The following is a 236534-nucleotide window of genomic DNA, read 5'->3' on the forward strand; positions in this document are numbered from 1 at the left end:
GAAAAGGAGGACTTGTGGCACCTTAGAGACTAACCAATTTATTAGAGCAGAAGCTTTCGTGAGCTACAGCTCACTGCATCGGATGCATGCCGTGGAAACTGCAGCAGACTTTATATACACACAGAGACCATGAACCAATACCTCCACGCCGTTCTGATAAAACCAGCACTACTCACAAACAATGTAGCTCTTATTGCATGAATTTAACAATGGTTAATTGCTAGACTGCAAAAAGTAATTGTTAATGGTGAATCATCATCCCATGAGGGTGTTTCCCGTGACCTTTCAGAGGGAACTTTTCTTGGCCCAACGCTATTCAATAGCTTTATCAGTGAACTAGAAGAAAATATAAAATAATTCCTGGTAAAGTTTGCTGAAATTGGTGAGTGGTAAATAACAGTGGGAATGGGTGGGATATGCAGACTGAGCTGCATGGCTTGGTAAGGTGGGTTCTTTAAATGCAAAGTCATGCATCTAAGAACAAAGACTATAGGCCACACTTATAAGATTGGGCCCTGTATCCTAGCTAGCAGGGACGTTGGCAAAGCGATGGCAGACACAGGTTGAACATGAGCTCCCAGGGTGATGCTGTAGCTAAGAGAGTGAGCACAATCCTTGGCTGTGTAGGATGCTGAGAAGGAGAAGGGAAGTGATTCCCTCTGCATAGAACCTGTGTGAGCCCACCACTGAACACTGGGTCCAGGTCTGGTGTCTACACTTCACAGAGGGTTTGATGAATAGGAATGGGTCCAGAAACCCTGCCTTATGGTGTGACAGAAAAAAAACTCAGTTGATTTACTGCAGGAAGAGACTTGGCCAGGACCGCCACAGGGAGGAGATATGCAAGTATAGTGCTCTGTGGCTAACCGATCCTGGTTCTCAGGTAACATGCAGAGATGAGACGTTCTGACACAGCCATTTCTTCACTGCCAGTTACAGTCTCCACGGGCTCTGGAACATGCCCCGGCACGGGGGGGGGGGGGGGGGAGGTATAATAGGCCGGGGTGGCTCTGCCTCCCTTAGCGCAGCGGCTGCCGCAGGACCCCAGTTGCACGTCTGGCGGGGGAAGTGTTTGATTTATCACGCCCCATGCAGCTCCGGGGCGGCCGAGGAGGCCATATGTGCTGCTCAGCTTCCCGACGCTCTGGACTCCCAGGAGATGACCGAGGAACCCAGGAAGCTGAGTAGCAGAATCTGCCTCCGCAGCTGCCCGCAACCTGCATGGGGCAGAGCAAAAGTTCAGGTTCCTCTTCAGGAAGAGAGAAGAAGAGAAGAGCTTCTGAATTTTCGCGAGGCAGCTTTGGGTCTGTGGAGGGAAGGCACGGCTACGGGGGGCTCTGGCCAGCCCGGGGCTCCTCCAAGTAGGTGCGGAGCGGGGTGGGGGAGGGTGCGCTCAGGGGTCCAACTGGCCCGGGGCTCCTCTGGCTGCAAGGGGAGGCAGGGGGTCTTGGGGGGCCGTCTACGAAGGGGGCTCAGGGGGGCTCGGGCCTCCAATCGCGGAGGGGGGGTCAGGGGGCTTGGGCCATGGAGGGGGCCAGGGGTTCTCGGGGCTCAGGCTGCAAGGGGGCAGGGGGGCTCGGGGCTCCGGCAGTGGATGGAGGCCAGGGGGGCTTGGGGCTCTGGCCGGGGGTGGGGCCAGAAGGGGTGGAACTGGGGGTATGTTAGCAACAAGAAGAAAGTCAAGGAAAGTGTGGGCCCCTTACTGAATGAGGGAGGCAACCTAGTGACAGAGGATGTGGAAAAAGCTAATGTACTCAATGCTTTTTTTGCCTCTGTCTTCGCGAACAAGGTCAGCTCCCAGACTGCTGCACTGGGCAGCACAGCATGGGGAGGAGGTGACCAGCCCTCTGTGGAGAAAGAAGTGGTTCGGGACTATTTAGAAAAGCTGGACGAGCACAAGTCCATGGGGCTGGATGTGCTGCATCCGAGAGTGCTAAAGGAGTTGGTGGATGTGATTGCAGAGCCATTGGCCATTATCTTTGAAAACTCATGGCAATCCGGGGAAGTCCCGGACGACTGAAAAAAGGCTAATGTAGTGCCCAGCTTTTAAAAAGGGAAGGAGGAGGATCCTGGGAATTACAGGCCAGTCAGCCTCACCTCAGTCCCTGGAAAAATCATGGAGCAGGTCCTCAAGGAATCAATTCTGAAGCACATAGAGGAGAGGAAAGTGATCAGCAACAGTCAGCATGGATTCACCAAGGGCAAGTCATGCCTGACTAATCTAATTGCCTTCTGTGAGATAACTGGCTCTGTGGATGATGGGAAAGCAGTGGACGTGTTGTTCCTTGACTTTAGCAAAGCTTTTGACACGGTCTCCTACAGTATTCTTGCCAGCAAGTTAAGGAAGTATGGGCTGGATGAATGGACAATAAGGTGGAGAGAAAGTTGGCTAGATTGTCGGGCTCAACGGATAGAGATCAATGACTCCATGTCTAGTTGGCAGCCGGTATCAAGTGGAGTACCCCAAGGGTCGGTCCTGGAGCCGGTTTTGTTTAATATCTTCATAAATGATCTGGAGGATGGTGTGGATTGCACCCTCAGCAAATTTGCGGATGATACTAAACTGGGAGGAGTGGTAGATACGCTGGAGGGCAGGGATAGGATACAGAGGGACCTAGACAAATTAGAGGATTGGGCCAAAAGAAATCTGATGAGGTTCAACAAGGACAAGTGCAGAGTCCTGCACTTAGGAAGGAAGAATCCAATGCACCGCTACAGACTAGGGACCGAATGGCTAGGCAGCAGTTCTGAAGAAAAGGACCTAGGGGTTACAGTGGACGAGAAGCTGGATAGGAGTCAGCAGTGTGCCCTTGTTGCCAAGAAGGCCAATGGCATTTTGGGATGTATAAGTAGGGGCATAGCCAGCAGATCGAGGGACGTGATCGTTCCCCTCTATTCGACATTGGTGAGGCCTCATCTGGAGTACTGTGTCCAGTTTTGGGCCCCACACTACAAGAAGGATGTGGAAAAATTGGAGAGAGTCCAGCGGAGGGCAACAAAAATGATAAGGGGGATGGGGCACATGACTTATGAGGAGAGGCTGAGGGAGCTGGGATTGTTTAGTCTGCAGAAGAGAAGAATGAGGGGGGATTTGATAGCTGCTTTCAACTACCTGAAAGGGGGTTCCAAAGAGGATGGCTCTAGACTGTTCTCAGTGGTAGCGGATGACAGAATAAGGAGTAATGGTCTCAAGTTGCCGTGGCGGAGGTTTAGGTTGGATATTAGGAAAAACTTTTTCACTAGGAAGGTGGTGAAGCACTGGAATGGGTTACCTAGGGAGGTGATGGAATCTCCTTCCCTAGAGGTTTTTAAGGTTGCGCTTGACAAAGCCCTGGCTGGGATGATTTAACTGGGAATTGGTCCTGCTTCGAGCAGGGGGTTGGGACTAGATGACCTCCTGAGGTGCCTTCCAACCTGATAGTCTATGACTCTATGTGCCCCAGCTTTCAAACAGTCTCTTGGCAGAACCCCTTTAGCATGCCAGACCCCCAGTGGGGCTCACTCTTCTCTCAGGGTAGGTCACACAGCCCCACCGCCTCCCAGACTGAGCTTCCGGGCTCTAGCCCCCCCGCCTCACCCCTTGTGCTCTGCTCAGCCCGTCCCACTGAGCCAGACGCCTGGTGGAGACCGGGAGACGGCAGGGACCCATGGGCCCAGCCAGTATTTGCAGTGACACTGCAAGCAGACCTGGAGTTGGAGTTATTCGCCCCGTGGAACACGGCCCTGGCAGGCCAGAGGGTAACACAGAGCCAGAAAGGTCGCAGCACAGTCCAGCCTGGTCCCGCCAAGCTGCCGTGAACTCCATGGTCAGGCTCTGTCTGGCTCTGACTTCCTTCCTCTCTTAGTCCCCAGGTGAGAGCCCCAAGCCTCTTCCGCAGCCCACAGCTCCCACCTCCCAGTGCTTCCTTCTCCCGCTGGGCTTCCTCCTCTGCCCCGCTGAGAGGTGGGGGATCCTCGGTGGCTGGGGGTCCAGCTCCCGGAAACCGGGCTGTCCATCCTCTCGGATTGCCCATCAAGAGAACTTGGCCTCGGCCAGTCTTTTTAACGACCCATTCAGGCCACTCAGAGAGCTGGGCAGCACACGGTCGCACACACACAGACACACACACACACACACACACACACAGAGCCACAGAGACACAGCCACAGGCGCACACACACACACACACAGACACACACACAACACACACAGACACACACACACAGACACAGAGACACAGCCACAGGCGCACAGACGCACACACACAGACATAGACACACACACAGACACACACACAGACACACACACAGACACAGACACACACACACACACACACATTGTCTTGGTCTGCCCCGAGCACAAACTTAATCCTTTCTCCCCCACTGGGTAGCAATACCAAGTATGGGGGAAACTGAGGCACACATAAGATTGATAAACCATATTACCAAAAATTGCCACTTCCTCACAGTGATTCCTCCAGCCTGAGGGGCCTGGCGCTCAAATGAAGGGTACGTACCCTAGAGACACACATCCCAGAGGCCATTTGTAGGCCCCCCAGGAAACATGAAAGCCTAATTCTCATTTCTCCAGCTCAGTGGCTGACCCAGCCGGTTTCAGGTCTCGTTGACGCTAACGTGCTGCCTAATGCCGACTCTCTGCGCGACTGGGCCCCAGGTCTGTGAAGGAGGCCGACACGTCCGACCTGCAGCAAGAGGCTGGCGTTGGAGCTTGGCTGTTGTCTATTCCTACCACCATCTGCTGAGGAAACTATTGGCACGCCCAGAGCAGGGAGCGCTCGAGGCCAGTCCCGCAGATTTGCAGACTGCGTCCTTGGCTTTGCTGCTGTTCTAGAGACCCAGGTGTAACGATGCTGCCTTTGGCAGGACACAACTGAGAGGATCAATTCAGGACAAACTGCTCAGAGCAGGACAGTCACAGTGCAAGGCTGGGGTCCTTTGCACACCAAACCAGCCAGCCAGAGAGGACTTCGGTCTCACCCCACTGGCTAACCACACGTCACACAAGCAATTCCCTCAGACACACCAGTTTCCAAGATCACCACCAGTGCCCCTCGTTATGGGGACAGATGGTTATGAAACCCAGTACCCCAGTAAAAGAAAAAAGGTTCCCTCGATCTCAAAGGACCAAGCCCCAGGCCCAAACTCTCTCTGTGACCTGGTTACCACATTAACGTGGCCAGGCACCTCCAGTAGGTTATTTCCTACCAAAACATCAGCTGCAATTTAATCCAGGACAGCTGCCTTCACATCCCTTCAGAGCCATCCCACTCCAGGTGGATTCTAGCTATCGGCAGGTCCGCAGAGTATTCAGATAGAGCCACTACCGTCACATACTCCCCTGGCAACAGGTCCTCTGGCTTCACCAGATGTGCCTTAGCTAGAGTCACATCAGAGCCAGAATCTCGCCATCCCGTGCATTCAACACCATTGACCTTTGCCTCCATAATAAACCTCTCACTCCCCTGCCATGCCTCAGTCCCGACATAACTGGTGAGCTCGTCACCTCCTCCCATGCTACTGGAGACTGGGGCTGGCGTTAGCCACTGCCGGGCTTGCCCCGGGACTCAAGGTGGTGCTGTTGTGGCTTGGGTCAGCCTGGGGGCTCAGAGTAATGGAGCTGGCATTCACCGTGGCTTTTGGGGTTGCTGGCTTTGGGCTGCTCTTCAGGGTCAGGCAATCTGGTCTCATGTGGCCAAGCACACCACAGTGATAAGGTCAGGCTTGACAAAGCCCTGGCTGGGATGATTTAGTTGGGGTGGGTGGGGGTTGCACTAGATGACCTCCTGAGGTCCCTTCCAAACCTGATATTCTATGATTCTATGATAGCATGTAACCGGTTTATTCTTGAGGTCAGAGCTCCTACCCTCTGGGCCCCCTTGGGCTCCTCTATAAGAATAAGGGCCAGGTTTACTTTTAAATCCTTCCCTCCTCTTGAACTGGGGAGGATGGTGATTAATTTTCCCCTGGGGTTTACACCCTTCCCGAGACCTGTTTTGAGTACATTCCGCAATTTCCACAGCCCGTAGGACTGACTCAGGGTCCTAATCACACACAGCTGCTCTCACATGGTCAGGCAGGATGTCTAAGAACTGCTCCAAAGTTATTAACTCCAGCAGGTTTTCAAAACTCCCCTGCGCCTTTGCTCCCACAACCCATTTTTTAACAAAACCCATCAGCTTATGAGCACATTCTACAACAGTACCCTCATTGGAAATCTTAAACTTTCTAAACTTAACCCTGTAAGACTCAGGGGTGACCCTGAATCGCCTCAACACAGAATCTTTAAACAGCACATAATCTAAGGCTTCTTGTTCCCTTAATTCACTGAATACTTCCCTGGCTTTTCCAGTCAGCCTGGTCAGCAGGACAGGCATTTGCTGCTCATCTGGGATCCTGTGCAGAGCGCACAGACGTTGGAAGGTAGACAAAGCCTCCTCTAGGTCTTCAGTATCTTTGTCAAGGGGACAGATCCTTTCCCAGTTCCTTTCGTTATGGCGGTGAAGCGGAGCACCGGGTGGCGAGGACTTTCTCTGCTCTTCCAATACCTGGAGCTGAAGCTGGCAAGCCCTCTCCTCAGCAGCTAAACGCTCCGCGTGTCTTTCAGGAGCCCCTTCCTCTCTTTCAGCCACTCCTCTTTCTAATTCAGCCATTCTTTCTTTGGCTTCTTTCTCTGATTCAGCCGTTCTTTTGCTTTCCTGGCAATCGACCATCTGCTAGTTTCTGTTCATGCTCAAGCTGCACTTTACTTGCTGCCTTTTGCACTCTAATTGCTTCTGCAGCTTCTGCAGCCTCAGCTAAGGGCTGTGCTCCTGCCTCCTGAGCACCGGCCACGAACAGATCTCTGTGCTTGACTTGTAGCTTTCTTTCTAACGCTTATCCCCTTTTCTGAACACAGATCTTCCAGGGCTTTTTTGCCAAGGCCCTCATATGTTCTTTGCTCACCCATTGCAACTGCTCTTTAACCAACCAAGCTCTCACTCCCAAAATTCAAATTTGGATAGCGTGGGGTTCTGACCCAAAGCTTAATTGACGCGGGTTCTGTGGATCCTAGCACGACTACGCCACTATGACAGTGCTGCCTTTGGTAGGACAAACCTGAGATATTAATTCAGGGCAAATTGATGAGAGCAGGGCACTCACAGCCCAAGGCTGAGTTTGCTTTATGATTAAGGCAAACCAGACCAGCCAGACAGGGAGGACTTTGGTTTCATCCCACTGGCTAACCACAAGTCACACAAGCGATTCCCTTCGACACTCCAGTTTCCCAGTATCCCCACCAGTGCCCCTCGTTATGGGGATGACTGGTTATGAAAACCCAGTAATAGAGAAAAGGTTCTCCTGACCCCAAAGGACCAAGCCCCGGACCCAGGTCAAATGATAACTCAGATCTTACCCAGAATACACGCTTATAGCCAATGCTTATTCACTAAACTAAAATTTATTGAAAAAGAAAAGAGAAAAAGTTGGTTGAAAGATCAATATACAGACAGATTGGAGTTCAATTTCTTGAGGTCCAGATACAGAGCAGAGATGGCGAGTTTGGAGCTGCCAAAAGTTATTTTAGAAATAGTCCAGAGGTTATAGTCCAATGTCCATCTTCAGGGTGACTCCAGTCAGTGACTGGGGATCTCAATCCTTATGGCTTAGGGTTTTCCCTTCTTGAAACCCAAAGCAGATCTGAGATGAAGAAGGATGGTGTCCCAGGGTTTTATACATTTCCAGCAGCCTTATGGCCTGAGAAAACAATCGGCTTGACTTTCCTTCTCCCAAACATCCTGGCAATTAGCCCAGGGTCATTTATCCATTAAACAGTTCAGAAACATATAGACAATAACACTATGTCACTCACATGTCTTCCTAAATGTTAATATTCCCTTTTTGATCTTTGAACCAAAGCCATAGCCATAGACAAGGCTTGTTTGCTGACATCACAAGACCTGAGCAAACATCTCCCCTTCTCTCTCTAACAAGCCGGCTGCAGTTCAAAGCTCTGTTCATTTACATCTCTTCCTAACCAGTCTCTACAGTTCGGCCATGGGTCAGGTCAGTCTGGGAGTTAATTAACTCTCTCTGGCCCTGTGTCACCTGTCAACGCCACATAAGGCTCCCGGGTGACAGTTGCTTGTTGTACAGCCGTGACTGCAGAGGGTCCCAGGGCTTTGCGCACCATCGCTCTGAGCGGTAACTCTGCAGAATATTGGTTTTTAGTCTGGAAAAGCGTGACCTCTGGCCTGGCTTCAGCAGCGAGTTAAGCTGTGCAGGAGGAAACGGATTTAATAGAGTTATCCATAAGAGTACCTCAGACTTATTAACAGGTTTCAGAGTAGCAGCCGTGTTAGTCTGTATCCGCAAAAAGAAAAGGAGGACTTGTGGCACCTTAGAGACTAACACATTTATTTGAGCATAAGCTTTCGTGAGCTACAGCTCACTTCATCGGATGCATCAGACTTATTAGGAACTGGGGAAACTTTGGGGATAGGGGGAACCTATACAGGAAGGATGGGCTCCACCTAAACCAAAGTGGATCCAGACTGCTGACACTTCACATTAAAAAGGTTGCAGAGCAGTTTTTAAACTAAGAGATGGGGGAAAGCTGATTGCTGCAGAGGAGCACATAGATCAGACAGAGACTTCTCTTAGAGAAGAGTCTATTGATAGTGATTCTTTAGGTTTTAGTCAGGAGGGGGGGATGGAAGAGGATGAAGTATTGGCCAGATCAGATGAGAAACATTCACATAAAAAAGAATCTGACACATCAGAAAAGGACAAATAAGCAGTGACAAGTTTTTAAAGTGCTTGTACACAAATGCTAGAAGTCTAAATAATAAGAGGGGTGAACTAGAGTGCCTCGTGGTAAAGGAGGATATTGATATAATAGACATCACAGAAATCTGGTGGAGTGAGGACAATCAATGGGACAAAATATATTGGAAGGACAGAACAGGTCCTGTGGGGGGGAGGGGGCGGGGGGGGGAGTGGCACTATATGTGAAAGAAAATGTAGAATCAAATGAAGTAAAAATCTTAAATGAATCCACATGTTCTATAGAATCTCTATGGATAGTAATTCCATGCTCTAATAAGAATACAACAGTAGGGATCTATTATCGACCACCTGACCAGGACAGTGATAGTGACGATGAAATGCTAAGGGAGATTAGAGAGGCTATCAAAATAAAAAACTCAATAATAGTGGGGAATTTCAATTATCCCCATACCGACTGGGTACACGTCACCTCAGGACGAAATGCAGAGACAAAATGTCTCGATACTTTAAATGACTGCTTCTTGGAGCAGCTGGTACAAGGGGAGAAGCAACTCTCGATCTAGTCCTGAGTGGGGCGCAGGATCTGGTCCAAGAGGTAACTGTAACAGGACCGCTTGGAAATAGTGACCATAATATAACAACATTTAACATTCCTGTGGTGGGAAGAACACTTCAACAGCCCGACACTGTGGTATTTAATTTCAGAAAGGGGAACTATGCAAAAATGAGGAGGTTAGTTAAACAGAAATTAAAAGGTACAGTGACTAGAGAGAAATCCCTGCAAGCTGCATGGACACTTTTCAAAGACACCATAATAGAGGCCCAACTTAAATGTATACCCCAAATTAAAAACCACAGTAAACGAACTAAAAAAGAGCCACCGTGGCTTAACAACCATGTAAAAGAAGCAGTGAGAGATAAAAGGCATCTTTTAAAAAGTGGAAGTCAAATCCTAGTGAGGTAAATAGAAAGGAGCATAAACACTGCCAAATTAAATGTAAAAATGTAGTAAGAAAAGCCAAAAAGGAGTTTGAAGAACAGCTAGCCAAAAACTCAAAAGGAAATAACAAAATGTTATTTAAGTATATCAGAAGCAGGAAGCCTGCTAACCAACCAGTGGGGCCCCTGGACGATCGAGATATAAAAGGAGCACTTCAAGACAATAAAGTCATTGCAGAGAAACTAAATGAATTCTTTGCTTCAGTCTTCATGGCTGAGGATGTGAGGGAGATTCCCAAACCTGAGCCGTCTTTTGTAGGTGACAGATCTGAGGAATTGTCACAGATTGAAGTGTCGTTAGAGGAGGTTTTGGAATTAATTGATAATCTTAACAGTAACAAGTCACCGGGACCAGATGGCATTCACCCACGAGTTCTGAAAGAACTCAAATGGGAAATTGCAGAACTATTAACTATGGTTTGTAAACTGTCCTTTAAATCAGCTTCTGTACCCAATGACTGGAAGATAGCAATGTCACGCCAATATTTAAGAAGGGCTCTAGAAGTGATCCTGGCAATTACAGACCGGTAAGTCTAACATCAGTACTGGGCAAATTAGTTGAAATAATAGTAAAGAATAAAATGGTCAGACACAGAGAAGAACATAAATTGTTGAGCAAAAGTCAACATGGTTTTTGTAAAGGGAAATCATGTCTTACTAATCTATTAGAGTTCTTTGAGGGGTCAACAAACATGTGGACAAGGGGAATCCAGTGGACACAGTGTACTTAGATTTCCAGAAAGCCTTTGACAAGGTCCCTCACCAAAGGCTCTTACGTAAATTAAGTTGTCATGGGATAAGAGGGAAGAACCTTTCATAGATTGAGAACTGGTTAAAAGACAGGGAACAAAGGGTAGGAATAAATGGTAAATTTTCAGAATGGAGAGGGGTAACTAGTGGTCCTAGGACCAATCCTATTCAACCTATTCATAAGTGATCTGGAGAAAGGGGTAACCAGTGAGGTGGCAAAGTTTGCAGATGATACTAAACTGCTCAAAATAGTTAAGACCAAAGCAGACTGTGAAGAACTTCAAAAAGATCTCACAAAACTAAGTGATTGGGCAACAAAATGGCAAATGAAATTTAATGTGGATAAATGTAAAGCAATGCACACTGGAGAAAATAACCCCAACTGTACGTACAATAGGATGGGGGCTAATTTAGCGACAACTGATCAGGAGAAAGATCTTGGAGTCATCGTGGACAGTTCTCTGAAGACATCTACGCAGTGTGCAGTCAAAAAAGCGAACAGGATGTTAGGAATCATTAAGAAAGCGATAGAGAATAAGATGGAGAATATCTTATTGCCCTTATATAAATCCATGGTGCGCCCACATCTTGAATACTGTGTACAGATGTGGTCCCCTCGTCTCAAAAAGATATACTGGCATTAGAAAAGGTTCAGAGAAGGGCAACTAAAATGATGAGGGGTTTGGAACGGGTCCCATATGAGGAGAGATTAAAGAGGCCAGGACTTTTCCGCTTGGAAAAGAGAAGACAAAGCGGGGATATGATCGAGGTCTATAAAATCATGAGTGGGGTGGAGAAAGCGAACAAGGAAAAAGAACAGGAGGACTTGTGGCTCCTTAGAAACTAACAAATTTATTTGAGCATGAGTCTCTAAGGTACCACAAGTCCTCCTTTTCTTTTTGCGGATACAGACTAACACGGCTGCTCCTCTGAAACCTGAATAAGGAAAAGTTATTTACTTGTTCCCATAATATAAGAACTAGGGGCCACCAAATGAAATTAATGGGTAGCAGGTTTAAAACAAATAAAAGGAAGTTCTTCACTCAGCACACAGTCAACCTGTGGAACTCCTTGCCTGAGGAGGTTGTGAAGGCTAGGACTATAACAGGGTTTAAAAGAGAACTGGATAAATTCATGGAGGTTAAGTCCATTAATGGCTATTGGCCAGGATGGGGAAGGAATGGTGTCCCTAGCCTCTGTTTGTCAGAGGGTGGAGATGGATGGCAGGAGAGAGATCACTAGATCATTACCCTTTAGGATCACTCCCTCTGGGGCACCGGGCATTGGCCACTGTCGGTAGACAGGACACTGGGCTGGATGGACCTTTGGTCTGACCCAGTAGGGCTGTTCTTATGTTCTTCTGATTCCACTCTCTGTAACCCAATTCTCAAGCCTGGCCCCCCGAGGGCGATGTGGGGACCCCGCAGCTCCAAGCCTGGCCCCCCGAGGGCGATGTGGGGACCCCCACAGTTCCAGGCTGGGCCCCCGAGCATGGTGTGGGGATGCCACAGCTCCATGGCTGGCCCCCTGAAGGCAGTGTGGGGACCCCACATGGCCCCATTTCGACAAGCATATATTCAGTAAAAGTCACAAGACAGGTCACAGGTTTCCATGAATTTTTCTTTATTGCCCGTGACCTGGCTGTGACTTTTACTAAAAATATCTGTGAAAAATCTTAGCCTTACCCATCACCCGTCCAGGGGAAAACAGAGACCGCCAGGCTCAGGGGAGGCCTAACAGTGTATGTGTGTGTGTGTGGCCTGATGAGACCAGCCTGCCCCAAGCCATGAGAACAGACTGGAGGCTGCCAGTGCCAGTCCGGAGGGTGCTGCCTAGCACCAGGGAATGTGGGGGAGGTTGCTGAGCTGTGACACCCTGTCCTCTGCCGTGCTAGCCATCCTGGGGGAGGTCTAATGGCACCTGGATGCCACCAGTGTCCAGCGGGTGCCATGGGTAACCTGGACATAGGGAACCCCGGAACTGCAGCTTGCTCCTCGCCAAGCCTACAGTAGGGGCTTGGTGCCACATGACATGCTAATTAACCCACTAAAATACTTTCGACGTCACCTGGCAGCAGTGACTGGCCAGGTCTCCGAATGTACCGGAAAATGGGGAGTCATCACTGAGTCGGCCTGTTTCTAGTGGGGCCCTGCAGGGAGCACGGCTTGGCCCTACACTAGTTGGCATCTTTAACAACGACAGTGAAGACAACATAAAATCATCACTGACAACGTATGTAGATGACACACAAATGGGCGGGGTGGCAAATAATGAAGAGGGCAGGTCACTGATCTCGCTCTGTAAGCATGAGGCCACTTCCTCCAGCCACATTGTGACGCCTGAGGCCTTTGTCTGCAGCCACCCTTGGGGCTGCAGCAGCCAGGAGCCAAGAAGCAGGAAGTCACAGCCCCACATCCCTTGTACATTACCTTAAACACTGTCCTATCCGGCTGTTCAGAAGGCTCCTGTCCCAGTGGCACCCACCACCAGATAAAGCTGGTTAAAGAAAACTTAGTGTGACGGCATTCTGTCTGGCAAGCAATCATTTACCAATGGATGTGGGTGTGAAACCTTCATTTCTTTATTGTTTTATCTTGATGGTCCCCATTGCCCGATTGTTTGTCTGTATGCTCCCTGTCTGGTTCTTTGATTGTTTCCGTCTGTTACATAACTAATTTTGCTAAATGTAAATCAATTAAGGTGGTAGGGTATGATTGGTTAGAGAATTTTGTTACAATATGTTAGGATTGGTTAGTAAAATGACTGGTTACGGCACAGCTAAGCAAGACTCAAGTTTCACTATATAAACTGGGGTCCAAGAAGGAGTCCAGCAGAAAGAACACAAGAAACAGAAGAAGGAAAGACTGGGAAGAAGAAGAACTCACCTCTGAGACACAGCCTAAGATCAGAGCTGCTAAGAATCCTCTGCACGACTGTGACGGGCAGCAACTGACCTTGCCTGGCCAACTGGGAAAGGCCGCCTGCCTGGCCAGGATTGCTGAGCAGAGCACTGTATGCTTAGGGTGTGTATTCTGCTTGGTGAGTGTTAATAAACAGAGGACAAGAATATTACTGGGTAAGGCTCTTTCACTGGGAAAAAGTCCTGCAAACCCAGAGAAGGTTACACCCTGAGCCCTAGGAATGGGGTAAGGGCGGGTGCCCTAGATTGTGCGGGTACCAGCTCTGGGTCGCTTGGTAAGCTGGGGCCATGCTTAGTGGCTGGGGGCTCTCTCCAGGGAAGCAGTGACTCTGAGAAGGGTTAAGGGGTCGTGGTGGATTATCATCAACACTGACCATGAACTATCTGACCATCAACTATCATCAAGCCCTGACCATGAGCTCCTTGTGCGACGCTGAGGCCAAAGGATCCTGATGCTGATGCGATCCTGGGGTGTATAAACTGGGGAACCAGGAGCGGGAGCAGAGAGGTTATCATACCTTTGTATTGGGCACCAGTGTGACCCCTGCTGGAATCCTGGGTCCAGTTCTGGAGCCCAAGTTCAGGAAGGATGTTCATGAAGGGTCAGGGATGACCCTCAAGAATGATTAAAGGGTTAGAAAACCTGCCATAGAGCGATAGACTCAAGGAGCTCAGTCCACTTAGCTTAACAAAGAGAAGGTTCGGGGTGGCTGAGAACCAGAGAGTTGGGGTCACCTAGTCTACCCCCCCTGCCAAGATGCAGAATTACATAGAGACCTGCAGTCTATAAGCACCTACATGGGGAAGAAATATTTGACAGTGGACTATCCGGTCTAGCAGAGGAAGGTCTAACACTAGCCAATGGCTGGAAGTTGAATCTAGACACCTTCAGACTGGAAATAAGGCCTAGGTTTGTACCAGCGAGGGTCACTAATCCATGGAACAATTTACCAGGGTGATGGTGGATTCTCCGTCACTGCCAAATCAGGATGGGCTTTTTTTCCTAAAGCTCTGGCCTAGGACTGATTTGGAGCAGTTCCCTGGCCTTTGTCACACAGGGGGTCAGACTGCATGATCACAATGGTCCCTTCTGGTCTCTAAATCTGTGACCACCCAGAGCCCTCTCTCCTCCCCCGGTCCATTCTCTGCCCTGTTGCACGCGCCTCCTTTCACTGAGGATGGAGCATGTTGACCCCCCACCTCCATTCCCTATTTTCTAACATCTCCTCCTCTGAATCCCAAAGCCCCCCTGCACTGTCACGTGCCTCATCTGAGCACCCCACCCACCTCGCCCCTCAGGGTATTGCCCAGTGACTGAGCCCTTGAGCACCTTGGCCCATGACTCTCAGCCCCTTGTCCAACCCTGGCCGCCCCCTCCAAAAGCTACATGTGAGCACAGGGCCTCATCCTGCCCAGTGTACTGACCAGCCAGGGGCCTGCAGGGAGGCCTCAACGGTCCACTGTGCGCACCACACTCCGATCCAGAACGCACTGGGGGTTGGCGTTCATTCCTCATCCCCTCGTCCCTCTGCCTGCCCGTCCAGTCTCACCTCTGCTCCAGCTCTCCTCTCGCCTCTGCCATTCCTGCAGCTTCCTTCTGCCCCAGTCTGGGATAGTATCTGTCTGACCACGTCACCTTATTGACTTGAATTGGGACCATATAGAACATGGTTGCAACCAAGATCCTGTTGTGGCACCAAATCTTGTATAAAGGGGGTCAAAGGAGGTGTCCCAGACAAGGTGATGGTTTGCTGGTTAGGATTATGCTGTCTGTGTGTGTGTGTATCATTTTTGTAGTTGAAGTTATGAATATTTGCTCTATACTGTCTGTAGTTCAAACTTCTGCTCTGCTTCTGGGTGACACCCCAGACAAGTTGGTGTCAGCTCTGCCTAGCCTGCTGGGTGGCCCATTAAGGACCATCAGTGACACAACTGACCCATTGAGAGAAGGGAGACAAGCCTGGGGACTCAGCCAGGTGTGCAGGGACCTGCCTATGGACAGAACTCTGAGGTTTTTCCAGGCCATGGGATGGGCAGCTTGTCTTTGGGACACAGAAAGCAGAGACCACATGGCATGAGACTGTAAAACGCTGCTGCAGCTCCTCCATCTGGTCTTCAATCCTGCTTCTTATCTCTGGAGGGACTTGGCTACAGACTGAAGCTTTGAACCAAGGACTGAAGGACCCATCCCAGCTGGGGATGTTCTCCAGAGACTGGATTTGAACCTGTCATTTATTCCCTCACTGCTACAAGCCTGAACCAAGAACTTGGCCATCACTGTCTGTCATTGATTCCATTGAACCCATTCTAGCTCTCATCTCTATCCTTTTCCTTTTCTGGATAAACCTTTAGATTTTAGATTTGAAAAGATTGGCAACAGCGTGATTTGTGGGTAAGATCTGATTTGTACATTGACCTGGGTCTGGGGCTTGGTCCTTTGGGATCGAGGGAACCTTTGTTCTTTTGCTGGGGTATTGGTTTTCATAACCATCTGTCCCTATAACGAGGGGCACTGGTGGGGATACTGGGAAACTGGGGTGTCTAAGGGAATTGCTTGTGTGACTTGTGGTTAGCCAGTGGGGTGAGACCGAAGTCCTCTGTCTGGCTGGTTCGGTTTGCCTTGGTGTGCACAGAAACCCCAGCCTGGGGCTGTGACTGCCCTGCTTGAAGCAGTTTGTCCTGAATTGGCACTCTCCGTTGGGTCCCGCCAGAACCAGCCTCGTTACACCCCAGCACCTCCCGCTGCCTTACCTCCCTGCCCCCAGCCGTCCTGACTCAGCCAGGCCCACAGGAATGCAGCAGTGCCTCCTCCTAGGACCTCTTCCCCTCCCCTTGCTCTTCCAGCTGGGCTCAGCTACTGGCCCTGTGGGCCGCCCCCTGCCCCTGGGTTGGGTCCCCCTGCTCCTTCACAAACTCTGCCTTGACCCTGCCCTCCCGCCCCCTCTGAGCAAAGTGCCTGAGAAAGTGGCCGCCTCTCAGCCCCCAAAGCCCCGTGCTCGGCCCAGCCTCGTCTGGCCCGTGAGCCCCTCACTTTCCTGCAGTTAATGGCTCCTCCCAGTGCCAGCTCAGTGCCCTGGGGCCAGGCCTGTCCCATGTTCCAGGCCAGAGCTGTCCACCCCTTCCCTTAGGCAAGCACCGACCATGCGAGTCCCTCGGAGTGGGCACATGCTCATCCCTCTCCCGCTGTGCTGGACTTGGAGCGTGCGGGGCGGCATTGCATGGGCAGCCAGACACGACCCGGGGCGTCAGCTCAGCACCCTGTCAGCCGACTGGGCTCCTTGGTCCAGCAGGGAGCGTGGGCTAGCGAAGCCAGGCCTTTGGGGCTCACAGCCCTCTGACCGCTGCGGCTTGCTCTCTCCTCGCTGGGCCATGCGAAACATGCCCGTAACGCAGCCCCCTCCAGCCCCCGAGTCGTCCCCCTCCTGGTAATGTGGGGCCCCAAAACATCCCCCGACACCCCAGCTCCCAGAGGAGAAGGGCTGCCCAGCTCTGCTCCAGGAGGGCGGGCCAGAGCGGAGCACGCTTTTGGGGCGGGGGGTTTCCAGCGGCACCTTGCCCCGGCAGGAGGAGCCCCGCTCTGAGGCCAGAGACTGCCGTACATGCGGCTGCAACAATCACACCTAGTTCCCCGGCTAAATAGCGCTGGGAGCATAGCTCTCGCTGACCGTGAGTCAGGGCAGAGGCCGGGAGCCTCCCAGCGTCCTGCCTCCCAGCCCGCTGCCATCGCCCTCGTGTCCAGGGGCCCACAGGCTTTGCAACCGCGTCGTGCTGGATTGAAGCGTCAGGCCATTCCACGGCAGCGCGAGGCCTGGGTCTTGTGTCTCCACGCCAAGGTGGACGCGATGGCGCCCCCCACCGCCCACAGCCCCACTCTCTCACCCCGCCCCCACTGCCAGCTCCCTGACCTTACCCAGCACCCGCCCCGCCCACACGCCATACCGCCCCGGGACACCCCCGCAGCTGGGCTCTGGCCCTTGGCCCCGCCGCGCCTCAGGTCAGAACCGGGGCCAGCCACGCTTGTGGGGAGACGCAGAACAGAGCTGCCCGTGGTCCTGCTGTGGGGAGGGGGCTGCATGCCAGCGGCTTGTGGGTGGCTGTAAGTGCAGTCCCTGGGTTGGCCCTTGGCTAGCCCTTTACTGGCAGCAGCTTGCCCACCGACGGGGAACCGGCCCTGAGCCAGGCTGGGGGGGAAGGTGAAACCCTGGGGACGCGGCCCGAGGCAGGAGTTCTGGGACCCGACTCCCCAGCAAGGGGCAGGGTGGCCAGTGCTGCAGAATTGGGCTTGCTTGGACTGGCTCCTGCTGCCCGCTGGGGCCCCTCAGCCTGGCGTTTCTGGCACACGCTTGGCACCGAGCGGGCATGGGGCCATCGCACTTGGCCCTCGAGCCGGGCGGGTGTGGCTCCTGCTCTCCATAGCCCTGAGGGCCCAAGGCCGGGCTGCTGCAGCGTTTCCCTGGCCTGGCCACTGCAGTAGCCCCCGTGCCGCTGGCCACGGCCCTGCCCCGGGCTTCGCTGGCTGGGGGGAGCACAGACCCTCCCAGCAGCCGAGAGGAACCCCGGGTAAAGAGCCAGGCGCCAGCCTGGGGAGGGCCCTGGCCTGGCACCCCCAGCTGCAGGGGTTCAGCACCGGAGCCCTCCTGTGGGCTAACGTCTGGGGGTGGGGGAGTGGGGGCCGGCTGTGCTTGCGGGGAGGTTGGTTGAAGGGGTTCTCGGTGTCTGGGGGGAGTTTGGCCCTGAGGGGGTTTTCGGTGGGAAGCGTTTGGCCCGGAGGTGTCTGTGCGAGGGGGAAATGGCGCTGGGGCGGGTCTGGGCTGTAGGGGTTTCTCTGCATGGGGAGGCAGCGTTTGACCTGGAGGGGAATCAGGTGGGGACTGACCCTGAGGGGATGTGCGGGGAGGAGAGGTGGGCAGGACAAGGGGAGGAGTGTGGCCCTCAGAGATTTGTGGGGTGCGGGAAAAGGGGCTTGGCCCAGAGGGGTGTCTTGCAGGGCGGGGGGCTGATGCTGAGGGGAGCTCTGAGAGGGGCCTTGGAGTTGGGGGAACTGTGGGCCAAATGCCCCCTCCCCAGGCCCAGGCCCAAACCCATTCCCCAGAGGGGATTCTCAGGTGGGGCTGGGGGGCAGACGAGGGAGGGTACAATAGGGGCCGGAGAGGCCATGGAGGTTTCTCGGCGGCTGGGTGGATTAAGGCCCGAGGAGAAGATACAGCGCTGCGTGGTTTCCCCATGGGGGAGCCTGGGGGCTGGCTGGGGGGCTGCAGCGGGGCAGACCCACCCCGGGGAGCTCTGCTCCCCAGCTTGGCGGTTCCTGGAGCAGCCCTGCTCCCATCTCCCTCACTCCCTGCCCTTCGCGAAGAGGCCCAGCTGCTCCCTAGGGGACAGGCCTGAGGCAACCCCAGGCCCAAGCTCCTGCCCCCAGCACCCTGCCCCATAGTGTCGCAGGCTGGGGCTCCTGCAGGCCCAGGAACAGCACCAGCGACCCCCCGCCGCGAGGTCAGAGCAGCAGCCTTGGTTCTCCTTGTTGCAGGAAGGGACTCCGCTTTGAACTGACGACCTGTAACATACAAGGGGCATCCAGGTGGATGCCCCCTGTCCAGGCTCCAGCTCAAGCCGGGCGGGATGCAGAAAAGAAGCTGGTCTTTCCTTGGGCCCGAGGGCTGAGCGGAGACAGGCCTGCTCGTGCTGGCCAGGCAGGGAAGAGGTGAGGCTGCAGGAATTGGTTCTTGCAGACACTCTTCAAAACATCCCTCTGCTGCTGAAGGGGGTGGCCCCATGTTTCAGGCCCCATGGGCATCTCACACAGCTGAGAGCTTTGCTTGGCCGTTCCCCGGCTGGCCATCCCCTTCTTACCCTAGGTCCTACCTCGGCGGCAGGTGGGCGCACGGCCCGCAGAGAAGGATTTAGTGAGGGCAGAGTGCCTGCCGCGTCCTCCCTCCCTTTGGGAAGATTCAGGGACTGACAAGGTGCGACTGATGCCTGAATTCTCTGCCGTTGCTCCTGCTGCAGCCTCCATGTTAGCTCCTTCCTGGGTCCCTTCTAAACAGCACGCAGTATTCCTGTCCCTCTCCGCGCTCCTCTTCCCACGGCTACTGCCCAGAACCCGGCGCCTCCAGGGCTGTCACTGCCGGCCCAGACCCAGCTCTTTCCACACTCGCTTGTTCCGCTCAGCCTAGCGAAGTGCGACCGTTCCTGTGCGCAGGCTGCAGAGCGCCCAGGAGGGACCAGCCCACGCGCCAGCAACGGAGGAAAGGAGCAGCCCCTCAGGGCACCAGCGTTATTATCATAGAATCATAGAATATCAGGGTTGGAAGGGACCCCAGAAGGTCATCTAGTCCAACCCCCTGCTCAAAGCAGGACCAATTCCCAGTTAAATCATCCCAGCCAGGGCTTTGTCAAGCCTGACCTTAAAAACCTCTAAGGAAGGAGATTCCACCACCTCCCTAGGTAACGCATTCCAGTGTTTCACCACCCTCTTAGTGAAAAAGTTTTTCCTAATATCCAATCTAAACCTCCCCCACTGCAACTTGAGACCATTACTCCTCGTTCTGTCATCTGCTACCACTGAGAACAGTCTAGAGCCATCCTCTTTGGAACCCCCTTTCAGGTAGTTGAAAGCAGCTATCAAATCCCCCCTCATTCTTCTCCTCTGCAGGCTAAACAATCCCAGCTTCCTCAGCCTCTCCTCATAAGTCATGTGTTCCAGTCCCCTAATCATTTTTGTTGCCCTCCACTGGACTCTTTCCAATTTATCCACATCCTTCTTGTAGTGTGGGGCCCAAAACTGGACACAGTACTCCAGATGAGGCCTCACCAATGTCGAATAGAGGGGAACGATCATGTCCCTCGATCTGCTCGCTATGCCCCTACTTATACATCCCAAAATGCCATTGGCCTTCTTGGCAACAAGGGCACACTGCTGACTCATATCCAGCTTCTCGTCCACTGTCACCCCTAGGTCCTTTTCCGCAGAAAATTGCTTGCTTTCTGCACCTCCGCCATGTCCCAGGAAACCGGGCCGCGGCCCCAGAATCCAATACGCACAAGGGCCTGTGGCCAGAGCAAGGCAGGTAGTAGGAAACATTGCAGCAGGGGCAACATCTGGGTTTCTCCCCACTGGAGAAATCACCCCCCTCTGTAGAAGAACCTATATGCCTCAGGGAATACAGGCCAGCTGAGCAGCAGGCCCAGAGGCTGGGATTCTAGCCGAGGCCTTGGGAGACCTGGGTTCAAGAGGGAAATCTGGGTTCACTCTGCCACAGACTTTGTGCGTGCTCTTGGCCCAGGTACTTAGCCTCCGTGGTGCGGTTCCCAGCTGTCCCATAAAAGAACAGCTCTGTCCTGCCTCTGTGGGTGGGTGAGAATTGGGAGGGGCTCAGCTACTGCAGGGTTGGGAGCCATGTGAGAATCAGAGTTGGAGGGCTTGGGGGGAGTTCTTTGGGACGAACACAGCTCACAACTCGGGCTGTACCTGGCAGCGGTGCCGGTATAACCATGTTTCGGAGGCCAGGGGAGTGGAAGCAGACTGAGCTGGCTGGGGGCTCTGCCTTGGCAGGGTTCCGGCGAGGCCAGGGCTGTGGAATCCCTGGGCACGAGAGTGAGAACGCTGTGAACAGAGCACGCAGAGCTGCCGGCCAGTTTCCGATAATCTCCTTTACTGCCCTCCCTGTGGAGAGAGCCTGGGTCCATACTGCATGTTTTACAAACACTTCATGGTATATACAAGTCAGGTTTTAGTGTTTTGCCCCCCAAAAAGAGAGATGCATTTGGCTTGTTAATCAGCCCTTGCTGCCCTGAACAGAAACAAGCGGGAGCCAGGGGAGCCCAGCGTCCCAAGGGGAGGGAGCTGGGACCGGGCGCCCCGGCTCAGGCTGGAATATGTTACACAATCGCCCATGTTAGTACATCATGCAAAAGCAAAAACTGGATAATGAGAATAATATAGTGACAAATGCTGAGGGATAACATGACTTGATTTACATGTAGCCAATGAGAGCGGGCGGCGGAGGGGGGGAGGAGGAGGAGGCGAAATGGGTTTGGATGCACACGCGTGAGGGGTTGCTGCTGGAACATGACACATGCCGTTCTTTGCCCATTGCTGGTGATGGGGGAGGGGAAAGGCCGTACTAGTGCAAGGAGTCCGGAGGTGTCTGTGCCCTTGTCTGGGGAGCTGGGAAGGCCCTAGAAGCCAGGGCTCGCCCGAAGGGGGAGCCCCGCATGTACAATTACATCACAAGCCAGGGCTGAGCCCCAGGGTGCCTTCACGGCTCTTATTGCTGCAGACAGAGGGCGGAGCCCCTTCCGCCCCGGGGGCTGCTGAGAATGGGAGCGGGCGAGACAGGCTGGGGGTCACCGTGCAGGTCCTGCATCAGGCACACATGCGTGTGTGAGAGCAGGCAGCAACGCTCGCCCCGGCTCTGCACGGACGCCTCCCCCCAAGCACTCTGCTGCCATCTTCGCTGGGCTGCAGTTCTCCAGAGCAGCCCCCAGGCACGCCCCAGTCTTCAGGACCGGGGACAGAGGATCAGCTCTCAGTGCTGGCGGGGAAGGACAGCTCCAGCAGCTCCAAGTGGCTTTCCACGGGCTGCCTGGAGGGGTGCTGCCTCTCAGAGTCTCAGACTGGGCCCGCTGGACCAGTGCAAAGGGAGGGGGAGTCCTCAGTGCTGTCCCACTTCCCCCCAGCACGGGGGTACGGGCTCCACGGCAGCGGGGAGGACAGTTGGGATGGACATCCAGCAACGCTACAACAAAGTAAACAAAATAAAGAAAAGGGTGGGATGAGATCGGAGGGTTTGTTCATGAGATGACACCATCAAACAGAGCCGAGGACGCTGCACGGATACGTTCACCCCACCCCGTCTGTCCCCATCTCTCGCCCTCCCCCCAGCAAGCTAGCACCCTCTAGCTGTTAGCCCCTTCGGAAGGTCACGCCGAAGATAGATGATATAAGACATCCCTGACGCTGTGGGCCACTGACTGGTACCACGACCGGAGAGCTCACGTCACTGCAGACAGCGGGAGCTGCAGGTGCTCAGAACCAATTCAGTGCGTAACTGTAAGTTATTTTACCCCAAGCCCACCTGAGAGCAAAGCAATGGCCACAAACTAGTCCATGTGGAACCAGCGCACCTTCAAACTGCTCCAAGGCATGTCGACGCCCCAGTACTCCGACGTCTGGGGAACACAACTTCCAGGTGAGCGCAGCCAGAACTAGATTTGCAGAAAGCCCGGTCTCCAAACACAGAGACTCAAAAGCGGTTGGAGTTACCTGTGTGGAGGAGTGCAGCCGAGGAGCTGCTGAGTCCGGGGCTCCCCGGGAACTGATCCAGGACTTGCTAACGTCAGAGACCCAGCTAAGGAATTCTCCCAGTGGCAAGGGGACTTCTTTGGTGGGACTGGAAAAAGATGTCTGACAGAGAGAGAGAGCATCATTACAGGTGGGAAAACATGGCAGACAAATGAAGAGGGAAAGAAATCAAGGTGAGAAAGGAAAGTAAGAATCGGAGTTTTAACAAAGTCAGCACCTCCACGCTGCTGTGCTGGACTACGACCCCCTCCGAGCCAGGCAGACCTTGAAACGTACAGCTGCTACAAAGCCTCGCGCTTTGCATCCAAGGTAAGACATTCTGCAAGAACCCCATTTAGCAAAGGGTATGGGGGGGTGTCTGGCAGGCTTCCACCACAGCTGGCATGGGACCTGGGCACAGAAACCTTGCGTGCGTACAGGTGTGCGTGCAGGGACTGGGGCTGGTTTGTCAAGGTTCTGGTCAGCCGTGCTGCCAGGCTGGCAGAGGGGTTCTGATAAATACCTCTCAATTCATTAGTCTCATGATTCAGTCTAAACAATCAACCTTGTACAGGGCACTTCCCAGATACACAGAGAGAGACAGAGACAGACAGACAGACACACACATGCAGACATAGCCACTGGCCAACAGCAGCACACGGCAATGTAAGATTCCCCCGGGAACTTGGGCCGGAAAAGCAAAGCATGATGGAATGCGTCAGAGTGAACAAGCAGGCTGGAGGAGGAGGTGCAGATGCAACGTAAAACCTCTTGGGGGGGTGAAGCTGTGGAGCAGAGAGGCAGGCAGATCCATCCCCATGGCAGCAGGCTCTGTGAAAGCACAGAGGCAGCCCCAGCATGCACTTACAGTCTGAGTGCCGAGGCCACAGCGGCTGTGGGGAGTTCTGGGAGGCAGGCTGAGGAGCTCTTGGGAGGGGGCAGGTAGCGGACAGCAGCCTCCTCCTCTGCCCCACCGAAGGCCAGCAGAAAGGATCCAGGCAACGGCTCCAGAGCTGGTGTGCAGAGGTCGCTGTCCTGGGCCAAAGCGCTGAGGGACAGTGTGGTCAGTCCAGGGTCCAAGGTCACAGTCTCTTTTCCCGGGAAGGGGGAGGGCAGCTGGCATGAGCAGCAGGTCTGAGAGCTGGGGACAGTGCCCTCTCCTCCTCTGGGGATGGTAGGGGATGAAGCTGGCAGAGTTAGTAAAAAAAGTCACTAGCTGGTTAGGATCAAAAATGCAAACCTGTTGGCAGGTTCTGCCGGGCTGTGGGAGCGGCTTGGTGGTGGCTGGGTTAGTTGACTCTGCAGATGGTACGAACCGAAGCAAGCTCCTGGGTTACTGAGCTGGAGGGTAGTGTGTTTTCTCTCACCGCTAAATATACAAATACTGTCCCAACAATCATACATATTAATATATATTAGTCTCCTCTTTTTGGTTAAACTTTAGGCACTGCTTTGGAAGAAAATTGGGGTTTAAAAATAATAGTCGGATGATTAGCCAGTAGCTTCACCACATGCAGAGCAGGATAAATGGGAAGGTTCCTCAGTGTTTTGGGGGGCTGGGGCAGGCAGGGAGAGGACTTTATGCCACTGTCAGCTGAGGCCTCTGCAGGTCGGGGAGCTTCCTGTTTGCTTCCCATCCGCAGCTCCCATTTAGGCTGCACAAGGCGAGAGTGAGTTCAGCAGCATCCACGTTGCTCTGGGGACCAGATGTGTATCTGCGTCCGTAGCTTGAGGAAGAGTAGGAGGAGGAAGAGAAGGTCATGGAGAAGCCGGAGCCGGTGGCATCAACGCTCCCTCGCCTGGAGCCTGATCTAGATCCTGTTCGGGAGCCCGATCTAGAGCCAGAGGTAGAGCCCGAGCCACTGACGTTGTAGGGGCTGAAGTATCCTTTGCTGGACTGGGAGGAAGCTTCCAGCAGGCGCAGGCCTGTTCCCTCCTCAACCATGCTTCTGTCCATTGCATCCTTGTAGGAGATCTTGAGTTTCGTTTTGGGGCAGGTGAGATACTTGGAGTAGGTGTTCACGTCCCGCAGCTTTTGGGCTGTGCGCGTGTCGATTGTGCCTTTCTGCAGCGCATCATCAAGCGAGACCCGGCCTGGCACGTCGGGCTCAATCAGCCCACCCGTCAGGTACTGTACCTCCAGGAACCGCTGGCCAGCTTCGTAGTACAGCCAGCCCTTCTTTAAGGCTTGGGCGGCTGACATTTTCGTCTTGGTTCTCGGATCCTCAAAGCCATAGAACGCCTTCTGAGCGAGGTTGATCCTGTCCACCATGATTTTGTCAACCAGGCCCTTGTTGACTGCATCAGCAACAGAGAATTTCTCCCCAGTGCTGGGGTCGATGATGCCTCCGGTGCAGGCCTGGGACTCCAGCAGCCGCTGTCCAGTGATGTTGTCTACAAGATTGCGGTGCATGGCCTCCGTGATGGACACTTTCTCCAGGGTGTCCGTGTCCAGGATCCCAGCAATTGGACCGGTCTCTTCAGCAGGGTCGCTCCAGGATGTCAGCTGAGCTCTCGCAGGGGCTGGGCTTATGGGGTAGGAGGAAGAGGACCCAACAGAAGAAGATCTTGATCGGAAGCCGCTCACGTTTCCAGAGAGCATGTCTGCAAACTCGGTGATGGACAGGGTGCCGGAGCGATACTGGTCCAGGGCAGACTGATCAATCAGGCCCTTTGCAATCGCGTCGTCGATGTCGTACTGTCGCCCGGACCTCCTGTCGATGATCATGGACTTGACCACCCCGTCCGAGGAGGAGATGGTGATCTCTTCCCACTCACACTCTTGCTCAGAGAGCTCCAGGTAGGTCTGGTGGTCGATGAGGCCTTTGCGGTAGGCTTCATAAACCGACATCTCCTTCCCTGTCTCTGGGTCGACAATCACCACCCTGCGCTTGCGGACAGACGACTTGGACGAGGTCTTTCTCTCCCGCTTTTTCTCCTTCAGAGGGAGTAGGCACAGCCCAGTCTCCGGGTCAGTGATGCACCGCTCCATGAGCTGCAGGTAGGTCAGGTTCTCCTCGGTGTTGGGATCAAAGAAGCCCTTGGTGTCGTCGCTGGGGTCCAGGAGGATCTCGTTCATTTCCTCGTCGAACAGGCCCCGCTTGTAGGCCATCTCCACGGGCAGGCGATGGCTTTCCTCTGGATCGATAATGCCTCCCGTGGCGATCTGGGCCTCTAGCAAACGGATCCCATGATCTTTCAGGATCAGGCCCTTCTTCATGGCCTGGAAGAGGGAGATCAGTTTGCCCGAGTAGGGGTCTTTGTAACCGGTCACTGCCCTCTCCGCCGAAAGGAGCTTGTCCTTGAACTCTGGGCCCACAATGCCCATCCGCACCGCCTCCTCCACCGTCAGCTTGAAGCCCTTGATGGGGTCGATCACGTACCCAGTGGCTGCCTGGGCCTCCAGGAGCTCGAAAGCTGTGCCAGGCCGGATGATGCCTTTCTTCATGGCTTGGTACACGGAGAGCCGCTCCTTGGTGGAGTCCACGAAGACACCAGCGATGCAGCTGGTGCCCTCCAGGAACTTCTGCAGGTTTTTGGAGACTTCTTCGATGGAGGTTAAGCCATCCTGGAGGCGCTGGGCTGTCGCTTCGTCCATGACCTGGGACCGCACCAGCTCCTCCACGCTGATCTGCTTCCTCAGGCCCCGGAAGGTCAGCTTCCTCGTGTCACACAAGGGCAGCAGCAGCTGGCCGTTGTTCTCGTCCTTCCGGCATCGCTTGAGGAGCTGCACGTAGCTGAGCTTCTCGTCCGTGGAGGGGTCCACGTAGCTCCGGACCTCGCTGGGCTCCGACAGCCTGTCGCAAGTCTCCTTGCTGAAGAAGCCACGCTGATAGGCGACCTCCAGAGGCAAGTGGAACCCCAGGAACGGGTCGATGATGCCACCAGTGGCTAGCTGAGCATCCAGCAGCCGGAGGGCTTCCTCAGTGGGGATCAGATCCTTCTTCATGGCCTGGAAGAGTGAGATCTTCTGCTCGCTGTACGGGTCCCTGTAGCCGGTCACAGCTCTCTCTGCGGACAGCAGCCGGTCATGGATTTCCGGCCCCACCACTCCTTTCCTGACAGCTTCGTCTACCGTCAGCATCTCATTCTTTATGGGGTCGATCATGAAGCCAGTGGCAGCCTGGGCCTCCAGCAGGCAGCGGGCTACCTCAGGGCTGATCAGCCCTTTCTTCAGGGCCTGATAGACACTGAGCTTCTGCTTGGTGGAGGGGATGTAGATGCCAGCTATGCAGCCGGTTCCGTACAGGTATTTCCAGACGGTCTCTATCTCCAGGATCTCTCGGATGGTCTTGGAGCCCTGCTTCAGCACGTTGTATATCTCCAGGGAGATGATCCTGGCCTCATAGAGGTCGTCAGCCGTGATCCGGCGCCGGACAAAGTCGTAGGAGGTCAGGTCCTGCTGCCGGATGATCTCTGTCTTCTCGATGATCTCGATGATGATGATGATCATGCGCTCCTTGGTCACATTGCCGGAGCGGAACTCCTCCATCAGCCGCTTCCGCTGCTCCTCGGGGATGAGGTCTGACTGCATGATCTCCCACAGGGACATGGAGGAGCCGGCCATGCTGCCCACGGGGATGCTGACCTGCGTTTCCTCAAATGCTTTCCGGGTCTCTGCCTCCGTGTACACATGGGTCGTCTCCACCATCGTGGGCTTCTCCGGCTGCTTCAGAGGCAGGAGGTACAGGCCGGTCTCGGGGTCCTCAATGCACCTCTCCTTCAGCTGCAGGTAGGTCAGGTTCTCCTGCGTGTTGGGGTCAAGGAAGCCCTTGGTGTCGTCGCTGGGGTCAGAGAGGATCCGGTTCATCTCCTGGTCGAAGTAGCCCCGCTTGTAAGCCACCTCCACGGGGAGGCGGTGACTGTGCACGGGGTCGATGATGCCGCCAGTGGCGACCTGGGCCTCCAGCAGGCGGATGCCGTGCTCCTTGAGGATCAGCCCCTTCTTCATGGCTTCAAAGAGGGAGATGGTGTTCCCAGAGTAGGGGTCCTTATACCCAGTGACGGCCTTCTCTGCAGAGAGCAGCTTCTCGTGGAGCTCCGGCCCAACGAGGCCAGCTTTCACAGCCTCGTTGACACACAGCTTTTGGTTCCTTTCGGGGTCGACCAGGAACCCACTGGCTGCCTGAGCTTCCATCAGGGTGACAGCGGTGCTTGGCCTCAGGAGGTTTCTCTTCATGGCCTCGTAGAGGTTCAGTTTCTCCTTCGTGTCTTCCACGTAGATGCCAGCGACGCAGTCGCTGCCCCGCAGGAACCTCTTCACAGAGTCCGTCTCGGAGAGGTCTTTCACCGACTTCTTGCCTTCCCTGAGCTGCTCGTACTGGGCTTTGCTAAGGACCCTCGACTCCAGCAGCTCACTAGCAGGAACAGGTGCTCGGAGGCCGCTGAACGTCAGCTTCTCCTGCTTCTTGGTCTCTGTTTCCTCAATGATGGTGATCATTATCTTGATGATCTTCTCAATGGTGACCTTGCCGGTCTTGTACTGCCGCAGCAGCTCCCTCCTTTGCTCCTCGGTGAAATACTCAGAGTGGATCAGCTCCCAGATCGTCACTGTCTTGCCCTTCAAGCTGCCAGCTGGCACCTCCAGGGTCGCCTTGTCTAAGGACTCCTTCGCCTGGCTGTCCGTGTAGACCTCCTCTTGCTGTGACCGGATGGCCTGGTCTGAGAGGGGCAGCAGGTAGAGGCCGGTCTGCTTGTCTGGTCGGCATTTCTTCTGCAGCTGGGTGTAGGTGAGGTTCTCCTGAGTGTTGGGGTCATAGAAGGCCTTGGTGTCGTCGCTGGGAGTGGACAGGGCCTTGTTTGTCTCCTCGTCGAAGTAGCCCCGCTTACAGGCAACATCGAGTGGCAGGCGGTGGCTGTTCACAGGGTCAACTATGCCACCGGTGGCCAGCTGGACGTCCAGCAGGCGGATCCCAGTATCGCTGGGGATCAGGCCTTTCCTTAGCGCTTGGAACAGGGAGACCGTCTGTCCGGTGTACGGGTCTTTGTAGCCAGTCACAGCCTTCTCTGCAGACAGCAGCTTCTCATGGAACTCTGGCCCGACAATCCCAGCTCTCACTGCCTCGTCCACCGAGAGCTTCTCGTTTCTAACGGGATCGATGATGTACCCCGTGCCTGCCTGGGCCTCCAGCAACGGCAGGGCAGCCTCTGGCTTCAGCAGGTTTTTCTTCAGGGCGTCATAGAGCGTGAACTTCTGCCCAGTCGACTCCACCAGGATGCCAGCAATGGTGTCGGTGCCCTTCAGATACCTCTTTATGGCGCCTGCCTCAGCCACGTCCTTCACAGACTTCTTGCCCTGGTGCAGCTGGTTGTAGAGATCTTTGTCAATGATTTTGCTCTCCAGCAGCTCAGCAGCAGGGACAGCAGCACGGAGCCCTTCAAAGCACAGCTGGCTCTTCTTCTCACTCTCTTCCACTACGGTGATGACAATCTTGATGATCTTCTCCACGGTGATCTTGCCAGTCTTGTACTGCCGCAACAGGTCTCGCCTCTGCTCCTCGGTAAAGTACTCCGAGTTGATGATCTCCCAGATGGTCACCGTCTTTCCTTTGAATGTGCCGAAGGGGGCAGACACCGTGGCCTTCTTGAAAACATCTTTGGCCTCTTGATCAGTGTAGGCCAGGTCCCCTCCTTTGGCTGCTCTGTCGGTGAGCGGCAAGAGGCAGAGCCCAGTCTCAGGGTCAGTCATGCATCTCTCCATCAGCTGCAGGTAGGTCAGGTTCTCCTGAGTGTTGGGGTCAAAGAAGCCCTTGGTGTCGTCCGTGGGGTCTGACAGGGTCTGGTTCATCTCTTCGTCGAAGTAGCCCCGCTTGTAGGCCGCTTCCACTGGCAGGCGGTGGCTGTTCACGGGGTCGATGATGCCGCCGGTGGCGATCTGGGCCTCCAGCAGGCGGATGCCGTGGTCTTGGACAATGAGGTCTTTTGTCATGGCCTGGAAGAGGGAGATCTTGTCTCCGGTGTAGGGGTCTCTGTAACCGGTTACTGCCCTCTCGGCAGACAGCATTTTATTGTGCAGCTCTGGTCCAATTACTCCTTCTTTCACAGCCTCGTTTACAGAGAGCCTCTTGTTTCTCACTGGGTCAATTATGAAGCCGGAGGCAGCTTGTGCTTCCAGGAGGATGAGTGCCGTGCCTGGGCTCAGCAGCTGTTTCTTCATGGCCTTGTAGATACTCATCTTCTCGTTGGTGGGTTTAATAAGCAAGCCGGCGATGCTGCTCTGGCCCTGCAGGTATTTCCTGAGGTCATCCCTCTGCGCAAGCTCAGCCACGGTCACCGTCCCTTTCACCAACTTGTCCAAGATCTCTCTGCCCAGGATGCCGGCCTCAACCAGCTTCTCCGCAGGCACCTTCTGCCGGATGCCATGAAACGCAAACTCCGGCTCCCCATTCTGAGCCAGGCCATCCACGGCGTCTCTGCCATTGGGCACCGCTTTGGTTGGAGTCAGCTGGGTAGGCAAAATCGCGGCATCCACAGGAATGTCGTCGGTTTGGATCATGATCTCTCGAGTCTGGGCCAGCGCGGCCCTGTGCTCCTCTTGCAGCTGTTCCAGTTTCTCCCTTAGCTTCTGGTTCTCCTCTGCGAGGAGTTTCTCTTGCTGCTGTCGCTGCTTTTCCAGCTGCTGAAGCTCTTCCTGCTTACGCTGGACATTTTTCTCCGCCTCTTTCTGCTTCTTCTTTGCATCGTCCAAGGTGGCCTCCAGCTGCTGCTTCTCCTGCTCCATCTGCTTCCGCTGCCGGTCCTGCTCTGCCTTCAGGGTCTGAGCTTTGTTCATCTCGTCTTCGAAGAGTTTCTCCAGCTTGACTTTCTCTTCCTCAATGAACCTCTCTTTCTGAAGCAGGCTATCCTTCTCTGTTAAGAAGCTCTGCTGGAGTATGTGAGTCTCCTGACGGAGCTGTTCCTGCTGAGCCGTCTGCATCTGGAGCAGGGAAACAAAGAAACGTCTCTTAGACCCAACCCCACTTAACCCCAAATAGAGCCCACAAAAACCTGGTGCAGACAGGGATAACCATTAGTGGGAGGGCGCTAGCCGGAAAACGCTTGGGGTATAGTAGCAAGTCATATTACAGGCTAGTACCTTGGGCTTATGTTTGCAGGTACACGGGCCAGCCCCCTGCTGCGGTGCACTAGTGTTAATGGGGTGGGGTGGGAAGATGAGGAGGAGTTTGGGCATTACTGCATGCTAGATTGGATTAAAGAAGCAGGAGAGGGACACTGTTCTTCTGTTGGGGTAAACAAAGCTAATCATGCCCCATTATGCATCCCAAGGAGCAGGGTGAATGTCCATACGGCCAAGGACCTTACAGTCACCACCGTCTGTGCCTGGCGCTCAGGGAGTGGACACCCTGTGCCTGCAGGAGAACGGCACACCATGTGCAGGGAGGATGGACTCTGCCAATACCAGTTAGAGATGAGCAACCTCCGATGGGGCCGTGGGGCAAAGCTGCTCAGATACACTCCTGGGTCAATTACAGGTCACTCTGCAGCTGGAGCCTTAGCACTGCACACACATGCGAGCTGTGTGCGTGTGCTCACGGGAGCTGCAGGAGCAAGGCTAAGAGTCTGGGTCTGTGGAGCAGGGACTTGGTGCATTAGGTGAGGTTTTCCAGAGCACTCCAGTGACCTGGGAGCACAAGTCCCCCGAGAGTCGATGGCACTTGGGCTGCTAAACCGTGGAGGTGCTTTTGAAAATCCTCCCCTTGTCTTTGCCCATGTTCCCTCGGGCACGTCACCCGTAACAACCCTGGGGCCTGTGAGACGAGTCTGCGGACAGCCCATGTGGGTTATGGAGGATTGTCGGTTGCTAAGGGAACTGTGGACCCTGGCTGGCATTTTGGGGGCACAGTCAGCTCTCTGAAGGCTGCCATTCTACATGGTCAGCTCAGTTAGGACACTAAGCAGAGGGTGTCCCCCAGCAATAATATGACAGCAAGGGGGAACAGGAAAATCAGTACCTCTTCTGATCTCTGCTGCAGCAGCTCTGCCTCCCGCTTCAGCTTCTCCTTCTCCCTCTCCAGCTCAGCGATCGCTCTCTTCAGATTCTCCGCGTCCCTGTCGCTCTGCTGCCTCTGGATCTCCAGCGTGTGGACCAGCGTCATCTTCTCCTGGGTGGTCAGCTCCGTCTTGTGCAGCTTCTCACTGATCTCCTCCGCCTGCTTCTTGAACCGCTTCGCGTCCTCCTCTGCCTTGGCCTGCGCCATACTCATCTCGGTCACGTGCAGCTTGAGGCGCTCGGCCTCGGCCATGATCTCCAGCTGCCGCTTGCGCTCGGCCTCCAAGAGTTTCTGGAAGCCCTCGGTCTCCTCAGTGAGGCGCTGCTGCATCTGCTCTTTGTCCTCCTGGAGCTTCTTGGCGTGCTCCTGAGCTAGGTCCTTCTGCCTCTGCAGCATCTCTGCCTCCGCCTTCAGCCGCGTGGCCTCCTGCACTGCCTGCATCTTCTCCTTCAGCATCTTCTCCGCCAGTGCCCGCTGCTGCGCCAGGTCGTCCTCTGCCAGCTTCCGCATGCGGGCGGCCTCCTGCGCCTCCACACTCAGGCGAGCAGCCTCCTCCGCCACGAGCTTCATCTTCTCTGCCTCCTCCACCAGGAACTTCTGGGTGTTGTCCTTGTCCTTCAGGATCAGCACCTTGTTCTCCTGCTCGATCCGGGTCTTCAGTTTGATCAGCTCCTCCATCTGGATCTTCACCTTGAAGAGCTCTTCCTCCACCTGGGCCTTCTGCCTCATGGCGTCCGTCACCTCCTCCTTCAGCCGCTGCAGCTCCTCATCCAGGATGCTTTTCTGGTGGTCCGTCTCCTCCAGCTGCAGCTTGACCTTGGTCAGCTCCTGCTCCACCTGGGCCTTCTGCCTCAGCGTCTGCTCTGCAAACTTCTTGTGCTTTTCCATGTCAGCGTCAGCCAGCTGCTTTTGCTTCAGAGCCGCCTGCTCGGCTTGGGCCCGCTTAGCCGCCTCCAGCTCAGCCTCCTTCCTGAGCTTCTCAGCATCCTCCTGGGCTCTGGCTTTGGCCTGCGCCTCCTGCTCGGCTCGCTGCTTCAGGCGCTCTGCCTCCTCCACCTGCTGCCGGGACAGGGTCGCATCCTGCTCAGCCTTGACGCGTGCAAACTCTGCTTCCTCCGCTGCTTTCTTGGCCTTCTCGGCCTCTTCCCTCAGCTTGTCCAGGATGTTCTGTTCCTGGCGCCTCGTCTGCAGCAGCTCCTGCTCCTTCTGCTGCACTGTAGCCAGGTGGGCCTTCTCCTCAGCCTGAATTCTCTTCTGAGCCGCTTCCTGGGCCAGCTGGATCTGCCTTTCCGACTCCTTCTCCGCCAGCTCCTTCTGCCTCTTGGCCTCCTCCACCTTGGCTTTCAGGCGCTCCACCTCGTCCAGGGCCACCTTGCGCTGCCGGGCAGCTTCCTGCTCTGCAGCCAAGATCTTCTTCACCTTCTCCTCAGCCTCCCTGCGGCGGTTCTCCTCCTCCAGGGCCAACTGCCGCTGCTTCTCAGCCTCCTGCTCGGCCCTCTCCTTGCTGCGCTGGATCTCCTCCGCGCTGCTCTTGATCTTGCTCAGCTCCAGCTCCAGGTCTGTCTTGCCCGCCGATGCCTTCTCAAAGTTGATCTTGAGAATGCGGATCTCCTCCTCGATGATGCGCCGCTGCTTCAGCGTATCATCCACAATGCTCTTCTGCCGCTCCAGCTCGGTGTCAGAGGACTTCTTCAGCAGGGTGATCTTCTCCTCAATGTCCTGCTTGTGCTGGGCTGCCTGCTCCTCCAGCAGCTTGCGCTGGTAGGCCTCGTCCTCCGCCAGCCGCCTCAGCCGCTCGTTCTCTGCCTCTTTCTCCTTCAGGGCGATCTCAGCCTCCGTCTTCAGCCGGGAGGCTTCGCTGATGGCGGCCAGTTTCTCCTTCAGGATCCTCTCGGCCTCGGCTCGCTGCCGGGCTGCTTCCTCCTCAGCCAGCTGCCGCTGCCGCTTGGCCTCCTCCGACAGGGCGCGCAGCCGAGCCGCCTCCTCGGCCAGCTCCCGTAGCTTGCTGGCCTCGGCTTCCAGCTTCTGCTTGGACTTCTCGCTGGTGGAACGGGAATCCTCCTCGGCCTTGGCCTTGCTCTGCAAGAGGATCTCCATCTCGGTACGCAGCTTGGCCAGCTCCTCCTCCACCTCCTTCCTCTTATGAATGGCCTCACTGATCTCATTCTTCAGGCGGAAGAGCTCCTCCTCCAGCAGCAGGCGTTGCTGCTCCCGGTTCTCCATCTCCGCCTTCAGCCGGATCAGCTCCTGCTCAGCTGAGAACTTCTGCTGGGCGGTGCCCTCTGCCAGCTTCCTCTGCTTCTCCAGCTCCTCCTCAGCCAGCTCCTTCTGCCGCAGGGCAGACTCCTCCATCTTCACCCTCTTCCTGGCCTCCCTCTCCGCATCCTCCTTCTGCTTCTCAGCTTCCTCCTGAGCCAGGGTCTTCTTGTGAGCCACCTCCTCTGCCTGCAGCCGGAGGCGCAGGGCCTCATTCGCCTTCTGCCGCCATTTCTCCAGCTCCCTCTCTGCCTCCTCCCTGGATTTCTCTGCCTCCAGCTGCTGCTTCTTCAGGCGCTCGGCCTCCTCCCGCAGGTGGGTGACTGTGACGTGCTCCTGCTTCAGGGACATCTCCAGCTGGGCCGTCTTCTCCGCAAAGGACAGGCGCTTGCTCTGCAGCTCAGTCTCCGCGCTCTTCTGCGCCGCTTCCTGAGCCACTTGGATCTGCCGCTCCTTCTCCAGCTCAGCCTGCTTCATCCTCCTCTCCGCCTCCTCCGCCTGCCTGCGCAGCATCTCCAGGTCCTGCAGGGCCACCTGCTTCTCCCGGGCCGCGTCCTTCTCCGCCTGCACCTTGCGCTGCAGCTCCTCCTCTGCCTCCCGCTTCCTCTGCGCCTCGTCCTTCACCTGCGTGCGCAGCCGCTCGGCCTCCTCCTGGGCCAGCTTCTTCTGCCGCTCGGCCTCCTCGGCCCGGGCCCGCAGCTCCCGCAGCTCCGCCTCCGCGCTGGCCTTCTGCTGCTCGGAGGTCTCGAGCTGCAGGCGGATGATGTGGATCTCCTCCTCCACCCTCTTGCGGCTGTACTCCACCTGCTCGATCAGCTTGTCCTTGGATTTGATCTGGGTGTCGGAGATCTGCTTCAGCTGCATCAGCTCCTGCTGGATGTTCTGCTTCTGCTGCTGGGCGTCCACAGCCACCACCTCCCTCCTGGAGACCTCCTCGCGCATGCGGCGCTGCAAGGCCTGCGCCTCCTCCTCGGCCTGCGCTTTGGCTTTGGCGTGCGCCTCGGCCAGCTGCCTCTGCTTCTCCAGCTGGGCCTCCACCTCCGCCAGCCGCTTCCTCTCCTGCTCCTTCATCTTCTCCGCGGCCCTCTGGAAGGGGAAGAGTGCAGGGAAAACAAAGGGAGAAGACGGAATCACAACGAAAACCACAGAACCAGCAGCACACACATGCCCGACGAGAGAGGGGCTGGGGCTGGGGTGGAGGATGTGGTATGGGGATGGCCTGGAGCCCCCGGCTGGCTTCTGGAAGACGCATGGCAGACAGAGGGGACACGGCACTGCTCTATCTCACTTAGTACAGCTCAGGGAGGCGGGTGACGGACCCTGACACAGCAAGCGGGACGGCTGTGCAGGAAGCAGGGTGACCAACGGAGCAAGAGCAAACAATGGAGCACGAGCAAAGCCCATGGCAAATGAAGACAGGAAGCTAGCAGCTTGCACACCTTCACCGTGCCCACTGCAGGCCTCTCCCCTGGCAGCCACAAGGGGAGCCTTCTCCCTCTGCAGGCCCCAGCACAAAAGCAACAGCTGCAGAAAAGTACGGTCATCTTGGGGCCAGTGAGGAACCCAGTCAGGCTGCAGAGCCGGGAGAAAGCGTGGGAGATACGGGCAGCAGAGAGAGAAGGGAGACCAGGCAGAGGGCAACAGAGGGACAGGGTAACCCTTTCCTCACCAGGACAGAACAGAGTCCGTGGAGAGAGCTTTGAGTTCTGCCCTGGGCTGCCGAGCTGGCTCTACAGTGCCTCACTGCCCCACTCCACAGCCCAGGCAAGCCGGCCCTGTGGAGCGGGAAGGAGACCCGCCAGGGCGCATGCAAACGCTGCCCTTTCCAGCAGTAGGGACATCTGGGAGCGGATTTACAGCTGCCAGTTCTCTCGGGGGGAGGGAGAGGGAAGCAGCAACCTCGCAGGGCTCCACACTGCAGCAGTGCTGATCCGGAGGGCTGAGGGCTCCTGTTTCTCTTACACAGTGAGCAGGGTGATATCTGCGCAGCCATGACCAAGGGCCTGGTGCTTCCAGAGCCAGAGGGCCCCTGCTGAGCTCAGGCCCCCTCCCTCATCTTGAGGAAGGGCTGGGCTCCCTGTTTGCCTAGGCTGAGTGAGGTCTCCGTTAGTTCCCCCATTTTCCCCGCCCCGATGGCCCTGTGGGTTAGGAGAAGGGCCCGGGGGCAGTTCCTGCAGGAGGTGAAGGAGAAGCAGGAGGTGCAGTGAGCAGGTGCTGGGAGCAGGTTGCTTGTGGCCATGGGGTGAGGCGGAGAGAGGGAGGCTGAGGAGGGGCATGCGCAGAGGGGAGTACCTGGTGCAGAAATCCCAGAGTCATCCTGGTTTTTTACCCTCCATTAGATCCCAACCAACACAAACATCCCCCAAGACAAAGTACCGGCCAAGTGGCTCCTCTTCCAAGGGCGGAAATGAAGAATTAGAGAGGTTACAGCAGAGAACAAACGAGGAGTCAGAGATCCCGCGGCAGGATGGGTCCATGCTGACACAGACGCTGACTGTACTAAGTGTATCTGGGAAGTGCCCTCCTAACCGCCGACCGAGCAGAGCTCTGGCAGACCCTGGCCAGCGCCGGGGGCAGGGCTGACACAGCGGAGCCCTTGGTGAGTATCAATTTGCTGTACCCAGAGCCAGCCGCCAGATCAGAACAGGGTTAGAGGCCTGGGCTGGGCGTTAGTGATGCGGGACGGGCAGTAAACATGGACCATGTTCCTTGTTGTTATGGAAGGAGCGAGATCAACACAGCTAGATGCATGCCAGGCCCTGGGCCACCCCCACCCTCCGCTCTCCTACCTCCTCCTCCTCCAGCCGCCGCAGGGTCTCGCTGATGAACTTAATGTACTGGCTGGTGAGAGTGGTCAGCTCGCTGTACTGCGTCCGCAGGTCCACGTACTGCAGCCAGGAAACACAGGTCAGTGGGCGCATCCAAGGCAGGGTGGGAGATGAGTCCGCAGTGCAACCCCCTCCCATGGGCTCCTTGGTGCCAGACACCAGGGACTGACCCAGGCTCGGCCCACTTGTGCACCACCCACACCAGTCCCCAGGCCCATACGCAGAGGAGGGCTGCAGCCCTCAGCTTGGGTCCAGAGGCAGCTCCTCCAGGCTGCCACAGCACCACAGCCCCAGCTGCCCACGATTTGCCCTGCACTGGCCCTGGCTGCTCCAGAGAGCCCCCCAAGCCAGGCTTGCCCCCCTCACCTCCTGGATCACGCTGTCAGACGCAGACTGCACTTTGGGTTTCTTGGCTGGGGAAGCCACGGGTTCCACCTGGGCCTTGTATGTCACCAACTGCAGCTCATAATCCTGGGGGAGAAGAGCCCGTGTCAGAGACTGGCAGAGACCCAGACTCCGCAGCCTGGGGCTCTGCTAGAGAGAAACCTCATCTCCTGGGACACCCGAGTACCCTGGCTCCCGCTCAGCCACTGGGCCCTGATGGGAGTGAACTCCGCCCAGGCCAGCTCTGCTGCCATGTTAAACACTAACCCAGCCCAGCCCTAGCTGCCTGCTCCAGCTCCCCTGCTGCAGAGCCTGCGGGCAGAGGGCTCCGCCTGGCAGGCCAGGAAGCAGCGTGGGATTGTGGGAGGAGCCTCAGGCCCGCACCTTGATAGCGTCGATGTACTGCTTGGCGTATCTCTGGCACTCATCCACTTTCTCCCGGTTCCGGTCGCACTCCTCCAAGAGTTTCTGGGGAGAGACAACTTGTGAACGTCGCAGCCCCTACTCCGGAGCATCCTCGCCCCTCGGCTCCAGGCAACCCACCCAGCAAAGCCACCCAGGCCGATGGGCAGGCAGAGAGAAAAGCAGCCAGCGGAACAGAACCCTGCCACAGTTGGCTTTCATTGTCCCATGCCAGCAAGCCACCAGCTCCCCTGCCCCATGCGCCCCTAGGGGGCGTCCCCGCTGGGTGCCCTGTCATAGGTGTCCCTGGGGGGCGTCCCTGCTGGGTGCCCTGTCGCACCCTGTGACGTTATGAGTGTAATATAAATTTCGCACCCCTTGATAATCTGTACCTTATTCCCTGGTAACCAGAAACTTCCATGCTTAAACTCTGTACCGTTTTCTTTTTACTTCGACATTATCTTAATAAAATGAATTAAATCTCATTGAAAGGTGACAGGGCCAGAAAGAGTTAATTAACTCACAGACTGACCTGACCCACAGCCCTCCGGGACTTTAGAGACAGGTTAGGAAGAGATGTAAATGAATAGAGCTTTGAACAGAGCTTTGAAATGCAAGTCTGCATTGTTAGAGAGAGAAGGGGAGATGTTTGCTCACGTCTTGTGATGTCAGCAAACAAGCCTTGTCTATGGCTACGGCTTTGATTCAAAGATCAAAAAGGGAATATTAACATTTAGGAAGACACTTGAGTGGCAGAGTATAATTGTCTATGTCTCTTTGAAGGCTGTGGGAACCTGTGTCTGAACGGTTTAATGGATAAATGACTCTGTGCTAATTGCCAGGATGTTTGGGAGAAGGAAAGTCAAGCCAATTGTTTTCTCAGGCCATAAGGCTGCAGGAAATGTATAAAAACCCGGGACACGATCCTTCTTCATCTCAGATCTGCTTTGGGTTTCAAGAGGGGGAAACCTTAAGCCATCAGGATTGAGATCCCCAGTCACTGACTGGAGTCACCCTGAACATAGCCATTGGACTATAACCCCTGGACTATTTCTAAAAGGACTTTTGGCAACTACAAGCTCATCTCTGCTCTGTATCTGGACCTCAAGAATTGAACTCAAGTCTGTCTGTACACTGATCTTTTAACCAACGCTCTCTCTCTTTTCTTTTTAAATAAATTTTAGCTTAGATAACAAGGATTGACTGTAAGCATGTGTTTGGGGTAAGACCTGAGTTATCATTCGACCGGGGTTCACCCTAATTCAGTGACCTCAGCTGGCTCCCACGGGTAGCACCGTCACACAGGTGTCCCTGGGGGCGGCCCCGCCGGGTGCCCTCTCACGGGCGTTACCTTCTCCTGCAGGAGCTGCTCCCGCACACTCTTGCTGTCCGTGACGGGCACTGACTGGATCTGCTCCTGCCTTTCCCTGGCGTCCTGGATCCACTGGATGAGCCACCCGTAGCTCTCCTGATAGTAGCGCTGCTGGCGGCCCAGTTGCTGCAGCTCGCGATGGCGCAGGTCCGTCTGGGTCAGTATGGCCTGCCAGCGCTCCAGGAGCTGCTGGATCCGCTCCCGGTACCGGTCCAGGTCCACGTCCCGCTCGCTGTGGCCCCTCACCATCCGCTCATTGACGTCCTTGGCCTTGCTCAGGTCTGACTGCAGGGTGCTGAAGAGGGGCTGGTGCCCTTCCACCTGCCCACGCAGCCTCTGTGGCACACAGGGGCCAGGTCAGCGATGGGCAGCTCCCTGCCCCCGCAGCCTGGCCATCCCGCCCCTGGCTGGATGCGATCAATGCTCTTGGCGAATGCAGCCCTTGCTGGAGCTCCACCGCTTTGCTGGACCTGGGTCCTGCCCAGCTGCTGGGCACTGCTCCCCTCCCCTCCAGCCAGGGCCCCGCCTTCCTCCTAACAGTGCCCCCCCTGCCCCGTGTCTGCATGTGCCCTCATGCTCTCTTGGCTCTGGGGCAGGGCCTCTGCCCCCGTGTGATCCACGTCTGTGTAAGAGGCCGATCTGGGCCTGGGGAACACCAGCGCTGCACCCAAAGGAACTGATCCTGTCCGGGCAAGCCAGGGGCCTCCCTGGCCATTACCTTCAGCTCTGCCTTGTTAGCCTCCAGTTCCTTGAGGTCAGAGGGCACAGCCTGCACCTCCTTCAGCTGCTCCTCGTAGCTCTGGACCAGCTCCTCCGCCCCCTGTGTGCTGCGGATCACGAGGTTGATGGTCTTCAGCCTGTAGGGGGAGCAGATTAGCTCGCAGAGGGCAGGGAATGGAAGAGACCTGTGCGGGCGGCAGGAGGGCGACCCCTAGGCCCTCTCACCCCATGTCCTGTGGTGAGCACTCCCACAGATCTGACCAGCCCCTAGGGATGGGGGCCAGCCTGGGCTGGTAGCATCGCCTTGTCCCAGACATGCCCACTGCAACATGAGCCCCGCCGGCCTGTCCCTGATACTGGCCAGGGGGGCGGCTGCAGGCAGCGAGGAGCTGCCGTGCCATGGTGGTGCCTGCCTCCCTGCGGTGAAAGGGGCTGGCTCCTGCCCTGGAGAAGGGGGGTTGGAGCCTCCCAAATGGTCTCATTCTCCCTCTCTGAACGCGCCTCAGAATTTAGACTCCCCGCCCCGTGTGCCAGGGAGCTCTCCCGGCTAATCACGAGAGGAAACACCTCCCTGGCACTGGGTTCAGAGGTGCTGCAAGCAAAGGGTCCCTGGGGCCCGTGCATGAGATGGGAAACACCCCAAGCCTCTCCCCCTGCCAGGGCCGCAGACCAGATGGGCAAACACTAGCCCCTGCGCCAGGCCCGGGTGTGAGATGGCCAAACCCCAACCCTCCCCCCAGAACTGTGTGTGAGGCAGGCAAACTCCAACCACTGCCCCCCAGTCACTATTCCGTATGTCGTTACTGACATGAACTGTGACCGTATAAATTATTGTTGCAACCAAGGTCCTATAGTGGCACCAAATCATGTACAAAGGAGGTTAAGTGAGGGGTTTATGAAAAGGTTATGGTTGGCTGGTTAGGATTATGCCATCTGTATTTAATATCATTTTTGTATTTAATGTTATAAGCATTGGCACCGTACTGTCTGCATTTCAAACTTCTGCTCTGCTTCTGGGTGACACCCCAGACAAGTTGGTGTCAGCTCTGCCTAGCCTGCTGGGTGGCCCATTAAGGACCATCAGTGACACAACTGACCCATTGAGAGAAGGGAGACACGCCTGGGGACTTGCTATGGACAGAACTCTAAGGCTTTCAGGCCATGTACTGGGCAGCTTGTTTTTGGAACAAAGGAAGCACAGGCCGCATGGCAAGAGACTGTAAAAGGCAGCTGCATCATCTCCGTTTTGTCTTCAATCCTGCTTCTTATCTCTGGAGGAATCTTGCTACAAACTGAAGCTCTGAACAATGGACTGAAGGACCCATCCCAGCTGGGGATGTTCTCCAGAGACTGGATTCGAACCTGCCATTTATTCCCTCACTGCTACAAGCCTGAACCAAGAACTTGGCCATCATTGTCTGTCATTGATTCCATTTAACCCATTCTAGCTCTCATCTCTATCCTTTTCCGGATAAACCTTTAGATTTTAGATTTGAAAGGATTGGTGACAGCATGATTTGTGGGTAAGGTCTGATTTGTATATTGACCGGGGTCTGGGGCTTGGTCCTTCGGGATCGAGGGAACCTTTGTTCTTTTGCTGGGGTATTGGTTTTCATAACCATTCGTCCCCATAACGAGGGGCACTGGTGGGGATACTGGGAAATTGGAGTGTCTAAGGGAATTGCTTGTGTGACTTGTGGTTAGCCAGTGGGGTGAGACCAAAGTCTTCTCTGTCTGGCTGGTTTGGTTTGCCTTGGTGTGCACAGAAACCCCAGCCTGGGGCTGTGACTGCCCTGCTCTCTGCTAGTGGTCCTGAATTGACACACTCAGTTGTGTCCCGCTAGAGGCCGCTTTGTTACACCCCCATCACAGTCTCAGGCTCCTGGCTTGCCCGACCAGGGGTCTCTTGGGCCCCAGTCACCCATTGCCCATCTCTGCCTTTCTGAGCTGGGGTGCCCAGCGTCCCACCCACGTACAGAACAGCACTAGGCCATCCCCCCCCCCCAGCTGTGCACTGAGCGGGGACTGCCCAGGCCCCTCTCCAGAGCGGGTGCTGCGAGCGCAGGGCCCAGACCAGGAGAGGAGGTCAGAGCGGCTCAAGTGCTGGCTGGCACCACGCTGCCCGTTCTCAGCTGGGACCCTTGGAGCTCCTCACAGCCCTCACCCACATAACCGCCAGTGCCTGGCACCCGGAGCAGCTTCTCTTCCAGACAGACAGCAAAGAAATGATGACGGGGGCGGGGGGGAACAGCATATACAGAGTCCCTGCCATCAGGGGGAGCCTGGAGGAAAACTGTCCGGGGGTGGGGGAGATGGGGGCTGCAGGGAGTCCCTGAAACAGAGGGGGCTGAGGGGGGAGGCCTGGGGGCTGGAAGGAGCCCCCAGGTTGCACAGTGAAGCTATTCAGCCCAGGCCCCACACTCACTTCTCCAGGTAGATGGTGGAGAGGCTGTACACCTGGTCCATCTTCTGGAGAGTGATCTCCAGCTCCGAGCGCAGGACGGGGGCCGAGCTCGAGTGCTCCGGCTGGGCCAGTACCTTCTCCGTCTTCTCGGTCACCTTTTCCAGGTTCTTTCGGATGCCCTCCAGCTCCACGTGGATTTGCTGCAGGAACGGGATGGTGCCGTCACTCCAGGCAACCCCGCCTGCTGCTCACCGGTGAAAGGCAGCAATGCCCCAGGCTGGCGCCTGGCCTGGCACTAGCTGGGTTTCCCAAGACCCTACCCAGAGTAGGCCAGTTCTGGTGCCAAGCCATGCCATGCTGCGCCCCAGCTCCAGAAACACGGCAGAGCGTCTCACTATCCCACGGGGGGGCCCTGTCACCAACGTTTTTGTAATGGTTTTAGGAAGCTTGCATGTGCCTCAGTTTCCCCGCACATGGCACTGGTCCCTCGGGGGAGGAAAGGGCTGGTTGCTCTCAGGCACGCTCAGCCCCAGATGTGAATGGTGCCCGGCTGGCTGGGGCTAAGTGGTCACTGGAAAGGGGCTGGCTGAGGCCATGAAGACAATGGCAAATCCAACGACCTGGCAACCTTTGGGGAGGTGGGGACCTATGCCTACAGGAGAGCCCCAGCGTAGGCGGTGTCCACGCTGCAGCTGTACCCTGCCGGTGGCTCCTGTGTAGACGTACCCCGGGAGGGACAGGACGGGCTGAGCCCAGCCCAGCCCGTGGGCCTGAAGCAGGATGCGGCAGGGATCCCTTCTGGGGTCAGCCTGGGAGGGGATAACTCTGGTCTTGCTGCGGGGATGGAGGTGGCTTCTTGCGGACTGGAGCACAGCAGGGGGCCAGTGTCCTGTGGTAGGTGCGTTCTGATGTCTGAGTAGAGAGCTGACTGGGTGCAGGGTCCTCACGGGGGGCTGAGGGGGCATATCTGCTGCTCGCTGATGTGCTGGGCACAGGATCCTCATGGGGGTGGGGAGGGGTGGGCGTACCTGCTGCTCGCTGATGCGCTGGGCACACTCCTTGACGGGGTCCTTGTCGAGGGGTGCCCGGATCTTGTGGACAGTGCGGGACTCGCAGCCCTCCAGCTGCAGCCGGATATCCTTCAGCTGGGAGATGTAGCTCTTGCACATGGACTCGTCCTGCTCCCCTGCGCAGGGTCAGTGGCTTTGTTAGCGACGGCTAGGGAGAGATCTCCTGGGCATGGCCCTATGGGCCAAGAGGGGCCACCCACACAGGGGAGGGGCCGTAGGATGAGAGGTCTCCCGGGCATGCCCTATGGACCCAGTGGGGACACCTCACACAGGGGAGGGGCCGTAGGATGAGAGGTCTCCCGGGCATGCCCTATGGACCCAGTGGGGACACCTCACACAGGGGAGGGGCCGTAGGATGAGAGGTCTCCTGGGCTTGGCCCTGTGAGCCCAAAGGTGTCGGGGGCATACCCTACACAGGGGAAGGGTTGGGACGGGAGGTCTCCTGGGAAGGGTTCTGCTGGGGGGAGGGGCACGTCACAGACACAGCCTGGGCTGGGGGTGGGGGAGAGACGGCCACAGTCCTATTGCAGACATGGCCCTGTGGGGGAATGGCCTTGTTGCAGACGTGGTCCCCAGTGTGTGTATGTGGAGGGGTATCCTGGCTTTGTGGCAGGCCTGGTTGTAGCAGTAGGATTTTATGTTGGTACTTTGTGAAACTTAGAATGAAGGATAAAGGATAATCATGTCGTATGCATTCAATGTATTGATGTATGATATGATTTGATTGTATTCTGCCGGCCACCCTGACTGGACAGCAGGAAGGAACGACCCTGGGTCGTCGGGAAAAACGCATCAGACAGGCTGCCTGTGTCTGAAGTGATGTTAAGGCAGGAACAGACCAGACAGTCCTTATGGCTGATTATGGTCACCTTTTGTTTTAGGATAAGTTTTCATTACAGTAATCCTCATCACTGTATCCACTCATTATACTTCACACCTGAACATAGCCAGTATATGGACATCATACCCCCATATCTCCATGTCTGGACTTTGACCCCTCAACCTTTTACCCCCAATCGGGGATACTGCAGATGATGTATTCCTTACGCCACCCGCACCCCTGAAATCTTGATAATCTGTATGTTACTCCCTGATAACCAGACACTTCTAAGCTTAAACTCTGTACTGTTCACTTCTTTTAAACATCATCTTAATAAAAAATTTTCATTTGCTATAAGGGCTTGTTTCTTATCTGCATGGCAAACAAAGCTGTATAAGGTTATTTTGTAATCCCTTTAGTAACCATATCACCCTTTCTAAAATGTAATCCTGTCTGAAATTCTCTGTAAAATTGCTTGGTGTGAGTAAAGGATGTGTGCATGGTGAAGGATGAGTGTGAAAGCCTCAAAAATGTCCAGATGGTCAAGAAGTGAGAGACTTGGAGAGACAGCACGAAACAATCATTGTATCTGATGCTAAACAAGTTAGCAGCATTGACGACCTCACAGATGAGGCAAACACCACCGAAGGCAAGACAACAAATAAGAGAGAACAGCAGAAAACCCCAAGATTAACCAAAAGACTCTGGGTTCAGTGATCGCGACTGACAGAGCCCAGCTCCTCACTAGCGCTCTGCAGGACACGTGTGTGTGTGGGGGGGGGGGGCGGGTGTGTCCCCAGTTACCTTTCTCCAGGCTGTGCAGCAGGTGCTCGTATTTCTGGGTGCAGGCCCTGTACTCGCGCTCCATCTGCAGCCGGTCGTCTGGCAGGAAGCTCTGCGAGTCCTGGCTGTCGCGCATGAATTCCTGGAAATGGGTCTCCAGGCTGCGCAGCGTCTGCCGGTATTCCTCGGGCTGCAGCGTCCGGAACTGGGGGGCCAGGCACACGGCCTCAGACGGGTGCTGGCCCCCCTTCGCCAGCACCCCCACGCCCAGCAAGGACAGGGGAGAGGTCCCACCAGCAGGTGGGGGCGAGAAAGCCCCCAGACCAACTTCCGCCCCAGGCCAGCCGTGGGGGACACCCTGTTCCCAGTACCCCAGCGCCAGGTGGGTGTTGGGGGGCCAGGGGACCCTTCTCCAGCCACGGGGCTCTCTCTTGAGATTGAGCCTGAATTTCCCAGCGCCCAGCCTGGCCCCACCCTCCTAGCTCCTCCCCGGGATCTCCAGCCCCCCTCCGCGAACAGGGCTGGGGCCGCAACGCACCACGAGCAGGGACCAGGACTGGATCTGCTGGATGTCCCGGACCAGGTACTGCCAGGACAGGAGGCTCTTCATATCCACGTGCAGCTGGTGCCACAATGTCACCACGTGCTGGTGGCTGACGTCCAGCCTGGGGAGAGCGAGAACCAGTGAGCCCAGCCCACATGGGCTGGGCAGAAGGCAGGGCTCCCCGGCACGGACTCGGGGCCCAGCCCCCAGCAGCACCACGAGACCGGGGGGGACCCATGGAGCTTCAGGGGAGAAAGGCTGCTGCCCCTGTGGCTGGCATGGGGGATGGAGACAGGCCCCCGACACGCACTGCCCCAGGCCATGAGAGGAGAGCAGCCCAGGTGGGAGCAAGGGGAGGGGGCAGCAGAGAGGGCCAGAGAGAGGTGTGGGGAGGGGAGCAGGGAGACCCAGACAAAGGGGGGAAGGGGAGGGGGCAGCAGAGGAGCTTGGACAGGAAGCAGGGGGATCCAGAGGAGGGGAAAGGGGAGCCATGGGACCCCCCCAGAACAGATGGGCCAAGTTGGAGGGGGAGGAGAGGGGTTCGCAATGGATGGGGGAGGGGTCCCGCCGGATGGGGGAGGGGAGCCGAGAGATCCCACCAGATGGGGAGTGCCCCCGAGGCCCGGCCCCGCAGCGTCCCCGCTCGCACCTGCTGACGGCGTCCAGCGCCTCCCTGTTGGGCGGGGGCACGAGGAAGCAGACGGACGGCACGATGGACTCGCTCCCCGAGCCACTGAGCACCTTCCACTTGGAGGGCTGAGCGTTGCTCATCAGGACACACTCATCTCCCTTGTGCACCGTGATCTAGGGCAGTCGGGGGGGCAGCGTCAGCCCCAGAGGCCAGTGCCCGTCCGGCCAGCCTGAGCACTGGCCTCTGCACCCACCCCCGGGGCCAGTGCCCACGCCAGGCTCACCCTCTGCACCCCCAGCCTCTGCTGCTGGCCTTGCTGGGTAGGGCAGCTGGGCCCCGCCCCCAGGTCCCACCCCCAGGCCCCCAACCCCAGGGCCGCTGCCCCTCACACCTGCCCCCCACCTCCGGGTCCCCGCACCCAGCCGCTGGACCACACCCCCTAGACCCTCGCTCCCAGCCCCGGGCCCCCAGCCCCACACCTGTCCCCCACCCCGGGTCCCCGCGCCCAGACCCCAACCCCCACCCCCTGCCCTGCTCCCCACCCCCGGGTCCCCGCGCCCAGATCCTCCCCCCGCCCCCAGGCCCTCTCACCTCCATCTGCTTGTAGTCACAGACGGCCTGCACTGGCAGCCGGCCCTTGAGCGGGGTGGCCGGGTTGCGTGGCCTGAGCTGCACGATGGCTTTGGCCCGCTTGGCCAGCCCCGTCAGGTGCCCTTTGTACTCTGTGATCTGCTCCTTCTCCTCCTGCGGAGAGCACAGAGTGATGGGGGGCGGGGTGACGGGGGGCAGTGCAGGGCGATGGGGGGCAGAGTGATGGGGGCAGGGTGATGGGGGCAGGGGCAGTGCAGGGTGATGGGGGCGGAGTGATGGGGGTGGGGTGATGGGGGTAGAGGCAATGTGGGGCGATGGGGGTGGGGTGACGGGAGGCAGGGTGATGGGGGGCAGAGGCAGTGCGGGGTGATGGGGGGTGGGGTGATGGGGGCAGGGTGATGGGGCGGGGTGACGGGGGGCAGGGGCAGTGCAGGGCGATGGGGGGTGGGGTGATGGGAGTGGGGTGATGGGAGGCGGGGTGATGGGGGGGCAGAGGCAGTGCAGGGTGATGGGGGCGGGGTGACGGGGGTAGAGGCAGTGTGGGGCGATGGGGGGCGGGGTGATGGGGGCAGGGTGATGGGGCGGGGGCAGTGCAGGGCGATGGGGGCAGGGTGATGGGGGCGGGGTGACGGGAGGCGGGGTGATGGGGGGCAGAGGCAGTGCGGGGTGATGGGGGCAGGGTGATAGGGCGGGGTGACGGGGGGCAGAGGCAGTGCGGGGTGATGGGGGCGGGGTGACGGGGGTAGAGGCAATGTGGGGTGACGGGAGGCAGGGTGACGGGGGGCAGAGGCAGTGCGGGGCGAAAGGGGCGGGATGACGGGCTCAGGGGGTGTGTGCAGGGGGGCTCCCCTTGTTGAGAACCCCTAGACGAGGCTCCCCTCCGGCCGGCCTGTGCCGTGTGCCAGACACAGAACAAACCGGCTCCTTTAGCTATGCGGCGTGCGCGGCACTGGGGCCAGGCGCATGGGTCCCTGCGGGGGACGAGCCTCCCTCGGGCTCAGCGGGACACGCTGGAGCTCACAGGGCGGAGCGGGGGGCTGCAGACCCAGAGCCCCAGCCTAGGGGGCGGCAGGGCCAGGTGGCTGCCCCAAGGCAGAGCGAGGCCCCCGGGGGTCAGGCCCACTGAAGGGTTCGTCCTAGAGACCGTTCCAAAGCCGGGGCCAGGCACCGCTCCTGGGGGTCCGGGATGGGGGGTGATAGGGGAGGTGGGGAGGGGTACCTTTGAGTGCCCCCTGCAGGGGAAGGGGGAAGGGCACTCCCAAGGGTGGGGCGAGAGGAAAGGAGGGAAGCAGTGGGTGCTCCCGAGGGTGCCCTGCAGCACGGCGGGGGGGCCCCGGAAGGGGGACGGGATGGGAAATGGGGACTGACTCTCATGAGGGCCCCCAGCAGCCCGGGGCGGGGGGTTGGGGGGGGGGGGGGAAGAGGTCACTTACAAGGGCGTCCTGCAGCAGGTCCTCAAGGCGTGTCACGGTGATGGTGCGGTCGCACGAGAACTTCTTCTTCATGCTCTCCTGTGTCTTTCTCAGGAACTCCTCTGCCTCCTTCACGTCTGAGAAGAACTGCGGGGGCAAGGGGGTCAGCACCTGCCAGCCCCATGCGGGGGCCCCTCTGCCCGGCCCCAGCCAGCCGCCAGGGGAGGGCTCCTCAGCTCCCGCCCGGCAGACCGCCGGGCCCCCGTCGGCGCAGAGAGCTGCGGGTATTTACGGATCTGCGCCTGCCTGGCGGGGGAGCAGGGGCAGACGCCCAGGACAGAGGCTGCTCAATGCGTGACCCCCGCCTGCCAGTGGGGGTGCCCCGCCCCCACGCCAGGTGCTCCGCCCACTGGCAGGTGCCCACCTCCCCCCGACACCCCGCCCCCCACCAGGCACCTCTCCTCCCTGGCCCCCTGCCCCCTCCCCACTAGGGGCTCTGCCCTCCGGTAGGTGCCCACCTCTCCTCTGGCATCCTGCCTCCCCGCCAGGCGCCTCGCCTCCCTGGCCCCCTGCCCCCCCCAGCCAGGTGCCCCCTGGCACCCCTCCCCCAGGCGCTCCTTTCCCCCGCCCCCAGCCAGGCCCCCCTCCCTGTTACCTGGAAGTAGGCCGTGTTCTCCTTCAGATGGGCCTCGATGCAGCAGCATACCTGCAGCATCCAGCTCCACTGGGTCTGCAGAGCAGCCTGGAAGGCCTGGAACAAAACCAGCGTCACTCCGGGCTGAGCCCCGCAGCCGCCCACGGGCACCCGGAGCCCAGGGCAGGGAGGAGCACCCGGGGCGGGCCCCCAGACACCAGCAGCCCGGGCCCTCCACTGGGACTGTCGGGCTCTGGGAGCAGGGGCCGTTCGCTGCCACCCCAGCCTCTCGGCAGGCGAGAAGGGCAGGGCCAGGGCCCTTCCTGGGCTGGGAGGGGGAACCTCGTGGGGCTGGGCCAGACTCACCTGCTCCCTGGCGGCCATTTACCACGCACTAGCCTCGCGCCAGTGGCCGGCTGGCTCTGACTCCCCCATGACCAGGCTGGCACCTGCATGTTTTGTGACTTCCCGCAGTCACAGGCTGAATCCATCCTCGGGGGGCTGGTGCCACCCAGAACTGCCCATGCATGGTCTGCCCAGCGCCCAACGAGAACGGGCCCTGCCCCTGGCCTCATCTCCACTGCCCACTCGGTGCCCAGCGAGAACAGGCCCTGCCCCCGGCCTCACCTCCACTGCCCGCCTGCCCGGTGCCCAGCGAGAACGGGCTCTGCCCCTGGCCTCTCCTCCACCGCCCACCCACCCAGTGCACAGTGAGAACGGGCCCTGCCCCTGGCCTCATCTCCACCGTCTGCCTGCCCGGTGCCCAGCGAGAACGGGCCCTGCCCCTGGCCTCATCTCCACCGTCCGCCTGCCCGGTGCCCAGCGAGAACGGGCTCTGCCCCTGGCCTCATCTCCACCGTCCGCCTGCCCGGTGCCCAGCGAGAACGGGCCCTGCCCCTGGCCTCATCTCCACCGTCCGCCTGCCCGGTGCCCAGCGAGAACGGGCCCTGCCCCTGGCCTCATCTCCACCGTCCGCCTGCCCGCTCGGTGCCCAGTGAGAACGGGCCCTGCCCCTGGCCTCATCTCCACCGTCCGCCTGCCCGGTGCCCAGCGAGAACGGGCCCTGCCCCTGGCCTCATCTCCACTGTCCGCCTGCCCGCTCGGTGCCCAGCGAGAACGGGCCCTGCCCCTGGCCTCACCTCCACGGTCTGCCCGCCCGCTCGGTGCCCAGCGAGAACGGGCTCTGCCCCTGGCCTCATCTCCACCGTCCGCCTGCCCGGTGCCCAGCGAGAACGGGCCCTGCCCCTGGCCTCACCTCCACGGTCTGCCCGCCCGCTCGGTGCCCAGCGAGAACGGGCTCTGCCCCTGGCCTCATCTCCACCGTCCGCCTGCCCGGTGCCCAGCGAGAACGGGCCCTGCCCCTGGCCTCATCTCCACTGTCCGCCTGCCCGCTCGGTGCCCAGCGAGAACGGGCCCTGCCCCTGGCCTCACCTCCACGGTCTGCCCGCCCGCTCGGTGCCCAGCGAGAACGGGCTCTGCCCCTGGCCTCATCTCCACCGTCCGCCTGCCCGGTGCCCAGCGAGAACGGGCCCTGCCCCTGGCCTCACCTCCACGGTCTGCCCGCCCGCTCGGTGCCCAGCGAGAACGGGCCCTGCCCCTGGCCTCATCTCCACCGTCCGCCTGCCCGCTCGGTGCCCAGTGAGAACGGGCCCTGCCCCTGGTCTCATCTCCACCGTCCGCCTGCCCGCTCGGTGCCCAGCGAGAACGGGCCCTGCCCCTGGTCTCATCTCCACCGTCCGCCTGCCCGCTCGGTGCCCAGCGAGAACGGGCCCTGCCCCTGGCCTCATCTCCACCGTCCGCCTGCCCGGTGCCCAGCGAGAACGGGCCCTGCCCCTGGCCTCATCTCCACTGTCCGCCTGCCCGCTCGGTGCCCAGCGAGAACGGGCCCTGCCCCTGGCCTCACCTCCACGGTCTGCCCGCCCGCTCGGTGCCCAGCGAGAACGGGCCCTGCCCCTGGCCTCATCTCCACCGTCCACCTGCCCGCTCGGTGCCCAGCGAGAACGGGCCCTGCCCCTGGCCTCATCTCCACCGTCCACCTGCCCGCTCGGTGCCCAGCGAGAACGGGCCCTGCCCCTGGCCTCATCTCCACCGTCCGCCTGCCCGGTGCCCAGCGAGAACGGGCCCTGCCCCTGGCCTCATCTCCACCGTCCGCCTGCCCGCTCGGTGCCCAGTGAGAACGGGCCCTGCCCCTGGTCTCATCTCCACCGTCCGCCTGCCCGCTCGGTGCCCAGCGAGAACGGGCCCTGCCCCTGGTCTCATCTCCACCGTCCGCCTGCCCGCTCGGTGCCCAGCGAGAACGGGCCCTGCCCCTGGCCTCATCTCCACCGTCCGCCTGCCCGGTGCCCAGCGAGAACGGGCCCTGCCCCTGGCCTCATCTCCACTGTCCGCCTGCCCGCTCGGTGCCCAGCGAGAACGGGCCCTGCCCCTGGCCTCACCTCCACGGTCTGCCCGCCCGCTCGGTGCCCAGCGAGAACGGGCCCTGCCCCTGGCCTCATCTCCACCGTCCACCTGCCCGCTCGGTGCCCAGCGAGAACGGGCCCTGCCCCTGGCCTCACCTCCACGGTCTGCCCGCCCGCTCGGTGCCCAGCGAGAACGGGCCCTGCCCCTGGCCTCATCTCCACCGTCCGCCTGCCCGCTCGGTGCCCAGTGAGAACGGGCCCTGCCCCTGGCCTCATCTCCACCGTCCGCCTGCCCGCTCGGTGCCCAGCGAGAACGGGCCCTGCCCCTGGTCTCATCTCCACCGTCCGCCTGCCCGCTCGGTGCCCAGCGAGAACGGGCCCTGCCCCTGGCCTCATCTCCACGGTCTGCCCGCCCGCTCGGTGCCCAGCGAGAACGGGCCCTGCCCCTGGCCTCACCTCCACGGTCTGCCCGCCCGCTCGGTGCCCAGCGAGAACGGGCCCTGCCCCTGGCCTCATCTCCACCGTCCGCCTGCCCGCTCGGTGCCCAGCGAGAACGGGCCCTGCCCCTGGCCTCATCTCCACCGTCCACCTGCCCGCTCGGTGCCCAGCGAGAACGGGCCCTGCCCCTGGCCTCATCTCCACCGTCCGCCTGCCCGCTCGGTGCCCAGCGAGAACGGGCTCTGCCCCTGGCCTCATCTCCACCGTCCGCCTGCCCGGTGCCCAGCGAGAACGGGCCCTGCCCCTGGCCTCACCTCCACGGTCTGCCCGCCCGCTCGGTGCCCAGCGAGAACGGGCCCTGCCCCTGGCCTCACCTCCACGGTCTGCCCGCCCGCTCGGTGCCCAGCGAGAACGGGCCCTGCCCCTGGCCTCATCTCCACCGTCCACCTGCCCGCTCGGTGCCCAGCGAGAACGGGCCCTGCCCCTGGCCTCATCTCCACCGTCCACCTGCCCGCTCGGTGCCCAGCGAGAACGGGCCCTGCCCCTGGCCTCATCTCCACCGTCCACCTGCCCGCTCGGTGCCCAGCGAGAACGGGCTCTGCCCCTGGCCTCATCTCCACCGTCCGCCTGCCCGGTGCCCAGCGAGAACGGGCCCTGCCCCTGGCCTCACCTCCACGGTCTGCCCGCCCGCTCGGTGCCCAGCGAGAACGGGCCCTGCCCCTGGCCTCATCTCCACCGTCCGCCTGCCCGCTCGGTGCCCAGCGAGAACGGGCCCTGCCCCTGGCCTCATCTCCACCGTCCGCCTGCCCGGTGCCCAGCGAGAACGGGCCCTGCCCCTGGCCTCATCTCCACCGTCCGCCTGCCCGCTCGGTGCCCAGCGAGAACGGGCCCTGCCCCTGGCCTCATCTCCACCGTCCGCCTGCCCGCTCGGTGCCCAGCGAGAACGGGCCCTGCCCCTGGCCTCATCTCCACCGTCCGCCTGCCCGCTCGGTGCCCAGCGAGAACGGGCCCTGCCCCTGGCCTCACCTCCACGGTCTGCCCGCCCGCTCGGTGCCCAGCGAGAACGGGCCCTGCCCCTGGCCTCACCTCCACGGTCTGCCCGCCCGCTCGGTGCCCAGCGAGAACGGGCCCTGCCCCTGGCCTCACCTCCACGGTCTGCCCGCCCGCTCGGTGCCCAGCGAGAACGGGCCCTGCCCCTGGCCTCATCTCCACCGTCCGCCTGCCCGCTCGGTGCCCAGCGAGAACGGGCCCTGCCCCTGGCCTCACCTCCACGGTCTGCCCGCCCGCTCGGTGCCCAGCGAGAACGGGCCCTGCCCCTGGCCTCACCTCCACGGTCTGCCCGCCCGCTCGGTGCCCAGTGAGAACGGGCCCTGCCCCTGGTCTCATCTCCACCGTCCGCCTGCCCGCTCGGTGCCCAGCGAGAACGGGCCCTGCCCCTGGTCTCATCTCCACCGTCCGCCTGCCCGCTCGGTGCCCAGCGAGAACGGGCCCTGCCCCTGGCCTCATCTCCACCGTCCGCCTGCCCGGTGCCCAGCGAGAACGGGCCCTGCCCCTGGCCTCATCTCCACTGTCCGCCTGCCCGCTCGGTGCCCAGCGAGAACGGGCCCTGCCCCTGGCCTCACCTCCACGGTCTGCCCGCCCGCTCGGTGCCCAGCGAGAACGGGCCCTGCCCCTGGCCTCATCTCCACCGTCCACCTGCCCGCTCGGTGCCCAGCGAGAACGGGCCCTGCCCCTGGCCTCACCTCCACGGTCTGCCCGCCCGCTCGGTGCCCAGCGAGAACGGGCCCTGCCCCTGGCCTCATCTCCACCGTCCGCCTGCCCGCTCGGTGCCCAGTGAGAACGGGCCCTGCCCCTGGCCTCATCTCCACCGTCCGCCTGCCCGCTCGGTGCCCAGCGAGAACGGGCCCTGCCCCTGGCCTCATCTCCACCGTCCGCCTGCCCGCTCGGTGCCCAGCGAGAACGGGCCCTGCCCCTGGCCTCATCTCCACGGTCTGCCCGCCCGCTCGGTGCCCAGCGAGAACGGGCCCTGCCCCTGGCCTCACCTCCACGGTCTGCCCGCCCGCTCGGTGCCCAGCGAGAACGGGCCCTGCCCCTGGCCTCATCTCCACCGTCCGCCTGCCCGCTCGGTGCCCAGCGAGAACGGGCCCTGCCCCTGGCCTCATCTCCACCGTCCACCTGCCCGCTCGGTGCCCAGCGAGAACGGGCCCTGCCCCTGGCCTCATCTCCACCGTCCGCCTGCCCGCTCGGTGCCCAGCGAGAACGGGCTCTGCCCCTGGCCTCATCTCCACCGTCCGCCTGCCCGGTGCCCAGCGAGAACGGGCCCTGCCCCTGGCCTCACCTCCACGGTCTGCCCGCCCGCTCGGTGCCCAGCGAGAACGGGCCCTGCCCCTGGCCTCACCTCCACGGTCTGCCCGCCCGCTCGGTGCCCAGCGAGAACGGGCCCTGCCCCTGGCCTCATCTCCACCGTCCACCTGCCCGCTCGGTGCCCAGCGAGAACGGGCCCTGCCCCTGGCCTCATCTCCACCGTCCACCTGCCCGCTCGGTGCCCAGCGAGAACGGGCCCTGCCCCTGGCCTCATCTCCACCGTCCACCTGCCCGCTCGGTGCCCAGCGAGAACGGGCTCTGCCCCTGGCCTCATCTCCACCGTCCGCCTGCCCGGTGCCCAGCGAGAACGGGCCCTGCCCCTGGCCTCACCTCCACGGTCTGCCCGCCCGCTCGGTGCCCAGCGAGAACGGGCCCTGCCCCTGGCCTCATCTCCACCGTCCGCCTGCCCGCTCGGTGCCCAGCGAGAACGGGCCCTGCCCCTGGCCTCATCTCCACCGTCCGCCTGCCCGGTGCCCAGCGAGAACGGGCCCTGCCCCTGGCCTCATCTCCACCGTCCGCCTGCCCGCTCGGTGCCCAGCGAGAACGGGCCCTGCCCCTGGCCTCATCTCCACCGTCCGCCTGCCCGCTCGGTGCCCAGCGAGAACGGGCCCTGCCCCTGGCCTCATCTCCACCGTCCGCCCGCCCGCTCGGTGCCCAGCGAGAACGGGCCCTGCCCCTGGCCTCACCTCCACGGTCTGCCCGCCCGCTCGGTGCCCAGCGAGAACGGGCCCTGCCCCTGGCCTCACCTCCACGGTCTGCCCGCCCGCTCGGTGCCCAGCGAGAACGGGCCCTGCCCCTGGCCTCATCTCCACCGTCCGCCTGCCCGCTCGGTGCCCAGCGAGAACGGGCCCTGCCCCTGGCCTCATCTCCACCGTCCGCCTGCCCGCTCGGTGCCCAGCGAGAACGGGCCCTGCCCCTGGCCTCATCTCCACCGTCCGCCTGCCCGCTCGGTGCCCAGCGAGAACGGGCCCTGCCCCTGGCCTCATCTCCACCGTCCGCCTGCCCGCTCGGTGCCCAGCGAGAACGGGCCCTGCCCCTGGCCTCATCTCCACCGTCCGCCTGCCCGGTGCCCAGTGAGAACGGGCCCTGCCCCTGGCCTCATCTCCACCGTCCGCCTGCCCGCTCGGTGCCCAGCGAGAACGGGCCCTGCCCCTGGCCTCATCTCCACCGTCCGCCCGCCCGCTCGGTGCCCAGCGAGAACGGGCCCTGCCCCTGGCCTCACCTCCACGGTCTGCCCGCCCGCTCGGTGCCCAGCGAGAACGGGCCCTGCCCCTGGCCTCACCTCCACGGTCTGCCCGCCCGCTCGGTGCCCAGCGAGAACGGGCCCTGCCCCTGGCCTCATCTCCACCGTCCGCCTGCCCGCTCGGTGCCCAGCGAGAACGGGCCCTGCCCCTGGCCTCATCTCCACCGTCCGCCCGCCCGCTCGGTGCCCAGCGAGAACGGGCCCTGCCCCTGGCCTCACCTCCACGGTCTGCCCGCCCGCTCGGTGCCCAGCGAGAACGGGCCCTGCCCCTGGCCTCACCTCCACGGTCTGCCCGCCCGCTCGGTGCCCAGCGAGAACGGGCCCTGCCCCTGGCCTCATCTCCACCGTCCGCCTGCCCGCTCGGTGCCCAGCGAGAACGGGCCCTGCCCCTGGCCTCATCTCCACCGTCCGCCTGCCCGCTCGGTGCCCAGCGAGAACGGGCCCTGCCCCTGGCCTCATCTCCACCGTCCGCCTGCCCGCTCGGTGCCCAGCGAGAACGGGCCCTGCCCCTGGCCTCATCTCCACCGTCCGCCTGCCCGCTCGGTGCCCAGCGAGAACGGGCCCTGCCCCTGGCCTCATCTCCACCGTCCGCCTGCCCGGTGCCCAGTGAGAACGGGCCCTGCCCCTGGCCTCATCTCCACCGTCCGCCTGCCCGCTCGGTGCCCAGCGAGAACGGGCCCTGCCCCTGGCCTCATCTCCACCGTCCGCCCGCCCGCTCGGTGCCCAGCGAGAACGGGCCCTGCCCCTGGCCTCACCTCCACGGTCTGCCCGCCCGCTCGGTGCCCAGCGAGAACGGGCCCTGCCCCTGGCCTCACCTCCACGGTCTGCCCGCCCGCTCGGTGCCCAGCGAGAACGGGCCCTGCCCCTGGCCTCATCTCCACCGTCCGCCTGCCCGCTCGGTGCCCAGCGAGAACGGGCCCTGCCCCTGGCCTCATCTCCACCGTCCGCCCGCCCGCTCGGTGCCCAGCGAGAACGGGCCCTGCCCCTGGCCTCATCTCCACCGTCCGCCTGCCCGCTCGGTGCCCAGCGAGAACGGGCCCTGCCCCTGGCCTCATCTCCACCGTCCGCCCGCCCGCTCGGTGCCCAGCGAGAACGGGCCCTGCCCCTGGCCTCACCTCCACGGTCTGCCCGCCCGGGTGGTCCTCGTGCAGCAGCCTGTCCCCCGTGCTCTGGATCTCCTTTATCTTACGCTCCCGCAGCTCCAGCTCCCGCATCAGCCCCTGGTGCGCAGCAGAGACAGGGAGCAGCAGGTGAGCGGGATCCCCCGAGGGGCAGGGACCCCCCGAGGGGCAGGGACCCCCCGAGGGGCAGGGACCCCCCGAGGGGCAGGGACCCCCGAGGGGCAGGCCCCTCCCCGGGGACATGGGGCACATGCACAGAGTGCTCAGGGCAGAGCAGCCCTGCAGTCAGGGCTGGGCCCATCTTTCTTGGGGGTCAGGAAAAACGGCTGCAGGCGCAGTAGGGGGGATGGGGGACGGGGGCTTGCTCCCTGGCAGGGCAGTGGATCCGGCTGGGGTCCTGCCTGCCCCAGCGGGCAGCAGCCCCGTCACTGGGACACTCGCAGTGAGCCCGGGAAGAGCCCCAGAGGACACCCGCAGGCCACGGCCCCCTGGACTAGCTGTGCCCCACGGGAGCGTGGGTCCCTGCTTCCCCTTGGCGCTGAGCGCATCCTCCCCAAGGCCAGCCCTGCCCACAGCTGCCAGCGCCCGGCTTCCCCTTCCGCCGGGAATGCCAACCAGCGCCAGGCAAGTCTCTGCCAGGGCAGCAGGGAGCCAGCACCCATGCGGGCACTGCAGGCCTGGGACGCAGGCTGCACGCGGGGCGGGGGGCAGGAGTAAGTCCCGGGGGCCAGAGGGGGCAGCCCCAGGGCAGGGCAGTACCGAGTAATTCTCCTTCTTGGCCGCCATGTTGGGGTTGCGGTCGCTCCAGTCGTAGTCCACCTCCTCCTCCTCCTTCTCGTTCAGCCACATCAGCTCCCGGGTGGCAGCCGCCACGAAGGCCTGCAGGCTCTCCAGGTGCCGCAGCCGCGCCTTGGACGAGTTCTGGGGGCACACACGGGGCGCATGATGGCACCCCCTCCCCTCACACAGCCCCCCACAGGCCCCTCCCTTCACACAGCCCCCCACAGGCCCCCAAACCCCCCTCCCCTCACACAGCCCCCCTCCCCTCACACAGCCCCCACAGCCCCCTCCCCTCACACAGCCCCCACAGGCCCCCAAACCCCCCTCCCCTCACAGCCCCCACAGCCCTCTCCCTTCACACAGCCTCCACAGCCCCCTCCCCTCACACAGCCCCCCACAGGCCCCCAAGCCCCCCTCCCCTCACACAGCCCCCCACAGGGCCCCAAACCCCCACCCATCCCACCCTGGCTCCCTCGGAGCCCCCCCCGCCCCTGCACCCCTCCTGCCCGCTCACCAGCAGCTGGGCGTACTGCAGGTCCAGCTTGCCCAGGCAGTCTCGGTAGGCGCTGCGTGGGGCGGGCGAGAGCTGGGCCTGTGGGGAGAGAGCGGTGAGCCCCCGCCCGGCACAGAGCTGTGACCCCCGGCCCTCCTCCGGCCGCAGGCCTGGCGCCACGAGCCCCATCGCCAGCCCTGTGCAGCAGGGGGCGCTCTCCTCGCGGGCACCGCAGGCCCCAGGACAGCGCCGTGGGGTGGGGGCTCTCCCCAGCGGGCACCGCAGGCCCCAGGACAGCGCCGTGGGGTGGGGCTCGGCAGGGGGCACCGCAGGCCCCAGGACAGCGCCGTGGGGTGGGGCTCGGCAGGGGGCACAGCAGGCCCCAGGACAGCGCCGTGGGGTGGGGGCTCTCCCCAGCGGGCACCGCAGGCCCCAGGACAGCGCCGTGGGGTGGGGGCTCTCCCCAGCGGGCACCGCAGGCCCCAGGACAGCGCCGTGGGGTGGGGCTCGGCAGGGGGCACCGCAGGCCCCAGGACAGCGCCGTGGGGTGGGGCTCGGCAGGGGGCACAGCAGGCCACAGGACAGCGCCGTGGGGTGGGGGCTCTCCCCAGCGGGCACCGCAGGCCCCAGGACAGCGCCGTGGGGTGGGGGCTCTCCCCAGCGGGCACCGCAGGCCCCAGGACAGCGCCGTGGGGTGGGGGCTCTCCCCAGCGGGCACCGCAGGCCCCAGGACAGCGCCGTGGGGTGGGGACCCTCCCCAGCGGGCACCGCAGGCCCCAGGACAGCGCCGTGGGGTGGGGACCCTCCCCAGCGGGCACCGCAGGCCCCAGGACAGCGCCGTGGGGTGGGGACCCTCCCCAGCGGGCACCGCAGGCCCCAGGACAGCGCCGTGGGGTGGGGACCCTCCCCAGCGGGCACCGCAGGCCCCAGGACAGCGCCGTGGGGTGGGGACCCTCCCCAGCGGGCACCGCAGGCCCCAGGACAGCGCCGTGGGGTGGGGACCCTCCCCAGCGGGCACCGCAGGCCCCAGGACAGCGCCGTTGGGTGGGGGCTCTCCCCAGCGGGCACCGCAGGCCCCAGGACAGCGCCGTGGGGTGGGGGCTCTCCCCAGCGGGCACCGCAGGCCCCAGGACAGCGCCGTGGGTTGGGGGCTCTCCCCAGCGGGCACCGCAGGCCCCAGGACAGCGCCGTGGGGTGGGGGCTCTCCCCAGCGGGCACCGCAGGCCCCAGGACAGCGCCGTGGGGTGGGGGCTCTCCCCAGCGGGCACCGCAGGCCCCAGGACAGCGCCGTGGGGTGGGGGCTCTCCCCAGCGGGCACCGCAGGGCCCAGGACAGTGCCGTGGGGTGGGGACTCTCCCCAGCGGGCACCGCAGGCCCCAGGACAGCGCCGTGGGGTGGGGGCTCGGCAGGGGGTGCTCTCTTTTGGAGGAGGCTGTCCCACAGGTCTCTGCAGAGAATTCCATGTGCTCCAAGGCACCATGGCTGGTGTCCCTCACTCACCCCGGCGAGATGGGTAAGTTCCCCCCATCTTAGACTCCCTGATCCTGGCCTGCCCAGCCCACCCCAGGGTGCTGCCCGCAGCGCCCACTGGCCGTTCCAGTCGCTCAGGAAGCGAAAGCCTCTCAGATCTGCGTCCACACGGCACCCCAGACCCGCCTGCCCTGTGCCCCTGCAGGGGCTGCGGCTGGCTGGGGGGCGTGAGCAGATGCCGAGGCCATGGAGGATCACGCGCTGGGCACGAGCCCCCGTCAGGTGGGCTAGCACAGCGGGGCCACACCGGCCACTGTCCCTGCCAGGCACCCAGAGTTCCCCTGACTGGGGCAGACAGCAGGAGAGGCGGGCGCCCTCAGACTCCCTGGGGTGGGGTTGCTTTCAGGAACACGTGTTAACTCCACCGGCTGCCCCGCTCTGCTGCAAACAGCCCGAGACTTGCTAGGCCTGAGGGGGGGATCAAAACCTCTCTGTGGGAAGAGGGGCCCTGGGCTGCGGCAGGACGTCTGCCCCTCTGCAGGTGACTGGGAACCCCGGCATCCTGGGGTAACGTCCGCTCAGGGGCCCACGCTGCGCCCTGGGTAACTGGCCAACGCAAGCTGTGGGCAGCTCATGCGTCCCCCCAGAGGGGGCTGCACTGCCTTGGCGGGCGTGGGACCCCATGAACACAGCCCGTGGCAGGGCTTGGGGAGGGCACGACCCCAGCATGTGGAGGGCAGGGTCTGAAAAGCCACGTCCCACCCGGGGTGCGGGCCGGGCTGCCTGTCCTGCCCATCCCCGTCCCGCCTCACCTCGTCGGCTCGCGCCCGCTCGATCTTGGCCCGGAACTCGTCAATGGACTGGTGCAGGCCCCGGTGACTGCCGAGCTGTGACTCCACCGTGGGCAGGTCCACACCCCACTCGGCGCCGTTGAGCCGTCTCTGGTTCTCCTCCACCCAGGCCAGCAGGTCCTGCAGGTAGCGCAGCGTGACGTCCTCCAGGTCCTGCCGGGGCCGCTGGCCAAGGGGCAGGGCCACCTGGGCCGGCTGCAAGGAGCCCGACTTCAGGCGCAGGTTGTACTCGGTGCGGATGGCGACCAGACGCTCGTGGAGGCGGTACACCCTGCGGGCAGAGCAGAGGGGCGCTGTTTGGGGGCACTCGTGCCATGCTTGGGGCACAGATGCTGCCAAACCAGGGGGACGGGGGGCCAGTACAGAGCGACAAGGGCAGCTGAGGTGGTAGTAGGCCCAGAGTGCCCCCGGGAGGGGGGGTTTCCAGCTGGCCTGTGACTGAGTGGGAATTATGCATAATATTGTGTGTGAATAGTGTGTGTGCCTCAGTTTCCCCTATGGGGGCCAGGGTTAACTGGGAGGGGGGAAAGGTTGTTTACTTTGCAGAGAGCCAGGTGTGACTGAGGCCCGGCTGTCATAGAATCATAGACTTTAAGGTCAGAAGGGACCATTATGATCATCTAGTCTGACCTCCTGCACGACGCAGGCCACAGAATCCCACCCACTCCTCTAACAAACCCCTCACCTGTGTCTGAGCCACTGAAGTCCTCAAATCATGGTTTAAAGACTTCAAGGAGCAGAGAATCCTCCAGCAAGTGACCCGTGCCCCATGCTACAAAGGAAGGTGAAAAACCACCAGGGCCTCCACCAATCTGCCCTGGGGGAAAATTCCTTCCTGACCCCAAATATGGCGATCAGCTGAACCCTGAGCACGTGGGCAAGACTCACCAGCCAGACACCCAGGAAAGAATTCTCTGTAGTAACTCAGATCCCACCCCATCTAACATCCCATCACAGGCCACCGGGCATATTTACTACTGTGACATTATTGACTTGAACTGGGACCATACAGAACATTGTTGCAACCAAGGTCCTGTCGTGGCACCAAATCTTGTATAAAGGGGGTCAAATGAGGTGTCTCAGACAAGGTGATGGTTTGCTGGTTAGGATGATGCTGTCTGTGTGTGTGTATCATTTTTGTAGTTGAAGTTATGAATATTGGCTCTATACTGTCTGTAGTTCAAACTTCTGCTCTGCTTCTGGGTGACACCCCAGACAAGTTGGTGTCAGCTCTGCCTAGCCTGCTGGGTGGCCCATTAAGGACCATCTACTACACAACTGACCCATTGTGAGAAGGCAGACACGCCTTGGGACTCAGCAATGTATGCTGGGACTTGCCATGTGACTCCAAACTCCATTTTGCTGTAATTTTCCACGGTAAGAACAAAGAGGGGTTCTTACACCTGGAGGAGACTATAAAAGGCTGATGCCTCATCTCCATCTGGTCTTCAGTCCTGCTTCTTACCTCTGGAGGGACTTTGCTACAAACAGAAGCTCTACACAACGGACTGAAGGACCCATCCCAGCTGGGGATGTTCTCCAGAGACTGGATTTGAACCTGCACTTTATTCCCTCACTGCTGCAAGCCTGAACCAAGAACTTGGCCGTCACTGTCTGTCATTGATTCCATTGAACCCATTCTAGCTCTCATCTCTATCCTTTTCCTTTTCTGAATAAACCTTTAGATTTTAGATTCGAAAGGATTGGCAACAGCGTGATTTGTGGGTAAGATCTGATTTGTACATTGACCCGGGTCTGGGGCTTGGTCCTTTGGGATCGAGAGAACCTCTTTTCTTTTGCTGGGGTGTTGGTTTTCATAACCATCTGTCCCTATAACGAGGGGCACTGGTGGTGATACTGGGAAACTGGAGCGTCTAAGGGAATTGCTTGTGTGACTTGTGGTTAGCCAGTGGGGTAAAACCAAAGTCCTCTGATGGTTAGAAACCTTCGTCTAATTTCAAGTCTAAACTTCCTGATGGCCAGTTTATATCCATTTGTTCTTGTGTCCACATTGGTACTGAGCTTAAATAATTCCTCTCCCTCCGTGGTATTTATCCCTCTGATATATTTATAGAGAGGAATCATATCTCCCCTCAACCTTCTTTTGGTTAGGCTAAACAAGCCAAGCTCCTTGAGTCTCCTTTCATAAGACAAGTTTTCCATTCCTTGATCATCCTAGTAGCCCTTCTCTGCACCTGTTCCAGTTTGAATTCATCCTTCTTAAACATGGGAGACCAGAACTGCACACAGTATTCCAGGTGAGGTCTCACCAGTGCCTTGTATAATGGTACTAACACCTCCTTATCTCTATTGGAAATACCTCGCCTGATGCATCCCAAGACCGCATTAGCTTTTTTCATGGCCATATTACATTGGCGGCTCATAGTCATGCTGTGATCAACCAATACTCCGAGGTCCTTCTCCTCCTCCGTTACTTCTAATTGATGCGTCTCCAGTTTATAACAGAAATTCTTGTTATTAATCACTAAATGCATGACCTTACACTTCTCACTATTAAATTTCATCCTATTACTATTACTCCAGTTTACAAGGTCATCCAGATCTCCCTGTATGATATCCCGGTCCTTCTCTGCATTGGCAATACCTCCCAGCTTCGTGTCATCCACAAACTTTATTAGCACATTCCCGCTTTTTGTGCCAAGGTCAGTAATAAAAAGTTTAAATAAGATTGGTCCCAAAACCGATCCCTGAGGAACTCCGCTAGTAACCTCCTTCCAGCCTGACAGTTCACCTTTCAGTGTGACCCACTGTAGTCTGCCCTTTAACCAGTTCCTTATTTTTTCATCCACCCTTTCAATTTTCATGTTGATCCCCATCTTTTCCAATTTAGCTAATAATTCCCCGTGTGGAACCGTATCAAATGCCTTACTGAAATCGAGGTAAATTAGATCCACTGCGTTCCCTTTGTCTAAAAAATCTGTTACCTTCTCAAAGAAGAAAAGGAGGACTTGTGGCACCTTAGAGACTAACAAATTTATTTGACCATAAGCTTTCGTGAGCTACAGAGGAGATCAGGTTGGTTTGACACGATCTACCTTTTGTAAAGCCATGTTGTATTTTGTCCCAATTACCATTGGCCTCAATGTCCTTCACTTTCTCCTTCAAAATGTTTTCCAAAACCTTGCATACTATAGATGTCAAACTAACAGGCCTATAGTTACTCGGATCACTTTTTTTTCCTTTCTTAAAAATAGGAACTGTGTTAGCAATTCTCCAGTCATACGGTACAACCCCTGAGTTTACAGATTCATTAAAACTTCTTGCTAGTGGGCTTGCAATTTCATGTGCCAGTTCCTTTAATATTCTTGGATGAAGATTATCTGGGTCCCCAGATTTAGTCCATTTAAGCTGTTCGAGTTTCGCTTCTACCTCGAATGTGGTGATATCTATCTCCATAGCCTCATTCCCATTTGTCGTCCTCCCATTATCCCTATGCTCCTCATTAGCCTCGTTAAAGACTGAGGCAAAGTATTTGTTTAGATATTGGGCCATGCCTAGATTATCCTTAACCTCCACTCCATCCTCAGTGTTAAGCGGTCCCACTTCTTCTTTCCTTGTTTTATTTTTATATATGTAGCTATAAGCCCTTTTACTATTGGTTTTAATTCCCTTTGCAAGGTCCAACTCTACATGGCTTTTTGGCCTTTCTCATGGAGAGCCCGGCAGAGACAATGCCCACTCCAATTACCCAGACACTTGGTACCTAGTAACTAAGGATTTGTCTACACTGGCAAGTTTTGTTCCCAAAAACTGCCTTTTGGTGACAAAACAGCAAGAGCATACACACTACAATGGGACTTATATCGCAAAAAATGCCCAATTTTGGTGACCAAAAACTTCCACCCCCATGAAAGACTTTGGTCTTTTCCCCTCCCTTTATTGTCGACAAAGACCCAGTGTATACACTGCGGATGGTTTTGTCCACAGAACTGGCTTCCGCCAGTCTCCCACAATGCCTGCCCTGATTGCTCTGCTCAGTGTCATGATCTCTGCTGCCCTGCAGGCATGCGCCCCTCCCCGTTCAAAGCTCAGGGAAGTATCTGTGTGGTGTTGCTCCCTTTGGGGAAGAAAGGAAGAGCAAATCATTGGACTGCTGCTTTTCTGCCAGGCACTAGGAACACAGATGTCTGCTGCAGCCGGACGGGGACAGACGGCTGAGCGGCTTTGCCGTTCCTCAGCACAGAGCGCTCCCAGAGCTGCTCACGATACTGCTCTCGGCAGCGCTCAGCTCTTTCTTCCCACAACGCTGCCCTGTGGGATACATACCCACGGTGCAGTGCTCACCCTGTCGATGATGATGTCCCCAATGTGGACATGATCTGTCGACAGAGGGAGCAAGTGTGAACACCCTTTGGCGATTTTTGTTTTGTCGACTTACAAGCCCTAACTGACTCTCGGCAGGACGCCAGCCCGGTGTGACAAGCTGGAGAACAAAGGGCTGAGGAGGAGGCCAAGTGACCAGGTTTCCCGAGGAACAAGGACAAAGGACAGAGCAGTGGTCAGGTGGGGTTGTTAAGTGGGGGGCTGCTGGACTGGGACTAGAGAAGGCTCGGAGAGCTCTGGGCTCTGGACTGACCCAGCTGGACTTTGCTGTAACTTTCCCGTCTGTGTTAGCGAAGGACTCCCTACACTGAGTTCCAGACACCTAATAACTCCCCAGGCTGAGAGTCACTCCAGATAAAGGAAACTGGGGGTGCTTTGCTCCGTTTGGGTGTGTAAGGTTCCCCGTGGTGTTCAGTCCAGGTGGACTCTCTGCAGGGAGCTCACGGCGCGCCCCAGGGGAGCTGAAGGTTCCAAGGGTCAGTCCCCGCAGATGGTGAAGCCGGGGGGCTGACCCCAGTGACAGAGTGTGACCCGCAGGGGGCTGACACACTGAAGGGGTCCTCCCAGGGGCTGTGCGAGAGCACCAGGCCTGTGGACCTGTCACAGCCCCGCCCCCCCAGGCAGGGGCGGGGCTCTGGCTGGGCCCCACCCCCCAGGCAGGGGCAGGGCTCTGGCTGGGCCCCACCCCCCTGGGCAGGGGCGGGGCTCTGACTGGGCCCCACCCCCTGGGCAGGGGCGGGGCTCTGACTGGGCCCCACCCCCTGGGCAGGGGCGGGGCTCTGACTGGGCCCCACCCCCTGGGCAGGGGCGGGGCTCTGACTGGGCCCCACCCCCTGGGCAGGGGCAGGGCTCTGACTGGGCCCCACCCCCTGGGCAGGGGCGGGGCTGTGACTGGGCCCCACCCCCCCGGGCAGGGGCAGGGCTGTGACTGGGCCCCACCCCCCCGGGCAGGGGCAGGGCTGTGACTGGGCCCCACCCCCCCGGGCAGGGGCAGGGCTGTGACTGGGCCCCACCCCCCCGGGCAGGGGCAGGGCTCTGGCTGGGCCCCACCCCCCCGGGCAGGGGCAGGGCTCTGGCTGGGCCCCACCCCCCCGGGCAGGGGCAGGGCTCTGGCTGGGCCCCACCCCCCCGGGCAGGGGCAGGGCTCTGACTGGGCCCCACCCCCCCGGGCAGGGGCAGGGCTCTGACTGGGCCCCACCCCCCCGGGCAGGGGCGGGGCTCTGACTGGGCCCCACCCCCCCAGGCAGGGGCGGAGCTCTGACTGGGCCCCACCCCCCCAGGCAGGGGCGGAGCTCTGACTGGGCCCCACCCCCCCAGGCAGGGGCGGAGCTCTGACTGGGCCCCACCCCCCCAGGCAGGGGCGGAGCTCTGACTGGGCCCCACCCCCCCAGGCAGGGGCGGAGCTCTGACTGGGCCCCACCCCCCCAGGCAGGGGCGGAGCTCTGACTGGGCCCCACCCCCCCAGGCAGGGGCGGGGCTCTGGCTGGGCCTGTTACCTGCGGTACATCTGCTCGCCCTGCGGGTGGCGCCCATCCTTCAGGGCCTGCACATCATTGAAGAGCAGGCGGATCATGGCATCCGCCTTGTCCAGGTCCTGCTCGATCTCGGCCGCCTTCTGCGGCTGCTTCCCGGCGTTCAGCAGCCGGATGTCCTGCCGGAGGGAGGTGTGTTAAACTGGGGGGGGCCGTCTGAGACATCCCCCCATTGCATGCAGGGCCCGTCCCCCCATTGCATGCACTGCTCCGTCCCCTTACCCCCACGCTCTATGCACTGCCCTACCCCCGCAGAGTATCTCGGGGCTGCCCCTGGCCCTCAGGTGTTGGCCAGCGCCGTGGCAGGCCCGTCCCGGGGGTCCCTGGGCAGCCCCCCGCCCCCCGGGCTTTGCTCTCACCGACTGCAGCAGGGTGTCGGCCTGGTTCAGCTGCTCCTCGCACACCCCCGACTCCATCTGCAGCTTGCTGACGATGCGCTGCAGCCGCTCCAGCCTGCGCGGGGTGGGGAGGGGATCATGGTGAACAACTGCGCCCTGCCCCCCCCGCTGTGGGCACCCCAGCCTCCCGCCCAGCCCCCCGCCCCTGCTGTGGGCACCCCAGCCCCCTGCCCAGCCCCCCGCCCCTGCTGTGGGCACCCCAGCCCCCGCCTTCCTCCGCCTCACCCCAACCCAGCCCCACCCGTGTGCACCCCAGTTCTGGTGGCTAGGGCAACCCCAGGCCCCCCAGGATGCCACCCCTGCTCTGCCACGTGCCTGTGGGAAAGGCAGAGCCCCCCCCTTCGTCCTGGCTGGAGCCGGCGAGCTCAGGGCGAGCCGGGAGCCCCAGCAGCACTGCCAGTGGCCAGCCTGCGCTCGGCTCTGTTTGCTCGGCGGCAGGCGGGGCTGGGCTTCCTGAGGGAGGCACCCGGCGGGCGGTGACTCACCAGCCGTATGGTTCCCATTACGGGCTGCGAGGCCAGGGCGGGAACACCCCGGCCCGGAGCCGCTGCCAGCAGGAGCCTGGCCTGGAGAGCGTCCTGGGCCAGCCAGCCCCCCCAACACCTCCGCACCTCAGCCCCCGACCCCCTTCAGCTAGCCCTTCTCCCCTGCCCACGGCCCCTCCACTGCCAGCCAGCCCTTCCCCACTCCCCAGCTCCCGCCCCGCCCCAGATCTCCCCCCGGTCCCCCAGCCCAGCCCCCCCATCTCCCTCCCAGCCCAGCCCCACATTCCCTCCCAGGCCCCTCGGCTCCCCCCCCGGCCCCTTCCCCCGCGAGCACTGACCTCTCAAACTCAGCCCGCAGCAGCTTCTCGCGCTCCAGGATGGCGACATGCAGCTTGCCCCACTCCTTCTCCACGTCCAGCGGGTGGTAGCCGGGGGACACTTGCAGCTGCCCGGCCTGCACCGTGCCCTGCGCCGGCGAGAGGGAGTGTTACACGGACGAGGAGGGCCCCCCTGAGGCAGGTCGGGGGCCAGCTCCTGATACACACAGAAATGGGGCCTTTGCAGCCACGGGGCCATGGGATGGGGGGCACGTGAGGACCAACCCGCACCCAGCCTGAGGGGTCCATGGGGCAGCACAGCAGTGGGGGGCACAAACACTGGTTGGCCCCACTCGGGAGGGCTTTGCTCTGGGCACCCCCAGGGTCTGCAGGGGCTGGGGCTAGGTCCCAGGCTGGCGCCGGGCCGGTGGGGAGCTGGGGATGCCCAGCTGCTGGCCCCACACCGTGTGACATAGTCACAGGACAGCTCCCCTGGTCACATGCCCGGTTACAGCCGGGCGCAGCCCCCTCTGCTCAGGGATGAGGGGCTCGGCACAGCCCCCGGGGAGGGGAACGGGAGGGGAGGGGCTCGGCACAGCCCCCGGGGAGGGGAACGGGAGGGGAGGGGCTCGGCACAGCCCCCGGGGAGGGGACGGGAGGGGTGGGGCTCGGCACAGCCCCCGGGGAGGGGAACGGGAGGGGAGGGGCTCGGCACAGCCCCCGGGGAGGGGAACGGGAGGGGAGGGGCTCGGCACAGCCCCCGGGGAGGGGAACGGGAGGGGAGGGGCTCGGCACAGCCCCCGGGGAGGGGAACGGGAGGGGAGGGGCTCGGCACAGCCCCCGGGGAGGGGAACGGGAGGGGAGGGGCTCGGCACTGCCCCCGGGGAGGGGAACGGGAGGGGAGGGGCTCGGCACAGCCCCCGGGGAGGGGACGGGAGGGGAGGGGAGGGGCTCGGCACAGCCCCCGGGGAGGGGAACGGGAGGGGAGGGGCTCGGCACTGCCCCCGGGGAGGGGAACGGGAGGGGAGGGGCTCGGCACTGCCCCCGGGGAGGGGAACGGGAGGGGAGGGGCTCGGCACTGCCCCCGGGGAGGGGACGGGAGGGGAGGGGAGGGGCTTGGCACAGCCCCCGGGGAGGGGACGGGAGGGGAGGGGCTCGGCACAGCCCCCGGGGAGGGGACGGGAGGGGAGGGGCTCGGCACAGCCCCCGGGGAGGGGAACGGGAGGGGAGGGGCTCGGCACTGCCCCCGGGGAGGGGACGGGAGGGGAGGGGAGGGGCTCGGCACTGCCCCCGGGGAGGGGAACAGGAGGGGAGGGGCTCGGCACTGCCCCCGGGGAGGGGACGGGAGGGGAGGGGCTCGGCACAGCCCCCGGGGAGGGGACGGGAGGGGAGGGGCTCGGCACAGCCCCCGGGGAGGGGACGGGAGGGGAGGGGAGGGGCTCGGCACAGCCCCCGGGGAGGGGACGGGAGGGGAGGGGAGGGGCTCGGCACAGCCCCCGGGGAGGGGACGGGAGGGGAGGGGAGGGGCTCGGCACTGCCCCCGGGGAGGGACGGGAGGGGAGGGGAGGGGCTCGGCACTGCCCCCGGGGAGGGACGGGAGGGGAGGGGCTCGGCCTTGTCAGCTGTATGTAGGACTCGGGGTGGCTCTCTGCCAGGGGATCCCTGGGGCGTCACCCCGCTCACCTCCAACGACTGGTAAATGACCTTGGAGCGGTTCTTGTCGGCCTCCTTGGCCGGGAGCTCGGTTTCCTTGAACTTCAGGAACTGGTGCCACAGGATCTGGGGGGAGCTGGAGTTAGGGCACGGGGGAGGCGGGGGAGGCAGGGCAGGCCCCGGGGTAGGGGAGGGGCCCCGTGCGACCTGCCTGTGGCCAGCTGCCCGGGGGCTCTGTGCCAGGCGCGGGGTCACCATCAGTAGGGCCCATGCCTGGCCAGCCTCTCCCTAGCCCAGCATGCAGGGCTTGCCCTCACTAGCCCCCGCCCCCCCACCGAGGAGACGACATCCCCTCTCCGGGCTGGGCAAAGGCCCCCCAACCAGGGGTTGGGACCCAGAGCTGAGCCAGGCCTGGGGACTGGGCCCCACCCCGCAGTGCGGGCTAGGCGGGCGGGTTCTTCTTGGCCGCTGTTGACTCACGAGGGGCTGGCATGGAAGGAATGAGTCAGACGCCCTCCCCCTGCCTGGGGAGCCCCTTGACCCCCCGCCCGCTGCGCTGCCCTCTCCTCCCTCCCTCTCTCCTGCCCGCCCGGGGTGAGGAGCTGAGTCCTGCCAGGCCCCCCTGACTCAGCCTGGCCCTCACAGGGCCGGCTGCCCCCTACGCTGGGCTCAGACCCCCCAAGGGATGGCAGCTGCCAGCGCAGAGATGGGCTGGGCACCCCAGGAGCCAGATGCCAGGTCCCCTACAGCCCCAGGGAACCACAGACTCTGCTTCCCCCTCGCTGCCATCGGGACGCACCCACTCCCTAGGGAGCTCTGTGGGCCCCTCCTTCTGGGGGCGTCCAGGCGGCTCCTGTGTGTGGGTGGGGCCTGGGCACCTGGGCACACTGCCCAGCCAGATCCCTCCTGGGCAACACCGGCAGAGCTCCCCCACCCAGCACTGGGGCCTTTCATCCCCTGCCAGCAGCAGCCGCATCGGGACAGGACTAGAAGGGAGCCAGGGGACAGAACACGTGGCTCAAAGACCACGGCCCCCCCGCCAGCTCAGGCTCTGAGCACACCCCCAGCCCACCCCAGGAGCCCACTCAGTGCGCAGCCCCCCTGCCCGGATCGCACGCCCCCACCGGGAGGGGCACTCCTGCAGGGCAAGGCACGGGCTCCCTCTCCATGCCTGGGCGGCGGGAGGCGGGCGGCAGCTGAAGAGGCCACGTGGGCTGCTCCTGCCCCAGCGAGAAGGGGCAGCGAAGGAACCAGGGGGCCCCAAAGGGCACCTGTAGCTGGGGAGATGGGGCTGTGCAGCCCGGGGACGAGAGGTCCCCAGAGCCCCATCCCCGGGAATCCCCCCGCGTGGCCCAGACAGCCAGGCCCCTCACCTCGATCTCCTCATAGCTGGCCGGCACCTTGCGCTCCTCGAAGAGGATGGTGTGATTGCGAATCCACTGCAGCAGAGCCGTCACCACCTCGCGGTACTCCTGCCACCGCAGCTGCAGCTCCTAGGGGACAGGCGAGAGCATGGCCCCGGGTCCCCGCAGCTGCCGGGCTGGCCAGCCTCCCCTCCCCGGCCCCCAGGAGTTGAGAGAGAGCACAGAAACGGATGGGTGGGATTCGGGGCCGAGCTCCTTGGCGGGCAGGAACCGCTGGTCTCCCTGGACCGTCTCGGCTGGAGTCACCCCTAGATGGGAACCTCAGTGACTGGCCAACCACCCCCATCACCGGAATTTTCAGTACTGTTTTTATAACCCCATGTGTGCCTCAGTTTCCCCTACATGCTGCACTGTTACCCAGTGCGAGAGGAGGGGACAAGACTGTTTGCTTTCAGGGCATGGCTAAGGGACATGGTTATGAATGTCGACCAGCTGACCCCATATCAATGGAGAACCCAAGAAGACAATGGCAAAGCCAATCACCGGGACATTGACCTCTGGCACCCAAGGTGCGGGGTGGGGAGGGGTTTCCCCACCTCTCTGCAAGGAGGCTGAGCAAAGACCCCCCAGCTCGAGAACAAAGGACTGTGAGGAGTGAGGTGAGGGGGTAGGTGTTGGCTGCTGGAAGAAGCCTGGGGTCACCTGGGAACTGCCCAAGGAGGTCAGACGGACAGAGCTGGAACAACGGGGCTCTTACAGCTGGGCTCTGGGCTCCGGGCTGACCCCACCGGTCGGGGCTTTAACCCGCGTTTCCCTGGGCCACCCTGAGCACATCCCGTGCTGTGAGCAGCTAGCTAACAACCCGGCTGTGACCGCGCGGAGAGTGTCCCTGCGAACGCCGGGCGAGGGGCACTAGCCCCTGCTGTGTGGCCGGGTCTCCCCAGGGGTCTGGCCCAGTTGGACTCGCTGGGCAGAGCTGAGGGTGTGGGGCAGGAGGGCTGAAGCCCCCGGGGTTCAGCTGAGGAGGCCAAGAGGCCGCGTGGCTGCCCATGAGCCGGGAGAGAGGCCCTGGGGGTCTGGCCCACTGAGGGGTTCCTCTCAGACCGTTCCCTAGCCGGGGCCTAGCACTGATCCCGGGGCTCCGTGACACAGGGGACCCCCCCACCCCTCTGCAGGGAAGCGCGGCTGAGCAGGAGACCAAAGGCCAGAGGCGTCAGGCAAGGGGAGGGAGAGGGAGCTCTCTGCTTAGCCTGCTTCTCTAGCGCCAGCCCACAGCCTCAGGCCCCCTCCTCTTCCCTGGCGTCTGCAGATTGCCAGGGCTCCCATGGCCTGTGGCTCATCGGGCCCCACTGCAGGGAGCGTGGAGAGAGGGACTGCCGGTGTCTCATGGCCTGTCCCTGTGGCACAGCGAGGCTCCCGGGCCCCGGCGGGCTGGGCACAGGCCAGCCCAGAGATGCAGCGGCCCCGAAGTCCCGTGGCCTCCACAGCCCCATACTCACATTGGCCTTGATGCCGACCGACACCTCGGGCACACGGGGCATGACATCGTACAGCGACGAGACATAGGTGATGATGGACTTCTCGTCCGGCTGGGGCACGTCCACATCTGGGGGGAGGGCAGAGCGTGAGCAGCTGTGGGGGAGCCCCAGCCCAGGGGTCTCCATCTGCAGGGGGCTGCCCCCCGTGCTCATGGGATGCACCCATTCACCACCAGGCCGAGCGGCTGCTGCACCCAAGGGTTCCCTGCAGGGAGCAGAGCCACTGGGTGGCTGCCCCAGGCCAGGAAGGGGCTGTGTGCGTGGCACAGGGACCCTTCCCCACCTCGTACCTTCAGGGTCCAGCAGGCGCGTCACCCCCAGGTCCCGCTCGGCCACGGTGAAGGCCTGGTCCAGGTTCTCCAGGTTGGTCTGGCGATACACCTTGTTCATGTCGATGAGCATGGGCCTGTGTCAGAGACGGAGCGTGTGAGGGGCCGGGCATCCCCAGAGCTGTAAACCCCAGGCCCAGCTTGGAGCCTGCTCTGGGGCCCCACTGACGGCTCGGCCCCACCCCCTATGCCATGCCCGGCCTGCAGCAGCTGGGACGCCTGGGGGCACCGTCTGGTGGAGCTGAGGGCTGGGCCAGGTCTGTGCCCCGCCATGAGCACATCACCAGCGTCCTCCACTGCAGGGGCTAGGAGAACCCCTCGCGGGCCGGGCGAGCCGCAGCACCGGGACCCCTCGCGGGCGGGGCGAGACACAGCACCGGGACCCCTCGCGGGCCGGGCGAGACACAGCACTTAACCCTTGCACAGCTGGGGGAAACACGAGACGCTGACTCATACCACAGGCCCCCCCCCTGCAGCATGTCGGCTTTGGGGCCAGGAGAGCTCTGACCAGTCCCACAGCTCAGCACAGCAGCTCCCCACATCCAACGCTGTCCCCGCCCGGCAGTCAGGCTGGCTCCTGCCAGCTCCCCGTCCCGTCCCAGGCAGGGCACCTCAGTACCACACCGTGGGTCATTCCCCCCAGCCCTGCCGCTGGTGCCGCGCCCCTCACAGCAATGGGGCAGCTCCCCCGGCTCAGGGCCTTGGGCAGCCCGCCGAGCCCCACACCGGCAGCAGGAGCCACGGCCCGGCAGGGAGCAGGAGCTGACCTCCCTGAGGCCTTGCCTGGGGAAGCCAGGTAACGCCGCCCCGAGATGGCAGATCTGCTCCGGCTCTGCAGAGCCGACTCTCCCCCCCACCCCGCCACTGCGCCAGATGCCTGGGGGCCCTGTTCCGGTGGGGGCCAGCCCAGGTTTCTGTCCCCCCCAACTCCGCTCAGCAGCTGTAAACGTGGGTACTTTTAACTGAATGCCGCACTCCAGGGGGGATGAGTTGAGGCAGAACAAGCTCTGCCCGTCACCCCCACAAGATCAGCTGCAGCCCCCCAGCCAGTGCAGCCTGGGGGGAGAGGGCAGCTGCGGCCAGTCAAGGCTTTGCCCTGGCTCCCCTAGCCCACCCGCTGCACCGGTGCCTACAGTTCCTGAAGCCGCAGGGTGGAGTGCAGGGAGTACAGCGAGCTGCTGACGTTGGGGGTCTCCAGCGCAGCGGGGTCGGCGATCTCCTCGCACAGCATCACCACCTGCTCCTCTGCCCCCGCCCGGGACCCCGCTGAGCCGCCTGGCCCCTGCCGGTGCAGCTTCTTCTTCACCCGCTGGCGCGAGCTCCTCTCCATGCTGGGGCCCGAGCCTTCCTCTGCTCACTGCGCTGGGGAGCCGGGAGCCCTGGCCGAGCCGCCCGCCCTGGTGCCGGGGAGCCGGGAGCCCTGGCCGAGCCGCCCGCCCTGGTGCCGGGGAGCCGGGACCCCTGGCCGAGCCGCCCGCCCTGGTGCCGGGGAGCCGGGAGCCCTGGCTGAGCCGCCCGCCCTGGTGCCGCGATGCTGGGGAGCCCTGGCCGAGCCGCCCGCCCTGGTGCCGCGATGCCGGGAGCCCTGGCCGAGCCGCCCGCCCTGGTGCCGCGATGCCGGGGAGCCACCCTCTCCCTGCAGAGTGGAAGCTGTACTGTGCTGCCAGCCCCACGTCCTCCCCCTGCCTCTCCCGGGGCGGGGCGGCTCCTGCACGTACTTGTTACACTTACAGAGGAAAGCGGGAGCTGACGTAGCCTCCAGCAGGCCCCCGCCCCCCACTCCCAGCCGAGGGCAGCGCTGTGTGCCGGGGAAGGGCAGCGCGGCCCTGGCGGTCCAGGCAGGCGAGGCACACGGGGCTCAGAGGGGGTCCGCCTGCCCAGCCCGGCTCTCCCTGACGCTGGCACGACAAGCTGAGGGGCTGGAACTTGTCTGGAGATTTTGCATTTTACGCAGGCCCCAAGCGCCAGGCCCAGCCGTGGGGGCTCCACAGAGCCAACAGCCGCCTCTCCATGGGGAGGCAAGTGCGATGGGCCCGATCCCGCTGAGACGGGCCCATTGTGATCTGCCTGCACGGGCTGCCCCTACTCTGCTTGGAGAGCCTCCCTCCTGAGAGCCCCGCATGGGGACTGCAGGGTGGCAAGGGGCCGAGAGGCTCGGGGACCCGGGCAGCAGCTGCTGTGTGTCAGCTAAGTCACTCCCCGGGGAGCCCAGGTGGCTAGGAGAGGGGCTAGCTGGGGGGCTGTGCCAGCCCCAGCAGTCTGGGAAGGGAAAACAGTTCCCGGCTCTGGGGCTGGTGCAGGGCGCGGCCCGGCTCCACCTCTCTGAACTATCCAGCTGGCTGTCCCGACATGCTCCCGCAGAACTCGAGGCCTGGAGCGACAGGCGCCTGCCAGAGCCGAGTGGGGCAGGGCAGGGCAGGGCACCCTTGCCACCCTGTCCCGCAGTCTTTGCCAGCACGGGGATGCAGCCCCCGGGCCCAGATCGCACAGAGCAGTCGCTGCCCCCCAACCCTCCAGTGCAAGGGCCCCCCCAGAGCGAGGGAGCCCAGCACCCCTGGGCTCGCAGAGCTGCGTGTGGGGCAGCCCCTCGTGGCTGTGCACTGACCACTGGGCACGCACTTAGCAGCCAGCGAGTGTGAGCCCCTGCTCCCCCCGGCTCCCACCCCCAGTGCAGGCCGCGCCCAGCCCCCGCCCATCTCTCACTTGTGATGGTGGATGATGGCGTTGAAGAGACGCCCGTCCCGCCAGCTGACGGTGAAGTTGTCGCAGCGCAGGCCCTGGTAGCCCTCCACCATGCGCTGCGACCACAGCAGCAGCTTCTCCTTGGCCGTCATGTCCTCGGACTGCCCGCTCACCTGAATGTCCGAGATCTGGAAGGGACGGGTATGCGTCAGCCAGCCACCCTGGCCCTGCGGAGCCCTTGCCCAGCGCTCCGCTGGGGGCCTCCTCCGCCCCCTGGCCCAGGGACACCCTGGGACAAAGCGGGAATGTTCTTGATGTTTTCTCTGAATACTGTGCGCGCCTCAGTTTCCCCTCAGTGTTATTCAAGTCTCTTGGTGGCGGGATAAGGGGGTGTGACCGTCCCAGAGACCCGGAGAGGGCAGGCGCGACTGCGACTGGCTGCAGAGAACAGTGGACACCCTGTAGCCTGGCAACTGACGGCCGGTCCCCATGGTCCCCATCCAGCGAGAGGTGTTGGTGCAGAGCAGGTGACCTGCTGGCCTGGGAAAGAAACAAAGGAGGGAGGAGGGGCAATGGGCGTGAGGGAGGCCAGGCAGTTGGAAGGGGTCGTCTCCTGGAGCGGGAGACCGGGGCACCAGGCCCTGGATCCCCCCAAGATGGACGTTGCTGATTCCTGTGCTAACACGCTCTGTTCTACGCTGTGTTCCTGCCGACTAAAAAACCTTCGGTTACACGCGGGCTGAGAGTCGCTGCTGCCTGCGGCGTTGGGGGGGCAGGGCCCTTTGGGGGTGTGCAAGGCTTCCCCAGGGGCGAACAGGGGGCTGAACGTGCCGAAGCACCGAAGCTGAGCAGGCTCCTGGCCCGGGCGTGAGGGTGCCCTGCAGGAGTCACGCTGCATCAGAGTCCTGCCTGGCTTCACTCGGGGCGGCTCCCGAGCAGCCTGGGACTCTGTGACACCCCACCCCAGGGTGCAGCTGTCTCCAGTGGCGAGGCTCCAGGCAGCCTCCTTCCTGTTTCACTGGGGACCGCAGCCTGCGGGGGGGGGGGGGGGGGGGCGGTTAGGGGCTGCCGGTCGCCGGCGCTCACCGCAAGCGCCCACGCTCGGCACAAACCCCCAACCCAGCGGAAATGGTGCCTGAATCACCGCCCGGCTCTGCATGTCTCCCCCCGCCGCAGGGGGGCTCGCTGGCCCCCAGCCAGGGACACGTCCTACGGCACACGCTCCCCCCCCCCCGACAGAGGCTGCAGGCTGGGCCACGACAGTAGGCAGGACGGAAACACCTGCTCCGCCAGCTGCCTGGCATCTCTCCACTCCCAGTGCTCTCCCCAGAGCACACGGCAGGTCCCGATGCCCTGGGCGCTCCATGAGCAGCCAGCCCCCGCTGCTCCCGCACTGCTGCAGCAGGGATACTGCCCAGACCCCAGCCTGCTGCCGCTCTCCTGCTCTGGGCAGGGAAAGGAGCCCACGGGCAGCCTCCGGGAACACCAGGACTCCTGGATCCAGAGCCCTTTGGTTGGGCTCTGCAAGCTGAGCTGCCCCTCCTCCCCAGTGCAGCCTGTGGGGAAGGGGGGCCCTGCCCCACCCCGTTCCCACCCCTGGGGGCTGCGCTCTACTGGGCCTATGAGCAGAGGAGCTGCAGAGCCTGGCCAGGAAGAGCAGCGCGTGTGCCGGGCTGACAGCCATGCCCAGCTCCAGGCCAGTCACGGCACGAGGCGGGCAGCACAGGGGTGCCCAGCAGGAGCCAGCCCCAAGGAGCAGCGTGGTGACGGGTGTGCAGCCGCAGGGGGGACCCGCGTGCAATGGAGCAGGGGCGGCCAGGCCAGGAAGCCCGTGGCTGGGGCCAGCTCCGCCGGTTCCTGCCGTTCCTAGGTGGTCGGTGAGAAGTGGGCAGCTCCAGCTTCACCAGGGCTCCGCCGGCCCCCGGTTCAGCACCCGCAAGGCCAGGAAACGACTGTGGCTAGCTCGCGGGGAGCAGGCACGGATGCCAGCCAGGGCCCGTGTGTCTGAGTCACCCCGGCGGCCAGGCTCCGCCCTGGGGCTAAGCCGCGCTTCGGCAGCCTGGCACAGGGAGCGGGTGACTCAGCCTCCAAAAGGCTGCCCCTGCGGCTGCCACGTTCCCGCCCAGGCAGCCGGCGTCTCCCCTCCCCCGCCGTGCCGGGGCTGGCAGAGCCCAGCATCCCGCGCAGAGGCCAAGGGCCACGCCCCAGCGGGAGGGTGGGAGGCTCCCCCGGCAGGGAGCGGCTGAGGCCAGGCCAGGGGGAGGGAGAAGCAAGGAGCCCCAAGGTCTCACCTCACTCCAGAGCAGCTCCCCCCTCTGCCCTGCCCCACGGCCCACCCAGCCCAACCCCCGGGAGAAGGGAGCAGGTCCCTGCCCTACCCAATGCCCGGCCCCACAGGACCCAGTGAAAGAGAGCGAGCGCTCTAGCCCTGGCCTTTCCCAGCAGAGGGCGCTGGGGGGGGGAGAGGGGGCAAGGGTGCGGGGGGGGGCAGGTGGAGCCAGGCTCACCTGGAAGTGGAGGATGATGGTCCAGATGAGGCCCAGCGTGAGCTTGGGGTTGCCGTCAGCGATGTCATCGTTGCGGATGTTCACCAGCTTCACCTGCCGACACCAGAGCCGCGGTTACGTCATGGGGCCCAATGGGCTCGTCTCGCCTGGGGCCTGCCCCTCCTCCCCGGCGAGACCCCCCCATCACAGCAGGGGCAGAGCCTGCCCCTCCCCCGGTCCCTGGCGAGACCCTCCCCCATCACAGCAGGGGTGGAACCTGCCCCTCCCCTGCTCCCCGGCCCCGGCCTGCCCCCCGTGCAGCTCACCTGCCGGTGTTTCAGGTAATCCAGGGCAATCTGCACATTCTGCAGCTTATGGAAGCGCATTCGCCCCTTCTCGCGGGGCTGCAAAGACAGAAGGAGCAGGAGGGTGAGTGGCCAAGCCGGGGCACCAGGGCCCCCCTAGTGCCCTGAGCACTCCTCCCTCCATGCAGGGCAGGGCCAGCAGCCTTGGTACAGGTCAGGTCCCCACTGCCAAACTGCGGAGCTAGGGCTCCGGCGAGAAGTGAGAGCAAGAGGAACCCAACAGCTGGTGCCCCCAGTCAGTAGGTGCCAGGACCCCTCCCTCCATGGGTGTAGCTCATGGCGGGGCAGGAGCTGAGTGGTCCTCCCTGGCCAGGCCTAGCTGCCCTAACTGGCTCCTCTCCCAGGTGCCCATTCCATTGCCCCATGCCCCAGCAGGCCAGGGGCTGCGCAGTTGTGACAAAGTGGGACTGTTCTTAATGTTTCCTCTGAATATTGTGGGGATGCCTCAGTTTCCCCTAGGCAGTTCTTAAGTATCTAGGGGGTGGGGTAAGGGTGTATGATCATTGCAGAGCCCTAGAGGGCAGGTGTGTGCAGGGGTCTGGACACAGAGAATGGTCCTGTTTCCTGGCAACGGATGGCCTGGGCCCTTCCCCCCTGCAAGGTGAGAGCTGAAGGGTTGGAGAACAAAGGAATCAGGTGACCTCCTGGCCCAGGAAAGGGACAAAGCCCAGAGCAGGGCGGGGCTGGAGAGAGTTTCAGTTTGGGGCTGGCTGGAATATGGAGTGAAGGGCAGACGTGGTTGTCTGGCTCACTGCCCCCCAAAATGGACCTGACTGAGGGGTCCTGTTCTCTGAACCTACAAGCTCTGTGTTAGACCATGTTCCTGTCGTCTAATAAACCTTCTGTGTTACTGGCTGGCTGAGAGTCCCGTCTGACTATGAAGTTGCGGGGCAGGACACTCTGGCTTCCCCAGGAGCCCTGCCTGAGCAGACTCGCTGTGGGAAGCGCACGGAGGGGCAGAGGAGGCTGAATGCTCCGAGGTCAGACTCAGGAAGGGGGAAGCCGGGTGAGCTGTGTGTCCTGCAGACAGGCTGCTCACAGAGAGGAGACTTCCCCAGAGTCCTGCCTGGCTTCATGGGGAGCAGTTCCAGAGCATCGCCCGGGGACGCCAGGACAGGAGTCACCCTGAGGGGCTGCAACAGGAGCAAGCTCAGCCGTTGGGGGTGACAGAGCTCCCCAGGGACTGACGGACAGTGTCAATGGGGCAGCCCCTTTCTCTGTACTACCCCCCAGCCCGAGGGCCCTGCCCTACAGCTGCTGGGCCTCAGGAGCCCATTGCTAGAGGGGAAGCCGGGACGCTGCTCTCTGGGGGCAGAGAAGAATTGCACCCAGGGCATCTCCTACTGCCTCCAGGTCTCCCCTGCCCCGGGCCCTGAGGCTACAGGGTGCCATGACCGAGGTGCTCAGGACGGGACCAGGGCTCACGGCGCAAGCAGGGTTAGCACAGGGCTTGCAAACCATGCGGACAGAGGACGGGCTGGAGAGGAAGGGCTGCTGGCCTTGGCACCTCTGGAGGCTGGGAACCAGGCTGGTGCTCAGGGCCGGGGTCCCACCAGGCCACAGAGCCAGCTGCCTGCAGCTCAGCCCGCCTGGTCACTGCCTCTCCAGGTCCCTTGGCAGCAGCACTCCCCACGCTGCAGAGCCCGAGGGCAGTGCCCAGGAGAGGGGGCACATCCCAACCAGACTGCCGGGCAGGGGCCCCCCTTCGCTAGCTGGAACAGGAGGCTCCCGGCAGCGGGCCGGAGCTGTGGGGCGCGAAGCCTGAAGGAAGGGGCAGAGCAGGGGGCATGGGGCTGGGCCCGGAAATCCTCAGCCACTAGTTGTTCCCACGGGAGGCTGGAAGGAAATGTGCCGAACGAAACAATAGCAAGGAAAGTGCTGAGCACGGATGGGCTGCGGCTCCGAGCTTCCTCCAGGGCACCTGGATACAGCCGGCCAGCCCTGCCCCACGGCCAGCACCCACCAGCCCCAGGGCAGGCCAGGGCCCGGCTCTGCCTTCCTGTGCCCTCCTCCCCACACGGCCTGGGGGCAGCGAGAGCTCCGGAGCCTGAGATGGTGCCCCTGTGTGGGGAGCACAGCAAGGTGCCACGCTGCACACAGCACGTGGAGCCCCAAGATGCCTGCCCCTCTCGGCGCCTGCAAGGGGCGCCAAGCACAGCCCAGGGGACATGGGCATGACGCAGCGCAAGTCTCCGGACCTGCAAAAAGGGACCTGCCGCTCGCCCGGCCAGGAGGGACCGGGACCCCCGTGTCAGACTGCGCACGGATGCTGGGGCACTGCGGCCACGCCAACAGAGGGGAGAGCCCCCCCCACGCGCCAAGCTGGGGCACTGGGGCCAGCCCTGCCTGCCGGGGAGAGCGCCCCCTGCTGAACCCCCGCCCCGCTCCCTGCAGCACAGCGCCCCCCAGCACCCCCTGGGGCCAGCCCTGCCTGCTGGGGAGAGCGCCCCCTGCTGAACCCCCGCCCCCGCTCCCTGCCCCACAGCACCCCCTAGGGCCAGCCCTGCCTGCTGAGGAGAGCACCCCCTGCTGAGCCCCCACCTCGCTCCCTGCCCCCTAGCGCCCCCCAGCACCCCCTGGGGCCAGCCCTGCCTGCCGGGGAGAGCGCCCCCTGCTGAGCCCCCGCCCCGCTACCTGCAGCACAGCGCCCCCCAGCACCCCCTGGGGCCAGCCCTGCCTGCCGGGGAGAGCGCCCCCTGCTGAGCCCCCGCCTCGCTCCCTGCCCCCTAGCGCCCCCCAGCACCCCCTGGGGCCAGCCCTGCCTGCCGGGGAGAGCGCCCCCTGCTGAGCCCCCGCCTCGCTCCCTGCAGCACAGCGGCCCCTAGGGCCAGCCCTGCCTGCCGGGGACAGCGCCCCCTGCTGAGCCCCCGCCCCGCTCCCTGCCCCCTAGCGCCCCCCGGGGCCAGCCCTGCCTGCCGGGGAGAGCGCCCCCTGCTGAGCCCCCGCCCCGCTCCCTGCCCCCTAGCGCCCCCCGGAGCCAGCCCTGCCTGCCGGGGAGAGCGCCCCCTGCTGAGCCCCCGCCCCGCTCCCTGCCCCCTAGCGCCCCCCGGGGCCAGCCCTGCCTGCCGGGGAGAGCGCCCCCTGCTGAGCCCCCGCCCCGCTCCCTGCCCCCTAGCGCCCCCCGGGGCCAGCCCTGCCTGCCGGGGAGAGCGCCCCCTGCTGAGCCCCCGCCCCGCTCCCTGCCCCCTAGCGCCCCCCGGGGCCAGCCCTGCCTGCCGGGGAGAGCGCCCCCTGCTGAGCCCCCGCCCCGCTCCCTGCCCCCTAGCGCCCCCCGGGGCCAGCCCTGCCTGCCGGGGAGAGCGCCCCCTGCTGAGCCCCCGCCCCGCTCCCTGCCCCCTAGCGCCCCCCGGGGCCAGCCCTGCCTGCCGGGGAGAGCGCCCCCTGCTGAGCCCCCGCCCCGCTCCCTGCCCCCTAGCGCCCCCCGGGGCCAGCCCTGCCTGCCGGGGAGAGCGCCCCCTGCTGAGCCCCCGCCCCGCTCCCTGCCCCCTAGCGCCCCCCGGGGCCAGCCCTGCCTGCCGGGGAGAGCGCCCCCTGCTGAGCCCCCGCCCCGCTCCCTGCCCCCTAGCGCCCCCCGGGGCCAGCCCTGCCTGCCGGGGAGAGCGCCCCCTGCTGAGCCCCCGCCCCGCTCCCTGCCCCCTAGCGCCCCCCGGGGCCAGCCCTGCCTGCCGGGGAGAGCGCCCCCTGCTGAGCCCCCGCCCCGCTCCCTGCCCCCTAGCGCCCCCCGGGGCCAGCCCTGCCTGCCGGGGAGAGCGCCCCCTGCTGAGCCCCCGCCCCGCTCCCTGCCCCCTAGCGCCCCCCGGGGCCAGCCCTGCCTGCCGGGGAGAGCGCCCCCTGCTGAGCCCCCGCCCCGCTCCCTGCCCCCTAGCGCCCCCCGGGGCCAGCCCTGCCTGCCGGGGAGAGCGCCCCCTGCTGAGCCCCCGCCCCGCTCCCTGCCCCCTAGCGCCCCCCGGGGCCAGCCCTGCCTGCCGGGGAGAGCGCCCCCTGCTGAGCCCCCGCCCCGCTCCCTGCCCCCTAGCGCCCCCCGGGGCCAGCCCTGCCTGCCGGGGAGAGCGCCCCCTGCTGAGCCCCCGCCCCGCTCCCTGCCCCCTAGCGCCCCCCGGGGCCAGCCCTGCCTGCCAGGGAGAGCGCCCCCTGCTGAGCCCCCGCCCCGCTCCCTGCCCCCTAGCGCCCCCCGGGGCCAGCCCTGCCTGCCGGGGACAGCGCCCCCTGCTGAGCCCCCCCCGCGGCAGGCCCCAGCCGGCGGCGCGAGCGGCCGGGGGGCGCGGGGGGCTCGGAGGGGTTTCTGCCCCGGCAGGCGCGGCCCCCGGGAGCGCGGCCGGCCCCAGAGCGGGGCCCCGGGGCCTCCCCTGGCCGTGCCTGCCCCCCAGCCCGCCCCCGCAGCCCAGCCAATGGCAGGCGAGCGGCGGGTGGAGCCGAGCGGCGAGTGGCTGGGCTCGCCGTGACCTCGTGGCTCCCCAGCCAATCGGGCGGGCCGGGCGGGGCGGGGCCGGGAGCGAAGGCGGAACCACTCACCGGCCGCACGCTCCTGATCAGGTCGCGCTCCCTCGGCTAGCCAGCAGGAGCAGCACGGACAGGAGGCAAAGGCCAGAGGGCAGAGGTCAGGGGTCAGAGGTCAGCAGACAAGTACAAAGAAGCAGAAAGTTCAGTGTCGCAAAGTAACGTTAACGTGTTAAAAGCCCACGATGCACCGGGGGGCCCGGGGGGCCCGGGGACCAGGCTGATTTCCCGAGCAGGCCCGGCGAGAGGTCAGGGGTCACAGAGCATGCGGGGTCAGCGGGCAGGGGTGCCGGGGAAGCAGGGGTCACGGCCCTCCCCCAAGGGGACCGGGCCCGAGTCTGCAGGGGCCTGAGGGTTTGGGGGAGGTGGTGCTGGGCCGGGCAGGGGCCCAGCCTATGGGTCAGCGGGCGAGGACGTGCCCTGGCGGGGGTGGGGGGGATGTGACGCGGGGGGGGGGGGGGGGAGAGGAGGGCGTGGCATGCGGGGGGAGCAGCGCAGAGCAGACACTCGCCCTGAGAACCTCTCCCCTCCCCACCCCCGGCACCGGACCAGAACCTGCTCCTTGCCCCGACCGGACCGGGCCGGGCCAGGCCCCTGCGCTGGCAGGACGGGCCCCGGAGCGGGGAGGCGGCTGTGCACAAGCTGCAGTCCGGGAGCCAGCAGTGCCACCTACCAGGGTATCCCCCGAGAGCACCTCCAGCAGCGAGATGAGGTTGTGGCCATCCCGCAGGTCCTCGTACATGTCGCTGACATGGCGCTGAGCCTGCGGAGACGGAAAGGAACCGTTAACGGGGGCAAAGCTGACCGCAGCCACGGAGCCGCCGGCCAGCCCTCGGCCGAGCCCTGAGCCCGGCGGGCTGCCCTCACCCGGCACCTCGGCCGCCCGCTGACAAGGGGTGAAGGTGTCTGACTCGTTCGCCAAAGAACATCATGGAAGGGCTCAAACGAAAGCCATGGTCACACGGGTCATCACGGTCACTGCAAAACGCAGGTGCGTGCCATGCAAGGCGGCGTGGATCCGAACCAGAGCACTGCGTTCCCAAAGGCGACATGCCTCCACCCGAGTCCTCCCGACAGAGACAAGGCAGCACTGTGCATCAGTGTGGTAAGCTAGACAATGGACGCCCATTTCCACACAAAGTCAAATGTTAGCCGAGAGCGGTGACGTCACCAGGAAAGGAGCACACAGGAACAAACAAGCCCCAGGGGTTATCCTGTCTAGGAGTAAAACCAATGGACTCTGGGGGTGTTTCTAGAAAGCAGAGACACCCCCCCGCCCCGCCGGAGCCCTACTCTAGGAAGTAAATGGACAGCGCGTCGGCAGTCAGGAAAGCGGGGTCTCAGCCAGCCTGGGGTGAAAACACTGGCGAGAACTTGGGGTGAGAAAGCTCTTGAGCCGGAAGGGGAACCGGTTAGCTACGTGCGGTCTCCAGAAAGCGTGCTACGATTTGGTTTTGCATCCACCATTTGTTTTCAATATCCTTCCCCCTGTCACCTGGATATTACCTGGATGATCCTTCCCCCTGTCACCTGGACGTCTGGTCTTTCCTGATAAACGCACAATGCAGGGGGCCAGCCAGGCGCTGGCCCTGGGAGAAGTCTTACAGCGGGTGCGTTCTGTTCCTCGGGGCCAGCGGGCCTGGGCATTCTGCGAGTGTCCTGGATGCAGGGGCTGGGCGTGTGCCTAGCGCTAACCTGTCTGGAGCTAGCGGGGTCTGTGGGGCCTGGCGGGCAGCCTTTACACTGCCAGAGGCTGGCTGTTTCAGGGCCTGACCCACTCCGAGGGCTGGGCTAGGCTGGGCTGGCCTCCTTCCCCACTGCACTGACGCTGGCAGGGCCAGGCTGGGGCCGGAGCCCAGGAGCTCTGATGCCTGCGCCTGGCTCCGGGCGCTGTGGTGCGCTGCCCCTGAGCCCTGCCAGCCCATGGCCTCCGCCCCCCACAGCCCCAAGCCCATGGCCCTGCCTGGGGAGCAGGGAGGGCAGACAGGAGCCATGCGTGGTGCCGTCGGTCACGCCGTGCATAGGACGGGATGCCACCTACCTCTGCTCGCCAATGCTGCCGCAGGAGGGGAGGGCAGAGAGAGAGAGAGAGGGGGGTTAGGGGCAGAGAGGAGGTGCAGACCCTGTGTTCAGCTCCCCAGCCCCCGCCCGGCCTGCTGCCCATGCCCCGGGGCCGCGAGCACAGCAGGGATCCTGGGCCCCCCACACTGGATGCTCCACTCCGGGCAGTGCCCCTGGAGCCCCTCGGCTTGGGAGAGCCCGGCCCAGCACTCACCCCCTGGGCGGAGCAGGCCCCAGGGAGCGATGGGGAGCCAACCAAAGCAGAGAGATTCCCCTCCCCACACAGGGGGCCTCCCCATGGCGGAACTGCAGAGCTACACCGTGCCTGCCCCCTGCACAGAGCCGGAGCTCCCTGTGCCAGCCTCACGGCCCACATGGGTCAGGCCAGCGAGCTCCCACCCACCCAGCCCCACAGCCTGGCCAGCCCCGGCATCTCCCCTGCCTGGCCCCATGCGCTGCCCCCCATGGGCCACCCTGCGCTCTGCCTGTGCAGGTAGCCCAGGGCCCTGGCCACGGGCGCCAGGGTTGGCTGTCTGCCCTGGTTTGGGGTGTGCCGGATGCGTCCCAGCCAGGCCAGGCCCTGCCCCCGGGAGCTGAGTGCACAGAGCGTGGGGCAGGGATTACAGGCCTGGCACAGGGCTGGTGCAGGCAGGCACACCAGAATGTGCGTGGCCAGACACGCGTGTGGGGGCAGGGCAGGCGGGCTCCAGCGCGTGCTGCTCTCTGGAGCCGGGCTTGGCTCGTGATGCCAGGGCAAAGGCCGGTGCTAGGAGGCGGCATGTCCTGCGTGGTACAGGGCCGTGGCCATGTCCACGTGCTCAGCCAGGCGTTACTGGTTAGACGCGGGGCCGTGGCCACTTCCCCATGCTCAGCCGGACACTAGTGGTTAGACGACTGGCCATGTCCGTGTCCCCGTGCTCAGTCGGGCGTTACTGGTTAGATGTGGGGCCGTGTCCGTGTCCCCATGCTCAGCTGGGCACCAGTGGTTAGACACGAGGCCGTGGCCCCATGCTCAGTCGGGCACTAGTGGTTAGACACAGGGCTGTGGCCGTGTCTCCGTGCTCAGCCGGGCGCTAGTGGTTGGATGCAGGGCCGTGGCCCCGTCCCCATGCTCAGTCGGGCATTACTGGTTAGACGCAGGGCCGTGGCCCCGTCCCCGTGCTCAGTCGGGCGTTACTGGTTAGACGCAGGGCCGTGGCCCCGTCCCCGTGTTCAGTCGGGCGTTACTGGTTAGACGCAGGGCCGTGGCCACGTCCCCGTGCTCAGTCGGGCGTTACTGGTTAGACGCAGGGCCGTGGCCACGTCCCCGTGCTCAGTTGGGCGTTACTGGTTAGACGCAGGGCCCTGGCCGTGTCCCCATGCTCAGCTGGGCACCAGTGGTTAGACGCGGAGCCCTGGCTGTGTCCCCGTGCTCAGCCGGGCACTAGTGGTTAGACGCGGGGCCCTGGCTGTGTCCCCGTGCTCAGCCGGGCACTAGTGCTTAGATGCGGGGCCGTGGCCATGTCCCTGCACTCAGCCAGGCCGGGCATTACTGTTTAGACACAGGGCCAGGGCCATGTCCCTGCACTCAGCCATACCGGGCATTACTGGTTGGACACAGAGCCAGGGCCGTGTCCCTGCACTCAGCCATACCGGGCGTTACTGGTTAGACATGGGGCCAGGGCCGTTTCCCTGCACTCAGCCATACCGGGCGTTACTGGTTAGACGCGGGACCAGGGCCGTGTCCCTGCACTCAGCCGCGCCGGGCGTTACTGGTTAGACGCGGGGTCAGGGCCGCGTCCCTGCACTCAGCCGCGCCGGGCGTTACTGGTTAGACGCGGGACCAGGGCCGTGTCCCTGCACTCAGCCGGGCCGCGCGTTACTGGTTAGACGCGGGACCAGGGCCGTGTTCCTGCCCTCGGCCGGGCCGGGCGTGACTGGTTAGACGCGGGGCCGGGGCCACGTCCCTGCATTTGGCCGGGCCGGGCATTACTGGTTAGACGCGGGGCCGGGGCCGTGTCCCTGCATTCGGCCAGGCCAGGCATTACTGGTTAGATGCGGGGCCAGGGCTGTGTCCCTGCACTGCAGCAACCTGGGGAACTCCCTGCTGCAAGATGCCAGCAAGGCTGAGCGCTCAGCAATTTCCAGGGCAGAGCAGACAGTGACATGACTCATGAGAAGAGCTGAGGTTACAACAGAAAGAGCTCCAGTCCCTCCTATCCAGGGCGAGGGAGCTGTCCCGTCAGCCCCGCACTCCCTGCTGCAGGGTTCCTGCCCCTCCCTCTGGTGCCAGCCCCGTCGGGCAGGAGGCAGGGCCCATGCGGATCCAGCCAGGCACTTCCCGTCTCCCCAGGCCCATCGGAAGGGCCTGGCTGATCTGCTGGGAGGCCAGCGCCGCCTTTCCACAGTGGAAGACACAGCAGAGCCAAGTTTTCGCAAGTGCCCGGCTGCGGCGGGGGTGGGGGAGCAGGCGCTGTGTTACAGGACGCTGGCCGCGCAGCTCTGAAATCCTGCTTCATCAGCGCCCCCCGGAACATCCCCTTCTCCTCGGGGCCGGAGCACAATCGCCCATTGAGAGCCGGGCCGCAGGCTGCTGTGTGCTCAGCGCGGCCGTGGGAGGAGAGGCAGCCAGCCAGCTCGGCCGGGCATGGGGCTGCCTGCAGGCACGAGGCAAAGCGGCTCCTTCCAGGCCAGGGAGGCTCCGGAGGCTTGCTCCCCAGCCCGCCTGAACTGCCCCTGCCTGGTCAGAGCACACAGCTTCCCACTGCTCCGGCGCCCAGCCCTTGTCTCCTTGTCGCCAGGCACCCCTTCTCCCACCCCGCCAAGCTCTCCGGCTGGGGCTCACACCAGGAGGCAGAGCGGAGCCAGGTGCCAGATGGGGATGCTCCTCCCATCAGGAGCTGGGCACCGCCCTCACATACTGTGGCACAGCTGGCCCTCGCCTCCCCTCGCCGTGGGCAGGGACTGCTCCCCGTGCCCCTGCCCAGGCATTACCAACCAGTGCTGGGCAGCGCCCAGCAGCCCCAGCCAGCCCCGTGCTGCACTGTCTGCTCTGGTGCCCACCGCAGCCTGCGAGTTCCAGGCACGTGCCCCGGGGGGCTGGGGACAGACGCGATCTAGGGCAGCCCAGACACCGCCACCCCCTGCCCAGTCCAGGCGCCCGGTGCTCCGACCCAGCGCAGACAGCGCCTCCCCGTCACTTACTCTGTGGCTGCCGCTCGGCGGAGCCTGGTCTTCTAGCCCCAAGTCACACACGGGGAGGTGTGGGATGCCCTCCATGTGCCCCTCTCCATCCCGGTTCTGGCATCCCGCCCACCCCAGGGCGGCCATGGGGGTGGGGCACAGCGGGTAGCGTGGCAGTATGCAGGACTGCACCTCGCAGCCAGACAGGAGTGGTCACACACGGGGCACTCAGGTAGCCACCAGCTGAAGGAGGCTAGGGCCCCCCAGGGGCTGGGTCCCCTCCAAAGGGGTCTCCCCTCCTGAGAGCCACCCCTGGGAAAGGGATTGGGGTGTGCTGGCCCTTCCATAACTGGGCCCCCCAAGGGGAGAGTCCCAGCTCCAGTGACAGGGGGTTAATTGCCACCAGGGCTGCTGGGCCTGAAAGCAATGCAGTGACCTTCCCCCAAGCCGGCACTTTGCCCCCCGCAGTAGGAGCCGCCTCTTGTCAGCTGTTCACTCCACCCATCCTGCAGCAGTGAGTTCCACAGGCTAACCAGTCACTGCTGGTTAACAGTGAGGGACCTGCCCAGCCCTGGGCTGTCACCCCTGCTGCCCTGCCCTCCGCCGAGAGGTCCCACCCCCTACCCATGGTGGGGTGGGCGGGCACCCTTACCTTGATGAGGTGCTTGTTGACCCATTTGGTGAAGGTTTTCTTCTGGACCCGGTCTCGCTCATCTGCAAGAGAGGAGACGACGGGTGTTAGTGCATGTGCGGGGGCACAGGGGGCTTACGGAGTCTGGGGGGGGGAAGAGCGGCGGCAGCCCCCCCGGCAAGCAGAGCCAGAACTCAGAAGAGGGATGAGCAAGACCCCGCAGGCTCCCAGAGCTCAGCACAGGCAGGAAGGGGCCTGACTCATCGGTGCCAATGGGAAGGAAATGGTTGCAATGACTCACACGCCGCGCCGTGCCCCCCTGCTGTGCCCCATGCCCAGCCCCAGGGCACGAGGAGCCGATGGCCGATGCCCCAGAGCAGCCCCCTGCACCCACTCCCACGTGTGTCACAGCAGCCGGGCACCCCTCCGAGCGCAGCAACCTGGGTCGGTCCCAGCCGGCCGGGCCCCAGGGCACCCCCTCCAGTGCCCCCCAGCACTCACCCCACTGCAGGAGCCTGCTGCCCCTGGGGCTGGTGCCTCCTGAGCCCCACACGCTCTAGGGGCCCAGGGCAGAGGCGAGAGCCCCCCAAAGGCACCAGCAAACAGGCCACAGCAGGGACCCAAAGGCAGCAGGGGGGCAGGCGAGCCAAGGGGAGCGGCTCTTCGGCAGCAACGGGCGGGGGGTCCCTGTGTGGGGGCGGGGGTCTCAGTCACTACTGGGAGAGCCATGGGGAGTAGGGGTGCTGGCACACGGCAGGGAGCAGCCGTCTGCACGCCCAGCAGGCCAGGGCCCCCCGGAGAACAGCCCAGACGCCCTGCCCTGCAGACACTGGGGTGGGCCCCACAGCTGGCTCAGGGGTTGGGACCCGTCTCCGGCAGGACAGGCCGTGCTGCTCCGGTGGGGACCAGCTCAGCCCCATCCGGCCCCAGCTCAGCAGCAGCTGGGAACATCGAGCCATGGGCAGGCAGTGCCAGGAACGATGCCCAGGTGCCCCCCTGCTCTCTGCCTGAGCCAGGGGGCCCATCTCTCACCCCACAGACACCCTCATCTCTGAGGGCTGCAGGAGCAAGGCCCAGCCCCATAGCAGGCAGGGAGCAGAGGAGCCATTCCAAACCCCCCTCCCTCCCCAAGGCATTTCTGGAGCCAGGGCTCCAGCCCCACGGTCCTTCATGCTGAACCCCTCCAGAGCTCTGTGGGGACCCCGAGCCCTCCCCGAGGGGCAGCTCAGCTCCATCACCCCCAGCACATGGCCCCAGAAGCAACAGGCTCCGCCCAGCTCTGCACTGGCCTCAGGGGCTCGGGGGCTAGGAGGCCTGCGTTCCAGTCCCGGCCCCACACTAGCCGCCAGAGCCCTGGGCCAGTGGGGAGGGTGGGGGGAGCACTGACCTGCCCGGGACAGGGAGGAGTCTCCCCATGGCCCCTGTGTAACACCCCCCGTGAGCAGCTTACAGCCCAGCGGGGACAGGCAAGCTGTGGGTCGTGAGGAGGCTGGGAACACCCGGGAGGTGCTAGGGCCCCCCACACGGCAGCTAGCCAGGGATAACATCCCCCCTTGCCCAGGTGTAAATGGCCACACTCCCCTCCCCAGAGCCCACCCCCCTCCAAGCCTGAACTGCCCGAATGAAGAGGGGACCCCCCCGCCCCAACAGGCTCGCTGCCCCGGGGGTGGGCTGGCACAGCTGCCCTCCCCACGTGGGTTTCACGTGTCGTGTCTTGTCCGGCCAGGAGAGCGTGGAGATCTGCCCGTGCAGCTCCCAGGCACCCCGGGCCAGACACTCGCTGGGACGAGTGCCCAGCAGGGGTGTGCCTCCGGGGGCAGGGCCGACTTCCCCCACGGGACACAGGGGCGGGGGCTGCACCCGAGGGGCAGAGCAGCTCTCAGCAGACATGAGGGGGAGGCACAGACACTCCCCTGGGGCTCAGCTCCAGCGGGGCACCACCCCCAAGGCAGGAGCACGGCGGCAATCGAGCCCCTGGGACGCTTCTCCTAGCCCCCCCCAGCTCATTCCAGCGTGGGCAGGCTGGGCGGGGCAGGAAGTGCCACTCCCGCAGGCAGGCAGGGTTCCCAGCGTCTGCCAGCCACTGCACCTACGGGGGGGGGGGGGGGGGGGGGGGTGCCGTGGAGGGGCTCGGAGATGGGGCTGGGAGCAGGGGGCAGAGCCGGCAGGAGCCCCCCACAGGACCCCATTGACCTCTCCTCTCCCCACAGCCCCAGTGACACCCAAACACACCCCAGCCAGGGCAGAGGCCCTGGGCCCCCTATAGCTATGGCTGGACAGCCAGGGGCCCTGGGGGTTGCTCAGAGTGCCCTGGGGGCCACAGTGCCACGGGTGGGGTTGCCCCCAGCATGGAATGCCCAGGGGGTGGGCAGTGTGTGGGGCAGAGCTCACAGCAGCTGGGGTGCCAGGGCACAGACCCCCCCACACACACACAGAGCACAGCACCAGGGCCAGGGACTGGCACCACAAAGAGGGTCACTGCTGAGGTCAGCCCCCCCCCAACAAACACGCCACGCACAGAGCAGCCCCCCAGTCAGCATGGTCTCCCCACAGCTGCCTCCCCATGCACAGCCCTAGGACAGAGACCCCAACACCGGCAACCCCCACACCCCATTCCCTAGGCACAGAATAGCCCCCTACATCCCAGAGCAGGCAATCCCCCACACCGCCCAGGTACAGCCCCCCCATCCCCCATAGCCCCCTACATCCCAGTGCAGCAGAGCCCCCTCCAAGCCCATCACAGTCCGCCCCGTCCTGCAGGTACAGCCCCCCAAATCCTCCATCCCCCAGGTCCATCACAGGCCCCCCCATCCTGCAGGTACAGCCCCCCAAATCCCCCATCCCCCAGGTCCATCACAGGCCCCCCCATCCTGCAGGTATAGCCCCCCAAATCCCCCATCCCCCAGGTCCATCACAGGCCCCCCCATCCTGCAGGTACAGCCCCCCATGTCCTCAATCCCCCAGGTCCATCGCAGGCCCCCCCATCCTGCAGGTACAGCCCCCCATGTCTCCATCCCCCGTCACAGTCCAGCCCCCCCGCCCCCCCCCCCGTGTTCAGCCCCCTCCACAGAAAGCCCAGGATGGGGGGCAGGCTGGGCAGGGGCTCGGTACCTTTCTTGCCCTCCGTGGCCCTCAGCACGGCCAGGTAGAGGTTCTCCTCGGGGCCCTCCGGCTCCGGGCTCCGCAGCCGCTGCCTGGACATGGTCCCCGGTACCCCGCAGCGATCTCCGCCCTGCCCTGCCCTGCCCTGCCGCCTGGCTGGTGACTGGAGAGGCAGCGCTGAGCAGCTCTCCCGACCCGGGCTCCAGCTCCTCTGCCCCGGGGGGCAGGCCTGCCCCTCCGCTCCCCAGACTCCTCCCCCAGAGAGCGGCTGGCCGGGGCGGGGGCTCCCCGCCCTTGCCCGCCGGAGAGAGTCAGGAAACCTCCGAGCCCACAGCCACCGGCCTCCTGCTCGTAACCCTTTCCTGCCCGCAGCCCGCTTGCCCTGCTGCAGCCGGGCGCGGGGTCAGAGGGCTGCACCCGGGAGCAGGGGGGCCAGGCTGGACTCTCCCCCAGGAGGGGATCTGGGCCCTGGTGCCCATTCGGGTGCCCCCGACGGGACAGCTGCCCCAGGCCCAGGGATCTCCTGCTGTCATGGGGGGCATGGCTCCAGTGCCCCACAGCCCTTGGGGAGACTCCCCCTGGGAGGCTGGGCGGTGGGCACAGGAGAATACACCTCCCCGCCCTGTGCCGCTCCCCCTCGGCTTCAGCCCACCTCAGCCAGGCCTGGGGGGACAAGGCTCAGCACAGGCCAGAGAGACCCCAGGAGCCCCAGGGTGCCCCCGGGACAGGGCCAGCTGCAGAAAGCCCCGGAGCCGCCATGCGGAAGGGAGAGGGCCAGCACCCCTCCCCCAGCCCTGTGCACGGCGCGGGGGAGGAGCTGCAGAGGGAACCCCAGCCGCTCCCCAGGGTATAAGGCGCTCCGCACAGGAAGCTGGCAGCTGGGTGCAGCATGGACCTTGCACGCACCCCCAGGGCAAGGGGGCTGCGACACATGGCTGCACCCTGACTCATGCAGCCTCAGGGACACGCCCTGCTCCTAGCACAGCGCCCTCCGGGGACAGAGCCAGAAGCTCTCCCCAGCCCCGTGGGCGCAAGGAGCCAACGGAGCTCAGCCGAGGGCCTGCCTGGGGCCAGGGGCCACGTCCCACACGCCCCTGGCCCCCCAGAACAGCCCCTCCCCCCGGGCAGGGCTGAGTGCACCGGGGACACCCAGGCCTCCGGCACACTGGCTTCGCTAGCCCCAGAGCAGCCCCGCCTGGGGACAGAGGCAGCCCCTGCTCGCTGGCCAGCCCCCCGCGAAGGTCAGGGCCAGAGGGAAGGGCCCCACTAGTGGCCAGGCCAGGAGCTGACAGGGCCTCCCCATCCTGTTTGCTGCCTGGGTGTGCCCCGCTCAGAAATCCCAGCCTGGCCCCGCTGCTGCCGGAGCATTTCCCCAGCTGCAGGCTAGGGCTGGGGGTCAGACCCCCCCGGCAGGGCCCTGCAGGGGCCGGGGCTGCCCTGGGACAAGCCTGGACCAGCGCCGGCTCCGAGCAGCCCCGGGCGAGGCAGCGGGGCAAAGGCAGGGAAAGCGGAGGTGCTAGATCCAGCTGCCCCCCTCGCTTCCCAGCCCGGGCTCCCCCCAGCCGCCGCCCCCTCGGTTTCCAAGGAGCAGAGCTGGGCCGGGGCCAGCGCGGGGAGGAATGTGCCCGACAACGGTTTCTAAACCACAAGTATTTTCCAGCCACTGACACATATGGAGCAATGAGCTGCCGGGGCCCGGCTGACGCCAGCGCACGTCACAGAGCTGGGCGCTCGCTCATAAGCTGCCGCAGCCCACCCAGCCAAGACAGTCACTCCCCAGCAGGGGGCGCTGTGGGGGCGGGGCAGGGCGGGGAGCTCCCAGCAGGGGCGCTGTGGGGGCAGGGTGCTGGCTGGGCGGGGAGCTGCCAGCAGGGGGCACTGTGGGGGCAGGGCAGGGCGCTGGCTGGGCGGGGAGCTCCCAGCAGGGGGCACTGTGGGGGCAGGGCAGGGCGCTGGCTGGGCGGGGAGCTCCCAGCAGGGGGCACTGTGGGGGCAGGGCAGGGCGCTGGCTGGGCGGGGAGCTCCCAGCAGGGGGCACTGTGGGGGCAGGGCAGGGCGCTGGCTGGGCGGGGAGCTGCCAGCAGGGGAGCTGTGGGGGCAGGGCGGGGAGCTGCCAGCAGGGGGCGCTGTGGGGGCAGGGCAGGGCGCTGGCTGGGCGGGGAGCTCCCAGCAGGGGGCGCTGTAGGGGCAGGGCAGGGCGCTGGCTGGGCGGGGAGCTGCCAGCAGGGGGCGCTGTAGGGGCAGGGCAGGGCGGGGAGCTGCCAGCAGGGGGCGCTGTGGGGGCGGGGCAGGGCGCTGGCTGGGCGGGGAGCTCCCAGCAGGGGCGCTGGGGGGGCAGGGCAGGGCGCTGGCTGGGCGGGGAGCTCCCAGCAGGGGGCGCTGTGGGGGCAGGGCAGGGCGCTGGCTGGGCGGGGAGCTGCCAGCAGGGGGCGCTGTGGGGGCGGGGCACGGCGGGGAGCTACCAGCAGGGGGTGCTGTGGGGGCGGGGCAGGGCGCTGGCTGGGCAGGGAGCTCCCAGCAGGGGCGCTGGGGGGGCAGGGCAGGGAGCTCCCAGCAGGGGGTGCTGTGGGGGCAGGGCAGGGCGCTGGCTGGGCGGGGAGCTCCCAGCAGGGGGCACTGTGGGGAGCGGGGCAGGGCGCTGGCTGGGCGGGGAGCTCCCAGCAGGGGGCGCTGTGGGGGCAGGGCGGGGAGCTCCCAGCAGGGGGCACTGTGGGGAGCGGGGCAGGGCGCTGGCTGGGCGGGGAGCTCCCAGCAGGGGGCGCTGTGGGGAGCGGGGCAGGGCGCTGGCTGGGCGGGGAGCTCCCAGCAGGGGGCGCTGTGGGGAGCGGGGCAGGGCGCTGGCTGGGCGGGGAGCTCCCAGCAGGGGGTGCTGTGGGGTCGGCGTAGCGGTGGCTGCATTTGCTCCTATCTCTCCCTGTTGCTGCGTCTGGCCCTCTGTGTAACTGGCAGGGGCAGGGCAGGCCCCAAGGGCTGCCCCCCTCAGACCCCAGGGCGCCCCGCCGTCAGCCGGGCAGGGTGCAGCACCGGTCTGGCCCAGCCACAGACTGAGACAGCTCAGCCGCCCACCCACCAGCCCAGGCCTAGGAGACTAAGGGGGTTACAGAGTCTAAGGCCAGGGGGGGATCTGCTGATCACTGAGCACCCCTCATCTCGCCAGAGCCCCCCTCTCTGCCCCCCAACTCTAGTACACACACCCCCTTCAGGCCCCCTACACACCCACACCGCGGAGCCAGAGCAGAGCCCCCAGGCTGATTCACAGACTCCAAGTGGCCGAATCACAATCTCGGCTCCGGCCCATTCGAGTCTCCCAGCCCCCACACTGCCTGTGACCCCCTGCAGCCGGTCTCAATGTCAGGTCCTGCCCGCCACTTCTCCCGCGAAGGCGCCCCCGCCCACAAGGCCAACCCCCATTTCTCACACCTTCCAACAAGCTCCTTTGGGTTCTCCCAGGCTGCCCCTCATGCCAGGAAAGCGCCTGCCGGACACATCTGCAAAAGGCCCTCCCTGTCCCCCTTCGGCCCCCAACAGCCCTCTGCACCAGGCCTGGCGCAGCTTGACCCAGACGAGGGAGCTGGGGTGCTCCTGCTGCCCCTGGCTCACCCCATGCCTGTACAGTGCCTGGCACAGAGGGTCCTGCCCCAAGGAGGTCTCTGCCCCCATCACAGGAGCTGGCCAGGCCCCTGCGAACCCTGGATCTGGCCGCGAGGGGGGAATTTCTAGGGCACCCCCTGCTGGATCCCACGTGAATCGCACAGCATGGGCCCAGCCCTGCGCCCAGAGCCTCTGGGAAGGTCGGGAGAACTCGCACTGCAGCCGGCCGTGAGGGCAGAGTCCAGGCTGCCCAGGGCTGCAGCAAACCAGACTGAGAACCACCGAGAGCCGGGCACCTACCCGGGGGTGGGGTCTGAGCCTACTGCTTCTATGTCAACCCAGCACCTGGCCCGGCAGCCACCCCCCTGCAGTCGAGTCACAGGCCCCCACACTGCCTGCTACAGCCAGCCACCCCCTGCTACGGCCAGCCAGCCCGCAGACCCATCACCCCTGCTACAGCCGGACACCCCTTGCTCCAGCCACAGAGCCCTGCAGAGCAGACACCCTTGCTACACATGGACGGCCCCTGCTACAGCCTGAGAGCCCCTCCTAGAGCCAGAGAGTCCCACAAAAGAATCACCCCCACTACAGCCAGAGAGGCCTGCAGACCAGTCACCCCCGCTACAGCCAGACACCCCTTGTTACAGCCGCAGAGCCCTGAAGACCAGTCACCCCCGCTACAGCCAGACACCCCTTGTTACAGCCGCAGAGCCCTGAAGACCAGTCACCCCCCCCCTACAGCCAGACACCCCTTGTTACAGCTGCAGAGCTCTGAAGACCAGTCACCCCCCCTACAGCCAGACACCCCTTGTTACAGCCGCAGAGCCCTGAAGACCAGTCACCCCCGCTACAGCCAGACACCCCTTGTTACAGCCGCAGAGCCCTGAAGACCAGTCACCCCCCCTACAGCCAGACACCCCTTGTTACAGCCGCAGAGCCCTGAAGACCAGTCACCCCCGCTACAGCCAGACACCCCTTGTTACAGCTGCAGAGCCCTGAAGACCAGTCACCCCCGCTACAGCCAGACACCCCCACTACAGCCTGACACCCCCACTACAGCCTGAGAGACCCACAAACCAATCACTCCCCTGCGTCCAGCCAGCCCCAGAACTGCAGGCTTCCCAGTGCCGTGCAGCTTGAGGGACCAGCAGCGTCCCGTCACTGCCAGCCGCCACGTATGCTCAACGCCAGCCGGGGGGGGGGGCGGCCTGAGCTTCACCGCCATGGGCCCCCAGCTGGACGCACCTGCCTGCCACTCCCCTCCCTCGCCTGTGGCCACCCAGCCCGGGTCACCCGGGGCGAGGCCCATGCAGGGGGCCGGGGTGTTGCCATGCACGGCTCGCGGCTCCGCACCCAGCAGCGCAGAACGGGGCGAGGCAGGCAGGGCAGTAGGAGAACTGGGGTCACCCACCGGGCGCCTGCCCCAGACGGCTGGGGAGCAGGGCCCATTTGGGGCAGTGCTCTGGGGCTGGCAGCTTTGCTAGAGGGGCTGGGGAAGCACAAGCCCATCTCAGCTCCAGGGGGGGACCCCGTCCTCTGCCAGCAGACGAGGGCTGCCCCAGCCGGGCTCCCCAAGGCCTCAGGGGTCCATGGGGGGGTGGGCCACCAAGGTGTGCCTGTGATCCCTCCTGCACCTGTCCCTGCGGGGGGGGGGGCTGCCCCGCCTCCCGGGGAGCTGGGAGGGGCGGGGAGCTGCACATTGCTCAGTCGCTTGGCTCAAGGGTCACTGCTACCCTGGCAGGCCCCTCCCACTGCCCGACGGGAGGAGGCGGGGCGAGGGCAAGCCCCGCCCCCAAACCATTAACCCCTCGCTGCCCTGAAAGCGGGAGCGGGGTCGGCTGAGCTCAGGCAGAACAAACACACCCGGGGCAGCCGAGTCTAGTGGCAGGAGTGAGGGCCTGGGGTGCCCTTGTACCCCTCCCTCACTACCTCGTCACTGCACCCAGCACTGCACCCCCTCCCTCAGCACCCCAACACTGCACCCATCGCCACACCCCCCCACCCTGTCACTGCACCTCCCGGACACTGCATCCGTCACTGCAACCAACCCCCCCCACACACACACACTGCACCCATCGCTGCACCCCCCCACCCTGTCACTGCACCCTCCCGGACACTGCATCCGTCACTGCAACCAACACCCCCCCACACACACTGCACCCTCCCGGACACTGCATCCGTCACTCCAACCAACCCCCCCACACACTGCACCCATCGCTGCACCCCCCCCCCCGTCACTGCACCCTCCCGGACACTGCATCCGTCACTCCAACCAACCCCCCACACACACTGCACCCATCGCTGCACCCCCCCCCCCCGTCACTGCACCCTCCCGGACACTGCATCCGTCACTGCAACCCCCCCCCCGCACCCAGCACTGCACTCCCCCCCATCACCCGGACCCTGCACCCCCCGCCCCCCGGCCGGACCCACCGACGCAGCAGAGCCGCCGGCTCAGGTCGCTCCTCCGCTCCGGCTCCGAGCGGCCGCTCAGCAGCCCCTCGGCGCCCCGCAGCACCGCCCGCTTGTAGGCGAAGTAGGCGGCCACGGAGGGCGCGGGGTCCGGGCTGCCGGCCATGCCGCTGCGCTGCCTCCTCGGCCCGGCCCGGCTGGGACAGGAGCCGCCCAGCCCAGCCCCGCCCCGAGCGGCCGGGGCCCCGCCAGCGCCGAGCCGGCCCCGCCGTGCCCGGGACCGACCCCCCCGGCACCCCCCCGGGCCGGGACCGACCCCCCCCCAGCTCGGAACCGACCCCGCCCGGCATCCCCTCCAGCCCGGGACCGACCCCCCCCGGCACCCCCCCGGCCAGGGACCGACCCCCCCCAGCTCGGAACCGACCCCCCCGGCACCCCCCCCGGCCCGGGACCGACCCCCGGCACCTCCCCGGGACCGACATCCCCCCCGGCACCCCCCCGGCCCGGGACCGACCCCCCCAGCTCGGAACCGACCCCCCCGGCACCCCCCCCGGCCTGGGACCGACCCCCCCAGCTCGGAACCGACCCCTCCCGGCATCCCCTCCAGCCCGGGACCGACCCCCCGGCACCCCCCCGGGCCGGGACCGACCCCCCCCAGCTCGGAACCGACCCCCCCCGGCACCCCCCCCGGCCCGGGACCGACCCCCCCAGCTCGGAACCGACCCCCCCCGGCCCGGGACCGACCCCCCCCAGCTCGGAACCGACCCCCCCGGCACCCCCCCCGGCCCGGGACCGACCCCCCCAGCTCGGAACCGACCCCCCGGCATCCCCCCCGGGACCGGGACCGACCCCCCGGCATGTCCCGGGGCCCAACCCCCCAGCATCCCCCCCAGCCTGGGACCATCCCCCCCAGCATCTCCCCCAGCATGGGACTGACCCCCCCACAGCATCCCTCCCAGCCCAGGATTGACCCCCCCACAGCCCAGGACCAACCCCCCAGCATCCCCCCAGCCCGGGCCTAAGCCCCCCCCACCCCAGCAGCCCAGGACAGAGCCCCCATCAGGCCTTCTAGCTTTGCACTGAGCCCCTACCCCCAGGGTCCCCCGCCAGCTCTGGACCCACACCCCCAGCACCCTCAGCCCAGGACCAAGCCACCCTAGCCAAAGCCTGAGCCCCCTCAGCAGCCCCGCCACCCGCACAGCCCGGGACCAAGCCTCCTGCGCAGCCCGCCCTGGGGGAGCAATCCCCAGCCACCCCAACATCTGGTGCACAACCCCCCCTCCCCCGGGAAGCGCCCAGGGCAGCCCCCATGGGCCCAGTCTCCCTGGTTCCCCGCATGCCGGGCTCTGGCACCCTCTCCCCATTTCCTAGCCAGCATCCAGCTGGCAGGGCCGGGAGGCTGAACTGGCTGCAGGGGCCGAGACCTGTCAGAGCCGTCAAGGACGTGCAGGCTGCGGCCACGTGCGTGGGGAGCCCAGGGTGCAGAGCAGTGGCCCCGGCCTGAGGCCAGCCGCACAGGACCCGCGCCAGGGCCCAGCGCAGAGGGGAGCCTTCCGCACGTTCCTTGTTGGCTCCCTTTCCCGTTACCTCATCAGAGGAGACGACAGGGCCAGAGCCGCCCGGGACTCCCCCTGCGCCAGAGCTCACAGGACAGCTGTGACAACAGCCCCTGGCCGCCAGCCACAGCACGGCCAGCTCCCAGCAAGGCCCCGGGACGGCCGCAGCCCCAGGCCTGGCCACGCCGGGGGTTGAACCCGGGGCCTGTGGCAGGGGAACTGACACGACCCCCCTGCAGAGGCGGCCCCGGCTCGCCTGGGGTGGGGCCCGCGCCACACTGGGAGGCTGCACCTTTCCCTGCTAGAACCGTGCCCGCACCACCAGATTGGCACCCCTCCCCAGAACTGCTCTGAGGGGCAGCGCCTCCCCGGAGCGAACGGCCACAGCAGGGGATCCCCTCCTGCCCCGGAGCACCCAGCACTGCACGTCCTGGGCCAAGCATGGGGCTCCTGGCAAGAGCGGGGCCCTGCCTGACCAAATGCCCACTAGCGGTCAGTCTTCCCTTGCAGCCCCAGGCGCTGTTCAGAGCAGCGGAGAGCTTGCTGTCTGCCCCACGGCCCTGCATGGGGCCAGGCAGCCCCCTAGCAGCAGGGCAGTGAGTACAGCCGCATGCCATTGGGACAGCCACAGGCCCACCCTTGCAAACGTTTTCAGGGCCACGCTTGGCCCGCCCAAGGCAGTCACAATGCACCTTGGTGGGTCACTGCTATGCCCCCTCCAGAGGGGCAGTGGGTCACCAAGACCTGCCAACCTGCAGAGCATCTCCAGGGCGGGGGGCGGACTAGAGAGAACAGCGCAGGCAAGCCAGCCCCCCAGGGCAGCGCAGGGGATGCGCTGGGTGGGACCCGTGGGAGGCTGCAGCTGGAGCAGCACTGAGTCCAGGAGCCCCTGTCCTGCAGCGGGGAGGGAACATCCTCGAGGCTGGCTCACTCGGGGCCTTTGGCAGTTTCCCCGGGTGCCTGGGGCCCTCGTCACCACAACTTAGCACAGAGAACAGCTGCCAGCTGCTAGCCAAGGGAGCAACGTGCCTGGGTTCTGTTCCTAGCCCTGGGAGTGGGGTGTAGGGGTTGGGGGGGCAGGACTCCTGGGTCCTATTCCCAGCTCTGCATGTGACCTGGGCCCAGCCCCGTCCCATCTGTGGAGCGGAGATAAGGCAGGAGCTCCGGGTGGGCTGGGCTGCGGTTCTTACCGCTTGTGGGAGGCAGGAAACGGACGGCTCTGGACCTTACAGGCTGCAGTGTCCTATGGGGGGTTTGATCCTTGTACATGCCTCAGCCAGTCTGTCCCGTGGTGGAGCAGGGGAAGGGAGCCCCAGGGCCTCTGGCAAAGGGCCTTGAGCACATGCTAAAACCAACAGGCACCCTGGCCCACAGCCTCTCCCGACGGGATGCCCCAGGCTTTCCCCGGGGCAGCAGGAGACACTGCCCAGAGTCGCTCCCCTGCAGAGCCGTTCCCAGGGAGCGGGGGCAGCTGAGCGGAGGTCCCTTGCTCCCCGCTCAGCACAGGGGCTGTTTCTCTTGGCAGGACCTGCCAGCCCAGGCCCAAACCGCAGCCTTTGCCATTTCCTTTCCTTTCCTCGCAGCTGATGAGTCACTTGGCAAGAACAGCCCCAGCCAGCTCCCCCTTCCCAGCCCCAGCCACGGGAGGGCTAGTGGAAAAGCTGACAGGGGAGGGAGAGGGGTTCCCAAGAGTCCCATGGGGCCCTCCCCGCCCACAACGGCCACTCCTTCCTTCGTTGTCGCATGCGGCTCCAGCCAGCCTTAGAGACGGGAGCAGAGCCCAAACAAACAAACAGCCGCCGCGCGCTGTTAGCTACGGCATTTCCCTCCCCCACCCATCAACAAACCCTCCAGCCTTCTGCCCCCCGCCAGCTCATCAACACATCCTCCCCACCACTCCCACGGGCACAATTCGTCTGCGGAACTCCCTGCCGCAGTGCACCAGCAAGGTGGGGAGCGTAGCAGGCCTCAGCAAAGAATAGACAGTTCTATGGCGAATGAGCCTCAGCGAAGGGACTGACAGAGATCCCCCCCGCAGGGCATGGGCCAGCCACTGCCAGTGCACGACGCTGCCCATGGGCCAGAAGTCCCAGGACTGCCCGCTGCAGGGAGCCTTGCATCCTCCCCTGACGCAGCCAATGCTGGTGCTGTCGGACATAGGGCTCGATGGGGCTGAGGGCTGCTCCGGCTACCTTTCCCCCTCCACACTCCCCAGCCGCGGGCAGACGGAGAGGGGCCCTCCGGGCACAGCATTCTGGCCTGTGCCGAAGTGAGCAGGAGGCTCCAGGTGTGGGCAGCGCATTGACGGAGCCCCTGCCCCAGGCCGGCGGCACAAGCCCTGGGGCCAGACGACAGCAGCGCCTGGGAATTAGGCTACTGCACAGCTCCCCCCAGGACAGCCCCCTGGCGCCAAGCCCAGCCCTTTCTGGTCAGCCATGTCCAGGCAGGCGGGGACTGGGGCCACGCCCAGCCGCCACTGGGGCGAGCTGGGGCACCCCTGGAGCTGCCCCTGCTGCTGGGCGTGGGGCTTAGTGGCCAGAGGCGCCAAGGAGACTCGGACACAGCGCCAGGAGCAGCTCAGGCACTGTGGGGCGGGCAGAGCTCCTGAGCCACAGCCCCCAGCCCTGCGCCCCACGGCAGGGAGGGCGGGCTACAGACACCGTGCCCAGGGCTGGTATTTGGTATCCAGGACAAACAGCCTCCCCCCGTGGGATGCAAACAGAGGCTGGTGCTAAAAATACCCCCACGTGGGGTGGGGCTCTGCAGACCTCGCAGGGCAGCTCCCTCATGGCTCCAAGGACATATACTGCAAGAGGCTGGGCTCACCCCACCCAGCCCCCCATGCTCCCAGACACACCCAGGCTGTGACAGCTGGGGGGGTGTGGGGGGGTGATTAACCCTGACTGAGCCAGGCGGGAGCCCAGGCAGTGTCGGGAGCAGGGCTGAGCAGAGAACCCAGGAGTCCTGAGCGCAGACCAGGATGCCTGAGAGGAGGCCGTCACAGGCCAAGGCTGGAGGCCCAGCCCCTTCTGCTGTGGGGTCCGTCCCAGGCGGCCTGCAGTCCCCATGAGGGCCGGGGCCGGGGGGCACAGACATGAGCCCCGTCCCGCTCCAGGACTCTGCCAAAGCCCCTCTGAGATGACAGGCCCTGGCAGGTGCGACCTTGGCCCGGAGGGTGGAGCGAGATGCCCTCTGAGCAGGCGTGGCCCTGTGCCCGGGACGTCGGCCCCTGTTCTGCCCGGGAACAGGCCCCCGCCCGCCGTCACGGTGCCCGGGGGGATTCCTGGGGAGGCAGAGCCCCTCGTGGTGCTGCCGGGGGACGGATCCCTCACCCCGCTCCCCCCACCAGCGCAGCGGCAGCTGCCCCCCCCAGCCCCCCTGTGCAGGGGGGCAGCACCAGCCTGTGGTTTCCGGAGCGCTGGTGCGTGGGCCCTCCGAGCGGCTGCTGCCATGGCAACGTGGGCCAGCGCCCGCCACCAGATGAGGCAGCGTGACATCCCGGAACGCCCTGCACGGATTCCACGGAAACCGCAGCCAGCGCCCTGGAAACGGCGGGTGGGGGGGGGGTCCGGCTCCAGCTAGTTCCCTTGCTGGCTAATGCAGCCCCCCAGGGCCGCCAGCAGGCACCCGGGGCAGGGCACGCGCCACCACAGGGCGGCTCAGCACTCCCGGCACCCAGCGGCAGCCCAAGGTGCCTGGCTCCGGGGCTGCATCCTGCCCCCATCCCCAGTGCCTGCAACCATTCAGAGGGAGAACTATGGGGAGGGCGGGGGCCCACTCTAAGTGCACAAGGGCTCAGCTACAGGGAAGGGAAGCCAGGAACCCTCAGCTCCCGTCCAGCGTCGTCCCCCCAAGCTACCCCCGAGGGACCCACTACCCAGGGGGTCTGGAGGAAGAGGGGGCGCAATGGGGATTCCACCATTTCTGCCAGGAGGAAGCAGGCTCCAGCCTCTAGGGTGGTGTTTGTACGACTCACAGCGACCCCGCCCAGTCCAAGCTCTGCCCAGTGTACTGTAAACACCAGGACACTGGCACAAAGGTGCAGGGGAAAAAGGGAGACGCCATGGGGGGGCAGCCCTAGAGTAACCAGGGGGGCTTGGCAGGATGGCCCCCCATGCCGGAGCTGCCAGGGCAGTGGACAGAAAAGACAATAGCTGCAGGGGGGAGGGGAACTGTTCTGAGAACCAGCATCAGTTTCACATAAAAATAACCTCGGCAGTGCAGCCCTCCTGCCAGCCTCAACAGCTGGGACTTGGGAACCCCCGCGGCAGCTGGAGACGCCAGGGGCTGCTTGTGAACACCTACACCCCACGCCCTCCCGCGGGCAGGCCGGAGCCAGGGAGCTGCAGCTCGCAGGGTCCCAGAGAAAGTCCCCAGAGCCTGCAGCCCGTCCCCCAGCCAGCCTCACCCTGAGCGCCCTGCCAGCAAGCCACCCCCCCGCATCTCCTCCCCTACTGACACAGCTGCCCCAGAAACGCAGCCCTCAACCCTGTCACCAAAGGCCTCCAGCCCTGCAGCAAGTGGGCCCTGGGCAGCCGCCAAAGCCAGCCCAGCAATGAGGGGGCAGCGAGGCAGGCCAGCCCGACACCAGTCCAGCAGTGCCCAGCCCCACAGACATCCAGCCGGGGAAGCACCTGCCAACAAGACCCCCAAGCTCAGCCGGACACCCCGCCTGGTCCCCCCTTAGGGCAGCATCCCCCTGCTCGCCCGCACCCCACAGGCTCAGCTGAAGGGAGAACTCCCCAGGGAGTCCCCCCTTCTGAGTGGAGGAGGCAGAGCCACTCTAGGGACAGGGGCCTCTTGCTGCCTTTGAGCCGGAGCCACCTGATCCCCAGCTCACCCAGGCCGAAACGGGCCCTGGACAGGGCCCAGAGCGATGCGGGGGAGGAGAAGGAGGACAGGGCCCAGAGCGATGGTGGGGACGACGAGGAGGACAGGGCCCAGAGCGATGGGGGGAGTCCTGGGCCCAGCCACCCCCATCACATCACACACTCTGTACACCCAGCAGCTGCCATGGAGTGACCTCTGGGGAGGACAGCAGGCAGGGCAGAGCCCCAGACCCCCGGCCCTGAGCACAGCCCCCCGGCCCTTGGCTTGGCCCTGAGCACAGCCCCCTGCCCCGGCCCTGGGCTTGGCCCTGAGCACAGACCGTGTTCCCTCCCCCCGCAGAAAAGCCCTGGCATTTAAGAGCTCCGTGGGAAAGCCCGTCTGGCTGGGGCAGCGGGACCGGGCGTGCGGACCGGGGGTCTCCAAGGTGATGCCGCAGATCCCGAGCCAGCTGCTCCCCACCCGGTTTACTCCCAAAGCCCAACAACGCCAGGACAACGGTCCCCAGCCGGCTCCCGGCTTGGCACCAGCCTCTCCCGGGACCACAGCCTCCCGGGGCTCTGCAGCCTCTTCCCTTCCCGGGGTGCCCTGCACTGCCCTGGCACCAGCTCCCCGCACACCCAGCCAGCACCGCCGCCTGCGCCCCAGCCCCACGCTGCCGGCGGCACAGATCCAGACAGGGCCGGTCCGCCGCCCGCACCCCAGGAGGAGTCAGCACCAGGGCTGCCTCTGCCCGCTCAGCCTGGCACCACACAGCTGCAGAGAAGCCTTTCGAAATGAGATCCCAGCCCTCGCACGGCAAAGGCAAGAGCCCCCGCCGCTCTGGGGAAACTGAGGCCTAGGGAAGGAAATGACCCGCCGTGGTCACAGAACAAGCCGGGACAGAGCCGCGAGAGAACCCAGGAGTCCCAGGGCCCCGGCCCCAGCCGCGAGAGAACCCAGGAGTCCCGGTCCCAGGGCCCCGGCCCCAGCAGCGAGAGAACCCAGGAGTCCGGCGGTGACGCAGGGGTTAAGCCGGCGCACACGTGCCCGTGTTTGGCGGGGAGGGGGCGGGCGGGGGAAGCGGCCGCCCACAGCCCGGCCCGGCCCGGCTCGGCTCGGCTCGGCCCGGCCCGGCCGCTCTCACCTGGGGCGCGGCGCCGCCAGCGCCAGGCCAGCAGCAGCGCCAGCCCGTGGGCCGCGGCCACCAGCCAGGGGAAGGGGCCGGCGGGGGCGTCCATGGCCGCGGGGCGAGCTCCGGCTGCGGCTCCCTGCGCCCGCCCGCCCGGCCGCGGACCCTGCCCGGCCTCCTCCCGGCCCGGCCCGGCCCCCTGCGCCGGCCCGCCCCGCACTGCGGCTCGGCCCGCCCCGCGGCGCCCGGGTCCGCCCCACGGGACCCCCCGCCCGCCCGCCCGCCCCCCTGGACCCGCCGCCGAGACCCCCAGCGCCCCCCCGTCCCCTCACAGAGACCAGCGCCCCCCACGGGACCCCCCGCCCGCCGGGGGACCAGCGCCGCCCCCGCCCCGGCCAGGGCCCCCGCCCCCCTGGACCCGCTGCCGAGACCCCCAGCGCCCCCCCCGTCCCCTCACAGAGACCAGCGCCCCCCACGGGACCCCCGCCCGCCGGGGGACCAGCGCCGCCCCCGCCCCGGCCAGGACCCCCGCCCCCCTGAACCCACCGCCGAGACCCCCAGCGCCCCCCCCGTCCCGCCAGGACCCTCAGAGAGACCAGCGCCCCCCACGGGACCCCCCGCCCGCCCGCCCGCCGGGGGACCAGCGCCGCCCCCCTGGACCCGCCGCCGCCCCCCTGGACCCGCCGCCGAGACCCCCAGCGCCCCCCCCGTCCCGCCAGGACCCTCACAGAGACCAGCGCCCCCCACGGGACCCCCCGCCCGCCGGGGGACCAGCGCCGCCCCCCTGGACCCGCCGCCGAGACCCCCAGCGCCCCCCCCGTCCCCTCACAGAGACCAGCGCCCCCCACGGGACCCCCCGCCCGCCGGGGGACCAGCGCCGCCCCCGCCCCGGCCAGGGCCCCCGCCCCCCTGGACCCGCCGCCGAGACCCCCAGCGCCCCCCCCCGTCCCGCCAGGACCCTCACAGAGACCAGCGCCCCCCACGGGACCCCCGCCCGCCGGGGGACCAGCGCCGCCCCCGCCCCGGCCAGGGCCCCCGCCCCCCTGGACCCGCTGCCGAGACCCCCAGCGTCCCCGCCCCGTCCCGCCAGGACCCTCACAGAGACCAGCGCCCCCCACGGGACCCCCCGCCCGCCGGGGGACCAGCGCCGCCCCCGCCCCGGCCAGGGCCCCCGCCCCCCTGGACCCGCCGCCGAGACCCCCAGCGCCCCCCCCCCGTCCCGCCAGGACCCTCACAGAGACCAGCGCCCCCCACGGGGACCCCTCTGGGGCACCTGCACCCACCCTCCCCAGCCAGAACCCCCTGCCCTAAAGGGAGCCAGCACCCCGCACCCTCCGGTGGGAGCCCCCCACCCCACTGGGACCCTCTCTGTGCCCTCATGGGGACCAGGACCCCACCCTGTCTGGGACCACTCAGCCCGGAGCCCAGCACCCCCCACCCTAACGGGGCACTGCCTCTTACGGGGCACCGAGCCCCCTGCGCCCCACAGCTCACCCCCCATGGGCCCATCCCCTTCACTGCGCACGCTGGCCCACACCAGACCCAGCTGAACCGCCCCCCAGCCCCGGACGGTGCAGGGCCCTGCCAGAGCTAGGAACAAAGATTGCCCCCCCTTCCCCGCCACCAGCACCAGCTCCCCCCAGGGGCAGGTATGGGCACCCTGCTGCCCCTCCGCCAGCCCCAGCTGCCCCACGGCTCAGCACCCATCACTCACAGCAGGCATCAGCAGGGGGCTTTTTATAGCCCAAACTGCTGGGGTGGAAATAGCCCAGCGGGCGCCTAGGAGCCGGGCACACGCGTTGGCAAGGCACTGGGCCCCTACCTGGCACGATCTTCATGGGGGGCAGCGTCTCCACGGCCCGGGACGGGGCAGAGGGGGCAGGAGCCGGCCGCACAGAGCCCACACGCAGGCTGCAGAGCCCCCACTGCAGTGCCCACGGGGAACGGGAGGGAGCAGCCGGGATATAAATATCTCCGCACAACCTGTCATGCCTCCCGAGTTAGAACATGACATGGCAGGCTGGAGGAGGGGCCGGCTGCAGCCCCCCGGAGCCCCCTGGCTGGAGATCTCCCGCCCCGCAGGCCCAGGCTGCGCCGCCCATGAGACGGGCAACGGGGGCTCTGCCAGGGCCTGCGGCAGGCCTGCCCCACCTAGGCCCCTCCCTGGGGTCTGTCCCACCCCGCGTTTGTCCTGTCACAGCGCTCGCCCGGCTGGCCTGTGCCCGTACCCGCCAGGCAGCCGCATCAGACAAGCTCTTGGCAGGCCAAAGGGGTCCCAGTGCAGCATTACCTGGCAAAGCCAGCAACTAGGGGCCTTGGGGCCAGCACCATCCCGACCTGGGCTGGTACCTGCCTGGGGCAGAACAGTCACGGGCATGGCCTGCTCCACCCCCTGCACACAGGTAGCCCCTTGGCACAGGGCTCTGGGTCCTGTCTAAAGTGCCCTCCCCACGGCGGGTACTCAACACCGGCGTCCCACCCCCTTCCCAGTGCTGCCAGCCCCACACGGCACGGGCGGGTCCCGGCCAGGCCTGCAGTCCGGGTCGCTGGGGTTGGAGTGTAAGTGCTAGGGGCGGGCAGGGCAGAACCCCAGGGGAGCCCGACCTTGCAGGGTTCACCGCTTTGTTACCTCCCCACAGCAAACAGCCCCAAGGCCCCAGGCCTAGCGCTCGAGCGGGGGAGCGGCTAGCCTCTGGGCGGTGGGGATCTCGGGAGGATGCTGGCCCAGCAGGTGCAAGGCCAATGCCTGCCCAGTCCAGGCACGGGGATGGCAGCTCCAGGGCTCGTCCCACAGCAGCATCTCCCTGGCGGGCCATCCTGCCTGACCCCACCCTGGGGCACTCATCAGCGCATGGCGTCAGCAGATGCCTCCACCCCTGCAGAGCCCTGAGCCCACCCACACCCTCCGGGTCCACGGCCACGGCCCCAGGCACGGCTCAGCCGATCCCAGCGGCTGCGCTCCGGCCAGGGGCCCGACAGCTCGGAGCTGCGCCTGCTTTGACCTTCCTTCCCGCGAGGCTCGGCCAAGACAGAACCTCTGACCCCCTCCTGGTACCTCGCCTGCTGCCCCTCAGGCCCAGCCGCCACTGGGTGACCAGAGCCACCTGGATGGGCAGGCCCCCCAGGAACACACCGGCCTCCAGCTGGGGGACCCAGCACACGCAGGGGCAGGGCATTAGCTGCTGTGCCCGCCCAGCCTCACACCGCCGCCCAGTGCCACCCGCGGCCCCTGCCCCCCAGCCGCTGGGCTCGGACCCCGCAGGGCCCCCCCCCAGCCGGCTGCGCCATGGGCCCAGGGCATGACGCCGCAACAGCCCCCCTCTGAGCCCTTCTCCCTGCGGAAACGGCGCAGACTGCGCTCGACACCACCTGCCTCCTGCACAGGGGCTGGACGCGCAGGGCCAGGCGGGGGCTGCCAGCAAGCCCTGCACCAGGCGACCGGAGCAGGGGCAGGGCCCCAATGCCCTAGAGTCCAATCCAGCTGAGCACCAAAATCCAGCCCAGGGTTTCACTGCAACTGACTCACCGGAGGACAAGAGAAGAACCGGAACTGGATCCCTCGGTCCCCGGAACGGGCTCTGGGAAGAGCCTCAAGTTGCAGAGCCAGATCCTGACAGTCAGAGTCACAGGGTCAGGGCTGCTGCAGAGCCTGAGCTGGGGGGAGGAGGTGGGGGGGTGCTGCCCCGCCCCCGCCCCCTGCCCATCCCGGGTCAGAGCAATTTCTCCCACCCAGCCCAAAGCCACAGGCAGGTCAGGCCCATCACTGGGAGCCCAGCCAGACGGGGGCAGGGGGGGCAGGGCCCATCACCATTCACAGCCCCCCACCAGGCACTTGTACTGTGCCGCTCGGCAGCAGGGGCTCTGCCAGCCCCACTCCCTTCACACCTGGGCCCCCCACGGGGCGCAGGGCTGTGGCATCGGCCCACCCCAGCCCCAGCCCTTTGCAAGGCGGGGGGGGGGGGTCTGCTGGGACAGGCAGGGAGAGATCAACGCAGCCAGGATGAGCTTGGACTGAGGCCCAGGGGGCGTAGGCCGGGGGTGCGGCAGGGCCCCCTCTCCCCAGGCTCCTACCTTGGCCCTGCTGGATGAGGTCTTCCATGAAATACCTGCCATCCTCCCAGTCCATGGCTCTGGCTGCGACCAGGCAAACACCGGCGCAGCTGCTCGGGCTCCCGCTCAGCTCGGAAGCAGGAGCAGCTCCTCACACCCCCTCCTGCCAGAGCGAGTCCCAGCAGCGCCAGGAGCTCAGCGCCTGTCTCGCAGGATGCACCAGGGGCTCGGCCTCCCCTCCTCTTCCTCTTGCCAAAGCCTGGCAGCCGGGAGCCCACCCGCAGTCTCCCGCCCCAGCCTTCCAAATCTACTCCAGCTGCTGCGAGAGGAGCGGCCAGGATTCCTGTGGCAATCGGCAATTCAGACCCTCTGCTCTGGCCCAGCCGCCTGAGGAACGCGGGCTCCGGGCCGCAGGGGGCCTTCCACATGCCCAGCACCGGCGCCTGTGTGGGGCTGGGGGGCCTCGGCCTGCTGCGGCTCCAGCCAGGGCAGCGCGTGGGAATTACAGCACCTGGAGCAACCCGCTGAGGACCCAGCTCCTACGGGCCCTGGGGCAGCTGGGCACAGCGGGCGCTCACCCCCCCAGCGCTGGGCAGAGGTGTTGATGAGGGCTGGAGCGGGTGGTTTGGCCCCCTTCCAGCAGACTCCACCCTGGGGCAGCGCCTGTCCGAGCTGTCCTGGAGCACTCAGTGCCAAGCCTGGCGCTTTGCCCTCTCCCCACCTGACCCCGGAGCCCTCTGGCCCTGGACCCACCCCGGGGATCTCAGCAAGGAGCAGACCCTGGGGCCCTGGCTCTCGCGCTGAACCCCCTCCTCTCTATGAAAACAGGGCTGGAGGGTCCCAGACGCCGGAGACCCCCTCCCACACCTGCAAAAGGCCGGGCTATGGGAGAGCATGAAGGAGCCCCCTGCCCTGCGTGGCCCCCGGAGAAGGCCAGCTCTTGCCCCGCTTTCACCCCTCCCCCTGCGGGTAGAGACCCAGCTGCCCTCCCCATGGCAACCTTCCGACCCAGCGCGCCCGCCTGCACAGTGCCAGGCTAACAGCACAGCCATAAGCAAGCTGGGGGTGGGCACAGCCATGGGGGGGCAGGGCCATGGGTCAGCATTGAGGGCCGTGGACAGAGCCGTGGGGTGAGGGGTGGAGCCCAGGGCCGTGGGGCAGGACAGAGAGCTGGGGGTGAGGGGTGGAGCCCTGGGCCGTGGGCAGAGCCGTGGGGCGGAGCCCAGGCCTGTGGGGCAGGACAGCGCATGGGGCAAGGGGTGGAGCCCTGGGCCGTGGGCAGAGCCGTGGGGCGGAGCCCAGGCCTGTGGGGCAGGACAGCGCATGGGGGGGTGACTCAGCCCCGCCTGGGGAGCGGCTTAGCATGGCAGGGAAGACGCCTGCGCCGGGAGCTGTTGGACAATGAGCCCATTGTCCCTGCAGAGCAGCTGCGGGCAGGGCGGGGCGCTACCTGCCAGAGCCGGGGCAGGGCCGGGTGGGGAGCAGCAGGCCCAGCTGACCCACCCAGCCCCCCCCCCCCGCAGGACATGGGGGCCAGGCTGGCCTGGCAGGGAGCCGGGAGCCCCAGGCCACAGCCCAGGAGCTGCAGCTGACTCAGGCCCCAGGAACAGGCCAGCGCCGCGCGTTTCCTGGTGGAAACTTGGAGCCGAGGTGCTCGGCCAGCAGCAAGGCTGAGTCACCCCACATGCAGCAGGGCCGGGGCCTCGGGGAGGGCAAGAGGGGGATGGGGCAGCAGGACACCAGCCCCCTCCTCCAGCGACCTGCTGCCACGTCTCCACGGGTCCCCCTGGGCTCCGCAGCGTGGCCAGGGGATCGCGGGCGGGCACGGAGCAGAGCAGCAGGTGGCTGGGAGCAGGCTGAAGGGGGCGGGGGGCGACTGGGAAGGGATCACCCCCCCACACACACACCCCCACCCCTTCGGGCACAGGGCCATAGCCCAGCCCCTCCCGCTGCACAGGCTGTCCGGCCATCGGGGCCCGTCCAGAGAGCTGGGGGCCTGCCCTGGGCCCCGCACTCGGACGTGGGCTCTGGTCTCCAGCGCCCGAAGCGGCCACACCAGCCTGGTCAGGGTGCCGCAGGCGAGGCTCCGGGCGGGCAGGGACGAGCCCCAGGTGGTGCAAACGTGCCGCTCACCCCCCTGGCTGCAGCCCCCGGCTGGCAGATGCCCACCTTGAGAAGCGAACACCCTTCTCCTGCCCCTCCTCCGTCCCCTGAAGGCCCTTGTCCCCCATGGCCTCTGCCTGGCTCCCCACAGTTCTGTGCCACCCACGGGCCGAGGGCGTAGTCTCAGGGAGCAGTCCCTGGGCAGGGACCCACTGCTGGGATGGGCACAACCCGCAGCCCATGCTGCGTGACCCCACGCTGCCCAAACGCCTGACGGGACGGAGGGCCCCGCACCCAGAGCGCCAGCAGGCTCCGCCACCCCCCGTGCAGCCCAGTTGGGCTGCGTGCGGCCATCCCCCAGCCCTGCAGGGCCTGCGGCAGGCCGGACAAAGCCTCTGACCCACAACCGCCATGGGACCTGGGCCTGGCAGCATCCCCAGGGGTCTCTCCAAACGCTGCCTGCAGCGGGCCCCATAGGCGGAGAGTCGGGGTCCCTCTCCCTGGGGCTGCCTCTGACCTCGGCAGCAGACCGCAACAGCCGGAGGACGACGGGGAGACGATGGCCAAGGACAGCACGGGGCCCTGCACCTGTTGGCAAGCCAGGCCCGACTGGGGGGGCTGGGCGCGTGGGAGGCCTGCCTGCTGTCCATTGGGGCAAGCCAGAGCTCCCGTCTCGCACGGACTGGCTGGGAAAGGGTTACGGGCAGCCCCGGGTCTGGCCAAGGCAGGCACCATGCCCACCGCTCTGCCAAGCCCCGCCCCCCCCAGCATTCAGACACCCCACAGGCCCCAGCGGAGGGTGACCCCCCCTCCCCAGGAGAGGCCACGGCCATGCCCCCTCCCACCCAGCATCACTGGCTCGAACAAAGCCGGCTCCAGCTCTCCAGCTGCCGGCTCCCCCCACCCGAATGAATGAACACAGCTGCCCCGGCCGCCCAGCGCTGCTCCCTCTGGGGGGCAGGACCCGGCCCCACACGCCCCCCTCCCCCCCCCAGAGCACGCTGCCCCCTCCGGCGAGGGGCGGGTCGCTAACCTGGGGCAGGGCTGGGTCCCGGGGCCGGCCTGGACACTCCCCCCGCCGAGGCGGCCTCCACGTGCTGCTCCCGGGTCTCCTCTCTCCTGCGGTACGCCTGGCGCGAGCCCCCGCCCTCCTCGCCGCGCGCCTGGCGTTTGGGGGGGCAGCTGGCCAGGCCCGGCACCGTCTGCGCCCGGGGGGCCGTGTCCGGGAGGCGCCGGGCGCGCTGCAGGGAGGCGGGCACGATCTCGGGCGGCAGGTGCAGGTACCGGCGCAGGTGGCCGACGCCCTCGTCGGTCAGGTACCAGTAACAGTGGCGCCAGGCGAAGGTCTCGCGCACCAGGCCCCGCGACCGGAGCGAGCCCATGGCCCGCGTCACCTGCAGGTGGGTGACGCCGGGCAGCTGCGGGTGGAAGCTCTGCGGCCGCTTGTCCTTCTTGGCCACCATCACGCCCTCGCGGAAGAGCAGCTCGTAGATGGCCTGCAGCCGCTCCAGCGGCATCAGCATCCCTGCCACCATGGCGGGCGGGGCGCGGGGCACGGCGCGGGGCACGGCGCGGGCAGCCCTCTCGGCAGAGGCAGCCGGAGCAGCCTCCCTCCCTCCCGGCCTGGCTCAGACCGAGCAGCCGGAGTGCGCTGGCGAGTGACAGCAGCTCCACCCCCGCTCAGGCACGGGGGGGCATGCCCGCTCACTCCCTGGCTGTGACACACACACGCGGATATGGGCATGGGGGGGGGGGCGCGGACCCAGCAGCCCCTCCCGGGCACCACACGCCCTCCTGACCACAGGGCGGGGGGAGAAGAGAAGAGAAGAGAGGAAGCCGCCAGATTTGCCGGCTCTGCTCTGGCCAGGAGTTTCATCATAGTTTCCCCTCCAGTTTCCCACAAGTGGGGCGGGGTGAGGGGAGCGTGGGGCTGGGGGAGGGGGGGGGGGCAGGCACCCAGCGCTTTGCTTTCCACTGCACACAACTGCAAAGGCGAACGGGTCCGGCCGGGAACGTGGGGATCCGGCCAGGGGCCAGTGCTCCACGCGGCAAGGGGCCGAGCCTGGGCACAAGGGCATGGGGCCAGCCGGGCTGGACGTGAGAGGCCAGGCTGCATTTCCATGCCCAGGGCAGCCTGCCTGGTTCTGGGCCCCGTGGGCTCCAGCCGGCTGGCCCCGGCCCTGCCCCCCAGCAGGCACATCCCAGTCATTCCTGGCCCCCTGCCCGGGAGGCCAGGGAAGGAGGGCGTTGGCCGGCTTTAACCATTTCCATTCCAGCCCGTTTCGTGTGGGAGAGGAGTTGCTCTCTTGGGCTGACAGGCCAGGAAACAGCACCTGGGCTGTGGGGCCCAGACTGACCAAGTCCCCCAGCCAGTGCTCACAGCACCCCACTAGCCACGCAGCCCCCTGGAGGAGTCACCACTGCACTGAGGGGAAACTGAGGCACCGGGCGGGGACAGGACCTGCCCAGCAGCACACAGCAGGCCAGAGCCAGAAACAGAATCCTGGTGCCCAGCCCCTGCTCTAGCTGCTAGGCCCCGCTCCCCGCCTGCAGCCGAGCACACACCCGGCCGCCCTGGAGCAAAGGGGGCAAAGCGCCCCAAGCCCGGCTCAGCACCCTGGGGAGACACCTCGCGAGCAGCCAGCCGGTCACCGGGGTGGTTACGTGGCGCAGCCCTAGAGCCAGCACCCAGGGCCTCCTGCCCCACAAGGCAAAGGTTCTGCACCCCCATCTCCCCGGCCTCGCCCCAGTCTATGCCTGGGGGACACGGGAAGCGCCAAGCTCTGCACAGAGCAGCTCGGACGCCCCTTTGTGGAGGCCCCACTTGCAGCACCAGACCCCCTCCCGCTGCAATGCTGGGCCGGACCCCATGGCGGGGGGGTGGGGGGGAAGAGGTCAGCTGCCAGGGCCCCAGCCCTCCCGGGGCACCACACCGGGACCAGCCCCTGACGGAGAGCACTGCCCCCCACCCCCAGGCTCCAGCCCCATCAGCCAGGCAGCCGAGACACAGGGTCTACACCGGTCCTGGCCCCACAGAGCGGAGGAATCGCCTACCCCCCCAGACCCAGTAACTTCCGCCCCCGACAGCTGGTCACACCGATCCCCCCCACCTACCCCCACAGACCCAGTAACTTCCGCCCCCGACAGCTGGTCACACCGATCCCCCCACACCTACCCCCACAGACCCAGTAACTTCCGCCCCCGACAGCTGGTCACACCGATCCCCCCACACCTACCCCCACAGACCCAGTAACTTCCGCCCCTGACAGCTGGTCACACCGATCCCCCCCACCTACCCCCACAGACCCAGTAACTTCCGCCCCCGACAGCTGGTCACACCGATCCCCCCACACCTACCCCCCGGACCCAGTAACCGACCCCCCCGACAGCTGGTCACACCGATCCCCCCCACCTACCCCCACAGACCCAGTAACCGCCCCCTCCCGACAGCTGTACACACCGATCCCCCCCACCTACCCCCACAGACCCAGTAACTTCCGCCCCCGACAGCTGGTCACACCGATCCCCCCCACCTACCCCCACAGACCCAGTAACCGCCCCCCCCCAACAGCTGGTCACACCGATCCCCCCACACCTACCCCCACAGACGCAGTAACCTCTGCCCCCGACAGCTGTACACACCGATCCCCCCCACCTACCCCCCGGACCCAGTAACCGACCCCCCCGACAGCTGGTCACACCCATCCCCCCCACCTACCTCCACAGACCCAGTAACCCCCCCAACAGCTGTACACACCAATCTCCCCACACCTACCCCCATAGACCCAGTAACCCCCGCCCCCCGACAGCTGTACACACCGATCCCCCCACACTGATCCCCCATAAACCCAAGTAACCCAACAGCTGTACATACTGTGACGAAGTGGGGATTCTCCCTTGTTATGTTGTTTGTGAGTCTTACAGTTTTACATGAATGCTGTGTGTGCCTCAGTTTCCCTGTGTATTGTACCAATGTCTAGGTGGTGGGAATAAGTGTGAGAGACTTTTGCGGAGGCTGCTCCAGCTGCAGGCCACCCCTTCCTCACCTGAGACTCAGGACGGGGATGTAACCAAGTGACTCTTGGCCCGGGAAGGAGACAAAGGGCAGGGCAGGGGTCAGGCAGCTGGAAGGGAGTCAGTCTTGGCTGGCTTGGGACTCAGGGGGAGAACCAAAGCCCCGTCTCTGCCCCCCGCCCCTGATGAACTTGGCTGAAAGTCACTGATTTCTGTGCTAACAAGTTCTGTCCCTATGCTGTGTTCCTGTTGCCTAATAAACCTTCTGTTTTCCTGGCTGGCTGAGAGTCCCGTCTGACTGCGGAGTTGGGGGGCAGGACCCTCTGGCTTCCCCAGGACCCCGCCTGGGCAGACTTGCTGTGGGAAGCGCATGGAGGGGCAGGGGATGCAGGGGCAGGGTAAAGCAGCCTTGGGACACCTGCATTTCATAGAGGAGCCTTTTCAGAAGGTGGCCCTGGGCTTGGTGTGGGACGGATGGGAGGGGAAGGTATCCCCGATGGAGAATCAGTGCTGGAGCATGGACTGACTTTCTGGGAAAAGCTCGGGGAGCTCATGGGTCCGGCCAGGGAGAACCTAGCCAGGGCCCAAGGGAGGCAGAAGGTCTGGTACGACCGCTCGGCCTATGGAACCGGGACCAGGTGAGGGGTCTCGTCCCGGTGAGGAAGAATAAGCTCCCAGCTGCCTAGGACGGACCCTTCAAGGTCATCCAGCAGCTGAATGAGGAGAACAATGTGGTGGAACTGCCCAGTCGGGCTCACAGCCACCAAGGGGACCAGGTCAACATGGTGGAGCTGTACTGTGATAGGGAGAGGCTGGTCCTGGCCATGTGTGGCCAGGGGAAAAAGGGAGAGGATCCCCTGGTGGTGGACAGACTTCCCTGGTGGGTCTCTTCCCTGAGAAAGGAGCCGGCCCCTTGCTGGAATCAGTTCCCCTCTCTGACCAGCTCACCCCTGCCTGCTGAGAGACGCTGCGTTCGCACCCACAGCTGTTCTCCAGCCGGCCTGGGCTCACTAACCCGGCTGTCCACTGGGTGGAGATGGGAGCCGGCCCTTCAATCAGGTGTTCCCCAATCAGAACACAGACCAGGCCCTGGAGGGGGAGGTGAGAGACATGCTGGCTTTAGGGGTGGGCCAGCCACCCACCAGCCCCAGAGGCCTCTCCCAGGAAAGACGGGTCAATCCGATTCTGTGAGGCCTATCAGAAGCTCAGTGCTATTACCATGTCTAGTACCTGCCCGTGTCTAGGCCTGATGAGATCCTAGACAAGTTGGAGGGGGGGGAAGGGGACGACTCGTTACCCCATGACCAGAGATCTCACCAAAGGGTACTGGCAGGAGCCTTTGGATCCAGATGCCAGGTTGAAACCTGCTTTTGTCACCCCTTGGGGCTGTACAAGTCCCTGGTCCTACCTTTCGGCCTCAAGGAAGCACCGGTCACCTACCAGCACCAGATGGATCAGTTACTGAGGGGGATGGAGAATTTTACCCCAATGTACATTGATGATATTTGTGTCGTAAGCCAGACCTGGGAGGACCAGGTGTCCCAGGTGAAGAGGGGTCTGGGTCACCTCCAGGATGCATGGCTGACTGTAAAAGCTGGGACGTGCAAGGTGGGGATGGCAGAGGTGTCGTACCCAGGCCACAAGGTGGGGAGAGGCTGCCTAAAGCCACAGCCAGCCAAGGTGGGGGCGATCAGAAACTGGCCTGCTCCCCAGAGTACGAAACAGGCCCAGGCCTTTATTGGAATGGCGGGGCACTACCAGAGGGTCGTGCCCCACTTTAGCTCTGTGTCAGCTCCCATCATTGAGCTGTGCAAGAAGGGGAAGCCAGACAAGCTGGTCTGGACCAGGCAGTGCCAGAGGGCTCTCTGCTCACTGAAGGAGGATCTGGACAAAGGCCCAGTGCTGGGAAACCCAGACTTTGACAAGCCCTTTATGGCGTTCACCAGTGCCCCACACATGGGGCTGAGCACGGTGCCGAGGCAGGCCCATGCAAAGGGGGAGAGAAACCCCATCATGTACCTGAGCAGGAAGCTGCTGCCCCGGGAGCAGTGCTATGCGGCCATAGAGAGGGAATGCCCGGCGCTGGGGTGGGCTCCTAAAAGGCTGCAGCCGGATCTATTTGGGCGGCACTTCACTGTGTACCCAGACCACTCGCCCTGCCATGGCTGCACCAGATGAGAGGGGCCAATCGCAGAGCTCCTGAGGTGGAGCCTGTCCTGCCAGGATTATGAGCCGGAGGTGGTCCACGTTAAGGGGAGCGCAAATGTTCTAGCTGATGCTTTGTCCCGGAGAGGGGGGCCGGAACTTCCCCAGGTCACTGGTGATACCAGTCAGCTCTGTGTTCTTGGAGAACCAGGGTGCAGTATCCAGCCTTTCCGACTCATGAAGGACCCTCCCCACCCCAGCCTGAACCAAAACCGATCAGAGAAAAGACTTGTAGAGAGCAGTGAAGGGCAGTGGGAGACACACCTAGACCCCTCCTGACAAGGGTGACAGGATTAAGGAAACTCCCCTAGGCTCATTTGCATCGAAGATGGGACAGGGAGGCATCTCCATTAGCATACAGATTGGAGAACAGAGACTCCGGGGAACTCTGGGACCAGGAAAGCAGGGAAGCACCGCATGATGGGGGATCTCTGCTCCAGATGTTAATGAACCCACGCCTGCACAGACCCAGCTCAGCAGTTATCAGACCAATTCTAGTAATAAATCCTTGATTGGTATCCAAAATACTGAAGCTGCCTAACTGCATTGGGAGATCCCTGGAAGAAACCACCACCCATAGCCAGGAACGATCAGCCCCTATTGTCTAGCCTAAAGAAAACCCTTGAGTCATCAAAGAGTCCTGTTCCGTGGGTGAATACGAAAGTGGAGATTCACCCACGAAAGCTCCTGCTCCAATTCGTCTGTTAGTCTATAAGGTGCCACAGGACACTCTGCAGCTTTTACAGAGCCAGACTAACCTGGCTACCCCTCAGATACTTGAGCCATCAGTTTACCCATAAACAAATCTAGTGTGCTCCCTTGAACCCTTGTTCTTTCCCTACACAAACCCCGACCCATGCTCAAGTCCATTTTCTGATGCCTGGATCCAAAGTGTGCATCCGTTCCATTGGGACCTCATCTTCTCCTGACTGATCGTGCGGGGGGCTCTGCCTGTCTCCGGACCCTGAGCTACCCCCACCTGGGACCCCCGACCCGTTCAAGCTTCATGAAAGTTGGTGAGATCCCAGCTCTCGCTGTTTTCTTTTCTACCTCAGGCAGGTATAGTTTTCTATATGTGACTTTTGTAACCTTTAATAATGTAACTGTAATGTTTGTTTAGGCTCTCCTTGTGTGGTTATCACTATTATTCAACAAACAACTTTTATGGTTAAGCTGGTTGCTTCTCTGTCTCTGAACTTTACTCTTTTGTGTTTCTGGCTTCCCCATTTACTCTGCAGCAACGCTCCTCTTACCTAAGATCCCTGCAGTGCCCCAAAATCCTGTGGGGTTTGCTCATCCGGTGGGTTACGACCAGAACAACGGTAATGTGAAAGTGGGGATAGGGACGTGCTGAACCTGGGACATATGAGGGTGGCAGCTTGGAAGTGTTGCTCGACCCAGTCCACTCAGACTCTGTGTGCGTGCGCGCATATCTGATTCTGGGGCTGGAAGAACCTGGCCCTGGGGAACCTAGGGCCTGCAAGATAGCTCCATTGGGAGGGGACTTGCAGCAGCGAGAAGCAGAGCGCCGTATGAGAACACAAGTAGTACGTTGATAGAATTACAGAACCCCCCACTCCAAAGAATAATCCTAATAAATGAGCATACCCCAAAGTAATGGGCAAATCTGGTAACACTGGCTACAGTGACCCCGCTCAGTTTGATCTTGAAGGGGGGAGAGATGTGACAAAGTGGGAACCTTCCCTTCTTATGTTGTATGTGAGTCTTACTGTTTTGCATGAATGCCGTGTCTGCCTCAGTTTCCCTGTGTATCGCACCAGTGTCTAGGTGGTGCGAACAACCATGTGTGACTTTTATGGGAGTTGCTCCAGCTGCCTGCTCGGATGCTGTGGCCACCCCTTCGTACCCTGAGACCCAGGAAGGGGATGCGACCAGGTGACTCTGGGCCTGGAGGTGGAGCAAGGGGCTGGGCAGGGGCCAGGGGCTGCTCCTGGGGCTCAGAGGGAGGACCAGAGCCCTGGCTCTGGGCTCCCCTCCCCCCCAAAATGGACTTGGCTGAAAATCACTGATTTCTGTGCTAACAAGCTCTGTTCTATGCTGTGTTCCTGTCGACTAATAAACCTGTTTTCCCGGCTGGCTGAGAGTCACATCTGACTGCGGAGTTGGGATGCAGGGCCCTCTGGCTGCCCCAGGAGCCCACCCGGTGGGGCAGAGGATGCTGAATGCTCCGAGGTCAGACCCAGGAAGATGGAAGCTTCTTGCCCTAGAGGCAGTCTGCTCAGAGAGAGGAGGCTCCCCCAGAGTCCTGCCTAGCTTCGTATGGAGCAGTTCCAGAGCATCGCCCGGGGACCCCGTGACACATACTGATGCCCCCCACCTACCCCCACAGACCCAGTAACCCCCCGACACCTGTACACACCAATCCCCCCACCTACCCCCACAGACCCAGTAACCCCGACATCTGTACATACCAACCCCCCCCTCACTGACCCCCACAGACCCAGTAACCCCCAGTACAACCAGTCTCTCATTTCCCACAGAAGGGCTGGAGGAGAAAGTCCACCGTCACTTTTTATAGCACTTGAAGAAAAGGAGGACTTGTGGCACCTTAGAGACTAACCAATTTGTTTGAGCATGAGCTTTCGTGAGCTACAGCTCACTGCATGCATCCGATGAAGTGAGCTGTAGCTCACGAAAGCTTCTGCTCAAACAAATTGGTTAGTCTCTAAGGTGCCACAAGTCCTCCTTTTCTTTTTGCGAATACAGACTAACACGGCTGCTACTCTGAAACCTGTCAATACAGCACTTGAATGTGCCTTCCCCGAAGCAGAAAACTCCAGCCCAGCAGGAAATCGGATGGAGAAATCCCGTTTCAAAACAGGACAACAAAGAGCCCTCCAACCGCACACCCCTAGGTGTCACCTGCCCCCCACAGTGGAACCCATAGAGGGTATCCTTCCACCATGACAACCCCGACATAGTGGGGACCACACGCGGACCACCACCTCCTCTGTCCTTCAACGCTCCCCGCAGACCAAGACGCACCAACTCAGTATCAGCAGGCCCAGCTAGACCAGGCCACGCGAAACTTTCCGACCGCGTATCTCCACTGCTCTGATGATCAACCTCCCCACAACACACCTCTTGAGATCCAGGGGTCCTACACGGCCTATCACAACGCGTGCGTACCTTATCCCGGGCACCGAGGGCCCCAACAGCAGTTGTGCGGGTGAACCCAGACAATCACTAAGCTCCCCAACGAACTCGCACAGGAAATGATCAAGAGCCGCAAAACACCGTGTCCCTCATGGGCCAACCCTTCACAACGCGATCCCACCAGGTCTGACCTCTCAGACCTTGTCCTCAATGGGACCTGCACACTGTCCAAAGACGAGCCTGGAGCGTCAACTCCTACCTCGGCTAGATACTAGAACCCCTGGCTTGAGCAGAGATGCTGCATTTCTGGCTCATCACATCCTGTGACCCACGAACCCCCGTTTGCCCGGCTACAGGGGGTTAACGGGCCGCTGCACCCGGAACGTGCTCCCTGCCTGGACTGCACTATCTCCCATCTGTGGCGCCGCGGGGTCCTTCCCCAGGCCGGAGAGAGCTCGGCGGCCAGAGGAAGGAGCCGGGCCCTGGCCACCCACGGCGGAGCCCATGAGAGGCACTGCAGCCCTGCCCACGTGCAGTGCCCGCTGGGGCACGGGGCTCCAGGAGCAGCCTCGGCCCTGCTGCCCTGAGCTGGGCACGTGGCTGCCCGGGAAGGCTATGGGGATGGAGCCCAGCCCTCTGCCCACACTGCCGCCCCCAGGTGCACGTCCACAAGCGCCCGTGAGTCCCAGGCTCCGAGCCCAGCACCCTGCCAATGCCACAGGGAGCACTGTGGCCAGCCAAAGCCATTTACTGTCCCCAGAGCCTGTCAGCTGAACCCCATCAAGGTCCTGAGAACAGCTGGCTCGCCCCCGTCACCACGGCACTTGCAGCCCCCCGAGCACCTGCCCTGGCCCAGGGGCCAAGCCCCATTCGGCCCAGCCCAGGAAAGCCAGACAGAGCCACGCTGCAGGGAGCTGGGCCCGGGGGGACAGGCAAAGCAGCTTTCAGGGTCTCTGCTCACGCCAGGATAACGGGACTGGGTCCTGCACTCTGAGGAGCCCAGATGGGCAGGCTGCCAGCCCCATAGCACTGAGCCCCCCCACATACTCCCCCCACCTCCCAGCTCCACAGGAGCCAGGCCTGCCAGGGTCAATATTTGTTCCACCACCAACAGGCCTCATTCCTGGTCCTGTTTGTGCAAGAGGAGGGAACAGCGGGCGGGGGGGAAGAGCAGGCCAAGACGGGAGGGCCGAGCGCAGGTCGGGACGGGGGGCAGACTCGGAAGCTGAAGTGGGGAGTGGGTCTCTGCAGGCCATGCATTGTCCGGAGTGTCACTGCAGGGGGTGGTTCCCATTGGCCCAGGCAGGGCAGGGGGCCGAGGCCTCACAACTCCCCCATGCACTGGCAGCTCCAGCCTCCTGCCCTAGTGTTTATGGGGCTTGAGGCTACGTGCCTGCAGTGCTGGCAACCGACAGCAGAGGGCAGCAGCGCCCTGGGACACTGCACCTGGGAGCAGGTAACTGCTGCCTGACCCCTGCCCGGGAGGGGGCCACCTGGAGCCCAGGGGCACCCGGGACCAGCTGGGGGCTGAGCAGCTCCTGACGCTGCAAACCACCCCCCTTCGACAAGGCCTTTCCACTGCCCGAATGACAGACACCCCCCATGCCTCCCTGACAGACAGACCCCTCCACACTCACTACCTCTGACAGATGTACCCCCCAACACCCCCTACCCCCCAACAGGCCCCCCATGCCTCCCTGACAGATCCCCTCAAAACCCCAACAGACCCCCCCCGCCTCCCCAGCGGACCCCCTACCCTCCGACAAATGCTTCCTCCCCTAGCACTGACGGACACATGCACACCACGAGCCCCGCACAGTCAGGAAATCTGAACCCCTCTCTCCACCCCGTGGCTGAGCAACCGGAGCCCCCCATAGCTGCTGCGCAGTTTGCTCAGACACCGGGGTGATGGGCAACTGCAGGACACCCTAGAAGAGAGGGCGAGGCCCAGGGGGCGCAGCCCCAGGTCCCATTCAGACTTCGCCCCACTGCCCCTTGCCGGGGCGGGGTTGGTTATACCTTTTCCGAAGGCTCCCAGCCCCATGGCACCCACAGGCCTGGGCTTTGGGACCCACGGCACGCACATGGCCCTGCACTGCGATGGCCCCCCCTGGGCTGCTCTGCTGGCTCGGGGGCTCCCTCCCTGCCACTGCCGGCAGGCGGCCAGTGCCCAGGACTGAGCTGGGATCCGAGCAGAAGCAGGGAGGGGACGTTACCTCTGGGGCGAAGTGCTGGCCCTGGCCCAGCTCGGGGGTCTGCGCGGCACGGGGGCTGCTGGGGAAGGGTCATGGGCTACAGAATCTGCCTGGTAGTGACGGACCCCGGGAGCTGAGCAAGGGGCGACTGCGTCAGTCTGGAAGGGCCTGCGTGGGGCAGACGGTGAGCGGGCTCGCCCGGCCAGGAAGGGAAGGGCCCACGCGAGCCGAGGCTGCAGCCAGGCAGAGCCAGCCTGGGAGAACTGCGGTAGCGTAGCCGGGGGGAGCAGCCGCTCCCCCCGAGTGCAACTGGTGTCTCTTTAATCTTTACCCACCCGGCGGCACCCCGGGTCTTCGCCAGCCGGGGCCTTCACGCGCTCCGGCTCCTTGGCGGCGTTTCGGGGGCAGGGGCCTTCAGCGCTGCCGAGGACCCGGAGCGCCGCCCGCTGAGTACAAGCGGGGGGCACCCGTCTTTATGTCCGGTCCCCCGCTCGCTCCACCTGGCCACGCCACCAGTTATACCAACCGCGAGGGGACCCTGCCCGCACAATCCCCAGGCCGCCCCGGCTTCTCCAGCGCGGGCCACGTTTCAATCCAAGGCGGGACGTTTCTCTATGGCCCGGGACAGGCAGGAGCCCAGCCGGGAGGGTCACCACGGGCACCGGGAACTGGAGATCTGGTAATTGCCTCCTGCCCGGGCCCCCTGCCCCGACTCCGCACGGCCCTTCCCCCGCCCGCGCCCCCTGCCCCGACTCCGCACGGCCCTTCCCCCGCCACAATCCTGCCGGTGCCCCTCACTCCCGACCCCAACCCCAGGGTTGGGCTGCCCACACACACAGATCTGCCAACGGCCCCTCCCGCCCTCATTTATACAGTTCAAGCCGAGCAGGACCATTATGATCAGCTCGTCGGAGCTGCTGCGTCCCGCAGGCAGAGACCCGGGCGCCCCCCCAACCCCACCAGTGACCTTTCACCAGCCCCTAGCTGAGCTAGTGGGTCTTGTGACAAACCTCCATCGTTACAGACGCTGACCTGGCCGGTCTCATAGAAGATCAGGGTTGGAAGGGACCTCAGGAGGTATCTAGTCCAACCCCCTGCTCAAACAGGACCAAACCCCAACTAAATCATCCCAGCCAGGGCTTTGTCAAGCCTGACCTTTAAAAACCTCTAAGGAAGGAGATTCTACCACCTCCCTAGGTAATGCATTCCAGTGTTTCACCACCCTCCTAGTGAAAAAGTTTTTCCTAATATCCAACCTCGACCTCCCCCACTGGAACTTGAGACCATTACTCCTCGTTCTGTCATCTGCTACCATTGAGAACAGTCTAGAGCCATCCTCTTTGAAACCCCCTTTCAGGTAGTTGAAAGCAGCTATCAAATCCCCCCTCATTCTTCTCTTCTGCAGATTAAACATCCCCAGTTCCCTCAGCCTCTCCTCATAAGTCATGTGTTCCAGTCCCCTAATCATTTTTGTTGCCCTCCGCTGGACTCTTTCCAATTTTTCCACACCCTTCTTGTAGTGTGGGGCCCAAAACTGGACACAGTACTCCACATGAGGCCTCACCAATGTCAAATAGAGGGGAACAATCATGTCCCTCGATCTGCTCGCTATGCCTCTACTTATACAGCCTAAAATGCCGTTAGCCTTCTTGGCAACAAGGGCACACTGCTGACTCATATCCAGCTTCTCGTCCACTGTCACCCCTAGGTCCTTTTCCGCAGAACTGCTGCCTAGCCATTCGGTCCCTAGTCTGTAGCTGTGCATTGGGTTCTTCCGTCCTAAGTGCAGGACCCTGCACTTATCCTTATTGAACCTCATCAGATTTCTTTTGGCCCAATCCTCCAATATGTCTAGGTCCCTCTGTATCCTATCCCTGCCCTCCAGCGTATCTACCACTCCTTCCAGTTTAGTGTCATCTGCAAACTTGCTGAGAGTGCAATCCACACCATCCGCCAGATCATTAATGAAGATATTGAACAAAACCGGCCCCAGGACCGACCCTTGGGGCACTCCACTTGATACCGGCTGCCAACTAGACATGGAGCCATTGATCACTACCCGTTGAGCCCGACAAACTTTCTATCCACCTGCCGGAGCAAACGCTGCCTTGTCTATGCTCCTTCAACTCCTCGTCTGGACCCCGTCCAAGCAACAGACTCCCACCCCCATGTCCTGTGCTAGCCACCTACAGCTCATGCCCAGTCTGAACGACCCAGCATCCATGCCCAGCTGTGGGGCTGAGCGCTCTAGTGCTGAGTTGTCGCCCCCCCGGCAGGTACCCCCATCCCGCCATGCAACGTACTCCCCAGACACGGCTCTGCTGATGCTCTTCACTCCTGACCCGCAGACCCCTGCTACCCTGGTCCCCCAGCTCTGCCAATGCCCCTCAGTCCCAGCCAGCAGCCTCCAGCCCGGGGAAGTCTGTGCCCAGGAGAGGCCCCACTGATGGATTTCGCAGTGGAGACAGACACCCAGCAGGCTGCAGCCTAGTTCCCAGCTCTCTGTGGGGATGGGCCAGTCCCCCACGAAGCCCTTCAGAGTTAGCAACAACCCCTGGCACTTAGCCAGCGCACTCCCCCCACCTTTGCTCCAGGGCCTGGGACCGCTGCAGTCAGCGAGAGTGGGGCGCCAGGGCTTTCCCTGCTGAGCCAGGAACAAAGCGGCTGTTTGTGGAGGGCAGCGTGGCCGGAGCCAAGGAAGGGCCTGGAAGCTGTGGCAAGTGGGGGCCAGATTATTCATCAGGCTGGAGCTGGCAGGGGACTCGGCCCATTCTCACAGTAAATCAGCCAGGCAGACAAAGGAGAAGCCCCCCCCCAGCCCCGGCACAGCCCATCAGGGCAGCACAGGCCCCCAGCATTGAGCCCAGCCCAGCCCACCCGAATCGCAGCCAGGACAGGAGCACCTGCTGCAAACCAGCCCCGAGACCCACACCCTGACAGCCACGATCCCCCGCAGGGCCCTTCTCCCCCTCGGCACTGCCCCTCCCCCTCCCCCTCCCCCCGCTAGCCTGCTCCAGGGCAGCTGAGGCTTGACACAGATTCACCTGTGGGGGGCGCCAGGGCTGGCCCGTTAGCCGCTGAGCAGCACAGCCCAAGCACCTCCATGCTCTGCCCACCGCAGGGACTCGCCCTGGGGCCCCTCCCAGGCTTTGGGACAGGGACAAGCCAGGACACATCTGCCCCCACCGTGCCTGGCTCAGGGCAGCCAGTGGGAAAGGCCGGCGCTCACCACCGCCTGGCCCGATCGTTACCGGCCGTGCAGTGCTTGGAGCCTGCAACGTGCTAAGTACAATCCCCAGGATGGGCCCAGCACGTTTCCAGCCAAGCCTGGGTGTTTATGTAACAACAGAGCCCACAGGGCCCTGCTGTGCCACTCAATCCCAACCTGCAGCCCTCTGCTAGCCCAGCCCTCTGCTCCCTGACCCCCAGCCCCCTGCTAGCCCAGCCCTCTGCTCCCTGACCCCCAGCCCCCTGCTAGCCCAGCCCTGGCTCCCCCTGCCAACTCCAGCGGTGCCTCTCAATCCTGAGCTGCAGCCCCCTCCCGCCACCCCAAGCACCTCCCCTCCCTATGACCCGTAGTCCTTGACGCTATCTCCCTTCTCTAGACACAGCTGGATGAGCTGGTGTCTGTACCGGGGCCAGCAGGTGCCCAGGCTAGACATTCCCCCCAGTCTCCGAGACAGGCCCGGCTGCAGCCCCTCGGGGTGCAGTGGGGACAGCCGCCCCGAGGACAGGGGCCTGGGTCAGAGGGGGGTCCCCAAGGGCTCTCCATTAATGAACTATGGGGAGTTTATTCAGCCTCCCAGGCTGGGCGGCTCACCTCCACAGGGACACCTGGCCAAGCCAGGCCCCGGCCCCCAGCACGGCCGCTCAGCACAGCTGGGTCCCTCCACATGGTGCCCCTGCCTCGTCCTGTCCCCCCGCCAGAGCCCGCTCTGCTCCCCACCCTGCTCCCTGCAGTCTGCTCCACGCAGCTTCCTCTGCAGCCTCAGCGGCAGGAAACCCCCCCCAGCCGTGACAACAAGCAGCCCCAGCCAGCTGGGCAGGGGCCATCAGCAAACGGCCCAGGCCACACGGCCCAGAAGACGCCAGCCCAGCCCCGGCCCCTTTGGCGCTGGGGGAGGCTCCTGGGGGCACCGAGCCTCCTGGGCTGGGCCCAGCCCGAGCAGAGTCTCCACCTGGGGGCCAGGGGGGTGATACAGGTGCCCTGTGTGGCCGGGGGGCTGTGCCCGGAGTCAGGCTGGGCTCCGTTCCAGGGCAGCAGCCCCCTGGGCACCACCCCGTGCAGGGGCGAGCCTGCAGCAGCGAGGGCTGGTCTGGGGGCGCCGAGGGTCCCGGGGCCCCGACCCGCCGGCCGGAGCCGGGGGAGAGCAGGGGCAGCCGTGTCGGAAGCGGGCACAGAGCCGCGGCCGCCTCGGGCGGCGACGCTCAGCCGGCAGGTGCGCGGCCGTCACCGTGCCCAGGGGCGACCCCTCGCCAGGGGGATCCCCACGCCCCAGAGCGCCGAGACATGGGCTGGGCCCAATCCATGGGGCGGGGCGGGGCAGGGCCGGAGAACCCCCCCCCGGCCCCGGGAGGAGCAGCAGCAGGGCCCGAGCCGGGCCAGACCCAGACCCAGACCCAGACACACCCCAGAGCCAGCTGCACGCCCGGCGGCCCCGCCCTGCAGCCGGCGCCCGGGCCCGGGCGGTACCTTTCAGCGAGCTGATCTCGTGCTGGATGCAGCGGGACGCGGCCATGGCGGGTCCGGGGCAGCGGCTGCGGCCGCGTCCTGCCGGGCACTGCGGGGCCGGTCCGCGGGGGGGGCGGGGCCCCGCCCGGCTCCGCCCCCCGCCCCGCCCCGCCGGGCCGCGGCAGCCAATCAGGGGCCGGCACCGCGGCCCATTCATTGATCCCGGGCGCCGGCTACTGCAGCAGCGCCGGGCGCGCCGCCCCCTCCCTCCCCCCCCCGCGACCCAGCCTGAGCCCCCCCCGCACCTACCGCGGGGGCCGGCCCTCCCCCCCGCACAACCCCCCCCGCACCTACCCCGGGGGCCGGGCCCCCCCCGCACAACCCCCCCGCGCATCTACCGCGGGGGCCGGCCCTCCCCCCCGCACAACCCCCCCGCACCTACCCCGGGGGCCCGGCCCCCCCCGCGCATCTACCCCGGGGGCCGTCCCTCCCCCCCGCACAACCCCCCCCGCACCTACCCCGGGGGCCGGGCCCCCCCCGCACAACCCCCCCGCGCACCTACCGCGGGGGCCGTCCCTCCCCCCCGCACAACCCCCCCCGCACCTACCCCGGGGGCCGGCCCTCCCCCCCGCACAACCCCCCCGCACCTACCCCGGGGGCCCGGCCCCCCCCGCGCATCTACCCCGGGGGCCGGCCCTCCCCCCCGCACAACCCCCCCGCACCTATCCCGGGGGCCGGACCCCCCCCGCACAACCCCCCCGCGCATCTACCCCGGGGGCCGTCCCTCCCCCCCGCACAACCCCCCCGCCGCAACTGCCTTCAAATAATGAGAGTTTAGAACAAGACGGAACCTTGGACCCCCCCTCGGCCCCCCCTCGGGACCCCACCACAGCCCCTCTGGGCCCCTCCACACTCCCCCTGCCCCAGGGCGCCCGCGCCTGCCAGGGGGAGGGCTGGGTTCCCCGTGACCCCCAACCCGGGCGCTGGGTTTGAGGAAAACTGCAAATGGCGCATACGGCAGCTACGCCAGGTGCTGGCCCGAGACACGGGGCCCATCGCCACCCCCTGCACCCACACGGGCCTGGCCCCACAGGACGCCTCCCGCGCCAAGCCCCCCAGGCTCCCACTGAGAACAACTTGCTGGAGAAGCCAGTCCCTGCCCGCGAGGGGCCGAGCCCACGGCCCGGCTCCGGGCCCGGTCCCCTGCCCGCGAGGGGCCGAGCCCACGGCCCGGCTCCGGGCCCGGTCCCCTGCCCGCGAGGGGCCGAGCCCACGGCCCGGCTCCGGCCCCAGCCCCGCACCGGTTCATTCATTACCCTTCTAAGGGCCGGTCATAGGCAGCCCAGGGCCTGAGCGCTCTGGCTTGGATCCCCGTCCTCAGCCCTCCAACTGGGCAGGCAGCACGAAGGGTAGGTCTGCACAGCAAAGAGAAACCCGCAGCTGGCCCATGGCAGCAGACTCGGGCTGTGGGGACCCCAAAGAGCTCGGCTCTGTTACCAGCTCCCCTGTGCACCCTCAGAGCTGTCTGCAGCTCAGCGCCCAGCTGTGTGATGTGGGGCACGGGGCAGCACCATGCCTGCGAAGCACAGCATGGCCCCAATCATACTACGGGGCTTGGGCGCCAGCCCGGGGTTATGCCATGCCGGGCGGCAGCCTGGGCCCAGCCCAAGCAGGAGGCAGCTGCTTGCTCCCAAGTGGGAGACAGGAGCCGACCCGGGGCACAGTTAGGGGGCTTGGGTCTCCACACATCCCTTTCGTTCAGGGAGTCTGAGCTCAGGGTTCCTGGGAGGCCGGCCCTGGCCCCGGCCCCACAGCTCAGCCTGGAGATGTGGAGCTGCTTCCACAGCCCCATGGGAGGGGCAGACCCCACCTGGCATGCCTAACAATAGCCCAGGGAGCTGGAGAGCGGGCAGCACGTCCCAGGGAGCCCCGCAAGGGAAAGAGGAGCAGTGAGCATGACCCATGGGGGAACGGTCCCTGAGGCCCCGACATGCCCACGTCCTGTCCCTCCCCCCCCATAACCACCCCATGCAGACAGGACACGCCCTGCCCTCCCCCCAGGCATGCCCAGGGCACAAGCATGGATGGGCCCGGTCCTGCAGCGTCCCATGGGGACCAGGCCCTGCACGCCCAGGGACGCTGCCCTCCCTGCGGGGCTGGGGCTGGGCTCTGCGTCCTGGCAGTCTACTCCCTGCCAGGTGCCAGCTTTGTGCGACTGCTGCAGGATTGCAGCGCCTTGCAGGAGGGAATAAATCTAGAGCAGGAGGCCCCGTGCCAGGGGCGGGCCCTGGTGTGGAGCACGGTGCTGACACCCCAGCTGTGGGGAGCAGTGCTGCCTCGGCCCTGCCAGGGGATGGGCTGGGGAGAGGGTGCCTGGGAGCCCACAGGGCAGCGGGCAGGTCCCAGCCCTGCAGGGGGTCAGGCCTAGCCTGCAGCTTCCCCGGGCCAGGTCCAGGGGTGTGAGGGCAGGAGATACGCAGCTTTGTCCTAAAGCAGCTTTGGGGGCGACTCCCTCGAGGAATCCCGGCTCTGCCCTGCTCTGGCCCCAATGTTGGCACCTGGAGGCAGAGCTGCCCCCAGGGCAGGTGGGTGTAGGCTGGGGGTGCACCAGGCCTGCCCGCCCTGGGTCGATGCACTTAGCGGGGGCTCGGAGGTCCCAGGGGCTGGCACTGCCAAGCCAGCGGCTCCAGCCTGAGCCCTCGCTGGGAACTAGCCGCGGCTCAGCTCTGCCACAGCCCGTCCCTGCCCAATGCTGCACGGGACTGGGCCACCCCGCAGCCCCTAAAGAGAGCACCCCCTGCTAGGGCACTGCCATCCCCCCCATCCTGGCCCTGCACCCTTCAACACCCCACTTGGCACTATTGACGGCCGCAGTCACTACCCCCCCACCAGCCTCCAAGGCCCTGGCTGGGCTCAGCACCTCCGCACCCCGCCAGCCACATCGCCCATGTCCCTCGCCAGCTCCCCGCCAGCACCCACCACCATGGGCGCCAGCACCTACCCCCCTGCCCCCCAGTCGCCGTGCTCGCACGGCCATGCACACCGCCTGTCACCATCTGCCAGGGATCTCCAGCAGCAGCCCAGCCCCAGGGAATTCACCCGGGGGGGGATCGGCCGAGCTGGCCCCGGGGGGGGCAGTTGTAGCAGGCCATAGCCAAGTGCAGGTGCGTGTCCTGACCCAGGGTGGGGACTAAACCTGCAACCAGCAGCCCCTGCCCCAGCGCTAGGAAGTGGGACCTCTCCTTGTCCCGTGCAGCTCAGCGAGCGAGCGAGCTCCAGCCAGCGGCGCGCCCCTCGAGGCAGGCAGATGGGCCCAGAGCTGGTCCCCAATGAGTGTATTGCCCACCTGGTGGAAGCTCGATGGGCTGGTGCCAGCCCACCCCTCGCTGGCAGCCTCCGCAGGGACGCCAGGCTCAGCCCCACACCTGGGGTCCTCCTCTCCAGGGAGCCCCGCCCACTTCTCTCCAGGCCACACCCACCTTCCCTAGCCCTGTGCCCCATGAACCCTTTCCCAGCAAGGCTGACACCTCTAGCAGTGTGGGGAGCAGCTCCCCCTCTGGCATGGAGGGCAGGGGGACGTCCTGGAGACGAGGACGGGGCCCTGCTGGGGCCCACGGCTCCACCATCACTTACACACTGGAGGGAAAGGCCCTGGGTGCCCCACCCCCCAAGAGCAGGGCATGGGCCTGCTGAGCCCCTCCCCATCTGGGGCAGGGACAGCACTGGGGCCTCACCCACCAGCCCCCGCACAGGACGTGCTCAGCCCCCCAGTGAGGTGCCCTAGAGCCCCCCTGTCCCTAGAGGGGATGGGGGAGACACTGGAGAGGGCCCAGAGCACATGGCCCAGCCGCTCTCCACAGCCAGTGCCAGGGGGCTCTGGTGTAGGGAGCAGGATGGGTTCGGTAAGGGGCACTTCCCTACACAGTCAGCACTGGCCCCAGTGTGATGCTAGGGGGTGCTGTGCTGCCAGGCGGGGTGGGGGGTAGAAGCTGGGGTGGGGGCAGGCAGGAGCGTCCAGGCCCTGCCAGTCTGTAAATCCCCAGAGCGCCAGGAAACTCTCCTATATTTTATCCTGTTGCATGTTGGTTTTTGGGAGTTTCTTATTTCACTTTACCCGCGGGGGTCAGGGCTCGCCCCTGGGCGGTGGGATGGGCCGGGTATGGAGAACCAGCCCGCTCTGCACAGTCTGGTCCCAGCTCCCCACCCCAGGCGCTGCAACCTGGCACACGGGCTTGCAGCGCCACTCGCTCCGATTTGGCCCAGGTACCCCACGCCATGGAGATGCAGCCGGGTCAAACCTACCCAGGCTTGAGGGCACTGTGCCCTTGGGTGCGAGCCCCCCAGCCCAGGAGCTGCTGCCGCAGGGTCAGGGCATCAATTCATGGCAGGTTGTTTCACATCTGTAAAAACCATGGGGGGGGCTCTGCAGAACCCCCTCTCCATTTCCTGAACCCCATCCCTGTGCCCCCCACGGGCCTGCGTGTCAGACGGGCACCCCTCAGCCTCTGCCTGCCCCCTTTGGGCCTGCACGTTAGACGGGCGACCCCCAGCCTGTGTCCCCCACGGGTCTGCATGTCAGACGGGCGACCCCCCAGCCCTGTGTCCCCTACAGGCCTGCGTGTCAAATGGGCACCCCTCAGCCTCTGCCTGCCCCCTATGGGCCTGCTTGGCAGATGGGCGACTCCCAGCCTGTACCCCCCATGGGCCTGTGTGTCAGACGGGCACCCCTCAGCCTCTGCCTGCCCCCTTTGGGCCTGCACGTCAGACTGGCGACCCCCCAGCCCTGTGTCCCCCACGGGCCTTCACGTCAGACAGGCGACCCCCAGCCTGTACCCCCATGGGCCTGTGTGTCAGACGGGCACCCCTCAGCCTCTGCCTGCCCCCTTTGGGCCTGCATGTCAGATGGGCGACCCCCAGCCTGTGTCCCCCACGGGTCTGCATGTCAGACGGGCGACCCCCCAGCCCTGTGTCCCCCACGGGCCTGCGTGTCAGACGGGCGACCCCCAGCACCCCCACAACACCTGCATGTGAGACAAGTAGAATGTAAAAGCTGCCAGACTGGGTCCGACTAATGGTCCAGCTAGCCCAGGATCCTGTCTTCGACTGCAGCTGGTGCCAGAACGTCAGAGGGGATGAACGAACAGGGTATCGTCAAGTGACCCATCCCCTGTCACCCACTCCCAGCTTCTGGCAACCACAGGCTTAGGGACACCCAGAGCATGGGGTGCCCATTTGGCTAATAGCCATTGATGCACCAATCCTCCGTGAACCAATCTAGTTATTTTTTGGACCTTGTTATACTTTGGGCCTTCACAACACCCTCTGGCAAGGAGTTCCACAGGTTGACTGTGCGTTGTGTGAAGAAATACGTCCTTTCATTTGTGTTAAACCTGCTGCCTGTTACTTTCACTGGGTGACCCCTAGTTCTGGTGTTATATGAAGGGGTAAATCACACTTATTCCTTATTTACTTTCTCCACAGCAGTCATGATTTTATAGACCTCAATCATATCCCCCCTTAGTCATCTCTTTTCCAAGCTGAAAAGTCCCAGTCCTATTAATCTCTCCTCTTTTCTGAACCTTTTCCAATTCCAATATATCTTTTTTGAGATGGGGCAACCCCATCCGCACGCAGTATTCAAGGTGTGGGCGTACCATGGATTTATATAGAGGCAATAGGATATTTTCTGTCTTACTCTCTATCCCTTTCCTTATGATTCCCAGCATTCTGTTCGCTTTTTTGACTGCCACTGCCCATTGAGCGGATGTTTTCAGAGAACTCTCCACACTGACTCCGAGATCTCTTTCCTGAGTGGGAACAGCTAATTCAGACCCATCATTGTAGAGGCATGGGGGGATTATGTTTTCCAACGTGCATTATCAACACTGAATTTCATCTGCCATTTTGTTGCCCAGTTGCCCCATTTGCGAAGAGTTCCGAAGGAATCTCCCAAGTCAGCTCTGGATTTACCTATCCCCCCTCGGGGTGCAGAGGAGATGGGTGAATCCCAGCACCCGCTCAGTCAGACCTGGATGTGAGACGGACAAGCCCGTCCCCCACCCCTTGGGGCCCGCAGGCAAACCCCAGTGCCCCCCTTCACCTTCCCAATCATTATTCTGTATCCCTCCATTACAGCCCCCCTCCAAACCACACAGCCTCAGGCTCCCGGCTCTCTGGCCCCAGTCACCAGTTGCCCACTGGGCCCTTTCTGAGCCAGATTCCAGCCCAGGGTGCAGCATCCCACCCATGACCAGAACAGCTCCAGGACGTCCCCCAGCCCAACCCTGCTGTGTGCTGATGGGGGCCGTGCGGGCCCCTCTCCTGGGGGTGTGCAGTCACACTGCCCGGCCCGGCGCCCCTCCACTGGGCAGGATTCTGCACTGTAGACCCTGTTGGGCAGCTGGCACCAAGCTGCCCGTTCACCCGGCTCAGGCTGGTCCCCTGGAGAGCCTCTGTCTCCTCTCGTCGCCACTGACGGCAGGCCCTGTCTACACTATGGTGCTGTAACGCCATGGTGAAGAGGCCCTTTCCCATCGCCATAGTAACTCCACCTCCCTGGGCAACACCAGCTACACCACGTCTACACTGGGCGCTAGCTCTGCAGGGCTGTGGCGCTGGGGGGTGGATTTTTCACACCCCTAGGTCGCCATAGCTACGGCGCCTACGGGCAGACCAGGCGTCCGGCACGCGGTGCCATCTCCACAGGCTGCCCTGCCCGCTGGCCCCGTTGCCAGAGGGACACTACACACCAGGCCCAGCCAGCCCCCACGCCTCCCCCGGCTGGGGTGGGACCAACCTGGCTCCGACTCTGCCCTTCTTATCTCTTGCCAGTGTCAGGGCCCGGGCAGCACCTTCCCCTCCGCCCCACGACACTCACTTCCCTCCACCCCAGGGACTTGTGCGGACCCCACTGTCAGGCAGGGGCATGGCTTGACCACAGAGCTGGACCTGCGCAAGCCCCCTAGTGTAGACGCAGCTCTGCCGTCACAGCGCGTAGCCTGGTTCGCTCAGGGGCCTGGAGCCAGCTCCGGTGGGACTTGTGCAGCCACATGCCCACTAGGCCGCCTTGCCGGCACAGCACACCTGGGCAGGACAGCTGCCCCGGCACCGCCCGACGAGAGCAGACCCGGCTGCGCAGCCCCTCGCGACGGGCTCTCAGGCCCTGCCAAACCACCACCTCGAGGAGACCCGGCGCGGGCCCGGCTGGAGTCCCCTCCTGCCATGGGCCCCACTGACCACCCTGCCCCACCCCTGCTCTGCTGGGACCACGGCTAACCCCCGTCCTCGGGAGTTGGGCCCCGCTTGGCCACGGGCCCTGCACAGACACGGGCCAGGCAACGCCAGCCTGCCCGCAGGCAGGTCAGACCCAGCCACCCCCAGCTTCCAAGCGCCACGCAGACAGCGGGCACCGCCACAGGGGGCAAGCCACACGGCCAGGGCCCAGTGGGCCTCTTGGCTGAGGAGCGATGGCACATTTCCACAGCTCTGGTGCCCCCCATCCTCCCTGCTATGGCATGCTCCCCCCATCCCTGCCCAGTTACGGTGTGCTACCCCCACACCCCATCCCCTACGCATTTCTCTCTGCCCCACCCCGTCCCCCACTCCACCCCCAGCTACAATGCGCTCCCTCAACCCCCACCTCTGGCCTCGATGTGCTACCCTCCGCCCCACACCTCCTCTACCAACCCCAGCCATGGCCACACTCCCCTCCACTCAGCCAGCAGGGGATGGCACACGTCAGCAGCGGGCAGCGCATGTGCACACAAACACAGCCGTGGCACACACCTGTGCAAAAACACAACACATGCCCCCGCAGCGGCTGGGCGTCACCTCGGGGGAGCAGAGTCACTGTCCCCTTGGACAGGGTGGGCTCAGGGCTCCCCTGGCCTCCACCCGCTTGGCAACACGGCTCTGCCCCGACCGCACCCTACGGGCAGTGCCCGGTCTGCAGGGCCAGGACGAGCCGGGCACACGCCAGCCCCGGGGAGGGGAGGCGGCTCTGGTACCATGCCGTCCCTCCCACATGGGGCAGAGATGGGGCAGGGCGAGGACACAGCCCCACGGGGCCAGACACAGCTGGGGGCCACACTCCATACCCATGGGCGGGTACGGGGCGCAGCAGCAGAGTGGGGCAGGGGCATGGCTGGGGCTGAGAAAGCCCCAGCCCCTGACAGAGACACGCCTCCCCCTGCCAAGGGCCCACCGGTGGGAGAGGACACGGGCTCTGTCCCCTCCCCACGTACCCCTAGACACTGTAGGCAGAACGGCACCAGCATCCAGGGACCGGCCGAGCCAGGGACCTCCAGGTGTTCCCCTACCTGGGGCCCTCCACACCCTCATGCCCAGCTGTGCCCCCCATGTCCCCAGCAGCCGGAGGTCCAGGAACCCAGAGTCGGGGGCAGCAGCTTGCCCATCAGCCTTCCAAAGGGGCAGGCCAGGCCACATGCATTTCCCCTTTAAGGGCAGGCCTGGCTGGCTGTTGGGGGGCCGCCCTCTCATGACCAGGAGAGGGCTGGGGGTGGGCTCCTGGGAGGGCAGGGGAGGGCTGGGGGGCGGGCTCTAGGGGAAGCCAGAGGAGTTTAAATAGCTACAGATTCCATTCCTATTGACATGTGCCCAAAGCCCTGGGCTCCAGAGAGCCTGTAATCCCAGCCAGCGGGTTCCTGTCTGACCCCCACACCTGCAGCTCTGTCCCCTGACCCCAAACCCCCACCCCCCCACACACACACGTCCCCCATCCCTCCTTCCACCCCCCCCACACCCCCCCCACCCAGACACTCCCATCCCTGTGCCCCCAGCGCACACCCCTGCCTGTCCCGCAATGCCCCCAGGCCCCTGCAGAGTCTCACACACCGGGGGGCGGGGGGCACTGGACCAGGATTTCACAGCCATGTCCTGAACTGCCATGGGCCAGGTGGAGCTCCCGGGCACAGGGCCCTGCTGCAGGTGCGTCCCAGGAGGGAGGATGGGGCAGCTAGCAGATCCAACCCCCTTTTCCATAGGGCCCCTGGGGGGGGACAGCACCCTCCAGCATTATGTGGTGTGCTCCCCTCCCCAAGCCAGTGGCTCCACCGGGACCCCAAACCCGCAGCAGCTGCCAGCTCCTGCACCACAGATTTCACCCCAGAGCCCAGCTGGGCCCCAGACACAGCCCCTCCGGCCTTCCCAGCATTTACAGCCCCAGCCCCACGGTGCCCTCTGGGCCCAGGGTCCACGGATGAGGACATGGGGCCTGATGGACCCAGCAGGGGCCCAGGGGGTGTCTGGCAATGGGCCCCCAAACTCAGTGCATGCCACAGGTGCTCAGCCCAGGCCCCAGGGCTCACCAGTGCAGAGCCTGGCTCCAGCCACACCCCACGGCCCTGCCAGGCTCATTCTAGACGCCCCTGGGACCTGAACCCCAGCCCTGGCAGCTGGTCCCCGTCCGAGCCGAGCCCCACGCCTGATGAAGGGCTCCTGCCGGCAGTGCCTGGCATGCCCTATTATGGGAACGAGCACACGGGCGCTCCCCTGGCCCGGCCCCGGCCCTCGGAGCAGGAGCCCCAGCCCACCAGCCCTGTCTGGAGTGCCATGGGGCCAGCCGGGGGGGGCAGGGCTGGTACCTTTGTATCTCTCCCGCACCTCCTCATAGGCTTGGATAAAGTCCTTCTCCTCCGGGTTGGGGGGCAGGCTGCTGAGGCTGAAAGCAGCCATGGGTCAGCGCAGTGGAGAGCTCCGGGTGTCTCTCATGGGTGCCGAGGCAGGGGCTGGGGCTGGCAGGCAGCAGGCATGGACCGTGAGAGCGCAGCCCAGCCCAGCTGCTGGAATGACATTCCAGCCGGCCTGGCCCTACCCCTTAAAGGAACAGCCGCCCTCGGCTCCAGGGGCTGGGAGGAGACGGCCCACGGGGGCTGCCCCCGCGGGGCAAAGGCAGGATAAAGGGGGTGCTGAGCCCCATTCGCCCTGGCTCGGCACCCACCGTACAGTGCTGCAAGGAGGGAGCAGGGCCTAGCCCCATATCACTCGGAAGGAGGGGCACAAGCCAGGGCTCCCCATACTCACCTCTGACCCACTTCACCACTCCAGGGAGTGGAGAGACATCCAGCCAGCCCTGCCCCCAAGCCCAGCAAGCCGGGGACATCCCAGGCAGAGTCTGATGGGGAATTATTCCCCTGCCCCAGGCAGGCTAGGACCCACGGCCCTTCCAGAGCACCCACAGCCGTGAGCTGGCCTAGTGACCGCTGACCAGCCATGGGATGCAGCCAGCTCGGGGGTGCGGCGCGGCAGCCCTGGTTAATGGCACAGGGCGCCGGGCAGCTCAGCCAGATGACTGATGCAGCAGAAGGGAATTGGGGGCAGGCCAGTCACAGACACGGCGCTGGCGAGAACAAAAGACGCAGCCCAGCGTCCTGGCACCGGAACACGGGCCTCTTGGGGCTCGGGGCAGCGCAGGCTGGCGGGTCCCCCGCCCGGCGCCGGCTTGGTGGCAGTGAGCTGGAGATGCAGGAGCCTGCAGAACAGAGCTCCCGGCGTGGCTAATGGCAGCCCCAGAGCACCCGCGGCTGAGCACGGGGGGGACAGAAACCCACCTCGGGGCCAATTGCTCGGCCTCAGCTGCTCAGTGCCTGTCTGTGCATCCGGCTCGCAGCCTGTTTTCGAACGTCTGTCTGTCCCCCCGCCCCATTTCCTCCTAGGGAGGATGGCAACTCCACTTTGCTCCCCAGACCCCCGCAGCCTGCATCCCCCCAAGGAGCCAGGGCCCTTCACCTGCAGCTCCCACCATGGCTCCCCAGACCCCGCGGCTCTACCAGGGTAGCTGGAAATGCCTTTGCTCCCGCACCCCAGCCAGGCCGAATCCTGTGGCCGTGAATCCACTTGCATGGCCCTTTCCCCGAGCTCGCTGACCCTGGCTGGCTGCACACGCAGAGCGCAAGGCTCCTGCAGGCCCGGCTCGGCAGCAGAAGGGACCGTGTCCTTTTATCACATGGCTCATTCACCCCAGGCTTGTCCCGGCCTGGGCCCGGGCCCAGGGGCAGCCAAGAGACCCCGGGGTCTTTGTAAAACTCCGTCTCTGAACTCAAGCCCTGCCATATTTCCAGCTGCCCCCTCCCCTGTGCTCAGATTTCCCCCCATCCACACGGCAGGGCCTGGTACCCCCACTCCCCTGCACGGAGGCCACTGGCTGGGAAGCAGTCTCTGCTTTGCTCGGCTCCTGGGCCAAGGGCTGCATGCGCAGGCCTCGCTGCCACGGCACGTGGGCACACAGGGCTCGTGGCACCAGCCACAGCACGCCAGGGCAACGTGCGGCCCCGATGCACGGGCAGAACCCTGCAGGTACCCGCGCCCTGCCCCAGGTGTGCAAGGGACACGGCCGGCGAGGGCACAGAGCTGGCAGCGATGCACAGGCTCTGCAGTGAGGTGCATGCATCTGGCCGAGCCCCCACACCCCAGGATGGGATTTGCAGGGTAACTCGGCTGCTATTCTGAGCTCTCAGCCCTGCATTTGGCTCCAAGACCGCATCTCATTTGCAGCTGCTCCCAAGTCAGGCAAGCGGGAGGCCGGCGGGCCAGGTGCCCATGCCTGGGTGCTGCCCTGTTCCAGGAAGGCTGGTGAGTCACTGGGAGAACAAGGGGGAGGCGGGAGCCACATACGGGAGGAGGGGGCATCAGCCCTAAATTTAGCCGCCCAAAGCCCCGGGTAATCCAATCTGGTGCGAAGGGCTCAGCGGGAGGGAGGGCAGAGCCCGGCGCCCGACAGAAATAGTGCGGAGGGTGTCCATTCACCGCCAGGGACATGCCGGCCATTGCCCACAGGCACAGCCCACGGCGGGCACTCCTCAAGGGCAGGGGGGCTCCTGCAGCTTGGGGGGGCTCCGCCAGGGCCACGCTTCCCAGCGCTCCTCCACGGCACCATCTCTACGGATCAGGGTGGGGTGCGGACAGGTCGGAGCTGGCGGGGACCAAGCTCTCGCCTGGCACCGCAGGGACGGGAGAAGGGAGCTGCAGCCACGCAGAGTCCGTGTCAACCCTGGGGAATCCCTCACTGCAGCGTTGCTGTGCTGGGCCCTGAGCTGGCTCCGTCCCTCGCCCTCGCTGCTATCACGCCCCGCCCTGCCCCCCACGGTGCCCGTCCCCATCCCCGTCCCTCGCCCTCGCTGCTATCACGCCCCGCCCCGCCCCCCACGGTGCCCGTCCCCATCCCCGTCCCCCGCCCTCGCTGCTATCACGCCCCGCCCCGCCCCCCACGGTGCCCGTCCCCATCCCCGTCCCTCGCCCTCGCTGCTATCACGCCCCGCCCCGCCCCCCACGGTGCCCGTCCCCATCCCCGTCCCCCGCCCTCGCTGCTATCACGCCCCGCCCCGCCCCCCACGGTGCCCGTCCCCATCCCCGTCCCCCGCCCTCGCTGCTATCACGCCCCGCCCCGCCCCCCACGGTGCCCGTCCCCATCCCCGTCCCCCGCCCTCGCTGCTATCACGCCCCGCCCCGCCCCCCACGGTGCCCGTCCCCATCCCCGTCCCCCGCCTTCGCTGCTATCACGCCCCGCCCCGCCCCCCACGGTGCCCATCCCCATCCCCGTCCCCCGCCCTCGCTGCTATCACGCCCCGCCCCGCCCCCCACGGTGCCCGTCCCCATCCCCGTCCCTCGCCCTCGCTGCTATCACGCCCCGCCCCGCCCCCCATGGTGCCCGTCCCCATCCCCGTCCCCTGCCTCCCAGCACACTCCACAACCCACCCCCACACGCCGCCCCGCCCCCCCACCTCAGCACAGACCCCACAACCCACCCACCCCCCCACGCCACCTCGCCCCTGCCCCTCAGCACAGACCCCGACGGCACACCCCACAACCCACCCCCTCACGCCGCCCCACCTCGCCCCCGCCCTTCAGCACAGACCCCCACGGCACACCCCACAACCCACCCCCACACGCCGCCCCACCTCGCCCCCGCCCTTCAGCACAGACCCCCACGGCACACCCCACAACCCACCCCCTCACGCCGCCCCACCTCGCCCCCGCCCTACAGCACAGACCCCCACGGCACACCCCACAACCCACCCCCTCACGCCGCCCCACCTCGCCCCCGCCCTTCAGCACAGACCCCCACGGCACACCCCACAACCCACCCCCACACGCCGCCCCGCCCCCCCACCTCGCCCCCGCCCCTCAGCACAGACCTCCACACTGCCCTGCCCCCCCATCTCACCCCCGCCCCTCAGCACAGACCTCCACGGCACACCCCACAACCCACCCCCTCACGCCGCCCCACCTCGCCCCCGCCCTTCAGCACAGACCCCCACGGCACACCCCACAACCCACCCCCTCACGCCGCCCCACCTCGCCCCCGCCCTTCAGCACAGACCCCCACGGCACACCCCACAACCCACCCCCACACGCCGCCCCGCCCCCCCACCTCGCCCCCACCCTCAGCAGTAGGCTGCAGGGGGTCGGCGTGCCCCCGGAGGGGGGGGGCAGTCGGGGGGCTCTGTACACTGAGCGGTTGGGCTGACTTGTTCCCACTGCCTGTCTTTGTCCTGAATTTAGCAGCTACGACCCCAGTGTAGTGCGGCCTGTCCCCAGAGCCCCCGAGTGCACCTCTCAGCCATGCCAGGCGCTGGCCAGGCTGCATGGGCATCAGGGTGCCACACCTTCACGAAGTCAGACGGTTCTTAATGTTTCCTCTGAATACTGTAGGGGTGCCTCAGTTTCCCCTATAAAAAGAACAGGAGTACTTGTGGCACCTTAGAGACTAACAAAATTATTCGAGCATAAGCTTTCCTGGGTTACAGCTCACTGCATCGGATGCATAGAATGGAACATAGAGTAAGAAGATAAATATATATACATACAGAGAACGAGGAAGTTGCCATACAAACTGTGAGAGGCTAAAAGAAAAGGAGGACTTGTGGCACCTTAGAGACTAACCAATTTATTTGAGCAGAAGCTTTCGTGAGCTACAGCTCACTTCATCGGATGCATACCGTGGAAACTGCAGCAGACTTTATATATACACAGAGACCATGAAACAATACCTCCTCCCACCCCACTGTCCTGCTGGTAATAGCTTATCTAAAGTGATCATCAGGTGGGCCATTTCCAGCACAAATCCAGGTGCTCAAATAAATTGGTTAGTCTCTAAGGTGCCACAAGTCCTCCTGTTCTTTTTGCGAATACAGACTAACACGGCTGTTACTCTGAAACCTGTAAGAGGCTAATTAATTAAGATGAGCTATTATCAGCAGGAAAAAAAAACTTTTGTAGTGATAATCAAGCTGGCCCATTTAGACAGTTGACAAGAAGGTGTGAGGATACTTAACATGGGGAAATAGAGTCAACATGTGTAATGACCCAGCCACCCCCAGTCTCTATTCAAACCCAAGATAATGGGATCTAGTTTGCATATAATTCAAGCTCAGCGGTTTCTCCTTGGAGTCTGTTTTTGAAGCTTTTCTGTTGCAAAGTTGCCACCTTTAAGTCTTTTACTGAGTGGCCAGAGAGGTTGAAGTGTTCTCCTCCTGGTTTTTGAATGTTATGACTCCTGATGTCAGATTTGTCCCCATTTATTCTTTTACGTAGAGACTGTCCAGTTTGGCCAATGTACATGGCAGAGGGGCATTGCTGGCACATGATGGCATAGATCACATTGGTGGATGTGCAGGTGAACAAGCCCCGGATGGTGTGGCTAATGTGATTAGGTCCTATGATGACAGATTTCAGGGTAGCAGCCGTGTTAGTCTGTATCCGCAAAAAGAAAAGGAGGACTTGTGGCACCTTAGAGACTAACAAATTTATTTAAGCATCAGCTTTCGTGAGCTACAGCCCACTTCATCGGATGCATTCAGTGGAAAATACAGTGGGGAGATTTATATACATAGAGAACATGAAACAAGGGGTGTTACCATACACACTGTAACCAGAGTGATCACTTAAAGTGAGCTATTACCAGCTGGAGCGCAGGGGGGGAAGAGACCTTTCGTAGTGCTAATCAAGGTGGGCCATTTCCAGCAGTTGACAAGATGGTGTCACTTGAATAAATACGTGGACAGAGTTGGCATCGGGCTTTGTTGCAAGGATAGGTTCCTGGGTAAGTTTTTTTCTTGTGTGGTTGCTGGAGAGTATTTGCTTCAGGTTGGAGGGATGTCTGTAAGCGAGGACTGCCCTGTCTCCCACGATCTGTGAGAGTGAGGGATCATTTTTCAGGATAGGTTGTAAATCTTTGATGATGCGCTGGAGAGGTTTTAGTTGGGGGCTGAAGGTGACGGCTAGTGGCGTTCTGTTATTTTCTTTGTTGGGCCTGACCTGTAGTAGGTGACTTCTGGGTACTCTTCTGGCTCTGATAATCTGATTCTTCACTTCAACAGGTGGGTATTGTAGTTGTAAGAACGCTTGACAGAGATCTTGTAGGTGTTTGTCTCTGTCTGAGGGGTTGGAGCAAATGCAGTTGTATCATAGAGCTTGGCTGTAGACAATGGACCGTGTGGTGTGGTCAGGGTGAAAGCTGGAGGCATGCAGGTAGGAATAGCGGTCAGTAGGTTTCCGGCATAGGGTGGTGTTTATGTGACCATCGCTTATTAGCACCGTAGTGTCCAGGAAGTGGATCTCTTGTGTGGACTGGTCCAGGCTGAGGTTGATGGTGGGATGGAAATTGTTGAAATCATGGTGGAATTCCTCAAGGGCTTCTTTTCCGTGGGTCCAGATGATGAAGATGTCATCAATATAGCGCAAGTAGAGTAGGGGCATTAGGGGACGAGAGCTGAGGAAGCGTTGTTCTAAGTCAGCCACAAAAATGTTGGCATATTGTGGGGCCCTGTGGGAACCCATAGCAGTGCCGCTGATCTGAAGGTATACATTGTCCCCAAATGTAAAATAGTTATGGGTAAGGATCAAGTCACAAAGTTCAGCCACCAGGTTAGCCGTGACATTATCGGGGATAGTGTTCTTGACAGCTCGTAGTCCATCTTTGTGTGGAATGTTGGTGCAGAGGGCTTCTACATCCATAGTAGCCAGGATGGTGTTATCAGGAAGATCACCAATGGACTGAAGTTTCCTCAGGAAGTCAGTGGTGTCTCGAAGGTAGCTGGGAGTGCTGGTAGCGTAGGGCCTGAGGAGGGAGTCTACATAGCCAGACAATCCTGCTGTCAGGGTGCCAATGCCTGAGATGATGGGGCGCCCAGGATTTCCAGGTTTATGGATCTTGGGTAGCAGACAGAATACCCCAGGTCGGGGTTCCAGGGGTGTGTCTGTGCGGATTTGATCTTGTGCTTTTTCGGGGAGTTTCTTGAGCAAATGCTGTAGTTTCTTTTGGTAACCCTCAGTGGGATCAGAGGGTAATGGCTTGTAGAAAGTGGTGTTGGAGAGCTGCCGAGCAGCCTCTTGTTCATATTCCGACCTATTCATGACAACAACAGCACCTCCTTTGTCAGCCTTTTTGATTATGATGTCAGAGTTGTTTCTGAGGCTGCGGATGGCATTGTGTTCTGCACGGGTGAGGTTATGGGGTAAGTGATGCTGCTTTTCCACAATTTCAGCCCGTGCACGTCGGCGGAAGCACTCTATGTAGAAGTCCACTCTGTTGTTTCGACCTTCAGGAGGAGTCCACCCAGAATCCTTCTTTTTGTAGTCTTGGTAGGAAGGATTCTGTGGGTTAGTAAGTTGTTCAGAGTTGTGCTGGAAATATTCTTTGAGTCGAAGACATTGAAAGTAGGATTCTAGGTCACCACAGAACTGTATCACGTTCGTGGGCCTGGAGGGACAAAAGGAGAGGCCCCAACTCTTCTGCCGGGCTAAGTGTATAGCTGGAAAGATTAACAGTATTGCTGGGTGGGTTAAGGGAGCTATTGCTGTGGCCCCTTGTGGCATGCAGTAGTTTAGATAGTTTAGTGTCCTTTTTCCTTTGCAGAGAAGCAAAGTGTGCGTTGTAAATGGCTTGTCTAGTTTTTGTAAAATCTATCCACGAGGAAGTTTGCGTGGAAGGTTGGTTTTTATGAGAGTATCCAGTTTTGAGAGCTCATTCTTAATCTTTCCCTGTTTGCTGTAGAGGATGTTGATCAGGTGGTTCCACCCGTAGGAGAACACTTCAACCTCTCTGGCCACTCAGTACAAGATTTAAGGGTGGCAATTTTGCAACAGAAAAGCTTCAAAAACAGACTCCAAGGAGAAACTGCTGAGCTTGAATTAATATGCAAACTAGATACCATTAACTTGGGTCCTGAATAGAGACTGGGAGTGGCTGGGTTATTACACATATTGACTATTTCCCCATATTAAGTATCCTCACACCTTCTTGTCAACTTTCTAAATGGGCCATCTTGATTATCACTACAAAAGTTTTTTTTTCTCCTGCTGATAATAGCTCGTCTTAACTAATTAGCCTCTCACAGTTGGTATGGCAACTTCCCCCTTCTCTGTAGGTGTATATCAATCCTCTTACTCTATGTTCCATTCTATGCATCCAATGAAGTGGGCTGTAACCAACGAAAGCTTACGCTCTAATAAATTTGTTAGACTCTAAGGTGCCACAAGGACTCCTTTTTGCGAATACAGACTAACACGACTGCTACTCTGAAACTTGTCAGTTTCCCATAGGCATTTCTTAAGTCTCTAGGTGGTAGGATAAGGGGGTGTGATTGTTGCAGAGCAAAGGGCCAGGGTACATAAATGGCTGATACTCTGTCTCCTGGCAACTGATGGCCTGGGCCTTTCCGCCCTGCAAGGTGAGAGCTAAGGAATCAGGTGCCCTCCTGGCCCGGAAAAGGGACAAAGCCCGGAGGAGGAGGGGCTGGAGAGAGTTTCAGTTTGGGGGCTGGCTGGGACATTGAGTGAAGGGCAGACATGGTTGTCTGGCTCACTGCCCCCCAAAATGGACCCAGCTGGGGGGTCCTGTTCTCTGTACCTACAAGCTCTGTGTTAGACCATGTTCCTGTCATCTAATAAACCTTCTGTTTTACTGGCTGGCTGAGTGTCACGTCTGACTGTGAAGTTGCAGGGCAGGACACTCTGGCTTCCCCAGGAACCTGCCTGGGTGGACTCGCTGTGGGAAGCAGACCAAGGGGCAGAGGATGCTGAAGGCTCTGAGGTCAGACCCAGGAAGGTGGAAGCTGTGTGAGCTTCTTGCCCCGAAGACAGTCTGCTGACAGAGGAGACTCCCACAGAGTCCTGCCTGGCTTCATGGGGAGCAGTTCCAGAGCATCGCCCAGGGACTGCGTGACAACTGGTGGCAGCGGTGGGATGTACTGCACCCCGTGGATGGTGCTTCCTGCAGTAAGTGACTGGGGAGCAGTAACACGAAGGGAGATTGCCGAGGACCAGGCCTGCTGAAGGCTCAGAGAGGAGCTGTTTCGGGGGGGCAGTTAACCCCTGGGAGTGTATGACTAGCGAGAAGGACTTTTGCAGTAACAGTGTCCCCCGGGGGATTGCAGCGAGCGGTCCAAGGGGCGGAGGAGTCTGCGGCTCGACTCTGGCAAAGAGGTGGTGACCTCGAGAAGGGCTGGCAGACGAGGGGATCTCCCTGAAAACCGTGGGGAGCTGAGAGCACACAGGCCTGTGAGTCCATATCAACTTGGGAAGAGCGGAGTGATGGCCTGTCACCGTCTCCTTAAGGAGGACATTGTAACCCTGTGCAGAAAGAGAGGGTTGAGCATTGGAAAGTTCACCAAAGCAGAGTTCATCGTGCAGCTGGAGGAGGATGACCGCTCTAAGGAACAGATTCCTGACCCCAAATGGGGCTATAGCAGGATCTGGGAGCAGCTGGAGTGGTAGCCAGGCATCCCCAAGACTCCTGTCCCCGGCCAGACGAGGGTCTTCACGATCGGGTGCCCCATCGGGGGATCGGAGACGGATGGGATTGGAGCTGAGTCTGAGAGAGCAAGAGGACTGAGAGAGACAGCGAGAGCCCGAGAAAGAGCTGCAGAAGCAGCAGCAGCATGAACTGGCAGTGGGGGAGTGGAGAGGCCTAGGGGACCTCCCAGGGGTCAGTGGGGATAGACCCCGGGGGGCCAGTTCCGCAGGGAACCTCGAGACTAAATTGCTGCCCCTGGTTAAGGGGGGGGGGGATGTGGATGCCACCTCACTGCCTTTGAGCAGGCTGGCAATTTGACCCAGGGGGACCCTGCGGAAAAGCCCGTGTCTAGCTCCCTTGCTGGGTCCCAAGGCCATAGACTCCGTCAGCCAGATGGGTGGGGAGGTGGACAGGCTCCCACTCCTGACCCCAACCTATATGTCTGTGTGGAGTTTCCTGAGGCCAGGCCCCTCGGACCTCCAGTGGGAGCTGAAGGTGATGGTCAATGGGGAGACATTCCTGGGGCAGTGAGACCATGGGACAGAGAGAACTGTTGTCAGGCCCTGGGTGATGCAGCCCTACCAGATGCTGAGGGACTGGGTGAGCTCAGTGAAAGTCCCAGGGGTGAAGCCCCTCGCCCTGCCTGTGGCCCAGATCCCTGTGCAGACCCAGGAGGGGTGGGGCTGACTGGTCATTGGGGTTCTCCAGGATATCAGCTGCGAGACCCTGTTGTGGGGTGACTGTCTCTCTTTGGGACAGGATCCAGGCCCTGTTCCTGTAACAGCCAAGGGTTTGAATTTGAATCCAGGGAACCAATCGGCTGAGATGGAAATGGTCACTTAAAATGCAGATGGGGGAGTGGGGGAGAAGCTGCTACGCTTAGGATACCTTCCTGCCTGTAACCAGAGCCCTGGGGTTGCGTGGGACAAAGAGATGTTCCCTGGCGGAGAGGGGGCTCTCGCTGGCTCTGATGCTGTAAGGAGAGCAGTGAGCTCGCTGCCTGTCCCCACTGGGACTGCAAGGGCAGTGCTGAGCAAGTGGGGAGCTGAGACCCCAGCTGAGTGGGGGGACACACAGGCAGGACAGGTCGGCTGCCAACCAGGTTTGCCTTGTCCAGAGGCGCTGCTGGGAAGTGATCCCACGGCAGGGAGGGAGCGACCAGGGACAGGGCTCAGCAGGGCTGTGACCCCAGGCCCAGCTAGCGAGCGGGAACAGGTCCCACTCCCTTCCCCAGCAGCTGAATTCGAGACAGAGCTGCAGAGCTGCAGAGGTGTCGTGCCTGGGCCACAAGGTGGGGAGCGGCTGTCCAAGCCCAGAGCTGGCCAAGATCAAGATGGGGGCTCTTAATCAAGAGAGCTCAAATCACAGCCCTCCGAACTGGAGCGCTGGGAGAAGACCCGATCCCAGTTTGAATCCCAGGAGTTTTGGAGTGGAAAAAGGGCACGGGCCGCATAAACCTTCCCACATGCTGCCAGCAAGTGCCATCAAGCACACCCGACCCAAAGAAGGGCGTAAAACTGGAAGGGCCTGGTGTAACTCCCACCAAGGAATGGGAGAGATGATGGGGCATCCATGGGAACGTGGGTGGGTTTGAACTTATGCAGGTCACCAGCTAAAATGACCTTGCTCAGTTCAGTCTCAAAGGGCAGAGAGATGTGACGAAGTGGGACTGTTCTTAATGTTTCCTCTGAATACTGTAGGGGTGCCTCAGTTTCCCCTATGCATTTCGTAAGTCTCTAGGGGGTGGGATAAGGGGGTGTAATTGTTGCAGAGCAAAGGACCAGTGTACATAAATGGCCAACACTCTGTCTCCTGGCAACTGATGGCCTGGGCCCTTCCCCCCTGCAAGCCCAGAGGGCAAGGGGCTGGAGAGAGTTTCAATTGGGGCTGGCTGGGGACGTGGAGTGAAGGGCAGACAGGGTTGTCTGGCTCACTGCCCCCCAAAATGGGCCCGGCTGAGGGGTCCTGGTCTCTGTACCTACAGGCTCTGTGTTAGACCATGTTCCTGTCGTCTAATAAACCTTCTGTTTTACTGGCTGGCTGAGAGTCACGTCTGTCTGTGAAGTTGGGGGGCAGGACCCCTCTGGCTTCCTCAGGACTCCGCCTGGGTGGACTCGCTGTGGGAAGCGCACGGAGGGGCAGAGGAGGCTGAATGCTCCGAGGTCAGACCCAGGAAGGTGGAAGCTGTGTGAGCTGTGTGTCCTGCAGACAGGCTGCTCCCAGAAAGGAGACTGCCCCAGAATCCTGCCTGGCTTCATGGGGAGCAGTTCCAGAGCATCGCCTGGGGACGCCGGGACAGTGGTGTCAACGCATGACGGGGAGTCAGGGCCCTGCACCCCCACTTCCTGCAATTCACCGTGACTCTCAGCCAGCCAGTAGAGCAGAAAGTTTATTAGAGACGACAGGAACACAATCCAGACCAGAGCTTGCAGGCATAAACAGGATCCTTAGTCAGCACAGTCTCCTCCTCTGGGCTTTGTCCCTTTCCCATGCCAGGAGGTCACCTGATCCCTTTGTTCTCCAACCCTTTAGCTCTCACCTTGCAGGGGGGAAGGGCCCAGGCCATCAGTGGCCAGGAAACAGGGTGTCTGGCCATTCTCTGTGTCCAGACCCCTGCACACACCTGCCCTCTAGGGCTCTGCAATGATCATACACCCTTACCCCACCCCCTAGATACTTAAGAACTGCCTAGGGGAAACTGAGGCATTATTCAGAGGAAACATTAAGAACAGTCCCACTTCGTCACATCTCTCCCCCCTTCGAGATTGAACTGAGCGGGGTCACTTTAGCTGGTGACCTGGGGAAGTTCGAAGCCACCAACATTCCCATGGATGCCCCAGCATCTCTCCCATTCCTTGGTGGGAGTTACACCAGGCCCTTCCACTTCACGCCCTCCCTTAGGTCGGGGGTGGTCGATAGCACTCGCAGGCCGCATGTGGGAAGATTTATGCAGCCTGTGCCCTTTGGCCACCCCCAAAACCCCAGGGGGTCAAACTGGGATTGGGTCTTTCCCCCAACAAGCTGGCCAAACACAGCCACTTGGTTATAGGATTGTTTAACTTTCTTAACAGCTTTCACTCCATCTGAGACCTTCTCAAAGCTATCCTCACTGGATCTTTCCACAGGAAAGTCAGTGGATCCATTCACAACAGAAAATTTCTGGCTGTTAGGAACTGAAACTTTCTTGATTAATTTCAGAGTAACAGCCGTGTTAGTCTGTATTCGCAAAAAGAAAAGGAGGACTTGTGGCACCTTAGAGACTAACCAATTTATTTGAGCATGAGCTTTCGTGAGCTACAGCTCACTTCATCGGATGCATACCGTGGAAACTGCAGCAGACTTTATATACACACAGAGAATATGAAACAATACCTCCTCCCACCCCACTGTCCTGCTGGTAATAGCTTATCTAAAGTGATCATCAGGTGGGCCATTTCCAGCACAAATCCAGGTTTTCTCACCCTCCGCCCCCCCCCCCCAACTCACTCTCCTGCTGGTAATAGCCCATCCAAAGTGACCACTCTCTTTAAAATGTGTATGATAATCAAGTTGGGCCATTTCCAGCACAAATCCAGGTTTTCTCACCCCCCCACCCCCCTCCAAAAACCACACACACAAACTCACTCTCCTGCTGGTAATAGCTCATCCAAAGCGACCACTCTCTCTACAATTAAGAACAGTCCCACTTTGTCACACCTGGCCTGGGGGCCCTCTGATCTGGTCACTGGGCTCTGCCCATCCTGGTCTGAAAGGAGCCCACACCCCGGGGGACGACTCCCAGTCCCCATCCCGGTGCCCCGAAACCTGAGCTGTTGCCATGCTGTCTGTGTCTGACCCCCACCGGGCCTGGCACAGCTGGACACATGGGGGCTGGGGTCCCTCTGTCTTCCCCGTGTGTCCTCTGGCCTGGCACAGTGGGGCGTGATGGGGGCAGGGTAGGCCTGCCCTACGTCTCCCCCACCCCTGGCCTAGCACAGTGAGATGTGGCTCATGGGGCCACAGGGTCTGGAGGGAGGGGCTGTCTTCAGCACCCCACACAGCACCCTAGGGGAAAGCAGGGCCCGTCTCCAGCACCCCCACACCGGGCCCGGGGGAGAGCCCGTCTCCGGCACCCCCGCACCGGGCCCCAGCTGGGTGCTGGCTGGGGGTGACCGTGGCTGACGCCCGCGGGCCCCCGGCCCTACACTCATCGCTGAAGCACCCCGAGCTCTCGGGGCTGGGGCACGGTACCCAGCTGCGGGACAGGCCGGCCTCCCACACACCCACCAGCTGGCAGAGGCGGGCGCCGGGGCAGGGAGCCAGGACCCCGCACGGCCCCCACACCCCCTTTGCTCAGTGTCAGGGGGCCCCCTAATGGGAGCTGCTGTCACTGCAGGGAGACCCTGGGCAAACCCCAGCACAGGGCGGTGCGGGGCTGCCACCCTCCAGGCACCCCCAGGAGAGGCTTTCCCAGGGTGCCCGGTGCGGCGGGGGGGCTCTGCACAGGAGCCAGGGCCCCCCACTAGTCTCTGCGCGGCCCCCACAGCCTACCCTGCTGGGCCCCTCCCCAGATAGATGCACCCTCATGGGCGTCCCCCCACAGGGAACGCCAGCCGCCGGCTCCCTCCAGCTCTTCCCCCGGCTGGGCAGAGGGAGTCTCCACTCAGAGCATGTCCCTGGCTCCTTGGTTACAGGAGCGGCTGCAAGTCTGGCTCAGCCGGCTCCCCACAGCCCTGTGCCCCCTTGACCCGCCCCACAGCAACTGCCCAGTGAGCTCCAGCAGGGGAAGGGGGCGCAATCCCTGACAGAGCTGCACTCCCCGTGGGGAAGCTCCCGCCCCCCCAATACGCTGCCACCCCCGACAGTGCCCCTCAGTGCAGCGATGCCCCATGCTGCCATGGACGCACCCAGCCCCACCCATTCTCAATGCAGCTCCCCACCTCCCCAGAGCTGCCCCACTCCTGGTGCAGCATCGCCCCAACCCAGACCCCGCAACCCAGGGTGCTTTGCCATACACAACAGCAGCCCCCAGTAAGCTGCTGCTCCCCTGCAGGGTCCCAGGACTGTCTGCAGGGAGCGACTGCTCCAGGGAGCCCCGTTCCAGGGTCCGTTTCAGGGGTTTCTGTGCAGTGTGGGGGCCCTCTGCCCTACTGGAGACTCCCCCGTTCCAAAAGGATCTCACAAAACAGGGTGTCTGGGGGACAAAATGGCAGATGAAATTCAACATTGGTAAGTGCAAAATAATGCACTTTGGAAAACATCATCCCAACGAGACGTACACCATGATGGGGTCTCAGTGAGCTGTTCCCACTCAGGAAAGAGATCTTGGAGTCAGTATGGAGAGTTCCCTGAAAACATCTGCTCAATGGGCAGTGGCAGTCAAAAAAGCGAACACAATGTCGGGAATCATCAAGAAAGGGATAGAGAATAAGACAGAAAATATTCTATTGCCTCGATATAAATCCATGGTATGTCCACAGCTTGAATACTGCCTGCGGACGGGGTCGCCCCTGTGAGGATGCAGCAGGGAGGGGGGAGTGTTGACCTGGGAATGTGCCCTGGGGATGGGAGACCTGAGAGCCTGTCACCTGAGCCAGGAGGGGGAGGGGGAGGTAACACCTCTGCCCAGGAATGTGAACAGAGACTGCAGGAGGGGGCCTGCTGGGGTGGGGGGGGTTAGTTTCAGTTTGGGGCTGGGGGGAGGAACACAGGGAACCCCAGGGCTGGGGTCTAAGCTCCCTGCTCCCCTAGAAGGACTTGACTGAGGGGTCCTGGTTGTACCCACAAGCTCTGTTGTGGACTGTGTTCCTGTTGTCCGATAAACCTTCTGTTTTACTGGCTGGCTGAGAGTCTCAGTGAATCCCAGGAAGAGGGGTGCAGGGCCTGGACTCCCCCACACTCCGTGACAGCCCCATCTCAAAAAGGATCTACTAGACTTGGAAAAGGTTCGGAGAAGGGCAACAAAGATGATCAAGGGTGTGAAACAGCTTCTACACAAGGAGAGATTACAAAACCCGGGACTGCTCAGCTTAGAAAAGAGATGACTAAGCGGGGTAAGGCAGAGGACTATAAAATCATGACTGGGGTGGAGACAGTGACTAGAGAAGTTATTTAACCTTTCCCACAACACAAAAACACAGAGGTCACCTGATGAAATTAACAGGCAGCAGGTTTAATACAAAACAAGAGGAAATATTTTTTCAGCCAATGCACAGCTAACCTGGGGAACTCAATGCCATGGGATGTTGGAATGGCCAAGATGGTCAGGGATGATATCCCATGTTTGGGGCAACCCTCAACCTCTGACTGGCAGAAGCTGGGAGTTGAAAACAGGGGTGGGTGTCACGGAGCCACCGGACAATGCTCTGGAACTGCTCCCTACGAAGCCAGTCAGGACTCTGCAGAAGTCTCCTCTCTGGGAGCAGCCTGTCTTCAGGGCAAGAAGCTCACATAACTTCCACCTTCCTGGGTCTGACCTCGGAGCATTCAGCCTCCTCTGCCCCTCCATGCGCTTCCCACAGCGAGTCCGCCCAGGCGGGGTCCTGGGGAAGCCAGAGGGTCCTGCCCCCCAACTCCGCAGTCAGACGTGACTCTCAGCCAGCCAGTAACACAGAAGGTTTATTAGACAATAGGAAAACGGTCTAACACAGAGCTTGTAGGTGCAGAGAACAGGACCCAACACCTTCAGATGGCACCTTTGCAGAGGAGGGACCCAGGCCATCAGGAGACAGGGTGTCGGCCATTCTCTGTGCAGACACCATCACACCTGCCCTCTAGGGCTCTGCAACAGTCACACCCCCTTATCCCGCCACCTAGATACTGAAGAAAGGCATGGGGAAACTGAGGCACCCACACTGTATTCAGAGAAAACATTAAGAACATTCCTACTTCGTCACAGTGGGTCACTCCATAATTGCTCTGTTCTGTTAACTCCCCCAGAAGCTCTGATAGAGACTACTGCTGGAGACAGGGCTAGTTGGCCTGTTTTCTCACCCAGTACCAACGCTCTTATGTTCCCACAATATGGCCCGGACATTTATCGGTTCTGTTCATGGAGTTTAAGGCCAGAAGGGCCCACTGTGACCATCCGGTCTGACCCCGTGTCACACGGCGCAGAGCCCTGCCCCACAGGAGCTCCTGAAGGAGAGCGCGGAGACAAACAGCCCGTCTGGATTTGAACACTGCCGGTGTTGGAGACTCCCCCAGCACCCAGGGGACGTTGTTCCAGTGGTTAGTTACTCCCACTGTTAAAAACTAGGCCTTATTTCCTGCTTCGGCTTCCGGCCGTTGGATCATGTTCGACCTTCCTGTGCTAGCCTGAGTAGCCCGTTGTCAAATCTCTGTTCCTCACGCAGGCACTTTGGGACCAAGTCGCCCCGGGACCGGCTCCTTGTTAAGCTAAAGAGACGGAGCTCCCGGAGCTTCTCGCTCTAAGGCAGCTTTCTAACCCTTTAATCACCCTCGTAGCTCTTCTCTGACCCCTCCCCAATTTATCAGCGTCCTTCTTGAACCATGGGCACCAGAACCGGACCCAGCTTCCCAGCGGCGCTCGCCCCAGGGCCACAGACCGAGGTGAAATAACCTCTCTTCTCCTACTCGAGAGTCCCCTGTCTGTGCATCCCAGGATCGCATTAGCCCTTTGGCCCCAGCATCGCATACGGATCACATTCAGCTGATTCCCCACCCCACCTCAGCCCCCAATCCTTCTTCACAGCCACAACCCAGAGCCCCTCAGCCAGCGACTCCTGCTGCAAATCCGGGACACCCTGTCTGGATTTACAGTCTGCGAGCGATGGAGAATCCTCCATTCCAGAATCACAGAAACGTGGGGCTGAAGGGACCTTGAGAGAGCGTCACGTCCAGCCCCCCACACTGAGGCAGGGTCAAGTAACCCTAGACCAGCCCTGGCAGGTGTGTGTCCAGCCTGTTCTTAAAAACCATCAACGACGCAGGGACCCCACAACCTCCCTGGAACGCCTGCTCCAGAGCTTAATCCTGAGAGTGGGAAAGTAGTGGCCACAGAGAACAACTGATTCCCCTGAGTAAAAACATTGCCTTCTCTCTCTCCTGTCCTGGGCCCTCCACAGCTACAGCACCACCCTCACACGGAGAGCTCAGATGGGGTTTGTGACCCGCTAGAACCTCCACAGCCCGTTCAGCCGCTCTCCATCTGCCAGTTACTCCCCTGTTTGTAGCTGTGCATCTGGTTTTTCCTTCCTAGTACTTGGCACTTGTCGAAGGAATTTCATCTTGCTGATTTCAGACCAATTCTCCTATTTGTTAAAGTCTTTTTGAATCCTCCAAAATGCTCTTCACCCTCCCCGTGCGGCGTCACCTGCACATTGTAAAAGCCTAAACTTCCCTAGGTGAGCTGTTCCAGTGGCTAATTCCCCGCACTGACAGGACACTGCACCTTCCGGGTAGTCTGAATTTGCCTGGCTTCAACTTCCCAACATCAAATCTCGTTCTGCCTCTTACAGCCAGACTGAACAGCCGTCTGCCATCAGAAATCTCCTCCTCTGTAAGAGCTTGTAGACGTGCCCAAGTCACCTCCAAAACGTCTCGTGGATAAGCTAACTGGACGGAGCATCTTTAGTCTCTCCCTGGGAGGCCGGTGTTCCACACCTCACACTATCCTTCCCAATTTGCCAACGTCCTTGTTGAAGTGCCAACACCAGAACTGGGCCCAGTGCCCAAGGATGGGCTCACTAAAGCCACACGCAGGGGTCACGCCACCTCCGTGCGCTTCTCGACGGTTCCCTGGTTATACATCCCAGGATCACATTCATCTCATAGCCCCAGCATCGCGCAGGAGCCCCGGTTCAGCTGGTCCCCTGTCACGCCCCCTACATTCCAGCAGCCAGCCCCCAAGCTGACACCTGGGGCCCACGGTCTCTGTTCCCAGCCGTGTGACCTCGCGCTAGGACACGCCAGGCCCCCACGTGGGGGCCACGAAACCCGCCGATCCGGACTGTCCCCGTGTTCACCACACCACCCGCTTGGTGTGGGTGCAAATGTTACCAGCAGTGATTTTCTGTTTTCTCCCAGATGGTTGATAAAGAAACTGAACGGCGCCGGGCTGAGAGCAGATCCCAGGGGGACCCCACTAGAAACGCGGGTGACGGTCCCCCATTCACAATGGCTGCTGGTGATCTGCCAGTCAAGCTGCACTGTTCGCACAGCAGCTGTCTCTCACCACGTCCAGAGGGGCTACGACCCTCCGCCCAGAGCAAGCGCAATCCAGCCCTCCACTGGCGACACGAGCACACCCTACCTGCGATCCGGATCACGGCTCTCTCCGCCGGGTCCAGCACGGTGCCGCTGCCCGAGGACGACTTGGTTCTTTTGGTCCTCTGGTGCTTGGCCAGGTTCCACGGCAGAGTGTCCCCAGGGCTGGGGGAGCTGCTGCTACCGCTTGAACTCTCCTCCGCCATCCTAGGCTTCTCCTTCCTGCCAGCGGACATCAGCTCCTGCAGGGCAGGCGAGCGTCAGAGCCCAGATCCCCCGCCAGCTCTGCCCGGGCACAGCCTGCTGCAGGAGCCATGCAATGCCCCAGCGAGCCCAACGCACCCATGGACTCAGAGACACCCCACCACCCAGTCTGCCCATCTAACACACCAGCACAGCCTCTGTGCACACCCCCCGCCCGGTGTCTCCTACACCGGACCACCCAACACACAGTCTGCCCATCTGATACACTAGCCCAATCTGTGCACACCCGTCCGCCCACTGTCTCCTCCCCGCACCACCCAGTCTGCCCATCTAACACACCAGCACAGCCTCTGTGCACACCCACCCGCCCGGTGTCTCCTACACCGGACCACCCAACACACAGTCTGCCCATCTGATACACTAGCCCAATCTGTGCACACCCGTCCGCCCACTGTCTCCTCCCCGCACCACCCAGTCTGCCCATCTAACACACCAGCACAGCCTCTGTGCACACCCCCCGCCCGGTGTCTCCTACACCGGACCACCCAACACACAGTCTGCCCATCTGATACACTAGCCCAATCTGTGCACACCCGTCCGCCCACTGTCTCCTCCCCGCACCACCCAGTCTGCCCATCTAACACACCAGCACAGCCTCTGTGCACACCCCCCGCCCGGTGTCTCCTACACCGGGCCACCCAACACACAGTCTGCCCATCTGATACACTAGCCCAATCTGTGCACACCCGTCCGCCCACTGTCTCCTCCCCGCACCACCCAGTCTGCCCATCTAACACACCAGCACAGCCTCTGTGCACACCCACCCGCCCGGTGTCTCCTACACCGGACCACCCAACACACAGTCTGCCCATCTGATACACTAGCCCAATCTGTGCACACCCGTCCGCCCACTGTCTCCTCCCCGCACCACCCAGTCTGCCCATCTAACACACCAGCACAGCCTCTGTGCACACCCACCCGCCCGGTGTCTCCTACACCGGACCACCCAACACACAGTCTGCCCATCTGATACACTAGCCCAATCTGTGCACACCCGTCCGCCCACTGTCTCCTCCCCGCACCACCCAGTCTGCCCATCTAACACACCAGCACAGCCTCTGTGCACACCCCCCGCCCGGTGTCTCCTACACCGGGCCACCCAACACACAGTCTGCCCATCTGATACACTAGCCCAATCTGTGCACACCCGTCCGCCCACTGTCTCCTCCCCGCACCACCCAGTCTGCCCATCTAACACACCAGCACAGCCTCTGTGCACACCCACCCGCCCGGTGTCTCCTACACCGGACCACCCAACACACAGTCTGCCCATCTGATACACTAGCCCAATCTGTGCACACCCGTCCGCCCACTGTCTCCTCCCCGCACCACCCAGTCTGCCCATCTAACACACCAGCACAGCCTCTGTGCACACCCACCCGCCCGGTGTCTCCTACACCGGACCACCCAACACACAGTCTGCCCATCTGATACACTAGCCCAATCTGTGCACACCCGTCCGCCCACTGTCTCCTCCCCGCACCACCCAGTCTGCCCATCTAACACACCAGCACAGCCTCTGTGCACACCCACCCGCCCGGTGTCTCCTACACCGGACCACCCAACACACAGTCTGCCCATCTGATACACTAGCCCAATCTGTGCACACCCGTCCGCCCACTGTCTCCTCCCCGCACCACCCAGTCTGCCCATCTAACACACCAGCACAGCCTCTGTGCACACCCACCCGCCCGGTGTCTCCTACACCGGACCACCCAACACACAGTCTGCCCATCTGATACACTAGCCCAATCTGTGCACACCCGTCCGCCCACTGTCTCCTCCCCGCACCACCCAGTCTGCCCATCTAACACACCAGCACAGCCTCTGTGCACACCCACCCGCCCGGTGTCTCCTACACCGGACCACCCAACACACAGTCTGCCCATCTGATACACTAGCCCAATCTGTGCACACCCGTCCGCCCACTGTCTCCTCCCCGCACCACCCAGTCTGCCCATCTAACACACCAGCACAGCCTCTGTGCACACCCCCCGCCCGGTGTCTCCTACACCGGACCACCCAACACACAGTCTGCCCATCTGATACACTAGCCCAATCTGTGCACACCCGTCCGCCCACTGTCTCCTCCCCGCACCACCCAGTCTGCCCATCTAACACACCAGCACAGCCTCTGTGCACACCCACCCGCCCGGTGTCTCCTACACCGGACCACCCAACACACAGTCTGCCCATCTGATACACTAGCCCAATCTGTGCACACCCGTCCGCCCACTGTCTCCTCCCCGCACCACCCAGTCTGCCCATCTAACACACCAGCACAGCCTCTGTGCACACCCACCCGCCCGGTGTCTCCTACACCGGACCACCCAACACACAGTCTGCCCATCTGATACACTAGCCCAATCTGTGCACACCCGTCCGCCCACTGTCTCCTCCCCGCACCACCCAGTCTGCCCATCTAACACACCAGCACAGCCTCTGTGCACACCCACCCGCCCGGTGTCTCCTACACCGGACCACCCAACACACAGTCTGCCCATCTGATACACTAGCCCAATCTGTGCACACCCGTCCGCCCACTGTCTCCTCCCCGCACCACCCAGTCTGCCCATCTAACACACCAGCACAGCCTCTGTGCACACCCACCCGCCCGGTGTCTCCTACACCGGACCACCCAACACACAGTCTGCCCATCTGATACACTAGCCCAATCTGTGCACACCCGTCCGCCCACTGTCTCCTCCCCGCACCACCCAGTCTGCCCATCTAACACACCAGCACAGCCTCTGTGCACACCCACCCGCCCGGTGTCTCCTACACCGGACCACCCAACACACAGTCTGCCCATCTGATACACTAGCCCAATCTGTGCACACCCGTCCGCCCACTGTCTCCTCCCCGCACCACCCAGTCTGCCCATCTAACACACCAGCACAGCCTCTGTGCACACCCACCCGCCCGGTGTCTCCTACACCGGACCACCCAACACACAGTCTGCCCATCTGATACACTAGCCCAATCTGTGCACACCCGTCCGCCCACTGTCTCCTCCCCGCACCACCCAGTCTGCCCATCTAACACACCAGCACAGCCTCTGTGCACACCCCCCGCCCGGTGTCTCCTACACCGGACCACCCAACACACAGTCTGCCCATCTGATACACTAGCCCAATCTGTGCACACCCGTCCGCCCACTGTCTCCTCCCCGCACCACCCAGTCTGCCCATCTAACACACCAGCACAGCCTCTGTGCACACCCACCCGCCCGGTGTCTCCTACACCGGACCACCCAACACACAGTCTGCCCATCTGATACACTAGCCCAATCTGTGCACACCCGTCCGCCCACTGTCTCCTCCCCGCACCACCCAGTCTGCCCATCTAACACACCAGCACACCCAGCAGGGGAGGAGGGGGCAGGAACAGATCCCTGCACCAAGGCCAGGCGCCAGCCACGTGCTGGGCACAGACACCACAGTGATGGCACCAGGACAAAGAGCTGGGCACCTCCCCATAGCGAGAGATACAGCAGCACCCAAAGACCCACAGCCACCCGCACACACCTACAGCTCCACTGCACCCAAACACCCACGGCCACCCGCACACACCTACAGCCCCAAACATCCACTGCACCCAAACACCCACAAACACACACCTACAGCCCCACTGCACCCAAACACCCACAGCCACCCGCACACACCTACAGCCCCACTGCACCCAAACACCCACGGCCACCCGCACACACCTACAGCCCCACTGCACCCAAACACCCACGGCCACCCGCACACACCTACAGCCCCAAACATCCACTGCACCCAAACACCCACAAACACACACCTAAAGCCCCACTGCACCCAAACACCCACAGCCACCCGCACACACCTACAGCCCCACTGCACCCAAACACCCACGGCCACCCGCACACACCTACAGCCCCACTGCACCCAAACACCCACGGCCACCCGCACACACCTACAGCCCCAAACATCCACTGCACCCAAACACCCACAAACACACACCTAAAGCCCCACTGCACCCAAACACCCACAGCCACCCGCACACACCTACAGCCCCACTGCACCCAAACACCCACGGCCACCCGCACACACCTACAGCCCCACTGCACCCAAACACCCACGGCCACCCACCAACACCTACAGCCCCAAACATCCACTGCACCCAAACACCCACAAACACACACCTACAGCCCCACTGCACCCAAACACCCACAGCCACCCGCACACACCTACAGCCCCAAACATCCACTGCACCCAAACACCCACAAACACACACCTACAGCCCCACTGCACCCAAACACCCACAGCCACCCGCACACACCTACAGCTCCACTGCACCCAAACACCCACGGCCACCCGCACACACCTACAGCCCCACTGCACCCAAACACCCACGGTCACCCGCACACACCTACAGCCCCACTGCACCCAAACACCCACGGCCACCCACCAACACCTACAGCCCCAAACATCCACTGCACCCAAACACCCACAAACACACACCTACAGCCCCACTGCACCCAAACACCCACGGCCACCCGCACACACCTACAGCCCTAAACATCCACTGCACCCAAACACCCACAGCCACCCGCACACACCTACAGCCCCACTGCACCCAAACACCCACGGCCACCCGCACACACCTACAGCCCCACTGCACCCAAACACCCACGGCCACCCGCACACACCTACAGCCCCACTGCACCCAAACACCCACGGCCACCCGCACACACCTACAGCTCCACTGCACCCAAACACCCACGGCCACCCGCACACACCTACAGCCCCACTGCACCCAAACACCCACGGCCACCCGCACACACCTACAGCCCCACTGCACCCAAACACCCACGGCCACCCGCCAACACCTACAGCCCCACTGCACCCAAACACCCACGGCCACCCACCCACACCTACAGCCCCAAACATCCACTGCACCCAAACACCCACAAACACACACCTACAGCCCCACTGCACCCAAACACCCACAGCCACCCGCACACACCTACAGCCCCACTGCACCCAAACACCCACGGCCACCCGCACACACCTACAGCCCCACTGCACCCAAACACCCACGGCCACCCACCAACACCTACAGCCCCAAACATCCACTGCACCCAAACACCCACAAACACACACCTACAGCCCCACTGCACCCAAACACCCACAGCCACCCGCACACACCTACAGCCCCACTGCACCCAAACACCCACGGCCACCCACCAACACCTACAGCCCCAAACATCCACTGCACCCAAACACCCACAAACACACACCTACAGCCCCACTGCACCCAAACACCCACAGCCACCCGCACACACCTACAGCCCCAAACATCCACTGCACCCAAACACCCACCCGCACACACCTACAGCCCCACTGCACCCAAACACCCACAGCCACCCGCACACACCTACAGCCCCACTGCACCCAAACACCCACGGCCACCCGCACACACCTACAGCCCCACTGCACCCAAACACCCACGGCCACCCGCACACACCTACAGCCCCACTGCACCCAAACACCCACAGCCACCCGCACACACCTACAGCCCCACTGCACCCAAACACCCACGGCCACCCGCACACACCTACAGCCCCAAACATCCACTGCACCCAAACACCCACCCGCACACACCTACAGCCCCACTGCACCCAAACACCCACGGCCACCTGCACACACCTACAGCCCTAAACATCCACTGCACCCAAACACCCACAAACACACACCTACAGCCCCACTGCACCCAAACACCCACAGCCACCCACCCACACCTACAGCCCCAAACATCCACTGCACCCAAACACCCACAAACACACACCTACAGCCCCACTGCACCCAAACACCCACGGCCACCCGCACACACCTACAGCCCCAAACATCCACTGCACCCAAACACCCACAAACACACACCTACAGCCCCACTGCACCCAAACACCCACAGCCACCCGCACACACCTACAGCCCCACTGCACCCAAACACCCACGGCCACCCGCACACACCTACAGCCCCACTGCACCCAAACACCCACGGCCACCCGCACACACCTACAGCCCCAAACATCCACTGCACCCAAACACCCACAAACACACACACACTCCTACGGCCCCACACAGCCCCACTGCACCCAAACTCCCATGGCTACCCGCACACACCTACAGCCCCACTGCACCCAAACACCCACGGCCACCCACCAACACCTACAGCCCCAAACATCCACTGCACCCAAACACACACACACACACACACACTCCTACGGCCCCACACAGCCCCACTGCACCCAAACTCCCATGGCCACCCGCACACACCTACAGCCCCACACCTGCAGCCCCCTGCAGGCACTGAGCCCCGCACCTACACTGCCCCACACGCAGTGGGCCCCGCAGCCCCCGACACGCACTGAGCCCCGCACTCGCAGCCCCCCACACGCACTGAGCCCCACAACCCCCGACACGCACTGAGCCCCGCAGCCGCAGCCCCCTACACGCACTGAGCCCCACAACCCCCGACACGCACTGAGCCCTGCACCCGCAGCCCCCCACACGCACTGAGCCCCGCAACCGCAGCCCCCCAAACGCACTGAGCCCCACAGCCCCCCGCAGGCACTGAGCCCCGCACCTACACTGCCCCACATGCACTGAGCCTCGCAACCGCAGCCCCCCACACGCACTGAGCCCCGCAGCCGCAGCCCCCCAAACGCACTGAGCCCCGCAGCCCCCGACACGCACTGAGCCCCGCAGCCGCAGCCCCCCACACGCACTGAGCCCCACAACCCCCGACACGCACTGAGCCCCGCAGCCGCAGCTCCCCAAACGCACTGAGCCCCACAACCCCCGACACGCACTGAGCCCCGCAACCGCAGCCCCCCACATGCACTGAGCCCCGCAGCCCCCCACACGCACAGAGCCCCGCAGCCGCAGCCCCCCACACGCACTGAGCCCCGCAGCCCCCCACACGCACTGAGCCCTGCACCTACACTGCCCCACACACACTGAGCCCCGCACCCGCAGCCCCCGACACGCACTGAGCCCCGCACCCGCAGCCCCCGACACGCACTGAGCCCCACAATCCCCGACACGCACTGAGCCCTGCACCCGCAGCCCCCCAAACACACTGAGCCCCACAATCCCCGACACGCACTGAGCCCCGCAGCCGCAGCCCCCGACACGCACTGAGCCCCGCAGCCCCCCACATGCACTGAGCCCCGCACCCGCAGCCCCCGACACGCACTGAGCCCCGCACCCGCAGCCCCCCAAACACACTGAGCCCCACAATCCCCGACACGCACTGAGCCCCGCAGCCGCAGCCCCCGACACGCACTGAGCCCCGCAGCCCCCCACATGCACTGAGCCCCGCAGCCGCAGCCCCCCACACGCACTGAGCCCCACAACCCCCAACACGCACTGAGCCCCGCAGCCGCAGCCCCCCACACGCACTGAGCCCCACAACCCCCGACACGCACTGAGCCCCGCAGCCGCAGCCCTCCACACGCACTGAGCCCCGCAGCCGCAGCCCCCCACACGCACTGAGCCCCGCAGCCGCAGCCCTCCACACGCACTGAGCCCTGCAGCAGCGCTCACGGCTCGCCCAGGCTTTCTCCGACATTCGCACAGCTGCTGCCACGAAGCGCTCCATCTCCCAGGAACACCCACAGACGGGCCCGGACACATCCACGCACGCCTCCCTGCTGCACGGACACTGTCCCTGGGGCGGGGGGTCTCTGGTGCAGAGGCCACGGGGCTCCCCGAGGCTTGCAGCCCCTCCTGTCAAGGCAGCACTGCCCTTGGGCAGAGGCTGCCTGGCATAGAGAAGGCAGGTGCAGGATCCCTGAGTGCAGGCCCCGATCTGTGAGGCCAGGCCAGGATGCTGGCTCTGTGCCCAGCGGTCACAGCTCACAGCCATGTCACGGCAACCCACACGGAAACACGGCGTCAACCCAGGCCGAAGCCAAGGAGCAGGGGTTATGGCACGGACTCTGATGTGGGGAGAGCCCCTTAGTCATGGCTCCCTAGCTGCCTCACTCAAACCACCTTACAGCTAGGCACCCACCAGGCCGCACTGCCCCCCAGCCCCCATGGAGCAGGGGTTGCAACACCCGGGCTTCACCCCACAGGGCTCCCACATCCCTGCCAAGCCCCCGGGCCCCTGGCACCCCCTGCCGCCAAGCCCCCGGGCCCCTGGCACCCCCTGCCGCCAAGCCCCCGGGCCTCCTACATTCCTACCAAGGTTCCAGACCACTGGCACCCCCGACTCTACGCAGAGCCCCAGGACTCCCACACCCCTGCCGCCAAGCCCCCGGGCCCCTGGCACCCCCTGCCACCAAGCCCCTGGGCCCCTGGCATCCCCACCAAGGTTCCAGGCCACTGGCACCCCCAACTCCACACAGAGCCCCAGGATTCCCACACCCCTGCCAAACCCCCGGGCCCCTGGCATCCCCTGCCACCAAGCCCCCGGGCCTCCTACATCCCCACCAAGGTTCCAGGCCACTGGCACCCCCGACTCTACACAGAGCCCCAGGACTCCCACACCCCTGCCGCCAAGCCCCCGGGCCCCTGGCATCCCCTGCACCAAGCCCCCGGGCCCCTGGCACCCCCTGCCGCCAAGCCCCCGGGCCCCTGGCACCCCCTGCCGCCAAGCCCCCGGGCCCCTGGCACCCCCTGCCGCCAAGCCCCCGGGCCCCTGGCATCCCCTGCCGCCAAGCCCCCGGGCCCCTGGCACTCCCGACTCCACACAGAGCCCCAACACTCCCACACCCCTGTCAAGCCCCCGGGCCCCTGGCACTCCCTGCCACCAAGCCCCTGGGCCCCTGGCACCCCCTGCCGCCGAGCCCCCGGGCCCCTGGCACCCCCTGCCGCCGAGCCCCCGGGCCCCTGGCACCCCCTGCCGCCGAGCCCCCGGGCCCCTGGCACCCCCTGCCGCCGAGCCCCCGGGCCCCTGGCACCCCCTGCCGCCGAGCCCCCGGGCCCCTGGCATTCCCTGCCGCCGAGCCCCCGGGCCCCTGGCATTCCCTGCCGCCGAGCCCCCGGGCCCCTGGCACTCCCTGCCGCCGAGCCCCCGGGCCCCTGGCACCCCCTGCCGCCGAGCCCCCGGGCCCCTGGCATTCCCTGCCGCCGAGCCCCCGGGTCCCTGGCATTCCCTGCCGCCGAGCCCCCGGGCCCCTGGCATTCCCTGCCGCCGAGCCCCCGGGCCCCTGGCACTCCCGACTCCACACAGAGCCCCAACACTCCCACACCCCTGTCAAGCCCCTGGGCACACCCCACTGAGCTCCCGGGCCCCGACCCCCCCAGCACCAAGGCCCAGGGCTCCCACACCCCTGTGAAGCTCCCGGGCCCCCCCCCACCGAGCCCCCAGGTCCCTGCCAAGCTCCCTGGGCTCCCCTGACCCCACATGGAGCCCCCAGACCGCCCACATCCCTGCCAGGTCCCCCTTGCCATGACCCACCTCTGCACGGACCCATCAGCCTGGCTGCTCGGGGGGGGGCCGGGGGGGTTGCCACCTCCATCCCAGCGGGATGAGCAGCCTCGCACCTCCCCGTTGCCTTGGACACGGGCTCGGGCGCCAATCAGAGGCGGGCAGGGAGCCCGAGCAGCCGGGCGGGGGCGGCGGGCCCGGGGCCACGCGTCTCCCAGCCCAGGGACCCCGGGGATGGGCTCCAGGGGCTGCGCGCCCCGCTGGCTGCGCGCCCGGACCTGTCCTCGGCAGGTGCCAGGCTCAGGGGTCCCCCCCTCGGCCCTGCCGCCACGCGCCCCCCGGCCAGCCTGGGGCCGAGCCCATCACCGCCGCGTCGGGGCGCCCCGCGCCTCCCCCGGCTCAGCTGGGGCGGACGGAGCCACTCACCGCCTCCGGGTCCGCCGCGCCGCGCCCGGGCAGAGCATGGGGCTGGGGTGGGGGCCGCGGCGGGCGGGGCGGCGCTGCAGCCCTGCAGTGGGGTGCGCGCACAGCGCGTGCCCGGCTGCCCGTGCGCGCGCAGTGCCCGGCTGCCCGTGCGCGCGCAGTGCCCGGCTGCCCGCGCGGCGCGGGTGTCTCTGTGCGGGTCGCGCTCCGTGTGCCTGGGAGCTCGGGGGGTGCGCGCCAGCCCCTGTGTCTCTGCGCAGGGGGGAGTGTCAGCCGGGGAGGCGTGTCAGGCGGCGTGTGGTGTGGGTGTCAGTCATTGGGGGATGTCAGTGGGCGGCCAGTGGGGGCTGTCAGGCGGTGTCTGAGTGTGTTTCAGTCAGTGGGTGTCAAGCAGTGGGGGGGGTGTCAGTATATGGCTGTGTCAGGCGGGGGTGTCACTGTGTGGGTGTATGTCAGGCAGTGGGTGTCAGGCAGTGGGTGGGGTGTCAGGCAAGTGTGTGTCAGGCGGGGGTGTCACTGTGTGGGTATATGTCAGGCAGTGGGTGTCAGGCAGTGTGTGTCAGGCGGGGCTGTCACTGTGTGGGTATATGTCAGGCAGTGGGGGAGTGTCAGGCAGGGTGTGTGTCTCTCAGGCAGGGGGTGTCACGCGGGGGTGTCACTGTGTGGGTGTATGTCAGGCAGTGGGTGTCAGGCAGTGGGTGGGGTATCAGGCGGGGGTGTCACTGTGTGGGTGTATGTCAGGCAGTGGGTGTCAGGCAGTGGGTGGGGTGCCAGGCAGTGTGTGTCAGGCGAGGGTGTCACTGTGTGGGTATATGTCAGGCAGTGGGGGAGTGTCAGGCAGGGTGTGTGTGTCTCAGGCAGGGGGTGTCAGGCGGGGGTGTCACTGTGTGGGTGTATGTCAGGCAGTGGGTGTCAGGCAGTGGGTGGGGTGTCAGGCAGTGTGTGTCAGGCGGGGGTGTCACTGTGTGGGTGTATGTCAGGCAGTGGGTGTCAGGCAGTGGGTGGGGTGCCAGGCAGTGTGTGTCAGGTGTGGGTGTCACTGTGTGGGTATATGTCAGGCAGTGGGGGAGTGTCAGGCAGGGTGTGTGTGTCTCAGGCAGGGGGTGTCAGGCGGGGGTGTCACTGTGTGGGTATATGTCAGGCAGTGGGTGTCAGGCAGTGGGTGGGGTGTCAGGCAGTATGTGTCAGGCGGGGGTGTCACTGTGTGGGTATATGTCAGGCAGTGGGTGTCAGGCAGTGGGTGGGGTGTCAGGCAGTGTGTGTCAGGTGGGGGTGTCACTGTGTGGGTATATGTCAGGCAGTGGGTGTCAGGCAGTGGGTGGGGTGTCAGGCAGTGTGCATCAGGTGGGGGGTGTCACTGTGTGGGTATATGTCAGGCAGTGGGGGAGTGTCGGGCAGGGTGTGTGTGTCTCGGGCAGGGGGTGTCAGGCAGGGGGTGTCACTGTGTGGGTATATGTCAGGCAGTGGGTGTCAGGCAGTGGGTGGGGTATCAGGCAGTGTGTGTCAGGCGGGGGTGTCACTGTGTGGGTATATGTGAGGCAGTGGGTGGGGTGTCAGGCAGTGTGCGTCAGGCGGGGGGTGTCACTGTGTGGGTATATGTCAGGCAGTGGGGGAGTGTCAGGCAGGGTGTGTGTGTCTCAGGCAGGGGGTGTCAGGCGGGAGTGTCAGGCGGGGTGTATGTCAGGCAGTGGGTGGGGTGTCAGGCAGTGTGTGTCAGGCGGGGGTGTCACTGTGTGGGTATATGTCAGGCAGTATGTGTCAGACAGGGGTGTCACTGTGTGGGTATATGTCAGGCAGTGGGTGTCAGGCAGTGGGTGGGGTGTCAGGCAGTATGTGTCAGGCGGGGGTGTCACTGTGTGGGTGTATGTCAGGCAGTGGGTGTCAGGCAGTGGGTGGGGTGTCAGGCAGTGTGTGTCAGGCGGGGGTGTCACTGTGTGGGTATATGTCAGGCAGTGGGTGTCAGGCAGTGTGTGGGGTGTCAGATAGTGTGTGTCAGGCGGGGGTGTCACTGTGGGTATATGTCAGGCAGTGGGGGAGTGTCAGGCAGGGTGTGTGTGTCTCAGGCAGGGGGTGTCAGGCGGGGGTGTCACTGTGTGGGTGTATGTCAGGCAGTGGGTGTCAGGCAGTGGGTGGGGTATCAGGCAGTGTGTGTCAGGCGGGGGTGTCACTGTGTGGGTGTATGTCAGGCAGTGGGGGAGTGTCAGGCAGGGTGTGTGTGTCTCAGGCAGGGGGTGTCAGGCGGGGGTGTCACTGTGTGGGTATATGTCAGGCAGTGGGTGTCAGGCAGTGGGTGGGGTGTCAGGCAGTATGTGTCAGGCGGGGGTGTCACTGTGTGGGTATATGTCAGGCAGTGGGTGGGGTGTCAGGCAGTGGGTGGGGTGTCAGGCAGTGTGTGTCAGGTGGGGGTGTCACTGTGTGGGTATATGTCAGGCAGTGGGGGAGTGTCGGGCAGGGTGTGTGTGTCTCGGGCAGGGGGTGTCAGGCAGGGGGTGTCACTGTGTGGGTATATGTCAGGCAGTGGGTGTCAGGCAGTTGGTGGGGTATCAGGCAGTGTGTGTCAGGCGGGGGTGTCACTGTGTGGGTATATGTCAGGCAGTGGGTGGGGTGTCAGGCAGTGTGCGTCAGGCGGGGGGTGTCACTGTGTGGGTATATGTCAGGCAGTGGGGGAGTGTCAGGCAGGGTGTGTGTGTCTCAGGCAGGGGGTGTCAGGCGGGAGTGTCAGGCGGGGTGTATGTCAGGCAGTGGGTGGGGTGTCAGGCAGTATGTGTCAGGCGGGGGTGTCACTGTGTGAGTATATGTCAGGCAGTGGGTGTCAGGCAGTGGGTGGGGTATCAGGCAGTGTGTGTCAGGCGGGGGTGTCACTGTGTGAGTATATGTCAGGCAGTGGGTGTCAGGCAGTGGGTGGGGTATCAGGCAGTGTGTGTCAGGCGGGGGTGTCACTGTGTGGGTATATGTCAGGCAGTGGGTGTCAGGCAGTGGGTGGGGTGTCAGGCAGTGTGCGTCAGGCGGGGGTGTCACTGTGTGGGTATATGTCAGGCAGTGGGGGAGTGTCAGGCAGGGTGTGTGTGTGTGTCAGGCAGTGTGTGTCAGGCGGGGTTGTCACTGTGTGGGTGTATGTCAGGCAGTGGGTGTCAGGCAGTGGGTGGGGTGTCAGGCACTGTGTGTCAGGCGGGGGTGTCGCTGTGTGGGTATATGTCAGGCAGTGGGTGTCAGGCAGTGGGTGTGGTATCAGGCAGGGGGTGTCAGGCAGTGGGTGTCACTGTGTGGGTATATGTCAGACAGTGGGTGTCAGGCAGTGGGTGGGGTATCAGGTAGTGTGTGTCAGGCGGGGGTGTCACTGTGTGGGTATATGTCAGGCAGTGGGGGAGTGTCAGGCAGGGGGTGTGTGTCTCAGGCAGGGGGTGTCAGGCAGTGGGTGGGGTGTCAGGCAGTATGTGTCAGGCGGGGGTGTCACTGTGTGGGTGTATGTCAGGCAGTGGGTGTCAGGCAGTGTGCGTCAGGTGGGGGTGTCACTGTGTGGGTGTATGTCAGGCAGTGGGTGTCAGGCGGGGGTGTCACTGTGTGGGTATATGTCAGGCAGTGGGTATCAGGCACTGTATGGGGTGCCAGGCAGTGTGCATCAGGCGGGGGTGTCACTGTGTGGGTGTATGTCAGGCAGTGGGCGGGGGGTATGTCAGGATCTCTCAGCGCCAGCCCTCCATGCATGATTGCCCAGGACGAGGCGGCAGCCGGCTCCCCCGCGCCCCGCCCAGAGTAGCGCTGGCCCCAGCCAGACGGAAGAGCAGGGCCTATCGGCCTCATGCACAGACAGGAGAGCGCCAAGCCGCATTAACCCTCCCTGCGCCATGCCCAGAGAGAGGAGAGATCCCTCTGGAACCCCACCCCGACCTCGGGACTTAACCTTTCCCATGCCCAGAGACACCGCCCCCCGGGTCCCCGAGGTTAACCCTGCACAGGCCGGAGAGCTGGGCGGAGGCTGCCTAGGCAGGTACTAACCCCACTAGGGCTGCTGAAGCGTGACTGCCCAGACCTCGCCACACCCTGTCCCGCTAGGAGGGAGGGGCTGTGCCAAGCCCCCAAGAGAGATTCACCCTGAATCCTGCCACCCCAGGGAACAGCCTCCCAGCTAGGGGGAACCCCAGCCCCTGCACACACCCGGGGGTGGGGGGGAAACACACCCACAGGGCCCAGGGCTGCTCCCTACAATCATTCCTGGGCTTTGCCCTATTGTAGGGGGCTGCTGAGAGTGCAGCCCCCAAAACCACACCGGTCTCTTTGGCTACAATCTGCCAACAGAAACTCAGATGTACTTATATAGTCCATCGCCGCAGCATCAGGGCTGGCCCTCTCCCCGGCACTCTCAGCCACTCGTGCTGCCCGTTAGCTGCTCCCCAGGCATGCGGTGGCCAGCGCCAGGCAGCCTAGAGTGCTGGGTCCTCCCCACCCGAAGCGCTAAGCCAGCTGCCCTCAGCTGTGTTTCCCCAGGCGAGTCTCAGCCAAGCGTCCCCATGGCCCGGCTCTGGTTTCACTGGGGTTTGCAGCCCCCCACCAGTCAGTACTGTCTGCGGGCCTCAGTAGCCAGCTCGTGAGGGAGGCTGTACGCACGCGGTGCATGGCCCAGGGGAGCCCAGGTCCGGATGTTGCCACTTCAACAGGGATGTTGACAAACCGGGCGGGGTTCAGAGAAGAGCTAGGAGGGGCAATTGGAGGGCAGGAAAAGAAGCCGTCAGCAGGGCTCATCAGGAGAAGGGAGGAGACCAGCCCAGGCTACAGCCACCTTCCTGGAGAGGAGCCTTCTGCCAGCAGGCAGAGCAAGAGCCCGGGCAGGACGCAAAGGGTGTGTCAGGCAGTGTGTGTCAGGCGGGGGTGTCACTGTGTGGGTATATGTGAGGCAGTGGGTGTCAGGCAGTGGGGGAGTGTCAGGGCGCCAAGCTCTTTGAGCATGGGAGGGTCTCACCCGCCAGAGTGACTGGACCCAGGCCAGGGACCAGAGCGAGAGGAGGCGGGTTTGTAGCCGAGAGGGCAGCATGGCTTGGCGGGGGGGGGGCCACGGAGCAGGGGGCACTGGGCAGCAGGGGCACTTCCCACTGCCTCCTAGGAGATGCCATCCCTGCGAGTCCCGTTGTGTCTATAGCTGAACCATGATGTATACACACACTCCACCCCATCTCACACTGCACCCCCTCTCACACACTGCACCTCACACACACATTGTACCCCAGAGACATTGCACCCCATCTCACTGTGACAAAGTGGGACTGTTCTTAATGTTTCCTCTGAATAGTGTGGGGGTGCCTCAGTTTCCCCTAGGCAGTTCTTAAGTCTCTAGGTGGTGGGGTAAGAGTGTATGATCCTTGCAGAGCTCTAGAGGGCCAGTGTGTGCAGGGGTCTGGACACAGAGAATGGCCAACGCCCTGTTTCCTGGCAACTGATGGCCTGGCCCTTCCCCCCTGCAAGGTGAGGGAACCCGGTGACCTGCTGGCCCGGGAAAGGGTCAAAGCCCAGAGGAGGAGGGGCTGGAGGGAGTTTCAGTTTGGGGCTGGCTGGGGACATGGAGTGAAGGGCAGACATGGTTGTCTGACTCACTACCCCCAAAATGGACCCAGCTGAGGGGTCCCGTTCTCTCCACCTACCAGCTCTGTTTTAGACCATGTTCCTGTCGTCTAATAAACCTTCTGTGTTACTGGCTGGCTGAGAGTCCCGCCTGACTGCGGAGTTGGGGTGCAGGACCCTCTGGCTTCCCCAGGAGCCCCGCCTGGGCAGACTCACTGGGGGAAGCACACGGAGGGGCAGAGGAGGCTGAATGCTCCGAGGTCAGACCCAGGAAGGTGGAAGCCGGGTGAGCTGTGTGTCCTGTAGACAGGCTGCTCACAGAAAGGAGACTGCCCCAGAGTCCTGCCTGGCTTCGTAGGGAGCAGTTCCAGAGCATCGCCCGGGGACTCCGTGACAACTGGTGGCAGCGGTGGGATGTACTGCACCCCGTGGATGGCACTTCCTGCACTAAGTGACTGGGGAGCAGTAAAACGAAGGGGGATTGATGAGGAACAGGCGTGCTGAAGGCTCAGAGAGGAGCGGTTTCGGGGGGCGGTTAACCCCTGGGAGTGTGTGACCAGCAAGAAAGACTGTGCAGTAATGGGGTCCCCCTGGGGACTGTGGTGAGCAGTCTCAGGGGCGGAGGAGCCTGCGGATTGGCCCTGGGAGAGAGAAGGACTTTTGCAGTAACAGGGTCCCCCGGGGGATTGCAGCGAGCGGTCCCAGGGTGGAGGAGTCTGCAGCTCGACCCTGGCAAAGAGGTGGTGACCTGGAGAAGGGCTGGCACACTAGGGGTTCTCCCTGGAAACTGTGGGGAGCTGAGAGCACACAGGCCTGTGAGTCCTCAACAACTTGGGAGGAGCGGAGTGATGGCCTGTCACCGTCTCCTGAAGAAGGACATTGTAACCCTGTGCAGGAAGAGAGGGTTGAGCATTGGGAAGTTCACCAAAGCACAGTTCATCGTGCAGCTGGAGGAGGATGACCGCTCTAAGGGACAGATTCCTGACCCCAAATGGGGCTATAGCAGGATCTGGGAGCAGCTGGAGTGGTAGCCAGGCATCCCCAAGACTCCTGTCCCCGACCAGACGGGGGTCTTCACGATCGGGTTCCCCATCCGGGGATTGGAGACGGACGGGATTGGAGCTGAGTCCGAGGGAGCAAGAGGACTGTGAGAGACAGCGAGAGCCCGAGAAAGAGCTGCAGAAGCAGCAGCAGCATGAACTGGCAGTGGTGGGGTGGAGAGGCCTGGGGGACCTCCCCGGGGTGAGTGGGGATAGACCCCGGGGGGCCAGTTCCACAGGGAACCTCGAGACTAAATTGCTGCCCCTGGTTAAGGAGGAGGGGGGATGTGGATGCCCACCTCACTGCCTTTGAGCAGGCTGGCAATTTCAACCAGGGGGACCCTGCGGAAAAGCCCCGGTGTCTAGCTCCCTTGCTGGATCCCAAGGCCATAGACTCCGTCAGCCAGATGGGTGGGGAGGTGGACAGGCTCCCACTCCTGACCCCAACCTGTATGTCTGTGTGGAGTTTCCTGGGGCCAGGCCCCTCGGACCCCCAGTGGGAGCGGAAGGTGATGGTCAATGGGGAGACGTTCCTGGGGTGGCGAGATCCTGGGACAGAGAGAACTGTTGTCAGGCCCTGGGTGGTGCAGCCTCAGATGCTGAGGGCCTGTGTGAGCTGGGTGAGGGTCCTAGGGACGAAGCCCCTCGCCCTGCCTATGGCCCAGATCCCTGTGCAGACCCAGGAGGAGTGGGGCTGGCTGGTCGTTGGGGTGCCCCAGGACACCAGCTGCGAGACCCTGTTGTGGGGTGACTGTGTCTCTTTGGGACAGGATCCAGGCCCTGCTCCTGTAACGGCCAAGGGTTTGAATTTGAATCCAGGGAACCATTCGGTGGAGAGGGAAATGGTCAGTGAAAATGCAGATGACCTGGCTGGCAGCAGGGAGGAGCTGCTAGGCTCAGGCTGGCTCTGATGCAGTGAGGAAAGCAGTGAGCTCGCTGCCTACCCCCACTGGGAGAGCAGGGGCAGCGCTGAGCACAGGGGGAGTTGAGACCCCAGCTGAGTGGCGGGAGACACAGGCAGGGCAGGGGATCTGTGGGGAGTGGCAAGGTGCTGGGTAAGGAAAGTCTGGATGAGCCTAGGCAGCCTTGTGAGCTGATGGCTGTGTCTAGTCAGCAGGGTGGGAAGGCGAGGAGAGTGGAAGATGAGTGTCCCTGGACCTTACCTGTTAGCTGGGGGGAGAAGTGTGACAGTGAAGGAAACGTGTCTGTGTCTGTCAGGGGTATTGACTTGCCTGTGGAGGGAGCTACCCTGATCTCCAAGCAGTTGTCTGTGACCAGCCTTGTGTGCTGGGACCAGGGGAATGAGATCCCAAGCTGTGTGTCTGGTAAAGGAGAAAGTGTGTCCGGCTCTTCTTTGTCTGTGGAGCAGACAGAAGGGGCCTTTCAGCCTGTGACGGTTGAGGGTCGTGCACTTGTCTCAGAGCTGGTTCTGGATTCAGCTAAAGCCCAGGAGGGGAAGGGTCCTAAGTTTGTGTCTGCTCGGGAGAATGGCCCTGTAACTAGGTCGCATCCAGTTAGTGCCTATGTAAAATCCCAGAGCCCAGACAATTCTGGTGCTTGTATTTTGCCTGTTGCTAGTGTGTTGTTGGGGGAGGGTGTCGCAACTCTGTCTTATCAGGGTGAGATCCTAGCCAGGGCACAAGGAGAGCATGAAGGTGTGTGATTGTGTTACCTACTGAGGGTGTGGAAACCTGTAGCAAGAAGACGACATATACACAGAGTTCTGCAGTTTCCACAGTATGCATCCGATGAAGTGAGCTGTAGCTCACGAAAGCTTATGCTCAGATAAATTGGTTAGTCTCTAAGGTGCCACAAGTCCTCCTTTTCTTTTTGCAAACCCTCGGCAGTTACAAGGAGCAGGGCCTGGATCCTGTCCCAAAGAGACACAGTCACCCCACAACAGGGTCTCGCAGCTGGTGTCCTGGAGAACCCCAACAACGAGCCAGCCCCACCCCTCCTGGGTCTGCACAGGGATCTGGGCCATAGGCAGGATGAGGGGCTTCATCCCTGGGACCCTCACCCAGCTCACCCAGCCCCTCAGCATCTGAGGCTGCACCACCCAGGACCTGACAACAGTTCTCTCTGCCCCAGGACCTCGCCACCCCGGGAATGTCTCCCCATTAACCATCACCTTCCGCTCCCCCGGAGGTCCGAGGGGCCTGGCCCCAGGAAACTCCACACAGACATATAGGTTGGGGTCAGGAGTGGGAGCCTGTCCACCTCCCCACCCATCTGGCTGACGGAGTCTATGGCCTTGGGACCCAGCAAGGGAGCTAGACACCGGGGCTTTTCCGCAGGGTCCCCTTGGTTCAAATCGCCAGCCTGCTCAAAGGCAGTGAGGTGGCATCCACACACCCCCCTCCTTAACCAGGGGCAGCAATTTAGTCTCGAGGTTCCCTGCGGAACTGGCCCCCCGGGGTCTATCCCCACTGACCCCTGGGAGGTCCCCTAGGCCTCTCCACTCCCCCACTGCCAGTTCATGCTGCTGCTGCTTCTGCAGCTCTTTCTCGGGCTCTCGCTGTCTCTCTCAGTCCTCTTGCTCTCTCAGACTCAGCTCCAATCCCATCCGTCTCCGATCCCCCGATGGGGCACCCGATCGTGAAGACCCTCGTCTGGCCGGGGACAGGAGTCTTGGGGATGCCTGGCTACCACTCCAGCTGCTCCCAGATCCTGCTATAGCCCCATTTGGGGTCAGGAATCTGTTCCTTAGAGCGGTCATCCTCCTCCAGCTGCAGGATGAACTCTGCTTTGGTGAACTTTCCAACACTCAACCCTCTCTTCCTGCACAGGGTTACAATGTCCTTCTTCAGGAGACGGTGACAGGACATCACTCCGCTCTTCCCAGGTTGTTGTGGACTCACAGGCCTGTGTGCTCTCAGCTCCCCACGGATTCCAGGGAGAACCCCTAGTGTGCCAGCCCTTCTCGAGGTCACCTCCTCTCTACCAGGGTCGAGGTGCAGACTCCTCTACCCCTGGGACCGCTCGCTGCAATCCCCAGGGGAACCCTGTTACTGCAAAAGTCCTTCTCTCTCCCAAGGCCAAGCCGCAGGCTCCTCCGCCCCTGAGACTGCTCATCGCAGTCCCCAGGGGGACCCCATTACTGCACAAACCTTCTCGCTGGTCACAGATTCCCAGGGGTTAACCACCCTCCAAAACCGCTCCTCTCTGAGCCTTCAGCACACCTGGTCCTCGTCAATCCCCCTTCGTTTTACTGCTCCCCTGTCACTTACTGCAGGAAGCACCGTCCATGGGGTGCAGTACATCCCACCGCTGCCACCAGTTATCACGGAGTCCCTGGGCGATGCTCTGGAACTGCTCCCCATGAAGCCAGGCAGGACTCTGGGGAAGTCTCCTTTCTGGGAGCAGCCTGTCTCCAGGACACACAGCTCACCCGGCTTCCCCCTTCCTGGGTCTGACCTCGGAGCATTCAGCATCCTCTGCCCCTCTGTGCGCTTCCCACAGCGAGTCCGCCCAGGCGGGGTCCTGGGGAAGCCAGAGGGTCCTGCCCCCAACTCCACAGTCAGACATGACTCTCAGCCAGCCAGTAAAACAGAGGTTTATTAGACGACAGGAACATGGTCTAACACAGAGCTTGCAGGTGCAGAGAACAGGACCCCTCAGCTGGGTCCATTTTGGGGGGCAGTGAGCCAGACAACCACGTCTGCCCTTCACTCCATGTCCCAGCCAGCCCCAAACTGAAACTCCCTCCAGCCCCTCCTCCTCTGGGCTTTGTCCCTTTCCGGGCCCGGAGGTCACCTGATCCCTTTGTTCTCCTACCCTTTAGCTCTCACCTTGCAGGGGGGAAGGGCCAGGCCATCAGTTGCCAGGAAACAGGGTGTCAGCCATTCTCTGTGTCCAGACCCCTGCACACACCTGCCCTCTAGGTCCCTGTAATGATCATACACCCTTATCCCATCACCTAGATACTTAAGAACTGCCTAGGGGAAACTGAGGCACCCCCACACTATTCAGAGGAAACATTAAGAACAGTCCCACTTCGTCACAGAAGGTGGAAGCTGTGTGAGCTGTGTGTCCTGCAGACAGGCTGCTCCCAGAAAGGAGAGTTCCCCAGAGTCCTGCCTGGCTTCATGGGGAGCAGTTGCAGAGCATCGCCTGGGGACTCTGTGACACTCACATACTGCACTCACCACTGCACCCAGCACCTCACATTGCACACCACCCACTGCACCCCCACCCCATCTCACATTGCACACACCTCACCCTGTTATTGTTCCCCCACCCACACACTGCACCCCTCAATTACACACACACACTACACTCCCTGCACACACACTGAATCCCCCACCTGCACAGACACTGCACCCCATCACACCCCCTCCCCACAGACTGCACACACCCACAAACTGCACCCCTCATTTACACACACACTGCAGCCCCCCTCCCATCACATCTCAGGAAGAAGCAGCTCCCACATCACACGCATGTGCACGAACGCACACACACATCTATTCTCCTTCATTACAACTGTGGGGGCAAGATCCGCCCCCTAGCCAGGTCACTCTGCCTGGAGTGCTCCCCGCCTCCTCCCCCGCCACCACGATGGTAATAGGCAGTGTGACACTGTGTATCTTGGGGGAACACCCTGCGCCTCCATATTCATCATTATGATAGGATTGCATGGTATCCAGTGCAAAGTTTGTCATGTCGGGTGGCTTCGGAAGGCTCATGATGCACTGAGCAGTGTTGTTACAGTGATGTGATAGGTTATAATTTCATGTATATAGTTATGAGGCTGAAAATGTGTCCTCATGGCTTAAAACAAGCCCAGGAAAAACTGTCCAGGAGCAGAGGGGCAGTTCACAGCTCATCAGGGCATGTATGGGACAAACCCAGTCCAACCCCATAGGAACAAAGGACACTGGCCTAGGCAGCAACAAAGGATCTGTTGGACTCTCCAGTGAGTTACCCCCCTTCGCTTGGTCAGTTTGGGACGGCGATGAGGTAATGCTCCCCTGACTCTGAAGGGGGAGGGGGACAAAGATCAAAGGGAGAGACGTTTGCCATGCTCTTCCTCCTCCATCTACAGCCACCACCACCAGGTGACTGAAGCGCTGATCAAAGGGGAGAGCCTGGCTGAAGAGCAACCAGCCAGCCTGTGGTGAGAAGCATCAGAGTTTGTAAGGGCACTGAAAGTCTTACGATCAGCTTAGTATGCGTTTTGCTTTTATTTCATTTGACCAACGTTGATTTGTGCTTTGACTTATCACTTAAAATCTATCTTTATAGTTAATAAATTTGTTTGTTTATTCTACCTGAAGCAGGGCGTTTGGTTTGAAGCGTGTCAGAGACTCCCCTTGGGATAACAAGCCTGGTACATATCAATTGCTTTGTTAAATTGACGAACTCATAGAAGCTTGCAGCATCCAACGGGCGTAACTGGACACTGCAAGACAGAGGTTCCTAGAATTGTGTCTGGGACCGGAGATATTGGCTCGTGTCGTTTGGTTGCACAATCCAAGCTGCGGCTGGCCAAAAGTGCTCACACATGCTGGGAGCAGCTTACATGCCAGAGGCTGTGCATGAACAGCCCGGGAGTGGAGGTTCTCACAGCAAAGCAGGGTAAGGCTGGTTCTCAGAGTGGAGGATTGGAGTGACCTAGCAGGTCACCGGTCCAGATAACACCAGGGGAACATCACAGGCAGCAGGTGGGTGTGAGGATGTGACGCAGCAGGGAGGGGGGAATGTTGACCTGGGAATGTGCCCTGGGGATGGGAGACCTGAGAGCCTGTCACCTGAGCCAGGAGGGGGAGGGGGAGGTAACACCTCTGCCCAGGAATGTGAAGACAGGCTGAGAAGGGAGCCTGCTGAGGGGGGTTTGGTTTCAGTTTGGTGCTGGGTGGAGGAACACAGGGAACCCCAGGGCTGGGGTCTAAGCTCCCTGCTCCCCCAGAAGGACGTGATTGAGGGGTCCTGGTTGTACCCACAAGCTCTGTTGTGGACTGTGTTCCTGTTGTCCAATAAACCTTCGGTTTTACAGGCTGGCTGAGAGTCTCAGTGGATCCCAGGAAGAGGGGTGCAGGGCCTGGACTCCCCCACACTCCGTGACAACTGGTGGTAGCGGAGGGATCTACTGCACCCCGTGGACGGCGCTTCCTGCAGTAAGTGACTGGGGAACAGTAAAATGAAGGGGGATTGACGGGGACCGGGCGTGCTGAAGATTCAGAGAGAGACGGTTTCAGGGGGCGGTTAACCCCTGGGAGTGTGTGACCAGAGAGAAGGACTTTTGCAGTAACAGGGTCCCCCGGGGGATTGCAGCAAGCAGTCCCAGGGGCGGAGGAGTCTGCAGCTCGACCCTGGCAAAGAGGTGGTGACCTCAAGAAGGACTGGCACACAAGGGGCTTTTCCTGGAAACCGTGGAAAGCTGCCCGGCCTGCGAGTGGCCAGCAGGGAGATGTACGCTAAACGCCTGAAGAGCGACCTGGTGGTCCACCAAGGAACAGCTGATTGCCCAGTTGGAGGAGAGGGATCGCTTGGATGACCCGATCCCTGTCCCTGAGGGGAGCCGCCCGGTGGACGCAGTGTGGGCCCTGGGGCCTGATGGGGCTGGGAGGGGTCAGACTGCTGCCCAGGACATCCCGAGACCCTTCCTACCTAGGCCTGGGGGAAGGGTTGGGGGAAGCCCAGCGAATACCGAGGGCACCCTGACCCCAGCAGCCAGCAGGGGATCCTCCCAGCGGAGCTCCCCATCCCTGGAGCGGAGGCGGCTGGAATGGGAGAGGGAGATGAAAATGAGGGAGCTGGAGGATCATGAAAAACAACGTCAACATGAGGAGAAACAACGTCAGCATGAGCAGGAGGAGAAGGAGAAACAACGTCAACATGAGGAGAAACAACGTCAACATCAGCAGGAGGACAAGGACAGGGAACGTCAGGAGAAGGAGAAACAAAGACAGCATGAACTGGAGCTGGCCAGGCTGAAGAGCAGTGGGGCCCCAGCTGCGGGGAGTGAGGGGGAACCCAAGACTGCAAGGAGCTTTGATAAGTGCTTCCTGGCGCAGCAGAAGGAGGGGGAGGACAAAGATAGCTTCCTGATGGCCTTTGAGAATGCCTGCGAGATGCACAGGATTGACCCTGCAGACAGGCTCCAGTTTCTCACCCCCTTACTGGACCCCAAAGCCGTGGAGGTGTACAGCCGGATGAAAGGGCCGGAGGCAGGGGACTATGAACTGTTCAAACAGGCCCTGCTCCGTGAGTTTGGGCTGACCCCCGAGATGTACCGGAGAAGGTTCCGGAGTCAGCGTAAAACGCCTGAGGTCACCTACCTACAACTGGTCAACCGGATGCAGGGGTATGCCCGCAAGTGGACAGCTGGGGCCCGAGCTAAAGAGGACCTGCTTGACCTAATCGTACTGGAGCAACTGTATGATCAGTGCCCTTCCGACCTGAGGCTGTGGTTGGTGGACATAAAGCTCGAGAACCCCCAGCACGCAGGGCAGCTGGCCGACGAGTTTGTGAACAGTCGGTCAGGGGGTAGCAGGGAGGAGCCCCAAAAGAACAGGCCCCCCCCCCGATGCAGAGAGAGAGTCACCAGGGGGCCTCCCAGCGGGGAAATAGGGAGAACCCCCTTGAAAGGGGAACACCTGGCGTCGGGCCCCTCCGACCCGCTCGAGGGGAGCGACGTGACCTGAGCTGCTATCACTGTGGCCAGAGAGGCCACGTACGGACCCAGTGCCCCGGGCTCAGGGACAAACTGAGCAGACCCAACCTACCCAGGGTTAACTGGGTAGGGACCCAGCTGGACGAGGGGCAGACGACCCAGGCAAGGGGGGCTACCAGTTTACCACCTGCTCAGGAGGGAAGAGTACCCCAGGCCAGCTCCGCCAGAGGGCTGGAGGCTCTGGACTCAGGGTGCTCGGTTTACAGGGTGGGCGCGGGGTTGTCCCTCTGGAGAGAGTGCCTTGTTCCCCTGGAGGTGGATGGGAGGAAGGTCAATGGATACTGGGATATGGGCGCGGAGGTGACGCTGGCCCGGCCCAAGGTGGTGGCCCCAGATCGGATGGTGCCCAACACCTACCTGACCCTGACGGGGGTGGGCGGGACCCCATTTAAGGTGCCCGTGGCAAGGGTACACCTGAAATGGGGGGCCAAGGAGGGCCCCAAGGATGTGGGGGTACACCACCATTTGCCCACTGAAGTTTTGATGGGGGGAGACCTAGAGGACTGGCCAAGCAAGCCCCGGACCGCCCTGGTTGTGACGCGTAGCCAGAGCCGGCGAGGGGCACTGCCCCCTGACCTCGGGGAGGGTATCACACCGGAGGCGCAGGACCCTACTCTGGTGGGGAGGGAGCGCCGAGGGGCACGGCTCAGAGAGGCGGAGGCCTCAGACCTGGTCACTGAGGGGGAACCGGGCCCCGTCCCTGCCCCAGCCGCTGAGTTCCAGGCCGAGTTGAGGAAAGATCCCTCCTTGCGGAAGCTCAGGGACCTGGCCAACCTCAGGGTGGGACGGACCATGGGGAGAGGCTGCCAGGAGAGGTTCCTGTGGGAGAAGGGGTTCCTGTACCGAGAATGGGCTCCCCCAGGGGAAGTGGAGTCCTGTGGGGTCAGGAGGCAGCTGGTGGTCCCCCAGAAGTATTGCCGCAAGCTCCTGTCCCTGGCCCATGACATCCCCCTCGCAGGGCACCAGGGAATCCGGCGCACCCGGCAGAGGTTGCTACAGAACTTTTACTGGCCCGGGGTCTTTACCACGGTCCGGCAGTATTGCCGATCCTGTGACCCCTGTCAGAGGGTGGGGAAGGCCCGGGACAAGGGGAAAGCGGCTTTGAGACCTTTGCCCATCATAGAGGAGCCTTTCCAGAAGGTGGCCATGGACATTGTGGGGCCTCTCAGCAGGACGACCCGGTCGGGGAAGAAATACATTCTGGGGGTGGTAGATTTTGCCACCCGCTACCCCGAGGCAGTGCCCTTAGCTTCCATTGAAGCAGACACCGTGGCCGATGCGCTCCTGACCATTTTCAGCCGAGTGGGGTTCCCCAAGGAAGTCTTGACAGACCAAGGCTCCAACTTCATGTCGGCCCTGCTCCGGTGCTTGTGGGAGAAATGTGGGGTCCGGCACGACTGGGCCTCAGCGTAGCACCCCCAGTCCAATGGGCTGGTGGAGAGGTTCAATGGGACGCTAAAGATGATGCTGAAAACCTTTATGAACCAGCACCCGCAGGATTGGGACTTACCTCACCTGCTGTTCGCGTACAGGGAGGTGCCCCAGGAGTCGACCGGATTTTCACCTTTCGAACTGTTATATGGAAGGAAGGTGAGAGACGAGTGGGAGGGGAAGGCCACTCCCGATGGAGAGTCAGTGGTGGAGTATGTCCTGATCTTCCGAGAGAGACTGGCTGAACTCCTGGGCCTGGCCAGGGAGAATCTGGCCAGAGCCCAGAGGAAGGAGAAGGTCTGGTATGACCGCACGGCGCGGGGCCGTGCCTACGCCACCGGGGATCCGGTGATGGTTCTCATTTCCGTGAGGATGAACAAACTACAGGCCGCCTGGGAGAGCCCTTTCAAGGTCGTCAAGCAGCTCAATGAGGTAAACTATGTGGTGGAGCCGTCGAATATGATGAAGCCATATTATGCAAGGGGGAATGTGGTGTTGGCCGCGAGCAGACAGTGGGAGGAGCAGGGAGATGACCCTTTAGTAGATCTATTCTCTGGGACCAGAGCTGGTTCCTACCTGGAAACAATTCCCCTCTCGGATCAGCTAACCCCTGCCCAGCAAGCTGAGGTCAGGGGGGTGCTGCATCCCTACCAACAGCTGTTTTCCAACCAGCCTGGACGCACTAATCTGACTGTCCACCGGATGCAGACAGGGTCGCACCCGCCGATAAGATGCTCCCCCTTCCGAGTCACAGGGAAAACTGCTCAGGACCTGGAAAGAGAGGTCCGGGACATGCTGGCTTTGGGGGTGATCCAGCCATCGGCCAGCCCTTGGGCCTCGCTGGTGGTGCTGGTCCCCAAAAAAGATGGGTCGGTCCGGTTCTGTGTGGACTATCGGAAGCTCAATGCCATCACTGTATCTGATGCCTACCCCATGCCCAGGCCGGATGAGCTCTTAGACAAGCTGGGAGGAGCTCGGTACTTTACCACCATGGACCTTACAAAGGGCTACTGGCAAGTGCCGCTGGATGCAGATGCCCGGCTGAAATCGGCCTTTATCACCCCTCTGGGGCTCTATGAGTTCCTGACCCTGCCTTTCGGCCTCAAGGGAGCGCCGGCCACCTTCCAGCGCCTAGTGGACCAGCTACTGAGGGGGATGGAGAGTTTTGCCGTGGCGTATATTGATGACATCTGTGTCTTTAGCCAGACCTGGGAGGACCACGTATCCCAGGTTAGAGAAGTGCTGGACCGACTCCAGGGGGCTGGGCTGACTGTAAAAGCGGAGAAGAGCAAGGTGGGGATGGCGGAAGTATCTTACCTGGGCCATCGGGTGGGGAGCGGCCGCCTAAAGCCGGAACCAGCCAAGGTGGAGGTGATCAGAGACTGGCCCGCTCCCCACACCAAAAAGCAGGTCCAAGCCTTTATTGGGATGGCAGGATACTACCGAAGATTTGTGCCCCACTTTAGCGCCATAGCCACCCCCATCACTGAGCTATGCAAGAAGGGGAAGCCAGACAAGGTGGTCTGGACCGAGCAGTGCCAGGAGGCTTTCTGATCGCTGAAGGAGGCTCTGGTCAGTGGCCCAGTTTTGGCAAACCCAGACTTTGACAAGCCCTTTGTGGTGTTCACCGACGCCTCCGACACGGGACTGGGGGCGGTGTTAATGCAGGAGGATGAAAAGGGGGAGAGACACCCCATCGTGTACCTGAGCTAGAAGTTGCTACCCCGGGAGCAACACTACGCGGCCATCGAGAAGGAGTGCCTGGCCATGGTGTGGGCCCTCAAGAAACTAGAGCCCTATCTCTTCGGGCGACACTTCACCATCTACACCGACCGCTCCCCCCGACCTGGCTGCACCAGATGAAAGGAGCCAACGCCAAGCTCCTGAGATGGAGCCTGCTCCTGCAGGATTACGACATGGACGTGGTCCACGTGAAGGGAAGTGCCAACCTGATAGCGGATGCGCTGTCCCGGAGAGGGGGCCCCGAACTTCCCCAGGTCACTGGTCAGAGTGACCCCGCTCCGTTCGGTCTCGAAGGGGGGAGAGATGGGACGCAGCAGGGAGGGGGGAGTGTTGACCTGGGAATGTGCCCTGGGGATGGGAGACCTGAGAGCCTGTCACCTGAGCCAGGAGGGGGAGGAGGGGGTGACACCTCTGCCCAGGAATGTGGACGGAGGCTGCAGGAGGGAACCTGCTGGGGGGGTTTAGTTTCAGTTTGGGGCTGGGTGGAGGAACGCAGGGAACCCCAGGGCTGGGGTCTAAGCTCCCTGCTCCCCCAGAAGGACGTGATTGAGGGGTCCTGGTTGTACCCACAAGCTCTGTTGGGGGCTGTGTTCCTGTTGTCCAATAAACCTTCCGTTTTACTGGCTGGCTGAGAGTTTCAGTGGATCCCAGGAAGAGGGGTGCAGGGCCTGGACTCCCCCACACTCCGTGACAGTGGGGCAAGGGTAGACCACAAAGCCCACCACCAGGGGTCCTGTCCCACAGCCAGAGATGGGGATGCAGATATTGGTGAGGGGCCCACAAGCAGGATCCTTGCTGCCTTCTGGCCCTCCCTGCCCTTCTGGCCCCAGCCTCAACACCTGCCCCAGTTCCCAGCCCGGCTCCCTGGCTCTGGCACACCCGAGCTCCCCAAGCCCAGTGCTTCAGGGCACAAACACTTAGTGCCCCCAGCTCAACAAGCGGTGAACCCCCACCCCAAGCGACCCCAGAGACAGCTGCTCCATGCATGCCCATGCTCCAGAAAGTGCCCTGCTGACCCCAGACCCAACTCCCCTGCACTGGGGAATCCCTGGGTGATGCTCTGGAACTGCTCCCCATGAAGCCAGGCAGGACTCTGGGGCATTTGCTTTCCTGTGAGCAGCCTGTCTGCAGGACACAGCTCGCATGGCTTCCACCTTCCTGGGTCTGACCTCGGAGCATTCAGCATCCTCTGCCCCTCCGTGCGCTTCCCTCAGTGAGTCTGCCCAGGCGGGGTCCTGAGGAAGCCAGAGGGTCCTGCACCCCAACTCCGCAGACAGACGTGACTCTCAGCCAGCCAGGAAGACAGAAGGTTTATTAGACGACAGGAACATGGTCTGACACAGAGCTTGCAGGTGCAGAGAACAGGACCCCTCAGCTGGGTCCATTTTGGGGGGGCAGTGAGCCAGACAACCATGTCTGCCCTTCACTCCATGTCTCCAGCCAGCCCCAAACTGAAACTCCTTCCAGCCCCTCTTCCTCTTGCTTTCCCCTTTCCCGGGCCAGGTGGTCACCTGATTCCTTTGTTCTCCAACCCTTTAGCTCTCACCTTGCAGGGGGGAAGGGCCCAGGCCATCAGTTGCCAGGAAACAGGGTGTCGGCCATTCTCTGTGTCCAGACCCCTGCACACACCTGCCCTCTAGGGCTCTGCAATGATCATACACCCTTACCCCACCCCCTAGATACTTAAGAACTGCCTAGGGGAAACTGAGGCACCCCACACTATTCAGAGGAAACATTAAGAATAGTCCCACTTCGTCCACATGCACACAAGGCAACCCCCGCACACACCTCCACTGCAGCACCCCACGCTGCCTCACAATCACCCTCCCCTGCGACACACAGCAACCCCCGCTGTGACAAAGTGAGAATTTCTCATGGTACTTTGGATGAGAATCGTTTGCCTCAGTTTCCCCTTTATGCTACATATTTCACCAGGTGAAAGGCAAAGGATGTTTACTATTGGCAGAAATCCAGATGGAATTGGTGCCTAGCTGCCTGGGCTCCATGCCCATGGAGAACCCAGAAGACAATGCCCCTGACATCTGGTTGTCTAGCAACAAATGACTATGGCCTGCCAATCCCTTGCTGCTGGAAACCGACTAGATGGAGAACAAAGAGCTGAGGTGGATGGTCAGGTGACCATGTTTGCCTGGGAAGTGGACCCCAGGACCAAGGAGAGGAGGTTGGTTAGTTGAGGGGGGTCTGCAGAAAGCAGGGACAAGCCTGCGAGAGGACTGTGGGCTCTGGTCTGATCCAGTTGGACTTGGCTGCCACTTTTCCGCTCTCTCTACTAACCCAGGTGTGATGAAGTGGGACTGTTCTTAATGTTTCCTCTGAATAGTGTGGGGGTACCTCAGTTTCCCCTATGCAGTTCTTAAGTATCTAGGGGGTGGGATAAGGGTGTAGGATCATTGCAGAGCCCTAGAGGGCAGGTATGTGCAGGGGTCTGGACACAGAGAATGGCCGACACCCTGTTTCCTGGCAACTGATGGCCTGGGCCCTTCCCCCCTGCAAGGTGAGAGCTGAAGGGTTGGAGAACAAAGGAATCAGGTGCCCTCCTGGCCAGGGAAAGGTACAAAGCCCAGAGGAGGAGGGGCTGGAGAGAGTTTCAGTTTGGGGCTGGCTGGGACATGGAGTGAAGTGCAGGCATGGTTGTCTGGCTCACTGCCCCCCAAAATGGACCCAGCTGAGGGGTCCCGTTCTCTGCACCTGCAAGCTCTGTGTTAGACCATGTTCCTGTCGTCTAATAAACCTTCTGTTTTACTGGCTGGCTGAGAGTCCCGTCTGACTGCGAAGTTGGGGTGCAGGACCCTCTGGCTTCCCCAGGACCCCGCCTGAGTGGACTCGCTGGGGGGAAGCGCACGGAGGGGCAGAGGATGCTGAATGCTCCGAGGTCAGACCCAGGAAGGTGGAAGCTGTGTGAGCTGTGTGTCCTGAAGACAGGCTGCTCCCAGAAAGGAGACTGCCCCAGAGTCCTGCCTGGCTTCATGGGGAGCAGTTCCAGAGCATCGCCCAGGGACTCCATGACACCAGGGTCTTCCTACGCTGTCCTCCAGACAGTTAACAAATCCTTCCGCTACCCCGCTGGTCAAAAGTCACTGCAGACTAAGCTGGGGGTGCATTGCTCCCTTTGGGGTACAAGTCTCACTGCAGGGTCCAATCCAGCTGGACTCCCTGCAGGGAGCTCACGGTATGACCCAGGGGGACTGAAGGCTCCGAGGGTTGGTCCCCGCAAGTGGTGAAGCCGAGGGGCTGACCCCAGTGACAGAGTGTCACAGAGCTCCGGGCGATGCTCTGGAACTGCTCCCTACGAAGCCAGTCAGGACTCTGGGGGATCCTCCTCTCTGTGAGCAGACTGTCTGCAGGGCAAACAGCTTCCACCTTCCTGGGTCTGACCTCGGAGCATTCAGCATCCTCTGCCCCTCTGTGCACTTCCCACAGCCAGTCCGCCCAGGAGGGCTCCTGGGGAAGCCAGAGGGTCCTGCCCCCCAACTCCGCAGTCAGATGGGACTCTCAGCCAGCCAGTAAAACAGAAGGTTTATTAGACAACAGGAACATTAGTCCAAAACAGAGCTTGTAGGTACAAGAAACAGGACCCCTAAGTCAAGTCCATCTTGGGGCCAGGGACAGCAGACCCCAGGGGTCTGGGCCTCCCTCTCTTTCCCCAGCCAGCTTCCCCACTGAAACTCTCCAGCCCCTCCTCTCCTTTGTCTCTCTCCCGGGCCAGGAGGCCACCTGATCTCTTTGTTCTCCAACACCTTCAGATGGCACCTTTGTGGAGGAGGGGCCCAGGCCATCAGTTGCCAGGAGACAGGGTGTCGGCCATTCTCTGGGCAGACACCATCATGCTGGCCCTCTAGGGCTCTGCATCAAACACACCCCCTTATCCCCCCATCTAGATACTTAAGAAAAGCACAGGGGAAACTGAGGCACCCACACAGTATTCAGAAAAAGCATGTAAGAACATTCCCACTTTGCACACAGAGTGAGACCCTAAGGGGGCTGACTCACTGAAGGGGTCCTCCCAGGGGCTGTTCCAGAGCCAGATGTGAACACCGGATCTGTGAAACCATGACACCTGCACACACCTCCACTGCGACACCCTCACTCGACCTCACAATCACCCTCCCCTGCACAAACGGCTGCAGGGAGCCTCTCTCTGCGCAGCTGAGGTGGGAGTTCAAATTGTGCAAATGTGAAAATCTGCCCACCTCACACCAAGGGTCTGGCTTCACAGGGGTGCTGGCCACTGCCACAGCCATCAACAGCTGCAATGCCCCTGCTGGATTCCCAGCCCTACTCGGAGCTGGCTGCGAGAGCCGCCCACGAGGAGCCTGCCAGAGCACAGACCAGGCTCGGAGACAGAGAGCTGCCTGCCAGGAGCAGAGACGGCATAGCCGCAGCTCCGTGGCTCAGGGAACAAGGCATTGTTACGGCAGAGGCTGGGGCAGCTCCCAGAGACCAGTGCCCTGGTGCTGCACCAGCCCAGGACAAAGACATGGACCCTGCCCGCAGGAGCCTCCAACCTCAGCCTGAGCTAGGAACCAGCGGGTGGCTCGGGCTGCTGGGGCGCCCAGAGAACGGCGAGGAAGACAACGAGCCCTTGGAGAGAGGCCATTGCCAGACAGACTCCCCACCCCACTCCACCAAGACCCTGCCAGCAGGTCCGTGTCCGAGAGGCCGCGGTGCAGGCCAGGCAGCCAGTCACATCTGCACCGAGCCCGTAGGCAAGGCCCACAGCCCTCGAGCCGCGTCTGGGCGGCTCCATCTCATGCCTAGCACTGGGCTGACTGAGGCAGGAAGGAAGTCGCAGCGCGGGCACAACCCACAGGGCAGTGAGCAACCAGCACCTCTGGAGAGGGACCCACTGAGCACCAAGTCCAGCCACAGCCATGGCCTGAGCAGGACACCATCCCAATGCCCAGCTGGGCAATGGGGCCTGAAGGGCAGGGGGGCTGGGCAGGGCTGAGAGCAGAGGGACCAGCCGTCCCAAAAGCTCTGAGAAAACAGCCTCTCCCTCATGTGCAGCAGGCCCTGGCGTGTACCCAAAGGGCAGGGGATCACATGGCCTGGCCCGGCCCAAGGGGGAAGCGCAATGCTGCTGGTGGCGGGAGAGACCGAGGCTGACCCGGCCCCCAGAGACCCTGGCCAGGAAGCTCCCACTGCCTAGCGATGCCGTTGTGACTCTGGCCCAAGCCCAGGAACCCTGAGGCGCGAGCACAAGGGGCAGGCTGGCATGGCCCCCGCTCGGATTGCTGTGTGCAGGCCGGGAGGACCAGAGATGGGGACTGCAGACAGCAGGCGCAGGAGAGGGGATCCCAGAGAACCCCCCCGCAGGGAGGTGGATGTGGAGGGACTCGTGGCTGGTGACTCTTCAGGAAGTGCGGGGACAGGCTGTGCCAGGCCAGGAAGCCTTGCAGCAGCTCTCAGGCCTCGTCTGCACGAGGAAGTGGTGCTGCTCTGACTAAGTGGTACATGCAGCATTACGGTAGCCGCGCCGGCCCCAGGACAGCAGAGAGACAAGGCGGGTGCTGGGCACGTCACCCAGAGCACTAAGTGCCCCATAGCGGCTATGTGGGTGCCCCAGACAATCCCTGCACTCGCGTGACTGCACGCTCGACAATGAGAAAAGACAAAAACACTGTCATCCACAGGCAAGCACTTTGCCACAGCTGATCTCTCAGCCCCCATCCTGAAAGGACACCAGCACACCACGCTGGCTTTATGGCTCATCACAGCAATCTGTAACCCGCCAACCCCTATGTGTCCTACGGCTACAGGGGGTTAACAGGCCCCTGCACCCAGAACAGGCCCTGACAACGCACCGTCACTGCTTGGGCTGCACTGTCTGTCCCCTCGTCTTTAGCTGGGACACTCGCCGCCTCGCCCAGGTCTGAGAAGAGCTTGTCTCACACCCCAGAGTAAGAGGAAACGCCTCTGTGACGAAGCGGGACTGTTCTTAATGTTTCCTCTGAATAGTGTGGGGGTGCCTCAGTTTCCCCTGGGCAGTTCTTAATTATCTCGGTGGTGGGGTAAGGGTGTATGATCATTGCAGAGCCCTAGAGGGCAGGTGTGTGCAGGGGTCTGGACACAGAGGATGGCCGACACCCTGTTTCCTGGCAACTGATTCATAGATTCATAGATATTTAGGCCAGAAGGGACCATTATGATCATCTAGTCTGACCTCCTGCACAATGCAGGCCACAGAATTTCACCCACCACTCCTAAAAAAGACCTCACACCTATATCTATGCTATTGAAGTCCTCAAATTGTAGTTTGAAGACCTCAAGGAGCAGAGAATCCTCCAGCAAGTGACCCGTGCCCCATGCTACAGAGGAAGGCGAAAAACCTCCAGGGCCTTCCAATCTGCCCTGGAGGAAAATTCCTTCCCGACCCCAAATATGGCGATCAGCTAAACCCTGAGCATATGGGCAAGATTCATCAGCCAGATACTACAGAAAATTCTTTCCCGGGTAACTTGGATCTTACCCCATCTAAAAACCCATCACAGGCCATTGGGCCTATTTACCATGAATATTTAATTACCAAAACCATGTTATCCCATCATACCATCTCCTCCATAAACTTATCGAGTTTAATCTTAAAGCAAGATAGATCTTTTGCCCCCACTACTTCCCTCGGAAGGCTATTCCAAAACTTCACTCCTCTGATGGTTAGAAACCTTCGTCTAATTTCTAATCTAAATTTCCTAGTGGCCAGTTTATATCCATTTGTTCTTGTGTCCACATTGGTACTGAGTTTAAATAATTCCTCTCCCTCTCTGGTATTTATCCCTCTGATATATTTATAGAGAGCAATCATATCTCCCCTCAACCTTCTTTTAGTTAGGCTAAACAAGCCAAGCTCCCTGAGTCTCCTTTCATAAGACAAGTTTTCCATTCCTCGGATCATCCTGGTAGCCCTTCTCTGTACCTGTTCCAGTTTGAATTCATCCTTCTTAAACATGGGAGACCAGAACTGCACACAGTATTCCAGGTGAAGTCTCACCAGTGCCTTATATAACGGTACTAAAACCTCCTTATCCCTACTGGAAATACCTCTCCTGATGCATCCCAAGACGACATTAGCTTTTTTCACAGCCATATCACATTGGCAGCTCATAGTCATCCTATGATCAACCAATACTCCAAGGTCCTTTTCCTCCTCCGTTACTTCTAGTTGATGCGTCCCTAGCTTATAACTAAAATTCTTGTTATTAATCCCTAAATGCATGACCTTACACTTCTCACTATTAAATTTCATCCTATTCCTATTACTCCAGTTTACAAGGTCATCCAGATCCTCCTGTAGGGTATCCCTGTCCTTCTCTAAATTAGCAATACCTCCCAGCTTTGTATCATCTGCAAACTTTATTAGCACACTCCCACTTTTTGTGCCCAGGTCAGTAATAAAAAGATTAAATAAGATTGGTCCCAAAACTGATCCTTGAGGAACTCCACTGGTAACCTCCCTCCAACTTGACAGTTCACCTTTCAGTAGGACCCGTTGTAGTCTCCCCTTTAACCAATTCCCTATCCACCTTTCAATTTTCCTATTGATTCCCATCTTATCCAATTTAACTAATAATTCCCCATGTGGCACAGTATCAAACGCCTTACTAAAATCTAAGTAAATTAGATCCACTGCGTTTCCTTTATCTAAAAAATCTGTTACTCTCTCAAAGAAGGAGATCAGGTTGGTTTGGCACGATCTACCTTTTGTAAAACCATGTTGTATTTTGTCCCATTTACCATTGACTTCAATGTCCTTAACTACCTTCTCCTTCAAAATTTTTTCCAAGACCTTGCATACTACAGATGTCAAACTAACAGGCCTATAATTACTTGGATCACTTTTTTTCCCTTTCTTAAAAATAGGAACTATGTTAGCAATTCTCCAATCATAGGGTACAACCCCTGAGTTTACAGATTCATTACAGACCCTGATGGTCTGGCCCTTCCCCCCTGCAAAGTGAGAGCTAAAGGGTTGGAGAACAAAGGAATCCGGTGACCTCCTGGCCCAGGAAAGGGACAAAGCCCAGGGGAGGAGAGGCTGGAGGGAGTTTCAGTTTGGGGGTGGCTGGGACATGGAGTGAAGGGCAGATGTAGTTGTCTGGCTCACTGCCCCCCAAAATGGACCTGACTGAGGGGTCCTGTTCTCTGCACCTACAAGCTCTGTGTTAGACCATGTTCCTGTCGTCTAATAAACCTTCTGTTTTACTGGCTGGCTGAGAGTCACGTCTGACTGCAAAGTTGGGGTGCAGGACCCTCTGGCTTCCCCAGAAGCCCAGCCTGGGCGGACTCGCTGTGGGAAGCACATGGAGGGACAGAGGATGCTGAATGCTCCGAGGTCAGACCCAGGAAGGTGGAAGCTGTGTGTCCTGCAGACAGGCTGCTCACAGAGAGGAGACCTCACCAGAGTCTTGACTGGCTTCATGGGGAGCAGTTCCAGAGCATCGCTCGGGGACTCCGTGATAACTGGTGGTAGCGGTGGGATGTACTGCACCCCATGGATGGCGCTTCCTGCAGTAAGTGACGGGGGAACAGTAAAACAAAGGGGGACTGACGAGGACCAGGCATGCTGAAGGCTCAGAGAGGAGCGGTTTCAGGGGGCGGTTAACCCCTGGGAGTGTGTGACCAGGGAGAAGGACTGTGCAGTAACAGGGTTCCCCTGGGGACTGCAGCGAGCAGTCTCAGGGGCGGAGGAGTCTGCAGCTCGACCCTGGCAAAGAGGTGGTGACCTCGAGAAGGGCTGGCACACTAGGGGTTCTCCCTGGAAACCGTGGGGAGCTGAGAGCACACAGGCCTGTGAGTCCACAACAACCTGGGAAGAGCGGAGTGATGGCCTGCCACCGTCTCCTTAAGAAGGACACTGTAACCCTGTGCAGAAAGAGAGGGTTGAGCGTTGGAAAGTTCACCAAAGCTCAGTTAATCGTGCAGCTGGAGGAGGATGCTGGAGGAGGATGACCGCTCTAAGGAACAGATTCCTGACCCCAAATGGGGCTATAGCAGGATCTGGGAGCAGCTGGAGTTGTAGCCAGGCATCGCCAAGACTCCTGTCCCCGACCAGACGGGGGTCTTCACGATCGGGTTCCCCATCGGGGGATCGGAGACGGACGGGATTGGAGCTGAGTGCGAGAGAGCAAGAGGACTGTGGGAGACAGCGAGAGCCGGAGAAAGAGCTGCAGAAGCAGCAGCAGCATGAACTGGCGGTGGTGGGGCGGAGAGGCCTAGGGGACCCCCCAGGGGTGAGTGGGGATAGACCCCGGGGGGCCAGTTCCGCAGGGAACCTCGAGACTAAATTGCTGCCCCTGGTTAAGGGGGGGGATGTGGATGCTCACTTCACTGCCTTTGAGCAGGCTGGCAATTTGAACCAGGGGGACCCTGCAGAAAAGCCCCAGTGTCTAGCTCCCTTGCTGGGTCCCAAGGCCACAGACTCCGTCAGCCAGATGGGTGGGGAGGTGGACAGGCTCCCACTCCTGACCCCAACCTGTATGTCTGTGTGGAGTTTCCTGGGGCCAAGCCCCGTGGACCTCCAGTGGGAGCGGAAGGTGATGGTCAATGGCGAGACGTTCCTGGGGTGGCGAGATCCTGGGACAGAGAGAAATGTTGTCAGGCCCTGGGTGGTGCAATCTCAGATGCTGAGGGGCTGGGTGACCTGGGTGTGGGTCCCAGGGACGAAGCCCCACGCCCTGCCTATGGCCCAGATCCCTGTGCAGACCCAGTAGGGGTGGGGCTGGCTGGCCGTTGGGGTTCTCCAGGACACCAGCTGCGAGACCCTGTTATGGGGTGACTGTGTCTCTTTGGAACAGGATCCAGGCCCTGCTCCGGTAACTGCCAAAGGTTTGAATTTGAATCCAGGGAACCAATCCGTGCAGAGGGAAATGGTCAGTGAAAATGCAGATGACCTGGCTGGCAGCCGGGAGGAGCGGCTAGGCTAAGGCTCCTGCCTGCCTGTAACCAGACCCCTGGGGCTCCCCGCCCCCCCTTGCACACCCGAGAGGGGGCTCACGCTGGCTCAGATGCAGTGAGGAAAGCAGCGAGCTCGCTGCCTACCCCCACTGGGACAGCAAGGGCAGCGCTGAGCACAGTGGGAGCTGAGACCCCAGCTGAGTGGGGGGAGACACAGGCAGGGCAGGGGATCTGTGGGGAGTGGCAAGGTGCTGGGTAAGGAAAGTCTGGATGAGCCCAGGCAGCCTTGTGAGCTGATGGCTGTGTCTAGTCAGCAGGGTGGGAAGGCCAGGAGAGTGGAAGATGAGTGTCCCTGGACCTTACCTGTTAGCTCGGTGGAGAATTGGGACAGTGAAGGAAACGTGTCTGTGTCTGTCAGGGGTATTGACTTGCCTATGGAGGGAGCTACCCTGATCTCCAAGCAGTTGTCTGTGACCAGCCTTGTGTGCTGGGACCAGGGGAAAGAGATCCCAAGCTGTGTGTCTGGTAAAGGAGAAAGCGTGTCCGGCTCTTCTTTGTCTGTGGAGCAGACAGAAGGGGCCTTTCAGCCTGTGATGGTTGAGGATAGTGCATTTTGTCTCAGAGTTGGTTCTGGATTCAGCTAAAGCCCAGGAAGGGAAGGGTCCTAAGTTTGTGTCTGCTCGGGAGAATGGCCCTGTAACTAGGTCACATCCAGTTAGTGTCTATGTAAAATCCCAGAGCCCAGACAATTCTGGTGCTTGTATTTTGCCTGTTGCTAGTGTGTTGTTGGGAAAGGGTGAAGCAACTCTGTCTAATCAGGGTGAGATCCTAGCCAGGGCACAAGGAGAGCATGAAGGTGATGTGATTGTGTTACCTACTGCGGGAGTGGAAACCTGTAGCAAGAAGGAAAAGATTCCTGAACTTGTATGTGGCAAAGGGAAGGAGAATGCTTCTAACCTTTTATCTAGGAAGTCTGTCAGTTTGCCTGAAAGGGGATTGTGTAGGAATCCGCCAGATGGGCCAGAGGTAATTCTGGATGTAAGGGAGACCCAGAAAGAGTCTGTTGTTGCTCAGGAAAGTGTTCCTCTAGAGCAAGCCCTCGGTAAAGAGGATAAGAGCAGAATTTCTGTGAGGGGTGAACTGTTGCATAGAAAAGCCCCAGGGAAAGGAATCCTCATGGAGTCTTTGCAAGCAGTTTACTGCAACTGAAGGGTGTGAAAGTGATTTAATCAAGAAAGTTTCAGTTCCTAACAGCCAGAAATTTTCTGTTGTGCGTGGATCCACTGACTTTCCTGTTGAAAGATCCAGTGAGGATAGCTTTGAGAAGGTCTCAGATGGAGTGAAAGCTGTTAAGAAAGTTAAACAGTCCTATAACCAAGTGGCTGTGTTTGGCCAGCTTGTTGGGGGAAAGACCCAATCCCAGTTTGACCCCCTGGGGTTTTGGGGGTGGCCAAAGGGCACAGGCTGAATAAACCTTCTCACATGCGGCCTGCGAGTGCTATCGACCACCCCCGACCTAAGGGAGGGCGTGAAACTGGAAGGGCCTGGTGTAACTCCCACCAAGGAATGGGAGAGATGCTGGGGCATCCATGGGAATGCTGGTGGCTTCGAACTTCGCCAGGTCACTGGCTAAAGTGACCCCGCTCAGTTCGATCTCGAAGGGGGGAGAGATGTGACGAAGTGGGACTGTTCTTAATGTTTCCTCTGAATAGTGTGGGGGTGCCTCAGTTTCCCCTAGGCAGTTCTTAAGTATCTAGGGGGTGGGGTAAGGGTGTATGATCATTGCAGAGCCCTAGAGGGCAGGTGTGTGCAGGGGTCTGGACACAGAGCATGGCCAACACCCTGTTTCCTGGCAACTGATGGCCTGGGCCCTTCCCCCCTGCAAGGTGAGAGCTAAAGGGTTGGAGAACAAAGGGATCAGGTGACCCCCTGGCATGGGAAAGGGACAAAGGAGAGAGGGGCTGGAGAGAGTTTCAGTTTGGGGCTGGCTGGGACATGTAGTGAAGGGCAGACGTGGTTGTCTGGCTCACTGCCCCCCAAAATGGACCTGACTGAGGGGTCCTGTTCTCTGCACCTACAAGCTCGGTTTTAGACCATGCTCCTTCGTCTAATAAACCTCTGTTTTACTGGCTGGCTGAAAGTCCCATCTGACTGCGGAGTTGGGGGGCAGGACCCTCTGGCTTCCTCAGGACCCCGCCTGGGCGGACTCGCTGTGGGAAGCGCACGGAGGGGCAGAGGATGCTGAATGCTCCGAGGTCAGACCCAGGAAGGTGGAAGCCGGGTGAGCTGCGTGTCCTGCAGACAGGCTGCTCCCAGAGAGGAGACTTCCCCAGAGTCCTGACTGGCTTCACGGGGAGCAGTTCCAGAGCATCGCCCGGGGACGCCGTGACAGCCTCCCCCCAACCCCGGCTCTGGAAGGAGCTGTGTTACAGCGGCCCAGCCATGCGGACACTGGTGTTATCCTGGGGAGCTCTCCCTGTCGGCAAGGGAAGAAGCTGTACTGAGACAAGATGCCATTAGACCGATGTGCCTACGCCCACAGCAGGGCTTGCTCCGCTAGGACTGTACCACTGACCAGTTCTCCCAGTGCAAACTCTGCGCAAGCCAGGCCTTTGCTGCTCCAGGCCCTGCGTCTCGGGGCAGTCACCCCAGGGCGGAGACGCTCCCCAGACAGGAGGCCGCAGCAAAGGGCTCTGCAGCACCCTCCCACGGGGAGGGGACCAGCCAAACAGGAGCCTGAGGGACGCTGGGGAGAAGCTAGAACAGAGGCACCTTACAGAGACGCAGTCAGAGCAGCCCCACCCAGCACCTATGCACCACCCAGCGCCCTGCTGCCCACGGGCTCCCCAGCAAGCCCTGCCTGCGGCACGGGTCCCAGCTGCCGAGCCAGCGGTGAGCGGGGCTGGGACCGGCCATTCCCTCGCCCCTCGGCAGGAACAAGGGCACGCGGAGACACAGACCCAGTCACAATGCACAGCCTGGGCCTCCGCCGGCAAAATGGGGCAGAACCGGAGATGGGGACACTCCCTGCGAGCAGCCCCCGCCCAGCTGCCCGAGGCGTGGAAGTGGCGCGCCCAGAGCCCTTGTGCCAATGAAGCTATTACCCAGCCCCCACGCTGCACAGCATCCCACTGGGGCTCCTACCTGTCGCTGGGCTGCCAGGCGTGTGCTGGCCCTCCTGGGCTCCTTGTGCAGCGGCCCCCGTGCTCTCTGGGGCTGCTCCCGCCGGCTGGGAGCAGGGTTCTGCTTCGCACCCTTCTTCCTTCTCTTCTGCAGGCGACAGACCGGAAACAAGGCAAAGGGGCCTGGTCAGTCCCAGCCAGGATGCCCCGGGCTCCCCAGTCAGGCCCTAGCCCAGCCCCAGCCCACCCTGCTGCCATGACCCTGGGGCCGGCAGGCTCCCACTGCACTCGGCACCAGCATGTTCTCTGCAGCGCCCCCTGCTGAAACAGGCCGGGAGCTCTCCCCCAGCCAGTGACATGCCCCGCTCCTCACAGCGCCCCCTGCTGGGGCTGAAGTTACTGGGAGCTCCCCCCCCCCCCGTCCCACAGCCAGTGCTCTGCCCCACTGCTGGAACAGGCCAGGGCTGGGGTAGCCAGGAGCTCGCCCCCATCCCACAGCCGGTGCCGTGCCCGGCTCCCCACAGCGCCCCCTGCTGGGAGAGGCCGGGCTGGGGAAGCCGGGAGCGCCCCCCAGTGGGTGCGCCCTGCTGGGAGCGGGCGGCCGTGTGCCATGGCTGCAAGGGAGGCTGTGCCCAGCCACTCACTCTCTCCCAGCGAAGGGCTTTGTGCTGGGCCAGCCGCTGGTGCGGTGCTGAAGTGACTTCCCTCATTAGCAGCCCAGACAATGGGCGCCTTTCACCGCCCGGCTCTGCCCCGCTGGCCGGCGAGTGGGCCCCTCGAGAGCCGGGACAAAGGTCCCAGCGCACGTGGCCCTGCCCCGGGATGGCGCAGAGCTGCTCGTGGCAGGGCACCGGCTCTGGGAGGATCGGCAGGCAGGCCTGAGACGCGGTGCTTTGCAGACAGTCGAGGGGGGGCTCCCCACAGCTGCTGTCCAGGGGGCCGGGACGCAGCAGCTGAGCTGAGCTGGGGACAAGGGATGGTGCAGGGAGCGAGGAGGGACCGGGGGAGTGCGGCAGTGACCGTGTGGCCAGGTGGGGGAGGGAGAGGCGGGGACGGCGCGTCCGGGACACGGGTCGGTACGTTATCAGTCGATGCGGGAGAATGGCTCCCCAGGGGCCGGGGGGGGACGCGACTCTTACCTCCGAGCTGGCCTGAGATCTCCCACCTCCCGACTGCTTGCCTGGAAAAGAGGCAAACACAGTCTCAAGGGACGGACAGATGGACACACGGGGGGCAGAGTGCCTGAGATGGTACCACAGTGTCCTACATGGCTCGCGGCCCCACACCACACCCTGCACTGCCCCACACCACACCGCACTGCCCCACACACCACCCCTGCACTGCCCCACACACCACAGCACCCCCTATACTGCCCCACACCACACCCTGCACTGCCCCACACACCACACCGCACTGCCCCACACACCACAGCACCCCCAATACTGCCCCACACACCACCCTGCACTGCCCCACACACCACCCCTGCACTGCCCCACACACCACAGCACCCCCTATACTGCCCCACACCACACCGCACTGCCCCACACACCACAGCACCCCCAATACTGCCCCACACACCACCCTGCACTGCCCCACACACCACCCCTGCACTGCCCCACACACCACAGCACCCCCAATACTGCCCCACACACCACCCCTGCACTGCCCCACACACCACACCGCACTGCCCCACACACCACAGCACCCCCAATACTGCCCCACACACCACCCTGCACTGCCCCACACACCACCCCTGCACTGCCCCACACACCACAGCACCCCCAATACTGCCCCACACACCACCCTGCACTGCCCCACACACCACCCCTGCACTGCCCCACACACCACACCGCACTGCCCCACACACCACAGCACCCCCAATACTGCCCCACACACCACCCTGCACTGCCCCACACACCACCCCTGCACTGCCCCACACAGCACACCGCACTGCCCCACACACCACAGCACCCCCAATACTGCCCCACACACCACCCTGCACTGCCCCACACACCACACCCTGCACTGCCCCACACACCACAGCACCCCCAATACTGCCCCACACACCACCCTGCACTGCCCCACACACCACCCCTGCACTGCCCCACACACCACACCGCACTGCCCCACACACCACAGCACCCCCAATACTGCCCCACACACCACCCTGCACTGCCCCACACACCACTCCTGCACTGCCCCACACACCACAGCACCCCCAATACTGCCCCACACACCACCCTGCACTGCCCCACACACCACCCCTGCACTGCCCCACACACCACACCGCACTGCCCCACACACCACAGCACCCCCAATACTGCCCCACACACCACCCTGCACTGCCCCACACACCACACCCTGCACTGCCCCACACACCACAGCACCCCCAATACTGCCCCACACACCACCCTGCACTGCCCCACACACCACACCCTGCACTGCCCCACACACCACAGCACCCCCAATACTGCCCCACACACCACCCTGCACTGCCCCACACACCACCCCTGCACTGCCCCACACACCACACCGCACTGCCCCACACACCACAGCACCCCCAATACTGCCCCACACACCACCCTGCACTGCCCCACACACCACACACTGCACTGCCCCACACACCACAGCACCCCCAATACTGCCCCACACACCACCCCTGCACTGCCCCACACACCACCCCTGCACTGCCCCACACACCACACCGCACTGCCCCACACACCACAGCACCCCCAATACTGCCCCACACACCACCCTGCACTGCCCCACACACCACCCCTGCACTGCCCCACACACCACAGCACCCCCAATACTGCCCCACACACCACCCTGCACTGCCCCACACACCACCCCTGCACTGCCCCACACACCACAGCACCCCCAATACTGCCCCACACACCACCCCTGCACTGCCCCACACACCACACCGCACTGCCCCACACACCACAGCACCCCCAATACTGCCCCACACACCACCCTGCACTGCCCCACACACCACCCCTGCACTGCCCCACACACCACACCCTGCACTGCCCCACACACCACACCGCTCCCCATCAGACTCCCCAGGAGCCAACACTCCCCTTCCTCGCGCTGCTGCGCCGGACTCTGGGTCCCCTGTTTGACAGGCAGGGTCTCCCCAGCGCCGGATCCAGACACTCCCGCCCCGAGCGCTGCATGCCTCTGCGAGGGCTTTGCTTGCAGCAGCTTCCCACTGCGAGCGCCGGTCTGGTTGTGTTTGTGCCAGGGCATGCCCACGCGAGTACACGCAAGCCAGCATGTGCCCGTGCGAGTGTCCGTGTGCCCCAGCGCATGTCGGGGGGGTGCGCCAGTGTGCCCACCTGACTCTTTCTGCGTCCAGACTGTGCCCACGTGAGCATTTGCGCTTGCCCACGCTTGTGTCACGTGCCAAGCAGTGCCCACGCCAGTGCGTCTCGCCCTGTGGACACAGGCACTGAGCGGCGCCGGCCGTGGCATCTCTTACCCCTGCCCCAGGGAGCAGGTTCTGCTCTCAGGGACGCGGGGTGGATCCGGACTCACCCCCCCGCAGCAACTCTGGATTCACACTGCACCCTGGGCTTGGAGCACGGCCCCATCTCCCGTACTGGTCCGGGCTCTGACTGGCCTGACGCCGCGTCTGGCTGCCCTGGGCTGCTGCCTTGCTCCGGGCTTGGAGCCGCAGGGCGTGCTGGGAGCTCCTGGAAGGAAGCCGGGGCCCCCTGTGCACACAGATAAACGGCCACAGACGCTAACGCCTGGGAGCAGACACCCTGGCAGAGTGAGCCACCCCCCGCCCCCGCCCAGCCTAGCTGCTCCCATGCTGAGAGGGGGCAGCAGTTCCAGAGCTGCCCCCACAGTGCCCCCAGCCAGGGAGGAGCACCAGCCTGCCAGGGCTGTGGGCAGCAGCGGGGGCAGGCAGGGAGCTGAGCGGGGAAGGCTACTGCAGCGTCTGCTTGAGCAAACGGGGAACCATGCCTGTGCTAACCGGGCGCACTGCCATCCAGGCTTTCCTCACCCCACACCCAGCACCATACACACCCGTCCCGCAGCAAGCGCTTGCCGGAGGAAGGAGGTCTGCTTGGAGCCGCTGCTTTCCCCAGCTGGGGTCAGTGAACAGCCAGGCAGCTCTGGGTAAGTCAGCCACAGCCCTGAGCGTCCTCCCAGCGCCCCGCCCGCTACCCGGCAGCTCTGGCCTGCAGCAGTGCCCGTGTCACGGGACGTCCGCTCCGCACATCGCAGCAAGGGCTCTGCAGTGGGAAGCTGGCCTGGTCTGGGGTGCCACTTCCCAGGTGTGATCTCAGCTGGGCATGTCGCAGCCCACAACCCTGTGCTGTGCAAAAGGCTGGCTCAGTGCATGGCTCGGGGCCATGCGGGAGGAGCGCTCCTGGGAGCTGGTGCTGGCCCAGTGCCCAGGCACGGTGCTGGAGCTGGCTTTGTTGAAAGCTGCCATTCTGGCTGGTGGATGACAGAACACAAGCACCTGCCTTTCAGGTGGGCGGGGATGTGTGCAAAGGGGGTTGCGTCTGCCCCAGAGCCCAGGGCTGTAAGGACACTAAGGCAGGGATGAGACAGATGGGGGATGGGGTGGGGCAGACTTGTCCCTTTTACTTGGGGGTGGGGCGTTCTGATTGCCCCAGGCGCTGTGCTAAGGGGTCATAAACTTGGCACCGAGAGAGCCCAGGCCAGGTCCCCAGGTTCTGGTTGCAGTTGGAGAGGGTGGGGCAGGGCCCTGGGGCCAGGCTAGAAAAGCAAAGGTAACCCAGAACAGCTTCTTGTCTTTCCCCCTCCCCCCCAACAAGGGAAACGGTTGCACCACTGCCATGCTTCCTGCCACTCCCCAGGTAATATTTTATGCAAATGAATGAACTGACTACTCCAGCCCTGCTTCACTCCCCGCATGCTGTGGTGGAACCAGAGCAGAAAAACGTCCCGTCTTGACTCTAAAATTACCAGTGCTGGCGAATCCAGCCTGGCCCTTGGGACACTGTTCCCGTGGTTGGTTACCCACCCGGTTAGATGTAAGCCCCTTTCCTGTCTGCATTGGTCTAGCTTCTGCTTCTAGCCATTGGATCCGGTTACACCTTCCTCTGCTAGCCTGAAGAGCCCATTAGCAAATCTCTGTTCCTGGTGCAGGTACTTACAGACTGGGATCCCAACGCCCCTTGACCGGCTCCTTGCTAAGCTAAAGAGACAGAGCTCCCAGAGTGTCTCACTGTATGGCAGATTTTCTAACCCTGTAATCACCCTCATGGCTCTTCTCTGAACCCTCCCCAATTTATCAACATCCTTCCTGAGTCATAGACACCAGAACTGGACGCCGGATCCCAGCACACTCACACCCGGGCCATAACCTCTGTGCTCCGCCTCGAGATTCCCCTGTCCCCTTAGTCCTTTTGGCCACAGCATCACACCTGGAGCTCATGTTCCACTGATTATCCACCACAACCCCCAAACCTTTGTCGGAGTCCCTGCTTCCCAGGATAGAGCCCTCCAGCTGTAAGCATGGCCTGCAGACTCTGGTCCTAGGTGGCTACGTTTACAGTTAGCCCTATTCAAACACATCCTGTTTGCTTGCGCCCAGCTTACCAAGCCACCCAGAGCGAGATCAGTGACTCGTCCTCCCCACCGCTCCCCCAACCTTTGTGTTAGCTGCAGACTTTATCAGTGCTGATTTTATGGTTGTCACGGAGTGTGGGGGAGTCCGGGCCCTGCACCCCTCTTTCTGGGATTCACTGTGACTCTCAGCCAGCCAGTAAAACGGAAGGTTTACTGGACAACAGGAACACAGTCTAACACAGAGCTTGTGGGTACAACCAGGACCCCTCACTCAAGTCCTTCTGGGGGAGCAGGGAGCTTAGGCCCCAGCCTTGGGGTTCCCTGCATTCCACCACACAGCACCAAACTGAAACTAAACCCCCCCAGCAAGCTCCCTCCTGCAGCCTTTGTCCAGTTTCCCGGGCAGAGGTGTTACGTGGCCCCCTCCCCGTCCCGGCTCAGGTTACAGGCTCTCAGGTCTCCCATCCCCAGTGAAACTCCCCTGCCACATTCCCTGGTCAATGCTCCCCCCTCCCTGCTGCCTCACATCGGTTTCTTCAAGGTCGTTGGTGAAGATGTTAAATAGGGTAGGGCTGTAGCAGATGGCGGACCCACTGGTGCGGCGCCTCCTGCTGGTTGCCTGGGAATTAGCTCCTTTCCAGCATACAGAGCTCCCTCTGCTGGCTGGTGTCTCGCCTGGCTCAGGCCCCCATGTCCCTCCCAGAGCCCGGTGCCCCTTACCCTGGGGTTCTGCCCACCACAGTACCCCCACACTCTGGGTCTCCCCTCCCCAGGGGACCCCCAATCCTCTCTGCCCACCTTGCCTCAGTGGCTACTGCCAGTCTTCATCTCGCCCCCGCTCACCGGGGCAAACTGCAGTCTGTGATGGCCACTTAGCACTGGCAAGGGGGTTGGACTAGCTGCCTCAGCCTCACCCCGGGCTGCCCCTCCCAACCCCAGTGCCCGCTTTGGCCTTCATCAAGCCCTCAGCCTGGGGAGTTGCCAGGCTGGAGCTCCCCAGCTCCTCTCGCCCTTCCCCAGCACTGCTCTGCCCCAGGTGCCCTGTGCTCCCAGGCAGCCAGGTCCTTCCCCCTCCAGGGTTGGAGAGAGACGCCTACAGCTCCTGGCTCGCAGCCCCTCTATGGGGCCTGACTGGGCCGGCCACACCTGTGGTCAGCTAGGCCCTCCGCTGCTTTCACGCCTCTTCCCAGCCGCAGCCCTCTCCAGGGCTGCTTTTAACCCCTGTTTCGCGGGAGTGGGGCAGCCAAGAACCGATCCCAGTGGTTCCCCACTGGAACAGGCGGTCCCGAGCGGCGATTCCCCACCGCCCCATAATAACAGGCGGTGCTGCCCTCAAACCTGTCCTTCCCCTGTGTCCCTGGTGTCCCACCCACCTCCCCAGCCCTTGTCGCACTCTCTTATGCTGTCTCTGAAGCCAGCTGGGAGCTTGGGTAGGGTCTGCCTGCACCTCTGGTGCCCGGCGTGGCAAGGCCCGATCCGGATGGGGTGCTGGGCGCTGCCACAGCACAACCATTAACAAGTGGCTGCCATGGCAGCTACTGGTATTGTCAGGCCTGGGGGAGCAGGGCTGACGAGGACTGGGGGGATGGGCCAAGGACGGGCTGGGGTGACAAGGGCCTGGTTCAGGGTGACAGGGCTGGGCTGGTGGGTGTGTGAGGGCTGGGCTGGGCTAGGGGTGATAACGGCCGAGCAGGGGTCAGGGTGACAGGGCTGGGTCAAGAGTGACAAGTATTGGGGTGACAGGGCTGGGGGGTGACAAGGGCAGGGATGGAGTCAGGGTGATGAGGGCTGGGGGTGACGAGGGCCGGGCTAGGCTGGGCTGGGCTGGGGGTGATGAGGGCCGGGCTGGAGTCCAGGGGACAGGGCCGGGTTGAAGATGACGAGGATTGGGGTGACAGGGCTGGGCTGGGGGTGACGAGGGCTGGGCCGGGCTGGGCGGTGACGGGGGCTGGGGGTGACAGGGCTGGGCTGGGAGTGAGGAGAACCGGGCCGGGCTGGGGGTGACAAGGACAAGGACTGGGTCAGGCTGGAGTTGGTGATGAGGGCTAAGGGGTGACGAGGGCCAGGTCGGGGTGACAAGGGCTGGGCTGGGGATGACTAATGAGGGCCAGGCTGGAGTCAGGGTGACAGGGCCGGGTTGGGGGGTGACGAGGGTTGGGGTGACAGAGCTGGGCTTCGAGTCACTAGGGCTGTGGGTGATGAGGGCCAGGTCAGGTGTGATGAGGGCTGAGCTGGGCTGGGGGTGACTGACGAGGGCCGGGCCAGAGTCAGGGTGACAGGGCCGGGCTGGAGGTGACGAGGGCTAGGCTGGAGTCAGGGTGACAGGGCCGGGTGGGGGTGACGAGGGCCGGGCTGGAGTCGGGGTGATAGGGCCGGGCTGGGGGTGAAGAGAGCTAGGTTGGAGTCAGGGTGACAGGGCTGGGTCAGGGGTGATGAGGGCCGAGCTGAGTTGGAGGTGACTGACGAGGGCTGGGCTGGAGTCAGGGTGACAGGGCTGGATGGAGGTGACGAGGGCCAGGCCAGAGTCAGGGTGACAGGGCTGGGTCGGGGGGTGACGAGGGCCGGGCTGGGGGTGACAAGGGCCAGGCCCGAGTCAGGGTGACAGGGCTGGGTTGGGGGTGATGAGGACCGGGCCGGAGTCAGGGTGACAGGGCTGGGTCAGGGGTGACGAGGGCTGGGCTGGAGTCAGGGTGACAGGGCCGGGCTGGGGGTGATGAGGGCCGGGCTGGAATCAGGGTGACAGGGCCGGGCTGGGTGTGACGAGGGCCGGGCTGGGGGTGACAAGGGCCAGGCCAGAGTCAGGGTGACGAGGGCTGGGCCGGGTAGGGCTGGGCTGGGCTGGGAGTGACTGACGAGGGCCGGCCTGTGGGGAGGCGGCTGGGTCCAGCGACAACCGTGGTCTGGGTAATGTGCACCCAGCCTCATGCCAGCGGGCCCCTCTGAGGGCCTGATCCTGGCACCGCGGGGCTCAGGGTAAAACTCCCCTTGCCGCGCGTCCGGGTGGGGGCAGGCCCGCAGTGTCGCTAGGGACAGTCTGTAATGGGGAGAGGGGGTCCTTGGGTCAGGCCCCCCATGGCCTGTGCTAGCAACACGGGGACACACTGAGCCCTGGCCCGGAGCAGGACCAGACGCCGGCCGGGTGCAGGACGGGGGACCCCAGCGCACCTACCTGCCAGCGGCTGGGCCCCGGGGCGCACAGGCTGCCGGCCCCACAGGGAGCACACCAGGAACAGGACCCAGATGCAGACGGAGCCCAGCCCCAGCGCCGCGACCCAGGCCACGCGCAGCCACGCGGGGTCCCTCGGCACCCACGGGCCCAGGGGGGACATGCTAAGGCACTGCCCGGCCGGCTGCGTGGCGCTGAGTGTGTGCAGAGCCCAGCCCCGTTAACCCTGCCATCCCCGCCCGCTGCAGAGGGCCAGATGTGCTCCAGATGTGCTCCAGCCCCTCCCCGTGACTCACAGTGGTGGGAGGCACAGCTCCAAGCCCCTGCCCCCGCAGGCCCCAGCGCAGAGCTGGTAACCCTTGGTGGGGAGGGGCCCAGCTGGGGGGCCGTGGGGGGGCCGGCCAGCAGGGTATGTGGTTACAGACAGCTGTTGGTACAGCTTCCCCCACCCCCGGGCCTCACACCCCTCTCCGTCCCTGCTTCCTTCATTCGCACCCCACGGCTCCAGCCCTCCCCACTCACCTTTCCCAGCCTGGCAGAGCTCCCCATGCCCCCAGGAGAGCCCTGCCCCCGCCTCCTTATTCCCCAGGCAGGGGGCGCTGCGGGGAGTGGGGCAGAAAGGCTGGCTGAAGGGCAGCTCCCAGCTACTCCAGCCTCTCCCAGCAGGGGGCTCTATAGGAAGCGGGGCAGAGCACTGACTGTGGGGGCATCTCCGGGCTGCTCCAGCCCCACCTCTCCCAGCAGGGGGCACTGTGGGGGGGGGCAGGAGGGCTGACCATGGGGGAGCTCCCGGCTGCTCCAGCCCCACCTCTCCCAGCAGGGGGCGCTGTGGGGGGGGCAGGAGGGCTGACCATGGGGGAGCTCCCGGCTGCTCCAGCCCCACCTCTCCCAGCAGGGGGCGCTGTGGGGGGGCAGGAGGGCTGACCATGGGGGAGCTCCCGGCTGCTCCAGCCCCACCTCTCCCAGCAGGGGGCGCTGTGGGGGGGGGCAGGAGGGCTGACCATGGGGGAGCTCCCGGCTGCTCCAGCCCCACCTCTCCCAGCAGGGGGTGCTGTGGGGGGGGCAGGAGGGCTGACCATGGGGGAGCTCCCGGCTGCTCCAGCCCCACCTCTCCCAGCAGGGGGCGCTGTGGGGGGGGCAGGAGGGCTGACCATGGGGGAGCTCCCGGCTGCTCCAGCCCCACCTCTCCCAGCAGGGGGCGCTGTGGGGGGGCAGGAGGGCTGACCATGGGGGAGCTCCCGGCTGCTCCAGCCCCACCTCTCCCAGCAGGGGGCGCTGTGGGGGGGGGCAGGAGGGCTGACCATGGGGGAGCTCCCGGCTGCTCCAGCCCCACCTCTCCCAGCGGGGGGTGCTGTGGGGAGGGGGCAGGAGGGCTGACCATGGGGGAGCTCCCGGCTGCTCCAGCCCCACCTCTCCCAGCGGGGGGTGCTGTGGGGAGGGGGCAGGAGGGCTGACCATGGGGGAGCTCCCGGCTACTCCAGCCCCACCTCTCCCAGCAGGGGGTGCTGTGGGGTGGGGAGAAGGAGGGCTGACCATGGGGGAGCTCCGGGCTGCTCCAACCCCACCTCTCCCAGCAGGGGGCGCTGTGGGGGGGGGCAGGAGGGCTGACCATGGGGGAGCTCCCGGCTATTCCTGCTCCTCACCAGAGCATCGCCTTCCTGGGGACCATGCTCTATTCCTTACTGAATGCCCTTCCCTGCTGAGTGTCGCCCATGGGCCCCCGAGCCATAGTTCCCCCATGGCCAGACCCCACAGCCAATAGGGCTGCTCTTCCTACCCACCTGCTCTCTGGCTGGGGGCAAATGGGGGCCACCATGGCTAGGCGCTGTCCCGCAGCCGTCTGTCCCGGAGGGCTGCGGGGGGCCCAGTGCACTGGGGACGGAGCTGCTGGCAGGGTAGAGGCCCCAGGGATCCAGCACCCCGGCCCCACAGCTCCCTAGAAGGATGAGCCCCGCCCAGCGTGAATAGAGGCGATGCCAGCCCCTGCCTGGAGCCAGCAGCTTTCCCAATGGGCGCCCTGGGCATGTCGATGCCGCGAGGGCTAGAGTGGCACCCTGGTGTAGACATGTACTGCCGCGAGGGAATCCCCCTTGCTGCGTCCACGGTGGGGGGGGGGGGAGAACCAAGCCAGAGGGCTCAGGGTGCGCCGCTCTTCACAGCCCAGAGTGATATTTTCTTGTTGCCTCGACGATGGCCTGCTCTGTTCACCCCCTCCGGGCTGTCGGCAGACAGGACACAGGGCTCGATGGACCTTGGGTCTGAGCCCATCTGGCCGCTCTGATGTTCTTATGATGCCGCGGGGCAGCCCGGGTTGGAGCACAGCCCCCAGGCTCCAGACTTCAGGGCCAGAAGGAACCATGGGCTGACCCCGTGTCACACAGCCAGAGACCTGCCCCAGATCATTGCTAGGGCAAAGCTTTTAGCCAGCCCACCAGTCTGGATCTGACAGTCGCCAGTGACAGAGAATCCACGCCGGCCCTGGGGAAATTGGCCCACGAGCTAACTACTCTCACTGTTGAAAATTTACGCCTTATTTCCAGTCGGAATTCATCTCTCTTCAGCTTCCAGCCTCCGACCACGTCAGCCCTTTCTCCGCCTGTGATTAAATATTTGTTCCCCAGGTAGGTGTAACCCACCTGCCAGGTGGAGTCGGCAGCAACTAATGCCGGGGCAGGTTCAAAACAGAACCAGCTCGAGCCCCCACCCAGCAACCTGGGACACCAACCACCACCCCTAGGCACCCCTCTCGCAAGCACAGAGCCTCTGGATAACAAGAGAGCAGGGAACCAAGCTGTCGCTGATGCTCTGGAACTGCTCCCTACGAAGCCAGGCAGGACTCTGGTGAGGTCTCCTCTCTGTGAGCAGCCTGTCTTCAGGACACACAGCTCACACAGCTTCCACCTTCCTGGGTCTGACCCCGGAGCATTCAGCCTCCTCTGCCCCTCCGTGCGCTTCCCACAGCGAGTCTGCCCAGGCGGGGTCCTGGGGAGCCAGAGAGTCCTTCACCCCAACTCCGCAGTCAGACGGGACTCTCAGCCAGCCAGTAAAACAGAAGGTTTATTAGACGACAGGAACATGGTCTAACACAGAGCTTGTAGGTGCAGAGAACGGGACCCCTCAGCTGGGTCCATTTTGGGGGCAGTGAGCCAGACAACCCCGTCTGCCCTTCACTCCATGTCCCAGCCAGCCCCAAACTCAGTCCCCCTCCAGCCCTTCCTCCTCTGGGCTTTGTCCCTTTCCCAGGCCAGGAGGCCACCCGATTCCTTTGTTCTCCAACCCTTTAGCTCTCACCTTGCAGGGGGGAAGGGCCAGGCCATCAGTTGCCAGGAAACAGGGTGTCGGCCATTCTCTGTGTCCAGACCCCTGCACACACCTGCCCTCTAGGGCTCTGCAATGATCATACACCCTTATCCCACCCCCTAGATACTTAAGAACTGCCTAGGGGAAACTGAAGCACCCCCACACTAGTCAGAGGAAACATTAAGAACAGTCCCACTTCGTCACGCAGGCATCAGGCTGAGAAATCACCATAGCCACATCCAGAAACATAAAAAGAAAAGTTTCAGAGTAACAGCCGTGTTAGTCTGTATTCGCAAAAAGAAAAGGAGGACTTGTGGCACCTTAGAGACTAACCAATTTATTTGAGCATAAGCTTTCGTAAGCTACCACTCACTTCATCGGATGCGTTCAGTGGAAAATACAGCGAGGAGATTTATATACACACAGAACATGAAAAAATGGGTGTTATCATACACACTGTAAGGAGAGTGATCACTTAAGATGAGCTATTACCAGCAGGAGAGTGGGGTGGGGGGAGAGAAAACCTTTTGAAGTGATAATCAAGGTGGGCCATTTCCAACACATTTCCAGGAGTTAACAAGAACCTCTGAGGAACAGTGGGGGGAGGAGGAGGGGGAGGAATAAACAAGGGGAAATAGTTTCACTTAGTATAATGACTCAACCACTCCCAGTCTCTATTCAAGCCTAAGTTAATTGTATCCAGTTTGGAAATTAATTCCAATTCAGCTGTCTCTCATTGGAGTCTGTTTTTGAAGTTTTTTTGTTGAAGGATAGCCACTTTGAGATCAGAAATTGAGTGACCAGAGAGTTTGAAGTGTTCTCCGACTGGTTTATGAATGTTATAATTCTTGACATCTGATTTGTGTCCATTTATTCTTTTACGTAGAGACTGTCCGGTTTGACCAATGTACATGGCAGAGGGGCATTGCTGGCACATGATGGCATATATCACATTGGTAGATGTGCAGGTGAACGAGCCTCTGATAGTGTGGCTGATGTGATTAGGCCCTGTGATGGTGTCCCCTGAATAGATATGTGGACACAGCTGGCAACAGGCTTTGTTGGTATAAAAAGAAAAGGAGTACTTGTGGCACCTTAGAGACTAACCAATTTATTTGAGCATAAGCTTGCATGAGCTACAGCCCACTTCAGCAAACCCAACCCCACCGCACATTGTCCAGTGTCTGTTGCCTCAGTTTCCTACCTTGCAGTGGGAAAGACCAACAAAGAAATGTCCCTCTAACACACCACTCCCGTCTCCCTGCATGGCCCCCCACTCACAGCCGGCTGTCCTTGGACAGCGAAGAGCTGGAGTTCAGAGGTGAGTTCATGGCATTTGCCTCCCACGGGGCATGGGAGGGGGGGACACTGAGCAACACCTCTGTGACTGGTGTGGAACTGATCCATGAAATTGTTTTTAGTTGTTCACTTTATGAATATAACTTCATAAGCAAAGTTTTATGAATGAAACAACATTCATTCATATAACCGGTTACCCCAATAACTGGCTAATTGAGTTTCACTTTCAATCCAATTGCTGCTTAAATCACTGAAACTTGCACTGCTTCAACACTGGAACTTCTGCTCCCTGTTTGCCGTTCCTTACATGTGTCCATATTGTACCTCAAACTCCATTTTAACTTGTCCCAAACTCCATTGTAAAATGCTCACTCCGTTTTGTAAAGGCTTGCTGCAACCTTCATTTTTGCTAAACCCTGCTGTAATCTGATTAGTGTTGTTTAGATGTGGGAATGAGGGATGGATGGATGATGGAATCAACCTCCAGTCCCAGCCTGTCCTGATGAAATAAAGTGTAAACACCAAGGGCTGAAGATGCAGACAACAGCCCTGACAAAGCAAGAAGAGTCCACCCTCAAAAGAAAAGAACAAAAGTACAATTGAAGAAACATCAGAGCCAGGTCCCAGGCTGAAAGTCACGTCTGCAATTGGCGGGGGATCAGTCACACCGGACCCAGAGGCAGCCTGACACAGCAAGACCTGTAGACTCTGGATTCAAACTGAAGCCTACGAAAAGGATGGATGAGATGGAAGATTTTGGAGGGTAACATTCTGCTGCCAACATGGAAGGGCATCAGTGCATGCCCAACAGAGACCCAGCTCTTCCTTGTGCCCGGCTTTCCTGGCCAGTGAGCTGCCACAAGCTACGAACCCAAGCCACGAACCCAAGCTACATTCAGGACTGGTAACTATACTGCAGCTGCAGAACATTTGGGGGAGTGTGTGTGTGTGTGGGGGGAGGGTGTGTGTGTGTGGGGGGGGGTGTGTATACATAGGTATTAGATATTAGTTATTGGTCATAAATCAAATTGTGTGATAGTAAACGTGGCATCTTGTCTTGTCCCCTGAAACGACCCTGTGCGGTTTTGTCTGTGTAACGCTGACTCACAGCTTCGGAGTCTCCCTGCTGCTCTCCCATCGTCACAGCCTCCGGTTCCACCACTTCAGCCACTGCTCAGCCACTTCAGCCTTCGGCAGCAATAAATCACACTCAGAAACCCCCAGCCCAGCACTCGCACTGAAGTCTAACCAGCTCCCTCCCCGAGAAACCCTTCACTGATGACACACAGCCCAGCTGGCCTCAGCACCCATACCCCTGCTGAGTGAGTGAGCCCGGGCAGGGGCAGCAGCTCCATCAGGGCAGGTCTGCTGCCCATCGCCGGACAATCGGGGTAACAATATCCCAGTACCCTGGCACCCAGTACTGCAGAGCTTTGCAGCCCCAAACCAACCAAACATGACCATTCTGGTGAAGCAGCCCCATCTGCTGCACCCAGGCAGAATCGGTGCATCTGTGCAAACACCATCTGCTCCTGAAGGCCTCCCTCAGCTCAGGGGCCAGGGGAGAGCTCAGTCACACCCTTGGACTTCTAAATCCTGACTAAACCCAGGATTCACATGCTGCAGGGGAGTGAGGGAGCAGCGGGAACTGCCAGTGCCTGCAGGGGGCAGGGAGCCACCCTCTGCCGTGGGGTAGGGGAGTGCAATGGGGGAGCAATGGCACAGCGGGGTGACTGGGCCCGGGAAGGGAGAAGTGATCTGCTGGGTGTGGCTCTAAGTGGCTGGATAGGTGAGTCCCCTGGGCCCGGGGCCAGGCCAGTACAGGCAGTGCCGGCCTGGCCCAGTTGCCCCCCCACCCCAAGTTCACAGTGCCTTTAGGCAATGCATTGGGCTGGCCACGGCGGCCTGATTTCCACAGACACCCCCACACACCGCAGTGTGAATCAGGAGTGGTTTCCTGGCATCCCATGTAGCAGGGGCAGGGAGCAGGGAGTCAGGTCTGGGGTCTCTTGCAGGAGTGTGGGTGGTTAGGTGGTGTGACGTTATTGACGTGAACTGGGACCGTATAGATCATTTTTGCAACCAAAGTCCTGTAGTGGCACCAAATCTATAAAGGGGGTTAAATAGGGTGTCTAAGACAAGGTTATGGTTTGCTGGTTATGATTATGCTGTCTGTGTGTAAAAAGAAAAGGAGGACTTGTGGCATCTTAGAGAGTAACAAATTTATTTGAGCATAAGCTTTCGTGAGCTACAGCTCACTTCATCGGATGCATTCAGTGCATTAACACGGCTGCTACTCTGAAACCTGTCTGTATGTGTGTCTCATTTTTGTAGTAAAGTTATGGATATTGGCTCTGTACTGTCTGTATTTCAAACTTCTGCTCTGCTTCTGGGTGACACCCCAGACAAGTTGGTGTCAGCTCTGCCTAGCCTGCTGGGTGGCCCATTAAGGACCATCCGCTACACAACTGACCCATTGTGAGAAGGCAGACACGCCTTGGGACTCAGCAAGGTATGCTGGGACTTGCCATGTGACTCCAAAATCCATTTTGCTGTAATTTTCCACGGTAAGAACAAAGAGGGGTTCTTACACCTGGAGGAGACTATAAAAGGCTGATGCCTCATCTCCATCTGGTCTTCAGTCCTGCTTCTTACCTCTGGAGGGACTTTGCTACAGACTGAAGCTCTAAGCAAAGGACTGAAGGACCCATCCCAGCTGGGGATGTTCTCCAGAGACTTGATTTGAACCTGCCGTTTATTCCCTCACTGCTGCAAGCCTGAACCAAGAACTTGGCCGTCACTGTCTGTCATTGATTCCATTGAACCCATTCTAGCTCTCATCTCTATCCTTTTCCTTTTCTGGATAAACCTTTAGATTTTAGATTTGAAAAGATAGGCAACAGCGTGATTTGTGGGTAAGATCTGATTTGTACATTGACCTGGGTCTGGGGCTTGGTCCTTTGGGATCGAGGGAACCTCTTTTCTCTTACTGGGGTATTGGTTTTCATAACCATCTGTCCCCATAATGAGGGGCACTGGTGGGGATACTGGGAAACTGGAGTGTCTAAGGGAATTGCTTGTGTGACTTGTGGTTAGCCAGTGGGGTGAGACCGAAGTCCTCTCTGGCTGGCTGGTTTGGTTTGCCTTGGTGTGCACAGAAACCCCAGCCTGGGGCCGTTACTGCCCTGCTCGAAGCAGTTTGTGCAGAATTGGCACTCTCAGGTGGGACCCGCCAGAACCAGCCTTGTCACAGGGGGTGACTGCTGTGAATCAGTGCCCAGGCCTGAGTCTGCCCCCGAGGCATGTCCAGCCGCAGCCTCCCGGGGTGGGGTGCAGATGAGGTCTGGGGTGGGCATGCCCCATGGGGATGGGAGAGTCTGGGACAAGTAAGCCCTAGGGGTTGGGCTCTGGGACAGGCAGGCCACAGCTGGGACAGGGGAGCTCTGGAGCAGGCAGGCCAAGGTCTCAGGGGGGTAGGGCTGGGTGTCTCGGGTATCCAGGCCCCATGGGGGTGGGGGAAGCTCTGCTGTGGGCAGGCCATGGGCTCAGGGGATGGGGCCGGGTGTCCAGGGTACCCAGGCCCTGAGAGGGGCAGGGGGACCCCTGGGGTGGGCAGGCCCCATGGGGGCGGGCAGGGGGAGCTCTGGGGCGGACAGGCCCTGGACCCAGCAGAGCTGAGCTTTCTGGGCATGGGCAGCAGGTGAGGCTGGGAGGCCATGAATTCATGGGCTCTGTCTGGGAGACTGACACCTGGGGGGGGCTGGCTGTGCTGGGGGGGCAGGACCTGGCCCTATAGCCTCTGTAAGTGGCTCCCAGGGCTGGGAACTGGCTATGTTGGCCAGCAGTGTCCCTTGGGAGGAGCCTGTGAGCCCGGCACGTATCCCAGCCCCAGGGTGGGCGTCTCTCATCTCCCGGGCTTCTGACAGGAGGCAGCGGATTCTGGCAGGGACCCGCTGGCTGGGTCCCTCGTCTGGGGGGAGAGGGGTCTGTATAGGTTGCTGGCCACCAATAACAAAGGGTGGGGATACAGAGAGGGCAGATCTGAGCACTTAGCACCAAATCTAGATGTTGAGAATGAAAATGATGAAGGACCCAAAGGACACACAGTGAAGAAATGTGTGAAGCGCCTGTCATGGAGTCCCTTGGTGATGCTCTGGACCTGCTCCCTACGAAGCCAGGCCGGACTCTGGGGAAGTCTCCTCTCTGGGAGCAGCCTGTCTGCAGGACACACAGCTCACCCAGCTTCCACCTTCCTGGGTCTGACCCCGGAGCATTCAGCCTCCTCTGCCCCTCCGTGCGCTTCCCACAGCGAGCCGGCCCAGGCTGGGCTCCTGAGGAAGCGAGAGGGTCCTGCACCCCAGCTCCGCAGTCAGACGGGACTCTCAACCAGCCAGTAAAACAGAAGGTTTATTAGATGACAGGAACATGGTCTGACACAGAGCTTGTAGGTGCAGAGAACAGGACCCCTCAGCTGGGCCCATTTTGGGGGGCAGTGAGCCAGACAACCACGTCTGCACTTCACTCCATGTCCCTAGCCAGCTCCAGACTGAAACTCTCTCCAGCCCTCCTCCTCTGGGCTTTGTCCCTGTCCCCGGCCAGGAGGTCCCCTGATTCCTTTGTTCTCCAACCCTTTAGCTCTCACCTTGCAGGGGGGAAGGGCCCAGGCCATCAGTTGCCAGGAAACAGGGTGTCGGCCATTCTCTGTGTCCAGACCCCTGCACACACCTGCCCTCTAGGGCTCTGCAGCAATCATACACCCTTATCCCACCACCTAGATACTTAAGAACTGCCTAGGGGAAACTGAGGCACCCCCACACTTTTCAGAGGAAACATTAAGAACAGTCCCGCTTCGTCACAGGGCCCCCACCCTACCCCAGTGCTCGGAGCCAGGGGAGCAAACAAGGGGACTTGGAATGGCTCGTGGGTCAGCGTAAATTTGATCGAGCTGGTATATCTGAAACCAGGTGGGATGATTCCCAGGACTGGGCTCTGAAAATCTATGGTTATAACGTGTTTAGGAAGGATTGAATGGTCCAGAGGGGAGAGGGAGGGGCAGAAACGGGTCTCTCTGCATGTCAAAAGCGGCATTACCTGTTTCAGAGTCACTGAGAACTCAGAAGAAAATGGTCTTGAATAAGGTGGGGTGTTAATGGCTGCTACAAATCTCCAAATCCCACTGGGGAACAGGCGGACCAGCTCCTTTCACACCTATCTGCACTGTGTACGAAGAAAAGCTGCGTGATCACAGAGGATTTGGAGGACGGACACTTCAGTCTGCGTGACACATGCGGGAGGTCTCACGCTCCTGCGGATGTACTCAAACATCCTCGGAATTCCTAAACGTTACAGATGATAATTTCCTAACTCAGAAAATGTTGCAACCAACACAGGAGAATTCTGTGTTAGACTTTGTCTCAACAGGTAGGGAGGCACTGATCACAGAACTAAAAACTAATGGTAACTTAGATACAATTGTCACAGAGTGGGGGAGTCCAGGCCCTGCCCCCCTCTTCCTGGGATTCACTGAGACTCTCAGCCAGCCAGTAAAACAGGTTTATTGGACAACAGGAACTCAGTCTAAAAGAGAGCTTGTGGGTACACCCAGGACCCCTCAGTCAAGTCCTTCTGGGGGAGCAGGGAGCTTAGACCCCAGCCCTGGGGTTCCCTGTGTTCCTCCACCCAGCCCCAAACTGAAACTAAACCCCCCCAGCAGGCTCCCTGCTGCAGCCTGTCTTCACATTCCTGGGCAGAGGTGTTACCTCCCCCTCCCCCTCCTGGCTCAAGTGACAGGCTCTCAGGTCTCCCATCCCCAGGGCACATTCCCAGGTCAACACTCCCCCCTCCCTGCTGAGTCACATCCTCACATCTCTCCCCCCTTTGAGACTGAACTGAGCGGGGTCACGCTGACCAGTGACCTGGGGAAGTTCAGGGCCCCCTCTCCGGGACAGCGCATCCGCTATCAGGTTGGCACTTCCCTTTGCGTGGACCACGTCCATGTCGAAATCCTGCAGGAGCAGGCTCCATCTCAGGAGTTTGGCGTTGGCTCCTTTCATCTGCTGCAGCCAGGTCAGGGGAGAGTGGTCGGTGTAGACGGTGAAGTGTCGCCCGAAGAGATAGGGCTCTAGTTTCTTGAGGGCCCACACCATGGCCAGGCACTCCTTCTCGATGGCTGCATAGTTCTGCTCCCGGGGTAGCAACTTCTTGCTCAGGTACACGATGGGGTGTCTCTCCCCCTTTTCATCCTCCTGCATTAACACCGCCCCCAGTCCCGTGTCGGAGGCGTCGGTGAACACCACAAAGGGCTGGTCAAAGTCTGGGTTTGCCAGAACTGGGCCACTGACCAGAGCCTCCTTCAGCGCCCGGAAAGCCTCCTGGCACTGCTCGGTCCAGACCACCTTGTCTGGCTTCCCCTTCTTGCATAGCTCAGTGATGGGGGTGGCTATGGTGCTAAAGTGGGGTACAAATCTTCAGTAGTATCCTGCCATCCCAATAAAGGCTTGGACCTGCTTTTTGGTGTGGGGCGCAGACCAGTCTCTGATCACCTCCACCTTGGCTGGTTCCGGCTTTAGGCGGCCGCTCCCCACCCGATGGCCCAGGTAAGATACTTCAGCCATCCCCACCTTGCACTTCTCCGCTTTTACAGTCAGCCCAGCCCCCTGGAGTCGGTCCAGCACTTGTCTAACCTGGGACACGTGGTCCTCCCAGGTCTGGCTAAAGACACAGATGTCATCAATATACGCCACGGCAAAACTCTCCATCCCCCTCAGTAGCTGGTCCACCAGGCGCTGGAAGGTGGCCGGCGCTCCCTTGAGGCCGAAAGGCAGGGTCAGGAACTCATAGAGCCCCAGAGGGGTGATAAAGGCCGATTTCAGCCGGGCATCTGCATCCAGCGGCACTTGCCAGTAGCCCTTTGTAAGGTCCATGGTGGTAAGGTACCGAGCTCCCCCCAGCTTGTCTAGGAGCTCGTCCGGCCTGGGCATGGGGTAGGCATCAGATACAGTGATGGCATTGAGCTTCCGATAGTCCACACAGAACCGGACCGACCCATCTTTTTTGGGGACCAGCACCACCAGCGAGGCCCAAGGGCTGGCCGATGGCTGGATCACCCCCAAAGCCAGCATGTCCCGGACCTCTCTTTCCAGGTCCTGAGCAGTTTTCCCCGTGACTCGGAAGGGGGAGCATCTTATCGGCGGGTGCGACCCCGTCTGCACCCGGTGGACAGTCAGATTAGTGCGTCCAGGCTGGTTGGAAAACAGCTGTTGGTACGGATGCAGCACCTCCCTGACCTCAGCTTGCTGGGCAGGGGTTAGCTGACATACTCCACCACTGACTCTCCATCGGGAGTGGCCTTCCCCTCCCATTCGTCTCTCATCAGGTCCAGGGGGCCCCTCACCCTCCTTCCATATAACAGTTCGAAAGGCGAAAATCCGGTCGACTCCTGGGGCACCTCCCTGTACGCGAACAGCAGGTGAGGTAAGTACTTGTCCCAGTCCTGCGGGTGCTGGTTCATAAAGGTTTTCAGCATCATCTTTAGCGTCCCGTTGAACCTCTCCACCAGCCCATTGGACTGGGGGTGATACGCTGAGGCCCAGTCATGCCGGACCCCACATTTCTCCCACAAGCACCGGAGCAGGGCCAACATGAAGTTGGAGCCTTGGTCTGTCAAGACTTCCTTGGGGAACCCCACTCGGCTGAAAATGGTCAGGAGCGCATCGGCCACGGTGTCTGCTTCAATGGAAGCTAAGGGCACTGCCTCGGGTTAGCGGGTGGCAAAATCTACCACCCCCAGAATGTATTTCTTCCCCGACCGGGTCGTCCTGCTGAGAGGCCCCACGATGTCCATGGCCACCTTCTGGAAAGGCTCCTCTATGATGGGCAAAGGTCTCAAAGCCGCTTTCCCCTTGTCCCGGGCCTTCCCCACCCTCTGACAGGGGTCACAGGATCGGCAATACTGCCGGACCGTGGTAAAGACCCCGGGCCAGTAAAAGTTCTGTAGCAACCTCTGCCGGGTGCGCCGGATTCCCTGGTGCCCTGCGAGGGGGATGTCATGGGCCAGGGACAGGAGCTTGCGGCAATACTTCTGGGGGACCACCAGCTGCCTCCTGATCCCACAGGACTCTACTTCCCTTGTGGGAGCCCATTCTCGGTACAGGAACCCCTTCTCCCACAGGAACCTCTCCTGGCAGCCTCTCCTCATGGTCCGTCCCACACTGAGGTCGGCCAGGTCCCTGAGCTTCCGCAAGGAGGGATCTTTCCTCAACTCGGCCTGGAACTCAGTGGCTGGGGAAGGGATGGGGCCCGGTTCCCTCTCGCTGGCCAGGTCTGAGGCCACAGCCTCTCTGAGCCGTGCCCCTCGGCCCTCCCTCCCCACCAGGGTAGGGTCCTGTGCCTCCGGTGTGGTACCCTCCCCGAGGTTGGGGAGCAGTGCCCCTCGCCGGCTCTGGCTACGGGTCACAACCAGGGCAGTCTGGGGGTTGCTTGGCCAGTCCTCTAGGTCTCCCCCCATCAAAACCTCAGTGGGCAAATGGTGGTGTACCCCCACATCCTTGGGGCCCTCCTTGGCCCCCCATTTCAGGTGTACCCTTGCCACGGGCACCTTAAATGGGGTCCCGCCCACCCCTGTCAGGGTCAGGTAGGTGTTGGGCACCATCCGATCTGGGGCCACCACCTTGGGCCGGGCCAGCGTCACCTCCGCGCCCATATCCCAGTATCCATTGACCTTCCTCCCATCCACCTCCAGGGGAACAAGGCACTCTCTCCGGAGGGACAGCCCCGCGCCCACCCTGTAAACCGAGCACCCTGAGTCCAGAGCCTCCAGCCCTCTGGCGGAGCTGGCCTGGGGTACTCTTCCCTCCTGAGCAGGTGGTAAACTGGCAGCCCCCCTTTTCTGGGTCGTCTGCCCCTCGTCCAGCTGGGTCCCTACCCAGTTAACCCTGGGTAGGTTGGGTCTGCTCAGTCTGTCCCTGAGCCCGGGGCACTGGGACCGCACGTGGCCTCTCTGGCCACAGTGATAGCAGCTCAGGTCACGTCGCTCCCCTCGAGCGGGTCGGAGGGGCCCGACGCCAGGCGTTCCCCTTGGGAGGGGGTTCTCCCTATTTCCCCACTGGGAGGCCCCCTGGTGACTCTCTCTCTGAATCGGGGGGGCCTGTTCTTTTGGGACTCCTCCCGGCTACCCCCTGACCGACTGTTCACAAACTCGTCGGCCAGCTGCCCTGCGTGCTGGGGGTTCTCGAGCTTTTTGTCCACCAACCACAGCCTCAGGTCGGAAGGGCACTGATCATACAGTTGCTCCAGTACGATTAGGTCAAGCAGGTCCTCTTTAGCTCGGGCCCCAGCTGTCCACTTGCGGGCACACCCCTGCATCCGGTTGGCCAGTTGTAGGTAAGTGACCTCAGGCGTTTTACACTGACTCCGGAACCTTCTCCGGTACATCTCGGGGGTCAGCCCAAACTCACGGAGCAGGGCCTGCTTGAACAGTTCATAGTCCCCTGCCTCCGCCCCTGTCATCTGGCTGTACACCTCCACGGCTTTGGGGTCCAGTAAGGGGGTGAGGAACTGGAGCCTGTCTGCAGGGTCAACCCTGTGCATCTCGCAGGCATTCTCAAAGGCCGTCAGGAAGCTATCTATGTCCTCCCCCTCCTTCCGCTGGGCCAGGAAGCACTTATCAAAGTTCCTTGCAGTCTTGGGTCCCCACTCACTCACCGCAGCCGCAGCCGGGGCCCCACTGCTCCTCAGCCTGGCCAGCTCCAGTTCATGCTGTCTTTGTTTCTCCTTCTCCTGACGCTCCCTCTCCTTCTCCTGACGCTCATGTTGACGTTGTTTCTCCTTCTCCTCCTGCTCATGTTGACGTTGTTTCTCCTCATGTTGACATTGTTTTTCATGATCCTTCAGCTCCCTCATTTTCATCTCCCTCTCCCATTCCAGCCGCATCCACTCCAGGGATGGGGAGCTCCGCCAGGAGGATCCCCTGCTGGGTGCCGGGGTCAGGGTGCCCTCGGTATTCGCTGGGCTTCCCCCAACCCCTCCCCCAGACATAGGTAGGAAGGGTCTCGGGATGTCCTCAGCAGCAGTCTGACCCCTCCCAGCCCGGTCAGGCCCCAGGGCCCACGCTGCGTCTGCCGGGCGGCTTCCCTCCGGGACAGGGATCGGGTCATCCAAGCGATCCCTCTCCTCCAACTGGGCAATCAGCTATTCCTTGGTGGACCTCCCGATGCGCAGCCCCCTCTGCCTGCACAGCTCCACCAGGTCGCTCTTCAGGCGTTTAGCGTACATCTCCCTGCTGGCCACTCGCAGGCCGGGCAGCTTCCCACGGTTTCCAGGAAAAACCCCTCGTGTGCCAGTCCTTCTTGAGGTCACCGACTCTTTGCCAGGGTCGAGCTGCAGACTCCTCCGCCCCTGGGACTGCTCGCTGCAATCCCCCGGGGGCCCCTGTTACTGCAAAAGTCCTTCTCTCTGGTCACACACTCCCAGGGGTTAACTGCCCCCTGAAACCGTCTCTCTCTGAATCTTCAGCACGCCTGGGCCCCGTCAATCCCCCTTCGTTTTACTGTTCCCCAGTCACTTACTGCAGGAAGCGCCGTTCACGGGGTGCAGTACATCCCACCGCTGCCACCAGTTGTCATGGAGTGTGGGGGAGTCCAGGCCCTGCACCCCTCTTCCTGGGATCCACTGAGACTCTCAGCCAGCCTGTAAAACCGAAGGTTTATTGGACAACAGGAACACAGTCCACAACAGAGCTTGTGGGTACAACCAGGACCCCTCAATCACGTCCTTCTGGGGGAGCAGGGAGCTTAGACCCCAGCCCTGGGGTTCCCTGCGTTCCACCAACTAGCCCCAAACTGAAACCAAAGCACCCCCCCCCCCAGCAGGCTCTCTCCTGCAGCCTTTGTCCAGTTTCCCGGGCAGAGGTGTTACCTCCCCCTCCCCCTCCTGGCTCAGGTGACAGGCTCTCAGGTCTCCCATCCCCAGTGAAACTCCCCTGCCACATTCTCAGGTCAACACTCCCCCCGCCCTGCTGCGTCACATTGTCACAACAATGGATCAGGACTTGATCACATTTATAACGTGCAAATGGAATAAAGTCCAGACCATAAGATATACCCTTGGTAATTTAAAAAGGGCAATTTCCCAAAGCTGAAAACAATTATATGCCAAATTAGCTGTGAGGAAGAATTTAATCAGAAAAATGTGAATGATAATTGGGAAGTGTTTAAGAACAGTGTACTAGATTTCCAAAAAGCCACAATCCCATGATTGAGGAAGAAGGCCATGTTGGTTAAAAAAATGTGACCTGATTTCGAGGGGAAGTGAAGACAGCTGTTACGAATTATACCTCACAGGTCACACACACAAACGGCTGCGAATTATACCTGATAGATCACACACAGTTCTAATCTAGGCTGAGGCATATAAACAAAGTCCACAACTGCAGAGTTCCCAAAAAAACACCAAGTTTATTACGCTCGAGCGTGGTGCCCCCCTGCTAGCCAGGAGAGGACCCCGAATACAGATTATACAAAGGTTATTGACCTCTTAGCAAAGCATGTTGCCCTCGTGCTCGGAAACCTTAGCCAATAAACAAACCCTTTTCTTATCTACCACCTATCCCTGCTTGGTACATTCCTCATGCGAAACTAGTATGTTTAATTACACAGCATGGTCCTAAAGCGATGCATCAGTAACTTTTATTATCAGGATGGGAGGCCTCACATCAAAGGCCAGGAGATAGGGAGTTAGGGACAGACAAAGAACAGATACCGGGAGTCAAGGCAGGCTGGAGACAAGGAGGAGGATTTGCACAGGAATGCAGTATCTAAGGAACACTCCTCCTGGTGTATGATGTGCTTGCTTTTAGACAATGGTGGGCCCCAAACCAAAATGGAGTCACATGTGCTAACTTTTCCTTAACACAGCTATAACAAAAATAACAGTATATAACAAATGGCAGAAAGGGAAAGTTGATAGTAATGAATATATATCAGAAGCTAGGAATTGTAGAAAATAGATAAAGGAAGCAAAGGGACACAAGGAGAAATGTATGGCCAGCAGAGTTAAGGACAATAACATGGAGATTTTTAAGAATATTAGAAACAAACAAACAAAAAATCCTAACAATGGGATTGGTCTAGTACTAGACAGAAATGGTAGAATTGTAAATAATGATGCAAAAAAGGCAGAAGTATTCAATAAATATTTCTGTTCTGTATTTTGGAAAAAACAGATGATATTATTATATCCTATAACACTCTTTCCATACTGTCACGGAGTCCCCGGGCGATGCTCTGGAACTGCTCCCCATGAAGCCAGTCAGGACTCTGGGGAAGTCTCCTTTCTGGGAGCAGCCTGTCTCCAGGGCACACAGCTCACAGAGCTTCCACCTTCCTAGGTCTGACCTCGGAGCATTCAGCATCCTCTGCCCCTCCATGCGCTTCCCACAACCAGTCCGCTCAGGCGGGGTCCTGGGGAAGCCAGAGGGTCCTGCCCCGCAACTCCGCAGTCAGACGTGACTCCCAGCCAGCCAGTAAAACAGAAGTTTTATTAGATGACAGGAACATGGTCTAACACAGAGTTTGCAGGTGCAGAGAACAGGACCCCTCAGCTGGGTCCATTCTGGGGGGCAGTGAGCCAGACAACCAGGTCTGCCCTTCACTCCATGTCCCAGCCAGCCCCAAACTGAAACTCCCTCCAGCCCCTCCTCCTCTGGGCTTTGTCCCTTTCCCGGGCCAGGAGGTCACCGGATTCCTTTGTTCTCCAACCCTTTAGCTCTCACCTTGCAGGGGGGAAGGCCCAGGCCATCAGTTGCCAGGAAACAGGGTGTCGGCCATTCACTGTGTCCAGACCCCTGCACACACCTGCCCTCTAGGGCTCTGCAATGATCATACACCCTTATCCCACCACTTAGAGAATTAAGAACTGCCTAGGGGAAGCTGAGGCACCCCCACACTATTCAGAGGAAACATTAAGAACAGTCCCACTTCGTCACACATACCACTAATATCTCAGGAGGATTTTAAACTACAGCTACAAAGTTAGAAATTATTAAATCAGCCGGTCCAGATAACTTGCATCCAAGAGTTTTAAAAGAGCTGCCTCAACAGCTCGCTGGACCGTTAATAGGGAACACTGGAGAAGTTCCAGAAAACTGGAAGACAAATGTTGTGCCACTATTTAAAAAGGGTAAAGCAGATGACCCAGGTAATTACAGGCCTGTCAGCCTGACACTGATCCTGGACAAGATAACGGAGCAGATGATATGGGACTTGATTAATAAAGAACAAAAAGAGGGGAACTGGAATGTAATTAATGCCAGTCAGTTTGGGTTTCTGGAAAATAGATCCTATCAAACTACCTAGATATTTTTTTGACAAGATCACAAGTTTGGTTGATACAGGTAATGGTGCTGATGTAATATACTTAGACTTCTGTAGGGTGTTTGACTTGGTACTGCACGATATTTTGATTAAAAACTAGAATGATATGAAATTACCATGGCACCCAGTAAATGGATTAAAAACTGGCTAACTGATAGGTCTCAGAATGTAACAGCAAACGGAATCACCATCAAGCAGGTATGTTTCTAGTGGGGTCCTGCTGGACTTGATTCTTGGCCCTGCACTATTGAACATTGTCATCAATGACCTAGAACAAAACATAAAGTCATCACTGATAAAGTTTGCAGCTGACACAAAAATTGGGGGACTGATAAATAACAAAGAGGCCAGGTCACTGATACAGAGTGATGTGGATCACTTGGTGAGCTGGGCACAAGCAAAAAATACGTATTTCACTACAGCCAAATATAATGTCATTCATCCAGGAACAAGGAATGCCGGCTGGACTTACAGGATGGGGGACTCTAGCCTGGGAAGCAGTGACTCTAAATGAGATTTGGGGGTTGTGGTGGACAATCAGCTGAGCGTGAGCTCCCTGTGCGATGCTGGAGCCAAAAGACCAAATAAGACCCACAGACATGTAAACAGAGGAATCTCGAGCAGGAGAGATGTTATTGTACCTCTGTATTTGGCCCTGGTGCAAATGCTGCAGGAATCCTGGTGCCCACAGTTCAAGAAGGACATTGATAAATTGGGGAGAGCCCAGAGAAGAGCCACGGGGGTGATTAAAGGATAGAAACCTGCCTTAGAGCGAGAGACTGCAGGAGCTCCCTATTTAGCTGACCCAGGAGAAGGTTAAGGGGTGACTGGATCACAGTCTACAAGGCTAAAACCTGGCCACTCTGCGGTGCTGGCCCCACCTCACCTGCCAGGCTTCTGTGCAGAATCACCTGGCACCTAGCTCTGCACTCAGAGCCAGTACCACCATTGTGCCAGCTGCTCCTGACTCCTGGGGCGGTGGCAAAGTTTTCAGACAAGACAAAACCACTCAAGACAGTTAAGTCCCGGGCAGCCTGCGAAGAGCTACAGAAGGATCCCACAGAACTGGGTGTCTGGGCAACCAAATGGCAGATGAAATTCAGTGTTGATAAATGCAAAGTAATGCACATTGGAAAACATCATCCCCACTATACATATACAATGACGGGCTCTAAATTAGCTGTTACCACTCAAGAAAGATGTCGGAGTCAGTGTGGAGAGTTCCCTGAAAACATCCACTCAATGGGCAGCGGCAGCCAAAAAAGTGAACAGAATGTCGAGAATCATTAAGAAAGGGATGGAGAATAAGACAGAAAATATCCTATTGCCCCTGTATAAATCCCTGGTACACCCACAGCTCGAATACTGCAAAGAGTTCTGGTCTCCCCATCTCCAAAAAAAGATACATTAGAAATGGAAAAGCTGCAGAGCAGGGCAACAAAAATGATGAGGGGTTTGGAACGGCTTCCGTATGAGGGGAGATTAATAAGAGTTGGGACTTTTCCGCTTGGAAGAGAGACGGCTAAAGGGGGATACGATGGAGGTCTGTAAAATCATGATCGGTGCAGAGAAAGCGAAGAAGGAAGTGTTATTTACCCCTTCTCATAACACAAGACCTAGGGGTCACCCACTGAAATGAATAGGCAGCAGGATTAAAACAAACCAAAGGACGTATTTCTTCCCATAGCGCCCAGTCAACCTGTGGAACTAGTTAGCAGGGGAGAATGTTTAGGCCCAAAATATAAGTGGGTTCAAAAAAGAACTAGATGAGTTCCTGGAGGACAGGTCCATCAATGGCTATTAGCCAGGATGGTCATGGACACAACCCCATGTTCTGGGTGCCCTTAAACCTCTGACTTGCAGAAGCTGGGGATGGATCACTTGATAATTGCCGTGTTCGGTTCATTCCCTCGGAAGCAGCTGGCCACTCTCATCAGACAGGAGGTGGCCAGCAGCCAGCCAGGGCTCCAGCTCGCGGGAACACAAGCAGCAGAAGCCAGGCCCTTTGAGCCCGTGGTCAGCCCAGGCCGGGGGCCAAGTGCCCGGCCCTACTCCCGAGGGGCTGCTTGCACCAACCCTGCCCTCCTCGGTCTCCTCACCTCAGCTGCACCCCCACTTGCCCCTCTGCCCCCCTCATCCCGTCCCCTCCCTGCTCTGCCCAGTTAGCTGCTCCCCTCCTAAACAACCCCCCTCCTGGCACTAACGTCTACATGGCACCGTCCCCATGCCCACTCAGCTGGCGTGGGCTGCCCCGCCCCCACCCTGGGGCTGCCGGGGCCAGGGGACACTCTCCGCTGGCTGCAGGAGGGGCTGGGGAAACAGGGTTGGCCCTAGAATGCCAAAGGCCTTTTCCCTACAAGCTGGGAAGGGGTTACTGCAGGTCAGTTAGGGACACCTGAGTCCAATTAAGGGCTGCCTGAAACCTGTTAAAACCTCTCTCCTGGGCAGGGGGACAAACCGCTGCAAGGCTGGGGCAGCAGGGAGATTAGCCTCTCCCATGGGAGAGACACCCAAACCCAGTGCCTGGTTAGGGGAAGGACTGAGCGCACGGGGCCAGCCACAGGCCAACACCTGCCCCAGTGAGGGGGCCAGGGAGAGGTCTCCCCTTTTGTTTTGGTGCGTTATAGACTTTTCCCCTTTGTTGGGCAGGGGAGGGCTCCTCCGGCCTGCCCCGGAACGGTTCTGAGAAACAAGCCCGGAAGTGGGGAGACAGACAACCTCCAGCGTGGGGCTGATTTTCACCAGGCCCTGTCCCTGCCCTCGGAGGGAGACTAAATCCGGTGAGGCAGAAGGGGCCTTGCCACAGTGGCTCCTTGTGCCCCCGTTGTTCTGTGCCCCAGGGCTGGGCGCTCTCTGGGGCAGGGCCCGGCTCTGCTCGGGGGTTGTGCCACACAGCGGTGCCTGCAGCTGTCCGCACGTTTCGGAGGGCGGGCACCAGTGCCAGGGCGGGGGGGGAGTTGCCCCCAGCTCCCCCTTTGAGAGGCCTTCGAGCTGCATGGCGTGACGGGCACGTGGGGTCACAGCACCGCTCAGCTTCATGGCCCCTTGCCAAACCCCCGGGGTGCTGCGACCCTACCAGGAGACGTTCAGACGTGCATACCATTGGCGTCCCGGGGCACCCAGTGCAGCGCCTGGCACCGGGGTGGGCAAGCCTTGGCAGGGCTCTACGGTAACACAGTCAATCCGAAGGGAGAAGCCTGTCTCTACTGCCTGACGAGGACGGGGCCTGGCTCTGTCCCACGGGCCCCCTGGCCCAGTACGCCGCACCCGGGCTCGGAGCAGGGGCCCCTGCAGGCGGGAGTGCAGGGGGAGCTGCCCGACGCTCAGGGCCTGGGCTGGCCGGACATGCCGGGACGCACTAGGGTTCCTGACCACGTGGCCCTGGGGCTGGGCATGTGCAGAGTTAACCCGCGGCGCCAGCCCTCCCCGGGCTGCGGGGGAAGGAATGTTTCCAAAACGATTCTTTTCATGTGTGACATGAACAGTGGCTCCCGCGCCAAACCACAGCCCTGGCAGGGCAGCTCAGGGCCGGGGCTCCCACCGAACCAGGCAAAGGAAGAGGGCAGGGCAGAGGGAGGGGAGCAAGGAACGGGGGCAAGGGTCTTTGGCTCAGGCTGTTCAAACTCAAATGACCTTTTCAGCCTGTTACGCAAGGCCATTTGGCGCCTGTGAAATGGAGGATCCGAGAGGCCCAGCGTGTGAGGGACGGGAGCTGGGCAGATTTCAGCCGGGGCTCTGCTGATGCCCCTCAGTCCTGACCCACAGCCCCCGGCTAGCCCAGCCCTGGGCTCCCCACACCCCCGCAGCTCGGCCGGTGCCCCTGACTCCCGACCCGCAGCCCCCGGCTACCCCAGCCCTGGGCTCCCTTCTTCCCCCCAGCTCTGCCGGTGCCCCTCACTCCCAACCCGCAGCCCCCTGCTACCCCAGCCCTGGGCTCCCTTCTTCCCCCCAGCTCTGCCAGTGCCCCTCACTCCCATCCCACAGCCCCTGCTAGCCCAGCCCCGGGCCTGCCCGTGCACCCACGGGCCCTCACACCAGTCTGTGGCTGGGGATGTGGGAAGCGCTGAACACAGACCAGCTCCGACTCCTTCACATCGTTTCCCTGATCTGAATTCAGAGCTGAGACCAAGATCCCTGAGTGGCTTCCCAGCCTCCATCCTCTCCACCCCCACGGCAACCCATTCCCAGCCCCCAGGGCTCTGACCTCCCTGCCCCACTGCACTCCCCTCCCAGCCCACATGGCAGCCCCTCGCTGCCCCTTTCCCACGGGCATGCAGCTCCTACCCCCAGGGCATTGCCCCCTAGTGCCCAGGAACCTGCCCCCTGCCCCTCATGAGCCTGCCTCCCCCCCCCCGCCCACCGAGCTGCCGTCCCAGGGGTCCCGAGGGCAGCATCCCCCCTTTTTCTGTAACAGAGGCCCCTACTGTTCTGGGGGTGAGCACAAGTCCCCATCCCCTACCCCACACAGAACAGCTCCACATGTGCGGGGAGGGAGCCACACCCTATTTGTCTTTGCTGGAACATTCCCCCCCCCCGGTTAATGAGCCCAGGGAGCAGCCACACAAAGGGGCGGAAATGCGGCATGCACACAGCTGCCAGGGCAGGCCGGGCAGCGGGCCAGACCGGGCCTGGCCCATGGCACTGCTGCAGCTGGGATGCTGCCCCCTCTTGTGCCAGGAACGGCAGAGCCCTTTCCAGCCACGCTGCTCACGGGCCGGAGGGGAGGTTCTCAGCTAGTCTGGGCCCGTGGGATGGGCTCAATGCACGGAGGGACCCTCTGGGCAAAGAACCAACCCCCCCAAGCCCCACCCAGAAACCTGGGAACAAACCCCCCGCTTCCCCCGGGCTCCCGGCTGGCAGCAGCTCCCAGTGCCAAGCAGTGGAGTAAGGGAGGGGAATCCTGCCGTGGATCAGGGCCAGCCCGCTCCACAATGGACACGCCCGTACGGAGCAAAGCCCACGCCTGGCCCAGGAACACTGGCAGCAGCCCAGCTGGCAGCCTGCCCACCCTCCAGCGCTCACGTCCCCCGAGTTCCCAGAAGCTCGTCTGACCCCATATGTTCCAGGCCAGGGAACGGCTCCCAAATCGCTCCTGTGTGAATGAAAGCAGATGGTTTAGAAACGTCACATCCATGCTTGAGTTTAAAGCGAATCCACCAGGATCCCTGGGAAATGGGTCCAATAGTTAATTCCGCTCACTGGGAAACCTTTACACCCCAGTGTCAGTCTGTTTGTCTAGCGGCAGCGTCCCGCCCTTGGATCGTGTTGGCCCTCGGAAGAGCCCTGTTCTCCCTGCAGGTCCTTACAGCCTCGGGTCCAATCACCCACAACCATCGCTTTGCTCAGCTCACTAGATGGAGCCCCCTGAGACTCTCGCTACGAGGCAGGTTTTCTGACCCTTTAATCGTTCCTGGGGCTCCTCTAGGCCCCTGCTCTGTGACAGGGCCAAGTAACCCTAGCACAGGGGCAGGCAAACTTTTTGGCCCGAGGGCCACATTGGGGGTGCAAAACTGGATGGAGGGCCGGGTAGGGAAGGCTGTTCCTCCCCAAACAGCCTGCCCCCCGCCTCCTATCCGCCCCCTCCCACTTCCCACCCCTGACTGCCCCCCTCAGAACCCACAACCCATCCACCCTCCATGCTCCTTGTCCCCTGACTGCCCCCCCGGGACCCCACCCCCTATTCAAACCCCCTGCTCCCTGACCCCTATCCACCCTGCCGCCCCTGACAGGCCCCCCGGGACTCCCATGCCTATTCAACCCCCCCATTCCCTGTCCCCTGACCACCACCCCCCAGAACCTCTGCCCCATCCAATCGCCTCCTGCTCCCTGTCCTCTGACTGCCCCCTGGAACCCCATGCCCCTTATCCAACCCCCCCGCTCCCCGCCCCCTTACCATGCCGCTCAGAGCACCGGGACTGGCAGCTGTGCTGTCCGGCATGGGGGGCTCGGCGGCATGGCTGCGGGGGAAGAGGGACAGCAGGGGAGGGGCCAGGGGCCAGCCTCCCTGGCCGGGAGCTCAATGGCCAGGCAGGACGGTCCCGCGGGCCGTAGTTTGCCCACCTCTGCCCTAGAGCATCCCTGGCAGGTGTTTGTCCAACTGTTCTTAAAACCCACCAATGATGGGGGTCCCACAATCTCCCTGGGGCACCTGTTCCAGAGCTTCCCCCCTGAGAGCAGGAAAGATTTTCCTAATCTCTGACCTAACGCTCCCTTGCGGCCGGTTGAGCCCGTTACTTCCTGTCCTGCCCTCAGTGGCCCCAGAGAACAGCTGATCCCGGGTCTCTGTAGAACAGCCCTGAACAGCTCGGAGGACTCTTCTCAGCCCCCCCTCGTTGCTTCTCTCAAGACTAAAGGTGCCCAGAGTTTCACCCTTTCCTCACCGGCAGGGTCTCTAACCTTGATTGTTTCTGTGGCTCTCCTCTGGCCTCTCTCCAATTTGCCCCCATCTTTCCTGAGGTGCGGAGCCCAGAATTGACACAGAGCTGCCGCTGCGGCCTCCCCAGGGCTGAGCAGAGCGGGCCAATGACCTTTATTAATCAAACTGGTCATCTCGGCCAGTTAGTCCGGCAGGAGCCAGTCCCAATAACCCCCCTGGCCTGGCAGTAATGACACGACCCTCTTCTAATTCTTCAGTAAGTCCCGTATCAGCCGCCCCGTTATGTCGCCCGGGTGGGGGTCAGGCTGACCTGGCCCAGCCTTCGCCCTCCCCCAGGCCCCGGAGCGACCGAAAGCGACCAGGAGCAGCCCAGCGAGCGCGGCAGCAGCTGTTATGCCCCCCCCCGGGCGCGGCCACCCCCCAACCCGGCGCCACGGGGGCCAGCACGTAGCGGCATCCGCGCCTCTTCACCCCCCACCCGTGGCACAGAACCCACGTGCTGCACCCCCCCCAGAGGTGCCCCCCAAATCCCCCTGCCTGGCTGCCTGGCTCAGCTGCCTGGAGGGGCTGGGGTCAGGGCTGCCCTGCTCTCCCAGCACAGACGGAGCCCCCCTGCAGCCTCCCCCCAAGCCAAGTGCCTGGCTCGTTATGGTGACTGAAGGAATTATGGGGGCAGCCCATGCAAATGAAGCTCCATGGCAGCACGTTCCCCTTGTCACCAACAGAGGGTGCAGGGAGCTCCAGCCTAGGCTCTGACAGCCCCCTAGCCCCAAACCTCACCCCGTGCCCCCTGCAGCCGGCCGCTCGCACCCGCTGAGCCGGGGCCCCGCCGGCCGGGATTACAGACTCCAGGCAATGGAGACTCTAGCCCCCCCCCAGCTGAGCTCTTCCAGCGGCTAATGATCCTCACTTCAAAACGTGTCACCGAATCGAGGCTAGCCAGCTGGTGCCCCCCGGCTTCTCACCATGGGGTCCCGTTCTGCCCTGGCTGACAAATCAAAGAGCCGGCTGCTCTCAGAAATCGCTTTCCTGCGGAGGTAGAATTCCTCCCTCCGACCCGAACTGCCACACTGCTTCAGGTCACCCCGAGTCAGCGGCAGAGCCAGCGAGAGAACCCAGGAGTCCTGGCTCCCAGTCTTCCCTGCTCTAATCCACCAGCCCCCACGCCCCTCCCAGAGCCAAGCATAGAACCCAGGAGTCCCATGTGGACTAATATATGCTGGGTCGCATATAAATATATGTCATATTAATAACATGTATGATCCACACCATCCATACCTTAGCACGCATCAAGCACCAGGAAGAGTTTCAGCACAAACACAGGCCCATCCCATGCCCCCGTCCACGTCTGCGAAGGGTCCCCCCACACCCTGCATTGCTGACCTAGGGAGGAACTGTCAGTATCAGGCCAGAGACTTGTTTCCTCCTAGCACCAGAAAGGGAGTTCCCCACCCAGACCTACAGAGCTCGGGGGTCTCCGGGTGCCCTCCGGACCTGCACTGCGCGTGCTCAGAACAAGGACAAAGGGGGATGGGTGCCATGGGACCAAACGCGGTAACGAGCTGCTGACCTGCCTCCAGGCTCCGGTGATGTGCACAGGGCCTTTTACGGCCGAACAAGTAGGGGGTGGAAGGTGGCCTTAGGGTTGTAATTGGGGGTGACGACTGCACACAAGGTGAACGGGACATCGCTGCCCGGGATGGCTCCTCAGGGCCTTTTTCCCTGGCCGCGTGAATAAACCGAGGGCCATTATGAGAATCTCTCCCAATGAATCAAAGCGTGGGCCAGTGCTGGACTCTACAATTTACCAACACCTGACTTCCAGCCCCTGCTCCCGCCTCGTCCCCTCCCCTCTACAGCTGTCTCTGCCCCGCAAATGGGCTGTTCCCACCCTGCCACGGCTGGCACAAGGCTCTCGGCAGAGAAGAGGGGCCTTGACTCCAGGGGCAGGAGCTCATGGCCCTTCATGGGGATCCTATTGGGCCCCAAATCCATGGCTACTGGAAAAATCCTGATGCTTGATTGCCAGCCAGACAATGGGGCCTCCCTAGGGTGACCCGTACCAGCCCTTCCCTGCTGGAGCCTGGCCCACTGCTGTACAGCTGGGAATGGATTCCTCCACCCTGGGGCAGGAGTTGGGTCTAATGGTCAGAGCAGGGGCCTGGGAGCCTGAACCGCTAGCCCTGGGACACAGCAGCCAAAGAAGCAGAAGGGGGCTCCTGGGACATCTGCTCCCACCAGGGGCGGGGCAGGGCAGGATACCGACATCCCCAGCAGAAAGATCATCTAGTCTGAGCTCCAGGACTGGGAGAACAGGCGTGAGGTCCATCAGAGCAGCCAGAGTGGGTCAGAGCAAAGGGCCATCTAGGCCAGCGTCCTGGCTTCCGACAGTGGCCAATGCCAGGGGCCCCAGAGGGAATGAACAGAACAGGGAATCACCACGTGATCCATCCCCTGACGCCCATTCCCAGCTTCTGGTAAACAGCAGCTAGGGACACCAGCCCTGCCCATCCTGGCTAATAGCCACTGATAGACCTATCCTCCGTGACCGTATCTAGTTTTTTTTTTTGAACCCTGTTATAGTCTTGGCCAGGCCTGCACAACTCGTAAAGCGGCGAGGGCCACATTACTCCAAAGAAAACAGCTGAGGGCTGAAACCTCCCCCTCCCAACATCGCCTGGCCCCGCGGAAACAACCCCCCCCAGCGCCGCCCACGCCGTGGAAACAAACCCTCCTTCCCCAGCGCCGCCCCGCTGAAACAGCTGTGGGCCGAAAAGTAAGGTGGGGTGGGGGGGGGGGTTGATACTTTATTAAGAATTTTTCAATTAAAGCAAACAATTTTTTTATTTTAATTTTTTTTATGAATCATGGAAAAATGAAAAACACCTGTTCCGTTGAAAGAAAACATTTGCACTTTTCATAATTACCTTGCAAATTTAATGAGAGATCGTACATCTCTTTTCGGCAACAAGCTTGTTGTATTCGGGGGTCATATTTGAAGTGGATATTTTCACAATGTCTTCCAAATGGTCATCAGTCAGAGAAGAACGTTGCTTGTTTTTATTCATGTTCATGATGGAAAATGTTTGTTCACATATGTAAGTGCTTCCAAAAACGCCAAACGTTTTCAGTGCAACTTCGATAAGGTTTTTTTCATTGTCCAGACTTTTGTAGACATCCTGCAGGCTGCTTTCTCTGTGCCTGTTTTGGTAAACTGCCAAAAATTGAAGTTCAATAACCTCCAAGCGCAAATCTAGTGGCACTTCCTCTGGATCCACAGGAAAGGGATCTTCAACCAGCTTCAACTGGACGTCGTCTTCTTTAGACAAAGTAAGTCTTCTGTCAAATTCTTCAATCAAAAGATTAATGTGCTTTGTGTATTTGTCTTCTAACTTGGCGTGTTTGTGCTGAGGGATACGCTGTGCACAAGCAGGAAAGTGACACATTTTGCCTTCTGACAGCTGACTTGTGAAAACTTTCAGTTTCATTTTGAAAGCTTTCACTGCGGCACACATTTGAAATAGAAGTTGACTTTTTCCCTGACGTTGAACGTTGAGATCATCCAGGGCTGCTGTAATATCACAAAAGAAAAAGATCTTGATTCCAGGACTCATTTTTAAGCTCTGGGAATTTTATTGGCCCATTTTCTGGGAATTTTGCTACCTCCTCTTTCAAAGCAACGAAATGCTGGAGCGCTCTTCCTCGACTCAACCGCCTCACTTCCGTAGGGTAGATTAAGTCGCTGCCCTCGGTGTCTACCCCTTCAAGAAAGGCTCGAAATGTCCTATGTTTTAATCTTCTAGAATGGGTGTAGTTTACAATGGAAACTACCGCTGACATTACAGGCTCAAATTTTAAGATTTTGCTACACAAAGCCTGCCGATGCACAATGCAGCTGATGTTCGGTTATTTGTCTCCCGGTAAATTCTTCAAGAGGAGTAACTGCTCCAACATTCGCAAAAAGAAAAGGAGTACTCGTGGCACCTTAGAGACTAACCAATTTATTTGAGCAGAAGCTTTCGTGAGCTACAGCTCACTTCATCGGATGCATACTGTGGAAACTGCAGCAGACTTTATATACACACAGAGAATATGAAACAATACCTCCTCCCACCTCACTGTCCTGCTGGTAACAGCTTATCTAAAGTGATCATCAAGTTGGGCCATTTCCAGCACAAATCCAGGTGCTCAAATAAATTGGTTAGTCTCTAAGGTGCCACAAGTACTCCTGTTCTTTTTGCGAATACAGACTAACACGGCTGTTACTCTGAAACCTGCTCCAACATTTTTTCCACACGGAGCTGGAGCGCCGTCAGTACAAATGGCCACGCAGTTTGTGAAATCTAATCCCGACTGATCATTCGTGCACTTTCTCACTTCACTGGAGATTTCTTTTCCGGCTGTGCAACCTGTCATGGAGCGCAGGCCAGCAAGGTCTTCAGTAATTTCAAAGTTTTGATCACTCTCTCTCATAAAAATAAGAAGTTGGGCGGTGTCTTTAAACCGGTGCTTTCCTCCATAGCTGGGGAGTAAAAGCAGAATTCACTGGCTCTCTGCTTTAACCGATCACGTAGATTGGTAGAAATGTTAGCTCTTCTTCCCTGTACAGTCAGGTATGGCAGACTGACAGTCTCAACTACGCCCCTCTTTTCTGGACAGAACTCAGATCCAGCAATCCACATACACTGTTTCAACAACTTGTCTTCCGTGAAGCATTTCCCAGCAGTAGCTTCCCGTTATGAAGCTCAAGATTGTATTGAATAAATTCACACACAAGGGAAACACTCACAGTCGCACACAAAGAGAAGAGATATCTCACGGCGCATGGCACACTAGCAAGGCCCTGATGGTGTCTTGAAGCCCGTAGAGGGGGAAAGAAACGGCATGCATAGGGTGACCAGATCATAGCAGTAAAATAGGACCCGTCCCCTCCCCGCTCGGCCCCACCATCACACCCCTCTTCACCCCTTAGCACCCCACTGGCTTGCTGCCTCCCACCTAGTCAGTCCCCACCCACCACTCGCCTTTCACCTCCTCCCTCCCCTGCCAGAAACCCGCATGCCCGCCCCTAGAACCCCTGCTGGCTCACTGCTCGCCTCCTTGCCCACCCGCTTGCCCCCGACTCACCGCTCGCCCCCCCAAGTATAAAACCTCATTCAAAGACCCAGGGGTCACTATATTACTGCACACAGCAGTCAATCAATGCAGTTGTAGATAAATCTCTGCATTATGCATTTTTGTATAACTTTTATTTGACTTGGTCTTGAACCTTGGTAATATGTTATAGCGGGCCCCTAAGGTAGTACAATTAAGGTAAAAGAAAAATGTCTTTTTGCTAGAATCATAGAATATCAGGGTTGGAAGGGACCTCAGGAGGTCAGCTAGTCCAACCCCCTGCTCAAAGCAGGACCAATCCCCAATTTCTGCCCCAGATCCCTAAATGGCCCCCTAAAGGAATGAACTCACAATCCTGGGTTTAGCAGGCCAATGCTCAAACCATTGAGCTATCCCTCCCCCAAGTAGAATAAGATCTTCCTATTGATGACATCTTCATCGTCTGGACCCATGGAAAAGAAGCCCTTGAGGAATTCCACCATGATTTCAACAATTTCCATCCCACCATCAACCTCAGCCTGGTCCAGTCCACACAAGAGATCCAATTCCTGGACACTACAGTGCTAATAAACGATGGTCACATAAACACCACCCTATACTGGAAACCTACTGATCGCTATTCCTACCTACATGCCTCCAGCTTTCACCCTGACCACACCACATGATCCATCGTCTACAGCCAAGCTCTACGATACAACCGCATTTGCTCCAACCCCTCAGACAGAGACAAACACCTACAAGATCTCTATCAAGCATTCTTACAACTACAATACCCACCTGCGGAAGTGAAGAAATAGATTGATAGAGCCAGAGGAGTTCCCAGAAGTCACCTACTCCAGGACAGGCCTAACAAAGAAAATAACAGAACGCCACTAGCCGTCACCTTCAGCCCCCAACTAAAACCCATCCAACTCATTTTTAAGGATCTACAACCTATCCTGAAGGACGACCCATCACTCTCACAAATCTTGGGAGACAGGCCAGTCCTTGCCTACAGACAGCCCCGCAACCTGAAGCAAATACTCACCAACAACCACATACCACATAACAGAACCACTAACCCAGGAACCTATCCTTGCAACAAAGCCCGTTGCCAACTGTGCCCACATATCTATTCAGGGGAAACCATCAAAGGGCCTAATCACATCAGCCACACTATCAGAGGCTCGTTCACCTGCACATCCACCAATGTGATAGATGCCATCATGTGCCAGCAATGCCCCTCTGCCATGTACATTGGTCAAACTGGACAGTCTCTACGTAAAAGAATAAATGGACACAAATCAGACGTCAAGAATTATAACATTCATAAACCAGTCGGAGAACACTTCAATCTCTCTGGTCACGTGATTACAGACATGAAAGTTGCTATATTACAAAAGAAAAACTTCAAATCCAGACTCCAGCGAGAAACTGTTGAATTGGAATTCATTTGCAAATTGGATACAATTAACTTAGGCTTGAATAGAGACTGGGAGTGGCTAAGTCATTATGCAAGGTAACCTATTTTCCCTTCTTTTTTCCTACCACCCCCCCACCCCCCAGATGTTCTTGTTAAACCCTGGATTTGTGCTGGAAATGGCCCAACTTGATTATCATACACATTGTAAGGAGAGTGATCACTTTAGATAAGCTATTACCAGCAGGAGAGTGGGGTGGGAGGAGGTATTTTTTTCTTTGTGTGTATATAAAAAGATCTTCTACACTTTCCACAGTATGCATCCGATGCAGTGAGCTGTAGCTCACGAAAGCTTATGCTCAAATAAATTAGTTAGTCTTTAAGGTGCCACAAGTCCTCCTTCCCCCCACTTTGTAGTCAATGGCCCTGTTGAGTGAATGAGGTGTGACTGAGGAAGGCAGGCACCTCCAGGCAGCTGCAACCCTTGGAGAGGTGATGGGAGCCAGACCAAGGACAATCACACTTGTCAAGTGGGCTGACTCGAGCAGAGCAGATATACTGACGGCCGGCCGTGGGGGTTAGAAGCCAGCACCCTCCTTTGGGAACACCCTCTTTGCAGCATTGGGACAACCCCCAGCCCAGAGAAAAGCAGCACAAAGGACCAATGGACACAGGCCCAGATTTTGTATCTGATATAGATTTGCATGAGAGGGAAGCGGCTATAGATTGAGGTGTGTCGCAGCGGACCCCGGGTCTCGTCTTGTCAACATCGGAGCACTGATCCGGATTGGCAGAAGCACGGCCCCACCCCTCCCCCATCTAACTCACCTGGCCAGTGAAGTTAAGGGGAGCAACTCGTTGGTAACACCAGCGAGACGGAGCGCGTTTCTGGTGCGTGCGATGTAGATTGTATGCATATGACAGTGCTGATTATTTCATGCAGTACTAATAACTGCAGTGTTTTGCCTTATGCCCCCTGAAAAGATCCTGCACAGCACTTTAGGTACAACACAGTAACAAAATGTAAAACTCTGAGAAGGGATGCCCCCCTCCAGCCACCGACTCACCGCTCGCCTCCTCAGCCCCCCGCCCCCCAGCCACCGGCATCTTCACCACCCTGCCCACCCGCCAGCCGTTGGCTTGCCCCACCCCGCCGCTTGCCTACACCCCCCGCGGGCCGCACAGTGAGCCCAGGGGGGCTGCATGCGGCCCTGGTCTTGGCCTTCGCAACATCCTTTGACCGTGCATTGTGTGAAGAAATACTTCCTTTGGTTTCTTTTAAACCTGCTGCCTGTTAATTTCATTTGGTGACCCCTAGTTCTTGTGGTATGAGAAGGAGTAAAGAACACTTCCTGATTCACTTTCTCCGCACCACTCATGATTTTATAGACCTCTATCATATCCCCCCTCAGTCGTCTCTTTTCCAAAAGGAAAAGTCCCAGACTAATTAATCTCTCCTCAGACGGAAGCTGTTCCAGACCCCAAATCATTGTTGTCCTTTTCCAATTCCAATATATCTTTTTTGAGATGGGGTGACCACATCTGCACTAGGGATGTAAATATTGGTCTAAAAAGTTAACCGGTTAAACAAATAAAATTATATCATTTAACCAAAGTGACTCCAGCAGGCCAGGGCCAGAGGCCTGGCTGGCCACCAGGGTTAACATCCAGTTAACGGTAAGACTAAGGCTTACTAGTTAACCATTTAACCTTTTACATCCCTAATCTGCATGCAGTAGTCACGATATGTGGGCATACCATGGATTTTATATAAAAGCAATATGTTCTCTGTTTTATCATCTATCCCTTAACGATTCCCAACTTTCTGTTCACTTTCTTGACTGTCGCTGCCCATTGAGTGAATGTTTTCAGAGAACTCTCCACACTGACTCCAAGATCTCTTTCTTGAGTGG

General features: G+C 61.9%; 1 protein-coding gene across 15 annotated transcripts; it reads right to left on the minus strand.

Annotated features, from left to right (window-relative positions):
* Positions 1 to 22699: 22699 nt before the first annotated feature.
* PLEC (plectin) lies at positions 22700 to 203929 on the minus strand (the record flags this gene model as incomplete). 15 transcript variants are annotated; one of them, XM_084621756.1, is made up of 38 exons in its annotated part: positions 22700 to 22838; positions 23584 to 30630; positions 31667 to 35047; positions 36751 to 36849; positions 37156 to 37260; positions 37558 to 37641; positions 38927 to 39283; positions 39666 to 39804; positions 42093 to 42271; positions 43100 to 43257; positions 44766 to 44949; positions 45283 to 45409; positions 45938 to 46092; positions 46511 to 46663; positions 47944 to 48069; positions 48578 to 48673; positions 56116 to 56220; positions 56881 to 57042; positions 57416 to 57493; positions 59677 to 59986; positions 65556 to 65710; positions 65951 to 66044; positions 66813 to 66940; positions 68475 to 68570; positions 69818 to 69937; positions 71308 to 71414; positions 71637 to 71752; positions 74379 to 74545; positions 76865 to 76957; positions 77170 to 77247; positions 81721 to 81756; positions 82379 to 82468; positions 83747 to 83761; positions 87581 to 87642; positions 154519 to 154714; positions 195063 to 195188; positions 196180 to 196220; positions 203766 to 203929. In XM_084621756.1, the coding sequence occupies 37 exons, from the start codon at positions 203923 to 203925 to the stop codon at positions 24295 to 24297; spliced, it is 14214 nt and encodes a 4737-aa protein (XP_084477882.1). In that variant the 3' UTR covers positions 22700 to 22838; positions 23584 to 24294. The 15 variants fall into 15 exon arrangements, with proteins under 15 accessions (XP_084477882.1, XP_084477889.1, XP_084477890.1 ...); XM_084621763.1 differs by lacking the exon at positions 81721 to 81756; XM_084621764.1 differs by lacking the exons at positions 81721 to 81756; positions 83747 to 83761.
* Positions 203930 to 236534: the final 32605 nt, after the last annotated feature.

Source organism: Lepidochelys olivacea (genome assembly GCF_965140295.1).
Source record: "Lepidochelys olivacea isolate rLepOli2 genome assembly, chromosome: 2".
In the NCBI taxonomy this organism is placed as follows: Eukaryota; Metazoa; Chordata; order Testudines; family Cheloniidae; genus Lepidochelys; species Lepidochelys olivacea.